The following is a 288,358-nucleotide window of genomic DNA, read 5'->3' as shown; positions in this document are numbered from 1 at the left end:
CAAAACAAAGAGAATGAAAGCACACAAACATAACCTCCCATCCAAAAATGAATATAAAGGGAAACAATAATCACTATTCCTTAATATCTCTCAATATCAATGGCCTCAACTCCCCAATAAAAAGACATAGATTAACAAACTGGATACGCAATGAGGACCCTGCATTCTGCTGCCTACAGGAAACACACCTCAGAGACAAAGACAGACACTACCTCAGAGTGAAAGGCTGGAAAACAACTTTCCAAGCAAATGGTCAGAAGAAGCAAGCTGGAGTAGCCATTCTAATATCAAATAAAATCAATTTCCTACTAAAAGTCATCAAAAAAAATAAGGAAGGACACTTCATATTCATCAAAGGAAAAATCCACCAAGATGAACTCTCAATCCTAAATATCTATGCCCCAAATACAAGGGCACCTACATATGTAAAAGAAACCTTACTAAAGCTCAAAACACACATTGCACCTCACACAATAATAGTGGGAGATTTCACCACCCCACTCTCATCAATGGACAGATCATGGAAACAGAAATTAAACAGTGATGTCGACAGACTAAGAGAAGTCATGAGCCAAATGGACTTAACGGATATTTATAGAACATTCTATCCTAAAGCAAAAGGATATACCTTCTTCTCAGCTCCTCATGGTACTTTCTCCAAAATTGGCCATATAATTGGTCAAAAAACGGGCCTCAACAGGTACAGAAAGATAGAAATAATCCCATGCGTGCTATCGGACCACCACGGCCTAAAACTGGTCTTCAATAACAATAAGGGAAGAATGCCCACATATACGTGGAAATTGAACAATGCTCTACTCAATGATAACCTGGTCAAGGAAGAAATAAAGAAAGAAATTAAACACTTTTTAGAATTTAATGAAAATGAAGGTACAACATACCCAAACTTATGGGACACAATGAAAGCTGTGCTAAGAGGAAAACTCATAGCGCTGAGTGCCTGCAGAAAGAAACAGGAAAGAGCATATGTCAGCAGCTTGACAGCACACCTAAAAGCTCTAGAACAAAAAGAAGCAAATACACCCAGGAGGAGTAGAAGGCAGGAAATAATCAAACTCAGAGCTGAAATCAACCAAGTAGAAACAAAAAGGACCATAGAAAGAATCAACAGAACCAAAAGTTGGTTCTTTGAGAAAATCAACAAGATAGATAAACCCTTAGCCAGACTAACGAGAGGACACAGAGAGTGCGTCCAAATTAACAAAATCAGAAATGAAAAGGGAGACATAATTACAGATTCAGAGGAAATTCAAAAAATCATCAGATCTTACTATAAAAACCTATATTCAACAAAATTTGAAAATCTTCAGGAAATGGACAATTTCCTAGACAGATACCAGGTATCGAAGTTAAATCAGGAACAGATAAACCAGTTAAACAACCCCATAACTCCTAAGGAAATAGAAGCAGTCATTAAAGGTCTCCCAACCAAAAAGAGTCCAGGTCCAGACGGGTTTAGTGCAGAATTCTATCAAACCTTCATAGAAGACCTCATACCAATATTATCCAAACTATTCCACAAAATTGAAACAGATGGAGCCCTACCGAATTCCTTCTACGAAGCCACAATTACTCTTATACCTAAACCACACAAAGACACAACAAAGAAAGAGAACTTCAGACCAATTTCCCTTATGAATATCGACGCAAAAATACTCAATAAAATTCTGGCAAACCGAATTCAAGAGCACATCAAAACAATCATCCACCATGATCAAGTAGGCTTCATCCCAGGCATGCAGGGATGGTTTAATATATGGAAAACCGTCAACGTGATCCATTATATAAACAAACTGAAAGAACAGAACCACATGATCATTTCATTAGATGCTGAGAAAGCATTTGACAAAATTCAACACCCCTTCATGATAAAAGACCTGGAAAGAATAGGAATTCAAGGCCCATACCTAAACATAGTAAAAGCCATATACAGCAAACCAGTTGCTAACATTAAACTAAATGGAGAGAAACTTGAAGCAATCCCACTAAAATCAGGGACTAGACAAGGCTGCCCACTCTCTCCCTACTTATTCAATATAGTTCTTGAAGTTCTAGCCAGAGCAATCAGACAACAAAAGGAGATCAAAGGGATACAGATCGGAAAAGAAGAGGTCAAAATATCACTATTTGCAGATGACATGATAGTATATTTAAGTGATCCCAAAAGTTCCACCAGAGAACTACTAAAGCTGATAAACAACTTCAGCAAAGTGGCTGGGTATAAAATTAACTCAAATAAATCAGTTGCCTTCCTCTATACAAAAGAGAAACAAGCCGAGAAAGAAATTAGGGAAACGACACCCTTCATAATAGACCCAAATAATATAAAGTACCTCGGTGTGACTTTAACCAAGCAAGTAAAAGATCTGTACAATAAGAACTTCAAGACTCTGAGGAAAGAAATTGAAGAAGACCTCAGAAGATGGAAAGATCTCCCATGCTCATGGATTGGCAGGATTAATATAGTAAAAATGGCCATTTTACCAAAAGCAATCTACAGATTCAATGCAATCCCCATCAAAATACCAATCCAATTCTTCAAAGAGTTAGACAGAACAATTTGCAAATTCATCTGGAATAACAAAAAACCCAGGATAGCTAAAGCTATCCTCAACAATAAAAGGACTTCAGGGGGAATCACTATCCCTGAACTCAAGCAGTATTACAGAGCAATAGTGATAAAAACTGCATGGTATTGGTACAGAGACAGACAGATAGACCAATGGAATAGAATTGAAGACCCAGAAATGAACCCACACACCTATGGTCACTTGATTTTTGACAAAGGAGCCAAAACCATCCAATGGAAAAATGATAGCATTTTCAGCAAATGGTGCTGGTTCAACTGGAGGGCAACATGTAGAAGAATGCAGATCGATCCATGCTTATCACCCTGTACAAAGCTTAAGTCCAAGTGGATCAAGGACCTCCACATCAAACCAGACACACTCAAACTAATAGAAGAAAAACTAGGGAAGCATCTGGAACACATGGGCACTGGAAAAAATTTCCTGAACAAAACACCAATGGCTTATGCTCTAAGATCAAGAATCGACAAATGGGATCTCATAAAACTGCAAAGCTTCTGTAAGTCAAAGGACATTGTGGTTAGGACAAAACGGCAACCAACAGATTGGGAAAAGATCTTTACCAATCCTACAACAGATAGAGGCCTTATATCCAAAATATACAAAGAACTCAAGAAGTTAGACCGCAGGGAAACAAATAACCCTATTAAAAAATGGGGTTCAGAGCTAAACAAAGAATTCACAGCTGAGGAATGCCGAATGGCTGAGAAACACCTAAAGAAATGTTCAACATCTTTAGTCATAAGGGAAATGCAAATCAAAACAACCCTGACATTTCACCTCACACCAGTGAGAATGGCTAAGATCAAAAACTCAGGTGACAGCAGATCCTCGCGAGGGTGTGGAGAAAGAGGAACACTCCTCCATTGTTGGTGGGATTGCAGACTGGTAAAACCATTCTGGAAATCAGTCTGGAGGTTCCTCAGAAAATTGGACATTGAACTGCCTGAGGATCCAGCTATACCTCTCTTGGGCATATACCCAAAAGATGCCTCAACATATAAAAGAGACACGTGCTCCACTATGTTCATCGCAGCCTTATTTATAATAGCCAGAAAATGGAAAGAACCCAGATGCCCTTCAACAGAGGAATGGATACAGAAAATGTGGTACATCTACACAATGGAATATTACTCAGCTATCAAAAACAACGAGTTTATGAAATTCGTAGGCAAATGGTTGGAACTGGAAAATATCATCCTGAGTGAGCTAACCCAATCACAGAAAGACATACATGGTATGCACTCATTGATAAGTGGCTATTAGCCCAAATGCTTGAATTACCCTAGATCCCTAGAACAAACGAAACTCAAGACGGATGATTAAAATGTGAATGCTTCACTCCTTCTTTAAATGAGGAAAAAGAATACCCTTGGCAGGGAAGGGAGAGGCAAAGATTAAAACAGAGACTGAAGGAACACCCATTCAGAGCCTGCCCCACATGTGGCCCATACATATACAGCCACCCAATTAGACAAGATGGATGAAGCAAAGAAGTGCAGACCGACAGGAGCCGGATGTAGATCGCTCCTGAGAGACACAGCCAGAATACAGCAAATACAGAGGCCAATGCCAGCAGCAAACCACTGAACTGAGAATAGGACCCCCGTTGAAGGAATCAGAGAAAGAACTGGAAGAGCTTGAAGGGGCTCGAGACCCCAAAAGTACAACAATGCCAAGCAACCAGAGCTTCCAGGGACTAAGCCACTACCTAAAGACTATACATGGACTGACCCTGGACTCTGACCCCATAGGTAGCAATGAATATCCTAGTAAGAGCACCAGTGGAAGGGGAAGCCCTGGGTCCTGCTAAGACTGAACCCCCAGTGAACTAGTCTATGGGGGGAGGGCGGCAATGGGGGGAGGGTTGGGAGGGGAACACCCATAAGGAAGGGGAGGGTGGAGGGGGATGTTTGCCCGGAAACCGGGAAAGGGAATAACACTCGAAATGTATATAAGAAATACTCAAGTTAATAAAATAAAAAAAAAAATAAAAAAAAAGAACAACCTTATAAAAAAAAAAAAAGAATGGGTCAATTTGCATTCTTCTACCTTCAGACCTTCAGTTGAACCAGCACCATTTATTGAAAATTCTGTCATTTTTCCATTGGATGGTTTTAGCTCCTTTGTCAAAGATCAAGTGACCATAGGTGTGTAGGTTCATTTCTGGGTCTTTAACTCTATTCCGTTGGTTTATCTGTCTGTCTCTGTACCAATACCATGCAGTTTTTATCACTATTGCTCTGTAATACTGCTTAAGGTCAGGAATGGTGATTCCCCCAGAAGTTCTTTTATTGTTGAGAATAGTTTTTGCTATCCTGGGTCTTTTGCTTTTCCAAATGAACTTGCAAATTGCTCTTTCTAACTCTGTTAAGAATTGAGCTGGAATTTTGATGGGGATTGCATTGAATATGTAGATTGCTTTTGGCAAAATGGCCATTTTTACTATATTAATCCTGCCAATCCATAAGCATGGGAGGTCTTTTCATCTTCTGAGATCTTCTTTGATTTCTTTCTTCAGAGATTTGAAGTTTTTGTCATACATATATTTCACTTGCTTGGTTAGAGAAACACTAAGGTATTTTATATTATTTGTGGCTATTATGAACGGTGTCTTTGCCCTAATTTCTTTTTTTTTAATTTCTTTTATTAACTTGAGTATTTCTTATTTACATTTCGAATGTTATTCCCTTTCCCGGTTTCAGGGCAAACATCCCCCTAATCCCTCCCCCTCCCCTTCTTTATCGGTGTTCCCCTCCCCACCCTCCCCCCATTGCTGCCCTCCCCCCAACAATCACGTTCACTGGGGGTACAGTCTTAGCAGGACAAAGGGCTTCCCCTTCCACTGGTGATCTTACTAGAATATTCATTGCTACCTATGAGGTCAGAGTCCAGGGTCAGTCCATGTATAGTCTTTAGGTAGTCTTGCCCTAATTTCTTTCTCAGCCTGTTTATCCTTTGAGTAGGAGAAAGCTACTAATTTGTTTAATTTTATTTCAATCACTTTGCTGACGTTGTTTATGAGCTACAGAAGTTCGCTGGTGAAGTTTTGCGGGTCACCTAAGTATGCAATCATATCATCTGCAAATAGTGATATTTTGACTTCTTCCTTTCCAATTTGTATCCCTTTGACCTCTTTCTGTTGTCTAATTCCTCTGGCTAGGACTTCATGCATTATTTTGAATATAAAGGGAGAGAGTGGGTAGCTTTGTCTAGTTCCTGATTTTAGTAGGATTGCTTCAAGTTTCTCTCCATTTAGTTTGATGTTGGCTACTGGTTTTCTGTATCTTACTTTTACTATGTTTAGATATGCTGCCTCACCTTTTTAAAAGAAGTGTTATGGAGATTTGTGAGTTTTCTCTTGTCTACATCCCTTAAACCATATCCATTGACCTTCCTACTTAATTTTAAAAAATATATCCCACAATAAGAAAAATATCTTACCCCAAAACACACATATACCACAAACTTTACAAATTTCCTATATTATGCATATATTACTTTTCATGCTATGTTGGGTCCATCATGGCCTTGGTTGGGACAGAATGACATCAAAGTGGGCCTACACAAATGTTGATTGCTGCTATAGGCATAAAGCTTATTGGATAATAATTACATATTTTCATGTTCATCTGAGGAATATCCTCCCTGTTAATATTAATGACTGCATGATAATCAGAGACAGCATGAGTCAGGGAGGCAAAGTGTGGCTAATGTTCCAGAAAAATGGTAAGCACTGGGACCTTTAGGACAGTCCTTAGGGTGGTGGAAAAGAACTCTAACAACATCAGTTTGAAATTATATAATTTCTCAGAAAGGTAAGAAAGCTCAATATGCAAAAATATAAGGATGCTATATGAACTGTATAAGAAGCTTCACAGATCTAATGGAACAGAGGCAGCTACACTATGCAGCAGTTTGTCAGAAAGATACAAAGACAGACAGATACAAACACAGGCAGAACTATGAGTCCAAGGTCATCTTGGCCAGAGGGAATCTCAGGACAAGTTTCCACCCAGCTAAATTTACAAAGGCAGGCAGAGCTCTGTATTCTTTCAAAATGTAAAAAAAAAAAAAAAAAAAAAAAAAAAAAAAAAAAAAGAGTTCTTGAGGTCTCCTAAGAATTAAGGACTTGGGGTCACAGGATACTGATTCATAGGATAATCGAAAGGGAACCTGAAATAACTGAATTGATGTGTAAATAAACACTGGGGTTTTGCTCTGCATGAGATAAGCTAGCAGAAAACTATACCAGTTCTTTAGAATTTTTTTCCCTAGCAAGAGCTGAGCTGCCTGGAGATTTCTGAAGAGCGAAAACAGTTCTTTAAGAATTTTTTCTGATAGGATTTCTTGGTCAGAAAGTTCAAGAATTACTTAGAGAGCTAACACAACTCTTTTAGAATGTTTTCCAGGAGCTATCCAGAGAAGGCTGTCTGAAGAACGAACACAGCTTTTTTAAAATTTTATTCTGGCTTTTTGATTTTGATGGGAATCCTAAGAATTACTTTTAGAATTTTTCTAACAGGATTTCTGTTCTAGAATTTGTATCTATTAATAAAATGTGGATTAAAACCTAAACAATGACAAAAGAAAAAAGAAAAATAAAAAATGAAAACAAACAAACATAAAAAGGTTTGACCTTGTACCCTTAGCTGGTTCACTATGCAGACCATACTGGCCTCTAATTATGGAGTTCCTGCTCCCTCTGCTTAGTAAATGCTGGGGTTGTGGGCATGTGCCACCTCATTCAGAACTTGATTCTTTAAGTCAAATGATCTCTAGGGAGTAGCCTACAGGAACTGAAAATTCTTGTCAGGTACTACACAAAAGAAAGAAATGAGAGAGAGAGAGGGAGAGAGAGAGAGAGAGAGAGAGAGAGAGTGTTTTGGCATATCATTCTAAAGTTTCCTGTTAACCACATCTACCACCAGTAGGCACATTCTCAGACAGAGGAAGAGATGTGATAAATCCGTGTGTGTGTGTGTGTCTGTGTGTGTGTGTGTGTGTGTGTGTGTGTGTGTGTGTGTGTGTGTTTTTCCTTCATTGACTGCTCCACTCAGTAAGTATTCATTGATCAAATGCCACCTCCTCAGAAAGCCCTGAGTATTGAGTGGTGAGCATGGATCCTAAATAATACCCAGAATTGTCACAGTCCCAGTGTTCCTGGAGCTTGTCGCCCAGTAGACCGCCATTAATCAGTGATGACTCAAGCACACTGAAAACAAGAGCTGCAGAGATGGTTTGGTGGGTAAAGTGCTTGCTGTGGAAACATCTTCTCTAGTTCCTCACAAAGCTGGTGGTGTAGCTTGTCTGCCATCCCAGCATGTAATTTCTGGAGGCAAGATTGCTAGAGCAAGCCGGCTGGCTGGACTGGTTGAATTGGTAGGTTCTAGGTTCCAATGAGCTGCCTTATCTCAGGTAGTTTGAAAGAGAAATTTATCCCAAGGCTCTGGCATCTAAACACTTGGTTCCCAGTTGGGGGTATTGTCTGGGGGGAAGCTTAGGACGTGTGGCCTTGCTGGAGGAGGCATGTCACTAGGAGGGAGCTTTGAGGTTCAAAGCCTTATGCCATTTCTACTTCTCCTTCTTTAGGTCTGAAGATCCAAGCTCTATTTTCCTGTTCCTCCATGGCAAGCAACATCATGGATTCTGGCCCCTTTAGACCTGTAAGTCTTCCAAATCTTTTTCTTGTCTAAGTTGCATAAGTCACATTGTTTATGATATTTCAGTACAGCAACAGAAAAGGAATGAACACGCTACCTCATCAAATATGATGGAGACTGATTGAGGCAGACACCTGCTGTCAACCTCTGGTTTCACATGAGCATGTCTGTGTACGCAAATACACCTCCCCACACATGAGAACACCAGACCTCACCATGTATGGAAAAAGAAAACCTGTATTTTATGAGGCTGAAGAGAGAAGTAGGCAGTTCTTTGAGGCTGTGATAGAAACACATGACCTAGTCTGGGGAGTTGGGTAAGGCTTCATTGGAGAATAGATGGAGCTGAAGCCCAGAAATGCAATATTTCAGTTGGCAAAGGGAGTGTAGCAGTGTTCATGGCAGAAAGGCTTATGTGTGCAATGGGCTGGACCTCATGGGGTTGTTGTGTCCTCAGGGCCTGAGTGAAGGACGGAAAGAAGGAGACCTGGAGTACAGAGTACAGTGCCGCCTCTCACAGAAGACAGAGGAGAAGCTTTCAGGAATCAGGGCAGGGCTATAATGAGAAGCATGTCTTCTCATACTCACTCCTATGCCCTGTTCTGGGTCCCAGATAGTATGCTACACCAAGAGAGAAATGGTAGATGCTGACAGCTCTCATCTGACAAATGCTCTAGGCCTCAACATGTAAGAACTGAATCAGAAATAGGTTGGTCCACACTTGGAGGCAGTCAGTCTGTGTAGGTTGCAGAGTGATGGACACACAAAAAGTTAATAAACCACAATTCACAGACATCAGGACAGCAGTGCAGGATGCTCTGTGATTATACATCAGTGTCTGTAATTTTGGGTGGGAGAGGCAGAGATCACTGGGACAATTTCTACTAAAGTTTTTTTTCCCCCTGTAAACATTTTATTAGCTGACCTCGCATTTCAAGCTTCCTCCCTCTGTGTGTAGATAACAGAGGGTAGTTGAACCTGAAGTTCTGGCAGGGAGGCCTAATCTAAGCTTACTTCTTCTTAAGTGTCATGTCCATGAGGCATTTGCTGTGTCAATGAAGCAATAAGGCTGTCAGGTCGTTGGGGCCCCCCTGTGTGTTCTTACTACTAATCCCCCAGGAAGGCAAAAGTATTGATATTTCTAAATTAACACCCCCTTTCTTACAAAACCAATTGCTTCCAATATGTTCAGTTCATCACCCCAACTAGTCTTTTTTCTAGTCAGTGGAAGACAGAAAATTCATGAGCAGTTTTTCAGTGTGAGGCTGTTTGTAGTCAGTGCTGCCGCAGGCTTAAGTTTTCATCATTCTTTGAATGCCTTAACCAATCAGTTTGCAAATTAATGTGCTTATGTCTGTAGTCTAGCAACCAGCTGAAATGGATGGCCCAGACGCTTAGGTATGGTTGGTTATTCCTAACGTCCAATGTCAGGAGTTGTTCTGAATTGGCCTAGCCCTTTCCTGACCACACACAAACACCATGCCTGTCAGCAACAAGTGGCAGACACAGCTTCACACTGTCACCCTCAGCAGCCTCAGGAAGTCTCTTGATCTTTCAGGGACACCGGGTTGAAGCCAAACCAGAGCTTGTGACTTCCATGCAGAAAAGAATTTCAGGACAGGGGGTGGGGGGAGAGAAAAAAAAAGAATTTGAGGATTATCTAGAATGAAGCAGTGTTAGACATTTTACTAGAGATAGTTTAATGTAGATATAGTTTAAGCATGAGGATTAAGCTAGATGAAGATGCTGGAGAAGGGATGTGAAACATGGACTAGTTTGGATATGGGCCCCTCAGGGGAAAGTTAGAACTAATTTTCTTAATATTAGACATAATGGCATTTTGGTAGCTATCAAATTAAATCTGTAAAGACAGTTAAGAAACCTTTCCTCTTTTCTCTCTTCTGATGAGTGAGAGCATAGGGAGGTTCTGGGGGTCCTTTATACAGAATTAAAATCTATAAAGTAAAACCAGGATCTGTGCCTTTTCTATAGAAATGGGGTTCCTGGTAAGATTTCTAGAAAACTGCAGCTGATTCTGGGAGGGAGGAAGGCCTTAGCCAACAGTTGCCATTTGGGTTGGAAATTCCACTTCTGGGGGCTCTTGTCTTCCTGGTTTCCCCTGCCTTTCTGCCCTGCTTCATACTTATAGTAGAGGCATCCATGATGAGCTGCTGTAGTACAGGCTTGACGCCAATACTCACCTCACAGTCTATGTTGTGGACAGGTTTCCTCAGTGCTCTCTCCCTTACACCCCAGCAACCCAGTAGAGTAGTCAAAATGTCATCCAGTCAATTCTGCTCATTTACTTCTGAAGATCAGATGAGAAAATGTGACTGTCAGCTCCAGCATCTGTGGCTTGGGAGGCCATTATTACCATAAATAATCACGTCACTCATTCTGACTCTTTACCCTTTCTTGTAACTGTGCCTTTCGCCTTCTAACTTTTTAGTACCTTCCTGAAGGGTGTTTATTAACATGCACTGGCATGCTTCACCCACCAGGAAGGACAAAAGTAGCAGAATGCAGCTCGGGCCTTAAGGAGCCTGGCATGTTTCTGCTTGCCTGTATACCCTGCCAATTTCTGTGAGGAGAGAAGAGCCTGTCCAGGCTGAGTCTGCTCCCAGGAAGAGATGGAGATGCTCATGAAGCAGAATAACTTTCATCTACTGCTCCAGTGAGCCCAGCCGAGCGCAGCTGGCTCCCGGCTGACTTGAATCTATGTGAACAGCCCCAGCAGAAATCAGCAGAGCACTCTGCCAGAGGGTGTGAGTCACACATAGGAGTTACTGAGTGGCACAGAGCTTTTGTTTTATGTTATGTAGTATTATTAAGCCAGTAGTTCACCAAGTTGCCCCTCCACCCCTCCACTCGTGCTGCCAATCAAATATCTATGGGTTCTAGGACAAAAGCAAGGGATTTCAGTTTGAGTTGACTTCTATTCCTGTATGCTCATCCCTGCTTGGTCCACTTTCCAAAAGTAGTTGCTTAAGGGTTGCAAATAGGAATTGCTATGAAGCACAGATTCACCAGGTCTAACAAACAAACTCTGTGTGTGTGTGTGTGTGAGTGTGCGTGTGCATGCATTCATGTGGGTGTGTGCATGTGTGCATCTGTGTTCATGCATTCACACTGAAGGGTATTCTTTTCAGTTGCTTTACACATTATTTTTTTTTTATTAACTTGAGTATTTCTTATATACATTTCGAGTGTTATTCCCTTTCCCGGTTTCCGGGCAAACATCCCCCTCCACCCTCCCCTTCCTTATGGGTGTTCCCCTCCCAACCCTCCCCCCATTGCCGCCCTCCCCCCATAGACTAGTTCACTGGGGGTTCAGTCTTAGCAGGACCCAGGGCTTCCCCTTCCACTGGTGCCCTTACTAGGATATTCATTGCTACCGATGAGGTCAGAGTCCAGGGTCAGTCCATGTATAGTCTTTAGGTAGTGGCTTAGTCCCTGGAAGCTCTGGTTGCTTGGCATTGTTGTACTTTTGGGGTCTCGAGCCCCTTCAAGCTCTTCCAGTTCTTTCTTTGATTCCTTCAATAGGGGACCTATTCTCAGTTCAGTGGTTTGCTGCTGGCATTCGCCTCTGTATTTGCTGTATTCTGGCTGTGTCTCTCAGGAGCGATCTACATCCGGCTCCTGTCGGTCTGCACTTCTTTGCTTCATCCATCTTGTCTAATTGGGTGGCTGTATATGTATGGGCCACATGTGGGGCAGGCTCTGAATGGGTGTTCCTTCAGTCTCTGTTTTAATCTTTGCCTCTCTCTTCCCTGCCAAGGGTATTCTTGTTCCCCTTTTAAAGAAGGAGTGAAGCATTCACGTTCTGATCATCCGTCTTGAGTTTCATTTGTTCTAGGCATCTAGGGTAATTCAAGCATTTGGGCTAATAGCCACTTATCAGTGAGTGCATACCATGTATGTCTTTCTGTGATTGGGTTAGCTCACTCAGAATGATATTTTCCGGTTCCAACCATTTGCCTACGAATTTCATAAAGCCGTTGTTTTTGATAGCTGAGTAATATTCCATTGTGTAGATGTACCACATTTTCTGTATCCATTCCTCTGTTGAAGGGCATCTGGGTTCTTTCCATTTTCTGGCTATTATAAATAAGGCTGCGATGAACATAGTGGAGCACGTGTCTCTTTTATATGTTGAGGTATCTTTTGGGTATATGCCCAAGAGAGGTATAGCTGGATCCTCAGGCAGTTCAATGTCCAATTTTCTGAGGAACCTCCAGACTGATTTCCAGAATGGTTTTACCAGTCTGCAATCCCACCAACAATGGAGGAGTGTTCCTCTTTCTCCACATCCTCGCCAGCATCTGCTGTCACCTGAGTTTTTGATCTTAGCCATTCTCACTGGTGTGAGGTGAAATGTCAGGGTTGTTTTGATTTGCATTTCCCTTATGACTAAAGATGTTGAACATTTCTTTAGGTGTTTCTCAGCCATTCGGCATTCCTCAGCTGTGAATTCTTTGTTTAGCTCTGAACCCCATTTTTTAATAGGGTTATTTGTTTCCCTGCGGTCTAACTTCTTGAGTTCTTTGTATATTTTGGATATAAGGCCTCTATCTGTTGTAGGATTGGTGAAGATCTTTTCCCAATCTGTTGGTTGCCGTTTTGTCCTAACCACAGTGTCCTTTGCCTTACAGAAGCTTTGCAGTTTTATGAGATCCCATTTGTCGATTCTTGATCTTAGAGCATAAGCCATTGGTGTTTTGTTCAGGAAATTTTTTCCAGTGCCTATGTGTTCCAGATGCTTCCCTAGTTTTTCTTCTATTAGTTTGAGTGTGTCTGGTTTGATGTGGAGGTCCTTGATCCACTTGGACTTAAGCTTTGTACAGGGTGATAAGCATGGATCGATCTGCATTCTTCTACATGTTGCCCTCCAGTTGAACCAGCACCATTTGCTGAAAATGCTATCTTTTTTCCATTGGATGGTTTTGGCTCCTTTGTCAAAAATCAAGTGCCCATAGGTGTGTGGGTTCATTTCTGGGTCTTCAATTCTATTCCATTGGTCTATCTGTCTGTCTCTGTACCAATACCATGCAGTTTTTATCACTATTGCTCTGTAATACTGCTTGAGATCAGGGATAGTGATTCCCCCTGAAGTCCTTTTATTGTTGAGGATAGCTTTAGCTATCCTGGGTTTTTTGTTATTCCAGATGAATTTGCAAATTGTTCTGTCTAACTCTTTGAAGAATTGGATTGGTATTTTGATGGGGATTGCATTGAATCTATAGATTGCTTTTGGTAAAATGGCCATTTTTACTATATTAATCCTGCCAATCCATGAGCATGGGAGATCTTTCCATCTTCTGAGGTCTTCTTCAATTTCTTTCCTCAGTGTCTTGAAGTTCTTATTGTACAGATCTTTTACTTGCTTGGTTAAAGTCACACCGAGGTACTTTATGTTATTTGGGTCTATTATGAAGGGTGTCGTTTCCCTAATTTCTTTCTCGGCTTGTTTCTCTTTTGTATAGAGGAAGGCAACTGATTTATTTGAGTTAATTTTATACCCAGCCACTTTGCTGAAGTTGTTTATCAGCTTTAGTAGTTCTCTGGTGGAACTTTTGGGATCACTTAAATATACTATCATGTCGTCTGCAAATAGTGATATTTTGACCTCTTCTTTTCCGATCTGTATCCCCTTGATCTCCTTTTGTTGTCTGATTGCTCTGGCTAGAACTTCAAGAACTATATTGAATAAGTAGGGAGAGAGTGGGCAGCCTTGTCTAGTCCCTGATTTTAGTGGGATTGCTTCAAGTTTCTCTCCATTTAGTTTAATGTTAGCAACTGCTTTGCTGTATATGGCTTTTACTATGTTTAGGTATGGGCCTTGAATTCCTATTCTTTCCAGGACTTTTATCATGAAGGGGTGTTGAACTTTGTCAAATGCTTTCTCAGCATCTAATGAAATGATCATGTGGTTCTGTTCTTTCAGTTTGTTTATATAATGGATCACATTGATGGTTTTCTGTATATTAAACCATCCCTGCATGCCTGGGATGAAGCCTACTTGATCATGGTGGATGATTGTTTTGATGTGCTCTTGAATTCGGTTTGCCAGAATTTTATTGAGTATTTTTGCGTCCATATTCATAAGGGAAATTGGTCTGAAGTTCTCTTTCTTTGTTGTGTCTTTGTGTGGTTTAGGTATAAGAGTAATTGTGGCTTCGTAGAAGGAATTCAGTAGGGCTCCATCTGTTTCAATTTTGTGGAATAGTTTGGATAATATTGGTATGAGTCTTCTATGAAGGTTTGATAGAATTCTGCACTAAACCCGTCTGGACCTGGGCTCTTTTTGGTTGGGAGACCTTTAATGACTGCTTCTATTTCCTTAGGAGTTATGGGGTTGTTTAACTGGTTTATCTGTTCCTGATTTAACTTCGATACCTGGTATCTGTCTAGGAAATTGTCCATTTCCTCAAGATTTTCAAATTTTGTTGAATATAGGTTTTTATAGTAAGATCTGATGATTTTTTGAATTTCCTCTGAATCTGTAGTTATGTCTCCCTTTTCATTTCTGATTTTGTTAATTTGGACGCACTCTCTGTGTCCTCTCGTTAGTCTGGCTAAGAGTTTATCTATCTTGTTGATTTTCTCAAAGAACCAACTTTTGGTTCTGTTGATTCTTTCTATGGTTCTTTTTGTTTCTACTTGGTTGATTTCAATTCTGAGTTTGATTATTTCCTGCCTTCTACTCCTCCTGGGTGTATTTGCTTCTTTTTCTTCTAGAGCTTTTAGGTGTGCTGTCAAGCTGCTGACATATGCTCTCTCCTGTTTCTTTCTGCAGGCACTCAGCGCTATGAGTTTTCCTCTTAGCACAGCTTTCATTGTGTCCCATAAGTTTGGGTATGTTGTACCTTCATTTTCATTAAATTCTAAAAAGTTTTTAATTTCTTTCTTTATTTCTTCCTTGACCAGGTTATCATTGAGTAGAGCATTGTTCAATTTCCACGTATATGTGGGCATTCTTCCCTTATTGTTATTGAAGACCAGTTTTAGGCCGTGGTGGTCCGATAGCACGCATGGGATTATTTCTATCTTTCTGTACCTGTTGAGGCCCGTTTTTTGACCAATTATATGGTCAATTTTGGAGAAAGTACCATGAGGAGCTGAGAAGAAGGTATATCCTTTTGCTTTAGGATAGAATGTTCTATAAATATCCGTTAAGTCCATTTGGCTCATGACTTCTCTTAGTCTGTCGACATCACTGTTTAATTTCTGTTTCCATGATCTGTCCATTGATGAGAGTGGGGTGTTGAAATCTCCCACTATTATTGTGTGAGGTGCAATGTGTGTTTTGAGCTTTAGTAAGGTTTCTTTTACATATGTAGGTGCCCTTGTATTTGGGGCATAGATATTTAGGATTGAGAGTTCATCTTGGTGGATTTTTCCTTTGATGAATATGAAGTATCCTTCCTTATCTTTTTTGATGACTTTTAGTTGGAAATTGATTTTATTTGATATTAGAATGGCTACTCCAGCTTGCTTCTTCTGACCATTTGCTTGGAACGTTGTTTTCTAGCCTTTCACTCTGAGGTAGTGTCTGTCTTTGTCTCTGAGGTGTGTTTCCTGTAGGCAGCAGAATGCAGGGTCCTCATTGCGTATCCAGTTTGTTAATCTATGTCTTTTTATTGGGGAGTTGAGGCCATTGATATTGAGAGATATTAAGGAATAGTGATTATTGTTTCCCTTTATATTCATATTTGGATGGGAGGTTATGTTTGTGTGCTTTCATTCTCTTTGTTTTGTTGCCAAGACGATTAGTTTCTTGCTTCTTCTAGGGTATAGCTTGCCTCCTTATGTTGGGCTTTACCATTTATTATCCTTTGTAGTGCTGGATTTGTAGAAAGATATTGTGTAAATTTGGTTTTGTCATGGAATATCTTGGTTTCTCCATCAATGTTAATTGAGAGTTTTGCTGGATACAGTAACCTGGGCTGGCATTTGTGTTCTCTTAGGGTCTGTATGACATCAGTCCAGGATCTTCTGGCCTTCATAGTTTCTGGCGAGAAGTCTGGTGTGATTCTGATAGGTCTGCCTTTATATGTTACTTGACCTTTTTCCCTTACTGCTTTTAATATTCTTTCTTTATTTTTTGCGTTTGGTGTTTTGTCTATTATGTGACGGGAGGTGTTTCTTTTCTGGTCCAATCTATTTGGAGTTCTGTAGGCTTCTTGTATGCCTATGGGTATCTCTTTTTTTAGGTTAGGGAAGTTTTCTTCTATGATTTTGTTGAAGATATTTACTGGTCCTTTGAGCTGGGAGTCTTCACTCTCTTCTATACCTATTATTCTTAGGTTTGATCTTCTCATTGAGTCCTGGATTTCCTGTATGTTTTGGACCAGTAGCTTTTTCCGCTTTACATTATCTTTGACAGTTGAGTCAATGATTTCTATGGAATCTTCTGCTCCTGAGATTCTCTCTTCCATCTCTTGTATTCTGTTGGTGAAGCTTGTATCTACAGCTCCTTGTCTCTTCTTTTGGTTTTCTATATCCAGGGTTGTTTCCATTTGTTCTTTCTTGATTGCTTCTATTTCCATTTTTAATTCCTTCAACTGTTTGATTGTGTTTTCCTGGAATTCTTTCAGGGATTTTTGTGTCTCCTCTCTATGGGCTTCTACTTGTTTATTTATGTTTTCCTGGAATTCTTTCGGGGATTTTTGCGATTCTTTCAGGCATTTTTGCGATTCCTCTCTGTAGGCTTCTACTTGTTCTCTAAGGGAGTTCTTCATGTCTTTCTTGAAGTCCTCCAGCATCATGATCAAAAATGATTTTGGAACTAGATCTTGCTTTTCTGGTGTGTTTGGATATTCCATGTTTGTTTTGATGGGAGAATTGGGCTCCGATGGTGCCATGTAGTCTTGGTTTCTGTTGCTTGGGTTCCTGCGCTTGCCTCTCGCCATCAGATTATCTCTAGTGTTACTTTGTTCTGCTATTTCTGACAGTGGCTAGACTGTCCTATAAGCCTGTGTGTCAGGAGTGCTGTAGACCTGTTTTCCTCTCTTTCAGTCAGTTATGGGGACAGAGTGTTCTGCTTTCCAGCGTGTAGTTTTTCCTCTCTACAGGTCTTCAGTTGTTCCTGTGGGCCTGTGTCTTGAGTTTTCTTGCAGCAGAAAATTTGGTCTTACCTGTGGTCCTGAGGCTCAAGTTCACTCGTGGGGTGCTGCCCACGGGCTCTCTGCAGCGGCAGCAACCAGGAAGACCTGTGCCGCCCCTTCCGGGAGCTTCAGTGCACCAGGGTTCCAGATGGTCTTTGGCTTTTTCCTCTGGCGTCCGAGATGTGTGTGCAGGGAGCAGTCTCTTCTGGTTTCCCAGGCTTGTCTTCCTCTCTGAAGGTTTAGCTCTCCCTCCCACGGGATTTGGGTGCAGAGAACTGTTTATCCGGTCTGTTTCTTTCTGGTTCCAGGGGTGTCTCAGGCAGGGGTCCTGCCGCTCCTGGGCCCTCCCCCACGGGAGCCCAGAGGCCTTATACAGTTTCCTCTTGGGCCAGGGATGTGGGCAGGGGTGAGCAGTGTTGGTGGTCTCTTCAGCTCTGCAGCCTCAGGAGTGCCCACCTGACCAGGCGGTTGGGTCTCTCTCTCACCGGGTCTGGGGGCAGAGAGCTGCTGCGGGCCGGGGTCCGCGGGTGTGGGACTTCTGGTAAACACAGAACGTGCCCGGTCCTAGAGAAATTCTGCTTCCGTGTGTCCCAAGCTCACCAGGCAGCTTTCTTGCAGCAGAAAATTTGGTCTTATCTGTGGTCCCGAGGCTCAGGTTCGCTCGTGGGGTGCTGCCCAGGGGCTCTCTGCAGCGGCAGCAACCAGGAAGTTTACACATTTTTTTTTTTTGGATTTTTTTTTATTTACATTTCAAATGTTATCCCCTTTCCCAATTTCCCGACATCCCCCCTTCTATACAGGTGTTCCCCTCCCCAACCACTCCCACTTCCACCCACCCCCCACCACATTCCCCTACACTGAGGGGTCCAGCCTTGGCAGAACCAAGGGCTTCTCCTTCCATTGGTGCCCAACAAGGCCATCCTTGGCTACATATGTTGCTGGAGCCATGGATCAATCCATGTAGTGGTTTATTCCCTAGGAATCTTGCTTGGTTGTCATTGCTGTTCTTATTGGGTTGCAAGCCCCTTCAGCTCTTTCAATCCTTTCTCTAATTCCTCCAACAGGGATCCTGTTATCAGTTCAGTGATTTGCTGCTAGCGTTCGCCTCTGTATTAGACATGTTCGGACTGTGTCTCTCAGAAGACAGCTATATCAGGCTCCTGACAGCATGCACTTCTTAGCTTCATCCATCTTATCTAGTTTTGGTGGCTGTATATATGGGCTGTGTACCCATGTGGGGCAGGCTCTGAATGGCTGTTCCTTCAGTCTCTGCTCCAAACTTTGTCTTTATATCCCCTCCTATGAATATTTTTGTTCCCCATTTTAAAAAGGACGGAAGCATCCTAACTTTGGTTCTCCTTCTTCTTGAGCTTCATGTGGTCTGTGGATTGTATATTGGATAGTTCAAGCTTTTGTGTTAATATCCACTTATCAGTAAGTGCATACCATGTGTGTTTTTCTGTGATTAGGTTACCTCACTCAGGATGATATTATCTAGTTCAATCCATTTGCATATGAATTTCATGAAATCATTGTTTTTGATAGCTGAGTAATATTCCATTGTGTAGATGTAACACATTTTCTGTATCCATTCCTCTGTTGAAGGGCATCTGGGTTCTTTCCAGCTTCTGGCTATTATAAATAAGGCTGCTATGAACATAGTGGAGCATGTGTCTTTGTTATATCTTGGAGCATCTTTTGGGTATATGCCCAGGAGAGGTATAGTTGGGTCCTCAGGTAGTTCAATGTCCAATTTTCTGAGGAACCTCCAGACTGATTTCCAGAGTGTTTGTACCAGTTTATAATCCCACCAACAATGGGGGAGTGTTCCCCTTTCTCCACATCCTCGCCAGCATCTGTTGTCACCTGAGTTTTTGATCTTAGTCATTCTGACTGGTTTGAGGGGGAATCTCAGTGTTGTTTTGATTTGCATTTCCCTGATGACTAAAGATATTGAACATTTCTTTAGGTGCTTCTCAGCCATTTGATATTCCTCATCTGAGAATTCTTTGTTTAGCTCTGTACCTCATTTTTTTAGATCCAATTAATAAGGTATAATTGCCCACTTAAACATACAAAGCCTGGTATCAACCATCCCTTAGGAACATGAATAACAACCTGTAAGTACACAGAGCAAGATCTTTACATCAGCCTCCACTGTCCTGCCATGGCTTCTCCCCTTCTCTCTCCCTCCTCTCTCTTCCTTTCTGTTCCAGTCTCCTCCTCTTCCTTCAAACTTCTCTCCCGCCCATCCTTCCTTCTCCTCCAATGACAGGCCTCCTTCTATCCTGTACCTGCCCCTCACCTGTACTTTACAAATTCAATGGGGAGAAGGTTCTGGTGAAGTCACTAGATTCCTGAGTAGTGACTAGGCAGCTGTCCTTGTGGCAGTGGAATTATCATCAAAATACAGATAACTTCAGGGCAAACCACACATTTCCCCCTTTTTGTCCAGTTAAAAAGCCTTTTCACTTATATATAAATTGAGTATAATTATTACCATTGTATAATTTATAAAGCATATGATATTATCAACACCCAGTCCATCACTATATCAGTTAAACAGAACATTTAGTTATCCATTCCAGCTTAAGAAAGGCTTAAAATCTGTATTATGTCTTGGCTAGCTTGTATACTATCTGATAACTATCTGATAAAATATGTATATTCAGAGTTATTCAGCCTGATAGACTATGAGACTATAATCAGTCTTCAACTCCGTCAGAAATCTGAGAATGACCAAATATCTATACACATAGGAAGCCTAGCACAGCTTCTAGAACTGTGAGGTTATAGAGACAAATCTCCACTAGCACAGTCCCCTGTTAGCAACATGTGAGCGCAAGTCTTCAGCCTTCTGGCGCAAAACTGACAGACTCTTGAAATGCATATTTTGAAGGACTGATCATCCTGTCTTGGCAGAGTTTATCAGTCAACTATTCTGCATAATTTGTCCTTTTCCTGACAGTATTAGTCTGCAGATGAAACAGGCAGTTTTGTCCAGTGGCTGCCCAGCCACAAAGTATTGCCTCAGCTGGAGGTAGAGATGTTCAAATTCTTCGTTAAGTCCACCAAAGGGTAACTGTTAGGAGTAGATACGTCTCAACAAAAGATAAATAACTTTAAATCTCAAATTTTGTGGATTTCTGAAGTTTTTGAAAACCATCTATCTATATAAGACAATCTGGACTGTTGTCTTTATATCTTAATAATATCTTGAAAGTTCTCTCACAAAGTCAGTAATATGTTTGCTATTTGGCCCTTAACTCACATGTGTAATCAACTCAGAAGTTTGTAATGACATCAATAGAAGGACTGGCTCTAAACCTTGTACTTTTAAACTTTTAACAAATAAATTCTATATTAAAGCAAAGATATGATTTTAGCTTAGTTAACAAATGAGATTACCACTGTATAACTCAATCTAGCTAATTCCTCCCTGTTAAATTAAAACCATTTCTAAATTCCTCATAAAAACAACTTTGGAATAACCACTTTCAGCCCCCCAAAGTCCAGGGAATTGGGGCGACGACTCCTCTATAACTTCTTCAAACTGTACATGGGCGTTGAGGTTTCCAGAGCCTAGTCACACTTTTAAAAACACAAAGACAAAATCTTTCTCCCAAAATACTGTGTTCCTTAGTCTGGAACCAGAAAAGCTTGTATCTTGCACTCTCTCCCAGAATAATAATATAACCATAAAACTCAAAGTCACACCCATCATGAAGACTAAACAATTTTTTAGAAAAGAAGTAAGCTAAACAATGAGCCTGATAGGCTTTTGTACTCTGTGATATCAGGAAATTAACCTAAAATTCCCATGGAGCCCACGTTAAGAGAATCCGAGCTTCCTATTGTGGTAAATATCAAAAGTAACCACAAACCCTCGCTAGCCAGCATCAACGAGCCATATGGCCTTTAGCAGGGTAATTCATCAAACAAACCAAGTACTTTCTATCAATTCCAATATCAATAAGCAACACATCAAACCAGGACTTTAGCCCAAAATATCTCAATCTGTCAAGCTCTCTACCTGAAGCCACAGATTTTTATTTAACCTTAATAACTTCTATAATATATGTCTGCATTCACTCTCCCTGGTGTTACAGACATTCATCACAACTCTCTACTTGGAGGTAGTGACTAATTTTTCCCTATCTAAGTTCTGAACCATGGATGAAAATCCCCACCTGATTCAGGTAATCTCTTTACTCTCTTCTTTCTACAAACAAACTTAATCACCTTTTAATAATACCCGTAATTAAGAAGTAGCTTGTCTAACTAGGATTTCAACCCAAAATTCCTGTGGAGTCCATGTTAAAAAGAATATGAGTATCCTGAAAGACTTTCTAAACAACTTTCTTTAAGAAGCAGCTTTTAATCTCTAACTCTCTGAGCTGCCATTACTTATCACACAGTAGGGAACCTACAGCCTGTCAGTCCAGGCTGCTTCCCCTTTTCTTTGTTTGAATTCCCACCCTAGAGATATCACATGATTTAACATGGCACCCGCCTCCTCTTAGAAAATAAAAACTTTCTCTTAACTCTTAGGATTACTAGTGGATTCTTGCCCATCACATTGGTTTGCCATCTGTTGTTGTAAAAATATAAAAATAAAAAAAGTATAGTTGTCTTTTACCTCACTAGGTCCAGCACCGCAGTGCCCCAAGATGTCTGCTAGGTATCTTGGCAGAAACACATCCCAATTCCTCGGCGGCCCAGTGTCTCCTGCCGCTGCACACTTTCCTCCACTCAAACTGTCACATAAAAGAACACACAACACAATAATCTTAGATCCAATTGATAAGCTATAAACATACAAAGCCCTGTACCAAACATCCCTTAGGAACATTGATTAACAACCTGTAAATACACAGAGCAAGATCTTTACGTCAGCCTCCATTGTCCTGCCCCAGCTTCTCCCCTTCTCTCTCCCTCCTGTCTTTGTACCCCATTTTTAATAGGGTTATTTGGCTCTCTGGAGTCTAATTTCTTGAGTTCTTTGTATATTTTGGATTAATCAGATGTAGAATTGGTAAAGGTCTTTTCCCAATCTGTTGGTTGCCGTTTTGTCCTAATGACAGTGTCCTTTGCCTTACAGAAGCTTTGCAGTTTTGCGAGGTCCCATTTGTCCATTTTTGATCTTAGAACATAAGCCATTAGTGTTTTGTTCAGGAAAATTTCCCCAGAGCCCATGTGTTCAAGACTCTTCTTCACTTTTTCTTCTATTAGTCATCCTTCTTCTTGAGCTTCATATAGTCTGTGGATTGTATCTTGGGTAGTTCGAGCTTTTGTGCTAATATCCACGTATCAGTGAGTGCATATTCTGTAAATTTAGTTTTGTCATGGAATATCTTGTTTTCTCCATCTATGTTAATTGAGAGTTTTGCTGGATATAGTAGCCTGGGCTGGCATTTGTGTTCCCTTAAGGTCTATATGACATCTGCCTAGGATCTTCTGGCTTTTGAAGTCTCTGGTGAAAAGTCTGGTATAATTCTGATAGGTTTGCCTTTCTATGTTACTCGACATTTTTCCATTACTACTTTTAATATTCTTTCTTTGTTTTGTGCATTTGCTGTTTTGACTATTATGTGATGGGAGGAATTTCTTTTCTGGTCCAATCTATTTGGATTACTGTAGGCTTCTTTTTATGTTTATGGGCATCTCTTTCTTTAGGTTAGAGAATTTTCTTCTATAATTTTATTGAAGATATTTACTGACCCTCTAAGTTGGCAGTTTTTGCTCTCTTCTACACCTATTATCCTTAGGTTTGATCTTCTCACTGTGTCCTGGATTTCATGGTTGTTTTTGACTAGGAACATTTTCTGTTTTACATTATCTTTGATGATTGTGCTGATGTTTTCTATGGTATCTTCTTCCCCTAAGATTCTCTTTTCTATCTCTTGTATTCTGTTAGTGATGCCTGCATCTATGACTCCTGATCTCTTTCCTAGGTTTTCTATCTCCAGGGTTGTCTCTCTCTGTGATTTCTTTATTGCTCTCAGGTGTGTAGCTGCTACTGGTAACTGGCTTTCAGCTCCTAGGTCCCTATGCCCAGATGCCACAGATGGCACGAGGTAGTTTCCTCTTGGGTCAGGAATGTGGGCAGAAACTAGTAGTCTCTTCTGAGTTCTCAGGATTGTCTGCACTTCTGAGGGTCCAGCTCTCTCCCCCTGGGGTTTGGGTGCAAAGAGCTGTGGTACTTGTTCAATTTGGTTCCAGGTACAGTCAGAAACCGGAAGTGTTCTGTCTTAGACAACTTCTGCCTGTGTGTGTGTCCTGAGGCCACCAGGTGTGTCGCTCCTATCACCAGAGGGCACAGATGGCACTAGGCGGTTTCCTCTTGGGTCAGGAATGTGGACAGAAGCAGTTGCCTCCTCTGAGTTCTCACAATTCTCTGTACTTCTGAGAGTCCAGCTCTCTCTCCCATGGGTGCAGGGAGCTCACACCTTATGTTTTTAAGACAATTTATCTCACTGTCTCAGAAGTTCATCAGTTCTGATGGGCAGTGAGCTCCAAGCATCTGCTTGTCCTTTTACTCCTTGCCATTGCTTGAGTTAAACACACAAACACACACACACACATACACACACACACACACACACACACACACACACACACACACACACACACACACACTAACTGGCTTTTACATGGTGTTTTGACTCCAAACTCAGATCCTTGTGCATATAGACCAGGTGCTCTATCAAATTACCCATATCCCAGTACCACAAATAATTTTTATACATTTACTTTTGTTTTAACTGGCGAGTCTGTTTGGATCATATTCTTTCATTTCACTTTTATTGAAAATTGTTTTCTCATACATTATACTATAATTATCATTTCTCTCCCCCTACTCCTCTCAGCTCTTTCCATGTCCTCTTCCAAATGAATCTACCTCCTTTTTGTCTATCATTAGAACACACATAGATTTCTATGAATAAGAATGTAATATAATGTGATAAAACAAAAGTTAACACATCTAAATTGGACAAAACAAACAGAAAAGAGCCCAAGAGAAGGCATGAGAAACACAAACCTGCTTATTTCCACACTCAGGAATCCCATAACAAAACTAAACTGGAAGCCATAATACATATGCAAAGAACCCGCAGGGTAAAAAGAAGATAGAAAAAAAACACATATAAATAAAAGCAGATAATAAAATAAAATAAAAATAAATATTACAATAAACATTTTAGAAAAGAAGAGCTCTGACATAAGATTAGGAGATAAAGAACCTCCGAAGACACTGTCGAGGTTGCTTCTGTTGGCTGCATTCTGGGCAGATAGCCTACCCTCAAAAGTAGTTTGTTTCCCTAGTGAGACGCCCTTGGAGGAAATAAACCACCATTTGCATGTGGTTATCCATTGTTGATTGCTTCTGGTTTGGAGACGTAGGCACGTGTCCCCACTTCTTTCAGCTTTAGGACTCTAACTGTTGCATGCTGCCTCTGTCTCTGTGAGTGCATATGAGCCTTGATCATATTGGTTTAGAGGGAGTCCTCCATCCCCTGTGGCTCTAACACTTTTTGCCTCCTCTTCTGCAGAGTTCCCTAGCTCCAAGGGAAGGGCCTTGGTGGAATTATCCCATTTAGGGATGTGTGTTCCATAGTCTCTCACTCTTTGCATATATCTGGCTGTAGGTCTCTGTATTCGTTCCCATCTGCTGAGGAGGAAGCCTCTGACAATGGCTGATCAAGGCATTGATCTGTGAGTGTAGCAGAATGTTATTAAGGGTAATATTATTGGTTTTCTCCTCTTCTTTCCTTCCTTCCTTCTTTTCTTCTTAAGAACATTAGCATTTGGTTTTACCCTAGGTTCCTGGGCTATCTAATCTCAGGTTCTTGGTCACCCAAGCAGTGTCCAGGTATGGGTTTCATCTTCTTCAGTCAAATCAGATATTGGTTGGTTACTTTCACAAACTTTGTGCTATCATTGCCCTAGTATATCTCACTGGCAAGACACCATTGTAGATCAAAGGCTTTGTGGCTGGTTGGTGTTTATACCTTTGGTAGTCTGAAGAGCAACTTTCTGTACTACTTATAACGGAGGTATGAAGGTTCTATGGAGGTACCAACGCAACTTCTCCATGGTCAATGAGTTGTGTATATGTTATTTTCAATAATAGGGCTTTGCCATCAGTTTGTGGATGTGGTAGTTCGAATATGCTTGGTCCAGGATGTGGCACTATTAGAGGTGTGGTCTTGTTGGAGTAAGTGAGGCCTTGTTGGAGAAAGTGTGCCACTGTGAGTGTGGGCTCTGAGACCCTCCTCCTAGTTGCTTGCAGGCAATCTTCTCCTGTCTGCCTTTAGCTGAAGATGTAGAACTCTTAGTTTCCCCCATGTCACGCCTGCACTAAAGCTGCATTGTTTCTGCCTTGATAATAATATACTGAACCTCTAAACCTGTAAGCCAGCCCCAAATTAAATGTTGTCCTTTATAAGAGTTGCCTTGGTCATGGTGTCTCTTCACAGAAGTAAAACCCAAACCAAGTCAGAAATTGGTACTAGGTACTGAGGTATTGCTGTGATAGGCCTGACCGTGTTTTTGGAGGAAAATGGATTTGAGAACTTCAGATTTGGAAAGAGATAGACTGCTTTAAGTAGGGGTTAACAGGCCATCCTAGTAGGAATATGGAAGATATTGGTGCTGAGGGTGATTTGAACTGAGGGGGGCATGACTCAAGAGGTTTCAGAGGGGAAGAATATTAGTATGTAAGAAGCATGTTTCAGAGAGAGCACAGGTTGTACCTTGTGGTGCAGCTGGACTTGGTAATGTGTAAGAATCATCCAGGTGGTATTGGTTTTGATGGCGTGAAGGGGTCATGCAGAGCAGCTGAGACTTGGTATTGTGAGAGGTGAGAGAAGGCCATTGGAAACTGTTGCAGTTGCAGTTGATGACCCAGAACTGAAGGGGTCATGCAAAAAATTTGAGGCCAGGCACCATGAAGGGAGCCCAGCAAATTGGAGATGCTAGTACCATGGAATGACTACCAAGAATAGTAGCAGTGGAGTGTAGTCAACCAGAGCCTAAAGTGGTACAAGGGCAGAGCTGAAGAATTGACCCAGGCCCTTTGGAGAAGCCCAGAAGATCTTGTGTGGATCCCAGATATTGGAATAGGAATCTGTGAAATTGATGTTGCCTTGGATACTCCATGAGATGGTTTGAGATGCCAGAACTAAGGAAAGCTGGTAACAGGGAGTGGAAACAACCAAAGAGAAAGAATTGTGTTGTAGTCAACAAAGATAAAGATAAGAAGAACACTTTGACATTGCAGACATGGAGATGCTGAGTTTGGAGTTTGACCAGCTGATTTTGGTCTTGCTTTGGTACAGTATTTGCTCACATAAAGTTTTAGAATGATAATATATATCCTATGATGTTGGAGGTATGAGATCTGATTTTTTTAAATAGGGGATTATAGTTAAGTGATAGATTAACCTCAAAAGAGACTTTGAACTTTGGACTTATAACACTGTTGAGACTGCTATAGACTGTGGGAACTTTTGAAGTTGCACTAAATGTTATTTTGTGTTATGCTATGGCTAGGTATGACCCCCATAGATTCATGTGTTTGAACAATCCTATGAGGCTAGGGAGTGTGATGTGGTAGTATGAATGTGCTCGTCCCAGGGAGTGGCATTATTAAGAGGTGTAGCCTTGTTGGAGTAGGTGTGCCCTTGTTGGTGGAAGTGTGTCACTGTGAGGATGGGCTTTGAGACTTTCCTCCAAGCTGCTTGCAAGACAGTCTCCTCCTGTCTGCCTTTAGATGAAGATGTAGAACTTTCACTCCTCTCATACCATGCCTGCCTGCATGCCTTTATGATAATGGATTGAACCACTGAATCTGTAAGCCAGCCCCAATTAAATGTTGCCCTTTATAAGAGTTGCCTTGGTCATGGAGTCTCTTCATAGCAATGGAAACCCAACTAAGACAGTAAAGAACAAATTTTAGTCTTGGGAGTGGTCTGGGGGATCCTATGGGACCCCTTTGGCCGACAATTCAATTAGATGTAACCCATTCCCAGTAGTGGACCTTCATTTGATGACAAGGGATGTCTAGTTGGGGCTCTGTCTCCCCCATTGTTTGGCAATTTCATTTAGATTGCCTTCATATATGGATTTTTTTATATATTCAATATCTACTATATTAGGTTTTTGTACATCCAAGGAATTCCCCTCACGTTGTTATTAGTGTTAGTTGTCTCTCCCCATATCCTCTCCCTTTCCCCTTCTTCCTTCCCTGTCTGAACCTTCCATCCTCCTCCAGTCTACCCATATCTATTCTATATCCAGTGTTTTTAGGGAAATCTGTCTGTATATCCTATCTCCTAGTCCCTTACTCTATATCTAACATCTGGGTGTCCTTAGATTATAGCTTATCATTGATTTAACAGATAATATCCATTTATTAGCAAAACCTTTTCATATTTGTCTTTCTGGGTCTGGGTTACCTCACCTAGGGTGATTATTTTTCATTCCATCTATTTATCTGTAAATTTTGTGATTTTTTAAATTTCCATGTAACACTCCATTTTGTAAATATACCACATTTTCTTTATTCGTCTGTTCAGGAATATCTAGGTTATTTCCAATCTGGCTATTTCAATCTGGCTAGAGCATCAATGAACATAGTTGAGTAAGTTTCTTTCTGGTAGGTTGAAGTGATCTTTGGGTATATGCCCAAGAGTGGTATATTGAGATAGATAAGTTCCTACTTTCCTGAGGAACCAATATAGTGATTTCCATGGTAGCTGTACAAGTTTGCACTCCCACCAGCAATAGATGAGTGTTCTATTGTTCCACATTTTTGCCAGCGTGAGCTGTCACTTGTTTTATTGATCTGAGCCATGTTGACAGGTGTAAGATGAGATTCCAAACAAAGTTTTGATTTGCATTTCCCTGATGACTCAGGATATTGAAAATATCTTAGTTTCTCAGCCATTTGAGTTTTCTCTTCTGAGAATTCTCTGTTTAGAACTATACCCCCTTTTAATTGGGTTATTTCTTTTCTTGATGTCTAGTTTGTTTGAGTTTTTTCTATATTTTGGATACTAGCCCTCTATCAGTTGTGTATGTGGTAAATTTTTTTCCATTCTGTAGGCTGCTGCTTTGTCCAAATGACAGTGTCCTTGGGATGACAGGGGTTGGCATGCTGACTGGGGTCACAGGAAGGAGAAATGTAGGGTATTCCTGGTATTCCACTAGGATCTGCTTAGCCCACTGGGAATGGGCATAGACTGAGGAAAGACCATCAGGTAGTCTGCTACAGATCTGGGGATGAGTCTTTGAGGACTGGATATAAAGGAGATGGGGGGAGAGTGATGATGGTCTGGAGCCTACCTACATGCTTTGCTATTGTAAAAAATACTTATAATTCCAGACATGGTGTTCTTTCCAACCTTTGACCATTTATGTTCCCAGATGAAGGACACACCCAGCCTTTATATTTTAATATGTCTTAATCAGCACAATAGCTGGGCAATTGTCTACCCTCCATGCTGTTAGAACCCACTTTCCCATCCATAACCCCAAATTGTCACTTATTTTTATCTATGTTCCAACTTGGCTGCTGTTAAACCAACTGTGCAGCCCTTTGGGCCATGTTCTTTGGTCCAGAGGCCATGTTCTTTGGTCCAGAGGCCATGCTGACTCTTCTTGTTTCTTTATCTCATGACCCCTCTTTCTCCTCTTCCTTCCTCTGGTCTCTAGTCTGGGGAAATGTAAACCCGGCCTATGTCTCTTCTTCCCAACTATTAGTTGTTGGTAGCTTTATTTGCCATTCAAAATTAACTGGAGGCAGGCTCCCTCAGGCTTCGTGCAGACTCCAAATCTTCTAGGCCAGCACTTAGCATTAGAATACAAACAGTATTAGGCCAACCTGCTACACTTTGCTGGCCTATTTCCCAGTCTGTCAGGCTTGGCTGGAAGTTCTCAGAAATACCTGCTGGTATTGGAAGCTGGAATAATGGGAATAGCGGAGGGAAGGCAGATTGGGGGAAAAGGCCTATGTGATCCATTGATGATGGGATTCAGAGAAGAAAGGAGACCTTAGTAGGTGTTCTTCTAGAGAACTGTACATAAGACAGAGTTACAATGCTCAGAGGAAACAGAAATAAACAAGGAAAATAGTTTAGTGGTTCCCACTTAAGCATGTATTAAGAGAAATGAAACTCAAACTACCAATGACACTATTTTCCACAAATTCTACAATACATGTTTTTGAAATCAAGATAGGAACTTGAGGTATAGGTAGAAAATATACTAGGAATAGGTGAAGCCCTATGTGTAACACACACACACACACACAACACACACACACACACACACACGCACGCATGCACGTGCACTCACACACACTTGCACATATAAGCCCAAGCACATACACACACAAGCACATACACATGCACACACACAAATGCATACAAACATACACAGAGACAGAGAGAAGTGGGGAAGGGGACAAAGGGAAGAAGAGAGGGAGAGGTTGAGAAACTTGCATAGTTTGGCCGATAGGTTTTTTCCTTTTCTTCCTTTGCTGTTTATAAAGCCAGATACAGGTCAGAACTGAGAGTGTCTTAGATCTGACAAATGAAGGAAGTGAATCTGTGAGACAGTATCTGCATTGCATCACAGACACATCTAAGAACACAAGGGGAATTTTTATGGGGGAGGAATTCATGTGAGATAAGAAACATGAAGAATATCATTCAGAAAGGCTAGCATGAAGACTAATTTAAGTGAACTGAGTCCTAAGGTTTCTGTCACAAAAGAGTGATTTCATGACTTGTACTTTAACCCATGGGCTGGAGACACAGTTTAGTGGCAGATTGCCGATCTAGAGCTGTCCCTAGTACAATGAAAAGGAAAACAAAACAAAAATAAACAAACAAACAAAAGAACTTTCACTGTAAATTTGCATTTGTTGGATGGTCTTTGAGTTCTTAATTTGATAGCAAAAGCCTTGCTATCAAATTATTTAATCAGATTTCCAATCAGATGAGGTAATCAGTATTCCATATCAAGTTGATAATTTTGTGTAAAAGCCAAGAAACTTCATACTGTAGATCACTTATGATGATATTCCCAGGAAATATTTAATTTTATAAAAATTTTAGTTTTATTTATGTGTATATATGCTGCATGTATATTACGTGTGTGTGTGTGTGTGTGTGTGTGTACATACACACACTTATAAAAAAAGAACAGACATGCTATAGCTTGTATGCTCATCTTTGGTGAAGCTGCTGCCAATAAACCCAGTCTGGGAGGAAGGTGTAAGCTTCCCATTCCACCCTATGAATTTAGCATGAGTTTCCAAGGACGTACTGCGAAGCAGCAAGAGCTTGAATTCTGGAGTCAGACACCCGGATTCACACTCTAGCTCCATTGCATTTAGTTCTGTGGCATTAGGTAAGTGAAAATAATCTCAGTGTTAGAGGCATTTGTAAGGATGACACAAAGCCATTTTTGAAATTGTTTTGTGCATGGTTATCAAATTTTAGTTTCTTTTACATTTGTTTGGAAATTCATATGCCAAAACACTTTAAGGAATGTAGAACAATAAATTCAGTCTTAATTTCCATTATATTCTAAGATGCCAAACTGGCCGCTAATCAAGACCTCAAGGAGAAAACATATGTTCTGGACACCAGCTTTGTCTTGGCAATGGTGTGAGTTTGATTTGACAGTAAGCATAGATGACAGATGCATCTGGTAGGTACTGTAGGAGGGCAGCTCTCCTGGAATGAAAGTTCTGCAATAGCCAACAATTAGCATTGCTAATACCCAAGTGGGAAGGCCAGGGCAGAGAGGGAAAGTCCTGAGATCCATGGGAGACACTCACAATGGAATCTAAATCTCCAGTTCATAAGCTCAGGGGTGCCTAACACCTTTTCAGGAGTCTCTAGGTTTTAGCCGGCCATATTTGAGATCAGCAACACAGGAAATATCTTTCCATTATGAATATAACGGGAAGCAATAATCACTATTCCTTAATATCTCTCAACATCAATGGCCTCAACTCCCCAATAAAAAGACATAGATTAACAAACTGGATACGCAACGAGGACCCTGCATTCTGCTGCCTACAGGAAACACACCTCAGAGACAAAGACAGACATTACCTCAGAGTGAAAGGCTGGAAAACAATTTTCCAAGCAAATGGTCAGAAGAAGCAAGCTGGAGTAGCCATTCTAATATCAAATAAAATCAATTTTCAACTAAAAGTCATCAAAAAAGATAAGGAAGGACACTTCATATTCATTAAAGGAAAAATCCACCAAGATGAACTCTCAATCCTAAATATCTATGCCCCAAATACAAGGGCACCTACATATGTAAAAGAAACCTTACTAAAGCTCAAAACAAACATTGCACCTCACACAATAATAGTGGGAGATTTCAACACCCCACTCTCATCAATGGACAGATCATGGAAACAGAAATTAAACAGAGATGTAGACAGACTAAGAGAAGTCATGACCCAAATGGACTTAACGGATATTTATAGAACATTCTATCCTAAAGCAAAAGGATATACCTTCTTCTCAGCTCCTCATGGTACTTTCTCCAAAATTGACCATATAATTGGTCAAAAAACGGGCCTCAACAGGTACAGAAAGATAGAAATAATCCCATGCGTGCTATCGAACCACCACGGCCTAAAACTGGTCTTCAATAACAATAAGGGAAGAATGCCCAAATATACGTGGAAATTGAACAATGCTCTACTCAATGATAACCTGGTCAAGGAAGAAATAAAGAAAGAAATTAAAAACTTTTTAGAATTTAATGAAAATGAAGGTACAACATACCCAAACTTATGGGACACAATGAAAGCTGTGCTAAGAGGAAAACTCATAGCGCTGAGTGCCTGCAGAAAGAAACAGGAGAGAGCATATGTCAGCAGCTTGACAGCACACCTAAAAGCTCTAGAACAAAAAGAAGCAAATACACCCACGAGGAGTAGAAGGTAGGAAATAATCAAACTCAGAGCTGAAATCAACCAAGTAGAAACAAAAAGGACCATAGAAAGAATCAACAGAACCAAGAGTTGGTTCTTTGAGAAAATCAACAAGATAGATAAACCCTTAGCCAGACTAACGAGAGGACACAGAGAGTGTGTCCAAATTAACAAAATCAGAAATGAAAAGGGAGACATAACTACAGATTCAGAGGAAATTCAAAAAATCATCAGATCTTAATATAAAAGCCTATATTCAACAAAATTTGAAAATCTTCAGGAAATGGACAATTTCCTAGACAGATACCAGGTATCGAAGTTAAATCAGGAACAGATAAACCAGTTAAACAACCCCATAACTCCTAAGGAAATAGAAGCAGTCATTAAAGGTCTCCCAACCAAAAAGAGCCCAGGTCCAGACGGGTTTAGTGCAGAATTCTATCAGACCTTCATAGAAGACCTCATACCAATATTATCCAAACTATTCCACAAAATTGAAACAGATGGATCACTACCGAATACCTTCTACGAAGCCACAATTACTCTTATACCTAAACCACACAAAGACACAACAAAGAAAGAGAACTTCAGACCAATTTCCCTTATGAATATCGACGCAAAAATACTCAACAAAATTCTGGCAAACCGAATCCAAGAGCACATCAAAACAATCATCCACCATGACCAAGTAGGCTCCATCCCAGGCATGCAGGGATGGTTTAATATACGGAAAACCATCAACGTGATCCATTATATAAACAAACTGAAAGAACAAAACCACATGATCATTTCATTAGACGCTGAGAAAGCATTTGACAAAATTCAACACCCCTTCATGATAAAAGTCCTGGAAAGAATAGGAATTTAAGGCCCATACCTGAACATAGTAAAAGCCATATACAGCAAACCAGTTGCTAACATTAAACTAAATGGAGAGAAACTTGAAGCATTCCCACTAAAATCAGGGACTAGACAAGGCTGCCCACTCTCTCCCTACTTATTCAATATAGTTCTTGAAGTTCTAGCCAGAGCAATCAGACAACAAAAGGAGGTCAAGGGGATACAGATCGGAAAAGAAGAAGTCAAAATATCACTATTTGCAGATGACATGATAGTATATTTAAGTGATCCCAAAAGTTCCACCAGAGAACTACTAAAGCTGATAAACAACTTCAGCAAAGTGGCTGGGTATAAAATTAACTCAAATAAATCAGTTGCCTTCCTCTATACAAAAGAGAAACAAGCCGAGAAAGAAATTAGGGAAACGACACCCTTCATAATAGACCCAAATAATATAAAGTACCTCTGTGTGACTTTAACAAAGCAAGTAAAAGATCTGTACAATAAGAACTTCAACAAGGAAGAAGCCCAGGTAGCCTTTCTGATCGGATCAGAAACAGTAGGATAAGCTTCTCTCCTATAGGTGTGGGTTTATTTAGCCTAAGTAAAGTGATTCTGGATCTTGAGGAAAACCAAGAGGCTGGGAAACAGGCACCTAGACATACATCACCTGATTCCATTCCATGAAGAACACGGGGTTGGGGGTGGGGTTCAGAATGGTTGGGCTCAACAGGGAACATCCTGCAAGCCCAGGGGCCCAAGTTCAACTCCCCGTATGAAGACGGAAAGAAGAGCAAACTGCACCACGTCCTCCCCTGACCCCATGTGTGTGCCACGGCACATCGGATCAATATGCTTATAGTGTACAAACATGCAATGATAATATTTTTATTTTCAAAAGATAAATACGTGAGATTCGAAAAACTCGCACGACACAGTGACAGTCTTTTTAAAGCGTTGAGGAGGGACCCCGGGACTTTTAATCAGTGAACCTTGGCAAAGACCAACGGGCTGAAAGAAAGGCATCATGTGAGTATCTAGTGAGCAGAGATTCGAGCCCCTCCTTTCCCTCTTGTAGACACACAGCTGTGCCATGCTCCTCTGCTCCTGCCTTGGGAAAGGGTGGTATCCCAGTCAGGACCCCATGAATTATCTAAAAACAACAGAGTCCAGCCTCACAATGGGAACAGTGGTTTGTGGGAAGGTCCCACTGTGTCTACACACTGTCTGTTGCCTGGCCAATTAGAAGCTTGGTGTTTTCTTCTCTGCAGCAGCCCTCACTCAATGTGTTCTGAAAGACTTAATGGAGATGGGGTTTCTTTTGAGAGCTAATAAAAATATTTTTAAAAAATGAAAAAAAAAAGAACTTCAAGACACTGAAGAAGGAAATTGAAGAAGACCTCAGAAGATGGAAAGATCTCCCATGCTCATGGATTGGCTGGATTAATATAGTAAAAATGGCCATTTTACCAAAAGCAATCTATAGATTCAATGCAATCCCCATCAAAATACCAATCCAATTCTTCAAAGAGTTAGACAGAACAATTTGCAAATTCATCTGGAATAACAAAAAACCCAGGATAGCTAAAGCTATCCTCAACAATAAAAGGACTTCAGGGGGAATCACTATCCCTGAACTCAAGCAGTTTTACAGAGCAATAGTGATAAAAACTGCATGGTATTGGTACAGAGACAGACAGATAGACCAATGGAATAGAATTGAAGACCCAGAAATGAACCCACACACCTATGGTCACTTGATTTTTGACAAAGGAGCCAAAACCATCCAATGGAAAAAAGATAGCATTTTCAGCAAATGGTGCTGGTTCAACTGGAGGGCAACATGTAGAAGAATGCAGATCGATCCATGCTTATCACCCTCTACAAAGCTTAAGTCCAAGTGGATCAAGGACCTCCACATCAAACCAGACACACTCAAACTAATAGAAGAAAAACTAGGGAAGCATCTGGAACACATGGGCACTGGAAAAAATTTCCTAAACAAAACACCAATGGCTTATGCTCTAAGATAAAGAATCGACAAATGGGATCTCATAAAACTGCAAAGCTTCTGTAAGGCAAAGGACATTGTGGTTAGGACAAATCGGCAACCGACTGATTGGGAAAATATCTTTACCAATCCTACAACAGATACCGGATACCGGGAAAGGGAATAACACTCGAAATGTATATAAGAAATACTCAAGTTAATAAAAAAAAATAAAATGTTAAAAAAAAAAAAAAGAAAATGCACGGTTACCGCTGAAGGGTAAGAACGTGTTTTCCTGCTCTTTTGATCTGCTCTAAGTGTGTCCGCACTACATTCATTTGCTTTACACAGTGACCATGGGAGAAAGGTCCTTTTCCAAAGGAGTAGGAAACTCCATGGGGCACAAAGAACGCACCTGCTGGATTCCTAATGCTGAAGAGGTCTATTAGCTTTTGACTTTAACTTGAGTCTTTATTCTACATGAAGCGTTGTGGTTATTTCTCCAGGAGTCTATGGCAATCACAGCCTATCTTTGTTTTTACTGTTGTTTTTCTACAGATGTGTTTTTTTTCCCTTGTGTTATGAGTTCTTATCCCACGGTTTTATAACAGGCCACACAGTTCCTACAAGTGATGCATGTTTACTCTTCCTCAGCCTGCACATTCTTTGGAGATTGTTGTGCCGTGCTATGTGACAAGCCAGTTTCTTCATCAGGTTTGATCCAGAAAATAGAGATTTGAATTCACTGTGTCCATAGGATGAACATGGGCCTGCTAGGTACCTTTCTAGACTAACATGTCAGGTGTAAGCTATACCCTTCTGCTTCTTTTTCCATAGGGTACAAACATAGCACATCTACTGTCCTTCACTGGAGACAGATTGTCCAGCAGTCTGATAGGAGTGTTTTAGTCCCTCCTCTGTGGCTCAGCCTTGTTTAGCCATTTTGAACACCTCCCATCTCTACTCAGCAAACCCTCTAATTCCCTTTCTCCTTTTAAACAGGAAACCACACCCAGAAATCCATGGACAAAGTACAGTAACTGAATGAAACACTATGCAAGAAAGCTGCACTAGCTTTGTGTGTAAAACCTGCAGAGTTCTCATGCTCCACTAGGGCTCCTGTCCATTTTTATTATTTACTGTACTTGTTTATATGTTTCTTCAAAGTAACAATGGGTCACTCACCTCTTAAGTTTCCAAGGGTGGTTTTGGTTGTCTGAGATGTGTAACAAATCTTCAACTAATCCTCCTGTGGCAAGTTTGAGTTATACAGCTAGTCACTCCCTTCTCGGCAGTTTGAATTGTTCTCCTACAGTCCCATTGTTGTCCCTCAAGCACTGCAGGCTGTGGGGCTTGGCCTGGAGTAAGATTGTCCAAGGTGGCTTCCATTTGAACAGTGATTCAAAGCAGTCACATTGACTCAGAACTTCAGAATGCAGCATAATGTGGGAAGGAACTCATTGCAAGTGTATATAGTTAAGACTAGGCCATGCTGGGTGAGCATAAACCCTAACTTGACCAGTGTGATAAGAAGTCAGTGAGATACGGGCCCTCACAGAAATGATACCACAACAAAGATGACATCTGTGGGGGAGTGGCCTCACGCTAAGGAATGCCAGTAAGTGCTGGTGACTACCAGAGCTAAGAGAAGCAGCAGAGCAGCAGGCAGATGCCCAACACCCTCCCACTCCCAGCCTGGGCACCAGAAGCCAAGAACCTTGTAAGTGCTCTTCATATTGGATTCGTTGCTTGAAACTGTTGCTATAAACTTCTGTGGCTTATAACACCCAGTCTGTGGAGTTTGCTATAATGGGTTTTGGAAATGAATCTAGATCTCCACATATCTAGGTTTCTAGCAGGATATCTGTAAGAGCTAAAGCCAAACCAGGCCACTTTCTCACCTCTCACCCTTCCTTCCTATCCCCATCTTCCCACCACAGTTCTTGAGTCTTTACGCAGATGCTTAAGGTTCCAAATGACTGAAGGTTTAAGATGCCGGGCTACTTATGGACTACATTAGAGTTCTTACTGGGTTATTTTCAGTGTATTCTGTTGATTCAGAGAGATTGGAGTTTGGCTTCAGGGAAGGAATGGATTCCACCTATTTTTGGTAAACCAGCCGTGAAAGAATAGATTCCTCCTGTTCACAGTGGATCAGCAGAAGTAATTGTGGTTTCCTATCTTTGAAATCAGATTACAAAATAAGTATAACTACTGAGTTTGAATGGATACACGCACACACATATTCACACACACTCATATTCACAGACACACACACATACACACACACACATACACACACACACACATACACACACACACATACACACACACACATCCATATATGTTAGATCACAGTTTAGAAATTTTACTCTGTGTATGTTTGCATGCACATGCCATGGCATGCATGTGGAGGTCAGAGAACACCATTCCTTTTCCCTTTCCACCATGTGGGCTCCCAGAGATTATTATACTTGAGCTTTTCAAGTAGGCATCCTTATCCACTAAGTAACTTCACTGGCTTTGGACAGAGGTTTCTTTGCATTATAGAACCCTGTGGTGCTAATTTGACAGGATGTAGAATCGCCAAAGATGAAAGCCTTTGGAGGTGCCTAGGAAGGACTGTTTTAATTTGGATGGCCCCTGAGTATGTCTGCAAGGGATTATCTTGATCTGGATAACTGAATTTGGGAGGTGGGCTGAGTGCAGCATCTCCCCTCCTTGCTTCTTGATTGCTGAGTCAGTGGGACCAGCTGTCTCAAGCTTCTGCCCTTGTGGTTTGAGCCGTCCAAGAGAGCCCAGAGAGATGCTCCCTCCCTTCAGTGCTTTCATCACAGCTTTCCATCACAGTAGCAGGAAAAGCTAGCGCAGACCTCAGTGTGACTTGTGATGCAAGCTTAATAAAACTGTTTCACTGGCCATCTTGCATTTAAAGGTATCTCTCTGAATGTCCGCTCCACAGCCTACCCTATAAGTCTCTGCCAGATGGGCCGTAGTCAAGTCTAGGATCCAGGATTCAGTGTCGGGCTAGGTGTAGTTGCCCAGAAGAAAGATTGTGACATCCCTCCAGGAAACAATTGCTTTTTGGTAAGGAGAAGTTCTGAATAGTTCCATACCGCTGTCCGGAATGGGGTTTCTGAGATATGGTAGGTGTCTATGAAAGGTAAGTGCTGCTGACTTGTCCAGTGGAACAGAAAAGAGAGAACGAAGACAACAAAAACTAACAGCTGAGACTTCTGAGGTCCCCCCTCTGTCTCTCAAGGGTGCTCTTGAATGTTCTATGTACCACTAGGCCTGGCCTATGCACTGCTGACAATGTAACTGAAGGTCTGGGGCATGCTAGGGAGGACTGTGTCAGCTGAGCTACATCCCCAGCCTTCCCGAGAGATTAGTTGCCATAGGTGTTGAACATGAATAGCTTTGATTAGAAACTTGTTCTCCTTATTGCAAACTGCATAGAAATAGTTGTAGCTTTGAAGTATTTGTAGAACTTGGGAGATGGGTTTAAAAAGAGAAACTGGAAAATAATACAATTATATCTTAATTTAAGAATAAAAGTAATAAAAAATGAAATGAAACTTAAGTTAAAAATAGCCTTCAGAATGAAAACTTGTTTTTACATTTTTAGATTTAAATTTTTTTATATTCTTCAAAAAGGACCTAGTTTTAATGGTAAATTATATTAAAGAGAACCAAAAGAGTTACATTTTAATTAGGGAAATAAAGTGATATGTCAGGTTAATAGAAATAATTTCTTCCAACAACTCGATATCTTTCCATAAATATTTATATTCTAACCTGTCTGATGACTACAAAAGATATAGCTAATAACTATATTGAGACTACAAGGCATGCTATGAACCCACATTCGTGCAAATACACTCCTGAGCTTGAGAACTAGGTAAGTACTAGCTGAAGTTAGGCCCATGCAACCCCAGTCAGTAATGCTTGGCCTACAGCAGTCTAGGAGATGCATAGTATGTGACAATCTGAGAGAGGAGGCTTATGTAGTATAGTCAGATGGGGAAGCAACCAAGCCTATCTCCAGGGTCACTAACTTGGGTTTCACATTTTGGTGTTATTTGGAGAGATTACTTAATTTCTTGGTTTCAGGGTTTTTTTTTTTTTTTTTTTTTGCTGTTTTATTGGGCTTTTGTTTGTTTTTTGAGTAAGGATTTAAAGTTGGTTGTTTAGGGAGGGAAAGAGGATCTGGAAAGACTTGGGGAGGGGAAGAATAGGATGAAAATGTATTTACATTTAAAAATAGTTTTAAATACTAAGAAAATATGAAAAATAAGAACTAAGCTAAACTAGAAACATCATCATCACCATCATCATCACCAGCACCACCACCATCATCATCATAATCACCATCATCATCATTATATGGACAAGGGGCAATTAGTTTAGCACTGAGCAGGTATGGTCCCACCTCTCCTCGTCTTATCATCAATGCTACATGGTAGCCCAAAGAAATACTTCTTGCTGGGGAGAGAGGATGTGGAGGGAGGATAACATTTGAAACATAAATATATAAAATATCCAATAAAACAAAATAAATATATATTAAAAAAAGAAATACTTCTTCCTTGAGGAGATGACTTGGTTCCTCAGGAGACAGTAACTTCTGCTCCAGGGTTCAGCCTTACCTTTGTGAGTAATTGCTTTCATCTTGGGGTAATATCTGGGGACTGTGGAAGAGTATGTCCTGTGAGATTTTGCTCTTTTTCCAATCTAGGATGACTGCACAATTTGCATCTTCAGCCTTGGGGTCCCAGGAAAGAGCCCACACTTTTATCACTAGCAGCTTCTAAATTCCTGCTTCCACTGACAACTTTATTTCATGTCCTTCCCTCCTGTCCCCCTCACACCACAAAGCTGTTTTATGTGTCTTATCTTGGGGCTTATTCAGCAACTAGGTCGTCAAATTTGTGTCAAAGGGGAAAGCTATTTTGGTTCCTGGTTAATCTAAAGGTTTTCTGGTTCAACTCACCTATCTGCTTTTTCTATATTCTGTGAAGGTTTGTGCCGTTTCTTTGCTGAGCAGCCTCTAGAGGTGAGACTGATTTCCCGAGTGGCGCAGGTTTGTGTGATGGTACCTCATAGTTAACCAAAGGTAGTGGTTTCTTTTTTTTTTTTTTTTTATTAACTTGAGTATTTCTTATATACATTTCGAATGTTATTCCCTTTCCCGGTTTCCGGGCAAACATCCCCCTCCCCACTCCCCTTCCTTATGGGTGTTCCCCTCCCAACCCTCCCCCCATTGCCGCCCTCCCCCCAACAGTCTAGTTCACTGGGGGTTCAGTCTTAGCAGGACCCAGGGCTTCCCCTTCCACTGGTGCTCTTACTAGGATATTCATTGCTACCTATGGGGTCAGAGTCCAGGGTCAGTCCATGTATAGTCTTTAGGTAGTGGCGTAGTCCCTGGAAGCTCTGGTTGCTTGGCATTGTTGTACTTTTGGGGTCTCGAGCCCCTTCAAGCTCTTCCAGTTCTTTCTCTGATTCCTTCAACAGGGGACCTATTCTCAGTTCAGTGGTTTGCTGCTGGCATTCGCCTCTGTATTTGCTGTATTCTGGCTGTGTCTCTCAGGAGCGATCTACATCCGGCTCCTGTCGGTCTGCACTTCTTTGCTTCATCCATCTTGTCTAATTGGGTGGCTGTATATGTATGGGCCACATGTGGGGCAGGCTCTGAATGGGTGTTCCTTCAGTCTCTGTTTTAATCTTTGACTCTCCCTTCCCTGCCAAGGGTATTCTTTTTCCTCATTTAAAGAAGGAGTGAAGCATTCACATTTTAATCATCCGTCTTGAGTTTCGTTTGTTCTAGGGATCTAGGGTAATTCAAGCATTTGGGCTAATAGCCACTTATCAATGAGTGCATACCATGTATGTCTTTCTGTGATTGGGTTAGCTCACTCAGGATGATATTTTCCAGTTCCAACCATTTGCCTACGAATTTCATAAACTCGTTGTTTTTGATAGCTGAGTAATATTCCATTGTGTAGATGTACCACATTTTCTGTATCCATTCCTCTGTTGAAGGGCATCTGGGTTCTTTCCAGTTTCTGGCTATTATAAATAAGGCTGCGATGAACATAGTGGAGCACGTGTCTCTTTTATATGTTGAGGCATCTTTTGGGTATATGCCCAAGAGAGGTATGGCTGGATCCTCAGGCAGTTCAATGTCCAATTTTCTGAGGAACCTCCAGACTGATTTCCAGAATGGTTTTACCAGTCTGCAACCCCACCAACAATGGAGGAGTGTTCCTCTTTCTCCACATCCTCGCCAGCATCTGTTGTCCCCTGAGTTTTTGATCTTAGCCATTCTCACTGGTGTGAGGTGAAATGTCAGGGTTGTTTTGATTTGCATTTCCCTTATGACTAAAGATGTTGAACATTTCTTTAGGTGTTTCTCAGCCATTTGGCATTCCTCAGCTGTGAATTCTTTGTTTAGCTCTGAACCCCATTTTTTAATAGGGTTATTTGTTTCCCTGCGGTCTAACTTCTTGAGTTCTTTGTACATTTTGGATATAAGGCCTCTATCTGTTGGAGGATTGGTAAAGATCTTTTCCCAATCTGTTGGTTGCCGTTTTGTCCTAACCACAGTGTCCTTTGCCTTACAGAAGCTTTGCAGTTTTATGAGATCCCATTTGTCGATTCTTGATCTTAGAGCATAAGCCATTGGTGTTTTGTTTAGGAAATTTTTTCCAGTGCCTATGTGTTCCAGATGCTTCCCTAGTTTTTCTTCTATTAGTTTGAGTGTGTCTGGTTTGATGTGGAGGTCCTTGATCCACTTGGACTTAAGCTTTGTACAGGGTGATAAGCATGGATCGATCTGCATTCTTCTACATGTTGACCTCCAGTTGAACCAGCACCATTTGCTGAAAATGCTATCTTTTTTCCATTGGATGGTTTTGGCTCCTTTGTCAAAAATCAAGTGACCATAGGTGTGTGGGTTCATTTCTGGGTCTTCAATTCTATTCCATTGGTCTATCTGTCTGTCTCTGTACCAATACCATGCAGTTTTTATCACTATTGCTCTGTAATACTGCTTGAGTTCAGGGATAGTGATTCCCCCTGAAGTCCTTTTATTGTTGAGGATAGCTTTAGCTATCCTGGGTTTTTTGTTATTCCAGATGAATTTGCAAATTGTTCTGTCTAACTCTTTGAAGAATTGGATTGGTATTTTGATGGGGATTGCATTGAATCTGTAGATTGCTTTTGGTAAAATGGCCATTTTTACCATATTAATCCTGCCAATCCATGAGCATGGGAGATCTTTCCATCTTCTGAGGTCTTCTTCAATTTCTTTCCTCAGTGTCTTGAAGTTCTTATTGTACAGATCTTTTACTTGCTTGGTTAAAGTCACACCGAGGTACTTTATATTATTTGGGTCTATTATGAAGGGTGTCGTTTCCCTAATTTCTTTCTCGGCTTGTTTCTCTTTTGTATAGAGGAAGGCAACTGATTTATTTGAGTTAATTTTATACCCAGCCACTTTGCTGAAGTTGTTTATCAGCTTTAGTAGTTCTCTGGTGGAACTTTTGGGATCACTTAAATATACTATCATGTCATCTGCAAATAGTGATATTTTGACCTCTTCTTTTCCGATCTGTATCCCCTCGATCTCCTTTTGTTGTCTGATTGCTCTGGCTAGAACTTCAAGAACTATATTGAATAAGTAGGGAGAGAGTGGGCAGCCTTGTCTAGTCCCTGATTTTAGTGGGATTGCTTCAAGTTTCTCTCCATTTAGTTTAATGTTAGCAACTGCTTTGCTGTATATGGCTTTTACTATGTTCAGGTATGGGCCTTGAATTCCTATTCTTTCCAGGACTTTTATCATGAAGGGGTGTTGAATTTTGTCAAATGCTTTCTCAGCATCTAATGAAATGATCATGTGGTTCTGTTCTTTCAGTTTGTTTATATAATGGATCACGTTGATGGTTTTCCGTATATTAAACCATCCCTGCATGCCTGGGATGAAGCCTACTTGATCTTGGTGGAGGATTGTTTTGATGTGCTCTTGAATTCGGTTTGCCAGAATTTTATTGAGTATTTTTGCATCGATATTCCTAAGGGAAATTGGTCTGAAGTTCTCTTTCTTTGTTGTGTCTTTGTGTGGTTTAGGTATAAGAGTAATTGTGGCTTCGTAGAAGGAATTTGGTAGTGCTCCATCTGTTTCAATTTTGTGGAATAGTTTGGATAATATTGGTATGAGGTCTTCTATGAAGGTTTGATAGAATTCTGCACTAAACCCGTCTGGACCTGGGCTCTTTTTGGTTGGGAGACCTTTAATGACTGCTTCTATTTCCTTAGGAGTTATGGGGTTGTTTAACTGGTTTATCTGTTCCTGATTTAACTTCGGTACCTGGTATCTGTCTAGGAAATTGTCCATTTCCTGAAGATTTTCAAGTTTTGTTGAATATAGGTTTTTATAGTAGGATCTGATGATTTTTTGAATTTCCTCTGAATCTGTTGTTATGTCTCCCTTTTCATTTCTGATTTTGTTAATTTGGATGCACCCTCTGTGTCCTCTCGTTAGTCTGGCTAAGGGTTAATCTATCTTGTTGATTTTCTCAAAGAACCAACTTTTGGTTCTGTTGATTCTTTCTATGGTCCTTTTTGTTTCTACTTGGTTGATTTCAGCTCTGAGTTTGATTATTTCCTGCCTTCTACTCCTCGTGGGTGTATTTGCTTCTTTTTGTTCTAGAGCTTTTAGGTGTGCTGTCAAGCTGCTGACATATGCTCTTTCCTGTTTCTGTCTGCAGGCACTCAGCGCTATGAGTTTTCCTCTTAGAACAGCTTTCATTGTGTCCCATAAGTTTGGGTATGTTGTATCTTCATTTTCATTAAATTCTAAAAAGTTTTTAATTTCTTTCTTTATTTCTTCCTTGACCAGGTTATCATTGAGTAGAGCATTGTTCAATTCCCACGTATATGTGGGCATTCTTCCCTTATTGTTATTGAAGACCAGTTTTAGGCCGTGGTGGTCCGATAGCACGCATGGGATTATTTCTATCTTTCTGTACCTGTTGAGGCCCGTTTTTTGACCAATTATATGGTCAATTTTGGAGAAAGTACCATGAGGAGCTGAGAAGAAGGTATATCCTTTTGCTTTAGGATAGAATGTTCTATAAATATCCGTTAAGTCCATTTGGCTCATGACTTCTCTTAGTCTGTCGACATCACTGTTTAATTTCTGTTTCCATGATCTGTCCATTGATGAGAGTGGTGTGTTGAAATCTCCCACTATTATTGTGTGAGGTGCAATGTGTGCTTTGAGCTTTAGTAAGGTTTCTTTTACGTATGTAGGTGCCCTTGTATTTGGGGCATAGATATTTAGGATTGAGAGTTCATCTTGGTGGATTTTTCCTTTGATGAATATGAAGTGTCCCTCCTTATATTTTTTGATGACTTTTAGTAGGAAATTGATTTTATTTGATATTAGAATGGCTACTCCAGCTTGCTTCTTCTGACCATTTGCTTGGAAAGTTGTTTTCCAGCCTTTCACTCTGAGGTAGTGTCTGTCTTTGTCTCTGAGGTGTGTTTCCTGTAGGCAGCAGAATGCAGGGTCCTCGTTGTATATCCAGTTTGTTAATCTATGTCTTTTTATTGGGGAGTTGAGGCCATTGATATTGAGAGATATTAAGGAATAGTGATTATTGTTTCCCTTAGATTCATATTTGGATGTGAGGTTATGTTTGTGTGCTTTCATTCTCTTTGTTTTGTTGCCAAGACGATTAATTTCTTGTTTCTTCTAGGGTATAGCTTGCCTCCTTATGTTGGGCTTTACCCTTTATTATCCTTTGTAGTGCTGGATTTGTAGAAACATATTGTGTAAATTTGGTTTTGTCATGGAATATCTTTGTTTCTCCATCAATGTTAATTGAGAGTTTTGCTGGATACAGTAACCTGGGCTGGCATTTGTGTTCTCTTAGGGTCTGTATGACATCAGTCCAGGATCTTCTGGCCTTCATAGTTTCTGGCGAGAAGTCTGGTGTGATTCTGATAGGTCTGCCTTTATATGTTACTTGACCTTTTTCCCTTACTGCTTTTAATATTCTTTCTTTATTTTGTGCGTTTGGTATTTTGACAATTATGTGACGGGAGGTGTTTCTTTTCTGGTCCAATCTATTTGGAGTTCTGTAGGCTTCTTGTATGTCTATGGGTATCTTTTTTTTTAGGTTAGGGAAGTTTTCTTCTATGATTTTGTTGAAGATATTTACTGGTCCTTTGAGCTGGGAGTCTTCGCTCTCTTCTATGCCTATTATCCTTAGGTTTGATCTTCTCATTGAGTCCTGGATTTCCTGTATGTTTTGGACCAGTAGCTTTTTCCGCTTTACATTATCTTTGACAGTTGAGTCAATGATTTCTATGGAATCTTCTGCTCCTGAGATTCTCTCTTCCATCTCTTGTATTCTGTTGGTGAAGCTTGTATCTACAGCTCCTTGTCTCTTCTTTTGGTTTTCTATATCCAGGGTTGTTTCCATGTGTTCTTTCTTGATTGCTTCTATTTCCATTTTTAATTCCTTCAACTGTTTGATTGTGTTTTCCTGGAATTCTTTCAGGGATTTTTGTGTCTCCTCTCTATGGGCTTCTACTTGTTTATTTATGTTTTCCTGGAATTCTTTCAGGCATTTTTGCGATTCTTTCAGGCATTTTTGCGATTCCTCTCTGTAGGCTTCTACTTGTTCTCTAAGGGAGTTCTTCATGTCTGTCTTGAAGTCCTCCAGCATCATGATCAAAAATGATTTTGGAACTAGATCTTGCTTTTCTGGTGTGTTTGGATATTCCATGTTTGTTTTGATGGGAGAATTGGGCTCCGATGGTGCCATGTAGTCTTGGTTTCTGTTGCTTGGGTTCCTGTGCTTGCCTCTCGCCATCAGATTATCTCTAGTGTTACTTTGTTCTGCTATTTCTGACAGTGGCTAGACTGTCCTATAAGCCTGTGTGTCAGGAGTGCTGTAGACCTGTTTTCCTCTCTTTCAGTTAGTTATGGGGACAGAGTGTTCTGCTTTCGGGTGTGTAGTTTTTCCTCTCTACAGGTCTTCAGATGTTCCTGTGGGCCTGTTTCTTGAGTTTTTTTGCAGCAGAAAATTTGGTCTTACCTGTGGTCCTGAGGCTCAAGTTCGCTCGTGGGGTGCTGCCCAGGGGCTCTCTGCAGCGGCAGCAACCAGGAAGACCTGTGCTGCCCCTTCCGGGAGCTTCAGTGCACCAGGGTTCCAGATGGTCTTTGGCTTTTTCCTCTGGCGTCCGAGATGTGTGTGCAGGGAGCAGTCTCTTCTGGTTTCCCAGGCTTGTCTGCCTCTCTGAAGGTTTAGCTCTCCCTCACACGGGATTTGGGTGCAGAGAACTGTTTATCCGGTCTGTTTCCTTCAGGTTCTGGTGGTGTCTCAGGCAGGGGTCCTGCCGCTCCTGGGCCCTCCCCCACGGGAGCCCAGAGGCCTTATACAGTTTCCTCTTGGGCCAGGGATGTGGGCAGGGGTGAGCAGTGTTGGTGGTCTCTTCCGCTCTGCAGCCTCAGGAGTGCCCACCTGACCAGGCGGTTGGGTCTCTCTCTCACCGGGTCTGGGGGCAGAGAGCTGCTGCGCGCCGGGATCCGAGGGTGTGGGACTTCCGGTAAACACAGATCGTGCCCGGTCCTAGAGAAATTCTGCTTCCGTGTGTCCCAAGCTCACCAGGCATCTTTCTTGCAGCAGAAAATTTGGTCTTACCTGTGGTCCCGAGGCTCAGGTTCGCTCGTGGGGTGCTGCCCAGGGGCTCTCTGCAGCGGCAGCAACCAGGAAGACCTGTGCCGCCCCTTCCGGGAGCTTCAGTGCACCAGGGTTCCAGATGGTCTTTGGCTTTTTCCTCTGTCGTCCGTGATGTGTGTGCAGGGAGCAGTCTCTTCTGGTTTCCCAGGCTTGTCTGCCTCTCTGAAGGTTTAGCTCTCCCTCCCACGGTATTTGGGTGCAGAGAACTGATTATCCGGTCTGTTTCTTTCAGGTTCCGGCGGTGTTTCAGGCAGGGGTCCTGCCGCTCCTGGGCCCTCCCCCACGGGAGCCCAGAGGCCTTATACAGTTTCCTCTTGGGCCAGGGATGTGGGCAGGGGTGAGCAGTGTTGGTGGTCTCTTCTGCTCTGCAGCCTCAGGAGTGCCCACCTGACCAGGCGGTTGGGTCTCTCTCTCACCGGGTCTGGGAGGTTTCTTTCTTATGAACCAGTGTGGACACTAGGAGCCCAGGAACATCTGAAAGCACTCTCTTCTCTTGTTCCTCATTGGCACTTCTTTGTCATTTTCTGCTTGAGTGTCTGAGTCAGATGCTATGAAACTAGAAGCCATTGTTTCCGAAGTATGCGCAGTCTAAGTTCCTTGGAGGCGGATTGTGACAACTATGGAGTGGTAGCTGCTGAAGTTATGATCAATTTTGGATAATCTGCCCTCTGTGGAGAAAGTCAAAGCATAGAAGCACTTCCTCAGGGCCTGCAAACCTCAGGGGTGAAGACTGGGGTGAGACACAGTTACTATTGAATTTTCTAGGGGCATATACATTATGCAAATTATTTCATGACCACTATCATTGCACAATATACATTTGTTATACCTGCAGAAATTTTAACTTCACTTTCCTTTGCCACAGAAAAAGTAAACACATGTTTGTTTGTTTGTTTGTTTGGTGCTGTTAGTATGTAGACATGTTTCCTCCTCCCAGCTCAACTTTCAGGAGTCCTCTGTCAGTTCTTATGTAAACCTGGTCAGCCTTACACAGTATCCGTGATATTTATTGACTCATTTTTTCTTTGATGGTCTCAGTGGATCTGCAGTTAATAATGTAAAGGCACAGAACAGATACATGTTTCATTGTGACCTCAGAGTCTACTCTTACACTGAAGGACAAGTCAATAGACTTAACCACATGGCTGACACCTGCCTCAGCACCTTGCACTTCCTGTTCCCAGCACCTGCAATGTATTTCTTCCCAACATGCACTCATCTTGATTCTTCCTGTTGTGAAGTTATCTTAGTGAGATACAGCTCAAGCAGAATTAGAGGGAAACATAGTAGACAAGAAAAGCGAAAGCAGGCTTCCCAACATCACTGCTTCTTGTTCCCTGAAGAGATTGTGAGGAGAAACAGCAGGAAGGCTAGGGGCAGGTAACTGAACAGAGCCAACAGGGGAAGGGGGAGGAACCACGACCCTCAGAAAACACTCAGATGAGTCTGTTTGGTAAATATCCAGGCTTACAGCTTGTTTTTCTGTCTTCCTCAGTTATTCAATTCTTTGTTTATGCCAAGGAACAAACATGGCAACCCCTAGACAAAGACCAGCAACCCTGTTACGGAGCTCAGATCATGCAGTCTCTTCTCCAAGCCCCTGGTATTAATCAATGTGCTACACAACCCGTACTCAAGTTGGTGACATTTTATCACATCATTACAGTGAGGTCTTTCACAAATGAATCTGTAAGGTGGGGATACCAATATTTGTTTTTAAATATATGTGAGGATCATCGTCTTTGATGCGCATTCAAAGTTGAGTGCTTGGGTTCCTCAGAGGAGACTGTTGCTAGCCAACTCCTCCTTCAGTGTGTTCTTTGTTAGTCTGCGACTCTTGCTTTTCTGATCCTGGAGCTCAGTGACACTGTGGTCATCAGAGCTGATTTTTCCCCCCTGTAGCATCCAGTGAGGTTCCTTCCTCCTTCTGGTTGTTACTGTCAATTTCTATTTGGTGCTGTTATAAATAGGGCAGCAATGAACATGGATGGGAATGTGTCTCAGTAGTAGAGTCCTTTGGGTCTATTTCCAAGGATGATAAAGCTAAATCTTGATTTAGAACTATTCCCAGCTTCCCAGGGATCTGCCACACCAAGTTCCATAATGGCTGTACAAGTTTGCAAGGGTTGTACCAATTACAATTCACACGTGTTCTCCTTACCCCTTACCAGCAGGAGCTGCCGTTCGTTCATTGATCTTGACAATTTTACAGATGTAAGATGAAATCTCAAAGCAGTTTTAGTTTGCATTCCATTGATGACTAAAAATGTTGAGCCATTCTTTAAGAGTTTCTCAGCCACTTGTGTTTCTTCTTTTGAGAATTCTTGCCAAGTCCTGCGTGACCATGCAAGGGACGGTGTAACACATTTCCTGCTCCTGGAGAAGAGTCAGTAGAGCGTGGGCCTCCACGATTGTTGATGGTTGCTAGTAGTGAAGCTTGTTGATATAATAATGCACATAATTTATTTTATGTTCCTCTTTCAGGAAATATTCTCCCTGCCAAGGTTATTGGCAACATCCTCTCTTCTAAGGTTAACGACTTTATGATAATTAGAAACAGCTAGAGTCCGGGAGTTGAAGGTGTGTCTAATGTCCTTAGCAAATGGTAAAAGCTATGACCTTCAGGACAGTCCCGTGGGAAAGATACTAAGGAAGGAGAGATCTGGGGAATGGTGATCTCAGAGTGAGATCACACCTACTAAGTTTGTTGTTCCTGCTTACAAATGTAGGCAGTTTTCTAAATTCATTTGCCACGTTAAAAAAAAAATTACTTGTTGTCTTCTAAGAATCAAGGGGCTAAGGTCATAAAATGCTGACTCATTAGATAATCAGAAGGGAACCTGGAGTAAATGACTGAATTGATAGGTAAATAAAAGACTGGGCCTTGGTCTGCAAGACACAGCTCTCCAGAGGGAACTGCTTGGAGAATGAACACAGCTCCTTTAGAAATTTTCTATCAGGTTGCTGACTTTGGTGGGAAAATCCAAGAATTTTTTTTTGAGTAGTTTTTCTGATTTTAGTGGGAAAACCCATGAGCTATCTATCCAGAGAGCTTTTAGAAAGTTTCTAGGGAGCTGTTTAGAGAGCCATCTCCAGCAGAAGGCAAGGCTGTCAGCTTGTACCCACAACTGACTTCCATTCCTTCTTTCCATGCTCTTAAACACTCCTTCCTTGGGACCCCCCTCTCCAAGACAAGGCTGATCCTTGGCAAATTCTGATAGAACTAATTTTTAAAGTGATGAAATGGTAGAAACCTATGTTTCTATGTTCTGTATGTACTATGTTTCTATAATAGAAATTTCCTAACCCCAATGTTTCTTGAGATAGCTGCACAAAATTATTAATGTAGGTCTCTAAAGAGGCCTCAGGTTGGCTCCTGGTACAATAATGGTTTAGAGTCCATTAGGTGAGACTTCAATTCAAACTATAATAAAAAAGAATTACAAAAGTTGGAAAAGAAAGCCACCTTCTGCTGTTCAACAAGATATTCTGGAAGTTTCTGAAGGCATCTGTGGAGAAACGCAGGTGCATGTGGGAAAGTCTCCCAGCTGATTGATACCTTCATGCCAATATGCCCACATGCGTTAGGAAAGATCTTGCCTACCTGCAGCTGGCGTTTTCAGGGTGAGGGCAAGTACATCTGAGAAAGTCCATCAGACCACTGCTGATTTATATCTTGTAGCAAACATATTCCAGTAGCTTCCAACCCATGAGTTATGGGGAAGGGAGTTACCTCAGGGTTATCTTCAGATGTTAAAAGAAAGCCTTTGTGCAAAGGGAAAGAAGCTGTACCACGTTAGGGATAACTGCTTCCCAGACAGTGCTATTCCCAGGCAGTCGCGTGTGGTGGAATGCTTTTATGGAGGCTAGCTCAGCTTTTCTGTTTTGGTGTCAATGAACTCCTAAGAGAAAAATGTTCCTGATTTAGAACAGGCCGGCTCCAGTTTACAGATGTATTGAGCTCTTCAAATTGGACTCTAATCCAGTTGTTTGAAATAGGAGTATATTTTCCCAAGGGAACAATGTTATAAATGATATTATTATCTTTACTTATGTAAGCCCAGAGTCATGGACCAGTCCACAATTCTTATTTTTTTCTTTTTAAAAATTAATTTATTTATTCATTTACATTCCAAATGTTGCCCCCTTCTGGTTCCCCACTCACAGAGTTCCTTCCCTCATTTCCCCCTACTCTTTTTTATTTTTTTCTGAATTACTTTTTTATTGGACATTTATTATTTACATTTCAAATGTTATTCCCTTTCCTGGTTTCCTGTCTATAAGCCCCCTATCCCATAGACCTCCCCTTCTTCGATAAGGGTGTTTCCCCACTCCTCCCCCGATATTACCCTGCACTGGGGAGTCCAGTCTTGTCAGGACCAAGGGCTTTTCATCCCATTGGTGCCCAACAAAGCCATCCTCTGCTACATATGCAGCTGGAACCATGGGTCTGTCCATGAGTATTCCTTGGGTAGTGGTTTAGATCTTGGGAGCTCTGTTTGGTTGGTATTGTTGTTCTTATGGGGTTGCAAGCCCCTTCAGCTCCTTTCTCTAACTCCTGCAGTGGGGACCCCGTTCTCAGTTTAATGGTTTGCTGCTAGCAATCGCTCTGTATTTGTCACTCTCTGGCTGAGCCTCTCAGGAGACAGCTATATTAGGCGTCTTCAGCATGCACTTCTTGACATCAGCAATATTGTCTAGGTTTGGTGACTGTATGTATATGGGCTGGTTCCTCAGGTGGGGCAGGCTCTGAATGGCCATTCCTTCAGGCTCTGCTCCACACTTTGTCTCCATATCTCCTCCTATGAATATTTTTGTTCCACATTTTAGGAAGGATTGAAGCATCTATACTTTGGCCACTCTTTCTCTTGAGTTTTATGTGGTCTGTAGATTGTATCTTGGGTAATTCCAGTTTTGGGGCTAATATCCACTTACGAGTGAGTGCATACCATGTGTGGGTTTGTTGTGCTTGGATTAACACACTTACAATCATATTTTCTAGTTCCATCCATTTGTCTATGAATTTCATGTTGTCATTTTTTTTTAATTAACTTGAGTATTTCTTTTTTTTTTTTATTAACTTGAGTATTTCTTATATACATTTCGAGTGTTATTCCCTTTCCCGGTTTCTGGGCAAACATCCCCCTCCCCCCTCCCCTTCCTTATGGGTGTTCCCCTCCCAAACCTCCCCCCATTGCTGCCCTCCCCCCATAGACTAGTTCACTGGGGATTCAGTCTTAGCAGGACCCAGGGCTTCCCCTTCCACTGGTGCTCTTACTAGGATATTCATTGCTACCTATGGGGTCAGAGTCCAGGGTCAGTCCATGTATAGTCTTTAGGTAGTGGCTTAGTCCCTGGAAGCTCTGGTTGCTTGGCATTGTTGTACTTTTGGGGTCTCGAGCCCCTTCAAGCTCTTCCAGTTCTTTCTCTGATTCCTTCAATAGGGGACCTATTCTCAGTTCAGTGGTTTGCTGCTGGCATTCACCTCTGTATTTGCTGTATTCTGGCTGTGTCTCTCAGGAGCGATCTACATCCGGCTCCTGTCGGTCTGCACTTCTTTGCTTCATCCATCTTGTCTAATTGGGTGGCTGTATATGTATGGGCCACATGTGGGGCAGGCTCTGAATGGGTGTTCCTTCAGTCTCTGTTTTAATCTTTGCCTCTCCCTTCCCTGCCAAGGGTATTCTTTTTCCTCATTCAAAGAAGGAGTGAAGCATTCACATTTTGATCATCCGTCTTGAGGTTCGTTTGTTCTAGGGATCTAGGGTAATTCAAGCATTTGGGCTAATAGCCACTTATCAATGAGTGCATACCATGTATGTCTTTCTGTGATTGGGTTAGCTCACTCAGGATGATATTTTCCAGTTCCAACCATTTGCCTACGAATTTCATAAACTCGTTGTTTTTGATAGCTGAGTAATATTCCATTGTGTAGATGTACCACATTTTCTGTATCCATTCCTCTGTTGAAGGGGATCTGGGTTCTTTCCATTTTCTGGCTATTATAAATAAGGCTGCGATGAACATAATGGAGCACGTGTCTCTTTTATATGTTGAGGCATCTTTTGGGTATATGCCCAAGAGAGGTATAGCTGGATCCTCAGGCAGTTCAATGTCCAATTTTCTGAGGAACCTCCAGACTGATTTCCAGAATGGTTTTACCAGTCTGCAATCCCACCAACAATGGAGGAGTGTTCCTCTTTCTCCACATCCTCGCCAGCATCTGCTGTCACCTGAGTTTTTGATCTTAGCCAATCGCACTGGTGTGAGGTGAAATCTCAGGGTTGTTTTGATTTGCATTTCCCTTATGACTAAAGATGTTGAACATTTCTTTAGGTGTTTCTCAGCCATTCGGCATTCCTCAGCTGTGAATTCTTTGTTTAGCTCTGAACCCCATTTTTTAATAGGGTTATTTGTTTCCCTGCGGTCTAACTTCTTGAGTTCTTTGTATATTTTGGATATAAGGCCTCTATCTGTTGTAGGATTGGTAAAGATCTTTTCCCAATCTGTTGGTTGCCGTTTTGTCCTAACCACAGTGTCCTTTGCCTTACAGAAGCTTTGCAGTTTTATGAGATCCCATTTGTCGATTCTTGATCTTAGAGCATAAGCCATTGGTGTTTTGTTCAGGAAATTTTTTCCAGTGCCCATGTGTTCCAGATGCTTCCCTAGTTTTTCTTCTATTAGTTTGAGTGTGTCTGGTTTGATGTGGAGGTCCTTGATCCACTTGGACTTAAGCTTTGTACAGGGTGATAAGGATGGATCGATCTGCATTCTTCTACATGTTGACCTCCAGTTGAACCAGCACCATTTGCTGAAAATGCTATCTTTTTTCCATTGGATGGTTTTGGCTCCTTTGTCAAAAATCAAGTGACCATAGGTGTGTGGGTTCATTTCTGGGTCTTCAATTCTATTCCATTGGTCTATCTGTCTGTCTCTGTACCAATACCATGCAGTTTTTATCACTATTGCTCTGTAATACTGCTTGAGTTCAGGGATAGTGATTCCCCCTGAAGTCCTTTTATTGTTGAGGATAGCTTTAGCTATCCTGGGTTTTTTGTTATTCCAGATGAATTTGCAAATTGTTCTGTCTAACTCTTTGAAGAATTGGATTGGTATTTTGATGGGGATTGCATTGAATCTGTAGATTGCTTTTGGTAAAATGGCCATTTTTACCATATTAATCCTGCCAATCCATGAGCATGGGAGATCTTTCCATCTTCTGAGGTCTTCTTCAATTTCTTTCCTCAGTGTCTTGAAGTTCTTATTGTACAGATCTTTTACTTGCTTGGTTAAAGTCACACCGAGGTACTTTATATTATTTGGGTCTATTATGAAGGGTGTCGTTTCCCTAATTTCTTTCTCGGCTTGTTTCTCTTTTGTATAGAGGAAGGCAACTGATTTATTTGAGTTAATTTTATACCCAGCCACTTTGCTGAAGTTGTTTATCAGCTTTAGTAGTTCTCTGGTGGAACTTTTGGGATCACTTAAATATACTATCATGTCATCTGCAAATAGTGATATTTTGACCTCTTCTTTTCTGATCTGTATCCCTTTGATCTCCTTTTGTTGTCTGATTGCTCTGGCTAGAACTTCAAGAACTATATTGAGTAAGTAGGGAGAGAGTGGGCAGCCTTGTCTAGTCCCTGATTTTAGTGGGATTGCTTCAAGTTTCTCTCCATTTAGTTTAATGTTAGCAACTGGTTTGCTGTATATGGCTTTTACTATGTTTAGGTATGGGCCTTGAATTCCTATTCTTTCCAGGACTTTTATCATGAAGGGGTGTTGAATTTTGTCAAATGCTTTCTCAGCATCTAATGAAATGATCATGTGGTTCTGTTCTTTCAGTTTGTTTATATAATGGATCACGTTGATGGTTTTCCGTATATTAAACCATCCCTGCATGCCTGGGATGAAGCCTACTTGATCATGGTGGATGATTGTTTTGATGTGCTCTTGAATTCGGTTTGCCAGAATTTTATTGAGTATTTTTGCGTCTATATTCATAAGGGAAATTGGTCTGAAGTTCTCTTTCTTTGTTGTGTCTTTGAGTGGTTTAGGTATAAGAGTAATTGTGGCTTCGTAGAAGGAATTCGGTAGGGCTCCATCTGTTTCAATTTTGTGGAATAGTTTGGATAATATTGGTATGAGGTCTTCTATGAAGGTTTGATAGAATTCTGCACTAAACCCATCTGGACCTGGGCTCTTTTTGGTTGGGAGACCTTTAATGACTGCTTCTATTTCCTTAGGAGTTATGGGGTTGTTTAACTGGTTTATCTGTTCCTGATTTAACTTCGATACCTGGTATCTGTCTAGGAAATTGTCCATTTCCTGAAGATTTTCAAATTTTGTTGAATATAGGTTTTTATAGTAAGATCTGATGATTTTTTGAATTTCCTCTGAATCTGTAGTTATGTCTCCCTTTTCATTTCTGATATTGTTAATTTGGACACACTCTCTGTGTCCTCTCGTTAGTCTGGCTAAGGGTTTATCTATCTTGTTGATTTTCTCAAAGAACCAACTTTTGGTTCTGTTGATTCTTTCTATGGTCCTTTTTGTTTCTACTTGGTTGATTTCAGCTCTGAGTTTGATTATTTCCTGCCTTCTACTCCTCCTGGGTGTATTTGCTTCTTTTTGTTCTAGAGCTTTTAGGTGTGCTGTCAAGCTGCTGACATATGCTCTTTCCTGTTTCTTTCTGCAGGCACTCAGCGCTATGAGTTTTCCTCTTAGCACAGCTTTCATTGTGTCCCATAAGTTTGAGTATGTTGTATCTTCATTTTCATTAAATTCTAAAAAGTTTTTAATTTCTTTCTTTATTTCTTCCTTGACCAGGTTATCATTGAGTAGAGCATTGTTCAATTTCCACGTATATGTGGGCATTCTTCCCTTATTGTTATTGAAGACCAGTTTTAGGCCGTGGTGGTCCGATAGCACGCATGGGATTATTTCTATCTTTCTGTACCTGTTGAGGCCCGTTTTTTGACCAATTATATGGTCAATTTTGGAGAAAGTACCATGAGGAGCTGAGAAGAAGGTATATCCTTTTGCTTTAGGATAGAATGTTCTATAAATATCCATTAAGTCCATTTGGCTCATGACTTCTCTTAGTCTGTCGACATCACTGTTTAATTTCTGTTTCCATGATCTGTCCATTGATGAGAGTGGGGTGTTGAAATCTCCCACTATTATTGTGTGAGGTGCAATGTGTGCTTTGAGCTTTAGTAAGGTTTCTTTTACCTATGTAGGTGCCCTTGTATTTGGGGCATAGATATTTAGGATTGAGAGTTCATCTTGGTGGATTTTTCCTTTGATGAATATGAAGTGTCCTTCCTTATCTTTTTTGATGACTTTTAGTTGGAAATTGATTTTATTTGATATTAGAATGGCTACTCCAGCTTGCTTCTTCTGACCATTTGCTTGGAAAGTTGTTTTCCAGCCTTTCACTCTGAGGTAGTGTCTGTCTTTGTCTCTGAGGTGTGTTTCCTGTAGGCAGCAGAATGCAGGGTTCTCATTGCCTATCCAGTTTGTTATTCTATGTCTTTTTATTGGGGAGTTGAGGCCATTGATATTGAGAGATATTAAGGAATTTGATTATTGTTTCCCTTTACATTCATATTTGGATGTGAGGTTATGTTTGTGTGCTTTCATTCTCTTTGTTTTGTTGCCAAGACGATTAGTTTCTTGCTTCTTCTAGGGTATAGCTTGCCTCCTTATGTTGGGCTTTACCATTTATTATCCTTTGTAGTGCTGGATTTGTAGAAAGATATTGTGTAAATTTGGTTTTGTCATGGAATATCTTGGTTTCTCCATCAATGTTAATTGAGAGTTTTGCTGGATACAGTAACCTGGGCTGGCATTTGTGTTCTCTTAGGGTCTGTATGACATCAGTCCAGGATCTTCTGGCCTTCATAGTTTCTGGCGAGAAGTCTGGTGTGATTCTGATAGGTCTCCCTTTATATGTTACTTGACCTTTTTCCCTTACTGCTTTTAATATTCTTTCTTTATTTTGTGCGTTTGGTGTTTTGACAATTATGTGACGGGAGGTGTTTCTTTTCTGGTCCAATCTATTTGGAGTTCTGTAGGCTTCTTGTATGTCTATGGGTATCTCTTTTTTTAGGTTAGGGAAGTTTTCTTCTATGATTTTGTTGAAGATATTTACTGGTCCTTTGAGCTGGGAGTCTTCACTCTCTTCTATACCTATTATCCTTAGGTTTGATCTTCTCATTGAGTCCTGGATTTCCTGTATGTTTTGGACCAGTAGCTTTTTCTGCTTTACATTATCTTTGACAGTTGAGTCAATGATTTCTATGGAATCTTCTGCTCCTGAGATTCTCTCTTCCATCTCTTGTATTCTGTTGGTGAAGCTTGTATCTACAGCTCCTTGTCTCTTCTTTTGGTTTTCTATATCCAGGGTTGTTTCCATGTGTTCTTTCTTGATTGCTTCTATTTCCATTTTTAATTCCTTCAACTGTTTGATTGTGTTTTTCCTGGAATTCTTTCAGGGATTTTTGTGTCTCCTCTCTATGGGCTTCTACTTGTTTATTTATGTTTTCCTGTGTTTCCCTAAGTGTGTTCATGTCTTTCTTGAAGTCCTCCAGCATCATGATCAAATATGATTTTGAAACTAGATCTTGCTTTTCTGGTGTGTTTGGATATTCCATGTTTGTTTTGGTGGGAGAATTGGGCTCCGATGATGGCATGTAGTCTTGGTTTCTGTTGCTTGGGTTCCTGCGCTTGCCTCTCGCCATCAGATTATCTCTAGTGTTACTTTGTTCTGCTATTTCTGACAGTGGCTAGACTGTCCTATAAGCCTGTGTGTCAGGAGTGCTGTAGACCTGTTTTCCTCTCTTTCAGTCAGTTATGGGGACAGTGTGTTCTGCTTTCGGGCGTGTAGTTTTTCCTCTCTACAAGTCTTCAGCTGTTCCTGTGGGCCTGTGTCTTGAGTTCACCAGGCAGCTTTCTTGCAGCAGAAAATTTGGTCTTACCTGTGGTCCCGAGGCTCAGGTTCGCTCGTGGGGTGCTGCCCAGGGGCTCTCTGCAGCGGCAGCAACCAGGAAGACCTGTGCCGCCCCTTCCGGGAGCTTCAGTGCACCAGGGTTCCAGGTGGTCTTTGGCTTTTTCCTCTGGCGTCCGAGATGTGTGTGCAGGGAGCAGTCTCTTCTGGTTTCCCAGGCTTGTCTGCCTCTCTGAAGGTTTAGCTCTCCCTCCCACGGGATTTGGGTGCAGAGAACTGTTTATCCGGTCTGTCGTCATTTTTTTTTGATAGCTGAGTAGTACTCCATTGTGTAGATGAACCACATTTTCTGTATCCATTCCTCTGTTGAAGGGCATCTGGGTTCTCTCCAGCTTCTGGCTATTATAAATAAGATTACTATGAACAGTGGAGCATGTCATTGTTATGTGTTGGAGCATCTTTTGGGTATATGCCCAGGAGTGGTATAGCTAGGTCCTTAGATAGTACAACGTCCAATTTTCTGAGGAACCATCAGACTGATTTCCAGAGTGTTTATACCAGCTTGCAAATCCACCAAAAATGGAGGAGTATTCCTCTTTCTTCACATTCACATCCTTACCAGCATCTGTTGTCACCTGAGTTTTGTTTTTTTTTTTTTTTTTTTTTTTTTTTTTTTTTTTTTTTTTTTTTTTTATATCAGCCTTTCTGACTGGTGTGAGGTGGAATCTCAGGTTGTTTTGATTTGCATTTCCCTGGTGACTAAGGATATTGAACATTTCTTTAGGTACTTCTCAGCCATTTGATATTCCTCAGATGAGAACTCTTTACCTCTGTACCCCATTTTTAATAGGGTTATTTGGCTCTCTGGAGTCTAACTTCTTGAGTTTTTTGTATATATTAGGATATTAGCCCTTTATCAGCTGTAGGATTAGTAAAGGTCTTTTCCCAATCTGTTGGTTGCTGTTTTGTCCTAATGACAGTGTCCTTTGCCTTACAGAAGTTTTGCAGTTTTATGAGGTCTTATTTGTTGATCATTGATCTTGGAGGATAAGCCATTGGTGTTCTGTTCAGGAAATTTTCCCCTGTACCCATGCGTTCAAGGCTCTTCCCCACTTTATATTCCATTAGAGTGAGTGTATCTGGCTTTATGTGGAGATTCTACATCCACTTGGACTTAAGCTTTTTACATGGTGATAAGCATGGATCGATCTGCATTCTTCTACATGCTGACCTCCAGTTGAACCAGCACCATTTGTTGAAAATGCTTTCCTTTTTCCATTGGATGGCTTTAGTTCCTTTGTCAAAGATCAAGTGACCATAGGTGTGTGGGCTCATTTCAGGGTCTTCAATTCTATTCCATTGATCTACCTGCCTGTCTCTGTACCAATACCATGCAGTTTTGTTTGTTTGTTTGTTTTTTCACTATTGCTCTGTAATATAGCTTGAGGTCAGGGATGTTGATTTCCCCTCGAAGTCCTTTTATTGTGTCAGGATAGTTTTTTGCTATCCTGTATTTTTTATTATTTCAAATGAATTTGCAAATTGCTTTTTCTAACTCTATGAATATTTGAGTTGGAATTTTGATGGGGATTGCATTGAATCTTGCTTTTTGCCATTTTTACAATATGAATCCTTCCAATCCACGAGCATGGGAGGTCTTTCCATCTTCTGAGATCTTCAATTTCTTTCTTCAGAGACTTGAACTTCTTGTCATACAGATCTTTCACTTGCTTGGTTAAAGTCACACCAAGGTATTTTATGTTATTTGGGACTATTATGAAGGGTGTCATTTCCCTAATTTTTTTTCTCAGCTTGTTTCACTTTTGTGTAGAGGAAGGCTACTGATTTATTTGAGTTAATTTTATACCCAGCCACTTTGCTGAAGTTGTTTATCAGGTTTAGGAGTTTTCTTGTGGAACTTTTGGGATCACTTTAGTATACTATCATATTATCTGCATCTGTTTGATTGTGTTTTCCTGTAATTCTTTAAGAGATTTTTGTGTTTCCTCTTTAAGGGCTTCTACTTGTTTACCTTTGTTGCCTTGTATTTCTTTAAGAGTGTTATTTATGTCCTTCTTAACATCCTCTATCATCATCATGAGATGTGCTTTTAAACCCAAATCTTGCTTTTCCGGTGTGTTTGGATATCTAGTATTTTCTTTGGTGTGGGAACTGGGCTCTGATGATGCCAAGTAATCTTGGTTTCTGTTGCTTAGGTTGCTGTGCTTTCCTCTCTCCATCTGTTTGTCTCTGGTGTTAGCTTGTCTTGCTGTCTCTGACAGTGGCCGTTCCCTGCTGTAAGCCTGTGTATCAGCAGTCCTGTAAACCTGTTTTCCTTCTAATGGATCTTGGTACCGAGTGCTTCGGGCCATTTGGAACAGGAGAGTTGGTCTTACCTCTGCCTTCAGGTGTGTCAGCGCTTCTAGCTCCTGGCACCTGGCTTTGAGCTCTGGGCGCAGGCAGAAACTGTAAGAGATCTGCCCGTGACTGCTCCTAGGTTCCTGTATCCAGAGGGCACTAGGCAGGTTCCTCTTGGGCCAGGAATGTGGGCAGAAGTGGAGGTCTCCCCTGAGCTCTCAGGATTGTTCGCACCTCTGAGAGTCAAGCTCTTTCCCGCACGGGATTTGGGTACTCACAAATTCTGTTCAATTCTTAGTGCCCTAAAATCTTGATCATATGTAGAACCGATCGATCATATGTAGAGGCAGATATTTGTGTGTGTGTGTGTGTGTGTGTGTGTGTGTTGTGCTTTCAGGTTGAAGATCATTTCCCACTAGTGGGTCATTACCATGGACTGAATATTTGTGTCCCCTAAATTCATGTTAACACATCGTCTCCAATGTGGTGGTGTTTAGGCATGAAGTCTTTGAAGAGGTCATTAGGTCATGAGTGGACTTAGTGTCTTTATAAAGCAGACCCCAGGGTGCTCCATCATCTTTCACCAGGCTATGTCATGGGATGGGAACCAGGAGTTGAGTTTCACCACACACTGACTACAAACACTATAATTGGTACTTCAGCCACATACAAAATAAAAGGGGATAAGGGCTGTGATTTAGAAGGTACCCAGGCTGAATTTTGTTTTATTTGCCTTAATGGATTAAGGTGGTCTAAAAGCAACTTAGTGAATGATGGCAGTATTTTTAAAAGTAATTAATGAATTAAAGCTGTATTTATTGTTTAAGAGTTTCATACATACATTAATGCCTTATGATCATATCCTTCTTTGCCCGCTAATTCCTTTTCTACCCCCCACACCTCCCTCTCATCCACAGGTCCAGTCCACACCCCATAGCATTCATAGAGCCTTCTAGCACTGTGAAAATTAGTCAATAGGGATGGAGCTTCCAAGTAGCTAGCAGCTTGCTTCCCACAGGTCACATTACTCAAGTATGAGGTGTCTTCAGAAATAGGCCAATTAAGGGGTAACAAACAATGGCCTGAGTCTAGGAGACAAGGTACTTGTGCTGTAGAGGGCAGAACCCTAACCCAGGCCCTTTGGAGCCCAGAGGTGCATGACTGAATCTCAGATGTCAAGCACTGTCCTGTTTAGTATGTTTGAATTTCGGTTTTGCTCTGGTTTGACTGTACCTTCGTACTTGTTCTTCAAGCAGTAGAATATATGTAATTTACTTTTCATTTATAGGAGCCTTCGCAGTAAGAGATTTTGAACTTTCAAAGAAACTTTGGTGTTCTAGATAGACTTCGGATATTTTCAAGAGATTTGAACTTTGAAAGGGATTTTTGATATTTTATTTATTTTTATTTTTATGGGTATTTTGACTAAATATAGAGGCCAGTAGAGGGTGCCAGATCCCATGAGCTGGATTTACAGATGGTTGTGAGTCACAGTGTGGGTGTGGGGTACTGAGCTCAGGGTGGAACTGTCTCTTTAGCCCCAACTTTGGATGCTTCAGAGAGACTGAAACTTTAAAGTATTTAAAACTTTAAAGACTGTTGAACCTTTAAAAGTTGCAATGTTTCATATTATGTTAATATTTTTTTTTTGGTTCTTTTTTTCGGAGCTGGGGACCGAACCCATATATTATGTTAATATTAACATGACATTTTTCTTCAACATGAAAAACAACAACAATAACAACAACAACAAAAACAGCCAGGATGGTGGTTGTCTTAGTTAGGGTTTTATTTCTGTGAACAGACACCATGATCAATACAAGTTTTATAAGGACAACATTTAATTGGGGCTGGCTTACAGGTTCAGAGGTTCAGTCCATTATCATCAGGGCAGGAACATGGCAGCATCCAGGCAGGCATGGTGCAGGAGGAGCTGAGAGTTCTACATCTTCACCCAAAGGAAGCCAGGAACAACCTGAGCATCCTAGGAGGAACTAGGAGGAGGGTCTCCAAGCCCACCCCACGGTGACACACTTCCTCCAACAAGGCAACACCTTCTAATAGTGCCACTCCCTGGGCCAAACATATGCAAACCATAACAGTGGTACCCCTTTCTTATTCTAGCATTGAGGGGTGAACAATGTGAATCTGGAATTCAAAGCCAGCCTGGATTACATCGAGAAATAGAGAGTAACCTGGGATACATGAAGCCTTAATGGGGGAAAGGGAAACAGAAACATTTCCAAGTTAATGGAGAAGGCTAACACCCCCCCCCCACACACACACAATATATTGTGATCAGGATTCCCCTCCCTCAACTTCTTCCAGATGCTCCTACCTCCATAACTACCCAAATCCATATATTTCTTTCATAGAAAATAATAAATAGGCATCTAAAAGAAAAGAAAGTAGCCAAAGAAAAAACAATACAAATCAGAAGATATATAAACAAAACACCTATAAAGTAAGACCAAATGAGCAAAAACAACAACAAAAATTCAAATGCCCAGACAAAGTATTATGAGACCTAAAACCCCTCCCAAAATACCATCATATTAGTTTTGTGCTGCCCATCTCCTGTCCATGTGCCTGCCCTTAAGTGAGGCTCCTTTGCATATGGCTATCAATTGGAGATACCTTCTGAGATAGGGATAGGGGTTTGTGTCCTCTTTCCTCTCAGCTCTGAGACCCCATTTGTTCCTGTGATTGAAAAAAAATACAGAATAACCTCTATACAATGTGCAGAGGATGTGAGGTCTTGAAGCAAGCAGGCTCTGTGTGTGCTGCCAGTCTCTTGGGGGTTCACATTGTGTCTGTTGTGTTGTGTCTTGAAGGCCTTTTCTCCTTTCTCTCTTCTGTCTCCACTGGCTCTTACAATCCTCTGACCCCTGTTCTACAGAGTGCCCTGAGCCCTGGTGGAAAGGATTTTGAGAGACATCCATTTAGGACTGAGTGTTTCAAGGCTCTGCACATTGTCCAGCTGTGTGTCTCTGTGCTTGTTCCCATGCACAGCAAGAAAAAGCTTCTCTGACGGTGGCCGAGAATAGCATAGTGCTGTCAGGAATCACTTCAGTGCTGTGTTCTTTTAGCAGAACAGTAGTTTTGGTTTTCTCCCAGATTCCTGAGCCATCTAGTTGCAAGGTCTTATAGGCTCAGAAATGGGCTCCATCTCAAGAGGTAGAAGCCTTAAATGGAATCCGATCTTGATTGGTAACTCCTACAAGTGTTGCCCGCTATTACGTTTGTGCATCTTGCAGGCAGGCCACAGGTGTAGACCGAAGCATTTGGAGCTGGATTGGTGCTCATTGTTCTTCTTTGGTAGCATGCAGAGTACCTTTCTGTACCATTAACACTCATCAGTACTGGGTGAAGTTTTAGGTAGGCACTAACTTGACTTCTCTGTGCTCAATGAGTTATTTAGGTGTTGTTTTCAACAGTGGGGTTTACAGTAAGTTTCTAGAAACCAAGCAATAAGAGCTTTGGCAATAATCTGGGTTGTTTGGGGATTTCCACTGGGGCCCCTTTGACTCAATTAGATGTAACCCAATACCAGCATTGGATGTTACATTTGGTGCTGAGAGATGTTTAGATGGGGCTTTCTCTCCCATTGTTGGGTGATTCTGTTTAGATTTCTTTCATATATGTAACTACTATACCCCTCAAATGGTCCTTAGTTTTAGCTGTCCCTTCTTGTATTCCTTCCTTCACCTGCCTCTTCCTTCCTCTCTCCTATTTGTTCCTCCCATTTCAACCCCTGTCCTCCACCAATCTATAGCTACCTATTCTATTTCTCCTTCCTGGGAAGATCCTCTCTCTGCTCTAGTCTCTTACTCTGTAAGCGACCTTGGTGGTGATATGGATTATAGCCTGTGTATCAAAGACTTAACGTTAACTTCCACATGTAAGTGAATACAGACCCTATTCGTCTTTTTGGATCTGGGTACAAGTTTGCATTCCACCAACAATAAATGAATGTTGTTCCTGTTTCCCACATTCTTGCCAGCATGACCTGTGATTTGTTTTATTGGTGTAAGATCAGAGTATTTTTAATTTGCATTTCTCCAATTACAGTTTACTTTCAAGGGACATAGGAGAATGCAAGTGTAAAACACACCATTCAGTGGCTAGCATGGGATGCCTGAGACCCTCACTCCTAGCTGAGAACTGTCAGTTATGGCTGTTGTGGGAGGAAGGATGAATCAGTTTTCTTTGGGAGTATTGCTTGTAGTTTGTCTATGCTTCAGTAGGTGACCCTACTGTGCACACGTATAGCAGTAATAGGACTCAGTGAATTATGAAAAAAGTTTTGAAAGAATGATGTGGGGGAAAGAGGTAAAGTTGAAGGTGGGCAGGGCAGAGGGTAAATGTCATCAAAATGCATTGTATACATGTATAAAATTCTCTAAGAACAACAAAATGTTAAAAAATACCATGGAAACACTAAACAAAAGTACCTGGGATCACTGTGAACATCACACAGAGTGAACCTTAGAGCAAAACTGTCATTAAAAAGGGAAAGAGACTTCACATGGGCAAGGACTGACTCACTTCCAACGAACCACAGAAACCAGGTGGAGGCACACATCTGTAATCCCAGAACTTGGGAGGTGGAGGCAGGGAACAGAAATTCAAGATCACCCTAGGCTACATAGTGAGTTGGAGGGCAGCCTCGGCTACATGAGACTGTCTCAAAAGCAAAATCAAAACAGAGCAAACAGTCAAATGACATAATTCGTCACAACAATCTATAAAGGTTTGTTGACTTTATACCCACAGGCCAGTGTAGTCTTCATCTCTGGTCAAGGGACCTATTCTTTGCAACAAAGGAACCAATACAGCAAACCACAACCAACCAAAATGCAGAGTTGCAGAGCCCAGTTCCAGTGAATACATCTACAAAACCCCCTCTCACAAAGCACCCAGGGAACGCTACAGAAGTAGGAGTGATGGGGATCATAGGAAGTAGCAGGTCAGAGACTTACTTACTCTCTTACTAACACCGGAGTACACCTATCACGTCTCACAAACATGACTGCCCAAATGTGAGCTGGGCAAGGAGGACACCAGCAAACATGCCACACTGCACAAGGAAAAGCCCTAGAGGGGACTGACGGAAGCTGGGTGAGGGAGAAGCAGGGACATTCTCACGGGAACCCTGAAAATATACATACAAGTAGCATTACATGGATTCAATAGGTTATGTTGGGGAGTTATATATGTACAAATACATATATGCATGCAATAACGATAAAAAGGTCATGGATTTGAAGGAGAGCGGGAAGGTCATACGGGAGGTATGGAGGAAGGAAAGGGAAGGGGAAATACAAATAAAATATAATCTCAAAACAAACAATAAATTAAAAAAAACAGAGAGAAAAACCCAAACAATAGGTTTTAAAGAAACCAAATCCCTGTAACTGCAGAAGCATATCAGCAATGCACTTAAAGTAGTTGCCCTTTGGAGAAGGCTGCTTCCAGCAACAGAGCGCAATTCTTCTACAGTGCTCATTGAGCTAACTCGAGGTTGGTTGTAAAGCAAGCTCTAGAACTACTAGAAGATAGAATCATTGGGAGTAGTCCTTTAAGTGGAATAAAGCTAGGAGCCAAAGGCTACTAGGAAGTCCTGATATGTTTAGCTTCAACAAACACTTATAAATAACTCATGAATGAGAGAAGCATTTTGATCCGGATGATAATTGTTTGTAGCTCTTCATCTAGGGTTGGGACCCCTAGAGAGTTCCATTATCCCATAGGCATATCAACTGATGTTGTCATTGCTCGAGGCTTGTTTAAACATTTAGTTTCCCTGTTATTTGTAGAAGACAACTTCACAGCAGATTTCGGAGTTCCTTGGCTCTTAAAATCTTTCTGCCCTCTCTTGATCTTGATCTCTTGATCACTGATCACTGAGTGTAAGGTTTGTTTTGGGAATGTATCAACAGGGGTTCGGCACCCTCCCCCCCACCATGGTCTGCCAACTGCATTTTGACCAGTTGCAGATTTCTGTATTGGTCTCTGCCCAGAAAGGAAACTTGCTTGAGGGGGAAAGATACATTAACTGTTAGTTTAAAAAGAAAAAAAAAAAGCATGCTCATTTACATAGAAACAAAAATAATACGACAAAATTTAAATTCACAATTTAAAAACTTCTTGTCTTTGTTGTTTGGAAAACACCACATCTCAACTATCCCTGTTGCGTTGTGCCTCAGTTTCCCTTTCTTCGCCTTGCATTGGCAAGGCTAACCGGAATCCTGTCTTTTCTTCCATCCTCCCTTCAGTAGAATGTCTCTCTCTCAGGATGAGCCCCAGGCTGTGCGACTGCTGCCCCAGGCTGTGCGACTGCCGCCCCAGGCTGTGCGACTGCCTTACAGAGTCAAGTTGTCCGAGAAGGGAGGTTGGACGTATTTGCAAATATGCCCACTGTCACATGCTCACTTTCTAGAACGTTTCTCACTTCCCTTCTTGCTTTCGTCCTTTGCTTTGTCTTGTGTTTAGAAGGGACTGTATCTTTGCTTCTGTTGCTGTAGGTGGAAATCAATGTCTCTACAGGCAAACTGCTTCCAAAGAAACCACCCCTGTTTTGGAACAACAGACCCCTTTCTTCAATATTGGATTTTTTTTTCCTGCAAACTTAAGTCTCCCACCAGTGCTGGATCAGGGACAAAATGGCAGTGTTAATATGCAGATGCTGCAGGTTACCCCTCTAATGGCAGCTGTCCCAATAGGAAAGCCCTTCTGAGCTCCATTAAATGATTTGGCTCAGCTCCCTCTCACTATGTGTGACTACTTTGGTACTTCCAAAGGGTCCTTAATGAAAACACTCACCCATGCTAACAAAGAGGCCAACATAGTTGATCGTTTTGGCAGGTGTCATGGGCCCACTTTTAAAGTTCAAATGCTCCTGGTGACAGAAGCATCCTCAGGTGAACAGACACACAAGTCTTGAAGAGTGCAGGGTTCTGAAAGAGCGAGCTCCTCATTCTCTGGTCACTGGTTCTCAAATGTGAGTGTTTACCAGAATTACCCACAGGACCTACTCAGGCTCAATTCAACCTGGGCCCCTCCTCAAGGCTTTGGATTTACTAGGCTGAATTATGGAAATTCCTACTGAAGCACTAACACCCAATATGTTGTGTTTTGGGGGCAGAGTTGGAGGGAGCTAGTTCAGATAAAATCAGGTGACGTGGATGGAACCCCCCCCCTGACCCCAGAAGTCACAGAGAACAGTTGTGTGGGATGAGAATATAGCCTGACTGTGGTCAGCCTTCTAAAAGTCAGGAGGCTAGGCCTCACCAGAAGGTATGACCACTAAAAGCACTGTAATCCTACACGTCATTATCCAGAATTTTGAGAAGCTACCTTTGTTTAAGTTCCCAGTGGGCCGTATTCTGATAGGATGAGCTGAATGCCCTCACAGTTGACTGGGGAGTGGCTGGCCACTTTTACCTTCAAGTGGAAAACCACTCCTATGGTTACAAATGTGGCCCAGAAGTGACATTTGGAGAACTTTCATTCCAAAGTTACTGTTCATAATGGCTTTTTAAAACTATCCCTTCGGAATTTAAAGGCTGGTCTTGAACTTAAGAACCAATAGTTTGACTGGGAGATAGCTCTGAGGGTAAAACAGTTGTTTTGCATGAGAGAGGACCTGAGTTCAGATCTCCAGAACACATGTGAAGCTAGGGTAGCACATGCATCTGTGATTACAGTAATCTTATGCCAAGATGAGAGAAGGAGAAGGAAATCCCTGGCCACTCCTGGGTTAGCTAGCTTGGCAAATACAGTGACAAAAATGGAGATCCTGACACAGGGAAGACAAGGACAAAAGCCAAGTTCGTCCTTTGAGCTCTGCATGTGCACAGTGGCATGTTTTTTTAATTTTTAAAAATTTCAAATTTTAAAAAAGAGAGCAGCTCTTGCCTCATGCTCGGTCACTAATCAATGTGGCCCCTGCTGGCTCTCTCATCTTCTTCCTGGACCTTACAAGCTGAATTCATAGAATGTTGGTATCATGCTGGGCAGATACAGTGCAAAGCAGCAACAACTAATAATGTCTCCTCTCTCTCTCTCTCTCTCTCTCTCTCTCTCTCTCTCTCTCTTGCTTTCTCTCTCTCCCTCTCTCTTTCCCTCTCTCTCTCTCTCTCCTTTCTTTTCTCTGATCATAGAAGAGAATTTGGGTTTCTTCTCTGGATGTGGGCCAGAGGTAATTTTTAAGCTGCATAAAATCGTATACCTACTTTGCACTCTGGCCATTAGAAGAGTGAAATATTACTTAAGGGCTGGATGAGGGCACTAGGTGATATTTCGTATCTGATTGTACGTCTGTTTTGATTATAATTTGTATCTTTCTGACATCCAATGGACATGTGTTTAGACTCACACCTGCAGATCGCCTTGCTCCCTGATCGCTCAGGAGCTGCAGGAGTTAAAGGTGTCAGCGTGGGAGTGGGCTGCACCTCTCCACTCTAGCCTTCTCTACTTTTCCCACATGTAATCGCTTAAGTGGGTGGGACCTCCTGATCCTTGTCACTAAAGCAGTATTTTGCTATTTGGAGACCAAGACTAGATTCAATAATACGTTAGTAGAAAGAGAAGCAGGCATTTACCCTTTTTGTGTGTTTTTTCTCATCTCTCAATACTAATTAACAGGAAAGCAGGTTACATTCACAGAAGTCACATACTTTTCATGAGCTGATTTAGAGGCTAGGTTTTATTTGTTTGTTTTGCTTTTGTTTTAAAAATAGTTTTATGTAGCCTAGGCTAGCCTTGAATTTGCTATATGGTCCAGGCTATCCTCAAAGTCCTAATTCTTCCCTCTTCCAAGTACTGAGGTTATAGGTGTGTGGCACCATACTTAGCTAGAGCTTAAGTTTAAAATCTTATTTTACATGAGTGGGCATGGTTACCTGTGCTAGAACAAACACCATGTGGTCAGAAGGCAACGTGTGGATGTCAGTTCTCTCCTTGTACTGTAACTAGTCAGCTGTTAAAAATCCCACCTAACAAGAGTAAAGACCATTACTCAGAGTCTTTGGTCAAATTAAGCTTTATTTTCTGTCAGACAGGGCTATCTCCCTAAAGAGGAATTTGACAAAATAGCATTGATATAGGAGAGGGAAGGTTTATATAGTTGAAAAAAACTGTAAGACCGGGGGTGGGGGGTGGATGGGGTTCAAAGGTTGGGGATTTTGAGAGGAATTTTGGTTGTGTACGAAGTTGGCTGAACATTACAGAATTATTTGGCAGAACATCTTATCAGGGAACATTCAAGGTGTGAGTCAAACTCCATAGGATGGGGTACATGACAAATATCACAAACAGGTTACAACATGGTCAGACAAATTTAGCAACAGAAGGAAATGAACTTGTTCTGTCCTCATAACAAAATGGCTTCCACCCTTAAGATGGAGTCAGGCTGGTCCATTAGCAAAAAGCACCTTTACCCCTCAGCAATCTCAGAGACTTCTGTTAGCTTTTCAAAATTCCTTTGCTGTTTTCTTTTTCTATAGCACCCTCCCTTCCAGACAGGGTCTCACTATGTAGCTCTGGCTGTTCTGGAACTCACTATGTAGACCAGGCTGACCTTGAACTCACAGAATTCCACCTGCCTCTGCCTTCCATATGCTGAGATTAAAACTATACACAACTACTTTTGGCTACCCCCTTTTTATTATTGGATATTTTTTATTTACATTTCAAACGTTAATCCTTTTCCCAGTATCCCAGCCATAAGCCCCCTATCCCATTGCCCTCCCCTTCTTCTATGAGGGTGTTTCCCCTCCCCAACTGCCCCCCATTCCTGCTTACTCCCATATTCCCCTGCATGGGGGGGGTGTCCAGCCTTGGCAGAAACAAGGACTTTTATCCCATCCTCTGCTACATATGTAGCTGGAGCCACGGGTCTGTACATGTGTAGTCTTTGGGTAGTGGTTAAGTTCCTGGGAGCTCTGGTTGGTTGGTATTATTGTTCTTATGGAGTTGCAAGCTCCTTCAGCTCTTTCAATCCTTTCTCTAATTCCTCCAACTGGGACCCCATTCTCAGTTCAACGGTCTGCTGCTAGCATTCACCTCTGTATTTGTCATGCACTAGCTAAGGCTCTCAGAAGACAGTTGTATCAGGCTCCTGTCATCATGTACTTTTTGGATTCATAGGTATTATATAGTTTTGGTGGCTTCGTCTCCATATCCCTTCCTATGAATATTTTTGTTCCCCCTTTTAAGAAGGAGTGAATCGCTATGAAGTGTTCCTTTTGTACCACAGTCCTTGGATTACGAGAGATGTGAATCTTGTAACATGAGAATGTGGTCTGTGACCATCCTGTGTTAAGATGGTGGGGAGGAGGGTATCCCAGCATGAAGCCTCATTGATAAGGAATTGTGGGCAATAGATTAATCACTGTATCTACAAATCCTCTAATTAAAACATTTCCACAAACTGCAAAAAAAAAAAAAGAAGGAGTGAATCATCTATACTTTGGTTGTCCTTCTTCTTCTTGAACTTCATGTGGTCTGTGGATTGTACCTTGGGTAATTTGAGCTTTTGGGCTAATATCCACTTATTAATGAGTGTATACCAAGTGTGTTTTTCTGTGATTGAGTTACCTCAGTCCAGATGATATTTTCTAGTTGAATCCATTTGCCTATGAATTTCATGAAATCATTATTTTTGATAGCTGACTAGTATTCCATTGTATAGATGTACCACATTTTCTGTATCCTTTCCTCTGTTGAAAGGCATCTTGGTTCTTTCCAGTTTCTGGCTATTATTAATAAGGCTGCTATGAACAGTGTGGAGCACGTGTCTTTGTTGTATGTTGGAGCATCACTTGGGTATATGCCAAAGAGAGGTATAGCTGGGTCCTCAGGTAGTACTGTTGTTGTTTAAATATCATCCCGTGCTCAGATAAAGAACACCAAGCCAACACAGTTCCATTTGGAGAGATTTAATGGGAGAATGAGACAGGGGGGATGGAAGAGAGAAAGAATAGAAAAGAGCGAGGGCAGAAGATGTCTGCTTTTTATTTGGAATATGATATAAGTGCTCCCAGGAGAAGTTGGGAATTAAGCTGAAGGTGTACTGGGAATGTATGGCAACAGTGACCAAATGGTGTTGCTGCTGGAGGAGAAAGCAATTCCTGATACCAACATAGCTCCCTATTTCTTATCATAAAAAAAGAAGGAAAAAAGGGAGGGGGAAGCTGATGGTGAAAGGGGGATCGGGGCACCATGTCACTGTATGGGCTACTATTGTTCTTGTTTACATATCACCCCATGCCCGGACAGAACACACCAGGCCAACACGGTGCCACATGGAAAGGTTTAATGAGAGAAGAAGAGTAGAAGAAGGGAGAACAAAGGAGGCTGAGCATGGGCACATGGAGGGAAGGGGGCTTTGGGGAAAGAAGGGACAGGGGAAGAGGGGAAGAGGGGAAGAGGGCAGAGAAGCAAGAATAAGAGGGAGAGGAGGGGGCAAGCATCTCCCTTTAGAGTCAGACACAGCTGGCTGTACCCAGGTAACTATGAAGGTGGAGCTTACACAGAATACCAATAAGAACAATGTCCAATTTTCTCTGGAACCTCCAGACTGATTTCCAGAATGGTTGTACCAGTTTGAAATCCCACCAACAATGGAGGAGTGTTCCTCTTTCTCCACATCCTTGCCAGCATCTGTTGTCACTGGAGGTTTTGCACTTAGCCATTCTGACTGGTGTGAGGTGGAATCTCAGGGTTGTTTTGATTTGTATTTCCCTGCTGACTAAGGATGTTGAACATTTCTTTAGGTGCTTCTCAGCCATTCAATATTCCTCAGCTGAGAATTCTTTGTTTAGCTCCATACCCCATTTTTAATAGGGTTATTTGGCTCTCTGGAGTCTAATTTCTAGAGTTCTTTGTATACTTTGGATATTAGCCCTCTATAAGATGTAGGATTGGTAAAGGTCTTATTCCAATCTGTTGGTTGCTGTTTGGTCCTAATAACACTGTCCTTTGACTTACAAAAACTTTACAGTTTTATGAGGTCCCATTTATCGATTCTTGATCTTAAACCATAAGCTGTTGGTGTTCTGTTCAGGAAATTTTCCCCACTGCCCATGTGGTTGAGATTCTTCCCCATATTTTCTTCTATTAGTTTTGAGTGTATCTGGTTTGATGTGGAGGTCTTTGATCCACTTGGACTTGAGCTTTGTACCGGGTGATAAGAATGGGTCAATTTGCATTATTCTACAAGCTGATCTCCAGTTGAACCAGCACCATTTGTTGAAGATGCTATCCTTTTTGCACTGGATGATTTTAGCTCCCTTGTCAAGATCAAGCAACCATAGGCGTGTGGGCTCATTTCTGGTCTTCAATTCTATTCCATTGATCTACCTGCCTGTCTCTGTATCAATACCAAACAGTTTTTATTACTATTGCTCTGTAAAACAGCTTGAGGTCAGGGATGGTGATTTCCCTAGAAGTTTTTATTGTTGAAAACAGTTTTTGTTATCCTGACTTTTTTCTTATTCCAAATGAATTTGCAAATTGCTCTTTCTAACTCTATGAAGTATTGAGTTGGAATTTTGATGGGGATTGCATTGAATCTGTAGATTGCTTTTGGCAAAATGGGTATTTTTATTATATTAATCCTGCCAATCCATGAGCATGGGAGTTCTTTCCATCTTCTGAGATCTTCAATTTCTTTCTTCAGAGACTTGAAATTCTTGTCACTTGCTTGGTTAGAGTCACACAAAGGTATTTTATATTATTTGGAACTATTGTGAAGGGTGTCATTTCCCCAATTTCTTTCTTTATCCTTTAAGTAGAGGAAGGCTACCTATTTGTTTGAGTTAATTTTATATCTAGCCACTTTGCTGAAGCTGTTTATCAAGTTTATTGGTTCTCTGGTGGAACTTTTGGGCCAGGGTCACTTAAGTATACTATCATATCATCTGCAAATAGTGATACTTTAACTTCTTCCTTTCCAATCTGTACCCCTTTGACTTCTTTTTGTTATCTGACTGCTGTGGCTAGGACTTCCAGTACTATATTGAATAAGTAGGGAGAGAGTGGGCAGCCTTGTCTAGTCTCTTATTTTAGTGGAATTGCTTCAAGTTTCTCTCCATCTAGTTTAATGCTGGCTACTGGTTTGCCATATATTGCTTTTACTATGCTTAGGCATGGGCCTTGAATTCCTGCTCTTTCCAAGACTTTTATCATGAAGAGGTGCTGAATTTAGTCAGATGCTTTCTTAGAATCTAATGAAATGATCATGTGCTGTTTTTTCTTTGAGTTTGTTTACATAGCGGTTTACATTGATGGATTTCCATATATTGAATCACTCCTGCATCCCTGGGATGATGCCTACGTGCTCATGATGGATGATTGTTTTGATGTGCTCTTGGATTCTGTTAGCAAAAATTTTATTGAGTATATTTTGGTCGATGTTCATAAGGGAAATTGGTCTGAAGTTCTCTTTCTTTGTTGGGTCTTTGTGTGGTTTACGTATAAGTGTAATTGTGGCTTCATAGAAGGAATTGGCTAGTGCTCCTTCTGTTTCAATTTTGTGGAATAGTTTGGACAGTATTGTATGAGGTCTTCTGTGAAGGTCTGATAGAATTCTGCACTAAACCTATCTTGGTCCTGGGCTTTTTTTTTTTTTTTTGGTTAGTAGAATTTTAATAACTGCTTCTACTTTTTTAGGAGTTATGTGACTGTTTAGATGGTTTATCTGATCCTGATTTAACTTTGGTACCTGGTATCTGTCTAGAAAATTGTCCATTTCATCCAGATTTTCCAGTTTTATAGTAGGATCTGATGATTTTTTGAATTTCCTCAGATTCTGTTGTTATGTCTCCCTTTTCATTTCTGATTTTGTTAATTTGAGTACCCTCTCTATGCCCTCTGGCTACTCTGGCTAAGGGTTTATCTATCTTGTTGACTTTCTCAAAGAACCAGCTCCTGGTTTTGCTGATTCTTTGTATAGTCCTTGTTGTTTCTACTTGGTTGATTTCAGCCCTGAGTTTGATTATTTCCTGATGTCTACTTCTCTTGGGTGTATTTGCTTCTTTTTGTTCTAGAGCTTTTAGGTGTGCTGTCAAGATGCTAATGTATGCTCTCTCCAGTTTCTTTTTGGAGGCACTCAGAGCTATGAGTTTTCCTCTTAGCACTGTTTTCATCGTGTCCCATAATTTTGGGTATGTTGTGCCTACATTTTCATTAAATTCTAAAAAGTCTTTAATTTCTCTCATTATTTCTTTTTGACCAAGTTATCATCGAGTAGAGCTTTGTTCAACTTCCACGTATATGTGGGGTTTCTGTCATTATTGTTGTTATTAAAGACCAGCCTTAGTCCCTGGTGACCTAATAGGATACGTGGGATTATTTCAATATTCTTGTATCTGTTGAGGCTTTGTGACTGATTATATGGTCAATTTTGGAGAAGGTACCATGCAGTGCTGAGAAGAAGGTATATTCTTTTGTTTTAGGATGAGCTATTCTATAAATATCTGTTAAATCCATTTGCTTCATCACTTCTGCTAGTTTCTCTATGTCTTTGTTTAGTTTCTGTTTGCATGACCCGTCCATTGATGAGAGTGGGGTGTTGAAATCTCTTACTAATGTTGTGTGAGGTGCAATGTGTGCTTTGAGGTTTAGTAAGGTTTCTTTTATGTATGTAGGTGCCCTTGTATTTGGAGCATAGATATTTAAGATTGAGAGTTCATCTTGTTGGATTTTTCCTTTGGTGAATATGCAGTGTCTTTATCTCTTTTATCTTCATTATCTTTTTTGATAACCTTTGGTTGAAAGTCGATTTTATTCAACTTAGAATGGCTACTTTTGCTTGTTTCTTTGGACCATTTGCTTGGAAAATTGTTTTCTAGCCTTTTACTCTGAGGTAGTGTCTTTGTTTGTCACTTAGGTGTGTTTCTTCTATGAGCAAAATGCTGGGTCCTCCTTATGTATCCAGTCTGTTAGTCTATGTCTTTTTTATTGGGGAATTGAGTCCACTGATGTGAAGAGATATTAAGGAATAGTGATTCCCATTTCCTGTTGTTTTTGTTGTTAGAGGTGGAATTATGCTTGTGTGTCTCTCTCCTTTTCATTTTGTTGCAAGGAGATTATTTTCTTGCTTTTTCTAGAGTGTAGTTTCCCTCCTTGTGTTGGAGTTTTCCATCTATTATCCTTTGTACAGCTGGGTTTGTAGAAAGATGTTGTCTAAATTTGGTTTTGTTGTGGGATACCTTGGTTTCTCCATTTATGTTAATTGAGAGTATTGCTGGATATAGTGGCCTGGGCTGGCATTTATGTTCCCTTAGTGTCCATATGACATCTGCCCAGGATAGGTCTGCCTTTATATGTTACTTGATCTTTTTCCTTTACTGCTTTTAATATTCTTTGTGTGTGTGTGTGTGTGTGTGTGTGTGTGTGTGTGTGTGTGTGTGTGTGTTTGGTGTTTTGACTGTTATGTGACAGGAGGAATTTCTTTTCTGGTCCAATCTATTTGGAGTTCTGTAGGCTTCTTGTATGTTTATGGGCATTTCTTTCTTTAGGTTAGGGACATTTTCTTCTATAATTTTGTTAAAGATATTTACTGACCCTTTAATTTTGGAGTCTTAGCTCTCTTCTATACTTATTATCCTTAGGTTTGATCTTCTCATTGTGTCCTGGATTTCCTGGATGTTTTGCCTTAGGAGCTTTTTGTGTTTTACGTTATCTTTGATGGTTTTGTCAATGTTTTCTATGGCATCTTCTGCCCTTGAGATTCTCTCTTCAATCTTTTGTATTCTGTTGGTGATGCTTGTGTCTATGACTCCTGATATCTTTTAGGTTTTATCTTTCCATGATTGTCTCCCTTTGTGATTTCTTTATTGTTTCTATTTATATTTTTACATCCTGGATGGTTTTGTTCAATTCCATCACCTGTTTGGTTGTGTTTTCCAGTAATTCTTTAAGGGATTTTTGTGTTTCTTCTTTAAGGGCTTCTACCTGTGTTGCCCTGTAGTTCTTTAAGGGAGTTACTTATGTCCTTCTTAAGTCCTCTATCATAGTCATGAGATGTGCTTTTAAATCCAAATCTTGCTTTTCTGGTTTTTTTGGATATCCAGTATTTGCTTTGGTGGGATAACTGGTCTCTGGTGGTGCCAAGTAGTTTTGGTTTCTGTTGCCTATTTTCCTGTGCTTGCCTCTTGCCATCTGATTGTCTCTGGTGTTAGTTTTTCTTGCTGTGTTTGACAGTGGCTTGACACTCTTGTAAGCATGTGTGTCAGCGCTCCTGTAGACCTGTTTCTTTCAGCCTGATCTGGGAACAGATAGCTGCTCCTGGGTTTGTGTGTCCTAAAGCCTCCAGGCAGGTCGCTTGGTGCAGAAGAGTTGGTCTTAACTCTGTTCTCAGATGTGTCAGCACTCCAGCCGAATGGCTTTAAACTCTGGGTTCAGGCAGAAACCAGAAGGTTTCTTCTGCTGACTCTTCTTATATTCCTGAATCCAGAGGGCACTTGGCAGGTTCCTCTTGGGCTAGGAAGGTTAGCAGAAATGGTCATCTCCCCTGAGCTCTCAGGCTTGTCTGTACTTTTTAGAGTCTAGCTCTCCACCTCACAGGATTTGGGTACAGAGAGCTGTGGGAGTGGTTCAGCAACAGGGGCAGCCATCAACCAGAAGTGTCCTGTCTCAGAGGACTTCTGTCTTTCTGTGTCCTGAGGCCTCCAGGCAAGTTGCTTGGAGGAGAAGAGTTGGTCTTACCTCTGCTCTCAGGTGTGTTGGCACTTCTGGTGACTGACTTTCGGCTCTTGGCCCAGGCAGAAACTGGAGGGGCCCTGCTTCTGAATGCTCCTAGGTTCCTGTGCCCAGAGGGCACAGAGAACACTAGGTGGGTTCCTCTTGTGTCAGGAATGTGGGTTGTCTCATCTGACCTCTGAGGATTGTCTGCAATTCTGAGAGATCAGCTCTCTCTCCCACAGGATTTGGGTCAGAGGGCTGTGGGACTGGTTCAGTTCAGTTCCTGGTGCAGGCAGAAACCAGCATGTTCCTGCTGCTGACTGCTCCTGTATTCCTGTATCCAGAGGGCACTAGGTAGGTTACTTTTGGGCCAGAAATGTGAGCAGAAGTGGAGGTCTCCCCTGAGCTGTCAGGATTGTCCACACTTCTGAGAGTGCAGCTCTCTCCCCTATGGGATTTGGGTACCCCCTTTTTTAAAGATGAATTTTAAGATTCTATGGTAACAGAGGTAGATGTTTTATATATATATATATATATATATATATATATATATATAATGTTCTCATCACAGAATGATAAATATCTTATAAGATAGGTGTTTTGAGTTTTCCAGTGTCAGAACATGTGTCAGAACAGCATACTATAAAAATAGATACATGTGATTATTGTATGCTACTTAAAATTGAAATAAATGTAAACAATTCTATAAAAGACTCTTAGGATTCAAAACAATCTTATTATAGTCTTTACTGAAATATCTGCACTGGAGAAACCCGGAGGGAGTTTGCCCCCAGTGTCCGTTAAAGCATCACAAGAAGGGATAGTAAGTGATCTTTCAACCAACGTCCTCAGTGTCTCTGTGAAACTTGTGCTGAGCTCTTTCCTCTTTGTGATGACCCTTTCCTCCTCATCTGCTCATTAGCCTGCCCCATGCTGTGCTTTTTGTTTCTCGCCAGTGTTGGCTGCTCATTTTTCTTGTGCCAGTCTTTGTTCTTGGCCCAACTCCCTTCTTAGTTTTTGTTTTTTAGCTCTCCTAGAAGCCCATTCAAATAAACTACCAATAATATCTTCCTTTCACTTTCAAAGGGAAAGGCATATGATTAAAAAATGGTAAGTTTGGAGTATGTTTGTGTGTTGGAGGAAAAGAATATAAAAGAAAAAGGTCTGAGCCAATGAGCCAAAGGTCTGGGCACAAATGTCTATCAGCAGAGGAATGAATAAAGAAATCCCAGAATACTCGCAATGGAATATTGCTCAGTTATAGAAAGGAGTGAAGAACTGATATGTTATACTGTAGATAACAAAAACAAAACAAAACAAAACAACAACAACAAAAGACCATTAGCTATGTCAGAGGAGCTAGGCTCAAAAGTTCATCCATATCCATTATCAGAATACCCTGGTACAGAATGAAGGGTGTGGTTGCCAAGGATAGGAGTTTGGGGAGGAAGAACAACTACATAACAGGTATGGGCTTTATTGCACAATCTTGGATATCTTCTGGAAATAGAAGAAATGGCTCTACAAAATAGCACTAGATTATTTATTCTAAGATGGTGGCTTTTATGGTTTATGAGTTTCACTCTAACATAAAGTTTCATTAAATGTATATTTAGTACATATAAACATATATAAATGTGAACATACACATGTGTGTGTGTGTGTGTGTGTGTGTGTACATATATGCACACATATATGTGTGGAGGCCAGAGACCAGTTTATGGGAGTCAGTTCTCTCCTCTTACCACGTAATCCTCAGGGACTGACAGCAAGTAGTCAGACTTGGTGACAAGTACTCCTGACTCTAAGCCATCTCACTGGCCCTAAAAAGTTTTTTAAAGGGGAGAATGAATCAGCAAAACTTTCCACTCTGCTCTCTTGCTCTTAAAACTTTGATATGTATTTTTCTCTTTAATCACATCTCAATGAATGTTTTCTTTTTATTTAGATACCGAGCTTGTGTGAGTGGTCCTGAGTGACCTCCAGATCTTGTTATATATTGTACTGGTCTTTAATAAAAGAGCCAAATAATTATGAGGATAATAAAATCATCTGATGAGGTAGAGTGGAACTGGGCTGGCATCCCAAGGACTGCAGCCTTTGAGTCGCTTTCTGAATCCTGCTGCTGTCTCTCCCTGTCCCTAAGCCTCCTGACATGATTAAAGATGACTTGTCAAATGATGTCATCCATTTAGCCAGGGGAAGGTGCCCAGGGGTCTTGGAAGGTGGCATACAGATCACCATGGGCCCCCAAGCTCCTGGATCTGACTCAGTGTTGCCCTTGGCAACATGAAAGGACATTATAGTCATCTCTGTTGGCCTTAACTCCCCTTTTTCTGTATCCTTTGGTCCTCCTAGGGACCCTCCTCTCCATCCCTGACACACCTAGAGTGACCTTCCCCTCCATGATACCTCCTGTTTTCTATCTCCACCATTTAAAAAGTTGACATCATCCCTCCATGATGGTGAATTATGCATAAGTATTTCCTAACTACATTTCTGAGCTCTCACTTTGCTATCAGCCCTCACATCTTCACTGGGGTTTGGAAACCAGTCTGGGCTAGAGACTCTGTCTCAAAAAAAACAAAAAAAAAAAAACAAAAAAAAAAAACAAAAAAAAAAAAAACGCAAACTAGAAAAATTGAGTCTAGATAAGTTTTCTCTAGCATCCCTTTTTAGGGGCCTGGCTGGGACCAGGTATATATGCAGTGCTCACTGTAAGCTAAAGTCTCTGACAGGCATTGCAGGCTATTTGTAGGACAGCAGCCGTGCATTTGGTTCTGTGTGTTGTATGTCGCGAGAAGAAACCCCTGGGTGAGTCACCGTTACTGCTCACTGTCAGATTTTAAATTTAAGTAGCATCAAGAAATATTTCAGTCGTGAATAAATCAAGTAAAAACTGAGCTGTAGGGAACAATTGTCAGTCTATAAATGTGATTAAAATTGTAGCTTTAAATTTGCCCACAGGTAAATTTCTGCATTTCTGTGCCTAGGAGGACTTTAGTTGAGTCCATGGCTCACTTGGTAATGCTTCCACCTGACTTCAAAGCCATCCACTCTTGGGAACCTGAGCTGTGTCCAGATCTTTCTTCCCATAGGTATGGGATTCTTCTATTATAGGTTCCTACCCTGTCCTGGCTTACTGAATTCACAAAGATGGGTTACCCAGTATCCGAGGGCTGAGCTTTAATCAGAAACCACACCTCTATTCTTCCACACAACATAGTGCAGACACCTCACTCTCCTGGCCCAACCTCTGCTTGCCACGGAAGAAGTGTTTGCTGACTGGATTCAAGGAAGCATGCCCTCAGTTTCACCAAGTTTGTTACTGCCCTGCACCTTTGAGCCTTGGGAGTACTCACTCTAAAAAACAAAAAACAAACAAACAAAAAAAAACCAACCAAACAAACAAAAAAAACGGTGTTATCAGGGTCAAACGATCCAATTAGCTTGCAGTTAACCAGCTGAAGATGACCCCCAGATGCCTGTCAGAGACTTTAGCTTACAGTGAGCACTGCATATATACCTGGTCCCAGCCAGGCCCCTAAAAAGGGATGCTAGAGAAAACTTATCTAGACTCAATTTTTCTAGTTTGCGTTTTTTTTTTTTTTTTTTTGTTTTTTTTTTGTTTTTTTTTTTTTGTTTTTTTTGAGACAGAGTCTCTAGCCCAGACTGGTTTCCAAACCCCAGTGAAGTTAAGGCTGACCTTCAATTTCTGATCTTCATGTGCTAGAATTACAGGTATGTAACATTACATTCATGTACTTGATCATGTACTCCATAATCCAGGCTACATCTTCAGCACCCCAATTTATTTATTTATTTATTTATTTATTTATTTATTTATTTATTTATTTATTTATTATTTATTTATTCATTCATTCATTCATTTATTTATTTCAAAAAATTCAAACTGCTATAATCTGGAGGAGATTTGGCAAGGTCACTGCAATCATACCTGGCAGGCTCCTCGAAGAGCACTGTCCCTCCAGGAGGCTTCAGCTTTCCTTTTTCTAGCACTGTGCCTCCCTGGTTTCTTGGTGAATACTTGTCACCGACTTGTGGGAATCTTTCGGGCTGAAGACTTTATTTTTTTCTGCTTGCAGTACAGTCTTTTGGGGAGAGCTCCTTGGTCTGTGTTCAGAAAAATTACTTTTGGGGCTGAAGCCAAAACTTAGGGTGACTTTGAAGTCCAGACAGCACCACAAAGAACATGGCTAGACCTCCACTGCTATCGTCTGTGCGGCTGCTGCACCAGTGCCTGCAAGCAGTCTGGTGACTCTTCGGAAATTAGACTGACTCCAGCGGGTTAATTAACTCAACAAACCTTCTTGGGTCACATCAACAGGCTCCTGAGAGCTGGGGCGAGCATCTGTAAATACGACTCCAGATCTCTAGAAGAGCACACTTGCAGGAGTTAGGTCGTTCTTCAATCTTTATCGCATCATTTCGGGAGACTGTGGGAGTTGCCCTGAATGCTTGATGGTTGACACTGATAGAATTTTTGGTAAGGTTAATCACCCTTGCTTACCAAAGGGTCTTATGTGGCTAAGCCCCAAGAATAGCTTAGCTTGCTCCAGGTTTCTGAGACATTATTTGGTCAACTGACTGAGGACATTTATCCTTAACATTTGTAATTAGAAGGAAGAATTAAACTGCCACCCTTTCCCCATGGTTCAGCCAGATTGCTTGCATTGGGTTTTTTCCTTGTAAGGACCTGTTTCAGCTCAGGATCCTCAAGTTCCCAGCATGGATGAAATATATTTCACCCAAAGGGACAGAGGGCTGAGAGTAAGAGCCAACCACAGGTGATAGAGGATGAGTGAGGAGGGGACAAGAGGGAATAGGGGAGAGGGGAAAGTAGCATTTGTCCCAGAAGACAAAGGACTGTCTCTGGATAGAGAGGAGACAGATGTGGCCCATAGGAAAATGGCAGTTTACAAAGGTAAAAGGGGGAGGCCCTGTGTTAGAATGAGTGTTTAATTTTAATTGTGCATGCTAATTAGGTGAACCAAAGGGGGCTTTTGATTTGCTGGGCATCAATACTTTGATGGCTGGACCTTGGTAGTCAGCGTAAGGAGGAGGAAGGGCCATATGAGAAAACAGACCTTGTTGGCTAGTTTAGGAATATAATCTAATGCCTTCTATCAAGGCGGAGGGAATTGGGAGAGGAGCAAGGCCCGACAAAGTCATGCTTGCCAAGCTGTAGCTAGCTAGTCCCTTCAGTCCTGACTCTCAGGCAGTCTGACATGTAGATCATCAGTGTTGCTGATGTCCCTTAAAGTGACAAATCTTTGGCTGCAAATCTCTCTGGAGGGCAATGGCTAGGCTACCTCCAAGTTTCCAGAGCAATTCAGCATGAATAAAGCTGTCTCTGTGTATTTAGTAATTTCCCCAATGGACTAATTATCTATTGCTGTAGAATAGATTGTTTCCAAACTTAGCAGCACAAGACAAAAGCCAGCATTTATTATACCACAGCTTTTGTGGTCAGGGGCCAGGTGGTTCTGGCTCTAGGCCTCCTCAGAGGCTGCAGCGAGGTGCTCAGCCTGTGTTCTGTCGCCTCTAGACTTGACTAGACTGAAGCGTCTACCTGCGAGAGATGCAGTCTCAGGGTGGCAGTTGATTTTAGTTACTGGCAAAAGTCTGGACTCCCCAGTTCATGGACTTGCCATGGGAGCTCTGGGCTCCTCAAGGGGCAGCTGGGCTATCCCTGAATTACTTACTTGTGTCATCACTGTGACCAAGTAGCTGAGAAGAAACACTTAGGGAAAGATAAATTTATTTTAGCTCACACTGTCGTTCCAGGAATACATGGTAGCATGGGCTCCTGCTGCCCTGTAGGATCTTGTGATTGGTCACATTGTGGTAGCAGGTGAGAAGCAGAGAGGAACTCCTAGAACCACAGCCAAGTCCAAAGTCTCTCAGCCTGACACAGCCGCCTGTTTCCACAGCCTCCTAAAAAAGTGCCACAGGCAGGGGACCAGGTGCTTAAACACAGGAACCTGTAAGAGATATTTACTTCACATTCTAGTGTACTGCTCAGAGCACTGAGGAGATGGCCTTACGAGTACTTGGACCTACGTTTGGATCCTTGACCAATGTGAGAAAAGCTGCATGTAGGGGTCTGCATTTGTAATTCCTCAGCTCGGGAGGCAGAGGCAGACCCTTTGGGGTTCCTCAGCCTCCTGGTCTAGTGTTCTTGGTGAGCTACCACAGCAGTCAGGAATTCTGTGTCAAAGGCATGGTAGATAACTTCTGAGAATAATTCCCAAGCCTCTGGCTTTCTACACACTGTACTCAGAACACATCCCAAATCGGTTCAAGAAACCGGAAATGCTGGTTATGACAGGATGGTTACCAATTATCAGCTGGGCATATCCTTTGGGTGATGAGGCCAGGCCTAGTCTATGCGTGGTTGGAGCATGCCCAGGATCAGAGCACACTGGGGCTGTATTGATTAGGGTTCCCACACCTAGGTCTTCTCTATCTGATTTCAGACAGTAAGTGAGGTCTTGGGAGGCAGGTAAGGCATCTGTTTCTGGGCTATAGACTTCCCTGACTCCTAGGGCCTCTCTACAGTGCTTCTCCCTGGCTGATTTCCTTGTTTCCAGGTCTTTGAACTCCAGCATTAACTCCTCAGAGTCATAACATGTTGAATTAGAAAGATGAACCACAGTCTGGTCTTTTCCCCTTGTTTTTTAAGAAGGACCTAATGCTATTCACAAGGCAGATCTAAGGTAACTCTAGGGCAGCTTCCTTAAAGTAACCTGCAAAGCAAGACCAGGACAGCATAGATGGTGAGGCTCTAATATTGGTTTATTCCATAAGATGGTGCCTTCTTTGCCCCTCCCACTTATTGACAATGGAGACAGTCATGCCTGCTGTTGAATAGGTAGGTCAATCAAATCTCTCATGCCTAAATCTACTGTTGTTGAATTTCTCCCTTTAACTTCTAGACCAGTTATCTTTCCACCAAGGGAGGGTGTTCATGAGGTTCCCTTTTCTTCATTTCCACGGCTGTCCATCGTATATGACTTCAAGTGAGGTCAAGTGAATAGAAGCAGAAATCACTTCATTAGACCTGAGCCAGAGGTGGCTTAGTCAGCAAAGTGCTTGCTTTGGAAGCATGAGGACAGCGGTTCACTCCCCAGCACCCACATATAAAGCCAGGCATGGTGGTGCATTCTTCTAACCTGAGTGTTGGGGAGGCAGAGAAAGAGAACTGCAGCTCACTGACCCGCCTGTGTTGAGTCCATCTCAAACAAAACAAAACTAGGTAGATAAAGATAGTGCCTAAAGAATGACATCTGAAGTTGACCTCTGATTTACACACACACGCACACACACACACACACACACACACACACACACACACACACACACACACCATTCACATACAAAATAAAAATCAGCAAGTAGAAACTGGAAAGGCTGGTAAGTAAATTTCTTAAAGAAGCGGGATAGTTAACAAAATGACGAAATGTCAGAATTAAGACAGAGGCCTCCCTTCCCTCCTCTTTCCTCCCCCACTCTCCTCTATTACTTTCTTCTTATATTTCTTCTTCTCCTTCCACTCCTTTCCCCCCCTTTTTAAAAAGATTTATTTATGTACATGAGTACACTGAAGCTGCCATCAGACACACCAGAAGAGGGCTCCAGATCCCATTACAGATGGTTGTGAGCCACCATGTGGTTGCTGGGTATTGAACTCGGGACCTCTGGAGGAGCAGTCAGTGCTCTAAACCACTGAGCCATCTCTCCATACCCCTATTCTTCCCTTCTTGATGCTAGTGATACAGTCAAGGCCTTGTGCATGCTAACCATGTACTGTACCAAGGTGCTGCACCCGTCTGATGCTCGATTTTACAGAGCAGTATCAGATCTTTGAGTCATTTCTCTCAGCCCGAGCTCCGTCATCCCAATGTTCATGTTGTAGTAAGTGCTGACACACTGGTGAGCTCAGGAAGGCTGCAGCTCTTCCTGATCACAAGCCCCCTGCTTCATAGTGAGGCCCCTGCACTTTCTTTGGGGCCAGTTCCTGAAAATATTCAGAAAGTGTTGTTGTAGGCTAGAGAGATAGTTGCTGGTGTGAATGCCTGGAATTCATTAAGGATGTGCTTCTTTCAGTATCTAAGCTATGTGATATACCTATAAGGATATTTTTACCACATTTGGGTGCCATTTCCTCACCTATTTGGGCTCGGGCCAGAGGTAACCCCTCTCATAAGGAACTGGGGGAACTAACTATCACTTGAAATAATGCAGAGCTTTTATCACTATTGCTCTGTAATACTGCTTGAGTTCAGGGATAGTGATTCCCCCTGAAGTCCTTTTATTGTTGAGGATAGCTTTAGCTATCCTGGGTTTTTTGTTATTCCAGATGAATTTGCAAATTGTTCTGTCTAACTCTTTGAAGAATTGGATTGGTATTTTGATGGGGATTGCATTGAATCTGTAGATTGCTTTTGGTAAAATGGCCATTTTTACTATATTAATCCTGCCAATCCATGAGCATGGGAGATCTTTCCATCTTCTGAGGTCTTCTTCAATTTCCTTCTTCAGTGTCTTGAAGTTCTTATTGTACAGCTCTTTTACTTGCTTTGTTAAAGTCACACCGAGGTACTTTATATTATTTGGGTCTATTATGAAGGGTGTCGTTTCCCTAATTTCTTTCTCGGCTTGTTTCTCTTTTGTATAGAGGAAGGCAACTGATTTATTTGAGTTAATTTTATACCCAGCCACTTTGCTGAAGTTGTTTATCAGCTTTAGTAGTTCTCTGGTGGAACTTTTGGGATCACTTAAATATACTATCATGTCATCTGCAAATAGTGATATTTTGACTTCTTCTTTTCCGATCTGTATCCCCTTGACCTCCTTTTGTTGTCTGATTGCTAGAACTTCAAGAACTATATTGAATAAGTAGGGAGAGAGTGGGCAGCCTTGTCTAGTCCCTGATTTTAGTGGGATTGCTTCAAGTTTCTCTCCATTTAGTTTAATGTTAGCAACTGGTTTGCTGTATATGGCTTTTACTATGTTCAGGTATGGGCCTTGAATTCCTATTCTTTCCAGGACTTTTATCATGAAGGGGTGTTGAATTTTGTCAAATGCTTTCTCAGCGTCTAATGAAATGATCATGTGGTTTTGTTCTTTCAGTTTGTTTATATAATGGATCACGTTGATGGTTTTCCGTATATTAAACCATCTCTGCATGCCTGGGATGAAGCCTACTTGGTCATGGTGGATGATTGTTTTGATGTGCTCTTGGATTCGGTTTGCCAGAATTTTGTTGAGTATTTTTGCGTCAATATTCATAAGGGAAATTGGTCTGAAGTTCTCTTTCTTTGTTGTGTCTTTGTGTGGTTTAGGTATAAGAGTAATTGTGGCTTCATAGAAGGTATTCGGTAGTGATCCATCTGTTTCAATTTTGTGGAATAGTTTGGATAATATTGGTATGAGGTCTTCTATGAAGGTTTGATAGAATTCTGCACTAAACCCGTCTGGACCTGGGCTCTTTTTGGTTGGGAGACCTTTAATGACTGCTTCTATTTCCTTAGGAGTTATGGGGTTGTTTAACTGGTTTATCTGTTCCTGATTTAACTTCGGTACCTGGTATCTGTCTAGGAAATTGTCCATTTCCTGAAGATTTTCAAGTTTTGTTGAATATAGCATGGTATTGGTACAGAGACAGACAGATAGACCAATGGAATAGAATTGAAGACCCAGAAATGAACCCACACACCTATGGTCACTTGATTTTTGACAAAGGAGCCAAAGCCATCCAATGGAAAAAAGATAGCATTTTCAGCAAATGGTGCTGGTTCAACTGGAGGGCAACATGTAGAAGAATGCAGATCGATCCATGCTTATCACCCTGTACAAAGCTTAAGTCCAAGTGGATCAAGGACCTCCACATCAAACCAGACACACTCAAACTAATAGAAGAAAAACTAGGGAAGCATCTGGAACACATGGGCACTGCAAAAAATTTCCTAAACAAAACACCAATGGCTTATGCTCTAAGATCAAGAATCGACAAATGGGATCTCATAAAACTGCAAAGCTTCTGTAAGGCAAAGGACACTGTGGTTAGGACAAAATGGCAACCAACAGATTGGGAAAAGATCTTTACCAATCCTACAACAGATAGAGGCCTTATATCCAAAATATACAAAGAACTCAAGAAGTTAGACCGCAGGGAAACAAATAACCCTATTAAAAAATGGGGTTCAGAGCTAAACAAAGAATTCACAGCTGAGGAATGCCGAATGGCTGAGAAACACCTAAAGAAATGTTCAACATCTTTAGTCATAAGAGAAATGCAAATCAAAACAATCCTGAGATTTCATCTCACACCAGTGAGAATGGCTAAGATCAAAAACTCAGGGGACAACAGATGCTGGCGAGGATGTGGAGAAAGAGGAACACTCCTCCATTGTTGGTGGGATTGCATACTGGTACAACCATTCTGGAAATCAGTCTGGAGGATCCTCAGAAAATTGGACATTGAACTGCCTGAGGATCCAGCTATACCTCTCTTGGGCATATACCCAAAAGATGCCCCAACATATAAAAAAGACACGTGCTCCACTATGTTCATTGCAGCCTTATTTATAATAGCCAGAAGCTGGAAATAACCCAGATGCCCTTCAACAGAGGAATGGATACAGAAAATATGGTACATCTACACAATGGAATATTACTCAGCTATCAAAAACAACGACTTTATGAAATTCGTAGGCAAATGGTTGGAACTGGAAAATATCATCCTGAGTGAGCTAACCCAATCACAGAAAGACATACATGGTATGCACTCATTGATAAGTGGCTATTAGCCCAAATGCTTGAATTACCCTAGATGCCTAGAACAAATGAAACTCAAGACGGATGATCAAAATGTGAATGCTTCACTCCTTCTTTAAAAGGGGAACAAGAATACCCTTGGCAGGGAAGAGAGAGGCAAAGATTAAAACAGAGACTGAAGGAACACCCATTCAGAGCCTGCCCCACATGTGGCCCATACATATACAGCCACCCAATTAGACAAGATGGATGAAGCAAAGAAGTGCAGACCGACAGGAGCCGGTTGTAGATCGCTCCTGAGAGACACAGCCAGAATACAGCAAATACAGAGGCGAATGCCAGCAGCAAACCACTGAACTGAGAATAGGACCCCTGTTGAAGGAATCAGAGAAAGAACTGGAAGAGCTTGAAGGGGCTCGAGACCCCATATGTACAACAATGCCAAGCAACCAGAGCTTCCAGGGACTAAGCCACTACCTAAAGACTATACATGGACTGACCCTGGACTCTGACCTCATAGGTAGCAATGAATATCCTAGTAAGAGCACCAGTGGAAGGGGAAGCCCTGGGTCCTGCTAAGACTGAACCCCCAGTGAACTAGACTGTTGGGGGGAGGGCGGCAATGGGGGGAGGGTTGGGAGGGGAACACCCATAAGGAAGGGGAGGGGGGAGGGGGATGTTTGCCCGGATACCGGGAAAGGGAATAACACTCGAAATGTATATAAGAAATACTCAAGTTAATAAAAAAAATGTAAAAAAAAAAAAAAAAGAAATAATGCAGAGCTGCACCAGTTTCAGGTTTTTGGCACAGAAGCTTGAAAAAAAAAGTGGTGGGTGTCTGCAAACTGCTGGTGGGCAGAGCTGCTGCTTCCTGGGGTACAGTCAGGCAATGTGACCTCTGTGTGTGTGTGTGTGTGTGTGTGTGTGTGTGTGTGTGTGTGCAGATAGAGAGAGACAGAGGCAGATATATAGAGACAGAGACAAAGAAAAAGACAGAGAAACAAAGAGGAAACTGAGAGGGGCGTGGATTGTGGCTTCTAATGGCTTTTTAGGAGCACTTGTCTCTATAGCCAGAGCATCAGGAGTGGAAGGCTTGGCTGCAGTAGATTGAAAAGGAGAAGCTAAGGAGATATTTTTACTAAACATTTGCAGATCATGGGTTCTGACATCATGGTCCATTGGTGAATGGACATTTTCTGGAGGAAAGGCCATTGGCCTAATTAAGAGGGCATAGCTGGTGCACCCAAAGGGCATGGCCCCGAGCCATGACACCCAACCCTGTTCTGCCAACTGAAGTGATGAGGGAGGGCCATATGCTCACACCGAGTACTTTATAGCTTCCCACTAAGCCAGATGCAACCAAAGGAAACTCTGAGAAATCTACATGAGGCAAGTGAGCCAGGCGGCATTTGTGACAGAACTGAGGAGTAAGAAATCAAAAGCTAAACACAGGAGAAAACACTGAAGAAGTATTGCAGAGGAGAGGGAATGAGTCAGTGACAGTGGATGGGTGTTGTCAAAATAGTCAAAGGTGAGGATGTCACGACACTTGCCCCATCCCAGAAAGGAAAGGCCTCAGAGAGGGAGCAGACTCTGGAACTGTTATATAATTAAGGCAACATGGATTTCATTTTAACTTTTCACAGGGTGCTAAAACCTTACAGAAGCGAATGCATCTGGAAAAGCCGAGAATTTTCAAATGTCTAGTTCAGGCTCTGTTTCCTGTTGTCTCCCTCATAGATGATGGGACTGAAGACCATGAGCAGTTTCCTCTCACCTGCCTGCACAATGGGTGTTCTTGGACTGGTAGGAGACGGAATGATGGGGAGGAAGCTTGAAGACTTCATGAAGCCTCTGGCTTTGGGATAGAGGAAGTGGAGCATTGGGAAGAGAGCAGATTATGTAGATGATGTCAGGGCAGAGTTCTATTATTGTCTTTACATGTTCTTTCCAGAGATCTCTTTCCCTCTTAGGTCTTAAAAAGACAACAACAACAACAACAACAACAACAACAACAACAACAACAACAACAACAACAGCACCACCCACCAAATGTAGAGGTTCACATCTAGGTTAAGATGTGTCTCGTAGGTGGTAGAAGTGGTCAGCTATCAATCATCATGTGTTTGTGAAGATACCTTTCTTCTACTGTAGTGTGCATTAGCGGGACCTAGGCAATGCACCTTTGTTCTGAAGGAACCAAAAGGCCACAGGGTTAGTAGGGTGATGTAGCTCCAGGGGACAGTCCTCAAGGAACTTGGAGTCTCATACTCCACCAGTCTGAAAAAATGACCCCAGGCTGTCATTCAATAGACTACAGCAACTATAGTCAAGACTGAGGTAGTGTCCCTTATTTGTGATCCTTGGGATGCAGAGGTGTGTGTGTGTGTGTGTGTGTGTGTGTGTGTGTGTGTGTGTGTGTAAAATCTAGCTTCTTACAAAAGGAAAGGAGGGACTGGTGAGGCAGTTCAGTTCAGTTGATCAACCCTGATCAAGCCTGGCTCTGATCCTGGATCCCTGGGACCCAATAGTGGAAAGAGAGAGCCAATTCCCACAATTTGTCTTCTAGCATGCATACATGCACTGAGGTACTCTCTGCAATAACTTCAACTTTAGAAATATTTATTATATATTATAAATATATAAACATCTAAATCACTATCCAGGAAGTTTACGTTTAACCAGATTTAAGAGTTTGGTTGGTGTAGAGCTTCTTTCAGCTTTTAATAGGTTAATGAGCACTGTAAATATCTAAAAGAGGACGGTTGTATGCAGCCTGCCACAAGTCTCTTCTACCAAGCATCTGAATGGTGTCACATAGGAATGGTGTTTACTGGGACACATTTTGGGGATATATGTTTCTCACTGTTTCAAAACAACTCAGACGTCTACCTCTGGTCCTCATCTGAAAATGGGAATTAGGCTTGCTTTCATTTGACTCTTAGACCCCACAGCTGGTGGGATAAGAGGGCATTTAGCATCTGAGTGCAAGAGACTAGCAGAGGATGCACGTAGATGGTAGCAAATGTGAAGTGCAGAGTCACTCTTGTTAGAGATCAGGAGAGGAACTCATTCCTTCTACAAGTTCCTTTGCCAAGCCATGCTCCTGGGATGCAAGGCCCAAACCGTCTCCAGAGCTCAGTCTGTCTTCAGCAGTCTCCAGCTTTTCTAGTCCACTGAGCATGCCTCAACCCAATCTCTCTCTCTCTCTCTCTCTCTCTCTCTCTCTCTCTCTCTCTCTCTCTCTCTCCCTCCCATCCCTCCCTCCTTCACTCTCTTACTCCCTTACTCCCCCCTCCCAACACCTTCCCCCCTCCTTTCCCTCCTGCAATAGGGTCTCATGTTGTCCATGATACTCTCAGATTTACTATGTATCTGGGATGACCTTGAACTTCCAATCCTTCTGCTTCTGTCTCCCAAGTTCTGGGATTATAGACATGTCTGGTTTTATGTTCTGTGAGGGAGGGACCTCAGGGGTTTGTGGTGCTTAGCAAGCACTCTGTCAACTGAGTCATATATCTAGCCCCAAGTCTGCATTTTTTCCTCCTATGGAGAGCTCATAGCTGTCCTCCACCTCCAAAACCTTCATGTGATCTTCACATGTAGTTGGAGGGATCTGTAGTGCACATGTGAAGACCACATGGGGGTCTTGTGCTTCAGCTATGCTGGTTTCCTTTCATTCCTGACTGTTGCCACCTGCTTGTCCCAGGACCTTGTAGCCTTTAGTCTTCAGTTCAATGGTTCTCTCCTCAAGGCATCCTTCTCTGCATGCCGTCAGGCTCAGATTTTCCTCTAAGAAGCCTTCATGGAAGCATGGAGCTCTTTAATTTATTGCAAACAGATGCATTGTTTGTCAATTTCTGTACTTGTATGATAAATAACTATCTTCTACATTAGACTGGCTCATTGTATGTTTCATGACGACATCTGAGTGTGATGTATTATGTCATCCCACTGCTTATCATGTACCTTCTTCAGCATGTGTCCCAAGCTGATCTTGAATTCACTGTGTAGCCAAAGATGACCTTGAACTCCTGGTCCTTGCCTCTGGTTCTTAATTCCAAAGATTACAATCATATATCTTCACCCCCTGCTTTTGTTAAGATATTTATAAATGGGTTTTTTTTCTTTGATATCAACTATCTGATTTTCATCCTTTCAAAGTATCTAAGAACTCAGACACTAATTCATCTGATTGACCCCATGAATGTTTGTAGGGTAACAACAGAGGGCCGGATCTATCTAGTTGTAAGAATAAACATTTTCTGGATCTGTAACTAGTACTGTTAGGATAGTGTTTGGCATGTGGAGAGTGTGGGGAGATAGGGAGATCCATTCTGCCCAACATTTGCTTTAAGTTAATCTTGTAAAACTAGAGAAGTGTCTGTATTTAGGAGGCAGCTTCAACTGGCAAAAGAAGCTACTGAGACTGTACTACACAGATGATTCATGCCTCTGCAGATGATGGTCCTGTCCGTTTGCTGTCTCTGGTGAGTTGTCTAGGGCAAGGCTTCTGGGAAGTAGTGAGGGCACAAGCCCTGGAAAGTTCTTGGTGACAGGAGACATGCAAATTACATTCTTTTACAGTGAATGTCCTATCTGCAGGTTGGAAGCAGCCCGCACTATGATTTTAATATTTTGGAGGTTGGGATGAGTAGGTGGGTGTTAATGTATACAAAAGCAGCTCGAAGTTTTAATTCTGTTTTATCTTAGAAAACTCATTGGTGATTAGAGTTGCTGGATAATGCCTCTGAAACAAATGACAAGAGGATTCAGAAGCCATTGTGCAGTTGATGTTTCCCCCATAGACTTTTGCTTTCTGTTCACACATCAGTGTACCAACCCTTTTCTAACTAACACAGAGGAGACTGGCTTCCCACGTCATCTCTACATCTGAGAACTGTTGAGTAATTGGTTCCTCTCTTGTCAGAGGGCTGTTTAATGTTTAAGGATGTAGATGATGCTATCGCTGACAAGACAAGAGATGTTCTTCCTAATAGAAGGCTCTGTGGGAACTCAACAGACACATCCAGTTGGAATGAATACTCATGTATCCAACAATGGAACTCATGTCCCAACACCCTCTCTCCCTTCAGATCTAACCACATACAGAGGAAGCCAGAAGTGCCACAAAGCTGCCCGTTTTCTTGGTTGATGGGTAAATGGCAAAGGGATAGTGTTGTGACCCTGAAGGAGAGCCTACTGCATGTATCTGTTCCATGCCAAATGCAGTAGCATCATCTGTCTGTGTTGGCCATGATCAAACAGTCCCACACCTAGCTGAACCACTACAGGCCTTCTCTTTAGGAACCTCAATGGCCACCCTTGTGATTTCTGGTGATTATTCTTATCAGTGCTCGCGGCAGGCTCAATGGTCCTGAAACACATGATTAGGTAAAACTTGGAAATGGTGGTGTGACTTGAGAGCTCAAGCCTTGGGGGCTTTTCAGGACAGAGTCGTGTGTTCCAGAATTCCTTGTGTAGCCAAGGATGAACTTGAGCTAATAATCTCCCTCTATCTCCTGAATTCTAGATCACATGCATGAAACACACATTGGCTATATGGTGCTGGGAATGTATCCAGCAAATACTACTAATATAGCTACATCCCTAGCCTTATAACAGGAGCTCTTCAATGCTTTCTCTGGCATGACCTTTTCATCTATGAAATGGGAATATAATTCTCCTCTGACATTCAAAATGTCATAAGAAATGGCAAGCTAAAATAACACAAACCATTTTTGTAGATAAAAAACTCTGATGTAAACAAAGAACATTGTGCATGGCCTTGCATATTCTGAATTAATGTGGGCACAGAAGGTATTACATTATGGTTTAAAATCAGTAGGCCTTTCTTTCTGTGTGAACTTTAAGTCTGAAGATTTATGGGAGGAAATGTCTGGTGGAGCATGGAGAGAGAGAATAATTTGAAAGGGCAAAAAATTATTTCAATTTTATTTTCAACAACTATCAAGCACCTATCCTCTGAATTCCCAGCTAGGTTTGAAGAACATCATCAGTTGCTCTCCTGGGAAGCAGATAGAGATTCCTTCCACTGAATCTACTGTGTGAGATAAAGATAAATCATGGTGACTGTGTCTCTCAGTTAACAGCAGCGTCATATGGAATTCTTGCCAACAAAAGGAAACATGGGAAAAAATCCCTCTGCACTTATTTTAAAATGCTACCCACTGAGCTTAGCAAGGATAGCTTTAAATTCTCATATTTTCTATTAAGCATTTTGATGCCAATGTCTAAGAATGTTATGTGTTTATTGATCCATACTGAATCACTGATCTTAAAGAGAAGGGAGGATGTCAATTATGAGGAGAGAGAGGCAAATTGATGAGTCCATAATCAAGGGGAACCCAAGACTCCAAGCTCACTGGGCCACCTTCTCCTCTGCCTCACCTGGTGTTGGTTTCTTTTGCTTAAGAGCTATGAATTTCTGTTCCAGCTCAATATCTATAACTGTGAACGAGAAAGGTAGTGAAGCGGACAGCAAGAGGAGTGGGCTGAAGAAGTTCCTGTGCACACAGTCAGTGCATAAGTCTGCAGGTGACAGGGCATGGGAGCCATAGTGCTTTGTGTCCCTAGACCTGGGGTGTGAAGGGCACAACAAGGAAATGCTAGCCCAGAGCTACAGTTACTACCTGGCAAAGTCAGCAGAGGTGTTGACACTCTCGACCCAATAAACAACCTTTCTAAAGATGTGCAGTGAAACTTCACTTTTTACATGTAGAGACTAAGCATGAAAACTATCACTTTTCTCACATTTATTGATTGATTATCTTGGTGTGTGTGTGTGTGGATGAGGGGAAGAGAGAGGGAGAGAGAGAGAGAGAGAGAGAGAGAGACAGAGAGAGAGACAGAGACAGAGACAGAGAGACAGAGACAGAGAAACAGAGACAGAGAGACAGAGACAGACAGACAGACAGACAGACAGACACAGAGAATCAGATGATAACTTTCACGAGCCTGTTGTCTCTTTCCAAAGCATAGAACTCAGGGATCAAATAGCTTTTGCCTCTGAGTCACTACACTGAAGAACATTAATTATTTGTCCCCATATCCCTGTTCCAGGTCCTCAGCAATACTCAGAGTCAACCTTTTCCTGAGGTCTGTCATCACAGGTTAATTTAACCTGGTCTTGTGCTTCAGATAAACTGAGCCTTAAGAGTAGATACTGCTCTGTCAGTCTTTCTCACTGGGCATTAGTTAGCTGAGATGCACAAGGAGGTAGCCGTTTGAAGAATACATTTGCTGTTATTGATGCTTACTTTCCTTTGACAGCCAAGTTAAGAGGATATGCATATTCTAGACTAAGGGAAACCATCTATGTAACAAGTATCAGGCAACAGCAGTTCCTAGGGAATTAGGGATCCCAGCCAGAGACTAAGCCAGCCTATTTTCATTGCTTAGATTTTACAGCATGAGCCTCTCAGGTCACCAATTGTGCTGTGCCTTTCCCCCAGCCTTGCAAAGGTGGCCTTTTGTTCCCAAAGAGTCACAGAACTGCTACTAACTACATCACAAAGTGTTTAAGGCTGTGATTGAAATTTAGAAGACAACATCCAATGTCACCTTTGATGATCTAAAATTACACACAAGGTAACCCCGGGGCTGCCTGTAATAGACAGCCCACAGAGGCATGCTTCTGGATTGCGCTCTCCCAGGGTCTTGCTGCAGTTGACTGATGTTATTAAACCCCCAGGACCCTTCTCACAGGATGTTAGGCTCCAAATAGCACTGTTCTCAGGGACATCGTGACCCGGTGCCCTCACACAATCGAATCTCTTTCATTTTATATAGAATCTGAGGCTCTCTATTATTAAGCTGACAAGAATAGCAGTGTGGATTTTTCCTTTCCTGCCTTTTGCATTCCAGGGGGCCGGGGCTGTGCTTCCCGAGTTTAACCAGGACATGAGCTTGTGGCCATATAATGAGGTAAAGGATGCACAGCCAAATTTACAGATGCTCTGGAGCAAAGGAGCACCAAGTCCCTGAGCACAGGGACCCAAGTCCCTCACCAAGTCCCTGAGCATGGGACCCCAGCCTCTCCCTTCATCTCTCCCTTCTTTCTGTCTCTCCCCTCCCTCATAATTCTTATGCATTATGTACATTGTGTGTGTATGTGTGTGTGTGTGTGTGTGTGTGTGTGTGCATGCATGTTTGTGTGTATGTGTGGTGTGTGGACCCTCCCTCCCTCCCTCCCTCCCTCCCTCCCTCCCTCCCTCCCTCTCTCCCTCCCTCATAATTCTTATGCATTATGTACATTGTGTGTGTGTGTGTGTGTGTGTGTGTGTGTGTGTGCATGTTTGTATGCATGTGTGGTGTGTGGACCCTCCCTCCCCCCTCCCTGTTCCCTCCCTCCCTTACTCATAATTTTTATGCATTATGTACATTTTGTGTGTGTGTGTGTGTGTGTGTGTGTGTCTGTGTGCGTGTGCATGCACATTTGTGTGTATGTGTGGTGTGTGGAGACCAGAGGTTTACTTTAACAGTCATCATTGAGCTGCTACCCACCTTGCATTTTGAGACAGGGTCTCTCTCTGACCTGTAACTCACTAGGCTGGCCAGCCAGAGAGGCCAGGCACCTGGCTGTGTCCATCCCCTCAGCACTGGGTTTGGAAGCATGCACCATCGTTTCGGTTTGGTGGTGGTGGTGGCTGTGACTGTTGTTTTGTCTTGTTTTTAAAGAAAACCTGGCTTCTAAGGATGGAACCGTAATAGTTCAGGTTCTCAGCTTACATGACAAGCACTTTACAGCCCCAGCCATCTCCCTAGCACCAAGTCACTCCTTCATGTTTGAAACCTTGAGGTAAACGCTGCTTTTGCATAGTCCAGCCCTGCAGAGGAGTGGCCCCCAGCAGCCTGCCACAAGTACTGACAGAAGTATGCACAAGTACTTGCCTGCCCCTTCACAACAAGCACTCACCTGAGCTGGGGCCCTGGGGAAAGAAATGTAGCTGTTCCTGAGATGCTGGGTGCGAGCTGCCTGCTTTTAGGGGCACAATACCTTGAAAGTGTACATGCCATTTTCTTCCAAGCCTGATGAGCTGACAGGTGCAAAGTGCCACGAGTCTGGATTCTGCAGGAATGGTCCTCTGCTGAGAATCTGTAATCAAGGGCAGAGAAGGCAGGATTAAGGTCTCCAGGAGTGTCATATTACAGCACTGTGTTCTGGTGGGGGCGGACCATCTTTTGTTCAGGGAGCCAGGAGGTAGGGGGTGGAGTCAGGAGAGGGGGTGGGGGGATGAGGGGGTTGGAGGAGATGGAGAATTGGGGGTTAAACGGATTATTTAAATTGTTATTATTTTAGGAACACAGAGATAGACAGTGATTTTATTATTCTTTATTAGCTCAGGGTGAGAACATAGTTTTTCTTTTTTTGGTTTATGTTGCATCCAGCCCTCGGTCCCAATGGGAGCTGATCAGTGTCTGCATTTTTAGGTTTTTAGGTTGGAATTCCTTTCGTTACCTGTCAGATTTTACCAAGTGGATGACTGGCGGTTCTTCCTTTCAGTACCATTAATTTTAAGTTTTATTTAATGAGTTTCATTTTTATATGAGTAACCATTGTACAAAGCACAAAGGTTCCCTTTCTGACTAGTCAAGAACCTAGAGCAACATAGCATTAAAGCTTAAGAGTCAGTCAGAGGCCAAGCCTTGCTCAGCCCTCAGGGAAAGAAGAGAACTAACTTTATGTCTCTAAGTGTTTCAGTTGGCCAGTTTCTTCCCTGAGAACAGGGCTAAGCACCATTCGATTTCTCTCTCCCTGACTTTGTCCAAAGTGCATCTAACTTTTAGATAGATGGGGATCTCATTTTTCTCTGATACCCACTGTGCTGCCCAGGCCTGGGACAGGCAGGAAGAGAGGGGAGTTAGGGGAGCAGTGCAGGACACTGGCCACTTTGCCAGGAATTCACTGCAGACCTCGTCTTTTCGTGTGTCAAGTGTGGACTTTGGGCTCCTCTCACCCACTCAGAGGAGGTTTCTGGTGTGATCTGCCTATGAATTTGACTTATTTAGTTCTAGACTTTGGAAAAAGAATGTATGCAAATGCTCTGGCTGTACAGGTGGTGGAGGGGCTGCTGACTGGAGTGATGGCTCAGCAGTGAGGAGCATTTGTTGTTCTGTCAGGGACCAGAGTTCGGTCCCCAGGACCGGCATCAGGCATCAGGACGCTCACAGTAGTCGTCTCTCTAGCTTCAGCGGTCCTGAAACCCTCTTCTGGCCTCTATGGGCACCTGCACACATGTGGCCTATACTTAGATATACCCAACATAAAAACAGATTTAATGACAACTATGTAACAGAATCGATGACAAAGGGTGAAAAAGACCCCAGGAATGTGTGTGGCAGAACACCCATCCACTGCTGCTAATGTCCTGTTGCTTTCGTGAATGAAATGATTTCTTAATGAGTTTATATAAAAACATCATTACATTTAAAGTAAAATATCCCTTATGATTTATGCATTATAATATAGATTAATATTTTTCATAAAAATTCCCCCTAAATTCTGAGGTTCAGTTAGAATAAAACGCCACTGAAAAGAGGTTTTAACCAGTTTGAGGGGTGCAGCCTGCAAAACTGAGGGTCAGTGCTTAGCTACAAAGAAAGAAAAGTTTCTTTCCTCCTATGTCCACTTAAATAGAACACTGAGCTCAACTGAGTGAGTTCCTGTTAGTCATGGTCCTCGGGAATTGATTCGTGCTTGGGTGATCTCAGACTAAACAGTCTGTCTCTACTAAGGCCTGGCTTTGTGAGGAGCTTCTGGGATCTACACGCAGCCATCTCACAGACTGGTGAAGGTATCCCTTACAATGGGGGCATGGGCCTGCCAACCTGTTCCTGCAGATCCAGTTTTCAACCGTCCCCTACTCAGTCCTCCACTGATATTCTCCTTATTTCTTTCACATTCATTTTTAATCCGTTCTCCACAGAAAGGGCCTTTAGGTGCATTCAAGGAAAATGCAGAAAATATTTATGGATAATGAAACTCTAGGGTCCGGCTATTTATGGTAAGAGCCACAAAATCAGGATGTGGAGACAGCAAAAAACATCCCCTAAGTGCAGTAAGCAATTAGCTTATTAGGGTCTAGCTAATTGCTCACCCCAGGGGCAGAAACTCATAAACAATGAGGCACTGTCCCACCCGCAGTATGTTTACTGTGCCCCTGTGTATTCTGATGGCCGTAAATTAACAGGCATTCATAGAGAAAATCAAAAGTCCTTACAAATTAAGTACTTGTAGGCAGCTGTGACGATCTTTGTACATACTTATGTTCAAATTAGGAAGATAAGTTATTGCTGACATGAAACTTCACAATCCCGAGGCCCTGACATTTGACCCGAGTGATTAACCAGAGGCCTAGTGTTTCCTCATCATCTTCAGTTTTTTTATGTGGATATAAGAATATCTATTCAAACTGGAAAATTTGAGGTTACTTCTGTGAAGCTTCTTTATTTTAATGAGAAGAGAGAGACACTAGAGATACTCAGTGACCATCTGGGGATAGCAATGGCCACCTAGGTTTAGATATCAGTACTGCTCTGGTCTTCTGAGTTTGAGGGCTGAACTTGGGGAAGATAATGACAGAGTAGTCAGAGGCTCTATGATATGGGCGTTTGTCACAGATGCCTCTGGATAAGAAATGGCTTCACGTGGTGATATTGAAGGGAAGTCCAGCAATGAGGCAGACTACTGTCCTAAACACTGAAACCTTTTCAGAGCCTAAGGCCTGTGCAGAAGATTTCAGAACTGTAACACACAGCGAGCTGCAGGATGTTTTGGTAAGAGAGGCCCAGTAACCACACACATTCGGTTCTGTGTTCCTTCTTTTTGTTAAGAGCATTGTATGTACTTAAGGATCCATTAGCCATCTTAACAGAAAGAGACTGAGATTCTTATTTATCTTTTTCAGTTACATCCCCTTTAGTAACTTGTGTTAAGCAAGTCATGAGACTTTCTCACTTTGTGACTCCCTGTCACCTATGCTAGTTAGAAAATTATCACCTCCACATCTGTCTCAGAACCCCTGCACGCAGGCATTCGGAGCTTGAGCTGTTCACGCCTCCTTCTCTCTGCACTTGCGTTGCACTCGCAGTTTCTTCCTCTAGGCTTTGTTATTATTTATGATCTGGAATGGTCAGGTGACTTGATGTAAAACCAACTAAAGTATACCTACCCTTGAAAAACTACCTGTCTCCCATATGTTTAATAGATCTTAGGGGACCATATGCATATGGTCATCTAATAAGTTGTTTATGTTACTCTTTTACTTGTGTGGCAGGAACACATTCAGAGGACAAGTTGTAGGAGGTGGGTTCTGCGGATGGCAGTGAGGTTGCCAGGATGGACCAGAAACACACTTCCCTACAGAACCTTATGTATCTATGTTTAAATTGATAAGTGATACCATACATGAATAGAGTCCCAGGCTTGCAAAATAGATACTGATAACTCAATTTCCTATTACGTCAAAGCCTTCAAGTTGACTAGTGATGCCGAAAGCACTATTGAGCTAACATGCCAAGGGCAAAGTCTGTCAGACCGCTACTTAATGAAGGCAATGATATGTTAAATAAGTGGAACTTGGGGTGAGGGGCCATGTGCAGTGCAGTTGCCTTATACTTTAGAACATATAAAAAATTAACTCCAAACAGAATGACCTAAATATAAGAGGATACTGTAGAAACTACTGGGGAAAACACAGGGGCAAAGCCTCCTGACCTTGCGCTTAGCAGTGATGCCTTACACGAAAGCAGACGCAACAGATAAACATTGGACATTATTAGAGTTAAAACCTCTTTTCATCAGTGTGAATTAAGTAGGAAATGAGAAAACAACCTATAGAATAAAAATACATATTTGTATCCAAATATCTGATAAGGTCGAGCTTTATAGAAATGTGACACCCTCTGAGAAGTCAGCAACAGAAAGCTATTTCAGTTTAAATGATGGCAAAAGACTTGTAGCAGACACTTCTCCAACAAAGAACTGCAGACAGCTGCAATGCACATGGGAAGGAGTTCGGCATTAGTAGCCAGACACCAGCTCACATCCTCTAAGAAAACTGAATAACAGTTACAAACAACAGACAAACAAACAAACAAACAAACATGGTGGATAGGATGTGCAGGAAAAATGGTTAGGGTGTATAGGAAGAGGAAACTGTATGTTGCTGGTGATGATGCAACAGGCATATTATTTTTATAAAGTTATCCATGGAGCTGTCATGTGACTGGGCAATTCTGTTTCTGGGTAGATCATCCACAGGATCGAAGTATTCAGCAAACATCAGTTCCCAAAGCTTGGTACCAAATCCTTGAGGCAGCTCACTAGTAGAGAGCATCCACTTGCTATCTGGAGGAGGAAGGGCGACGCAGTGTGTACCTGATTCTCTTTGGGGGTCACAGAAGTACCACCTGGCCTTGTGAGTGTACAACATCCCGACTGTAATACATGCCACTGAACTGTACACTTTTAAGCCATTAGCTTTTTGTTACGTGAATGGCACCTCAATAAAAACAGGGATTGCACAGATATTTCTTTCATATGTATGTGTCCACTTACATAAACTATGTAATCGTAAAACTTACAACAGCTAGACATTGTGTGGACCATGGACTGCAATCTGGGATTTCAGTCATGCTAGGCCATGAGCTATACTCCTAGCTTCTGATTTTGTGAGACAGGGTCTTACCGTGTAGTCAAAATTGACATGGCACTTGGGACCCTCTTGCTCCTGTCTCTTTGTGGGATTACAGGCATGGGCTATCATGGCCAGGACAAATATGTCTTTTAAATTAAAGAACATTAGTGATATGATTATTTAGTTAGACAAATCTTTTTATGTTTGTAGAATAATGATAGCTTTCTTGATTTATGAAACTGCTAAATACCAAGACTAATGAATTAGGCTTTCTTTGAGAAAACCCATCCAAGTTTTGAAGAAATTAGAATATTGTTCTTAGCTTGTAATATAATCAGAAACATGTTGTAAATTACTGTTTCTATTAGAGTAGAGCTTGAGCTTAAGGCTGTGCAGATCAGCCAGAGACCGCTTGGTTATCATGCAGGTGTTTTAAATCCCTTTACCTCCCTGTGTTTTGTTTTGTTACCTGTAAATAAGCACATTATTTTCATCTCTTTAACAGTCTCTGTTTGATCCACAGCACTGAAAAAGAAGTGAAAAAAAATCTATATCTTAAACTTTCAAAAAGATTTATACCTATAAATGTTTGTGTTTACAGACTAGATACAAACCAACATTCTTTGTGTTTTAAATTCCTTCACCTCCCTGTGTTTTGTTACCTGTAACAAGCACATTATCTTCATCTCTTTAATTCATAGATTCAGAAAACTTTGATGTTTTCTTTTTAAACAACCATCACATTCAAAGCATTAAATTAGATTTTCTACCTTCTGTAATTACTTTAAAATTTATTTTAAGCTTCTAAAGTTATTTTACATGTGTATGTTTGTGTGTGTCAGTGTGTAGAGCCCCTAGCTTCTGTTCGCTGATCAAGACAAGTGCTGTGCTAAATCAGACCGGGTCTGTGGTAGAGGTGATGAGATCTGCCTGACTGCTCATCTGGAAGGTACATGAAGAATGGGTTTCTTAACAGTCTCTGAGAATTTTTCAAGGCATTGAGAGGAATAGAAAAGAGAAGCAAAAACGTACTGGACAATGAAAAGAATGGTGAGTACTTTTGATTTTCAAGAAGAGAAACAGAGGACTCCTGTGGCTTAGACTCACACCTGTTGTTCTAGAATGTGGGAGGCTAAGGCAGAGAATTGTAGGTTTGAGGCTATATAGTAAGTTCTAGGTTGGGGCTAGAGAGTGAGACATTTTCAGTAACAGCAACAAGGAAGGAAGGAAGAGGGAAAAAGGAATAAGAAAAGAAAAAGCCCAAGGCTCAGGGACAATTATGTAAAAATGGGAGGCAGAACTGAGGAGTGTAGTCTGTTATGTAAAGACACAGCACAGCCATTTTCTTCATGAACCCACAGCAGGTGTGGTTACCTGCACAAGACTAAGCAAAAATGAATGAATGAATGAACAAATAAATAAATAAATATGCCAGCACTGCAAGGGAGGGCTCCTGGGTGGAAGGAGATTGGGTTTCTTTGGGATCACGACCATTGGTAGAGTTCTCATGCTCCAGCAGAGAGCTCTGGGTACATGCATATCTGGGCTACAGTTATTAGACGAGGTGCATTGGTCTTTAAAGAGGAGGACCTGAGGTTGGGAGCACGTGGAGTGAGGCACTGGTGGCAGGTGGAGGTGGATATGATTAAAATACATTGCATCTATATTTGAAATTCTCAAAGAGTTATGTATGTGTGTGGGCATGTGTGTGTGCACATAGCTGTATACGTGTACGTTGTAGTAAAAATTAATCTGGGATTTCTAAATCACCTCGGTTCATTCAGTTCCCAAATAAAAGACACAAAACCTTTCTATTTATAATAAGCTTTAACAGTATTAGAGCTGTGCAGGTACTAACCCTCTAAGCGATTTTGTTAATAACCCTATAATAGAACTTGTCGTGTTCTGCCTGGGCTACTCTTACTCCAAGTGGTCAGCACACATGGCATGTTTTTATGATCCACCAACCCCATGGTGTCTTCTACTCTCTCCTCTCCTCTTGTGGTCTCTGCCCTAGAGTTCAAGTCTGGGAACCAAAGCTTTGCTTTCCTCTCTCTTGCCCTGCTATAGGCTGCAGACATCTTTAGTTTAGTGTTAAATTAAGAAGCAAGGTTGCATAGGATCATTTGGTATATGGGGATTTCCTCATCCCTAGGGGCAAGCAGACTTTGGGGCCAGTATTTAGCATAACAATATTTAGCAATAGATCTCACCTAAATGTGTGTGTGTGTGTGTGTGTGTGTGTGTGTGTGTGTGTGTGTGTGTGTGTACTGAATGATTTGGCTTTACTGCACACAGACCAACAGTTTCGGTCTCCTAAGTGCAGTAAGAGCTCACAAACACCAAACATAAAGTTCACAATCACAGTCTTGGCAAACCTCAACTGGCTGACGGCCTTGGCTTAGGGAATGAGACTATTCCTGAGGGTCTTAAAGTCATAGAAGGGCTGTGTTCTGTATAATAGCCAACAGGACACACTCCAGGATGGGAGGGGGAGGCCAGGCACAGGGTTTGTCCCCAGTTAGTCTTTGACTGATGCTCAAGAAATAATTGCTCTTTTCAAAGAGCTACTTCCGGGTCTGTGGCTCCTTATAAATACGATCTTGTTGAAAGATTAGAATATTTGCAAAACACATCTGGAATGCTTATGCTAAGATTTTATAAATAAAGATTTCAGAATCCCCAAATCGTAGAAATAACAGGCAACCAGGACTCTTTGTGTTCTACCACCTAACAGAGACTAGAATTTCTGTTTCTGTCCACTCACCACTTAGTAGGGAGCCATTAGCACCTTTGTCAAACATCATCCTGGACCAGATTTGATCCAGAAACACAAATAGTAGCATAGCCAGAGAACTAGTTAGGAGCAAAGAGAAAGAACAAAGAAACACAACAGCTGTACTCCTGCATGAGATTCCCTCTGAAAACCCAAAGGCATCACGTTAACAGCATAGGCTTCAAGCAGTTCACGAGACTGCTGAAAACCTTAGGGAAGCAGTTTAGTTAGGTAAGGCAGGTAAGGGTGAGAGTAAAACCAAGTGTCCTTCACTTTCCTTTTTACTCCCTGAATATATACATGTGTGTGTGTGTGTGTGTGTGTGTGTGTGTGTGTGTGTGTGTGCATTTGCATGTATATGGGCATACATGTATGACACATATGTCTGGAGGCCAGAGGTTGACATTGGTTATCTTCCTGGATCACTGTCCACCTTGTATGTTGAGCAGAGTCTCTCATCTGAACCCAAAGCTTGTGATTAAACTGGTATAACTAGCCAGTTTGCTCCAGGAATCCCTGACTTACATCCCTTATACTGTGGTCATAGGTAGGCTGCTATACCAACCTGGCATTTGATGTTGGTGCTAGGGTGCCAAACTCTGCTGTTTATACTTCTTTGGCAAGTGCTTCTAAACCATCTCTCCAGGTCCTTCCTCTACTCTTCTTTTCTCCTTTCTCTCCTGTGTTCTCCCTTCTTCCCATGTCTCCCCTTCCTCCCCTTCCTCCCCTTCCTCCCTTCCTCCCTTCCTCCCTTCCTCCCTTCCTCCCTTCCTCCCTTCCTCCCTTCCTCCCTTCCTCCCTTCCTCCCTTCCTCCCTTCCTCCCTTCCTCCCTTCCTCCCTCCCTCCCTCCCTTCCTCCCTTCCTTCCTCCCTCCCTCCCTCCTTTCTTTCTTTCTTTCTTTCTTTCTTTCTTTCTTTCTTTCTTTCTTTCTTTCTTTCTTTCTTTCTTTCTATCTCTGTCTCTGTGGCTCTCTCTCTCTCTCTTTTTCATTCAGAACATAGGGTTATAAACTTGCTCAGATCTGTGTCCTTGGAGGTAATAACTAGATAGGGTAAAGTTACGTTTGGTCTGCGGATAGTGTAAGGGTTTCTGTCCTTCTTAGGAAGGCCAGTCCTATAGAGATGTCTGTGTGCATAAGCTACACATGACAAGCCTCCTGCTGAACCAGCAAGCCCTGGAGACAAGGTGGCCCTGCACCGGGTTGCTGAGACTCAGAATGAACTTTTAGGAGCTGTGTTTTCCACACAACCTGACTATACAATAGAAAGCCTAGGGAACTTAAAAAGCTGTAACTGTCAGCCTAGTCCTCAAGAGTTAGATTTCACTGTTTGGAGGTGAAGCCTGGTGATTTGTGGATGTAGTCATCTTGCAGCATGATCAGGACAGCATCTGTTAGCCTGAGCTTACAGAGGCCAGCCATCCAGCTAAAACCTGTTGCTGCAGTGGTTCTTGAAGCCACGTAAACTGTTCTAAAACCTGCAGGAGAAACAAGGAAGTTTGCTGAGAGCAGGAGACAGAGTCCAGTCCTGGAGGCTGGGGTGGGACTGGGGTGGGGTTGGGGCAGGGCTGGGGTGTGGCTTCAGGAAGGATTGCTACATGCTCAGTGATGCCTTGATATGTCTGTGTCCATTTCTATTGGACTGTGAGATGATAATGAATGAGTGACTAATTGGCTTATAGCAGCTGGTAGACCTACAGCGTGGGTTTGTTGAATGAATTAAAGAAATTACATAACTGCTAAGATGGGGCCTTTTATTTTTTTGCAATGCCATATCCTTCTCCACCATTCTAAATTTTGATTCTCTGGAATTGAGGTTCCAGTACTCTTTCTAATGGAATTATTACACAGGAAGAGGAGATATTCATTGCTGGTGAGTCGTGATAAAGTCAGTTGCCTCCAGAGAATCTGGAAGGGACATTTTGGTCAGGGATATATCTTTCCTTGTGTGAGCTGACTCTCAATGGGAATTTAAGAAAATCTGCTTATTCAAATTGTGTGTGTGTGTGTGTGTGTGTGTGTGTGTGTGTGTGTGTGTGCCCGTGCTTGTACAGGACCTGATGGTACTCTTTGTAGCATAAATGTTGTTGCAATCTGAGAATGTTTATGAGACACATTTCTCCCATCAGTGGGATGTTTAATGTTTGTTCTAGCATTCAGCACTGTGACGTTCTCAGGGTATGACTGAAACTGCTTTTACCCTCACAGTTTTTTGGGTGGCAACTCATTTGTGAGGTTGTGAATCCCGTGAAACAATGATGTCAGGACAGTAGTGTCTTGTGTGATGCTGTTAGCAGAGAACACTCACTGGCAGACACCAGGATTTAAGGGACTGCTGTTGTGTTTGCTTCATGTGGTTCTTAGGCATTGTCCTTTTGCTACTTCTGACACGCCCACATCCTTACTTACTAAATAATGAGTTGCTTTGTGTATGCTGGGGGCTGCCTGAGAGTCAAGCTCCGCACTAGAGGGTTAGCAGCAGTCAGAATGCATCCTGCCCTTGGAGAGCTTTTGATGGCATTAGCAGCCCAAAGAAGTCTGTGAGCAAGTGTGTTGTGATGGTCAACAGTCTCCATGTGAGAGGATCAACGTCTACTGTGAGCAGCATCGTGCTGAGAGGCAGCATTGAGCATTGATTGCTTGCTGCTTCCAGACTGTGGGATGTGACTCGCCCCTTCACACTTGTGACATCTGTAACTGCCCTGCCATGATGGATTGGACCTTAAACTGTGAGCAACGAGCAAGCCCTTCCTTCTTTAAGTTGCTTTCGTCAGGCACTTAGTTATACACTGAGATAAGTAATGAATTCGTACATCAGTCAGGGGAGATGGAAAGCTTTGAAGGATGAATTGTGCCATTTGCAGGTAAGCAAGGTGATCCCCTGAAGAAGAGGGAGTCAAGTGTTTGTGCATCTGAGGAAAAAAGTATTATTTTCTGAAGATTTGCTTGTCCCTGGGGTTTGAAATGGGACTGTGATTAGGGCCTCAGGGATGTGATAAGCTGTGCTCTCTCTCATTGCTGCTGTTTAGAAAGGAGTGGAAAATGCCTTTGGAAGGGTTGAAGTCACGGAAGATCACATCTTCTGTGAGGTTAGCTGCGAGGGATTAGCAGTCCACAGCCCCAGGCTACTGCGTCATGAGCTCATGGGAAGTAAACATTTTCCTCCAGGCTCAGGATTTAATGCGCTAGAACTAAGACGCAGTCTAGAGTCCAGTACAAGGAAATTGAATCTGAGCTCTCCACAACCCCATCACCTCTTTTATAACTTTCTAAATTTAGTCTGAAGGTGAGCGTCTTGAAGGTGAGCACAGGGCTCAGTTTGCCCTGTGGCTCCTGAGATGTTTGCTGTTGATTCATGTCTTAGGGTTTTACTGCTGTGAAGAGACACCATGAGCAAGGCAAGTCTTATAAAGACAACACTTAGTTGGGGCTGGCTTATAGGTTCAGCGGTTCAGTCCATCATTATCAAGGTGGGAGCATGGTAGCATCTAGGCAGCCATGATGTAGGCAGAGCTGAGAGTTCTACATCTTCATCCGAAGGCTGTATGTGGAAGACTGACTTCCAGGCAGCTAGGGCGAGTGTCCTAAAGCCCACACCCACAGTAACACACCTACTCTAACAAGGCCACACCTCCTAATAGTGCTACTCCCTGGGCCAAACATATTCAAACCATCACAATGCATGTGTTCAAGAAGTCTGACAAGAAACAGTGACATGACCACCAGCTTGACAAGGTGTGGGAAAAGAAAAGATTCATAGAAATGAAGAAAAATTCTACTAACCTTTAAATAAGGGGCGAGCCACTGTGAGCAATTATTAGCATGAGATTTGAACATTTGTTATACCTTTTAATTTTTGAGATTATAATATAGTTATTGCATTTCTCCCTTCCCTTTCCTCACTCCAAACCCTCTAATATGTCCTCCTGACTCCCCTTCAAATTCATGGCTTCTTCCTTTGTTGTTACTGCATGTATATATGTATACACATATATATTCCTAAACATGGCCGTTGTTACTGCATGTATATATGTATACACATATCTATTCCTAAACATGGCCGTTGTTACTGCATGTATATAGTATACACATATATATTCCTAAATATGGCCATTGTTACTGCATGTATATATGTATACACATATATATTCCTAAACATGGCCATTGTTACTGCATGTATATATGTATACACATATATATTCCTAAACATGGCTGTTGTTACTGCATGTATATATGTATACACATATATATTCCTAAACATGGCTGTTGTTATTGCATGTATATATGTATACACATATATATTCCTAAACATGGCCTGCTCGGTCTTCGGAAGATTACTTGTATGCATGATTTCAGGGCTAACCATTTACTTGGCACTGAACAAGGAGCTGCTGTGCTCTTTCCTGGGGAAGACGACCTCTCCGGCTCTCAGCTTTACTCTGCTGCCTATAGTTTTGTGTAGGGTTGAGTGGCAGGCTCTCCTACTCACTTTGTCATGTCCATTGGCACCAACTTTGTTCACCTCACATTTGGGCAGTCAAGTTGATGAGACAGACTGGGTGAAGCTTTGACTGGACTCTCACAGGTAGTAAAGTGACTCACAAGGGAACCTGAGGAATGAGAAAGCCCAGCCGAGACACCTTACTCTAGCCAGACCTGTCATTCAAGCCCAGACACGTCGGATCAACATGCAGCAAATGGTAAGATTATTCTGTGTGGGTCACAGGCTACAATGGTCCCTAGAAAAGAGAAAACTTTACAAGTGCCTTGAGAGGACATCTAAGAGTGCTTAAAGTGGCAGTCTTCACTGGGAGAATACATTCTGGAATAGTCTCTGAAGAACACTGGTAAGTGTTTAAATGGGAGCCAGCCTACTGCTGGGGCTCACTGGTAGAACTCTTGCCTAGGAATCAGGAAGCCCCAGTTTTGACACTTGGCACTGAAAAACACTTTTTTTTTCTTTTAAAATTAAAACTGGGAAACTCAGAAAAGTCTCTGTGCTGTGAAGAGTTGGGAGGGGTAAATGCTAAATACGGAGCAACCAGACAGACTTACAGGAGGAGTCTGGAGTCCAGACAGACAGACTTTCAGAAGGAGGCTGGAATCCTGACAGACAGAGCTGGCACCAAAGCTGTGACTGTGACAAGAGCAGGGAAAGATGGGGTCCTCTCTTGTGGGTGAGCCCTAAGGAACAATGTCCGCAAATAAACTTTGTCTTTGGGGAATAAGGGTTAGGTTCCCACTGCTCCCAGTCATGAATTGTGGCTACCTCCCACCTTAGCAGTTGGGGGAATTATTTAGTTGTTCTCCTTCAAGGGACTTTTGGTTATGTTTTTACTTTGTGTTTTTGTTTGTTTTGTTTTCAGCTTTAAACATATCTGTCTATTCACTCATTTATACATAAAGTCTTATGTAGCTCAGTTTGGTCTTGAACCCGACATGTGCCTGATTCTTCTGCCTCCACCATTTTATTGCTAGGATGACAGGTGCGTACCAGCACCTGGCTGTTTTCATTTTGTATCATTAGGTTTTAGACCTCTCAAGATGAAACAGAATGTTATCATTGTGTCATCACAGCCCTCCTTTAATGTCTACCGGCTCTCCTATACCTTGCCCATCACTCCCATTATATATTTTGTCAAGTAAATCGCAGGTATTGTGTCACTGAATCTCCAAGTCTTTCAGTCTGAATTCTGTAAGAGGCCACTTCTAAAGTCACTTTTAAAGCCATTGACAATCATTATAGTTCTACCATTGCACAAAAGTTTGCTCAGCTGTTCTGTGACATCAGTGACAGCTACCTAGTCAGTTCTTAGTTCCTCACATTTAAGGCCCACTTAAATGCCCAAGATTTCGCCAATTGGATTCCCATTGTGCACACTTATGTATCTGTTGTATGCCCTGTTCTTTGGCCATAATACATGACGTTCATCACAAGCATGATCTTCTCTTCTGCTCTGTGTTCAGCCTCAGGTGATTGACTGCTGCAGTCACGTGATTTAGGAACTGCCCAGGGGGGTGTGATAATTCAATCATTCCTTCTTTATTTACTACTTTAGTTACTACTTTCCCGTGACAATAAATGCTTCATTGTCTACTAGTGTGTGTGTGTGTGTGTGTGTGTGTGTGTGTGTGAGAGAGAGAGAGAGAGAGAGAGAGAGAGAGGGAGGGAGAGAGAGGGGGAGAGAGAGAGAGAGAGAGAGAGAGAGAGAGAGAGAGAGAGAGGGACAAAAACACAGATACAACAGAGAGAATAGAGACATGAGGGTAAATTCTTATTTGTTACTGTTTGCTTTCAAAAATAATGTGTTAGAGTCAGGAGTGGGGGTGGCACATATTCATGACTCCAAACTGTGGGGAGGAGTGTCAGGAAGATTGAAACCATCCTTGGCAACATGTTGAATTTGATGCCTGACCTTCCATGTAGGGTCCTTGCAAATGCCACAGCTGGCAGAGAAATGACCCACATTGACGCATGGAGGGAGTCTGGTTCAACACAACTCCGTAGTTCAGACTTCTAATGTTTGACTCAGGCAGTTCATTTTTGGTATATTTAAGCATAGAACAACTTTGGAGAAAGGTTTCCTTCTCAAGGGCATGTGACCTCTTCCACAAGAGGGGTTTCGATGACTGAGAAAAGGTGCTCAGGAGTCTGGGGGACTCCGGTGAAGCCTGGTTCTTCAGATTTCCAAAGATCACCAGGCTATTAGCTGCTTCCTGTCCCAACCTTCCAGGTGGACAAACAGGTGGAAATTCCCTCCGCTGAGAAGAAACACCTTTGAGTTTACCGCTCTGGTTTTTCTAGTGCTATTTTGTGCTCATACAAAAGGACCTGGACCCCTCTAGGCTCCCTGTTGTGTCTCTGGGGAGAAGCAAAAAACCCCACAAAACAGAGATTAGAAACAAAGTTTTTATTTACAGTGCGGATCCTCTGACAGTGCCCGGGAGGTTGGTTTCACAGGTTTAATCATGTTTAGGCAGTCTTCACCTAATGTGGCCACTTTCTTCTGACTGTTGATCAGAAATGGTGCCCCAGTTTGGATAACTGGGGGCCTCTTTGAGTTGGTGCATGAGGAATTTTGATGGAAAGTGCGGGATTTCATTCCGATCATGGTCTTGCTGCCTTCCAGCTAATTGCTTTGCACCTGCTCAGTGTCCAGTTCACCACGACTAAGCAAGGAAACACGTGTATCAATAACCGATGGGTACAGCTATCACGTCCCTCTCTGACATTATGTGTTTTGTGTGTGGTGTGGAGGGATAAGTGCCAGGGTGCCTGTGTGGATGTCAGAGGACAACCTGCATGTGTCAGTTCGCACCTCCACCATGCGAGTACCAGGGACTGAATCAGATTGGCTGGCTGGGTGGCTTTACACTTGGGCCACCTCACCTGCCTAGTAAGTGTCTTTGAAGTACAAATTTCTCCTCGCATTTTTATTTCTTTTACCCTCTGATGTACTCTGCTTTTCAGTCTGGTTGCTGGCTTCTTATCAACATCACAGCCCTAAGTGCCTCTCTTGCCTTTTCCCACAATGCCTCTGCATCACTTGTTCAGAAGCTACAAACCCCAGCTCTCAATACAACCAGTACACAGGCGCTATCTCCAAACACAGGGGCAGCATGGAGTAGTAATTGCGGAGCGACTGTCAACAAGGTGATAGCTACAAACGGCCTAATTTTTAATGGTGCTTTTGTCCTGAGGTGACATCTCCCTGGAGCCTCTCATCTGAATTCTCACAGAATAGTTCCTGTTTGCGCGGTCACTTTGCTGCCTCACTTCTCAGGTAAGCAGCTCATTAACTTGCCACACATTGCTTTAGGTATGCAAGGACTGCACACTTTTAAAATTTAGGTTTGGTATAGTCAAAGAATATTTAAAGAAGGTCAGCTTTTCTCCCAGTCCTCTTCATCCCGTGCGCCATACTCTGGTCAGCTCCCTCTCCCAACTAGCTTTCTTCCTATGCCTTTCTTCTTTTCTCTTTGTATGAACAAAGATTTTATGTGTGTGTTGTATACATACATGTGCACGTGTGTATCTGTGCACATATATGTGGAGGCAGAAGTTGATATGATGTGCCTTTATCACATTATTCTTGTTATTATTAATTATTTTGATGAGCACTCTTCTGGAGCTGTCTTAAGGAGCTCACTATTTTGGCTAAACTTGCTGTGTAGAAAGGCCCCAGGATCTGTCCGTGTCCACACGTGCTGGGGATGTAACCAGGTACTGCTATGCCTGGGTCTTACATGGGTGCTGCAGATTTAAAGCCAGCTCCTCACACGGGCATAGCAAACTCTTTACGCACTGAGCCATCTCCTCAGCCTTCTGCATAAGCTTATTTTATCTTTGGTTGTGAGCCTAGCCTTTAACGGCGGAGCCATCTCTACAGCTCCATAAGCTTATTTTAAAAATATAAGCTAATATTCATTTCCCTGCTTTCCGAGATAAAGGTTACATACTATTCCTGATTCTTTTTCTATCTTGTTACCTTAATATACGATGGAGACATCACAGGACTATTTAAAACATGAAATAAAACACAAACTCACAGTCTCTTACCCATATGTGCCAAATCCCATCTAGAGGTTTATTCTAAGCTCGTGGCAGAGTCATTTATAGAAGAACTCAAATCTTAATTTATAAAATCAATGCCTTTAATTGTAGCTTAGGAGCATATTGGTACGGTTATATTTGGTTAGAGGCATAGCCTTGTACCTCCATAGAAATGTTAGTAGCACATGACATGTGCGGTGTCTCAGCTCTCACAAGTGTGGAAATGATGAAGTCAGAGACGTCTCTGGCTCCAAGCATTTCCAAGAAGGGTTCTGAATCCATAGAAGATGAATCCTTTATCAGTAACTTTCAGTCAGTCTCTTCCCAACATTTGTGTTCAAAGGGTGTGTGTGTGTGTGTGTGTGTGTGTGTGTGTGTGTGTGTGCGCGCGCACATGTGTGTGTGTGTGCCTGTGTGTTCACGTGTGTTTCTTTGTTTTAAGATTGGAACTACAGGACCAACCAGATCTTTTATCGGTTAAAAATGCTTTCTACATAAACCTAACAATCTGAGTTTGATTCCCAGAACCCATGCAAAGGTTTAGAAGCCAATTCCACAAAGTTGTTATCTGTTCTATAAGAGACCTTGTCCTTCTATCTCCCCATAAATAAAAAAGAATATGAGAAAGAAGTGCAATTTGGATAAGAAGCACACAGACTTTTCTTTTTGGAGCAGTGTTGGGTAGCAGTAACTACCTGTTACACCAGCAGGAAAAGGGAGCCCTCTTTGTGTTACTAACTGTATTTAGTTCTAACACATGTTCTTTCCTTGTGAAAGGCAGACAAATCTACATCCTCTTGACAGAGGCACTGAACTTCTCTGTACAGCCAACCATGGTTGAGGATATCCTAGCACACTTGTATGGGAAGGCATCTGAGAAGCCAGCCTGGTCCCTCTTTTCTGCTGGAAGGTTGTTCAGAATGGATGGAGGGTTAAGGATGATTTTACTCTCAACAACTAAAGTCATCTGAGTAGGGACCTGAACCTGAAGTGTCCTGTTGCCTGAATTGATGTGGGGAAGAGTCGTCTGGATTGTAGACTCCATATGTATCTGCCCACATAAGGAGTACTTAGCAGGAGGAAGAGTATCAGCAGGCTTTACGCAGGCAGCTTCCTCTCCTGCTCCTGGGTTGATTCACCCTGTTGCTGCTGCTGATTCCTTTGGTGTTATTAGAACTTACACTGATGTTTCCTGCATCAAGTAAAGAGTAAAGGCCAGCAGCTCTCCAGGAACCTTGCATGTTGGAGACCCAGATTGGGACTGCTGAGGCTCCCAGCCTTGTGGGCAGAACACAACTGGGTTGTTATCATCATCCTTAGGGAGGGACAGCAACCATGGGACTGCTCTAGGTGCTTAGCACCCACGTAATGCCTGGGTCTCTGCTCTTAGGTGGGATTCAGTCAATGTTTCTGTTGTAATGTAAGCTGAACTTAACAAACCATTAATATGTGTGTATTCATCCCTATGGGTCTATTTCTCCAGAGAACTCTACTACAGGGGCGTAGTAGCCAAGATGGCAGAATGCTTGCCAAGCATGCAGGAATCCCTGAGTTCAACCTCTAGCATCACATAAAGCAGCCAATGGGGTTGTATATTGCTATTCCTAGCACTTAGAGATAGAAGCAGGAAGATCAGACATTCAAGGTCAACCTCAGCTACCTTGTGACTTGGATTCCACCCAGGGATGTATGAGACCCTGTCTAAAAAAAAGGTAAAAGAAATTTAAGGAAAGATTGGTTATGTCTAAGACAGGAACTTCTTTCTCAGCTTAGGTATGATATTGGAGATAATGGATTTCAAGGTTATGACTCCCCTGTAGTAGATGCACTCATGTGAGTGACAAACAAGTTTCTGTAGTTTGGGGCTGTTTGTTACCTTAGCATAACCCAATTTGCTGACTGATACATTGCCACGGTTATGCAGCCAATGATTCGACACCATGAGAAGTGCTGGTTTCCAGACTATCTCCAAGTTTTTACTAGAGTGCAATGGTTGATGTTTTGATTTCCTAGAGCTCTCTTGTCAATGACTCTGATTTTTGGTATAACTTAAGAATATAATTATGGCTGTCTTTGAGATTCTGTGTAAAGACTAAGTGTGGTGACATTGGTATCTTTAGATGTGAGCCACCGTGTGGGTGCTGGGAACAGAGCTTGAGTCCTCTGTGTTCTAAAGCCCTGAGTCACCTCTCTAGTCCAGAATGGAATTTGAGCAGCATCACATTTAAAAATGTTTATTAATTTTTATTTTATGTGTTGTGTATGAGTGTCTTGCCTGTGGATATGTGCTCCATGTGCACAGGGTGAAGGCCAGAACGTTAGACCCCAGAGAACTTGAGCAAGACACCGGTGGGAGCCACCGGTGGGTTCAGGGAGGAACAAAGGACAACTGCAGGGCAGCTGGAGCTCCTAGTCACTGAACCACTTCTAAAGACCCCAATTTGTTTTGTTACTTGAAACAGCGATGTAGCCCTGGCTGGCCTCCAACCCACTCAGGAGACCAGGCTGGATTTCAGAGCTATTCACCTGTCTCTGCTTCCCAATTGCTGAGATTGAAGTCATGTGAGTGACAAAGGCCTGACGAAGTTTTGGGGCCGTTTTAATATATGCTCATAAGAATATGTCAGTGTGAGGGTTGAAGAATCCCTTTGTCCCTTCTTTTACCCTCCTTCTCCCTCTTTTTACTTACTTTTCTTTAAAGAAAACTGTTAGGAACAAACTCCATGCCAATTATAAGTCCCTATAAGGGGATTTGTTATAAAGATTTTCATAGCTTAGAGAGAAACCCATTTGTTTTGTTGAGATCATGAAGCTTATTATGCTCAGCTCAACACTGGGTGTGCCCAGGGATGTCCTAGGCCTTCTGCTTCTCCTACATGCCTCTGCTAATGCTGGTGTTGCAGGTATGTGCCACCAAGCCACATTTGTGTGTTACTAAGGATCAAACGTAGGGCCTTGTAGAGCAAACCTTGTGTATACTGTATGTAAAGCACGCCTGTCAACTAGAGCTGAGTGACCTGGTTCTGAGGCAGGAAATGGAAGGTGGGACATCTGAGAAGAAAGGACTCTTGGATAGAGTCATGTGAAAGAGAGTGGGCCCTTGGGAGCAAGAAAGAAGACATGCGTGGAACCTGAACAGAGACTGCCTGCCACGTGGCAGGACTTCGATTGGAATAAATGGGATATTTAGGTATCATCGTATTAGAGAACAGCCGAAGCATAAGGCCTAGGTATTTGTAAATATAATTGAGTCTCAGAGGCATTATTCCGGGAGCTCGAGGCCCAGAGGAGAAACTCTATATTAACAGGACCTTCTACAATCCAGTCAAATATTCTACCAACTAAGGTATGGCCCTCATCACTGACACAGTTTTGGATAAACTATGGAATTTTATATCCCCAGGTACAAAAATCTGTTCAGAATGCTTCTATGGATACAGTAGAAATCATTTACTCATGGGAGATGTCAAGGTAGGGCTCTGTTTGGTGCCCTGGTGTTATTAAAGATCCTTTGTCATATTTCAAGAACATACTGCTTGAACTTTGTAAAGAAATATATATGTATAAGTATTTATTGAGTGCCTACTGTGTGACAGATATTCTAGTGGTTGCCAAAGTAAGCATTTTGGAATAACTTCAGGTTTGGCACAAGATTCAAGATCATCTTGGATCCAACTCATAATTCAAAACAATAATAAACTCTTGAAAAGCACCAACTTGGCTCATCTTTAAACAGTCTAAATTCAAAGTGTGAATTGGGCAGGCCAGACAATGGAAGAGGGCCAATGTCAGTACTTGAGTGGGGGATTCTGAACACGTGGAGGCCCTTGGATGGTTGAACAGCTTGAGTAGCAATGAGGCTGAGATCACAGGTACAAACCAACCAACTGGGCTCTCTGAACTCACCGATTCACCCTGGGAATTTTTATTACCAGATAAAGCATGCATTTCTTTTGCAGGATGATTATAGTGTAGGGGCCTATGGTGAGTCACACTCAAATTGATGTGGAGGCTGCAAATCATGTAGAAACTTTGTGTATTCATGTAAGGGTGTGTGTGTGTGTGTGTGTGTGTGTGTGTGTGTGTGTGTGTGTGTGTGTGTGTCCATCTGCATAGGGAGTCCATAGGACAACTTCAAGGGTCTCTCCACCTTGCCTTGTGAGACAAGGTCTCTCATTGGCCTGGAACTTGCCAAGTAGCTAGGCTGGCTGTCCAGATATTCTCTGGCCCCGGGATAACAAGTGTGTGCCAGCACACGTGGACTTTTCATATAGGTCTGGAAACTGAATTCTGCTTCTTATGCTTGGAAGGGGATAACTTTACTCACTGAGCTATCTCCTCAGCTTAAAAAAAGTGTCCTCTCAGAATACAGAGCATATGTCTTTATACTTGCCACCAGGGCTTCGCTTCATTCTCTAGTTCTGAGAAAACTGTAGGGAAAAACACGCTTGTTTCCTGCCTCATGTCAGTATAAATTCAGTTCCCCAGTTACCTATAATTTGAGGACAGCAGAATACTCTTTCCCTTCCATCAGCCTTTTCTCAGCTCGTAGATGTTTGAACAAGTATGAGAGAAATAAGTTCTGGCAAGCAATAACTTGCAAACACAGCTGTTTCCGTTGTTTGGGGCTAAAAGAGACCAGCGTATGTTCAGTCCACCACAAGGAAAAGCCTATTGGCTGTTGTCAGGAAGGCAGGATCAAGGAGCAAAGATTAGCTCTCCACCCAGCCTAATCTACTGTTTATCACTTCCCTGCAGTAGCACGGAGCTGTTTTAGACTGTTTTGCTCACAAGGCTCCAAAGACAGGAAGGCATTTTTATGGATTAGTGTCAAATCAGGTAGGTCACACACGTTGATTTTACCAGATCTTTCTGGAAGGGGATGGGTAAAGAAAGAGGAAAACAATCCTGCCTGGAAATGTGTTCTTAGAGTAAAGCCTCAGCCTGATGTCCATGGCCTGTACCTCCTATCTCAGAGAAGTAATTTATTCCGTGATGAGGGCACAGTTGCAGAGCCACCATTGCTGGGTCTGAGCCTTGGCTGCAGAGCCACCATTGCTGGGGTCAGAGGCATGGCTGCAGAACCACCATTGCTGGGGTCTGAGCCTTGGATGCAGAGCCACCATTGCTGGGGTCAGAGGCATGGCTGCAGAGCCACCATTGCTGGGGTCAGAGGCATGGCTGCAGAGCCACCATTGCTGGGGTCTGAGCCTTGGCTGCAGAGCCACCATTGCTGGGGTCAGAGGCATGGCTGCAGAGCCACCACTGCTGGGGTCTGAGCCTTGGCTGCAGAGCTACCGTTGCTGGAGTTCGGGTCTGGTACTGGAGGGCTAAGCAGAGTGAGCTGGCTTTTTTGCCTTATAGAGCTTTGGAATGAGGATCGTGAGGTGCCTGTAGCTCCAGATATGGTAATGGAAAGTTGCTGACAAATGATGCAGAATGTTCTTAAGAACTGGAGAACAACAGAGGTCCCAGAACGAAGAACCATAGGAAATAATAATTCTACCACTTTTGGATGAAAAGCTGTCAAATTTTGATGATCCCATGAGACTTATTGGCCACACATTCACTCTCAATTTGTTGGCTTTACATCACTCTGAGATGAATTACCACACAACACATCAGCTTTAACACAAAAAGCCAGGCATAGTAGTGTACAACTGTGATTCCAGGACTTGGGTAATGAAGGTACAAGGATCAGGAGTTCAAGTTCATTTTCAGCTATCTAATGAGCGAAGTCAGTGAAGACAGGTTCAGCCTGGGCTACATAACAGAAAATGTTAAACCCAGCCAAACCAAAACCAAAACCAAAACCCCACAATATTAGTGTGGTGGTTTGAATAGGTTTGGCCCCACAGACTCATGTTTGAATGCTTGATCCCCAGGGAGTGGCACTGTTAGGAGGTGTGGCCTTGTTAGAAGAAGTGTGTCACTGTGGGGGTGGGCTTTGAGTTCTCTTCCTGTGCTTAAGCTCTGTCTAGTATGGAAATAGTCTGTTCCTGACTGCCTGTAATGGATAGTCTACTTCTGGCTGCACACTGCCATGCTTCCTGCCATGATGATAATGTACTGAACTTCTGAAACTGTAAGCCAGCCCTAGTGAAAAGGCTTCCAAATGTTGCCTTGGTCATGGTGTTTCTTCACAGCAGTGGAAACCCTAAGACAATCACCAACAATCAAAGATCTGTTAGCTGACACAGATTTTGAGGGTTAAGACTCTAGATGTGGTAGATGGTGATTTCTTTTGTCCCCTAAAATGGTTTCTAATGAGGTTGCTATCAGGAGGCTGGCCACAGTCCCTGTCCTCTGGAGGCTTGCTTGGGTAGGAGGACCTACGTTTAATCTCACATCACTCTGGGATGCGGCCTCAGTTCTCCCCGTATGTCACTCTCCACAATGGCTGGTCTATGCCAACTCTCCTGAAAACACTACCTCTCCTGGGAATTATTAGTCACAGGCCTGTCAAGAATCATGCTTGGACGTTTCTCAGGTGCTTCCCTCAAAGCATAATCCACACTCAAGTGAAGAGCATGTCTTGTGAAACTAGGGAGATAGCAACAAATCTATGAGAATATTAAAAATGACTGTAATGCACCAGAGGGAAAGTGTTCTATCATGGCATGGCAGAAACCTTTCTGATCATAGTTTGTCTATGTATTGTCTGTAGCTCAACTTTATACCAATATTCTATTATCTTCCACCGATAACACTAACATACGGCCTCCTTTGAGGTATCAGATGACTAGTAAAGGATAAATGTTTATTTTCAGAGAAATTGGGATTTCCTGATAGACGTAGCTATGTGTGGTTCTAATAAATGCCACCAGGAACCCCACAAACTTGTCCTGTCTCAGCTATGTGCTTATATATTCACACTGCTTATATATTTCCCCTGCAATATTATCTCTACTTTCTTTCTTTCTCTTCTTATTTGGCTTTTTGAAACAGGACCTTTTATGTTTTCTTTCTTTCTGCTTTCTTCCTTCTTCCCTTCTTCCCTTCCTCCCTTCCTCCCTTCCTCCCTTTCTCCCTTCCTTCCTTCCTTTTTTTCTTTCTCCCCTCACTCCTTTTGTCCCCCTGTTACAACTAGTGTCCACTGGGAAGGGGGACTTTTAGTTGAGAAATTGCCTCTATCAGATTGCCTATTGGCAATTCTGGGGGGCATTTTTTTTTTGATTAATGACTAATGTCAGAGGGCCCTGAGCAGTGGGTAGTGCCACCTCTAGGCAGGTGGTTCTGAGCTGTACAAGAAAACAAGCTGAGGAATGTAGGGAGAGCAAGCCAGTGAACATTGTTTCTCTGTGGCGTCTGGTTTAATTCCTGCATCCATCTAGGCTCTGTCCTTCAATGAGGGGTGCAGATTATAACATGAATAAGTCCCTTTCTTCTTTTGGTCATCGTGTTTATCAGAGCAACAGAAAACAAACTGATCTTGTTGTATAGTGCAAGCTGGCTTCAGACACTTGGCAATCTCCTCCCTCTTTACCCTAAGTGCTGAGATTACATGGATGTGCCGTCATGGCCAGGTAGCCTTCATGAGGGATGATGGCTGATTTGTGTTGAGCCTGTCCTCTTCAGGACTGAATAGTTGGACAGAAGGCCTGGCTTACTTGGAGTGTTATACCTTTTGTTGTTATTATTGTCATTATGCCAGCATGTATTCAGACTCCTTCACCATTCCAACTGGTAAGTGGGGCTGGGGTGGTTCCCTTGGTAAGAAACACTTACTCTGAGTTCAAATCCCTAACACCCATATAAAAAGCCAGGCCCGGTTCTACATGGTGAGGAAGACCAGTAGATTCTGAGAGTTTGACAGCCAGCCTGCCCAGAGGAAGGCAAGCTTCCAGCTTAGTAAGAAAACCTGTTCTCATGAAGTCTTGCTCTGGCTTCCACCCCGTGTGTACAGAACACACGCACATGCGCACACCTGCACCCCAGCTCCCTCTTCCTTAGAGAGGGCAGCGTAGAGCTATGTACCCTGTATTGGCTCCTTAGTTTCACAGCGGATTTTGTTCTGGTTGCCATGGGAATAATCAAGCTGATAACAACCTCTTTATTGTTTTTCAATTTCATGTTTCCTACTTAGGTTTTTCTAGAACCATCTCTTAAACTTTTGCAATTGAAAAAAGTCCTTAATCCAAATTATCAACATGAGCAGCATACTGAGTGGGAAAAGAAAATTAAAATTGACCAATTACAAAGTAGATTGAACATTTTTCTCATTTCAAAAGTGCTGCATTTCACTAGAGGAGAGGCCAGCAAATATCGCCAATGTTCCAAATTGTATCAAATACAGTTTATTAAAACATAGCCAAGCTCATTTATTTACACGTGGTCTATGGCTGTTTTGTCTTACACTAGTAGGCACAACAGGAACAGTATGGGATACAAAACCTCAAATATTTTCTGTCTGGCCCTTTACAGAAAAAATGTCAGTAATGAGCTAGAGTTAATCTTTGTGTTGGAGATACCACTATAGAATTTTGTAACGAAGATAAAGAGAGGGAGAATATCCTTTTCCGATAGACGGGACCTCAATTCCATGTGGAACTCAACAAGATGCCAATTGTACCAGTTAAGAGAAATTTAAAGATATAAATAGAACTGCTGGCGGTGGAGGTTGGGCTCCTTCCCTGGGCTTGGGCTGGATATCCGTGATGACTGGCAGGAGAGGAATGAGCTGCAGTGTTCACTGAAGGCTTCTTTTAGTGCAATTAAAATAGATAAACAAAAAGCATTCTGTCATCATAGCTGGGGCTATTTAAATGCAGGCCTAGCAGAGGGCTTTCTCCTCGCTCATCCTATGGTGCTGCCTTTTCCAGGTCCACTTGCCTTTTGTATCCACCTAAGCTCAACTCATGCACATTCCCAGCATCTGTGCCCAATACTCCTAGTGTATGCACATTTGTTGCCACTTGAAACACCACAGACACATAGACACAGGCACATGCACACACACAAACACACACACACACACACACACACACACACACACACACACACACACATCCCACACAGACATACAAACCGCTTCACACAATAGACATAAATACACAATAGACATACACAGACAGATACATAGACATGTATCAATACAGACACCTACTCACACAACACAGTCATACACAGAGACAGAGACAGACACACACACTTGACACAAACACATACTAGACACAGACATATACACAGATATACATACATACCACAGATCCATGAACAGACATATACAATAGCCCCCAAAACATACTAGATACACACAGACATACACAAACAAACTCACACAAACACATAGACATACACAGATATAGACATCAATGCACACAACACAGACATACACACAGATACATACACACACGTGTTAGACACAAACATACTAGACACATACATACATGTACACAGACATACATACAATAGACACATGAATAGATACATTATATATAAACACGTACTAGACACACACAGATACATACGCTCAGACACAAGACACACACACAGACACACACAGACACACAGACACACACACACACACACACACACACACACACACACACACACACACGATACAAACACTAGACCCACACAGACATATCCTCCACCCTCAACACACACTGTGCTTTGGCTGCATTGACCTCAGCACTGCCTACTCCGTCTCCTTCCAGCTTTCCCATTGGCTAAGCGTTAGCTATGCCCATGTTCCTTATATAGCCTCTCAGAAACACCACTTATTTGCCCCCAAACTCTGGTTGTGCAGAACAGGAAATTAAGTTCTCTGTCTTTGTGGAGCATGCCGGAGAAACACATTGCTGCTTCAGGCCCTCTCCCCCTTTCTGAGTTCCTATTCCCTATATCTCTGAGTGAGTAAAAAGAAACCCTAAGCCTCCTGTTAGTAACCCACCAACACCCGGGTCTTCTGAACTGTACTTTTAGTGCTGTGAACAAAATCTTAAATTCACCCAAGACCTAGAATCTGAGGGAAAGGTTATGGCTTACATTTCAATGGGGGACTTATTTTACACCGCTTACCTCCTGACACAGTTTCACTCTGTGTGCTATGAACAAAGTTAATGTGTTATGCTTTCATTGGCCCACGGAAGCCCCGAGTGGCCAGCATGTGAAGATATGTGGTCTGTGCTCATTGTATAAGTGGAATGTGGCGGCATGAAGACAGAAGAGGGGGGTGACAGGGTATGGTTATTCTATCCGGATTGCTCCCTGACATTGCAGCACACAGGAAACTGCATGCATGGCTATTTCTCTTGGTTCCTCTGTGTGTGGTCATTTCATACCTGTAGTCCAGTCCAGGCTCTTCCAGGAGACAGGCAAGTTCATCATATGTAGTCAGTGGGAGTGAATGCTACAATATGACATGTGTGTGTGTGTGTGTGTGTGTGTGTGTGTGAGAGAGAGAGAGAGAGAGAGAGAGAGAGAGAGAGAGAGAGAGAGAGAGAGAGAGAGGTGGTGAGTTGAGGTTCTGAACCTAGATCCTTAGGCTTATATGCAGCACTTTTACTAGCTGAACTATCTTGCTGTCCCAGTGTAGGTTTTGAGGTATGTGTTCTCAGGTTTGATTCCAACTTTATTATTTGTTATTTTATTGTTTCTACCAGTTTTCCCGCACCTTCTCTTTTCCCTTTCCAATGGAGAGAATCACACATCATTGCATCATTGTGAAAATGTTCAACTTAAGAAACAACAGCATAAAATTGGTTCTTTTGTGGCATGTTTCTGTTCTTAGCTATGATTGCTGGGATGCTTGCCACTGTAACCTGTCTTAGGATGGAATGGCCTATAATGATATCAGACACGATTGCCACTGTGTGAGTTTTCTAGTGCTGCTTTGATAAATGGCCACAGGTTGGGTGGCTTAGGCAAAAGTGATCATTTGCTCTCAGTTGTGGAGGCTGAAAAGTCCAAGGTGTTGGCCTAACTATGCTCACTCTGAGGGCTTCAGGGAAGGGTCCTTCTTGGTTTTTTTTTTTTTTTTTTTTTTTTTTTTGGCTACTCACAATCTTTAGCTTGAAGCTCTTGACTCTAGTGTCTGCTTCTGCCATCTCTGGGTGTGTCTAGATGGGACTTTGGAACACATCTCTCAGGAGATGACACAATTCAACTTACGGAAGTGACCATAGCCTTACTTGGGGTGGTAGAAAGGAGACACTTTTGTTCAGGAGCTTGCTCTATGAATACAGCCATGTGGGGTCACATGAGACATGTCTGTCTCAGTTTCCCTATGTGTCTCATCTTAGAAATAAGGACACTGGGCAGCATGTTCACTCTGACTTCTCAGCCCTAACATTCGAGGACTTCATAGAGAAACTCAAATCCTGAGCCCATGATGCTGACTGAGCCTACCTGTGCTTCCCCCCAGGACAGCTCCTGGCAGCAGCCTTCAGATCCTGAAGTCCCTCTTCACAGTGATATTTGTTCTCTGTTTCTTTCTTTCATTCCTAAACTATGGGCATTAAAATATATTTATATCTTTGTAAAACCTATCTATCAACTCCACTTTATTGAGTAAACTGATTTGGAGTCCAGCTTCATTTCAGTCACGACTATTGACAACTTGTGTCTATTCACAGGTATGTAGAAGCCAGAGATCCAACTAGGACCTTTCTAAAAATATGTTTTTAATTGAAACAGAATTATATCGCTTTCTCTCCTCCCTTTCCTTTCTCCAGCCCTTCCCAGTTCTCTTCCCTTAAACTCCTCCCATGGACCCCTTTCAAATTGATAGCCTTTTTTCTTTATTTTTGTTACATAATATGAATGTTTCTGTTTGCACACATGTGTGTGCATGCACATACATACATACATGCATGCATACACACACACACACACACACACACACACACACACACACCCCTTGGTGAGTCTATGTTTTCAAGGCTGATCACTCTGTATCGGAAAGCCAATGAGGGACTCACGCATGAGAAAAGCTAATTCTCCTTCTCCCAGAAGTCATGAGCTGCCTGGAGTTCTTTGTCTGGGGGTGGGATCCCATGAAATTTCCCCCTTCCACATTAACATGTCAGTTGATACTGCTATTGTTCCCGTCTTGTTTACACTGACATTTCTGGAGTGACTTTTGTGGCAGCTTTACTAATATTCTGGCTCTTACAATCCTTTCATTCTTTCTTCTGAGATGTCCCTGAGCCATAGATGCTGGAGCTTTGATGTAGATGCATTCGTTGGGGTGGACTTCCCCAAATCTCTTGCTCTCTACATTGTGTCCAGCTATGGTTTTCTGTGATGGTCTCCATGTGCTGTAAAGATGACCTCAATGCTTATCTGTGGGTGTAAGGATGAGGTTTAGAATGTAGTAAGAAATTATGCTGGTCTAGTTCAGTGGCATTGATAGATTATTTTTCCCAAGGTTCATGACCTTACTTGCCTCGGGAAGCTAGCTAGGTTTATAGTACCAGGCATGATTTCCTCCTATTGAGTGAGCCCTGTATCCAATTAGACAGCCGTTGGTTGCTACTGACATGTGGGTGCCACTGATTGCACCTTTATGCATATATTGCCATGCTGGTAATCATCATGGTTCATAAGTGTTACAATTGAGTAGGACAGTTAAACAGTTTCCCTCCTTTGGTAGCTTGGATAGTATTTTCTGAAACGATGGAAGCTGTGTAGCAGGAAGGGGACATTGAAGTCAGATTCAGCTGAAATCATCTATGGGCAGTGTCTTGAGCAATAGGACTCATCTTCAACACTGGGGGCAGGCAAGGGATGCATCTACAATCTGTATGGCTTGGCGAGTCACTTGGACTGTCCTGAACAACCATTCAAAAGTTTTCTCATGCCTGGCACTGGGGGTTTTGTTCACCTGTGGTTCTTGTGGGGAGCACTGGTGGCCCAAGTCATCTGATATTTTGAGACAGAGTTTCTTATTTTCCTGGAGGTTTCTACTTAGAGTAGGATGGTAGGTTGCTAGCAAGCTTTAGGAATCATTGTGCCTTAAAAAAAATCTGTCTCTCCGGCTTCCTGTTGACAATTTTTAATGTTGAGATAAAAGCCAGTTTTATTTCTCTTTTGTCATTGTTTTAAGTGGGGAAGTGTGTCAGTGGGTAATGTCTCCTGTGGTATAAGCCTTGTGATCTGGGTTCCAACCCAAGAACCACATAAAGGTGGAAGGAGAGAACAGTCCCCACAGATTTGTCTTGACCTCCATGTATGTGCCATGGCACACATGTGTGGGCACTCACTAATTATTAAAAGATGTTTTAAAATAGTAAAGGCCCCACTATATCAATGAGACCCCAAGTATCTGCATGGTTTGTTGTTTAATACTGGACCTAGAGATTCATACCTCATGTGAACTTAAACCAAGGGAGGAAATCTGTTAGTCTAGCAAGTATTGTACAAATGAAGATATCTGCTTTCCACTTACAATGCAGTTGAGCATGTTTTATAGCCTGGCAGAGCCTTTAGGGCCTCCCAAGAGTTTTATTGTTAAAGAACTTTTAAATCTCAGTACATCTGCAGCCTTAGAAGATAACCACCAAGATCATATTCTCCATGAGGGCTACACTGAATGGAAGTGCACAATTTTTTCTTAAATATGTGGATAAAACAACCTAAACTTGCCAAATCGGTACATTTGGAAAAATAGCCAAATCAAAGGACGTTGCTGTAGAAATAGTTTCACATTTGTGCTCTGTATTACATAGTCTGCTGTTAAGTTTGCACGTGTGGCAAATCAGATCATCAGAATTTCAACTGGATTCAGTATAATGAAGGGTAAAGGGCTATACAATGCAACCAGGTATAAAGCTTATTATTGTCTAATTAATTTCTTGACTCATTAGGGAAGAATTGTCAAGGAAAAAAATCTTTGCACAGCTTCTATTAACACTAAATATGAATCAGTGGCGTCTGAATTGATGAGGTTTTATTTTTAATTATTCTTAAGTATATTAAAGTTTTCTGTCATTAAATCTACTATATCTGGGCAGCAGCTCTCTGCTCCCAGACCCCGTGAGAGAGAGAGACCCAACCGCCTGGTCAGGTGGGCACTCCTGAGGCTGCAGAGCGGAAGAGACCACCAACACTGCTCACCCCTGCCCTCATCCCTGGCCCAAGAGGAAACTGTATAAGGCCTCTGGGCTCCCGGGGGGGGGGGGAGGGCGCAGGAGCGGCAGGACCCCTGCCTGAGACACCGCCGGAACCTGAAGGAAACAGACCGGATAAACAGTTCTCTGCACCCAAATCCCATGGGGGGGGAGAGCTAAACCTTCCGAGAGGCAGACAAGCCTGGGAAACCAGAAGAGACTGCTCTCTGCACACACATCTCGGACGCCAGAGGAAAAAGCCAAAGACCATCTGGAACCCTGGTGCACTGGAGCTCCCGGAAGGGGCGGCACAGGTCTTCCTGGTTGCTGCCGCTGCAGAGAGCCCGTGGGCAGCACCCCACGAGCGAACTTGAGCCTTGGGACCACAGGTAAGACCAAATTTTCTGCTGCAAGAAAGCTGCCTGGTGAACTCAAGACACAGGCCCACAGGAACAGCTGAAGACCTGTAGAGAGGAAAAACTACACGCCCGAAAGCAGAACACTCTGTCCCCATAACTGACTGAAAGAGAGGAAAACAGGTCTACAGCACTCCTGACACACAGGCTTATAGGACAGTCTAGCCACTGTCAGAAATAGCAGAACAAAGTAACACTAGAGATAATCTGATGGCGAGAGGCAAGCGCAGGAACCCAAGCAACAGAAACCAAGACTACATGGCACCATCGGAGCCCAATTCTCCCACCAAAACAAACATGGAATATCCAAACACACCAGAAAAGCAAGATCTAGTTTCAAAATCATATTTGATCATGATGCTGGAGGACTTCAAGAAAGACGTGAAGAACTCCCTTAGGGAAACACAGGAAAACATTAATAAACAAGTAGAAGCCTACAGAGAGGAATCTCAAAAATGCCTGAAAGAATCGCAAAAATCCCTGAAAGAATTCCAGGAAAACACAATCAAACAGTTGAAGGAATTAAAAATGGAAATAGAAGCAATCAAGAAAGAACACATGGAAACAACCCTGGATATAGAAAACCAAAAGAAGAGACAAGGAGCTGTAGATACAAGCTTCACCAACAGAATACAAGAGATGGAAGAGAGAATCTCAGGAGCAGAAGATTCCATAGAAATCATTGACTCAACTGTCAAAGATAATATAAAGCGGAAAAAGCTACTGGTCCAAAACATACAGGAAATCCAGGACTCAATGAGAAGATCAAACCTAAGGATAATAGGTATAGAAGAGAGTGAAGACTCCCAGCTCAAAGGACCAGTAAATATCTTCAACAAAATCATAGAAGAAAACTTCCCTAACCTAAAAAAAGAGATACCCATAGACATACAAGAAGCCTACAGAACTCCAAATAGATTGGACCAGAAAAGAAACACCTCCCGTCACATAATTGTCAAAACACCAAATGCACAAAATAAAAAAAGAATATTAAAAGCAGTAAGGGAAAAAGGTCAAGTAACATATAAAGGCAGACCTATCAGAATCACACCAGACTTCTCGCCAGAAATTATGAAGGCCAGAAGATCCTGGACTGATGTCATACAGACCCTAAGAGAACACAAATGCCAGCCCAGGTTACTGTATCCAGCAAAACTCTCAATTAACATTGATGGAGAAACCAAGATATTCCATGACAAAACCAAATTTACACAATATCTTTCCACAAATCCAGCACTACAAAGGATAATAAAGGGTAAAGCCCAACATAAGGAGGCAAGCTATACCCTAGAAGAAGCAAGAAACTAATCGTCTTGGCAACAAAACAAAGAGAATGAAAGCACACAAACATAACCTCACTTCCAAATATGAATATAACGGGAAGCAATAATCACTATTCCTTAATATCTTTCAATATCAATGGCCTCAACTGCCCAATAAAAAGACATAGATTAACAAACTGGATACGCAACGAGGACCCTGCATTCTGCTGCCTACAGGAAACACACCTCAGAGACAAAGACAGACACTACCTCAGAGTGAAAGGCTGGAAAACAACTTTCCAAGCAAATGGTCAGAAGAAGCAAGCTGGAGTAGCCATTCTAATATCAAATAAAATCAATTTCCAACTAAAAGTCATCAAAAAAGATAAGGAAGGACACTTCATATTCATCAAAGGAAAAATCCACCAAGATGAACTCTCAATCCTAAATATCTATGCCCCAAATACAAGGGCACCTACATATGTAAAAGAAACCTTAGTAAAGCTCAAAACACACATTGCACCTCACACAATAATAGTGGGAGATTTCAACACCCCACTCTCATCAATGGACAGATCATGGAAACAGAAATTAAACAGAGATGTAGACAGACTAAGAGAAGTCATGAGCCAAATGGACTTAACGGATATTTATAGAACATTCTATCCTAAAGCAAAAGGATATACCTTCTTCTCAGCTCCTCATGGTACTTTCTCCAAAATTGACCATATAATTGGTCAAAAAACGGGCCTCAACAGGTACAGAAAGATAGAAATAATCCCATGCGTGCTATCGGACCACCACGGCCTAAAACTGGTCTTCAATAACAATAAGGGAAGAATGCCCACATATACGTGGAAATCGAACAATGCTCTACTCAATGATAACCTGGTCAAGGAAGAAATAAAGAAAGAAATTAAAAACTTTTTAGAATTTAATGAAAATGAAGGTACAACTTACCCAAACTTATGGGACACAATGAAAGCTGTGCTAAGAGGAAAACTCATAGCGCTGAGTGCCTGCAGAAAGAAACAGGAAAGAGCATATGTCAGCAGCTTGACAGCACACCTAAAAGCTCTAGAAGAAAAAGAAGCAAATACACCCAGGAGGAGTAGAAGGCAGGAAATAATCAAACTCAGAGCTGAAATCAACCAAGTAGAAACAAAAAGGACCATAGAAAGAATCAACAGAACCAAAAGTTGGTTCTTTGAGAAAATCAACAAGATAGATAAACCCTTAGCCAGACTAACGAGAGGACACAGAGAGTGCATCCAAATTAACAAAATCAGAAATGAAAAGGGAGACATAACTACAGATTCAGAGGAAATTCAAAAAATCATCAGATCTTACTATAAAAACCTATATTCAACAAAATTTGAAAATCTTCAGGAAATGGACAATTTCCTAGACAGATACCAGGTATCGAAGTTAAATCAGGAACAGATAAACCAGTTAAACAACCCCATAACTCCTAAGGAAATAGAAGCAGTCATTAAAGGTCTCCCAACCAAAAAGAGCCCAGGTCCAGACGGGTTTAGTGCAGAATTCTATCAAACCTTCATAGAAGACCTCATACCAATATTATACAAACTATTCCACAAAATTGAAACAGATGGAGCCCTACCGAATTCCTTCTACGAAGCCACAATTACTCTTATACCTAAACCACACAAAGACACAACAAAGAAAGAGAACTTCAGACCAATTTCCCTTATGAATATCGACGCAAAAATACTCAATAAAATTCTGGCAAACCGAATTCAAGAGTACATCAAAACAATCATCCACCATGATCAAGTAGGCTTCATCCCAGGCATGCAGGGATGGTTTAATATATGGAAAACCATCAACGTGATCCATTATATAAACAAACTGAAACAACAGAACCACATGATCATTTCATTAGATGCTGAGAAAGCATTTGACAAAATTCAACACCCCTTCATGATAAAAGTCCTGGAAAGAATAGGAATTCAAGGCCCATACCTAAACATAGTAAAAGCCATATACAGCAAACCAGTTGCTAACATTAAACTAAATGGAGAGAAACTTGAAGCAATCCCACTAAAATCAGGGACTAGACAAGGCTGCCCACTCTCTCCCTACTTATTCAATATAGTTCTTGAAGTTCTAGCCAGAGCAATCAGACAACAAAAGGAGATCAAGGGGATAAAGATCGGAAAAGAAGAGGTCAAAATATCACTATTTGCAGATGACATGATAGTATATTTAAGTGATCCCAAAAGTTCTACCAGAGAACTACTAAAGCTGATAAACAACTTCAGCAAAGTGGCTGGGTATAAAATTAACTCAAATAAATCAGTTGCCTTCCTCTATACAAAAGAGAAACAAGCCGAGAAAGAAATTAGGGAAACGACACCCTTCATAATAGACCCAAATAATATAAAGTACCTCGGTGTGACTTTAACCAAGCAAGTAAAAGATCTGTACAATAAGAACTTCAAGACATTGAGGAAAGAAATTGAAGAAGACCTCAGAAGATGGAAAGATCTCCCATGCTCATGGATTGGCAAAATTAATATAGTAAAAATGGCCATTTTACCAAAAGCAATCTACAGATTCAATGCAATCCCCATCAAAATACCAATCCAATTCTTCAAAGAGTTAGACAGAACAATTTGCAAATTCATCTGGAATAACAAAAAACCCAGGATAGCTAAAGCTATCCTCAACAATAAAAGGACTTTAGGGGGAATCACTATCCCTGAACTCAAGCAGTATTACAGAGCAATAGTGATAAAAACTGCATGGTAATGGTACAGAGACAGACAGATAGACCAATGGAATAGAATTGAAGACCCAGAAATGAACCCACACACCTATGGTCACTTGATTTTTGACAAAGGAGCCAAAACCATCCAATGGAAAAAAGATAGCATTTTCAGCAAATGGTGCTGGTTCAACTGGAGGGCAACATGTAGAAGAATGCAGATCGATCCATCCTTATCACCCTGTACAAAGCTTAAGTCCAAGTGGATCAAGGACCTCCACATCAAACCAGACACACTCAAACTAATAGAAGAAAAACTAGGGAAGCATCTGGAACACATGGGCACTGGAAAAAATTTCCTGAACAAAACACCAATGGCTTATGCTCTAAGATCAAGAATCGACAAATGGGATCTCATAAAACTGCAAAGCTTCTGTAAGGCAAAGGACACTGTGGTTACGACAAAACGGCAACCAACAGATTGGGAAAAGATCTTTACCAATCCTACAACAGATAGAGGCCTTATATCCAAAATATACAAAGAACTCAAGAAGTTAGACCGCAGGGAAACAAATAACCCTATTAAAAAATGGGGTTCAGAGCTAAACAAAGAATTCACAGCTGAGGAATGCCGAATGGCTGAGAAACACCTAAAGAAATGTTCAACATCTTTAGTCATAAGGGAAATGCAAATCAAAACAACCCTGAGATTTCACCTCACACCAGTGAGAATGGCTAAGATCAAAAACTCAGGTGACAGCAGATGCTGGCGAGGATGTGGAGAAAGAGGAACACTCCTCCATTGTTGGTGGGATTGCAGACTGGTAAAACCATTCTGGAAATCAGTCTGGAGGTTCCTCAGAAAATTGGACATTGAACTGCCTGAGGATCCAGCTATACCTCTCTTGGGCATATACCCAAAAGATGCCTCAACATATAAAAGAGACACGTGCTCCACTATGTTCATCGCAGCCTTATTTATTATAGCCAGAAACTGGAAAGAACCCAGATCCCCTTCAACAGAGGAATGGATACAGAAAATGTGGTACATCTACACAATGGAATATTACTCAGCTATCAAAAGCAATGACTTTATGAAATTCGTAGGCAAATGGTTGGAACTGGAAAAATCATCCTGAGTGAGCTAACCGAATCACAGAAAGACATACATGGTATGCACTCATTGATAAGTAGCTATTAGCCCAAATGCTTGAATTACCCTAGATGCCTAGAACAAATGAAACTCAAGACGGATGATCAAAATGTGAATGCTTCACTCCTTCTTTAAATGAGGAAAAAGAATACCCTTGGCAGGGAAGGGAGAGGCAAAGATTAAAACAGAGACTGAAGGAACACCCATTCAGGGCCTGCCCCACATGTGGCCCATACATATACAGCCACCCAATTAGACAAGATGGATGAAGCAAAGAAGTGCAGACCGACAGGAGCCGGATGTAGATCGCTCCTGAGAGACACAGCCAGAATACAGCAAATATAGAGGTGAATGCCAGCAGCAAACCACTGAACTGAGAATAGGTCCCCCGTTGAAGGAATCAGAGAAAGAACTGGAAGAGCTTGAAGGGGCTCGAGACCCCATATGTACAACAATGCCAAGCAACCAGAGCTTCCAAGGACTAAGCCACTACCTAAAGACTATACATGGACTGACCCTGGACTCTGACCCCATAGGTAGCAATGAATATCCTAGTAAGAGCACCAGTGGAAGGGGAAGCCCTGGGTCCTGCTAAGACTGAACCCACAGTGAACTAGACTATGGGGGGAGGGCGGCAATGGGGGGAGGTTTGGGAGGGGAACACCCATAAGGAAGGGGAGGGGGGAGGGGGATGTTTGTCCGGAAACGGGAAAGGGAATAACACTTGAAATGTATATAAGAAATACTCAAGTTAATAAAAAAAAGAAAGAAAGAAAGAAAGAAAAAGATAAAAGCCACGAGGTAAAAAAAAAAATCTACTATATCTGTTCTAGTTTCATTTTATTGCTGTATTATAAAAATAATCTGACCAAATGCAACTTAGGGTATGAAAAAGTTAATTTTATCTTAGGCTTCAAGATCACATTCCATCGTTGAGGGAAGTCAGGGCAAGAACTCAAGGTAGGAACCAAAAATAGGCCAGGTTGACACCCATTCAGCATCACCTTCAACCCAGGAGCTCACTCACAGCCTCAGAAGTCTAGCAGGAACCATGGAAGAAGGCTCCTTCACAGGTTCATTTTTAGGTAGCTTCTTCATCTAGTTTTGGACAGCCTGCTTAGGGAATGATGCCACCCACAGTGGCCTGGACCCTCTTACAGCAGCTACCTCCAAGACAATCCCCAGTACACATGTCCACAAGCCAGTCTGGTCTGGAAAATCCTTAATCGAAACTTTTTCTCAGGTGAATCAAGGCTGACAATTAAAGTTACGTATGACAATTGTCTCCAATAAACTAAAACACTTACTGGGTAGCCAAAGATAACATGAGTATATCCTTTGCAGTGTCTCTTACTTATAGGACAAAGTTGAAATCATATCTGTGTGTGGGAGTTCATGGAGGGGAACAGGGAATGGCTCGGATAATTTGATCTTGGAGGGTGTTTTTTTTTTGGGGGGGGTTGTGCTAAAAGTCTCTATGTATCTGGTCTTTGCACCCAGTTCCTAGAACAAAGATCCTAAAATATCCAGGCCTTCCACAGGGCAGTAGGGATGTCTTTTGCTGATTGTCAGAAATGTCTTTCCACTGTGCCTGAGCACTTTGCTGATGGAGTCATTCCAGACTAGAAACTAGTAAGCTACAGGGTGGTCACAGGTAGCCAGGAATACCAAGCCAGTGAGAGGACTGGAGACTGAGTTCAATCACCATGGCCGATGATTTAACAATAGGCCTGCATAGTTAAACCTCTTTTATAATCTCTGAGCTTCTGAGCAGATAGACCACCATATTCAGAGGAGCTTGTCCATCCCAGTGCCCCAGGAACAGAGGCTTCTGTCCTGCAACATTTTCATTCTTTATTGTGTGCACTGCTTCTCTGGCATTTGAATGAGTGAAATCTTTTGGGACTGACCTTTTCAACCTATGGAATTTCATGATCACTTTGGGCCATCAACGAGAGAATAAATGGAATTGTTGAACACACAGTTTAGGAAGATCAGAGAAGGGGTGAGCCTGCTTTCTTCCTTTCTTATGAGTCTTGTGATCCATCTTGTCTAGGCTGTGGGTGGGAAGTTTCTCTACAGTGTGTGCCGTGACACTGAGGGCAGTAGTCTTGTCTGATGTGCTGTTATCAGGTGGTCATCGCAGGGTGAAAAGCTAGTTGCCTATAGGAGTAACTATACATCCAGGAGTCAAGAAAGTAAGGAGGTTGGTAAACATGGCAAAGGGACTCGTGTACTGTAAAAGAGAAGCAAATGCCCAGAGGTTCCCAGAGTCTCACGTGCTTTTGGAACATTGCCTAATTTAGACTGAAATGGTCTCCTACCTCAGGGTTTTTGTTTTCATTCACCAAGAGACCTTTATGATATAGGTTAACACCACAAATTAATTTATCCCATCTCTCTTGTTTTGTAGCCCCTCCTGTGATGGATCCCCTTCTATGGTGCTTCTATGCCCTTAAGCAGTGTTGTCATCCCTGAAGTTCATTCTCCTACATACCATTCTCCTCCAGGTTCTGGGTTATGAAGTGAAGTTAATTTACTTGCCTCCCTTGGTGTTGTCCTCTTAGCCCTGTTAAGTTGGATGCTGGAGGACACATGTTAGAGCACTCCATGAGAACCAAAGTGTGTTCCAGCCTGTAGATTGCTTTTTGTTTATTTAATTGTGTCTTTCACAGACGATATATTCAGCAATTTCCTCTGGGATGTTTCATACATTAATAATTCAAAAACCACTGACCTATAATCATATTAAAATCCCTATTTCATCTCCAGTTTACTCATAATAGAGTTCATTCATATGGGCAGAAGCCTCATGAATAGATAGATAATCTTGCTTCTACAAAACCAGTTGCTGCCATTGCATTCTGGAGTGAGTAGGGACTGCAAAATCAAATAATGAATATTGGACTATTGTAAACACTGTCATTACCATCTAATTGCAAAACATTCCAAGTTGCATGGGAGAATTCATTTAGCATTCTCCTGTCTCATTGATTTTTCTAAATTTGGTCAGGCTTACTGGTCCTTCCCACAAAATAAAAGCAGCTTATGGTGACAGAAAGTACTTCTGTGGGCTGGGAAGATGCTTCCGTGGGTCATGCATGAGGCTGCACTTCAGACTCTAGCTCTACAGAAAGCAGAGATGGCAAGGCCAACAGCAGACTGTCTGGTGCAGAACTAATCCAGCTTCTGAACCAGCAAGCTTCAGAAGAGAGAGAGAGAGAGAGAGAGAGAGAGAGAGCACCTTATTTCAATATGTAATCTGGAGAGTGATCAAGGAAGGCACCTGATGTCAGTCTCAGGCCTCGACACACATGGGTGCAGGTATGCACATAGACATACATGTAATGACACATGGGAACATACAGAGGTACGTGTTCAAACCACATATAGAGATATGCAAATAAATCTATAAATTCTTTCAAAGAGGGGTTGGAGTTTGGGACCTCTGAAGGGTTGACTGGCTGAAAGTTATTTCTGCAGCTAAACTTTGTCCTTAATAATCTTTGGGGTTAGTCACTTGGCCTGTGTCCCAGTGGAAAACTGGAAGTGTTTGTTTAAAACGACAGCAACTCATGGACTGTCTGTCAGGTTTTCATTATCCAAACACGTTGTAATGTCATGTTAATGACAGCATGGTCGCCATTTCATCCTTTAGTTTTACTGAGAGTTACTACGTGAGAAAATAGGGAGATAAGTTTCATGCTGTAGCCATACAGGGCCATTTGGTCAATGTCCGTGTGGTTATTTAGAGTTTGCAGGAACAATTACAGTTGATTTTTCCATGGTATTTGGATTAGCATGCTGTTAAGTCAATTTAATCATTACAGCCCATAACAGAATAGACTTATGTAGTAGTCTATTTACTTTGGCCATGTAAGGACAAACAAGCCTGGACTTTAAGGATCCATTGCTATTTATTACGTAGAATGATCTCACTGGTACAAACAACACATGGGGTCATTTACTTTTTCCTTCGTGGCCTTGTTGGAGCTCTGTCTCTTGACCCAGTAGAGTGCCCTGCACAGACTCTGCTCCCTTCTAAGGGCTGTGTGTTTTAAAGGCAGTCTTACTTAGGAAGGAAGCTTCAAGCACTTTCAGGAGCTATAATGTTTTCTCTCGTTCAGATCAGAACTGTCTTCCATTTGAGGCAGTGCTGCTTCCTCTCTGTCCCTGGTCTCAGCTGCAGCTTTAAAGATACGGTGGGAAGGGTCAGGGCTTCCTTCTTTCTTTTTTGACTTCTGGAAACTCCTTTCATCCTCCAGTCTCTGGGAGTGGATCATACAGTGGTCTCTCACTTCTGAGAATGAGAGGAAACCATTGTATTGCCCATCTGTAACACACACACACACACACACACACACACACACACACACACACACACACCTCTCCCTCTCCCTCTCTTTCTCTCTCTTTCTCTCTCTCTCCTTCCCTCCCTCCTTCAATCTCTCACACACAACTTATTCTTTCCAATGTGTAGTCCTTCTTGAAGAAGCTAGAGATGAACTTCAGAGAGTTTTATCAGAGGGCTCTTGACACAGGGGGCTGTGCTCAAATCCTTTGTTGGCAGTGTCTGATTACACATGCCTTTCAGAGACAGAAACTATTCCCTGAAGTTCTTTAGTTTACCAATTAATAATACCATAAACAGTTATGAAGGTTAGTGCTAATTGTCTTCTAGGTATGACCTAGAATCACCCAGGCATGGATCTAGGAGGTTATCTTGATTTCATTAATTGATGTTGGAAAACATGACCACTGTGGGTGGCACCATTCCCTGGCCAGGTTATGGGATCCTTAAGGTAGAGGTAGAAGTAGAGAACTCAAAGCAGCAAGTATTCATTGCTCCTTGTTCATGATTGTGAATGCAATGTAACCAGCTACTTCAAGATCCTGCTGCCTTAACTTTTCTGTCATGATGGACTGTATCCTTGAGCTGTGAACCAGAATAAACTCTTTCTCACTTAAACTGATTTCAGGGTACTTTATCAAAGCCACAATGATGGTCACTGAGAGTTCGGTAAGTAGGACAGAATGGCCAATTGAGCTTTATAAGGTTTTTGTCATTGTCCTCCGCCCCCCACCCCTCCTCCTCCTCCTCATCATCATCAGTGGTGGTGGTGCTGATGGAGATTGAACCTGGACTTGTCATGGAGCCTTGCAAGTGCCTCGGTAGGTAAGCCTTCTACTATTGAGCTTTATCTCCAAACCTTTTATATTTTTAATTTTGAGACAGGGTCTCATAAATTACACAGATAGGCTTTATGTTCTATAGTTCAGGCAGGCCTTCAATTCAAGATTCTCCTTTCTTTAGCCACTGAAGTAGCTGTGAATACAGGCTTGTCCCACCCTGCCTGTGTCTCAAGCTTCAAAATGATTTTTCATGCCGAAGATGAGAGAGTGGAGTGTTCTCTGCCTTGGATACCTGGCGAGACTATGTTAATGTCTACACTGACACAGTGGGTTTTCTTTTACCAGAGACAGAAGCAACACTATCTGACCCTCCCTGTACTCATCTTAAAGGACATATCATCTGAGCAATACGGCAGCAGTTCTGAGCTTCCTGCTTCCTGTTTTGTTGATATTTTCATTTAACTACTCTGATGGGAACATTAAATCAATGTGGTTGATTTTTGAAGAATACAATCTAGAAAATTCAATTATTTAGTGCCTGGAAGGCTTCAAAGATTAAAAAGCTGCATTAAAAAAAGTAAGGATTATTAAAATTAAGTGCATGTTTTTTCCCATGCAATTAAATTGAATTTTTAAGAGGGTTTGCATAACTACTCAGAACACACTCAGTGTTGTTTTTGTTTTGTCTTTTCCTAATTTTCCCAGGCAGAATTAGAAACGTTTTTCCTCTGTTGTTTCTTGTCTTTTTATTTTAGCTAGATGAAATTTGATTCTATTTAGTTTGAAACAACATTTATATAGTGTTACTAGTTGTGTAGCTCAGTTGAGGTGCTGGGCTCAGAGGAACACAGACCTAACTATACTTTCTGTCAAACAGCATCCTGAGTATACACATGAACATGTATGTGTACATATGAGTGAATACAACTGGAGGCCAGAGGTCAACCTCAGGAGTCATTACCTTTTAAAAACTACATGGTTTACCTTTAATATATTATAGTATATTATAATTATATATAGTATATACCAGTAGAGGATGGGATATCGTCATGTTCCCAGGCATTGAGGGGTTAAAACAAGAAAGACTTCACCATGAGTTTACTGTGGCAACCCTGCAGAACTATGACCTTCGCTTGTGGTAAGGATTCAAAGGTTTGAGGTACTCAAGTAAGAGACACAGTTGATAGGCATGAGGACAGGATTTTCCTTCCCTAGCTCTGCCTTTGAACTACTGAGGCACCACTCTGCAACGTCTTGGATTTCTAGGCCGTCCACATTTCCACTGAATGTGCCGAGTGTACGCAGTTCTCCCCCTGCTCTGAGCTCTGACTGCCTTCCCGGGAATTCATCTTCATGTTCGGAAGAGCAGTAAGGACCAGCAGTTCATGAAGGCAACGGGAAGAGTCAGAGCCAAGATGCTGGTTGGCACTGCTAGGGAAGTTAGAGAGACAATGAATGACTAGGCTTTGAAACAAACTAAGGAAATGTGTTAAAATTAAAGCACATACTCAAAGGCAAGATGGTCAGCTTGTCTTTGTTAAGTTAAGGGTACGGGCCACCCACCTAAGACATATTTAGTACTGAAGCCAGATTCAGAAGAGAGAAAACTTATTCCTGTTTGGTCCTCTATAAGCGCAGAGCAGGAACTCTTTCTCAGTGGGTTTGGCGAAGCAGCAAGTTGGAGAGATGGTGGGATGGCCAATGAACGATGAAAGGGCCAACAGAAAGTGAGAGGAAGGTGTGCGAGCTACCAGAGTGCGTCTGCCTCTCGTATCCCTGAGCAGCTTATAGGGAAGGCACACTTCACTCCTGGAGAAATTGATTAAACACACCTCTCAGGAAAAGACACATTCTGGAGACTTTTAAGGAAATAGTTCTTTCATATTTTTTCAATATATTATTTTTTGTTATTGCTCTGTTAGAGTTTATGATTCTCAGTTTCAATGAAAAAAATTACAACTCAAGAAAATTGTCAGGCTCTGAGACTTATTATCAAGGTGTCAAGCGTTGTGCAGTGTAGACAAATCTATGCTGCAAACTTGTAAGAAGATTTCATTTCACTTTTATGTATTCGTTGTGTGAAGGTGTGGATATTCTATTTCCACATGTGTGTGGAGGTGAAGATGCAGTTGTAAGAGTCTCTCTCTCCCACCATGTCGGTCTATGGATCAAACTCAGGTCATCAAGCTTGCTGGCAAGTGTCCTTACCCACGGAGCCATCTTGCCAGCCATATGCTGACCTATGTTACGTCTTTCTGTAAGAGCAGTTGCGTGCTTTTCCATTTCTCTGCATTTGTATTATATCCATTGTTTTTCTTCATTTAAAACTTGAGGCATAGAACCAGAGAAATAACTCAGCAGCTAAGAGCCCTAGCTGCTCTCCCAAGGACAGGGCTTGATTTCTAGCACCCGATGGCTCACAATCATCTGTAACTCCAGTTTCGGAGTATCCAATGCTCTCTTCTGGCCTCCCTGGGCACCAGAAATACACATGGTACAGAGATATGAATGCAGGTAAAACATATGTGCTCATAAAATAAATTAACACTGAAGGCACGATCTATTTTGAATACTTTTCTTCTAACGTAGTTTCTCTATTCAATTAGAAATCCATAATTTTATTATTTGGAGGATCTTCTTTATAAAAATATATTTCTATTAATTCTTTGAGGATTTTATACAATATCTTTTGATTATATTCATCCTGCTTTCTCCTAACTCCTCCCAAATCCATGTTTTATCTTCCCATTTTCTCCCAGTTTGGAGTCCTTTTTCTTTTTCTAAAATCTATGGAGCCTAATTTGTGCTGATTGCACTCCTGAGTATGGGCCTGCGCAGGGACCTGCTTGACCTACCAGAGGTTATCCCTTAAGGAAAACAGTCTTTCCTTTTCCCTGAACCATCAACTACTAATAACTCTGGAGGCATGGGGGCTCTGGAGCACCTCACTGCACTGTGCTGGAATGTTGACTGACTTGCCTTGTGTAACCACAGCTCCTGTGAGTTTATGAAAGCGATGGCCCTGTTATGTCCAGAAGACGCTGTTTTGCTCAGGTCTTCCCAAACCTCTGCCTCTCACGACTCTTCCACCCTTCTTCCATGGTGAGCCATTGAGGAGGTGTTGTACTTGTCTGGGCACTCTGTTGGTGCTCATTCTCTGCACTGGGTTCCATTGTGCGCCTGCTTCTATGTTAACCCTATCCACCACACACAAAACTTCTCCAATGAGACCCGTGAGCTGCACCCATCTATGGCTATAGAGGACTTGCAGGGAAGTTTGTAAATTTAGCAGAACAGCAGTAATAAGTTTATACTGTGACCTATATGGCCCTACATGAGTTCTTGACAGTACTTAAAGCACAAGGAATGAGTTTCTTCCTGTGGAGCAGGGCTTGTATCCAATCAGAAAGTTTTTGGTTACCCCCAATAACACTTGTGCCACTATTGCACCATGGGCATGCCACTCTGGTCATTATTGCAGTTCATAGAGTTCATAACTGGGTAAGATCATTGTTGGCATTTTTATTTTCTCCAGCAGCCAGCCTATTTAGCACACTCCATTGATATGAAAGTTAGCTATAAGAGGGGAAGATTCCTGGTCAATACCAACTTGACGTCTCTATGACCTGTGATCAAAATGTGTAGTGTCTTCAGTAATAGGATTTTACCAAAAGCAGTGGCAGTAGCCTGTATTTTAAAAGTCTCTAGAAAATCTATGACTAAGAACTTAAAGTAGGGCATCCCACATTTGGCACTGGGCTTTTTATTTGATAATTTATAGCTTCTGGGAGGGGTATTACCTGCTGTGAAGGGTAACTCCAATTAAATTGCATATGTATGTATGTATATGGTTGTATACATACATATTTCTTTCCCTTCATATATGTACATACATGAATATAAAATAATAATACAATATAATAAAATAAATATAATATGTATGTATATACGTATTGGAGAGATGAGTATCCATTGGACAGATGTGTATGTATCTCCATATATGCCATTTATTTATATAAATATTTTTACAAATATTCACTAGACTCAACTAGTCAACTATGCCTAGACTCCATAGTGTCTCTTTCCTCATACACGTACCTCACAGGTGTTCGCCAGCCTCAGAAGCTCTTTATTGTTCTCTCACTGCTGGAACACTTGGGAGGTAGTCCTATCTCTTACCTTACTACATTGTTTTCTGTTTGTTCTTGTTTTTGTTCTTGCTCTTCCTCTTCCTCCCCCTCCTCTTCCTCTTCCTCTTCCTCTTCTTCCTCTTCCCCCCTCCTTTTCCTCCCCCCTCTTCCTCCTCCTTCCCTTCCTCTTCCTCCTCTTCCTCTTCCTCCTCTTCCTCCCCCTCCTCTTCCTCCTCCTCCTCCTCCTCTTCCTCCTCCTCCTCCTCTTCTTCCTCCTCCTCCTCCTCTTCTTCCTCCTCCTCTTCCTCTTCCTCCTCCTCCTCCTTCTTCTTCTTGTGTGTGTTATACATGTTTGTTCATATTGGTGGCATGTGTGGGTGTGATTTGGAGACCCATCTTGATTTTGAGACTCTTCATCACTCCATTGTCTTGTTTTACCTTGGGGTAATAGTCTCTCAATTAAACTCATATCCTCTTATATAGCCCATCTGACTAGCTAGCTTCTGAGGCTTTTCCTTCCAAAAATGGCATTACAGATGGCTGTCCTATCTGGCATATATGTGGAGTCTGGGGATATGGATTTCTACAAAGAAAGAGCAGCAGTTCAAGTTTCACATGAGGTAAAGGCATCTTCCAGGGTTTGCATTTGAAGCAGGAAGGACTCCGTGTGTTCTAATACTGCAAGCCACTCATGTTTCCTGTCCCAATCCCCACTGAAGTATCTTACTGCAGTTTAGCTATGGGGTATGGATGTCCCTAGTGCTAGTGTGACCTTCATTCTTCCATCTCTGTGTTCTCTCCTCTGAAAGGTCCCTCCTTTTCTGCAGATACTTGTGTTTTTTTTTTTTTTTCATTTTTCTAAAACTCCAATGCCACCATCTCCTATTGGAAACATTCCTACTGTCTGTCCCCCTGCCTGTCTGTCATCTCTCTTTTTAAACCCTCATCACACTTCTTTGTACAACTTTGACTCACAGCAGAAGTTCTCCATTGCTGTGTCTGAGTCTATCTTCACTCTGGTCCTCTTGCTTGTAGAAACATCTCTGCCCCAGCCCTGGCCCTTACTTTAACATGCATTTTTATTAAATTTGGTATTTCTTATTTACATTTCAAATGTTATTCCCTCTCCCGGTTTCCTGCCATCAGTCCCCTCCCCTCCCCCCTTCCCTTCTAGATGGGTGCTCCCCTCCCCATCCACCCCCCTATTATTGCCCCTCCCAACAATTCCCTACACTGGGGGTCCAGCCTTGGCAGGACCAAGGGCTTCCCTTCCACTGGTGTCCCAACAAGGCTATTCATTGCTACCTATGCAGTTGGAGCTCAGGGTCAGTCCATGTATAGTCTTTGGGTAGTGGCTTAGTCCCTGGAAGCTCTGGTTGGTTGGCATTGTTGTTCTTATGGGATCGAAAGCCCCTTCAGCTCTTTCAGTCCTTTCTCTGATTCCTCCAATGGGGGGTCCCATTTTCAGTTCAGTGGTTTGCTGCCGGCAATCGCCTCTGTATTTGGCGTGTTAAGATGCAATCATTAAACATTCTGAGTTTCCACTTTGAGGAGGGTACCAGAGGCATAAAACCAGGAATCAGGTAAGCCCCAGGGTTAGTTCCAAGGCACACATTGGCTTTTCTGGATCTGTTTGGAACAGACAGTTTTACCCAAGGACACAGAGAGACTGAAGGACAGAGGCAGAATCTGATAACACTCAGCAGATACCCCATTGTGCCACTCTCTTCTGCTGATCTCAGTTGACCAAGAAGATGAGGGCAGGGAGGAGAAAGGCTATACAACAGTGAAGAAAGCAGAACAGAAAGCAAGACCAGTCCTTAGGAAGCTTGGGAGCACATGCCCTCCATAATGCTTTGAAAATCCCTTGTTGCTTTTTTTTTAAAAAAATTTTTTTATTAGATATATTTCTTTACTTACATTTTAAACGTTATTTCCCTTCCCGGTTTCCTGTCCATAAGCCCCCATTCCCTCCCCTCCCCCATACGAGTATTCCCCCTATACATCCCCCTAATTGCCCCCCTCATATTCCCCTGCATTGGGGCGGGGTCCAACCTTGGCAGGACCAAGGGCTTCCCCTTCCCCTGGTGCCCCAACAAGGCTGTTCTCTGCTACACATGCAGTTGGAGCCCTGGGCAGAACCCACTGAGGACAGGTTGCAGTTTGCAGCTTGCAGCTGTCAGGTCATCCCCTCTCTCTTGGGTGGGGGATCCTAGTTTCTTGCCATGAACATCATGGGTTTTCATGTATTCTGGGGGTGGGGGTGGGGTCCACCTTAAAGACAGCTCTTAGCCAGAGTCACACAGACTGATTCCTCTGTGCTGTTTGCCCTTACATGACTCCAAATGTTTAACGGTATTAAATGCAATTCAAAGGACTAATTTATGATTAATAAGTATGACGTATATGTTCAACATTTATTTGCCCTGCCTTTCCAAAGCAGATGTGGGTTGCTCCATAATAGTACAGGTAGAAACAACAGTGTGTCCCCTGTCTTTGAAGTTAGGGTTTCCTGTGCCGGTTCTCACAGTCCTTTCTCACCTGCCTACCCCAGGCATGCCCACCTTCCGTGTTCGCTCTACTTCTCCAGACTCTCAGGCTAACTGCTCAAGCTTTGGCCATTCACCACCCCTGTTAGCTTCATCAGCTTTTTCCTGTCCCCCAGGCATAGAAATCTTGTTGTACAAATCAAATATTTACTGATAATAAATCACAAAGGAATTTATTTTAAAATGATTCTTTGCTATACATGTGATCTTACCATTTATTAAGTACGAAAGCAAATTTGCATACTAATGAGACATGCTTATTTATGTTTTACATAATTCCTCTTGGCTTTGGGCCATAGAATCTCTTCATGTTTTCCCGAGTCAATCGATATTTTGATTTTATAATTGTCAGTGCTAAGTACACTACATCACATAAACGTGTAGGGCAGAATGGCAGAAACATATTTGGGGCCAGCTCAGAAATTGTTGGAAATTCTAAACTAATTCCAAGTAAAAATTCATTGATAGATGTTTTATGAAACTTAAGTCCACAACTTAATTATCACTTTTAAATCAAATATTCTAACACATATAATGCAGAGGTTATTGGTGGATGTCAAGGGATGATGTTAAATAACTATCAAAATTCTTTGTTTTCCATAATTAAACCTTTATGTTTCTATAGGAGAAGAAATGGTTAATAACAACCTACATGAGCACAGCATTCCTAGCATAATCATCTCAAAATCAGAGTCCAGGTGTTTCAGGCGGACTTCCTGGGTGGTCTGTGAGGTTACACATGTGGAGTGTGGATTGCACAGCTAATGTGTTCGGAACACATTACAAGTCCAGGGTGCGCCCCAGCAGTCCAAACAGCTATACAAAACCGGCCGTGCCACAGAAGCAAGGCTAACACAAGACCTGGAGAAACAATGTGGAGACATTCCCAAGATGACCTTCCTGCCTCCGGGCTGAGCGGCTTCTGTCTCTCTTCTCTTTTGTTACTTGCTGCATTGTGCAACGGTGACATCTGTTTACTTGCCTTTCTTCAGTCCTTGAGGAATTAACGGCAGGTTGGCACAGTGGCAAGAAGTGTGTTCTGTAAATGCTTACTAAGTCAGGCGGCTTTAAACATACCACAGAACTCTTCAGTGCTATTCTCCTCAGAAAGGCAGGACCTACTCCTCCCCACCTTTTAGTAGGTCTCCATTCAGTGACACACTACTAGTAAATAAATAAGGAAGATGGCATGTGGTTTCCTGCACTTGAGCTCACTTGATTTGCTATTCCTTGGGTACTGCTCACTTTATCTTTGAGCAGGGTTTCTCATTGGCCTGGAACTTGTCATATAAGTTAAGTTGGCTGGCCAGTTAGCTCCAGGGATCCATCCACCTCTCTTCACCTCCTTCCCACCCCCCACCCCAGTGCTGGAGATCACAAACGTGGCGCACTACATGTGGCTATTTTAAAACAACAACAAAACAACAGCTACCACCACCTGCTTGGATGCTGGAAGTCGGAATCAGGTTCTTAGCCTTGCAAGGCAAGCACTTGACTGACTGAGCCATCTCTCCAGCCGAGATTTTGTCAATTCTGCCTGTGTATTATCTCTGGTCTCCAGACCCTGGCCTTCTTTCTCATCAAGCCAAGCTGCAGCCTAGAAGCACATATCCTAGGTGTAAACTAAAATTCTCTAGTTAGCTTTGCAATCGTCCTTGCTGGGCATCACTGAGGCTAACTTTCTGAGACTATTTGGGATGGATCCTAGGCACCTCCTGGTTTGGAAGTTCGCCAACAGCTCTGAAGGAGGTCAGATGGTAGAGAAGCAGCCACCTTGCTCAGCAGTGACCAGGCTGCCCTCACCAATTTTTCATCCACGCTTTGTGAGAATCAGTTTGTAAGTCTGCAGTGTGGTGCTTCCCAAAGAGGATTATTGGGGGAGCAAATGGGACAGTGTTGTGAAAAGCAAGGCAAATGGAGAGAATGTACTGTTACTGTCGCAATCGCGCCATCACTACCTGGCCAATTCCAGCCCTAATTACCTCTGTGTGGACTGTCTACTCTACTCTGCAGTTCATCTTTATGGATGCTGGCCTAGTTAGGCTTCCTATTGCTGTGAACAGACACCATGACCAAGGCAATTCTTTTAAGGACAGCATTTAATTGGGGCTGGCTTACGGGTTCAGAGGTTCAGTCCATTATCATCAAGGCAGGAACATGGCAGTATCCAGACAGTCATGGAGCTAGAGGAGCTGAGAATTCTATTTCTTCATCTGAAATCAAACAGGAGAAAAGTGGCTCTCACATGGCTAGGGGGAGTGTCTCAAAGCCCACCCCCACAGTGACACACTTCCTCCAACCAGGCCACAGCTTCTAGTAGTGCCACTCCCTGGGCCAAGCATATTCAAACCACTGCATATCCCAGATCAGATTTTCTGAGTCACCTTTTTACTGGGAAAACTGTCTGTCTTTTGATTCCTTCTAAGTTAAGGCCATATATTCTCAAGTCAAAACCCAAACAAGGGAGATGTCGTGAAGAGGTGACACCTTGAAACCAGAAGGAAAAGAAAGAACAAATCGCCATCAGACTTCTAGTGGCTGCCATCTCTCTGCATCCTTTGGTGATACCTCTACCCATGCTGTGGATTTTTCTAGCATGAAAATTAGTGGAATGAAGATGAATGCCAGCCTGAGGCATCCTCCTCATGGGAGGCCATCTTGTCCACTCAGGATGTGACTCAGTGGTGTGAGGGGTATCATCGCCCTGCGTGTCAAACTATAGGATATAATCTGACACAGGTCTAAGACCCCCCAACCTGGCACTCAATAATTCCTCAGAGCTTGACTCTCTGAGGATGAAGACCAGGCAGAGTGGGACTCTAACCTCAACCCCCTAAAACAGCACCTGCAAAAAGAGGGGTCACAGTGTCTGCCGGCTGTGAACAGGGGTTCTCAGATTAAGTTCTGCTGGTAAGCTGCCTTCACATAAATTAAACAATAGCAGCGACAAACTCCAAACTACTTTTAGTACTTTATTTTTCTCTTTATAAAGCTGGTCCATATAGCTTAGCCCGATACTATAGTAGAATACTCGCAAGTTAGCAAAAAAAAAAAAAAAAAAAAAGTGGTTTATTCTGGCTGGAGAGTACCAGATCGGCAATTGCAATGAGATAAAGGTTTAATGTCAGCTCATGACAGCTAGTGCTCACCCAGTTTAGAAAGATAGCCACAGCCCTGTAAGAGTGACAGGAATCCACAGAACGATCTACAAAGCTCTCTGCTTCACGACACTACACTGACTACACATGACACTACACTTCATGACTCCTGCACTGGAGACCAGATTCCAGCATGGGTTTTAGAGGGGACAGTCCACATTCAGCCATAGCTTCCTGTGTGTATCCACTTATCACCCCACTGGTAAGTAAGAATCTTCAGTGCCTGTCACGTAAGAGCATCATGTAAAACTCTGGGGAAAAGAGTAGCAGTGTAAAGGCTGCTAAGACATGGAGGATAGGTCTTCTCCAGGTACAGGCTCTGAGACTCTGATACATTACCCGATCCCAAGTAGTCAGTTCTAAATATGTATGAATATAAGCAACACTAAAGTAATGCGTGCACGTGTGTGTGTGTGTGTGTGTGTGTGTGTGTGTGTGTGTGTGTGTGTGGTGTGTAAAAATAATAAAAAGGTTGTACATTTGAGAAGGGATGGAGATATGGGAGGAGTTAGAGAGGAAGAGGGTTGGCAGAAATGTTGCAAATATAATATATACTTATATGAAGTTCTCAAAAAAAAGTTAAGATAACCAGAAGATAAACCAAGAAAATGATTGTCTAGACAGTAAAAACAAACAAAACACCCTATTTAGACAGAAGCAATTCCCTAAGTCAGGTGTAATTGTCCTATCCCTCTGCCTCTGTTCTAATATAAGCATCTACAGCACTTAAAGAGTTTCTTTCATTCTTGATGGTCCTTCAGAGACGAAAAGACACACTTCTACTTTCCCAACTTCTTTGAGGACTAGAGTTGGCAAGATGTTTCCCGGCTGTGAGATCAGCCTCAAGTCAGAAAGGCCCAATGTTGCTGTAATATATAGTCATTGCCATCCTGAAATTTTTAACAGCTTTTGGGCAAGAAACCACATTTCATTTTGCATTGGGTACTCCAAAAGGATAATATAAAGTGGTATTTTGTTATTCCTATATTTTGTTTCACTGCTTCGTAAAAGGCTTTAAGGCAGAGCAAAGCAGTATATATAACAAAGCCAAGAAGTAACTTGTTTATTTCTTCAGGTTTATTTCTTTCTTTATTTAAGAAAGGACTTTCCTCCCTATCCCAGGCTGGCCTTAGACTCTTGACTCCTTTACCTCAGCCTCCTGAGTGGATGAGACCTCAGGTTTGTTCTACCAGATCGGTGCAAATTGATTTTCATTGAGGCAAAGGAAATAGGAGATAGGAAAATTACGATGGTTTGGAACTGAGCCTGCAAGATTAGAAGTACGTCAGAATGCCCAGTCTGCCTTCCTGAAATTGCCCACAAGTGTGTGCCGAGGCTTTCTAGCAGCTCTGGTGAGAAGCCATGGTGCACAGGTAAATGGTGTACACTACCCCACGATCGGCAGGTAAAGGAGAACCACATGTCCATGATGAGACGTTCATATATGCTAGCACACTAAACTGTTTTTAGTGACATTGTGAGCAGCACACATAGTCTGAACCCAGGAACTAGTGCCACAAGGTTGTTCTTATTGCTGTAGAATTCATGCATGCATGTTTCTTAAGTCCACCCTGTCCTCTCCCTTTCAGTTCCTCCCCTAGTTCTACTTTTCTCTCCCAGCTTCCTTTGGGGTATATATGTGTGTTTTGGGAGGTGTGTGTGTGTGTGTGTGTGTGTGTGTGTGTGTGTGTGTGGCTTTAAATGTTGAGGCCAACAACCAAACATGGGTTTTAGGTGCCATTCATTTTGTTTTTATACTGAGGGTCTTTAATAGGCCTAGAACTTTCAGATCAAGTTTTCCTGGGTCACTAGAGAGTCACACAGATCTGTCACTCTTCCTCATCAGCACTGGGAATATGAACATGTAGTGCTAGCCTCATTTTTTTCTTTTCTTTTCTTTTTTCTTAGCAGAGGTTTCTTGGGATCCAACTCAACTCAGGGTCCCATGCTTCTGCAGCAAGCCCTTTCTTAACTAAACTGTCTTGTAGACCTTATACACACTTCCATTTAAATCTAGAGTCTCCATATGAGAGAAAATGTGACATTTGTCTTTCTGAGTCTGGCTTAACTTGTTTCACATAATGATCCCTCGTTCCACTCATTTTCCTGCAAATGACACCATTATGCCTGTACAGATGAGTGAAAACTTCCTTCACAGACACATACCACATCATCTTAACTGTCATGTGTTGCAGGACATCTAGCCTGGCTGCATTCCTTTTCTTTGAGAGCTGCCAGCCAGTAATAAACATGGATGTGAGGTCTCTCCGCGGTCACGTGACTTACATTCCTTCAGATATATTCCCAGGAGTCAAATAACTACCTCATATGGCACTTCTGCTGACATTTCGAGGAGTCTTCATATTGTGGCCCCCTAATGTACACTCCTCCTCAGAGCTTCGGAACTTACCTGAAGGGTTCTTGATCTGTTTTAAATGGACTTTTCTGCAGTGTGAGAGCTTGGGACCCAACTTCCTCCATTTACATATGGATATCCAGGTTCCCAGCCCTGTTTATGGAAGAGGTTTTCTTTTTTCCAACGTATGATTTTGATACTTCGTTGACAATTAGGTGGCCGTGGCTATGCATGTTTATTTCTGAGACCTCGGTTCTGTTTCGCTGATTTACCTGCCTGTTTTTGTTGGGTCGGTTTTTATTTTCTATGTTCCTTAAATCAGTGGCAACACACACTTTGGAAAAATCGCCCAGGGGAGCCTTGCAGAGCCATGAGAGGAGTTCTTCACCTATGTGCTGAACCCATGCACGGTGAGTGGTTCAGTGAGCCAGCACGTATGGGATGCGCACAGGCTGGACTTGCTGGCTCAGAGGTAGACTTCGGAGCATTTGGAAGAGCTGATGGCTTACTTACTTTTGAAAACCCTTCTTTAAAAAGCTGTTGTTGCTGAGGCTGGAAAGATGATTCAGAGGTAAAGAATGCAGACTGGAGTTCAGTTCCCAGCACTCACACCAGCCATGTCTCAATCGTTAGTGACTCCAGCTCTAGGGAGTCCTGCAGCTATTTCTGACCTTCACAGGCATCCACATACATGTGCTGCACACACACGTGCAGACATACGAACATACACAGAAATTAAAAAAATTAATAGAGAAAGTAATGCCAGTGCCAAAGAACACTATCGACAGAGTAAAAAGACATCATAGGATGGGGGAAAACCTGTAGAAATTATTATCTGCTAAGAGATGAAACACAGGAATGTAGGACAAGGAACTAAACCTCAGCGGAAGCAAAAGCCAGCGAACAACACACCAGGAAATGGTTCCGAACAGCCAGTTTCTCAGAGCGCAGACACAAATGGACAAAGAGCATACGAGAAGCTCAACACTGCCGGACTTCATGAAAAAGACAGACCAAGGCAACTTACAGAAGGAAGCATTTGCTTGGGGTTTACATTTTAGCAAGCGATTCCATGACCATCATGGTGAGGAGGGTGACAGCAGACAGGCATTGCACTGGAGTAATAGCCAAGAGCTTACATCTTTTTCTATAAACACAAAGCAGGGGGTGGGGAAGGGAGGGAGAGGGAGAGAGGGGGGAGGGAGGGAGAGGGAGAGAGAGACCAAGAGAGAGAGAGAGAGAGAGAGAGAGAGAGAGAGAGGCAGAAGAGAGAGACAGAGACACACAAATATATATATATATACATATATATATGTATATATATATATACATATACATACATACATGAATGCCAGTGGAACCACACCCCCTGATCTTCCCTAAAGAGTCCCATTAACTGAGGAATATGTCTTCAGACATATGAGCCTATGGGAGCCATTCTCGTTCAAACTACCACAGGTGGGAAATACCCAAATGTCCCTCAGTGACAAGAGGACAGTAAAGTGTGGTCTGTTAATGTCATACTACTTGGCCTTAAAGTGGAAGGAAATTCTGACACATGTTCCAAGGTAGATGACTCTGGATATTGGTAGACTCAATGAAATGAGCCAGATACAAAACAATAAGAATACATGTTCTGCTTGCATGATATTCTTAGCAGAAATGAAATCCTCAGAGTCAGACGGTAGAGTGAGGGTCACAAAAGTCTATGGAGACAGATTAGGGACTTACAGTTTAACAGGCCCAGAATTACAGTACAGACAGACAAATACTTCTGAAGTTTGGTAGTATTAATAGACACACAACTTTGCAGATGTAATTAATACAGCTTCAATGTACGTTTTACTCCACTTCAAAGGAAACAAAAGTTGTATCTGTTGCACATTGAAATTCTGCAGGTCAGTACATTTGAAGCTACTGGCTTTTCATAATCTATCTAAAAATACCTCTTATGGAAGAGAAATCAAAGTGTACTCGTAGAATTAGCATCCGGAGATAACATCACCTATAAGGAGATAAAGCAACACAGAAGTACTTCAACCGTAAGGGGATGATTTTCTTAGTGAGAAACGGGAGCGAGGGCACTGTTGGGGCTGGTCGGCATGGCAAAGCAATGCGATCAGTTCTGGTCCCCCCACCCCACCCCCACACACCTGTCACAAAGTGGTGGCTATCATTGTGATGTCACGAGGGGGTTGTGTAACATATAACAACAGGAGAGGAGTTGCTGTTTTGTAGATGTCCTTTTTAATGGTGAAGAGCCCTTCCATCTGACCTCTCTGTTCCCTCTGCACACACCGGATTACATTTTCATTCTCGTACTGACCAGTGACAAGAGAAATGTTTCCGTACACCACTGCTAGATTGGTTAGGATGCTCCACAGTGCACACTGAGTGTAAGAACAAAACTGATGGCCAGTGGGCTCCTGATTAGTAGTATGTCCTTGGAAATTCCCATATATACTTCTGTGCCTCAATTTCTACCTCTGCAAACTGAGGGTAACAGTGCCTCTCAGCTCGGTGCCTGGGCGGATTGAGCAATGTCTACAAAACAGCCAGTACAGCAATCTATTTATCTCATTGCTTTGAGCATTATCTCATTGCTGACACAGTGAATGTCTCACCAGTAAGAATCTTGCCCCTGAATGGGTAAATGCATCATTTCTTCATCGCCTCCATTCATCTGCCCATGTAGGTAAATGCAGGAAACAAACAGCCCAGACATAATCAATCGATGTGAGCTATGGGATCCAATTTTCTTCTTGTACAAGAGTTCTGGGTAGATGAGTCTGCCAGAGGTGCCTTAATCAGCACTACAGACTGGGTGGCTTGCATGACAAACGTATTGCCTCATATTGTGGAGATAGGAGCCTGAGATCAAGGGTTCTGCAGTGTTGAGTCCTTCTGGGGCTGTGAAAGGAGGTTGTGTTTCAGTCCCTCTCGGCTTGCAGAGGTCTGTCCACTCCCTATGTCTCCACATTACCTTTTTTCCTTTCCTTAATTATTTGTGTCCAGTGTTCCTCGTCTCGTGTGTATATTATTCAGTCTGATTTAGGACTCACCTCATGACTTCATTTGATTCAGCCTCTGCCTCCAAATAGACCCACTTTCTAGAGTCTTCAACATTTGAGTTTTTAGAGCCACCAACCAACCCAATAGAAAGAGTTAAGGACTCCTTGGCGAGAATTAAATACTGGTGGCAGGCAAGATGGCTCAGTGGTAAAAGTACCCATACTAAGCCCAATGATCAGAGTTCAATCCTGAGTCCCACATGTCAGGAGAGAACCAACTGCTGTAAGTTGTCCTTTGGTTTGCACACATATGTTGTCTCATACACATGATCCATGCTTCAGTAAATAAATGTAATAAAAAAGAGGTAGGAGAAGAATTGATACTGGGACCCCTGCATATTCCTATGAAACCTAGAGTGAGATTTCTCATGCCTGTCACAATTCTGACCCACTCTTTCCCTTCTCCAGCCTTTTCACAGTAAACGGTTCTGGAGGCAACTCTAAATCATACTCTGACTGACCTGCTGCAACTGGGTTGTAACAGGTTTGTGAAGAAGCATTTCAGAAATAGTTTTCTAAGGAGGGCTGTAGGCAATGTGACCCAGGAAGGGTAAATAGAAATCTTTCATGGGGCATTTTCTGTACACATGTGTTAAGTGTAGTCTGCATGCCAAACAGTGGCACTGTGTTATGCAGGAAGCCATGCAGAGTGTGTAGGTGGATGGGATGAACAATGCAGTTCCAGTCATCAGAGGTCTTCCCAAGCCGCAGAGGCCGACAAAATTAATCTGGTTAGAAAAACTCAAGATAGGCAGACATGAAAATGTTCTTGGAAATCTTGCCGGGATCTTATCTTTGTTGGGTCTTGCCCAGCTTTAAATGCAAGTTAGGAAGCTGCATAATGACAGGGACAAAGGAACACTGGGAGGCCAGGTGGTGGTGGTGGTGTTTGCTTGCTTTTAATCCTAGCACTCAGGAGGCAGAAGCAAGCAGACCCAGCCTGCAGTACAAAGTGAGTTCCAGGATAGCCAGGGCTGCATGGAGAAACCCTGTCTAAATAAAACCATGAAACACTGAGAGCATGGAAAAGGGACAGTCAACTCATGTGAAATCTTGGAGCCCTTTGGTAGAAGGAGCCACAGTGTCTGTCACCCTTCATCTAAAATAGGGATGGCTTCTAGAAGACTGAGACACACATCCAAACAGCACTGCCTGCACTCAGTGTGATTGCTAAGGGACCTGTTCCATGTTTGACTGAGCTGGGGCAGCTGCATGCTCACTGTGTACTATCACAGTGCATTAATGAGGTTGCTCTGGGCAGCAGACGCCTCATCTGTAAAGCAGGGCTGCTCATTTACCTCTCGGGTTCTGGCAAGGGCAGAGCAGGTGATGGTGAGCAACCCCTTCTGCTTCCACAGCAGTAAATGTTCACCAGAAGAAGAGGACTCCCTGGGGTCACTGAGATGGGGTGCCTCACTGGGATTGCTATCTTGTCTCCTTGTCCTGGTCACAAACTAGTCGTGTTCTTAAAAACAATAAATTAAAGGCAGACATGGTAGTACACACCTTTGATGCCAGCACTTGGGAGATTCCTCTTTGATTTTGAAGCTAGCCTGGGTGTTGGTGGTTTAAATGAGAATGGCTCCCATAGGTTCATAAATTTGAATGTCTGGTTCCCCGTTGGTGGATTATTTAGGGTGGATTAGGGGGTGTGGCCTTGTTGCAGGAACTGTGACACAGAGGGTGGGCTTAAAGCTCATGACAGGCCCAGTCATTTCCTCTCTGCTTCTTGCTTGTAGACAAACTGTAAGCTCTTTGCTGCTGCTCCAGCACTATGCCTGCCTGTTGCCTCGCTCTCTACCGTGATAGTCATGGACTCAGTCTCTGAAACTGTAAGCAAGCCTCCATTTAAATGCTTTTTGTGGTAAAATGCTTGGGTCATGATGTCTTTTCACAATAGAACAGGACCGAAGACACTGGGCTACCTGAGACCCTGTCTCAGAAAACCAAAGCAAACAAAGCTGATGAGCAAAATCTAATGTGAGCACTCCAGACTCAACAGTGTTGAAGATTTCTAGAGACAAAAGGGAAAGGGTGGAGGACCCAGTGTTTTTTAACTAATATTAGTTATTCACTAATTATATAACATGTAGTTAAAACCAAGTATTTGTCTTAACTCTGTCTCCTCTCTCAACACACCCCACCTGCTGAGAAGGGAAGACATTCATAGCAGAGGAAAGCTATTAAGTGAGAAAGCCTGAGAGGAGTTCTGTAGGCATCACCTTGAGGTGACTTGCCTGACCTCGGGGCCTCGATCAGAGGGCACCACTTTTCCTCCTCACCACTAGAGGGCTCTCTGACAAGCTCAGCTAGACCGGGTGCAACAGAAGCAGACATTTTGATTTCCTTAGGTTTGAATGATGTTGGAGGTAGAGCTAGGGACAGAGAAGGTAGTGAGAAGGAGGTGGCAGAAACTGTCTCTGGACCTGTAGCAGGCGCAGGGTGCCAGGCTTACTTAGGCAAGGCGCAGGCTATAGATGACGGGGGCTTCAGAGAGTTTAGTTGGCTTTTGGGACCAACCAAGTTACTAGTTTGAAATTGGGGTTTTGAAAAATGGAGTGGAATTGTAACCAGCTTCACAGATGAAGACATTCCAAAGGGGCACTACATATCTCAATCTGACTATCAGACTACAGAAACAGTTGGCACCGAAGAAATGAAAACGTCCCTAAGAATCTCATGCTGGGAGAAGAAAAAGGTGCCAGTCAGAGGTAGGGCTTCAGTCCCGGAAAGAGATTTCACACAATTGTAACAACTCATCTGACTGCATTAGGGGATGAGATGGAAACCCAGACAAAGATGGGTCGGTGGTGGATGACACCATGTTTTGATTAGGACTGCTTAGGTGCACAAGTCCTTGGTCTTCTATTTAAGTTTTGCTCTCACTGAGGACCAGGAAGCTGTGTCTGGTATACATGAAGATATTTCTGGATCTCCTTGTCTTCCTTCCCAATGGAGCCACATTGAATAAAGCTCCTTTTTCTGCTCTCCTCTTTTAATTGGCTTACTGAGGACAGGTGGCAGCACAGGTTATGATCTCCAAGTCCAATAACAGACCCTCTTGGCTCTTTCATAGGTAGGATTCGTGGACAAATGAAGGTGAGAGACTGTGGACACCGGCAACCTGGCTGATGAGCAGAAGGAAAGATCAGGGAAACAGTGGCCGCCTTGTGGGTGAGCAGAAGTGGGTACATCTGCAGAAAAGGATGTTTCGACAATAGGGGTGGGAGACAATGGGGTGAGAGAGACAATGAGGATGGGAGACAATAGAATGAGAGAGAATCTACACATTCCAGTCACACATGGACATATCACCTCCGTCAGCAGTGAGAATGCGAGGAATTCGATTTATAATGCCATCCTACTACCAATCTAGCAGAGATGTAAGCACTGTATTGATGGACACCAGGATCTCATTCAACTCCATTCCATATGAACATAGTGTGAAAACAGCTGATGCCTGCTACTGTAGTGTCTACCCAGAGCACTCAGACATTCAGACAGGAAGCCATAATGACCATTCGGATGGTTTATAGTCAGAACTCAAACTAAGAGTTCCCCCCCTTGGAATATGTTTTGTGCAAATCAAAGACAACATGTAAAAGTCAATTTTTAATTTAGCCCAAAACTGCCTCTAGAAAGCAATCCTGGATGTAATTTCCATGAAAATGTTTCAAAAATACCTTGCTATCTTTTTTTTTTTTTGAGATGAGATAACACTAGGTCTACACAGGTAAGAAAATATGTCAAATGTAGAATCTCTTTCATTCAGAACTCCTTGTCAGAATAATAGGTCTGTTGGAACTGGCTTTTAATAGAGGCCCAAACAATCAGTTTTGAAATGAACATCCCACTTAACATTCATTAACAATACATAATCTTAGATATTTTTTAGAGTACATCTATTCTGTGGTAAACAGTGATACATTAGAGATGTATATGGTAGACTGATGATGGGGAAGGAGCCTAATGTGCTTGCTGAGGACGCCTCTCTGCCTTTGCACTGACAGCCTGTGCGAGCTGTCTACACGTAGCTTTTCACTTTGATGTCTCTAAACAATGTGGTTGTACTATAACTGACAGGTTCTAAAACACGTGTGTTTAACATGTAGAATGCTTTCCTGTTTGTTAAATTGATTGGGCCAGCTGATGCGATGGCTCAGTGGGTAAAGGTACTTGTCTGCAAGATGGATAATCAGAGTTTGACCCCAGGGCCTGTGTGGTGGAAGAAGGAATTGACTTTTTTTTTTCAAGTATAGAATAGAGTTTATTCAGGGCATGTGGAGGAGAGTTGAGAGGGTAGTAGAGGCAGGGAGAGAGAGAGGGAGGGAGAGAGAGAGAGAGAGAGAGAGAGAGGGAGGAAGAAGAAGAGGAGGAGGAGGGGGAAGAGGAGGAGGAGGGGGAGGAGAGGCCGGCCATGAGCACATGGAGGGGCAGGGGTGGGAATGAGGAGAGAGTGGGAGCAGAAAGGCAAGAGCAAGAGTGAAAATTAACTTTTACTTGTCCTTTGACTTTCACACACACACTGTGGCACATACCCCACAATAATAAATATGACTTTAAAACTATTGGGTTGTACAAATATTGTGATTCAGATCATCCAGTATGGAGATCCACTTTTTAACAAATAAATCCAAACGAGTCTGATCATGTTCCCATGCCGGATGCTCACCACCTAAATGCCATTACTCAAGCGACAATATTAGCAGGAAGGAAACCAATATTCTTCAAGGGCTGACATCTGAGAAGATGGGACTATACTACCTCAGAGTTTCACCTTGGACACTCAGGGGGGACAAATGACTTTTATAGAAGGAAAGGATGAGCATAGGACCAAGATCAGGAAGACAGCATGCTACACAGTCTTGTCATACAGGGCAGACCGACCCTGTCATCCAGGAGCTGCGGCTTCCTTTCTCTCTTTTCTCTCAAGCTTGAGCTTGACCTCCTGGGGGTAGTTACAAGTGTCTTATTTCTCTCTAAGTTAAAGAGTGGAGTAGGTTTGGGGTGTACCTTAGCTGCAGACTGCCTGCACAGCATGCATGAAGCTCTGGGTATAAGCCCCGATGCTGATAAAAAAGCAGAAGAAACAAAACATCAGAGCAACGTTCACATCAGCTACAGCACAGAATTAAAGGACAAGGAGGGATGTCACACATCCCAATGTTTTTTAAAGCTCATAATTGCTCTGCATTCTATAGATATGAAGAAAGATGATTTGGCAGTTGACATATTAGTCTCCTTTTTGGATTGAGGATACCAGGCCAAGGCAGAGGAAGAAAGACCTTACTTTGCAAAGGGCAGCTTGCAAAGCCCCAACCAGCTACATGTTGACCCAGAAGCTCCCCCTCAGCATCAGGCTGCATTTGGGCGTGCAGGCATGAGAGCATAGGACAAGGCTGGCACAATCCCTCATCCTACTTCCTCTTTCTTCTTGCTTGACTCCTCCTGTCCCTGTTCCTCCTTGTTGGATTAGGTGCTGATGGTACAAGTTGAAAGATGGTCCTTGCTCTCAAAGAGGAGGATCACAAAGTGATCTACGTTCTACATCTGCACCACACTCTTCTATGTAAGTGTCATACCTAGGCATCTAATTGATCTTAGCTCCACCCTTGGCCCCCAGCCATGCAGTGCTCTGCTCAATCAACACTTGTAGAGCATCTCTGTTCCACAGTACAGGTGCAAAGACCTTAGTCCTGCCCTTCACCAACCTTCAGTGCTGTGGGGCTGACTGACCTTCTGATCCATTGCCAAGTGCACACCGTCTCTCTACACTGCTCATACTCAGAATGCTTTTTCCTCTTTTGCTTGGTTAGCGTTGTGTGCTCTGTCATGGTCTTCAAATCTCAGTTCCAAAAGCTCTTTGTGAGTGAGACTTCTCTGGGCTAAGGTTTCCCCTAACACACGCAAATACACACACACATACACACACACACACACACACACACTGCATGTATAGGACACACAGATAGCACACAGACAACACACACACACACACCACTCACATACACACACACACTCACACACATACGCACACAGCCCACAGCACACACACTCACACACATACACACACAGCACACACTCACACTCACATGCACAGTCACCACTACCACCACACACAGAGCACAAGCATGCACACAACATATACATAGAGCACTCACACATACTCAGACACACACAGCAATACACATAGCAAACACACAGCACACACTCTCATACTCACACATACACGGCACACATACAGCATACTCACTCTCACACACAGCACACAAACAACACACACAGTCCACACATATAAGACACATATACCATACACACACACAGCAAAGCACATACTGTGCAAGCACAGCACACACATACAGCACAACACACACATAGAATACACACTCACACACAGCACATACACAGTGCACACACACACACACATAGCACACACACAGTGCACATACTCACTCTCTCTCTCTCTCTCTCTCTCTCTCTCTCTCTCTTCATCACCCCCCCAATTCCTCACTCTTTTCATTGTCTCACATGCGATTCATTTTATTGTGAAAAAAATTATGCTAATTGGAAAGTGAGTTCTGTAATTGCAGGAACTTGGATGAGCACCCCCCACTCCGCCATGCATCCTTTTTTTTTTCTTTTTTTTTTTTTCTTTTTTCGGAGCTGGGGACCGAACCCAGGGCCTTGTGCGTGCTAGGCAAGCGCTCTACCACTGAGCTAAATCCCCAACCCTCCGCCATGCATCCTAACCCTCCTGGAACATAGTCCATATTTAATGACTACTGGCTGTTTGAACTCATAATATTTGGATCATGTGCACATATATGTGCCAAGGCTGAAGGTTAACCTCACATGTTATTCCTCGGGTGCCATCCGCCCTGGTCTATAAAACAGTGTCTCTTCATTGGCTGACTGAAGGAGCTCACTGATTCAGATATCCTGGCTCCCCAGCTGGCCCCAAGTTCTGCCTGTCTCCACCTCCCTAGTGCTAGGATTCCACAGGATCAAAAGAGCACAGCACCACACTGACCTTTTCATGTAGGTTTTGGGAGATGACTGCAGTCCCTATGTTTGTGCAGTGAACACTTTACCAACCAACTCTTCACCCTGGCTCTCCAAGACCTCAGGTGCTCACTTGCTTCTCTCTCACACACATGCACAGTGGGTTGTGCCAGCAGCAGCGGCTTCTCTAGAAGGGTTTTGCCAGCTCGTGCTTCAAAACTCAGGCTGGTCCTAGCTGCCTTGCTCCTGGCTGTCTCACAGATGAATTTGTTACAACATGTTCTGCCGGTTCTTGCCCTGACTTAGACCATAGCTACCTGTCCAGATTCTGACCTCCACTGTGTCTTAGGAACTGCCCCACTGCAGCCTGCCCCAGTTAATTAACCTTCTCTGTGTGACAGCTTTACAAGACTGGACAGAAGGCAGAACACCCATGATGCTCTGTGAATTAAAATCCCAGCCAGTGGAAATGAATAAAGTTGGAGATGTTAACCTTCCACATGCTGAATCCTTGCATTTCTCACTCCAAAGAATTGTCTAGAAAGCAACTGGGGGGAGTTTGAAACATTTTAGAATAATTACTGAATCCCGAAATTACTTTCCTAAAAGCAATCTTGAGAAGCACTCATGCATAATAATATTTCTGGGCTAAGCTCTACTGGTAAAATGTTGGGGTGTTATGAATCATCTTCTTTATTTCAAGTCCCTGACCAACATCTGAGTTGTTAAACTCCCTGCCTCGATTCTCATTATTGTTGTTTTTCAGAGTCCACAACATGGCTCATTGAATACGATGCCCGTCCCAGATTGCCTGGTCCTAGACTGATGACCTGAGTTCCAGCTTCTGGGGAAGGAGAGAACTGACTCCTGAAAGTGTAAATTGTCCTCCATATCTGTCCTGTGACAGGTGTGCAGCCTTCTCCCTAGATAAAATATAACTAAAAGCTAGCAATTCCAGCACTTGGCAAAGTGAGGCAGGATGAGTCCCAAAAAGGCTTGTCTGTGTGCCTGATAAACTCCAGTTTAGCCTAGGCTACATGTGTAAGACACTGTCTCCAAAGGGCCTTTTTATTTTTTTTAATTTTTAAAACTTTTGTTGTTGTTGTTTTGTTTTTTGTTTTTTTTTTTGTTTTGTTTTGTTTTTTTTTTTTTTTTTTTTTTTGAGACAGGGTTTTTCTTTGTAGCCATGACTGTCCTAGAACTTGTTCTGTAGATCAGGCTGGCCTCAAACTTCCAGAGATCCACCTGCCTCTGAAGGCTCAGGGAAAGGCCTGCACCGTCACCACTGGGCTAAATTTGTTTTCCTTTACATTGAAGTGAAGATATTCCTGCAAAGTAACCTTAGGTTCCTAAGACATGCGTGCAGGGCCTCTGTGGGGTGCTGGAGAGGTTATAAGGGAACAGTGGAGCAAGAGTCTGCCTGGTGACTAGAGAAAGCAGGGATCCTACTGGGATCCCAGAGACCACAGGTGCTCTTCCAGCTTTGTGAGTCTCCTGGATGACAGTTTTCCCCAGTGTGTTAATAGCCTGCTTGGAACACCATTCACAAGTTGTACATGTGAGACAAAGCAAGTAGGACCAGCTGCCAACATGGCTTCATTAGGTCATACGGAGCCAACATGGCTCTCAGGACTTCTTGATCAGAAGTTCTCAACTTGTGGCTCGAGACCCTTTCATGGTTCACAAAAGACAATGGGAAAACACAGATGTTTGCATTCTGGTTTGTAACAGTAGCAATATGTCAGTTAGGAAGTAGCAACAAAAATAATTTTACGATTGGGGGTCAGCACAATGTGAGAAACTGTGTTAAAGGGCCACAACATTAGGAAGGTAGAGAAGCACTACTGTAATAGGAAGGAGCACGGGACCCATGAAGACAGCTCAGCACCTAGGTGTAGGTGCACGGACAGAGGGATCCTTTGGCTGAACCGTGGAGATGAGAAGACACATAACTCTAGTGAGTTTTCCGTTTCTCAGTGGAATAGATCCCCAAAGGTCCCAGAACTCAGACATGGAGCCCGAGACCAGCAGGGGACACATTTCTCCCCATTTCCCCACTAATTGTTAAGCAAAGAAATAGGAGACCCTATCTTTAGATTTTCCTGGGGTTACAGGGCATTAAAAGCTTATCCTACTAAGGGGAGAGGCTTTGGTTTTGTTTAGGAGTACTGGGGGTAAGTCCAGACTCACGCATCTAGGCAAGCAAGCACTTTACCACTGAGCCTGAAGTTGGGTTTTAAGTTGGGCGATAGGGTAGTAGACCGTCTAGGCTTCTTTATAGACCCAGCACCTGCTCCTTCCTGTTGACCTTTTTTGTGAGCTTCGTTTACACTTGAGGTCGAGTCGCGAGGTGTCCCCGTGGACCTTTTTGGGAGCATATCCCATTCCATGCTGACAGATTCCTGCCCTGGTTGGGTTAGTGAACTTTCAGGGGCAGCCAAAAGGAACCCGCGGGAAAGGCAACAGTCTAGACTCCTCCCTCCTCCCCATAGCCTTGAGTCCGGAGCCGCAGCTGGGTCGCCACCGCGGCCAGCCGATCTAGCCTGCAGTGCTCGGGCCTCTAGGTCACACCTGACCCCGTTCAGGTCCTGCTTCCGCGCTCGGTCAAGGTGCTCGCCGGTATACGGTAGGTGGAGGGTGCGTCCCTGCTTCCCCACCCACACCAAGACTGGGCCACTGGGGACCGACAGACAGACAGGACGTGCCGGCCAAGCAGCCGGGTGGAGTGCGGGAGGAGGTGGAGCCGCCGGGGAGGGGCGGTCCGCGGAGCGGAGCTCAGCCTCCCGCTCCCTTCAGTGCTTGGGTCTCTGGGGGTGGCACCAAAAGCTCCCGCTCAGTGTCCGGCGCCTGGCGGCGGGTGTCCGAGCGTGGACTCGGAGGGCAGCCAGGCAGGTGGAGGGCGCCGCCTGAAGCAGAAGGAGGGACGAGCTGGGAGCTGGGCTGCGGGAGGCGCTGCCGCCACTCTGCCCGCGCTGCCCCGCAACCCGCGGCGGGAGGAGCAGGCAGCAGCCGGCCCTGGGCGCTCGTCTAGCAGAGCGCGGTGGGCAGCGTGGACCCTCGGGATGCTGCCCACGTTCCTGCAGCCGCCCGCGGCGTAGCAGAGCCGGGGCCACTGCTGAGAGGTCAGTGAGTTTCGGTTTGTTTTTCCGTTCTGTATGCTCCCAGGTCCCGGGTGCACAGGGGACTCGCGGGGAAGCCTGTGCCTAGGGAAAAGCGGGAAAGGGCAACGGTAGTCTGGGATAGATATATCTGGGAGTGCCTCTTGGGCTATGGTTGGGGTGGTCTGTTTGGTTAAAGGAGTGCAGAGCTGGAGTGGCGTCCCCGGAGGAGGTGGTCCGGGGAGTTGGGTTTTTTTTTCTCCGGCATTGCTTTGAGTTGGGAGCGCGATGGGGTCAAGGCAGTTGCCTCTGGTGAGTCCTGGGATGCCCCCTGGAGCTCTGGTCCCGGGAGCTCGCCTCCTGCACGCGCTGCACGCGCCCTTGAGGTGCGCGCATATCCCCGCTGTGCACCCCCCACCAAGCATTTTCAAGCCCTGAGTGGTCCCCCTCCAGTACTGTCCTGCCTTCCTACTCCCGGATTCCCTGTTAGAAGTTGCCTTCAAGCCATTATTAGAAAAAGGGGGCCGAGTGGAGGGCCAGATTCTGGGGGTCTTTTGTGCGGACCTGGGGCCTGGGGCGCTTGTTCCTGGAAGAACAGCAGCAGGACAAAGACGGCTAGACTTGTGGGGAGCTTCTCCGATAGTGTTGGTTCGGGATCCCGCCTACCGTGGGGGTGTGGTGGTGGGGGGAGCGCTGCACAGATTTGGAAACAGTAGGGTAATTGACAAAACAGTGACAGTGACTTGATGAGGTGGTGGCCGGGGCAACGAAAAGATGCTCTCAGATGCATCCCTGTTGTGTGTCTGGGCGGGTGACTACACGCCCCGCATTGGCGGCTGTGTGGGTTTAAGATGTTGCGAGCACATCTTTGCCCTAAAATGAGGGTATTCTCCATCCTGACTCCTATCTCTCTGAGGCATTACTGTTGATGGTAGCCGCTTTACCGCGGGAGAACTTGGGGGCGCGGCAGGGGGTGGGGTGTAGACTGCAGAGGAGCCTGGAGGTGGTTATTTATCTGGGAGAGCCTAATGACCCCTCCCTGTCCTACCAGCCTTCTCCTCCCCATTCTCTTCCTCTCCTGACACCCACTCCTGTTCCAGGGGACTCGGAGGGTGCTTAGATTCCTTTCCGTGCTGGGAGTATCTAACCCTTACTGCACGTATTTCACTGCAGGCTGAACAAAGCTGGTCTCAATCGCGCTTCCTGCTTGTCAGCCTCTTGCCTCCCAAATGCTTACTGTTTCCACTTGATGTCATCACATAGAAGGGGGTAAAAGGGACGCGTGACAGATTCAGGTAACCCCAGTGATCTGGGAAACTGCCTGGGAGTCTCTGGGTCATTTGGGCCCACAGTACTGACACAGGGCTGCCCGGGTGTTTCTGCCTTTCACAGCATTCCCATTTGTGAGGGAGTGGTGGTGGTGGGGGGAGCAAGCCAAGTCTGCTCTACCTTCGGGACTTCACTCGAATGTCTTGTTCCACCAACACTGGGAATGACTTCATCCTTTCCTTTCAGAGAGGTCACTGGGAGTCATTTACATTGGGGCTGTATTAGTTCCACTGGACAGTGTGAATTTTGATGCTGTCAGTACAGAGGCAGTTGTTCCTGAGTATAGTACCTTGGATATGTGACGTTGTTTTGTGGAAGTAGAGATGTCAGCTAATGAAGGATACTGTGGGGGAGCTGATAAGATAGTTGAAGAGGCTCAGCTAGGGCACTGGCCAAGTGTAGTGGCCTTCTGTGGAGGAAGAACCATTTCTCTCCCATCTTTTTATTGTCAAAGTATCCATCACATCACGGGCAGGGTAGGCTGATGCTAAATTACTGGCAGGTGCCAGAGAGGGCTGCTGGGAAGAGCAGAAAGAACACAGAGAAGACACAGCTTCAGTCACCTTTCCTGTTACGTAGACATGAACCATTAACCTCTCCTCCACTTTATCTTTAGATTTTGGTTCTTTCCCCAAAACTCTAGCCTGATCATGATAGAGTTCATGGTAACCTCACCTTCACATGTACCACGACCCACATTTCAGCACTGGCATGCATGTCCTCATAAAATCTAGAGCTTTTAGTGTCCCATGGCCTGGACCCAGGTGTTCCTTATACAGAGGTCAGAATGGTGAGGGCCATTGGCTCCTGGGACCTCTTTTGCAGCACAACAGCATCAAGGACCAGAGTGGGTGCTCTTTACAGCTCTTCTCCAAAATTTCTTTAAAAATAAAATTAAAAAGCTTGAGATGTTTGTCATTCTTTTCTAGGATAGTTTCCCCTTGAAAGGTGACTTTAAAACCAGGAGCGACATCAACGTTGATCCTTCTACTGAAAGCTTGGAAAACCATTAGAAGTGGGGAGGTCATTTTGTTCTAGCTAAAACAAAGGCTATTGCTTTGGCCAGACAAGATTACTAACATGGTGTTAGGATGAAGGTATTTTGACAAGTGATTTTTCTGTCAGCAGTAATTCAGGGTGTGTCCTGGATTACAGCAAGAAGAAAAACCACGTGACGGAATAACAGGGAAGGTAATAATGCAATAGAATCAAGGGTGTGGCTTTTTAATAGGAAAAAAACCTCATACACAATTTTCCACGTAGGAAAACAGCTGCCTGCACATGTATTTGCACGTCCAAGAACAAAGATAGCCACAGAAAAGTATTAGGTTTTATTGTGATTTTTCATCATGTGCTGTGATAACTCATCATGAAATGTTGTATTACACTGATTGGCTCCCCCAACTTGCAGGAAGAATCTATTCTTCCTGGCGTTATACAGAGGTGGGCTTAGCTCTAGGTTGGCACAGCTGACCTTGGATTCCAGGGCCTCCTTGTTCAGCCGGAGATGCTTCTGGGCACTCAATAGATATTGGTTCTGAGAGAGGTGCCAAGCAAGGGGTGAATGATGGGTAGAGACACAGTCATGAATCACCCTCAAAGAGCTTATAGAGAGACAAAGAAATGCAGGCCTCACTTGGAAGTGCCTGAGAAGGCCTGAATGTCTGAGGAGGCTCACACAACCTTGACTGTCTATTTCTTTAGGATGTTCTGAATTCCCAAAATGGCTGGGCTGGGTCAGAAGTAGCCTTTTCTTTACAGACATTGAACTCTCATGGAGAGTTGGAGTCTCCATGGCTGCTGAGCCCCCCCCACCCCCAATGTAGGGAGGCCATTCTCTTTTCCTTTCTTCTTGACTATTCTACCTGGACCTTCTTCTCAGCAGTTAGCTGTGTATCAAGCTTGAAATAACATCTACATTTCTGTGTTACCTGATTTAGAAAGCAGGTAGGGGCAGGTAGACCTTTGTGGGTTCCTTCTCACTCATTTTTAGGTACTGAGATGTTACAGATTTTGCTGTAGTAAAGAGTATTCCACATATCAGTGCCTGACAATTTCTTTCCTGGGCTGGCTGATTAGAAAGGCCAGGCTCGCTGTAGTCACCCAGGCTCTAAACTTTATAGACTCTTGCTCAAGTTTGGCCCTATAGGATCACTGTTCTCAAGAAAGTGGCTCCTGTATCACTCAATCTATCCTATAATCCTGCCCAGAAGCATGATACATTGTTCTGGTCCCAAACAAGCGCTATGACGTTTAAGCCACAATTCAGTATTCCTTGCATGGAAATGGGAAGAGCTGGGGACAGCTGAAGTATACTGGTGACACTTGTCCCATGGGGCCTGGCTCAAGGTGTAGAAGGGATTTGCTGTTCCACGAGCAATTATTGAGTAAATCAAGGGTAAATATCTTAATGAATCTGCTTAGTGGACGGGGCAGATGACTCAGTGGGTTAAGTGCTTGCTGTGCAAGCGTGCGGACCTGACATTAATTCCCAGGGCCCAAGTAAGGCTGGATGTGGGAGTCCACATCTGTGATCCTGGTGTTCTAACAACAAACATGAGGAGAGACAAGAATCTCTGGAGGCTTGTGTGCCAGCTAGCTTGGTGACTGCAGCAGAGAATGACACAGATATACTCTCTCAAACAAATAACTCACACCTAGGTCCTCTGATCTCCACGTGTGTATTATGACATTCGCATACATGCACATGTGTGCACACAGAAAGGTGAATTCATATCATGCACACTATGCACACACATGCTGCATTCACACAGTGCATGAACTACTGTTCTCCAATCAGTCATTTACTAAAATGGTAGTATATTTACTCATAAGATGATATGCTCATTGTCAAAGAAAAATTGAAGAAATGTTTTTATGGCTGTTTGGGGGTGGGGGTGGTGCTGGTTTACTCTGCAGGGATAGGCCAGCAGTTACCTCCAAGGCTGAGGCTAGCAGGTCGCATGCCCAGCGTTATGTAACACAGAAGTGTCCTTTGCAGACTCTTTCTCCCTTACCATCTGTTTCTTGTCTAAGACTTCCTGGTTTTGTTTGGAACAGCCCAGGGTGGGAAGGAATGGCAGGTGGGCCTGAAGTCACCTAGAAGGTGACCTGCTATAGCAAGGACCTCAGGAAAGCAGAACAGAGAAGAACAGCATGGGTAGACAGCATCCTCCTGCTATTTTGATGCTTAGAAAAAAATAATTTGACCAAGGGACTTTTTCAGGTCAGTGGATTCACAGGACACAGAGCATTCCAGGACAGTCATGTTTCCACTAGCTATCATGTTGGCTATGACAGTGCTAGGTTTTAAATCCGGCCTTGTCATGCTTTCCGTACAAAGAGCTGGGTGCTATGGACCGAACCTCACAAAGGCCTGGCTACTTGCAAAGAGACAGTTGCTTTGGGTCAAGCTGGCCACTTGAGTATCATTGCCCACTTCAAGATAACTGTGTGGATAGACCAGAATCTTTAAGATTTGATATGTACTTTAAGGATAAGCATCGAATGCAGTGAAATAGCATCACTTTTGTCAAAGGTAGCTCTTGTACGTGGAAGTGACACAGTCAACGGAGTTAGCTTCTGAAGTCACAGTGACTTAGCCTAATGATGTGGAGGCCACCCTTCCTGTCCAGCTTCACTTGAGCGAACAGCTTGGGAGGTCTGTCTGAGGCTAGGAGATGTGGAGTGAGCTGCTGAAGAGGCAGCTCCAGGGTTGGGCCAAGGGCAAACACAGTCTGTGTGAGAAAGAAAAAAAGCCCAATGCGACTCATCTTGAAGGACATTTGGGTTTTAAAATATATTAATCCTATGTGATCTCTCAGTGCCCTTCTGAAGTCAGTTATTCAGGTGAAGGGCACTTGTGGCAGAATTGAGTGCTCCCTGGCAACCCCTGTCACAAAGGCACAGTAGTGAGAAGGGAAAGCCTAAGAGTCGGTTCCTACACTTTCCATACATTGTAGGATTTTCCTCTCTCTGATCATAGGCATCATTTCAGATTTGAAGAAAGGCTTCGAGCAGCATACAGATGACCTGCATCTTGCGGCTTTTGAGAACCCTGATTTCATGGTAGTTACTTACAGCCACTGAGGCACGAGCAACGATTCTTTCTGAGTTAGGATGGAGTGCTGCTGGGAGCTACTGAGAGTGGAGGGGCTGAGTCTGAAAAGACACCTTTTTTACTGCTCGCATCTTGATCCTGGCATAAATAAAACCCAGCGCAGGCACTGGGCATGATGTGATCTGGACTAACCTCACACAGGTTTCCAGAGCTCATGCAGGAAGCAGTATGTCGCAGGAGGTCTTGCTGGGGGAAGCAGCAAGACGTGGAGTCTACAGGCACCAGTCCTGGATGGGGTCCTTCCTTGCTATCTCACACTCATCTATAAGGAAATGCCCCTGGCTGGCTTAGCACATGCCCAAGTATGGGTAATCACGCTGACTGTGGGGCTGCAGGACTGGTGAGATTTGCTAACAGCTTTGCTAGGCTCTGCTGACACGAAGAAGCACTTCTGTTGTGGTCCTGGCCATTCTTGGTAAAAACCCCAATATTTCCCAGCAGGGTACACTTAGCCTCGTCTTGGCCTCCTGACTTTCCTGTCCCTACTCTCCTGTAGAAAAAGAGGCCATTTTTAATGACTACTCAGTCCCTTGATACTTTTGGGTGACTCTAGTTTTCTTGTAAGGGGGGAACTTGTATTCCTGTCTCTCCTTTAGTTTTCCCTGGTTTGACCCCCAAATTCCTATCCAACCTTCATTTTGTTTTGCTCATGTGTGTGTTCATGTGTGTGCATATTGTGTGTGCACATTTATTGGATGTCAGAGGAGAGCATGTGTGTTGTTCTAAGTCTATATGGGCACCATCCACTTCATTTTTCTCAGATGAGGTCTCTCACTGGCCTAGGGTTTTCTGAGTAGGCTGGGATAGATGTCCAGCAAGTCCCTGGTCGGTATCTGCCTCTCTCTGCCTCCCTAATCTTGGGATTATAGGCACATACCACTATGCCTGATGTCTGACCTTTCTGCATGCATTTAGGAACTCAAACTCAGGTTGTCATTGCTTATGGGGCAAACATTTTACCCAATGTGCTACCTTCCAACCCCTCTAATCTTGATTTCTTTTGCTTGATTTTAAAACTCTACAGTAGCTGGGGTGGCTACTCTATAGTTTTTCCAAGGGCTTTTTGCTGCCGATATCTTGGTTCTTATACATGGCGTGGCCTCAGGTCCTTCCTTTCCTTTCTTTCCATCCCATTGCTAAAGGCTCCCTTCAGCTTTCGACTCACCACTTAACTGGGTCACTTTATCCCTTGCGATCCTTCATTGTCCCAGAGTTCTCTGCAAAACTTGCCTCTGCTCTTTCACTTCTTTCAGTCTCTTCATTCAGTCCCATTCATTTGTTCATTCAACCCTCCATTCATTCATTTTCCAAAGAGTACTTACTTCATTACTTAGGATGTGCATTTCTGTTTAATTGTTATGTCATAAAACCTTATCAAAGCTAATAAACATGAAGGGAGGTGCTTTGAAGAGATCTCCTAGGATGTCTTTTGCCAATTAGCCTCATCTGTCCAAAACCCCAGTGCATGAGATGCTTCAGCCATTGGCCTTCTGGGAGCTGCCCAACAGTAAGATAGGGTCACCCAGGTGTACTTCTCTCCAAAGGGCCACAGCAACTTAGATGTGCAGGATATCTTTCTTCAAAAACATCTACAATGTGTGGACTGGATGTGTCTGACTCCACTTGGTGTTTGCCACTGTGTCTATACACAGGGAGTAATCGATAAGTACTTTATTGTTGGTCAATCTTTGACAACATAGGAACTGATTTTGACCTACCATGATGAATGGATTACAGACACTTTGTCCTGCGTTCCTAAAGGAGGTTAGAGAGAGGTTCATTTCTGAAGGCGTGCTCTCACTGTACTAATAATGATTAAATATTGAGTTAAATTTGATTAGCAGGCTATCCCGAGTATACTAATATGTTTGAAAGGTGAAAATTCTCATTGTGAGACATCTTAGAAAATTGTGGTTTTTTTCAACCTTTGTGTTACTGTTAGCTACAAAATCAACCAGTCAACTAACCAATCAGTCACTCTCCTCCTTGGTCACATTACAAGCCACACCAGGACTTCTCATCTCACAGACTACCAGGCATACAAACGGTGATGGTTTTTGATGGACTGAGTACCACAGCTAAGCACCTCATCCCCTCTCAGAATTAACCTTTGTGTCACCTGACTTCTCTGGATTCTAGGATACTCATTCACATGGCTTATTGTTGTGGAGAATGGTATTAACATGGAGGGCAATGTGTTCAACTGCTGGGCAAAGCTGGGCAGGAATACATTCATACAAACTCACTCTCAGTTTGAAGGGTAGAGAATGGTGCTGAGATAAATGTCTCAAAGCCAGTTTGTGATGTGATGGTCTTTGGCAGTTGTGGCAGTTGCAAATTGGTTTCTTTTCAGGATAGTGTGAGATTAAAAATGGTTACTAGACAATGGGAGCTAGACAATGTGGTGCTTGCCTTTAGTCTCAGTACTTGTTTTTTTTCCCCTCTCTCTTCTCCCTTCCTCCCTCTTCTCTTCCCTCCCTCCCCTTCCCTTCCTTCCTCCCTTCTTCCTTTCCTCCTCCTCTCTTCTCTTTCTTCTCTTTTTCTCTCACCTTCTTTCCTTCTTTTCTTTTTTCATGAAATAAGGTCCTCAAGAGTCCACACTGGCCCTAAACTTGATATATAGCTAAAGATGACCTTGGACTCCTGTTCTTTTCTACCTTCCAACCGCTGGCGTTATAGGTGTATACTACCTTGCCAAATTTATTTAAATGTTTTATGATTTGGCCACTGAACCAAGGGAGGTAGAGGCAACAGGATCAGGAGTTCAAGATCAGCCCCAGTTACTTAGTGAGTAGCCTGCATTACAAGAAACTATCAAAGTAATAATTACCATCACAACAAACTATAACAGAACAACACAGTCAAACCAACCAGACAAACACTAGGTAGGAGCATATAGGGAAATTTGTGTGCTTTGGAGGGTTTGACCTTTGTTGCATGAAGTTTGCTGCCTGCTTAGTTGAGTGGCAGATGGCTTACTTTTCTAGGGAGGGCCAGCCTTACCTGGATTGAATGCCCTCTATCAACTCCTGCCCCATGATCTAGCACTTCAGAAACCCCGAGGTAGGATCCCTCTAGTGAAATATAACTAGTATTTGAAACATTGAACTCCAGTGGATCAGCCACGTTTTGCATAAATAATTACATTTATTTAAATATTGGATGTCTGTTAGTTACCGGATACTATTCCAACACAGCTCTTTATGTTGTTCCAGTTTTATGTGTATACTTAGTGCAAAGTATTTTTGTAAAGACAAAGGTGAAGAGGAAGAGAATAGAAGAAACGTGTCTAACACTATTCTCCCAATTCTTGATTTCTTCCCATGGTCCTATTCTATGAAGTAGTTTGAAACATGGAATTTTAAAGTATGGTGACATTGAGCTTGACCTTGAGAGACTAAGATCTGATTGAGAACGGTTTCTCCATCTTCCCCTTCTTGAGTTGCTGTGAAATCAGACACAGAGAGAGAATATTGAGAGATTGTGTAACACTCCATGCATGCAGTAAGACTGAATAAATGGTGGCTATTATTCTCCGATTTTATTCTGCATCTGCCACCTGCCAGTGGACGAGTCTGGTCTAACCAGTAGGTGAGCTAGCCTGGTTGATGACCGCCCCCAGTAATGATAGTTGCCGTGTTTACAAAAGGATTCCCTTTGTCCTTCATTGTCCATGAGACCTTGGGATTGAAATATCAGAGCGTGTTCATGACGTCTTTCTTAAGTGGTTTGTAGTTTCAAAAGAACTGCTTCTCAGGCGGAAGCTGGAGCCAGCCAGAAGCAGCTGGAAATAACAAGTCCACAAAGAGGTTGAGGAAACTAGGAGCTGCCCAAGCTCACTTAGGACACTGGCTCCGTTCTCCTGCAGGACCACGTGCCAATTGAAGTGAAGGACAGCCCAGAATGATCTTGTACGAGTTGTTAGAGGTGGGGCTTGGGCTTGCAGCCTTAGCCAGGCTCTTATCATCCTTGGTCAGTTAAACAGCTAAGCAACCAGGGATAGAGAGATGGCTCAGCCATTAGGAGCACTTGCTGCTCTTACAGAGGACCCAGTTTTAGTTCCCAGCACCCACATGGCAGCTCACAACCATTGGTTACTGCTCCAGGGGATTCAATGCTTCTGATCGCCATGAACACCAGCCACATTGGCATACATACATACATGCAGGCAACCACTAATACACATGTAAAGTAAATAAGCCTTTTTTTTTTTTTTTTTTTTTTAGAGACAAGCAACAGTGAAAAGCAGAGGAAAAGGATTTTATTCACTGTGGGGTCAGACATCGAGGCCCAGTGACTCCAAAGTCTATCCTTAGGGTGCTGACATGAGATTGAGGTTCAGAGAGAGGACAGAGGTGTGGACAATCAGGCAGTCCCAGTCAGGGTGTGGTCCCCCCTGTCACTGACCCATCACATGCCTCTCCTGCAATGTGCTCTGACAGGTTGTCAGCACTGTGTGAAATCTTTTCCTGGGAGACAAGTGCTGAACCCAGATGTCAGCGTTTTCCTTACCAAGGTGGTGTGATAATCTTAGGGACATGGCAATGCCTTGGGACTACTGTTTCAGTGCTCGGATAGCCAAAGGCAGGGCCCGAGTCATTTTGTACAATATCTTCACTCTTGTCATAACTTCATCAATCTGCCCCTCTCCTGGGGTAAGGTTTCCTGTACAGAGAGTTTGTCCCAAGTTTGTCCAGTACAGAGGAACACCTAGGTGCTGAAACTCCATTTTAAGCTAAACAGTAACAAGAAAACTGAGAGAAATCGCCTGTCTATGTAGAAGTCTTGCTTTGTCTTATGACTCTTGTTTGCCATCCGGTAGCAGACATGGTGAGCATTCAGATGCTCAGGCATGAGAAAGGAGAAGGAGAAGGAGGAAGGGGTTAGGCTAAGAGGCAGAAAAGGTAGTCTGACTGTGTTAGCTCCCTTGCTTAGGAGTCTACACTGTAGAATGGATTTTTTTCTCTTGCCATTGCTGTTTTAAAGAAAACACTCTTTAATGAAGACAAAGAAAGCAGGCAATATAATAAATATATAAATATACACTAGACATATAAATCCAATGAGCTGTTTCAGAAATAGCCCTTAACAGTGGCTGCTGCTGAGTCTGTCCAGGCTGTTGTCCAAGGCTAGGAACACAGGAGGCACTTGGTGAAGACTTGTTGGATTCAATCCATTCTTTAGAAAACACTTAGAGGGCCATGCAGGGAAGGGTAGATTGTCTTAAACCTGAGGTCCAGGTCAGGCTGCATTGCTAAGCATTGTCAGTGTTGATCCAGGCCATGCTGAGTTTCTGGTAATTCGAGGGTTTGTATCTGGGGGGACTCTGCTGTCTTGCCGCAGTGGCATCTGGGGTACGTTTATATAGGAGCCTCTGTTCTTGCTTTTTTTTCTTAGGGAAATCATACAACCCCATCAGACAATCGAATTGCCTTGTCTTTTGTTTGATGCTTAGATGTTTCTGGAACATGCCCAATGTTATAAACATGACAGAAGCGTGGGCTGGTCTGGGGATGCTGTGTACACCAGACTTAGTGCTTTCTTCTCAAGGATTCCAGACAGATCTCGTGATTCATCTAGTATGGCACCTGGGGGGAGGGAAGGGAATCAGGCCTGGCTCCACACTCTAGTGTCTCTTGGAAGGAAACTGCTAAGACCTTTAGTCCCACAGATTTTCCTGGTATATACCCAATGCCTCGGATGATAACCTCCACATTCACTTTCTTCTTGGGAAGAGCAGTTGTTCATCCAAGTCTACTGTGTTGTTGCAAGCAGAGTGTGCGGCAGATTGCCAGTCACTGTAGTTTGTTGGTTGTCTCTTCTGTAACCTTCATGCATGCACCATGGGAGGTACTTGTAAGGCCTGGGTGCCATTTTCCCCCATGGAATCATCATTCCCACTCAAACCCCATGTTGACTGTGTGTTGAGGAAGTGGTTTTTTTTTTTTTTTTTCATTTTCTGTTGGCAAAGAACTTGCCAGGGTAAGGGGAGTCTGGGGTGAACAGAGTGTGTTCAGTAAATAGCCTTTCTAATGTAAAAATGCTCAATGCTCGTTTGCTTGCTAGTTTACTTTTCTTTCCAACAGTAGAGCCACATCTATTAAGATTAACTGCTCATCTACCCCTAGGTTTTATAACAAAGTAGTAACTAAGGTATTTGGGAATTATGTCCTAAGGCAGTCACACTGCCCTACAAGGTGTTTGTTAATTTGGCACAGAAAATGTCTTCACTAAAAAGAAAAAAAAAACTATGTTGGTTTTAGATTCTGTTTCACCCGATTGTAGAGCCTGCCCTTGGAGAGGTCCAAAGTTTCTTTATTGAATCCTATAGAATGACATTCCTTCATGGCCATATTCCCTCATGGTCACATCTAGTCTGAGTTAGCCAGTGGTGCTTGATTTGGTTTTTCTTTGATTCCATATGGAGTGGCACCCCAAGGTTCTGTTACCCACTTTCCTGAAGGCCAGTGTGGCTTTATCTAGACCTTTAGTTGACTACTTGTCATCTAGAATCCTTCCTGCTCGCGCGTGCTCTCTCTCTCTCCTGTCCTGTGGCCTCTCAAGGCCTCTTCTTTTATTTTCCCCTTGAGATTCTGACTTGCAAAGAAACAAATTCCTTCCTTTTATGCTGGGTAACTGATGGTAGTCAATATAATCTATAGTGCTTAGACGTTAAATAGACTTTTTCCACCCTACTTATCATAGACAGGTAGAAAGACAATGATTGGAAGAGGAAGAGTGACAAAAGTCAAGATGGGGGTGAGGATATTCCTAGAAATAATGTTTTTTAAAAGTTCGATTTTAATTGTCAAGTCAGAAAAACCTGCTGTGTTTGTGGTGATTTCAACTTTATATTACAAGTATCTTGCTCAAAGCACATTGAAATTATCCACTGATAATGTCCACCAACTGGCATTGTAGGCTATCATATTTTTTTCCTAAACATGTAGAGTTATAAAATGTATTTCATAAAGACCAAGAGATGATGAAGGCGGTCACCTACAGCACAAGTGTGACAGTTTGTGTCTATTCTACACTCCAGGCACGTTGGGTTTTAAGTACCTGAAGTTTGTCTGGGAGGCTAGAACTTGGAAAAGTCAAGTGACTTGGCCCATGATACATGGCAGATTTATACCAGAGCAGGTTATGACCATGAGTGATGTGTTATATCTGTCCCCCTTTGTGTGTGTGTGTGTGTGTGTGTGTGTGTGTGTGTGTGTGTATGTGTGTGTGCAGGTATATGTGTGTATACGTGGGTATGTGTGGACATCAGAGGATAATCTCAAGTGTTGCTTTTCAGATGGTATCCATCTTTGTTTTCTGTTTGTTTTGTTTTGAGATAGTGGGCTGGCCAGTTAGCAAGCCTCAGGGACTCACCTTATCACTAGGCCCCAAGCTCTGGGATTTCCAGTGTACACCATACCTGGCTTCTTATTGCCCATTCTGGAGATTTGACTCTAGTTCTTGTTGCCTGTGAGGACAACTCTCACACTATCACCTGGGCTATCTCCACAGCTCTCACCTATCCAAACCAGTGTGTACCATACTCAAAACTGGGATGACAGATTAGAAAGGGAAATTCCTTAAACGATGCCACACAGTTTGGTAAGGGTCAGAGCTCCATGTGAGCCTGTCTTTGGGAACAAATGTATATGGTTTGGGTTTTCTGTTTGCTTGAATCTCTCTGCTGTCGATTCGAGGGTCATCTTTGAAACACTTGGTGATAATTCTTTCCGGAGATTAACAGTAGCTTTCACTATTAGTTGAACGTTGACTGTGCTGGGCAGTTTTTGTGACGTCTGGTGGTTTGAGCTGTTTCTACAAGGCCCATTTTCTGAAGTCAATGTTTAACGTTGTGTCAAATATTCACTCAGATGCTGGGGCCTTTCTTGAATGCTGCACCCTCACTTGTGAGCAGAAAAGCATTTTTTACAACCCTCTTCTCTTCCTGCTGCTCCCATAGCAGGAAGAAGAGTGTCTTATCCTTTGACATCTGAGTTCCTTGATTCATGGAGCTTTCTTGTGTGCTGAGGAAGAGCTGTTGGGTGTACCTCCTAGAAGCTTAGTCCCAATGTCACCCATCTACAGTTGTTCTCCCAACTCCACCTGCAGAGTCACCTTCTTTCCTCTTGGACCTCTGCATAAGGTTGTCATTCCTGCTCCTGTGTGACTTCTGTGACTGGAGGGACCTTGGCGTGTTAAGGAGTTCAGCCGCCAGAGCACACAGGTTAATGAACAGCTAGGATGTGGGTTTGCTGCGATTGATAAGTGGGAAGTGGTGATGTACTTGGGTATGGGCTTGTGTGCGACTGCAACAGACACTGCTGAGATGCCCGCTGAACTCCCAACATTTCAACAGTGGAATTGGATACTTCTTTGTTGTGAGGACACGCAACAGCTGTGGGATGCTTAGTAACGCCCCTCATTCTACCCACTACGTGCTGTTGTGTCATCTCTAGACATTAGGAGATAAAATTACCTCCAGTTGACAAGCTCTGTAATGGACCCCCTTTCGAATCTACATAGAATATAGCAATTGTTTGCCATCGTGGGATAAATCCAGACATGAGACAAAGCTCAGAGGGGGACCGCTCTCACAATTCTCTCCCTCTGACTTACTGATGAGTTGTTAAGGGTCTAAGGAGTTTTTTGAGTCCCTAGTATCTGGTAGATGTTGGATGGAAGTAGCTTGAGTCCCCAAGTGACCACGTGGAGCAGAACCCTAATACTCAGCTGCTTAGAATGCAGTGTTGAGCAGGGATAAGCCAAGCTTGCTTGAGGCTCCCGAGATGGGGCACTTGCATTGATGGTCCTCACACCCCATGACTAACCTTCCCTGGCACTTTGGATGAAGGGACCTAGCTGAAGCGTCTGGATCAGCAGTTCAGGTATGAGGGAAGTAGGGATTCCAGCCATCATAGGACAAAGGTCAGAGTTTTCTGTTTGTTTTAGCCTATCAGTCTTCTTGCTGTAATTTTTATAATTTCCATGTTCTGTCTAAAGTTAAGACGTAAAATGAGTTTGTTATTTCCACCACTGTAATCATTTGAATCGGAGACTAGCCAGTACTGAAGTATATGGACTGAGTAAAAAGGTAATAAAGTACTGTTTACTGGCTGTTTTGATCTTGCCCTGTGTGTATAAGTCTGTAGCTTGCGATGGAGTTGAGACAGTTGTGGCGGTGTGCGTTTAATGTATTTTAACATTTTGGGGGAAGGGGAATAACAGATGTTGATGCCCTGCAGTTATGGCTGTTAACCACACCATTAATAAATGAATCCCTATCATATGAGCATCTTTGAAGCAGACTCTTCTGTACTAAGTCAAGCTAAATGATATGGATTAAAAATCCGGACCCAGAAGCTCGATTATCAGACTGAATTCATTGTACAGTTCCTAGATTCTTTTATAGCAATTATTTGTGTTTGTCTTTATATAGAATTACTGGCCAAAATATGTAAGTCAAATGGTTTCCTTGGGTGCCCATTGGATGACAACAATGGCCTGTTCATAGGAGACAATGGTTATTTGTGTCCCAGCCTTTTGGTTGCTGAAAGCTTTCTTGTCGCGCGCCCAATGTCCCGCCAGCAAGAACGACGCGCGGCAACAGGATTCTTCTGCGAGCAAGCCTTTACTGTGTTACAGCTCTTCTTAGTGTTACAGCTCTCTTAGTGTTACAGCTCTCTTGAACAGGGACCCCGAGCAGCAAAATCGCTCGGCTTATATAGACAACAGTATGCTAATTATCTCTCAGGGATTGGTGGGGCTTGGATCACCCCACTACTTGTCCTCCAGGGATTGGCGGAGAATGAATCACCTCATTAGCATATTAACGGTCAACTAACACCTGGTGCATAAACCGCACATGTGCAGTACCGCTGTTCACCACTAGGGGGAGCCCTAGCAAGGGGACAAGCCTGCACATGCGCAGTAAGTCGTTTATATCCAGACAAGGCTGGATGTCGGCGCCATCTTTGTTTCGCCGCGCCGCTCTCTACATCTCCCCCTTTTTTGTTTAATAAAATGACTGGTCTAGATCTGGGTGTCACGTCAATCTTGTCATTGCTCCTGTCTTAGGTCGTTCTCATCCAAACTCGGCCTTACCCGTCATAGAGTTACCCTATCGCCACCGGGCCCCGTGTCTTAGGCTGGTCTGAGTTCGAGGAAAGTTGCCCATCCCTGGATACAATGACTCCACATGACTGTGACAAAAATGATCTAGGGCGAACTCTTGATCTTTCAAAGAGGCCAGCCATATGTTGGGAGAAGTACCCTTTTTAATGGTGGTCATAGCCTGGTAAACAACCATTTTGTGTCTGGCATGTTCTCTTTTTAAACAGCCAATAAGCCAGAGACCTACTCCGCATCCCAGGAGGACAATAGCTCCCCGGGACAAACATGCTTGCCCACTCCTTGAAAAGGGAGAAAGCATTGGTAATCCATGAGGTAAAGTCTTCAACTGTGATGGGGTCCAGCCTAGTGCTGTTGAGGACAGCAATCTGCATCAGCAATTGTCTTGATAGTTGCTCTGCTTTCATGGACCAGTTTCCTTTCAGATAATTTGAGATTTCTTTGCTCTGTTGAGAATGCTGAGAAAAGTTATTTCGCAAAGGAGTAATGCATAAACCTCTAAGGGAGGAAACGCAAGACAGCTGTGTCATATGATACAGTGCTTCAATTTGTTCTTGAACTAAATCTATCCTTTGATTGGCTAATAGAAGGCCAGATGCCAAATGGGTATTAAATTCTTTTTGTATCTCTAGCGCCACTGCAGTTCTGATTGACAGTCTCAGCTGTCTGTATTTGATTGGTCATAGCGATTGCAGCTATGGTAGCTGCGGCAGCAGACAGCACAATGGCTGAAATTATGGCTGCCATAATTCCAAAATCCCTTTTGGCTTTCAGCAAATTAAGAATAGGAAAGCTATCTGGGTTTGCCTCCACTGGGATTGGCACAAAGGAGGGAATCTTAACCATCACTGCGGTGTCATTAGTGCCATCCCAGCATTCAGCTAAATAGCAGACTACATCAGAGCTATTACAATTTAAAGCACCACTGCTTACATTAGTGCTTATCAGAAAAAAGGTGATATAGCACATACTGAAGTACTAGTGGCAGTATTATTTACCAAGAGGTTATTATATTGAATATCGATCAACTTGGTATCACCTTTTTCTGGTAGCTGAAACATTATACAGCACGAAGTTCTCTCCCATCAACCTAGCAAAGGGGGTCAGGGATGTATATGCCCCTTGCTCATTGGACAGCACCCATTGAAACCAAGACCAGAGATTATGCTTGCCAGTCTTATTCTCAAAACAGAATTGCTATGAACTGGCATGGGTACTGGCCAGGATCTGGCAATAGCCCACAGGGTGAGCGAATTAACCTGTATTACCATTCCCAGTAATAATAGTAGGGTTCATAGTCTCATCTTCAGGAAGAGCAGAAGGCAATTTTCATGTCAAACGCTCAGGTACCCAAATTGGATTTTCTTGATTCTGCGGAAAAACACAAATCGCTCCCCTAGATCTCGAAATCACAGGATCTGGGCCATGTCATTCATCAGTTAAGACATCCTTCCACTTTACTTCTGCATTAGTTATAGGTGTAGTAGCAGCATGGCGATCCGCAGCAGAGTGGCCATGCGCATCCAAAATTAAGAAATTTAGAGTAAATAGAGCTAAAGAAAGTTGTTCTTTTGGTGTTCGGCTGTTGGCAATCCCCTCTTTTTGTTTTTGTATAAGCTCTTTTAAGGTACGATGTACTCTTTCCACAATTCCTTGACCCTGGGGATTGTATGGTAAGCCTGTAGTATGACCGACCTGCATTGTCTGGCAAAATGCCTGAAAGAACTTTGCAGTGTAGGCAGGCCCATTGTCTGTCTTGAGACTATCAGGCTTTCCCCAGGCTGCCCATGCCTCTAAGCAATGGCTAATGGCATTACGAGCCTTTTCACCAGTCATCAGAGTAGCGTGTATAATACCGGAACAGGTATCAACAGAAACATGAGCATATTTTAAATTTTACCAGTTTTATGTCAACTTTCTGTTATCAATGTTACATTTTTTTAAACCATATCCAATAACTTAAAAGCCAATAGTCCATAACTAAGGCATGTAGAGAATATTTATACATTTAAAACCAGTCAGAAAACAAAATTGAAGTGGCTACACATATCTTAGCTACAGGTGCAAGGCTCCAAGGGCTGATTGAAACTGCTTTTTTAAGAGAAGCACCTTGTCACTTGCTAAATCTCCTTGAGACCAGGAATCCAAGTAGGCACACTCAAATTTATCTTTTTGTTTGATTCTCCTGAATAAATTTTCAGGCGGTCTACCTCTATCAAATCTGATCAGTATGACTCTGTGAGGTTTCCAGAGCCTAATCACATACCTAGCAATAGCCTCAACTTGAGCCACAACAAAAGCTGCACTGACCCCATTTTTTATCTTTGCCTTCTCTCTGTTCCTTTTATCTCCTTTTCTTTTCTTTTTTTCTTTCGAGACCTTTTCTCCCTCTGACATACTTTCTTGTTGCTCTGCAAGGACCCTCTGACCTGTCCTAACAGCTTCCTCACATCGTTTATCCTCTAAGCAGGCAGGGACCATTCGCCAAAGAGGTTTTGGTCCGGGCTTAAGCTTGCTGTCTGTGGCTTCTCTATCCCACACAAAGAAAAAAAGAAACAAAATTACAAGCCTTGCCCACAAAGGATCCATAACTTTAGGTTTCTTCACAGTGGCTCTCCACCTAGGCCCATATCTTTCTTCCTCATATATGGCTGCCTCTTCCTCTAATTCCTCCTCCTCCGACTCTGATAACTCTTGCTCAGAGTCACTGCCAGCCAGTTCTAAGGCTTCTAATTCTTTTAATGGATACAAAGTATCCTCTCCGGATGACTTGTACTTGGACCTCCTGGGTACGCCTATTTTTTCCTCCAGCGGCATTTCTTCCGCCTTTTGTATCTCTTTCACTTTTGTTTTAGTAACCTTTTTCTTTTTGCATGCTCCTAATTTCTCACTCTGCTCCGTTTCTGACATGCTCTCTTGAATGTTCTGTCCTGCCTTGACTATGTCCTCACATTTTAACACAACTAGTAAGAAGACAACAGTCACTATAAAAACGAGCAACAATCCCTCCATGGCAAGACTAAATCCAAAAAGGGGCATGCCTCTCGGAGCTTGCCTTTTAATTTACCTTCTCGCAGTTCTGAATCCTCTTCAGCACACTGAAGGGTCCCCTAGGCACCGGCGATGTTGGTTCCTGGGTTTCGGCACCACTTGTCGCGCGCCCAATGTCCCGCCAGCAAGAACGACGCGCGGCAACAGGATTCTTCTGCGAGCAAGCCTTTACTGTGTTACAGCTCTTCTTAGTGTTACAGCTCTCTTAGTGTTACAGCTCTCTTGAACAGGGACCCCGAGCAGCAAAATCGCTCGGCTTATATAGACAACAGTATGCTAATTATCTCTCAGGGATTGGTGGGGCTTGGATCACCCCACTACTTGTCCTCCAGGGATTGGCGGAGAATGAATCACCTCATTAGCATATTAACGGTCAACTAACACCTGGTGTATAAACCGCACATGTGCAGTACCGCTGTTGACCACTAGAGGGAGCCCTAGCAAGGGGACAAGCCTGCACATGCGCAGTAAGTCGTTTATATCCAGACAAGGCTGGATGTCGGCGCCATCTTTGTTTCGCCGCGCCGCTCTCTACACTTTCTGTTTGCTTGACTCATGTGACTGCTCTGTGGCACAGGAGTCAGTCCATTCTACAGAGGCCACTCCAGTGCATTTTACCTTCCCCATCCGTCACGTCTTTGCCCGGCTACAGAGTCTTGACAAGACAGTGAAGTCTCTTTCTAGCAACAATTCTGCTAGAATTCAACCTACCCAATGCCTGTGTTTATCCATGGGAAACATTTCCACCACAGTGGAGTAAAAATAGCTAACAGCAGTGGTACCAGTTACATGTGAAGCTCTGTGTCTAAACGTCACAACAGTCCTACAGGGAAAGGTCGAAGGCTGTGCTAGGAGCACTGATGGACAAATGAGCGAAGTCAGGTGTAGAGGTTAAATAGGTCTCCTGTGGTCACAGAGTTGGTCTTAGACCCCGAAGGCATTAGCTGTGGAGTTGGTGCTGCTGTTGGAGAATGCTGTCCAGCCTCTTCGCTCTGTCCAGAGATCTGGAACTTCCTCTCTTTAACCGATACCTGTGTGTGGTGATTGAGGCATTCTTACTATTGCTGCTTCATTTACATGTGGGCGTGAGTTTCCTAACATGGCTGGTGCTTCTTGTGTTTATTTATTCATTCCATAACGTTTCTCGTCCGGAGGTCCAAAGTTAGCAGGGTGGTTTGGTTGTTTCATTGCAAATGCCAGGTGGAACTGGATGAAACGATGCCTGAGTTTGGGATGGTGCTGGGGGATGACTTCCTGCCAGAGGATCTGGGGAAGGCTTTGAGAAAAGGATGTATCAATATCCTTCTAAGACCCAGTTGTTGGGAGGTGGAGAAGGTGTTTCTGGGGCAGTGAGAAAATCAACAGCAGCAGGGAGACCGGAGAGGGTATGTCTTATCCACTGGAAGGCAAATGGTCCGAATGGCTGGAGCAGGGAGGATGCCGTAGAGATGTCTGAGAACTGAGGGGGATGGCTGGGGACAGGGCCTCCATACTTACTTGGCAAGAAGACATGTTTCGCATCAGGAGGAGGAAGTAAGCATGAAGTGGTTTACAGATGACAAATCCAACAGTGTTCCTCAAGAACTGAAGCACAGGTATGGAGATGAGGATAGTTGAGGCTCACAGAAAATACAGCGCTGGCCTGAGCTCAGGAGAGAGCAGCAAGTGCTGGTCAGGTGCATGAATGCCCCAGGTTTCAGGTGAAATTCATAGGGTTTTGGAGTATGGCCCAATGGTACGAAGCAGTTGAATAGATTTTTTTTTTCAGTCAGAGTTCCTGAATGAATGTTGCTGACAAATTCCAGTTAAGGACCAGATTTAGAGAAATCAACGTTGACCTTGGAAACACATTGGATAAAGAGGTCAGCTGGACTTGTGGGAATCCCATCTCTCAATGGCCACATGACTGGAGCTGAACCACATTGCCCACAGTGAAAAGGTATCCCCGGAAAGTTGTTCTTAGAAGGACACCGGTCAAAGGTCAGAACACTGACAGGAACAAAGGAGAAAATGTTTGTTGTTTCGTAGTTTTTTTAAGAGCATATTTACATGTACTGAAATGAATGATGCATGTTAAAGTTATAGATAGCTTAGTTTATATTTATTGCTTCCAAATTGATTATGATTTCTTCTGGAGCTAAACTACTTAAGATATTTTCTGCACTATGCATAAGATTAGTTCTTGTGGAAGCCTGCTTGGACCATAGGGGATTTGTTAACAGGTCGTCTTTCCACACAAACTGGTTAAGTCCCCAGACGACGCCTGAGGGTGCCTTCGGAGCCCTTTGCTCCTTATTCTCTATCTTATTCACATCTCTCTCCTCCCCCAGTTCTCTCTTTAGAGGCTCCTTCTGAATCCCTCTTGAGGTTCAGCTGCCTCCGCCACACTGCAGACTTTAGCATTGCCCTTCACACCCCAGCTGTTGACCAGGCAGTGACAGATGTGGGTTCTTTGAAGGTTGGGCCTGGCTGATACATTTGCACATCCCTAGCCATAACAGGTGCTTTACTGTTAAAAAGCATGAGGTACTGTATTTCTACCTAGTTTTAAATCTCCTTAAGGACTATAGTAATACCATGCTTTTTATTTTATTGTTTGTAATATTCCTTCACATTTCTTTAGATATTGTGTCTGCTGTGGTGCTGGTTGATTGACGGTTATATCACCAAGAAAATCCTTTTTTTTTATATGCACTAATTATAGCATTCTAGCTGGATATGTAGTTAGAGGTATAATGTGTTGATTATTACCACTAGCTTAGTTAATGTGTTTACTACTTAAATGACATTGGTATGTGGACTTGCCTTCCTCTCCTGTGTGTGTGTGTGTGTGTGTGTGTGTGTGTGTGTGTGTGTGCGCGCGTGCGCATGATAGCAACTGAACCCAGGGCTTTAAGCTTGCTAAGTTGGCCCTCTATCAGTGAGTTGCTCCTTAAAACTAGCTTTTGCATAATCAAAGATTATTGTTAGGACTGTAAGAGCAGCAAATGTTGGTCTGGGAAGACAGGTCAGTCAGTAAAGTGTACTATGTGAGCATGAACCCCTGAGTCCCATCCCCAACATCCATGCAAAAAAATAGGTGATGTGACACTTGCTTTGAACTCCAGCATGGGGAGGTAGAGATGAGTAGCTGGGGTCCAAGGGTCAGCTAGTCTAGCTGAATCTGTAAGTTTCCAGCCAAGAGACACCCTGTCTCAAAAACATGGTGGATAGAGTCCTGAGAGCTGACACCTCAGGTTGACCTGTAGCCTTCCCAAACATGCACATGTCCATTCATGCAGACCCACAGCATATGTCCAACACACACACACACACACACACACACACACACACACACACACGCACGCACGCACGCACGCACGCACGCACACACACAGTTCAAATGGCAGTGGTAGTCCCAACCAGGTTTTAAATGCAGAGATTGAAAGTTTTGAATAAAAATTTAAGCAGTAAATGACTTTGATATTTGTACCTTTAGAAGTTAAAAAATAACTAACAGGCACCAAATCCCAAGCATTTGATGAAGCCCTCTAAGTATTTTCCACTTGGTTTATCTTAGTTATTTATAAGTAGTTTATCTATTTTTAAGTATTCTCATTAATTGAGAATTTCACACAATGTACTTTGGTCAGTTAACCCCCTATCCCACCTCCTTCCTGTGCACTATCCACTTCCCATACCAAACCAACTTTGAATTTTCTTCTTGATTTTGCCCCTATCATGTTCAGTTTATGTGGCCCAACTATTCTTGAGAGTGGGGCTTGCCCTGGAACATGGTCGGCCTAACAGACAACTAAAGGAAGCTGAGTTTCATGATATGAGGGAATGTAACTTCCTATGCCTTGTTTGGTTAATATCTCTGGGAAGTCTGTTCTTTTCTGCCAGGAAACAAGAGGAGAGTAGATATGGTGGAGAGGGTAGCTAGGAGAGGAACTAGGAGAGGGTGGGGGAACTGCAGTCAGAATTTATGAGAGAATAAATAAAAAAGAAATAATTAAACACTAAATAAAACTTCTACATATAAAAGGGGAGAAAAAGGAAAGGAAAGCAAACTGACTTTGCCCATTCCAGAAGTTACCAGATGCTAATAGCTCCCCAGCCAGTAATGGGATTTCGTGCCCACCTCTGCGTCAGCACACACTGGGAGTTTGTCTGGCTTGAGCTTGCACCGATCTTGTGCAACTGATCTGTTGTGTGCATTTCCTTGGTGTTATCCACCACCTCTGGCTCCTGAAATTTTTCTGTCCTCTCCTCTGTGAAGATCCCTGAGCCTCATGAGGTGGAGTGTGTGCAGACCGTTTAGGGCAAAGCACTCCACGCTCATTTATTCTCTGGACTTCGATCAGTCAAAGGTCTGTGGTAACTGCTGTGTACTGAGAGGAGCAGGTAGAAGGCACAGCAATTGCTCTGATTGTTCTAGAAAGTGGGAAAACCAAGTCTGGAAGCCCCGAATCACACCTGGAGCAGCACCAATGTGTTATCTGTTATTACGATAGCTCAGTGTTTGTAGTAGTGGGGTTAGGGAACTTGCCGTGCAAACATGAGAATTTGAGTGTGGAACCCAGCATCCACCTAAAATGTTGGGTGTGGTGGCACAGACTTGTAATCCTAGCACTGGGATGGAAAAGACCAGTGGGTCCTGGGGACTTCTTGGGCAAGCAGCCAATCGTCAGTGAACTCCATGTTCAGTGAGAAACTCCATCTCAAAAATGAGTAAAGTATAGAGGAAGATATGCATGCCGATCTCTGGCCTCTCTATGTGTGCATGTGTGTGCACATGCACGCACACACACACACACACACACACACACACACACACACACACACACACATTCATATGAAGTTTAGAGCAATTGTTGAAAAGAGCCCATGAAATGGAATGCTCTGCGAAACAAAAAAAGCTAGCCATAATCTTTACAAATTGTTTATCCATTACGGAGATGAGTTAAAAATGGGATCCTCAGAAATCTGAGGATTTTTTTTTAACCAGCCAGTCTTTGATCTAGTAATAATAGAGTTGTAATTAATTATCTTGCTGTGGCTCTTTGGTTTCTACACCAGAAATTCATCTGGAAATTATAGTGCAAAAAATAGCTGCTGGAGACATGATGGCAGTAATTACATCAACGACGTGATTGTGGAAGAACGATGAGGAGGTTATTTAGAGGGAAGTCCGCTTCAGTGCAGTAGCGAAAACCTGAATGCTGGGAGAGCTGGAGAGGGAATACGCTCAATTCTGCACTTCTGAGACATGAAGGGGCGGGGTTTCATGAATGTCTGAGAGACTGAAATTTGGATTGGCCAGGCTTAACTCAGCGTTCTCTTTTTATCTTTTTATTGACATCACTGGGTTCCTTAGCTCTGATATTGAGTTTTGATCAAATATTGTTAGTCTCTGGAGCGTCTGCACTGACCAAGGTATGACTTCGGCCTTCGGCTTTCCTGCTCTTCTGTACACTGTGATCTCCCTTACCAAAAGGCTAACGTGCTGAGAACGTTAAGAAGGCAGGCTGTCTATAATTCCTAGGCACATTGTTGCTCTTTACAACAGTTGAGAAAGCCTGAGACAGGAAGGGCTAACTTGGTAGATCAAGGACGCGGCGGGCCTCAGGTGAACTTTGAATTGTTTCTCGGAGAACAAGACATTCTATTACTGGTTCAGGAGTCCAGCCTGACCATCTGGTGGTTCAGCTTCGCAGGTCACTAGCCAGATCGCTACCTTGCAGGCTGGTGGCTGGCACCATGAGGTTTTATCCTGACTTCAGTTCGGTCCCCAGAATCCATGAGTCTATGGTGGCATGCTCCTGTAATCTCAGCATCGGGAAGGTAGAGGCAGGTGGACCAAGGAACCTCATTAGTCTCCAAGACTGAATAAATACTCAAGCTCCAGATCCCAATGAGAGACCCTGTCTCAAAAAACTAGACAGAGAGGACCTGAAGCTGACCTCTGACCTCGACATCCATGCACACTTTGGGACACACAGATACACACAATTCTTATTCATGTATTGTAGACAAGATAACATGGTTTATGATCCTGATGGGTTGAGTGCCTTCTCTGCCTCTTATCAACCCTGTGGGCCTGGCAAGCTACTCAGCCTTGATTAGGCTGGCAGAGCCTACCTGGGAGCCCAAGGCATGGCTATCACAAAGATTGGAGGTGTGGAGCTTCTCAAGATGCCTCGGCTGTGTGACTTAGTTCTCAGACTGATAGTCCAAGGTAGGAGGCGGGACAGGTCTGGGAAAAATGTAATGATGATCATGGTAGATGGAAAAATGGCAAACACTGATTCCCAGCTCAGTTTCTTTGTAGTTTTCTGTCCATGATCCCCATGCTGGAATAATAGTGGCCCATGTGAAGTGTAATCCTCACTTCTGTGAAGCCGCCATATTTCTACAGGTAAGATAAACTATGTACAAATTCTGACTTGGTTAAGGGTAAGGGCGTGGCAAGGCAGAGGAGCCTCAAAAGGAAACAGGAACACCCAAAAAGGTCAAAGATCAGCCATCGGGTGTCCCCATCCTGTCCCCATGGGCAGTTTTGCCTGGGCCACAGTCAGCTCCTTTTCATTGAGCTTGAGGTGAGGTATACAGGGTGTGGTAGGAAAATGAGGCCTGGACTCCATCTCTTTCTTGGTTAACTTTAAAAGAGACCCTCATCTTCATTCCTCATACTAAGAGAGAAAAAGTGTGGCTTGCAGCAAAACCTAAAGAGGGCAGAGTGTGGCCCGGGATGGGTTTCATGGAATTAAAGAGATCTGAAGGTTTTTCATAAGGTAAAGACATTTGGGGAGTGAGAAGACAGGTTTGGTTTCCCACCCCCTATTTTTTTCTGGGTTGAAAGAAAACTTGAGCAAGCCTGAGCTTAGAGTTTAATGAATAAATGAATAAATAAGGAACTAAAGAAGAAAATGTGGGAGATAAGACATGGAATGTCTCATGCTGCGCCTGTGTATATTGACAATGCAAAAGCTCTATCTTGGAATGCCATGGGCAATAAACCTGCTCCCCTTTCAAATGAGGGCCACGCCACAGCCATAGCAGAATCTGTTCACTGAAGTTTCTGTGCCACACACTTCAGTACCTTTGTCACCACAAGCAGAATATTGATGACAAAGGATGCATCAAATAACATTTCCATTCTTTCAAAGATTTCTTTCCAAGACAGTGATGTTTGGAAGACAAGGAATACCTTCCTAGGCATCATAAGGTCCATGGTGGTGATTCGGTGGACTTGCTCAACTCTTCTCCATGTACTGAGCTCAGTGAATGAACCTAAGTGGGCCTGAGAGACAGCTCAGTGCTCAGAGCACTGGCTGCCCTCACAGATGGTGGAGTTTGGCTCCCAGAATCTGGATAGTGACTCACACATGCTTGTAACCGGGAGATCCAATGCCCTCCTCTGGTCTCTGCAGATACTGTGTACACGTGATAAGCATGCAGGTAAACAGGCCTGCACGCGTGTGCGTGCGCGGGCATGCACACGCACACACACACACACACACCCATGAATAGAAATAACATTAAAACAGAAAGGAAAATAAAGCACTTTTATTCAGTTCTAAATGTCCTGGCTCTTGTGGTATCCTGTCCAAAACCTTCTCACCTGTGAACCTTTTGTCTTCAGGCCCTTAGGCTGAGCCAATGGATACGTGCACGCAGAGGTATTTGGCGCTTTAGTGGCTTGTTTGAGCTCCTGAGGATGGTGCTTTTCTATGTGGAGGGGAACGTGTGCGTGTATGGGCATGAGCGTGAACGAATGCATGCACCTGAGAGTTCTTGATGCTAAGCTTCCACACCTTCCATTGAAGGTGTGAGCAGGAAGTAGAACAATGCAAATTAGTTTCTACCTTACTGGAAAGTGGGACTCTTGAGTCCTAGGGATTCTACATTTAGTTGCTCCCAGTGACAGGGTCTGGTCAAGTGAAGACATGGTGTCTCTGGGTCACGTTTGTTCAGAATAGGAGTCATTTTTTCAACACCTCCCCCAAAGAGATCTTTACTGGAGACCAGTAGCACTCAGGTTCTTTCCGAGTATGGCTAGAAGGTGGATGCTGACACCTTTGGGCTCTACCTAGCTGCTATTAGGGAGAGCTTGTGTCTAAAAAAGAAAAAGTGGTAAGCAGGGAGGATGCTGAATATCAACTCAAAGCCTCACATGCAACTGCATTCCTCTACACATGCAGCAGAACTACCACATAGCACATACACACATGCATATACCTGTATACATACACATACCATCTATATGCACAGGAGATGGCGAAGATTGGGTTGGACTTTAGCTCATCCTACTGAAAAGGAAAGCTAGAAAATTTGTAGAATGCCCAAGATTACCTGTAACATGCCAGCGTGCTGCAACTTTTCCTAAACCTCAACTATCTATGAAAATACCTGTGTTTCTACAAGGCGCCCTCAGTTTGAGACCCCACTGGAGAGGGGCTCCTGAGAGCTCACTGCTGTGAAGCATGTGGCTACTGTGGGCCTCGTCATGAAGTTGCCTTTGCCACCCTGTTGCTGTTGTGTTGATAGCTTCCCTGTGTACTGGACTCTGCAGCATGTCTGCTGTGCTTTTAGAATTTTTCCTTCACTTAGGACTTCGTAGTTCCTTCTTGAGCCTGTGCCTGCTGGACCTAGTAGCCCCGGTGGCTGCCTAGAGGCTCTGTAGGGTCAACTGAGAAGCAACTGGGCCAGACCTAACTAATGTGTCTTGTTCTCTGAGCTAGTTCTGGACAAAGGAAATTGTTCTTGAAACTTTGACTAAACCAGGAGGAAAGAAGTATTCAAGGCTGAAAAAGTGGTTTCTCCTGGAAGAAATGCCCTTGCATGCCAGCCTTGCAGTCAGCAGCTTGTCCTGTCACCTTGGAATGTGTTGTGTCCACCATGTTAGGTCTTAAAAGGGTGAACAAAATTGGTCCTTTAGCTAGCATATTAGTGTAGGGTTAAATTGGCACCATAGTGGAGTTGACTTACAATGTGATATGTGTGTATTTATACCACAGTGGAGTTTCTCAGAAATCTCATGCACAGGATAGATGTGGTCAGTTGTCGGGGATCTCAGAGCCACATTTTACACTTTTAATGATGACTCTGAGCTTCAGTTCCATCTTGCCTCGCCTACTGCATTGCCAAATCTATCTGGACTTGTTTGGTGCCAAGTTCAGTTCAGGATCATGTCTGCAATTGACAGTCTGAGCCCCATGAAATCTAGTCTGCTTTACACACAGCTCACCCCTTGACTGACAGTTGCATGGGGGTGAACATACACCAGTCTTAAAGGGTGAAGCATTCCCTTAAGTGAAAAATGTCTTGGTTTACTTCAATTTTTTTTGGTTTATTTTATTTTTATCTGTATTTGTACACATCTGTGTGAGTGTAGGTATATGTGTATGTGAGCACATGTGTGTGAGTGCCCACAGAGGCTAGAGGACAGGGCCAGATCCTCTGGATTTGGAGTTCCATTTCTTGTGAGCTGTCACATGTGGGCCCTGTGCAGGAGCAGCAGGTGGTAATGACTAAGCCCCATCTCCAGGCTGCTGAATTCCTTTCCATTCTCTTTGCTCCCTCCTCCCTTCTCATCCCAGGGAGCAGCAAGAAAACCAAGTTGAAGATGTGTTTGTGTTGGAATTCCTAATCTCCACATGGAAAACTGTCCATTTTAAGTGCCACACAGGGCAAGATGGCTCAGAGCTTGCCGTGAAGCAGCTTGGGTTCAGTCTTGGGTTCTCATGTTGATCTGGCCTTCACACATCTGCATTGTACACGATGTTGATGACGATGATGATTAATGTACTAAATAAATAAATCATCCTGGAGAGACTTGCTTGCCCAACCCAGCATTCCTTGAGGTCTAGACAATGCTCAAATGGCTGTCATATTTGATGCTTTGACAGAGTCCTTTGAAAGTCTTCATGTCTTCATAAGCTCCTTCCCACCTCCCACAGCTACTCACAGGGGCTTGTCATTTTAGGACATGCTGCTAAATGTACATTGTGGTTTTGCTCTTGTTTCAAGCGTCCCTGATTTGTCATTGTGCATTCTTAGTGGCAAGGGATGGACCATCTCAGTCTGGCACTGCAAAGCAGCAGGTGGGACAGAGGACAGATGGTAGGAAAAGTCAAGAGCTACTGCTTTGGGGAAGGTCGTACTCAGGGTCACTTATGACAGCAGGAAATGGTGAACGGTGAATAGGGGATGGATTGAGCACTGTAGGAGCATAGTAGGAGAGGGGCTATCTGAGGGGTCCTTGTGGGCCTGTAAATGGGGTCCAAGAGCCAGCATGGGCAAGCATGTTGTGAAAGCTGCAGTGGGGTGAGGCCAGTGGAGGGCCATAGGTTGGAGGTGGGAGCCAGTTAAAGAGCATGACAAGGCATCAGAGGGTTCGAGCACAGGGAGTCTTGGCTTTGTACTTGCTTGCTCTGTGCAGGCATTTTGTTTTTAAAGAAGCCTGGCATGAAAAGCCTGGGGGACAAAGCCACGCCCCCTGAGGGCTGCCTGGCTCTGCCTGCAGCAGTAGACAGGGTGGCTGGAGTTGGGAAGAGCTTGCAGCCAGGAACCTGGTGTGTATAGCTTTCGTGGGGATGGACAGAGTTTTCTGGGTGATGGGTCCCTGCTCTCTGGGGAGGAGGGTCACTCTCACTACTGTTCTTCTGCCCCTGCCTAGGCTGTGAAACCCCTAATGGCATAAAAACAGAACTGGGTAGTGTTAGGAGGCTTGGTGACATTTCGGAAGCATCACACAGGGTTTTGGAAACATGACTCTAGTAGTGCCCATTGATCAAATAGAGGGATATGTCATTGAACCCCAGTTGGCCCGCCTTCCCTGCCAATTAAGAGGAAATTGCCATATTCTTAGTTTTAGGAAGGCTTTATATAGGTTTTTTTTCTGAGATTGGGACAGATAACATGGCAATTTTGCCTTGGTCTTAAAACTCCATTAGGTGTTATGTCTAAACTATATTTAGAAAAACTCTTTTTTGAAGGACAAGTGAGTTAACCCATAGTGAATGTCTTTCTGGCAATAGAGGCTAAGCACTAAATTCCATAAGGGAATGGGAACTGCTGGCAGGGGATTATGGAGAACTTAGGCTGTTTGCAAAGCAATTGAACAAAGTATATAAAAGCGATGGAGTGGGGGGTGAGTAACTTTCTTTTCCTGCCGACCAGGTTTGTCACATGGATTAGTAATTTAGATAGAACAGCCATGAATCACTGCTTAGAATTTCAGATTTAATTTTGTCCTTGAAGCCATTTTCTTCCAATTCTTGAGGTGGAGTTATCGTTAATGAATTAAACATTATAAAGCCCAGAGCAGGACTAATTCATTTTGAAATAAGTAGACATTTAAATCTGAAAAAGAAAACTTAACGTTTTTATTCCAGTGGTGTTTAATATTTGCAAGCTGACACAGTGTGGAGAATGGTTGTAGTTTCCCATTGTGGTTCAGGGTCACCATGGCGTGTGTGCTGGAAACTTAGCCATGGGGCTGAGGGAATGCTATCATAAGACATGTATATGTGGTCTTAGCCTTCCAATTCCTGTCATAGGATTCCTAAATCTCTGTGATTTTCTGATCAATTTGTGGGAGAAGGAAAGGAGGGAGTGAGGGAGAGAGGGAGAGAATGCATATGTGTGTGCATGGGTAAGCATGCATGTGAATGCATGTAGAGCCCAGGAGTCAACCTCAGGTGTCACTCCTCATGTACCACCAATCTTGTTTTTTGAGACAGTGCTTCTTACTAGCCTGAGACTCAACAAGTAGGTTAAGGCAGCTGGCCTTGAGCCCCAGAAGTCTGGCTGTTATATAGCTCTCCGTAGTGCTGGGGTCATATAACAATTGATTGAGAAAGATATCTCCACAATCTCCAAGAGGATGTTGCTGAGAAGCCTGGCCTTTGTCTTATGATATAGGGTGAGAGAAGAGCCTTTTATCACTCCTCCCTATTCACCTGAACTTTTGGCCAGTAAGGTTGCCTTTGGTGGACTCTCAAGTGGCCTGAGGATAGAGTGGATCTTCAGAGGAACTACCATGCTGTCTAAACTTAGGAAGTCTCAGCTTCATTCTGGATTTGCTGGGAAAAAGAGAAGGTCTGAAAACTGGGTCAATTTCCCAATGCATATTCATTTGGCCATATAAAGGAATTTCCCTGAATGTCACAGTTGTTCTCATTAAAGAGCTTTCAGTTGGTGAATGTGTCACAGTTGTCGAGGGTAATGCTTAGGGTGGATAAGGTCCTAGGTGTCCCTCACCTGCATACCCTGTCTTGTGTGTTTCCTCCATTTGATTAATCTGTATTAATCCTTTATAATAATACAGTAGCAATAGCCCTTCCTTGAGCTCTGTGAGCCACTGTCAAGAAAATTACTGAAATAGCAAAGAGAGTTCTAGGAACCTTGAGTCAGAGGTAGGTGTGCACAGAAACCTTTAATCAGCATCTATAGTGGAGACAGCTTTGTGGGTCTTAACTTCCACAGTTGAATTGAACTACCAGATACCCTATCAGTGTCCAAAGGCTGAAGAATTGGCATGTTGATGGTGTGACGTGGGTTTGGAACTATCCACTAGCGCTGATGAGTTCCTCAGTAGGTAGACAGCTAAAGACAATGACTGCTCCTCCCTCACCATCCATCAGTACCCAGCTCTTCAATGAGAACAACTGTGACGTTCAGAGTAGTTCCCTTATATGGGCTCTTCCTTGATCCATGGTTGACTATTGACAGGTCCAACTTGTTGTAGGCTTGTTGCAGGCAGCCCCAGTTCTGTGAGGCCATGACATTGCCTTTCTCTTTCTCTTCTGGCTTTTACATCCTTTCTGTCCCCTCTTTCACTGTGATTCCTGAGTCTTGGGGGGCCCCGGGGGCGTGTATAAATGTCCTGATCAGGGTGGAATCCTCAAACCTCTCTTATTCTTAGCACCTGAGTAGGCATGCATCGACATTCATCTGGGAGAGAAGTCTTTCTCATTGAGCCCTTTATTATTTCCAGCCGTTTCAGCCCTGCCAGTCCTACTCTGCCCAGGGCTGCCAGTGGCCCCAAAATCTTTATAATCATTGCTTTAGGAAGGAGTCATCTGATCCCCAGATGGCCTTGGCTATCAAAGGTCCATTCTCAGCACTCACAAATAATTAACATAAAATGTCTGTAGAAGCATCCGTGCATGGTATCTACAGCAAGGGACCCAGACAATTGAAAAAGCCAACTAACTCATGGTTTGATCTCAAGAGAGCACGTGGCACCTGGGATGGCATACACACCCAACTCTTCCCAAAACTTTGAGCTGAGCAGGTAGTTGTTTTAATAACTATGTCATGGCACCCCTGGAATGTGGTATATGAAAATCCTGAAGCATTTTGAGGCAACTTGGAGTTTGCATTTGTTCAACACTCCCCTTGTACTCCATTGCTGATTTCACAGAAACCAGCTAAGCTTGCAACCAAGAAGCTCAGATGGGACCAGTGGGGAGTACTGAAGCCCTTTCTGTTTTGTTGGAAGCAATTGGTTTTATCAAAAGCACTGAGGTGGGAATTTGAACAGATCCCTTCTCTGTCCCATTCTGTGAGGTAGAGCGAGCACATGTCTGCTACTGAACGGTAACCGTGACTGGTAGGTACCTGAGGGAGCTGCCCACACTTGTCTGTAATATGGGATTGTGCTCTGAGACTCTCCAGGGGGTCCCCTGTGTGTTAGAAAATGCCTCTTCTGCTCTCTTCTAGTCAGCAGTTGACTTCACTCAGTGCACAAGAAAGTGGAGTTTCTCCAGGTGTGATTCTCACAGCAGAGACAACGCAGGAGACCCCCAGCTTCATCCTGGCTTTGTTCTCATCTTGCCAAATAAACTTAACATATATTTCTTATTAAAATGGGTCCCAGTTCTGTCATCTCTGTGGAAAAAAAAATTGAGGAATTTTGCTGAGTCATGAGGTCTGTGAGGCAATATGTGCCTATGCAAGCCTCTGGCAGGTCTCATGGAAACAGCCGAGGTGATCATGAGGGCAGCCACTCTAACTTCATCTAGGCTGGCACTGAGGGACTAATTAAGAACAAGTCTCCAGTGTAGAGGTCCCATTGCTGTCTTGACTCAGGGAGCATCCAGACCTTGGAAGTCCTGAAGGCTTGCCCAACACAAGCTTCATAGAAGAACATTTCCTAAGGAAGCTAGATCTCAGGACAGAGTCCACATCTTAGAGTTCATGGATGCAAAGGAGACAGGTCTGGGTGGCTTGGGGCTGAGGGGCTGACACAGACCCCACATCAACGTGAACTTGACCCACTCCTCCAACATGGGGCTTTCTGCCACTCTTGCCTTAATGTCTGCTGATTCACCAACACAGCATAAATGTGTGTCTTGGGAAACACTTTTTAGGTCAATATTTAGACGTTTCCATGACAACCACTTTAAATGACTATTGATCAGGAAGGTCCTTCATCAGGCTGTCACCTGAAAACAGAGTGAACAGGGCAACAGCCATGCTTAGAATGACTGGCCAAACCATGGAGGACATGGAGTTGCAGTACGAGATTCTTTGCTATTTCTATGCCTCTAATGATCCCAAGAGGGCCATGAAGTCGAAGGGTTGGCCATTTCAAAGTTCTTTCAGAGGAAGCATTGCAGCAACACTGGGCTGTGGTGAGTGTTTTCTATCCTGCTACCATTACTGCTGATAGCTTATAGCTAAAATGCCTGTGTGTGTGTGTGTGTGTGTGGGGGGGTGTCTATTGGAAATTTGCTTTGTTTTCCAGGATTCAAGCCAGGGTTTTCAGAGGCCCTAAGGGCTCAGAGAAAATTGACAGCTTTTAATATAAAAGTTGTTTTAGTATCACCATGAAAATAAAGTCATGTGGCTCCAGGGAGTCAAACTTTTGAGCACAGAGAAATATAATGCTCACTTACTTGCTTGTGCTCAGCTTGAGCACGTCACTTTTATACAGTTCAGGGATTCCCCCAACCCTGTTCCTAAGCCTTTGCAATAATCACCACAGTTGGCTGGGCTTCCCCACAAGAGTTAACCTTGGGCATTTCCTCACAGTAAGGTCTGCAGCCGATCTGAAATAGACAATACCTCACTAATGGAAGAATCTTCCCAAGATTCTAGTTTGTGTCAAGTCAACAATGAAAGCTTATAAATCCATTATAAGCTTAGTTTTAGTTTGTTGTTTGTTTGTTTACTTTTAGACTCCAGATTTTATTCCCCTCTCAGACCACTCTCCAACTGTTCCACATTCCATACCTCCTCCACCCCTCACCCTTCCCCCGTCCCTACCCCACTCACCCCACCAGGCCTCTAAACTTCTTGGGGCCTCCAGTCTTTTGGGGGTTAGGTGCATCTTCTTTGACTGAACCCAGACCGGGGAGTCCTCTGCTGTATATGTGTTGGAGGCCTCATCTCAGCTAGTGGATGCTGCCTGGTTGGTGATCCAGTGTCTGAGAGATCTTGGGGGTCCAGGTTAATTGAGACTGCTGGTCCTCCTACAGGGTTGCCCTCCTCCTCAGCTTCCTCCAGCTTTTCCCTAATTCAACCAGAGGGTTCTGTTCATTGGTAGTTTATTTTCTGAAACAAAGTCTCCCGTGCCCCAGACTGCCCTTGAATTTGCTCTGTAGCCAAGGCTGACCACCAGTGGTGATATTAAAGGTGAATGCCACGACACCTGACTTGAGGTGAAAAATCAAACAGTCTCTATGCATTCTTCCTCTTTGAGTGTTGGGAGTAATCATGGCTGGGTATGAAAGCTGGGGCATGATAGTTATGCACACATGTGGATAGCGGGGAAGGTATTCTCTCTTTCTTGCCTGTATCTGTTTCAACCCAGGGCTCTGAAAAATGTCCATTTCCCCTTGTTTTACTACTTAATTAATTGAAAACATTGTCCAGAGCAACTGCTGTGCTTCTAAAAGAAGACGATTAGGAGAGGGAGGACCATGCATGAAGTTGTTTGTAAATAATGCTTAGGTGATGCTATTGTGATAATTATGGCTATCTGAAGATGGCTTTTATGGCAAGTCCTCAATTTTCCTGTCATTTTACCCTGGGTTTTTCCACTTAAACAGGCACATTTGTTACAGGAGCTAGCCAGTTGGGGCTCCAAATCCCTGGAGGATTTGGCAGCTCTCCAAATTTACCTTGCGTGTGCGTGGCTAACTCTCCAGGTCCTCATGGGTACCTGAAGTCTGCAAGGCTGTGAAACCAGGAAGGATAACAGAGAGAAGACCCAGTAATGTTAAGCATTCCTCTTTCCAAGTGTAAGAAGTAGCCATCTGTGGTAGCACTTTTTGTCCCCATAACCAGATACTTGTTGGAAAGAGCTTAGAGGGGGGAAGATTGTTTAGCTCATAGTTTCAGAGGGTTCAGCCCATGACTGCCTGTCTTGTGTGGTTGGGCAGGACTTCATGTTGGTAGGACCCTGTAATGAAGAACAATTTTGCCTCTGGAGAGCAGTGAGCAGAGAGAACTGGAAGGGGCCAGGGCAAGATGTGGGCCTTATGAACTGGCTTTGTGCCAAGGACAAGCCTTGACTTGGAGAGGGCTTCTGGGGAAGGCGTGTTTGGGATCTTCATTGCACCTTCAGGCTGTAATCCTAGGGGGTGGTGGGAGGCTCAGGTTCAGGGGCTAGCCTGTTACCGGCCCACAAATTAGGCAGTTCTTTTTAATAGTGCCCGGCTTTTCCTACCACCATTAGCTCACTTAACTTACCTGCTCACTGGAGTTCTTCCACGTGACCTTCCCAAGCCCTTTTTGATTGTGATTTCCAGTTTCCCAGTTTCTGCAGTCTTTCGGTCTAGGGAGGTTATGTAGCTTGCTGCTCTGATGCCAGTTGCATTCCAATGCAGCATTGATCCCCGACTACTTCCCATCAGATTGCACACAAAGGCTTGGCAGTGACATTTGCTTGGCTTTGCTTACTTGCTCCCATTGTTAAAGTGTGTCCAATTCAGCACTGGATCCTGATGCCGGAGTAAAGGAAGGGGCAGAGTTGAGAATCGTACTGTCAGGTGCTACCCCAGCCCTCTGTAATATCCTTAGTTGTAAAGAAGGGAGAAACAAACCATGGGAAGTCACTAACAGCATGGTTTTCCATGATTCTGAAGTGACTGTGTTCAACACAGAGGAAGTAGATGTGGCCCATCTGAATCTTTTCCTTGAGCCTTTTGCTGTGAATGCACTTGTCTCTCTTAAGTCAGAGAGCTTCTCACTTTCCACAGGGACTTTCTTCAGATGACCAAGTTCAAATGGTTTTGATGTAGTGTGTATAATAGTGTGCTGACCCAATGGGGCTTGTTGGGTCTGTTGGACCAAAAGGTCTGGCTGAGGAGGGAAGTGCACAGAACCTAGTTTACCTTGAGTTTGCAATGGCAAAGATGATAATTGAATCAGAGTGAAAACGCTTCTTGTTAACAGGATGGTAAAAGCCTGGAAAAAATACCTCAAGCATCACTGTACCATAGGACAACCATTTGACTGGCAATGTTATCTGTCTTGCAGTTATGAGATTAGGTTCAGGTTTGTCATTGCTTTGGCTACAGGGCCTGGCTATATGCCATGTGGCTTTGAGCTTGACTGTTCTCAGGTGAGAGCCATGATTTTAACTTCCTGTCCTGTTGCTGGGATAAATTAGTTGGATAAAAAGCAACTTTCCAGGAAGAAGAGTTTACTTGGCTTTCTGCTCTAGGTTTCAGTCCATCACTTTGGGAAAGGCCAAGGCAGGAACTTGCAGCAGCTAGCCACGCCCACAGTCGAGATCGGAGACAAGTGAATGCATGTGTGCCTTCTGGCTTATTTTCTGCAGTCTTACACATTTCAGCACCCAATAAATCCCAGTCAGTGGTGCCACTCGGTTTAGGGTGGGTCTTCCTGCCACAATTAATATAAGAAAAATCTCTCACTGGCAATACCTGCAGGCCAACCTGATCTGCCTTTGAGACTCTCTTCCCACATGAGTCTGTAATGTGTCAGAATGACCAGCACAGGGTCTTTGAGGAAGATAGGATGATACAGTGTGAGCAGAGTCAAGACCCGACTTTAGCAGACTGCACAGCAGCCCCAAAGACGCCCTTGCCTTCATCCAGAAGATTACATGGCACATAGACTTCACAAAGGTGGGTAAGCTTACTAGAGATGATGAGTTGGTCCTGGGTACTGGGTAGGCCCAGTGCAGTTGCAAGAATCTTCCTACTTAAGAGAGTCAGAGCTGATGGTGGGAGAGTCTAGATAGAGGACTAGGGGCAAGAGAAGAGAGCCATGGGGAAGGGCCTTTGAGTCTATTAGAGGCTAAACAAAAGGAACAATGGCCAAATCCTCCTGAGTCTTAAGGGGACCATCTCTGCCTGTGCCTTGACCTTGGCTTGTGAGGCAAATTGCACATAGCTGTCCTCCTGATCTGTAGGGTAATTAGTGTTGTTTTAAGCTTTGAAGTTTATTGAAATGTGTCACAGCAACAACAGGAATGAATATGTCCTCCAGTTCTCATCAGGGTTAAGTGGGACATGGTATCTCGTAAGTTTCTAGGCTACAGAACACTGTCTGGATATCACTACTGCAATGAGTGGCACACGTATTCACCTGGAGCTGCAGGTTGGGTGTGAGGTCAGGAAGAACCAGGGGACCTGAGTTAGGGGCTTTTCAATTATGCGGTGAGCAGTGTGTGAATATAAACCCACGCTATTTAATAAAGTTGTAGCTGTGAAGTGATTCACGGTCCTTAGCCCCTGCGAAGGGAGCGGCAGTTCTGCATCTTACTGTAGCTGTGGGGTAGTCTGGGGCAATATCTCAGTCTAGAAAGTACCTATTTTGCAAGGATGAGGACATGAGTTCCATCCCAGCACCTAAGCTAAAGAAAAAGAATGAAAGAGGAGCCATGGTTGACCACACTTATAATCGCTTGCTCTGGGTGTAGCTCACTGGCCAGCCAGCCTCGTCTAATTAGTTAAGTCTTACGAAAGACTCAAAAAACGTGGTAGATGACACCTGAGGAACGACTGCCCATGTTGTCTTCTGGACTATATGTATATGTACAGCCCAGCTTGCACACGCACGCACACACACACACACACACACACACACACACACGTGTCCTAACATCCAACCTGCAACCCACGTCGTTCTATCAGAGCTACTCAAGGGAAGCAGAAGCAGGTACCAGAGATCCGGCTTGAGATGGCTCTAATAAGTCTGGCCCACTGCAGAGGATCTGCTGAGGAGGTTAGAGCAGTTCTCTTGGAGGCTGACCTTTAGAATGGTCTTCTGAGTTTAGGGGGAAAGACCCTTGGAGCACTTTGACTCATCTCTTGGAGATCAGTTTAGAAGCTATGGTGAATTCTAGCCAGGAATACAGAGCACTGGTCACCCAGCTCCTGAGCATGGGAGCAGGCACACCAGTGAACAGAGCACTAGTCACCCAGCTCCTGAGCATGGGAGCAGTCACACCAGTGTACAGAGCACTAGTCACCCAGCTCCTGAGCATGGGAGCAGTCAAACCAGTGTACAGAGCACTAGTCACCCAGCTCCTGAGCATGGGAGCAGGCACACCAGTGAACAGAGCACTAGTCACCCAGCTCCTGAGCATGGGAGCAGTCACACCAGTGTACAGAGCACTAGTCACCCAGCTCCTGAGCATGGGAGCAGTCACACCAGTGAACAGAGCACTAGTCACCCAGCTCCTGAGCATGGGAGCAGTCACACCAGTGTACAGAGCCCTAGTCACCCAGCTCCTGAGCATGGGAGCAGTCACACCAGTGAACAGAGCACTAGTCACCCAGCTCCTGAGCATGAGAGCAGTCACACCAGTGAACAGAACACTAGTCACCCAGCTCCTGAGCATGGGAGCAGTCACACCAGTGTACAGAACTCTAGTCACCTAGTATACAGACTGCTAGTCACCCAGCTCCCGAGCACGGGAGCAGTCACACCCATGTTTAGAGTGCTAGACACTCAGTGCCTTTGACAATTAGGTAACAATCTGATTTTCTCATGTCACAGGGAAGATATTATAGATTAAAAAAAAAACCTGTTTACACATTATAGGATATCGGGCAGATGCTGCTGTGAGAATTTCAGTGGGAGTTCTGGGCCCTGGCTGGAAAGATGATGTCCTATAGAAGGAGCTCATATCTTCATGCAGAAGAACAGATGGGAATACTGGTTGTGTAGGATTCTGAGGTAGGGAACAAACTGGGACACCGCTCTGGTGTTATGTGACTTCTTAATGGTTGTTTAACTATTTGTGTTTAGATGGAAACTTCCAGGCTTGATTTTATGAAGGTCACACTAAGTGGGTCTAGGAGTTGGTTTATGTTGTCTCTGTTTAAAGCGTGACTCTGAACCTTAGTGTCTGAGGGACTCTGGTGGTTTATTTATCTGTAATAGGCAGATAAGATGGCCCTCCCACAGCTGTTGTAAGGATTGTGCGAGGCGCTGTGGGCTGTCCCCGTTCCTCTCTGTCCCCCTACTTTGGACTGAGCAGCTCAGGAGTTTGGCTAAGACACTTGCAGATGAGTGCTGGCGGCCTTCTGGAATCTTTTCAGCATGAGCTTGGGCCAGCTGTAAGGTTGCATGCTATGCTTTTAGCATCTCTGTTTCCAGATAGTACTTGCCAGTCCTGGTGTGAATATGACTGTTTCTCATAGAAAATAGTACAAAGTAGGACCTTCTTTTCCCAAGATTCTCTCATAACAGTTTCCTTATGTTTCAATCTATTGTTGGTAGCTTGGTTCTGCCTTTTAGTAGCTTGAGTTTTATTGATGCTTAGAGCTGGCCACCAAATTTGGTGAAATTATGACAGCCATTTGAATTATTTGTAACTTAAGACCTGCAGGAGAAATATTTTAAGGATGTGGAGTAATTGTTGAAGGTGCTCAGAGAACTTTTGTTCCTTTGCTAATTTCCCTTGAAACCACTAAAAGAAAAATGATGGGGGTGGAAATAATGATAGCACCAATCACAGAGCTGTTGTGTGTCTGGCGGTGACTGTGGTATAAGTGGGTATAGCTGTTGTATGCCTGGTGGTGACTGCAGTATTAGTGAGCATAGCTGTTGTGTGCCTGGTGGTGACGTGGTATAAGTGGGCATAGCTGTTATGTGCTTGGCAATGACTGTGGTATAAGTGGGCATAGCTGTTATGTGCCTGGTGGTGACGTGGTATAAGTGGGCATAGCTGTTATGTGCTTGGCAATGACTATGGTATAAGTGGGCATAGCTGTTATGTGCCTGGTGGTGACGTGGTATAAGTGGGCATAGCTGTTGTGTGCCTGGCAATGACTGTGGTATAAATGGGCATAGCTGTTGTGTGCCTGGTGATGATTGTGTGGTGTAAGTGGGCATAGCTGTTGTGTGCCTGGCAATGACTGTGGTGTAAGTGGGCATAGCTGTTGTGTGCCTGGTGATGATTGTGTGGTGTAAGAGGGCTTTGCCGGCTTTTCTTACCTGATCACTGAGGAACAGTGTAAGGTGGTGTTTTGTCTGTTTCTGCAATTTTCAGGAAGGAGGCCTGAAGGCACAGGGAGGCAGACACTTGGCCAATTCAAATGTCTTTTCAGAGGAAGGCTTGCCACTTGACTCCAGGTGGCTTTGACTTGTAGGTTCCCTCACTAAGGTATTACTGATGGGTAAAACCCACAGCTGGGCAGGAGAGAGGAACACACCTCTGTAGAGACCGGGAGCAGAATAGCTGATGTTCCTCCATGACTCCCTGACCGTTTGGATAGAGAGGCATATGATTGTATATCTAACAGAAGGGATGCTGAGCTCTGAGAAATGTTGAGAATGGTCCCGTCTCCTATAGAACCTAGCAAGGCTTCACCAAGAAGCAAGATGTCCCCAAACTCAGTTGACGATGGAGATCCAGCTGCCAGAGGGACAGAAGTGAAAACCTGCAGGCACAACAATGTTCAGTTGGATCTAAAAGGTCTTTCTACACATTTTAAAACCTGCACAGGCTTTGGTGTCCTTCTGAGAGTCGTGTTGGGCTGCTTCAACTCAGTGACTCAGCTGTTTACATGTCTGCAGCAAGGAAAGGGGTCCATTGTCTCATAACATTTACTTCTTATGAAGTATAGTAATGGGCCCCAAGGAATCCTTAAGGAAACAAAAAGGGAGATTTCCTATAAAGGAAACAGGCTGTGTAGTATAGAACTCAATCTTGGTTTTAGTAGAGACCCAGAAAGCATCCAACTTCCAAAAGCGTTTCAAAAGTCGGTGCATCTGCAGGTTCCTCATCTACAAATCCAGCCATCTTCCTACAACTGGTTTACCCAGCATTTGCATAGTATTAGCATGCTTGAAGCAATCTAGAAACAATTTGAAATAGCAATAATAATGTGTGGAACAATTATTAATGGTTAGAAACTTGTAGAAGCATGGCTGCTTCCTGCCTGTTTCAGACCAGAGGTTGTGACATCACAGGAAGACACATCATCCTTCCATGGGTGCTACTGGCATGTGCTCTGCCCCTCTTCACCCCCCAACCTCCATGTATGCTGTAGAGGTTGAAGCCAGCTCTCAGCCTGCACCGAGTGCTGCCGCTGTGGTCTGCCCATCTCTGCTCCGTGAAGTGAGTTCAGGTTGCTTTTGGTCTCTTGTAGGAGTGTGAAGGCTGAGAATTGAGAAACTGGATGAAACTTGCTGCCCCTACTTCTTATGTTTTCTCTGCTACATCCCACTACCAATCTAGTTTTTGAGAAGAAATGTCTTCTCCTACACTTACTACCTGTGATTTGGTTCAGTAAGTGGCACTATTAGGAGGTGTGGCCTTGTTCAAATAGGTGTGGTCTTGTTGGAGTAGCTGTGTCGCTGTGGGTGTGGGCTTTAATACCCTTGTCCTAGCTACCTAGAAGTCAGTATTCTGCTAGCAGCCTTCAGATGAGGATGTAGAACTCTCAGCTCCTCCTGTACCATGCCTGTCTGGACTGAACCACCTTATCATAATGGACTCATCCTCTGATCCTGTAAGCCAGCCCCAGTTAAATGTTGTCCTTATAAGAGCTGCCTTGGTCATGGTGTCTGTTCACAGCAGTAAACCTAAAACTCTACCTTCCACTAGATCTGCTGGCAGTGCTTGTCTTGTTCCTTCAACTCTGATGTTGGAAGGGGCTTCCACTGTGGCTAATCTGGATCTGGTTAACTATACCTGGTTCAGGTCATCTCCAGCCAAAGTCTGTGTGCATGTAATCCATGGAATTTGCTTCTCTCTTTCAATTGACTTCTAAGGTTGTTGAAGAGGGTGATGGGTAGTCCAGGAATGCTGACTGACTTTCCCCGGAGCCATAGGTAATTGACCTCATACAAACTAAGCATGTGGTTTGACACCAAGCTACAGGCCACACTCAGTTTCTTCTCTTTCATTGTGCTTGATAGATAAGCCAAGAGCTCTTCTCTTAGGATATGGAGTCATTCAGATATGTGGGGTAAGTATTAGTCATTTGAAATTGTGGACAAACAGAGCTGGTGAAAGCCAGTTCTTTCTGCCCCTCACAAGACTCACTAATACTTCCTAAATGGGAGAGGAGCCCAGAGGCAACTTTTAGCACAGCTCCAGATGGGGTCACAGCAGGAGCAAAGCACACATGGAGCTGGTCCTGAATAGAGGTGGGATGATGCCAGGCAGCCTGGAATAGAGAGGGGCATAGGTCTTAGCAGATGTGTGTCTAATTACTTTCTTAAATAGCAAGCAAAGAAAATGGACAAGGGATGCTAGGCAATGTTGCTGTCAACTAGAAAGGCCTTGTATTGGTTATTGTTTTACTGCATATGAAGGCAACATGTAGAAAAAGCATTCAACTGGGTGGGTTAGTTCATCATCATAGAAATTGTGGCAGTGGTCAGGCATTGTGCTAGAGACATAGGTCACATCTGATCCACAAGTCTTAGGCAGAGATAAACTAGGTCTGGTCTGGGCCTTAGAAAATGAAAAGCCCACCTCTAGTGACACACCTCCTCCAACAAGGCCACGCCTCCTAATTTTTCCCTACAGTTCCACTAACTGGGGACAAAGCATTCAAGTATATGAGCTGATGGGGGCCGTCCTTATTAAAACCACTACAGGCTCAAAGGAATCCTTGATAAGATTGCCTTTGGCATATAGAACTAAAGGAAATGATGAGGGAAGATGTGTTGGCTTGGACCAGGGGCCTGCCAGGAATGGAGGCTGCTCTGAAGCTGGCAGGCCAGCTAGCAGTGCTGGAGCAAGGGGAGCTGTGGGAGGTGTGGGGATGTTGATGTGTGTCACAGGAACAGCAGTGTGTCTTTCTTAGGAAAGGAGTGTGCACTGAAGCGTTGTGGGAGGGCAGAGAGCCCTGACATGGGTTATGACACCAGTACTGTGGTAACTGATACATGAAGGTGAGCAGAGATGCATGCTGGGAGATTGTCAAACTTCCCAGCTAGCGTAGTAACTCACAAGAGAGCCCGAGTCAACGGCGTGGAGAGAAGGAGGATGGTGAGTGAACTTAAGGTCAAGCCTGTGGGTGAGCAGATGAGAGGGAAACTTCTTTGATAAGAATGAAGGTTGTTGGGTCTCAGGGGCAGAGTACCTTCTTAGCATGGAGGAAGCCCTAGGACTTGATTCTCAGTACTACAACAATTAAGGAAGAAAAGACAAGTGATACTGTCAGCTTGAGCCACTGGAGGAACAGGACTGCCATTAGCTAAACATGGAGTCTATGACAGAAGCAGGTTTGGGGAAGACAGAGAATCAAGAGTTCTGCTTCAGATATGTCAACTTTGACACATCCTTGAAAGACCCTGGTGGCAATCCCAAATGTGTGACCATCCCAAATGTGTGCTGTTTGAAGAGCAACTACAAGTTAAAAATTCTGTTACTCTTGGTGGCATGCTCTCTCTGAAAGATGTGTTAAGAAACATGAATGTTTATATTACAGCTATGGTGATGATTTTGAGAATTCACCTCAGGACTAAATAAGCATTTGTACTTTGCATTGATTCAAACGCATTGCTGTAGATCTAACAGATTCCAGGATTATCACTGGGCCAATAGGGGCAATTTCTACCACTTCTTCCAGCTCTGGGTGTAACTTTACTGCCCAGCATCACACACCACACACACACACACACACACACACACACACACACACACACACACACACAGCCCAGTGTTCCAAGTATTCTGGTATAATGCAACAAAGACAAAATCAGCACAAGAGCAAATCCTGGCAAGTGGAAATGGTTTATTTAGCAATTTGCCTGGTTGTCTATATGTTGAGTCTACTGCCTTTTTATAAGTCAAGTCTTGCTCTTATGCATGCATACATGTATGCATTTTTATTGTTGTGCTAGAGTCTCCTGCCATAGCTAGACCACTGGGCTTTGTCCCTGATTCTATTATTTGCTTTTAATGTTATTCAAATTCTTTTTAATTATGTATATATATGTATGTAGAGAGAGACAGAGACAGAGAGAGATAGGGACAGAGAGAGACAGAGAGACAGAAACAGAGACAGAGATAGAGACAGAGACAGAGAGAGACAGAGAGAGCTAGAGAGAACTTTTATACCGGTCAGAGAACAATTTGAGATGTCTATTCTCATCTTCCACCATGAGTACCAGGAACTGTGACTAGGTAGGTGGTCAGGTAGGCGCATCCAAACCCTTGCTGGCCCTTCTTTGTTTCTTTCTGTTTTATTTGACTTATTACCTAGCTGTTTGTTGTTTTTTTTCTTTCCCCCTTTTAAAAAGACAGTGTCTTACATAGTCCAGGCTAGCCTCTAACTGCATGTAGCTGAGGATGATCTTGGACTTCTTTTTTTTTTTTTTTTTTTTTCAGGGCTGGGGACCGAATCCAGGGCCTTGCGCTTGCTAGGCAAGCGCTCTACCACTGAGCTAAATCCCCAACCCCCCACTCCTCAGTATCTTTTTCATGCTGTATGATTGAGTATTTTGCTTATTTTTTGCCTCAATCTCGCTTGTCCTTATGGGAATGATGCAAAAATTAAGGCATCGTTATCGCTGCACCTGGAGCTGCTTTCATGAAGGCACCGAGTGCGCATGCCCAGTATTGAGGGCGATGTCAACAGCCTCAATGGGGCCAACGTTGTGTAAAGAACTACCTGGGAGAAGGAAGTAAGGGCAGTCTGACGTCATGAGACTGCCTCAGGACATCTGGTGGCTTTCTTCCTCTGCCAAAGAGGAGGAGAATCAGGGTCCTCACTAGGAGCAGAGGTCCAAAGTATGAGAAGTGAACAGAGGCTCAAGGCAGCAGGGATCTGAATTAGAGGCCACATAAGTGGCAGTGAGGAAGTGTCCCACTATTTGGTAATAAATCGCTTCTATACCTTTGATATTCTTTATGAGATACCATAGCAGATAGTCTTTCTGTATGATAAGGGGTAACTTTCAAAACTTAGAAAAGAGACAAGGACCAGAGAGAACTTTGTAGAGTTGAGAAGTATATTTCTTACTCTAATTATCTACTGTACCAGTGTACCACAAGTTGGCTTAGAAACAATTCAGATGTATTCCTCACAGTTTTGGAAGGTAAAAGTTTGTGATCAAGATTTATGTCTGCTGAGAGCCCCCAGCCTGCTTCACAGAGGTGACTTCTAGATGTGTCCTTGCACGGTGAGCAAGGATGAAAGGCAGGCTCCCTTGGGTTATCATAACCACCCTCTTGACCTCATCCCTTCCTTCATATTAGGGATCAGATCACAACATGGGCTTTTTAGGGCGCACATTGAGATTGTGGCAATGTGAATTAACTAATCTCTGAAGTGGACTCGTGTTCAGATTATTCAAGTGTTAGTGCCTGCCATTCTGGAAGTCCCCAGAAGAATGGGTGTGCTAGTGTGGTAGAGCATAGAAACCTATAGTCTTATTTTGACAGCAGATTGCTTTATTGTAAACCGAGCTGTGTCTTAAGACACTTGCAACGCACGAGTAGAGAGGAACCTTCAGAACCTGCCCGGGAGTGAACGATCATTTTGAGCATAAGCTAAAAACTTCAGCATCTTATTGGAAAACGGATTGAGGGGTTTTATGGTTGGTTCAATTTTTCGTGGCTGAATCAGTGTGAATGGCAGGCATGAGTCCTGGCTGAGCGAGAGCTCTACAGTTTTGAGAGATGATTTCAAGTGAGATCGGTAGTGTTTCCTTGTTCATCCCTTCTTACAACACTATCTAGACTGTCACTTCTACAAATGACCACGGAAATCACTCTAGCCTAGCCTCCCTGCTGCTGTAAAGGCCTCACAGTGTCTGGACCTTGTGTCGCATGCTCTATATAAATTGTTGATCAGCAGGATGAGTAGATACAGAGACACTTTGTTTTTTGTAAGGTTGTATGAATATCTGAAGGTAATCAGGGCCTTTCAAAACCAGGTTAAATGCACTTTACAAACTCCCTTGAGAAATAAAGTTTTATTGCCCTCACTGGAGACAGACGACTTGAACCACATGACCTGGGTGTCCATGCTGCTGTTGTTGCCTGGGTGACATAAAATGAATGACCCCCTGACCTGTCTGGAATCCTCCCCCTTGGATGGAAAATGCTCCTGTGAGTATCCTATAAGCGCAGCATCACACTGACAATACAGCAGCAGGGTTAGTGTGGATTCCCTCCCTAGCCGGGAGTAATGAAGGACCCTGTGTTGTGGTGGAGTGTGGCTGTAGGGTGTCCTCGTGCCTTGCAGTGTCTTGAGCTTTGTGCTTTAAACGTGTCTTCCCTTTTCTTGCAGCGGAATACATTGAACCCTTTCGTTTCAGTCTTTCTGTTTTACATTCATGTAGTTTTTGCATGTGTGGCATGTGCCTGGGTGAACGTTGCCATGTGCATGTGTGCCAACAAGGGTTTAAGTTTGCGTGTACAGAGGCCGGAAGTCAAGATTGAGTGTGTCTTTCTATCACTCTTTACCTAATGGTTGTTGAGATGTTCTGTCACTGAGTCTGAAGTCCACCAACTAGGAAAACCAGCTAGAGCGTGTCCCAGGGTCTGCCTGTGCCTGCCTACCCAGGGCTATGCTCATACATGTATTGCAGCACCTAGATTTTTCCATAAGTTCTGGACTCACGTCCTCATGTTCATGCAACAGATATTTTACCAGTAAGCTACTGCCCCAGCCCCAGCTTTTAATCATTTCCATTGATGTTAAAATATCACTGCCGCAATTTTTAGAACTTTTGATTCTCATTTTGTAGAATTTAAACTCTGTACCTCTTAAATACTAACAGCCCTCCTCCCTGAGCCACCTTTCAGTTCTTGACACTAGCAGGAGGGCATCATGCCACTAAGCCGTACCCCTTTGAGTCTACGGATTACTTTCCTTCAGATCAAACACACGTGGTTCTTGTGCTTTTGTGATTGGCTTACTCAGGGTACTGACTTCCAGATACATCTCTTTTGTGGTAGGTGTCAGAATTTTCTTGCTTTTTAAGGCTGAGTAGTACTCCTATGAATATTCCCATATTTTACTTATTTGTTCATCTGTCTGTGATGCTCTGATTTTTCTTATTTTTATCTGTTAGAAATATTGTGCCATGATATGTATTTGTGTCTTCAAGGTCTTGCTTGTGGCTTTCCTTGCTATGGGTCCACAGTGGAAGGACTAAATGGTATGGTAATTCTATATTAAATTTGTTGAATAAACTGTGGCATGATTTTCCAAACCAGCTAGTCGTGTGGTAACAGGCCTAAGTTGTCTTTTTATTTTATGTTCATTGTATGGTTTGCATGTGTGGCGTATGCCTGTGTGCATGTTGGCTTGTCGTGCATGTGTGTGTGTGCATGCATGCTTGCTAATGTGAACACACACATATGCATTTGTTCCAGCATATCTTTATGCTTGTGTGTAAGAACTGACTTTGATTCAGGGCACATGTTAATTGAAAACATTTTTCTTTCCTGGATGTCTCAGCAGCCCTGCTTTCTGCAATTCTTTTAGAGCAGATTGGCTAGTACTTGACTAGGCCTGTGCTCCAGATATGGGTCTCTGGAAGGAAACCTGTTTAACCCACTCCTGTTATGCAGAGTCCAGGCTGTGGTATAAGTAGAAAGAGACAGGTGAGGGGCACGTCACAGTTAAACATCTGGCCTTTTGCCATAAAGGAAGGGAAAAGCCAGATAGCACCTCCTATGGGTTCTTGACTCCAGGGAAACACAACCCTGTACCAATGGGCTCCTGTGACAGCTGCCAGGCTTGTTCAAACAATGACAGCAGCCTCTGCCAGAGAGAAGGGCCCCTGGGAGCATAAAGAATGTGCTTCACTTTGTCATCTGGGTTGTGGTCGACTGTCAATTAATAGAACAGCACCTTGAGTTAGAAAAGGAGGTACAAATGGTCTTTCAGGAAATGTTGATAAGTGGAATTATTCTTCCCTCATTGTGTTGGCTCAAAAAGGGAACAATGGGTTGTTCACAGCAAATTGTTTAGGAGGAAAATGTGTTGTAAGTGTTATTGCTGGTTAAGAGAATAGCAAATGCACGCGATACACTTTTGGCAAAACTAAACACAGACTGAACCGAGGTGGGGTTCGTCTGAGGGTTTTCTACTGTGTTCTTTGTACTAGGTTTCTTTTATTTTCCAGTGCTAAGAATTAAATTAAAACCTCACACAGGCTGGGCAAGAAAGAACCCAAGCCTTAGTTTTATTCCCCCTGTGCTGGCTTGGGAGGGATCTGTCTCTCTGTCTCTGTCTCTCTGTCTCTGTTTCTCTATTTCTCTCTGTCTTTGTCTCTCTATCTGTCTCGGTTTCTCTCTGTCTCTCTGTCTCTCTGTCTCTCTGTCTCTCTGTCTCTCTCTCTCTCTCTTTCTCTCTCTCTCTCTCTCTCTCTCTCTCTCTCTCTCTCTGTGTGTGTGTGTGTGTGTGTGTGTGCGCGCGTTGGCCAGGAGACCTTGACTGTCATACTCCAGGTATCATCTGTCTTGTTTATGAGACAGGATGTCTCTCACTAGGGCTTATAGATTGAGCTTAGTCAGCTGGCCAGATGGTGTCGGGAATCCACATGTGTCTGCCGCTTCAGTGGTTTACAGATACATACCAGGTTCTCTTTCACCTATGTTCTGAGCACGGGATCAGGTCTTGATGCTTGCATGGCAGGTATGTTACTCACTGAATCATCTTCCAGCCTCTACTTTTGTTTTTGTAAATAAAGCTTTATAGGAACACAGTTGTGTCCATTTGCTTACATATTGTCTATGACTACTTTCCACTACAATGGCAGAGTTGAGTAATTGTTACAGAGACAGACCCACAAAGCTTAAAGCATTCACATCTGTCGTCGTATGAGAAATTAGTTGCTGTGTTCCTGCCATTGCTGTTCACAGAGCAGCACAGAGCAGTCATTGGCCCCTGAAAGCAGAGGAAACACTGTTGGAGGCCATTTTTCCTAATGGCTCAGTGAGCAGCCTCTAGGAGATGGATGCCTAGCTCTGTGCACAGATGTGTGGTTTGTTCTCACTTGGAAGAAGAGGAGCCTGTCACCCCTATCAGTTTCTCAGCATACTTATGACCCCCAAACTTGAGAATCACTATAGAGGGAGTCTTGACTTACCCAAAAGCTCTCTCCTTAGGACCTCACTCCTCCTCAGAGGCAGTCAGACTTGGTATGGATGTTTACTTATCTTTAAATGCAGCGTAGATTTGTGGATGGTGTCATTTTGTAAGGCTTCTTCATGGACAAGAGACTGCTCCTTGAGCCCAGCTAGTGTCATATCACATAGCATGCTAAGAATGTTTATTACATGCCTTTCTCTCCTCTGAGAAATGAAAGCTGTAATGTCCCAAATGTTAGGTCTTTGTGGGATCTGATGCGCAGTCAATAGGAATCATAGACAGTATTAAACATCCATCATACCAGGAACCCAGAAAGACAGAAGACCTGACTGTTCACAACCTGACTTCCGACTGCCCTTTCTATACACTGTCCTGCTTATCCAGTGGGCCTTTACCTCCCCACACCAGCCAGTGCCGTAGCTATGTGTTTCTATGGTACCCAGGCTAACAGATGCTTCTGGAGATGAAAGCCGGGCAACAGCATAAAGGAAGGAAGCCCAGGGTGTTGTTAGCAAAGGGTGTTTTGGATGTAAAGGGAGGAGAGAAACACGGCATGAGGATAGAGCTTTGGATGGAAGGTTCTGGAGACTCCCAGACACACTTATTCCCTTGTTGCATTCACAACTCCCTGACAGTCAGATAAGGACCACCACTGTTATCAGTGGAAACTTTTTTGGGTGCTACTATTCAATGGGAGGATTCTCCTGTGGACCAAGTTGGCTCCTGCTGGGTCCTGACTTCTGGGGACTGAGTTAGAATGCTTTGAGGAGTGTGATATACCCTTGGGAACCCAGACATTCCTGAAGGCCTCCTGTGAAATCTCTAATCAGAATTAAGCACGCTCCGATAAAATGGTTGGAGAAGGTCAGACGTGTTCAGGGTAGTATGGTTTTGGACAAGATGGTGCAATCAGATAGAAGTAGGAGCTTGCAGACCAGGACATGATCATGTGCAAGAGGATGAGGGTCTCTGAGGACATGACACTATCTTCCTATCCCTGCTTGGTAGCTACAGCTACTTGGGGTTGTGAAGAAAGGTAGCACGATTGTAGCCTCTACTGTCGATGAGGCTTGCTTCAGGGAAACTAGGTCTTTAGACAGTGTCTTGGGGTTGTCATAACAAAATACCATACACTGGGTGATTTATAAACAAAAATGTGTGTGTGTGTGCATGTGTGTATGTGTGTGTGTGTATGTGTAGATGCATATATTTGTGCATGTGGGGGCCAGAAGTTAAGCTCAGCTGTTGGTCCTCAGGAGTTATCCATCTTGTATTTTGAGGCAGCGTCTTCTCTTGGCTGGGAAATCTCCCCTCCCTCTGCTAACTCAGAGCTAGTGTTACGAATGCACATGGTCACACCCTGCCTTAAAATATTTTGTCAATTATTTGACAATTTCATACAACGCATTTTGATCATAGGAGGATAAGCGTATTCCTCTGCTGGTCCTCTTAATGGCTCTCAGATTCCTCTGTCTGTCTTCCCTGCCCCCAGCTTCATGTCCTTTCTCAAGAAAGAAAGAAGCTGGAAAACACCAAATCCAGTTTGTGCCACTACTTCTGGTGTGAGGTATACCCTGCTTTTTATGGGGGTGCTAAGGATAGAACTTGGGTCTTTATGTCCTCATGGCTCACCAACTGAACTGCCTCCCTAATCCCCCCTTCTTTAAGATAATGACACCAGCCCCATTCATGAGGGCTCAGCCCCATGTCCCATCTCCTAAGGCCATCACTGTCTGGAATGAGGCCCATGCTCACACGTTTGGGAGGACAATCGGCATCCAGAACTGAGTACCTACCTGATCATTTACAGGGCTTGTGGGTTCACGCATTTCCTGGCTGTGTCTACTAACAGACCCGGAAGCAGTATACCCAACTGTGGGAACCTATTATTCAAGTCTTGGTTTCTAAATTACATTTGCCATCCTAGAGAAATGGCTGGATCTGAGCCAGGGCCAGAGGAAGTACAAGATAAGCCTGAAATATCTTTTGGTATCACCAAGTCAGGAAATACTCAAAGGATGGCCATGATGGCATAGGAGCCAGCGGTGCCGTGTTTGCACCAGTCAATCTTGCCACTGTTGCAGAATCAAAACACCCAACAGGTAGAGATTAGAACTCTAATCTCTGAATATTGTTCAGACCTTTGATCTGTGACTAGAAAGACAGAGTGAAGGCGAATGCCAGTGGTCAGTGTAAAACAGACAATGGGATTTTAAAATGTCATCCATTTTAACCCCCTTTATCATCATTCATTTAGTCGAGCCGCTGTAGGGAGTGTGAAGCCACAGAACCAGTGTGCCGAGTATGAAGAAGTTTACATAGCCCAGGGCATTGCACCAAAGTATACTGAGGCAATGCAAAGTGATGAGGGGAAGATCAGAGGGACATGGGTGACCAGAGTTAATAGAACGCAGTTACCCACTATGGTCTGATGGGAACATGAAGATACTTCTGTAATATCTACAGCATAACAACAGAATCAGAGTCTTCTGAGCATCACCAAATGGAGCAATATTCAGTGAGATAGCATATGCTAGGTTTCCATGTCAAGAGTATAAAAGACAAGGGAAGACCAAGAGACTGTTCCAGGCTGAGGACCAGAGAAATACTATAGGTGACCTTAGACTGTCATCACCCCATCTTATAAGGTCAGAATGTAGATGGTAATATATCAAGGTCAGTTCTTGATTATAACAGTTGCACTGTAGTTTTGTCGAAGTACTTGGCATATATGTGCGAGCTGTTTGGACCTCATTTTTTTTTTTAGTGTACTACTAAACTAATGGTCCCAGAGAGGGGGAAGGGGAGCATTTATTTTTTGCAACAAAGTGGGGGCCAGTGAGAAACTGTTTATGGAAGGGGGAGATGATGTCAGAGTTCAGCTGGGATTGCAGAAGTGGGAGGAGTGTGAGAGAGAACTGGTGTTTCTAATGTCTTCAGCTGAGACAGTGGATTCCAGTAGAGAAGAGGGAACAGATGGCAGAGCAATCAGCTTTGGATGAAATGTCAGTCTGCAGGACAAGGCAGCAAACAGAAGTCAGAGAACTGAGGCCTAAGAGGAAGCTGTGTAAGGCCTTGGCAGGTCTGGTGGAGAGGCCCCGGCAGTGGACATTTAATCAATGAGGCTTTCTTTGCCATGTCGCAGCACTATCTCTGGAAATTAAACTCCCGTCTAGTCCTACCCATAAGTGTAAGTGCTATCCGGGGACAGTCTGGGGCTATCCAGAGGTACTCTGGGGTATCAGGGCCATCAGAGGTATCTTTTTTTTTTTTTTTGGTTCTTTTTTTCGGAGCTGGGGACCGAACCCAGGGCCTTGCGCTTCCTAGGCAAGCGCTCTACCACTGAGCTAAATCCCCAACCCTCAACAGAGGTATCTTGAAGTGCACTGTAGAAATGTGGTTTAAACCACACCGGGGTCTATTTCATTTCCTGTTGGGGTTTTGAGGTTGGTTTGTCAATGCTTCGAGAGCTGGACTGATTGAGTCTAAGGCAAGAAGGTAGATTCAAGTGCAACTGCTCTGTGGTTTTGCAACTGATCTTTAGAGTCATTTGTGGTTGCTGCTGTGGTCCTAAAAAACCATGAGATGAGCCTGAGGTTGAATTACACATTCACTTGTATTTCCTGTGAATTTGGTTCATCCAAGATCTGAATGGCCACTAAGCACTTATACGCTACAGTTAACAGAAATAGCGACCATGTGTTCCCTGTTCTGGAGGAATCAGTGTGGGAATGGAGATATGTGAATGGCTAACTCGTAACGAGGCATGTGAACATTTTAGTGGGGGCAGATGAAGGGCTAAGGAAGGTGGGAAAAAGTCTCCCCAGCTGTGTAGAATGGGAGGTAGCCTTTAAGTGAAGAACTATGTGTTTCTTCTAAGAATGGCACAGAGGTGATCAGACAGGGTTTGAGGAGGCACAGGAGCCTCGGACAGACATAGTAGTGGGATTTGTGTGCCTCCCTGCCAGGCATGCTGGACTCTGAAAAATGTAAAATGAATCAGGGGCCTTTGTGTCTGTAGGTCTTCACAAACCTATGTAAAGGGCCACTAGAGTTTTCTAGAAGTAGAGAGACTTTCTAACCCCATATTGAGGCTTCCTGCCTCCTAGACTTTTGGAACTAGGGGATAGCTGCACAGGCGATACAGAGATCTCATGAAGAATTTTGATATGTAGGAATGTGGGCAAGTATATAGTAAAAACTTTTTATTTTGAAAAAATCCATATCTGAAGAAAAGTAGCAAGTGTGGTACAAAATCACCAGTACTAACTTCTGCCACACTCGTGGATGTCAGGATGCTCCAACCACCGTTTGCTTCCAGCCTGCATTCTGTGAGGACATTCTCCTACATCTAGACAGAGCACCACCACATCTAAAAGAGTCACCACTAACTCAGCAAGAGCCTGCTACCCACAGATCTTATTCAGAAATGTCTGCTTGGGCTGAGAGATAATTTAACCCACAAAACATTTTGTGGATAGATAGCTATCCACAAACACACAAAGACCTGATTTAGATCCTCAAAACCCAAAACAAGAAGCCAGGCGTGCGTGCTTTTAATCCCAGTGCTGGAGAGACAGAGATTGGCAGGTCACTGCAGTTCACTGGCCGGCTAGTCTAGCTCATTTAGTGAGCCTCAGGTACTACCAACAGACCCTATCTCGAAACATAAGGTGGGGGCTGGGGAGACAGCTCACTGGTTCAGGTGCTTGCAGCACAGCTCTGGGGGGCTAGATTGGAAGTGCCAGAAGCCAGCTGACTGCTGATGGTACATGAGCCCCGTGTAATTCCAGCCTTGGGAGGTACAGACGCAGGATTCCAAGCAAGCTGGTTGTTAAGACCAACCACAATCGGGAGCTCCGGGTTTGTTTACGAAAGCCCGCATCCTTAAATGCGGTGGAAAAACAACTGAGGATGATTCTTATTATCAATCTCAGGCATGTGTATGTGCACATACCCATGTGTGCATGCACCCACACACATGTATGACACCTCCAATGAGATGGAAACAACTGGGTGGGCAGCTCCTGAGAAGCAACATCTGGCATTTACAGCTGGCTTTCCAGTGTACCAGAACAAAAGTGTACCCCTGCACAAACATCCACACCCACACAAAGTGACTGTCTAGGAAGGACTTTCTACACTGAGTTGATTGAGGTGGGAAGACCCCTCCTGAATATGAGTGGTAACAATCTAAGGGCTGAGGTTCTGGCTTAATGAAGAGGAAACTGCTAACTTGGTACAAGATTTCTCCACTGTAACAGACCACGAGACAAAATAAACCCTTTCTTCCTTAGGTTCCAGCAACCTGAAGATAGTTAACATGGAGTTTGATTCAGTGAGTGACGGTGTGCTGGCCTGTGCAGTCTGCTGACCACACTCAGAATGAGGGAGCTGGCATTCCCAGCGTGCTTGATATCGCATTCTCGGACTGTTCTCATGTAGATGGCCTGCAGACTTTGAGAGCAGCCACAATTTAGAGAGGTTACTTGGATTCATTCCAGCTCTCTAGAGAGAAAAACTCTGCCTCAAGTTGTTTCATGTGCTTGTTACATTTTAGGTTCAGGTGTAGAGGGTGTTTTAGAAACGTGAACCTGTGTTCTCGGCAGCTGAAGAAGACCGTGCTCACAGTCCACAGCCCAGCTGGGCTGTGCGAGCTACACAGTCAGCTGCAGACGGAATGAGGCCCTTTGTTCTCACCAATGGTCCTCTGGGTGGAGAAGCGAAGCACAGGTCCTTTCAAGGGTAGGAACTCCTGGAGGAAGTGGGAACTAACTGCCCTTGGACCCTGGCGTTGGGGCTGTGTGACCACATCCCACTCCCATGGCTCTCACGCTTTTTCCCTCTCCCCTCCTTCATATGTAGGTTGAGTTTGACCTTGTTTTATTTTAAGTTACTCAATAACTTGAGAGCATTAGGGAATTATTTTCTGAAATACACTAGCATTCTCAATAAAGCAATTTAATCTGATTCTTGTGACCTACATCAGCTAATGGTTTATGAGAAATCCGTTTTCATTTAAATCTGCATTTGTTGTTTAACTCCTATTATGGCTACATATCTGGGAAGCTGTCAGAGCACGCATTACTGTAAGGAGAGCATTTGTGCTGGCAAAAGCTGATGGATTTTCATAGGAGCCTTTGAGTCAAAAGCAAAGGGAAGTGCGTTCTCATCGCCTCTGACAAAATACCCAACACAGCCCACGTAAGGAGGGAGTTGTCTTGGCTCAACGCGAGCGTATGAAGTGACTGGGCGGGCGTCTTTGACCCAAACTCAAGAAGCAGAGACGAATGACATAGGTCCTGCTTAGCAGAGTACCCTCATGTTTCTACTATAAAGACTCGGGTGGTGCATACAGATGTGCTATGATGTTCTAGGTGTCCATGAAACAGCAGCTAACTGACACAGCTACCTTGGGATTCCTGTGGATAGGAATGTCACATTGTAGTATACTGAGAAACCAGATACACTGTCACCAAATTGCTAATGGTGACTGAAAACATTCTTGTATCTGGTCAGGCATACAACACACAGAGGAGCTCCTAAAATCCAACCAATGCTATGAATTAACCTAAAAGACTCTCCTGCCTCTCTGGTCTACCTACCCCCTTTCGATGGTGTGGTGTACTCATGCGGGATGGCAGGAGTTGGGGTGGGGTTAGGGTGGCACTGTACAGAGACCAGAGGTCTTCAGTTCTTCTCAACCGTATGTCAATGCGTTGAGAACAAGTCTCTACTGAACTTGGAGCCTGCCATTCCCAGAGTGGCTGCGCAGTAAGCTCCCGGTATCCTCTTGTGTCTACCTTGCAGTGCTGGGGTGACAAGCGCGAGTCTCTGCACCTGGGTTTGTGCGAGGGCACTATGGCTCTTAACACAGATCTTCCTGCTTGCCAGCGAGCACTTTACCCACTGAGCCACCTCCAAACTCTCTTTGAATTATTTTTCATTTATAAAACATCTATCTGCTACGTGCAGCCTTTCATATAATCCTAAGTAGATTGTGACTAATTAGCAGAGATAAATGTACTGCTGGGTCTTTTGTTTTCCATTCTGTTTTGGCAAGGGAAACCAACTCTGGAATGAAGCCCACTATAAATTATTGGTAAGGCATATAGAACTAGTCAACTAGAATATGTACACTATTGGGGAAATGATTTTGCCTGGCTGGACTGGGATGTCAAACGAGGTCTGTCTGTCATTTAAAACCTCCCAACTCAGCACAAATAAATGTTCTATAGTATATAAAGTGAATCTGCAGCTCTTTATAGTAAAGCTTGTTTTTTAACTCTACATTTTGTTGTTTAAATGCTTTGAGATAAGTGCATAGATGTACCAGGATTTTTAAAAGAAAATCAGAAATATCCACATGCTGTGAATCGCAGTTCAAACCTTCTGCTTGTACAAATGCAAAATACAAACACAACTGGCCCTGACTGAAATGTATTGCTGGGTGGGTAGAAATGGGTAAACTCTTGCCTGTGCTTCAGATGCTTGATTCACAGCGAGTCTGTAACAAAACCAGCTCAAGGCTTAGGGTTGTGTCTTAATTTCCATAAAATGAATTGGATTTGATGTGGACTTTCTATACAATGACGATAGCTGTAGACCGTGAGACCCATATATCCCCCACAAAGACTCAATTTAAAATATTTAGGCAATGAGTAAGATGACTTAGTGAGCAACAGTGCTTGTCACCAAGCCTGATGACCAGAGTTTGATTCCTGGTACCCATATGGTGAAAGGAATAATACACACACACACACACACACACACACACACACACACACACGCACACACAAACACACACAGAGTGATTGTAGGCTCACATTTATTTTCTGCTTCCCAGAATGCTGAGTGGTATTACTGCTAAGATCTGAGAATGAGGGACCATCAGGCATGCTTCTTTACACTGGTGTTATCTGACAAACAAATGCTACCTCTGCATCATCTTCCAGATGGGCAAGCTTCATTCATGTATAAAGATGAGTCCACTTAAAGGGCTCAAATTAAACACAGAGCCAAGGGAAGACAGTGGATTTTAGTGCTTCTCTTTGGTCCTGCTGTAATCACAGCCGGAGCAGAGACAATGGAGTTTTCCAGATCACTGCTGGCTTTGGTTGGAGACAGTTGTCTTTGGAAACCTGAGAATGATCCCCAGGAGTGCCTTGCAGGCACTTCCCTTCAGCTCCTGAGAGATGGGCGGAAGCATCATGCTCAAGACTTAATCTCTAAAGACTCAAAATATTCATGACTCGGTCTCTTCCGTTATTGTTGTTTATATTCTCTAAAAAGGCTTATTATGAAAGTATCTGTTTATTGACTGTCTAATAATCCCCTTGATGGACTCTTAGTCCCACATACAGAGAGCAATACCGCAGGGACCATTCCCTGATAGACGCCTAATTATCACACAGAAGTCGAGATAGGTTATAGACAGCTTGAAGACCCAGGGTACAATGTCTGTCTTTGCACTGGCAGCGCTCTTACCTTCCCCTGAAAGTCTCTCGTTAACTGCCTCGCTATGGGCACTGTGCACACACTGACTCCTTATTCTTGAGGAAACATGAAGTGGTTCCGTTACTTAAAAGTCTTTGTTTCCCCCAGATAGACTCAAATCACCCTTCTTCCAAATCTACACACTACTTCCCCAGGAAACCCAGGTTACTCTGCACGGCAGCATCCCTGCCTGACATCACTGCTCAATAGCCCTCACTGCCTGAGCAGGAAAGACTCCATCTTCTTCTCTTTAGAGTCCTAAGCTTGAGAATAGTGTCTTACACTTAAGAGTGTTTGAATGAATCTACTGTATGGTTTTCTATATGAACTATGAATATGAAGTCGAACAAACACTTTATAGCCAAAAGCATCATGCTAGGCTCCATGCAAATACACACAGGCCCTGTGGAGTGCCTCCCATGGGTACAGGTACCTGCTGCCCAACGTAATGGCCTGAGTTTGATTTTTGGGACCCACATGGTTGAAGACAAAAACTAACTTCTAAAAATTATTTTCTGACCTACATAAACATGCTGGGGCACATATGTACCTATATACAGAAACACATTCACACAAAATAAACAAATAATGTAGTTCTAAAGATAAAATAAATGTATACTTGGAGTGGAGATACTGGCTGAATATTTAGCCAGTTTGGGCTACATAGAGGGGTATGTCATAAACAAGCAAATAAATACACCCAGAATATTGGCAAACTAATTTCCTAAGGGGAACTTCAGATGAGTTTCCAACCCCCGCCTGCAAATATAGAAGACAGGGCAGAAGCTGCAAGAGGTGGGGGTGAGGGCAGGCAGATGGTGGACCTGATGAGGCACAGGGAAGTTTGTAGGGTGGTGGGAATATCTCAGGGGGCATAGTCGTTACAGGGGTGAGGCATTCGTCCGAACTACCAACTACACACTTTACATGTATGTGTCTTATTGTTAATTAACGTCATTTCAAGTTTGGATTTCTAAAGTACATTTAAGAAAATGGAAGAAGTCTTTGGAGTTTATTGTTAGCGTGAGAGACAGGTAGTGATGGATAGCATTGCTTTGCACCACTGTTTAATATCTACTCTTGGGGCTTGCACTTTTTTTTCTCCCCTTCTTACTTTGCCTAAACGGGAAATCAGCCTTCATTGAGTTACCGCAGCTGGAAGTAAGAGAGCCGAAGTAATGAGCAAACTGACAGCTGACTCCTGGAGGTGCTTAATTTTAGTGCCAATGCCTTCGGGGATTCTTTGTAACTCCTGCTTGAGTCTTAACTCAAGCTATGAATCATGAGTACTGAGGGTGGGGAGGGAGACTGCAGCAACACTGCTCAAAGCGAAGAACATTCTGAATGGCTTCAAGTCCGTTTATTTAAAAGGGGTCTGAACCCCACTAGGCTTTATAACATTCTCTTCTTTCCAGCTTTGCCATTGAATCTTACTTGAGTTAGTTTAAAGGAGTTTAAAAGTGTGTGTGTGTTCACACATGTGCGTGCATGCACGTGTGTATTTATGTACATGAATGTGAATGTGTGTAAATGTGTATAAGTAAAAGTGTCTTCACAAACAAGTGGGGCTTGTTTGTTTTGTAACTCAGAGCTTTCTTTCCCTCCATGTTTCTCCTACTAGCCTTAGGATACCTGACTCCAGTGAGCCTCTGTTTGCCATGAATTATGCATCCAGAATGTTTGATGTGTTTGAGCATTTGTACAATATCTTCCTGTGTTAGTGAGGGTTTTCAAGAAAGATGAGACCAATAGGAGATGGATACAGAGAGGTGAGAGCTTTCAGCATGGTGGTGGCTGGGATGGTGTGTTATTTCTCCATAACACAGTGCTGTGTAGAGTGGAGACTAAGGAGGCTGCATCTGTATCCACTCAGCTGCTTACGGGTGCTACAACTGTGCAAACGAATACAGAATTTCTGTCCATTTCAAGAGCAATTTATCATTGTGTCTTTGTGACGTTCCACTAAATGAAGAACTTCCTTTCAAGCGCAGTTATCGTGAGTCCCATATTCCTGCCCACATGGTTTAATAGTCTAGACCTATTTTCACTAAAGTATTTCTTAGTATTGGGATGTTGGGTATGATGTATAACTGTAGGTGTGAACTTGTTTGGATCAAGAGGCATGCAGACATTTGGTAAAGCAGCATGCTGCTAACATGAAAGCTCCTAGTTTATACCTGATATACCAGCCATCAGGAGGCTGAGGCAGGCTAATGATTGTAAGTTCAAGTCCAGCTGAGGCTGCATAGTCTTGTCTCCTTACCACCACTCCCCAAAGATAGCATGTTGGATATCAGAGTATGGGAGGAGGCTATGGAATGGATTAGATAGGCAAGCCTATGCCCTAGTGCACCCAGAAGTCATCTAGTAAGCCAGCAGCCCAGAAAGAACAGGTATGTGGTTTAGTCCTGTTCACTTTCCCACTCCCTTAGAACCAAAGCACACTTGGTTCCCCTGCCCTGACATTGAAAGCACATGTGTGCTCTCTGGCCTTTAGACTCTGGGACTCACATGAGTAGTCCTCGTTCCTCAGGCTTAGACTAGAATAAGAATTTCCATGAGTTTCCTCATGGTCCTTCTACCTTAGGACTTAGACTGAGAGGCAACCTGGCATTGCACGGTGGATTCTCAGCCAGACCAGTGGTCTGCCATCAGATTTGTCAGGTCCTTCCTCATCTCCCTCTTCTCTAACTATCAGTGTTCATCCCTAAGGATCCAGTGGGTCAGCCATTGTGAATGTTCTGGATTTCCTGCACCATCAAATCACTTTACTGGTTGCACCTTGCTGCAGGGACATTAATTATGTCTCTGAGCTTTCTTATTATGACAATATTTTGCATTCTGTAACTTGCAGCACAGGTTACTTGGTAAGCTGGCTGGGGATAGTTGTCTCCAGTTACAGGCTCAATGTAGAGAACTGGGGGCTAGACTCCTAGGGACCACTGACACTCAGAGCTCAGTGCTACAGCGCTAAGTGCACTTTAATTGGAACTGTTGGTGAGGTGAACAGTTTTCCTACCCTGTCTTAGGAGCAGTGTCTGGGGCCTGTGAATTAAATTGATGGAAAACAGATTACAAGAGACCAATAGTTGTTTAGACATGCGATTTGTGAATGAGTAACTGAAAGAGGTGGCCGGGATGAGCGATCTTATGCCAAGCTGAATAGGGGAAAGGACAATGGGGAACAGTGGGAAAGACAACTGAGGAACCTTAGTCAGGAAAGACAACTGGGTCTCTAGGAGCATGAATGGGAGGTGAGAGTGTGACAGTGGTGGTCGGGGTCCTGGGACTCAATGGAAGGGATCGACAGTTATTTACTCTTCTCCTCTGTCCTGGGATGGACCTGCCCTAGAGTGGGAATTCATGGAAGGATTTCTCAGAGGTTTTAACTGTGAGCCAGATGAGGGATGCTCTGAGAAGGCTTGGTTTTCACTGTTGACCCCCAGACACAGTCAAGTAGAAGGATCATTGTTCTCAACTTGAGGGTGTAGGCAGTCACTGCAGAACATAGCTCTCTACTCCTTACCCCTGACTGCCTTTGCTGAATTCATCCTGCCAAACTGACAATAGATTCCAGGCACCTAGAACCTACCAAGACTCAGCACTTAATATCAAGGATGCCACAGCTGTCATTACTCTCTGATGTGATGAGACAGCACTAAAAACCATAGTTATGCTTTCAAGTCTCCCTCCCTCCCTCTCTCTCTCTCTCTCTCTCTCTCCCCCCCCCTCCCCTTCGGAACTGGAGGTTGGATAAAAACAATAAGGAATGGCAGGGCCTCATGGTGCACTTCCTATAATCCCAGAATTTAAGAGACAGAGATAGGATGACAGAGAACTCAAGGCCATTTTGGACTACAGAGTGAGACCCCATCTCAAAGTCAATACAGCAAGCATCAGGACTGTGGGGGCAGTGTTCACTTTGTGAAAGTATGGCTGAATATACACAATAGTAGTCTAGGGGCCTGGATTTCTGTCCCAGTGCCACAGAAAGGTTATATCTGCATAGGTATTTGGGAGTCTTCAAAGGTTCTGTACACATGAAAAGTAGGGGCTATTGAGGTCCCTAACTAATTTGGTTTCTAGAAGTTTGAATTTGTCTTTGGAGCTGAGCCCCATCAACTCTTCCATAGTTAGTGTCTGTCACATCATCACAGCCTTGGCCCAGCAATGAGTAAGGCTTGGCTTTGGTCATCTTCACTATCTGCCTTGATACATCCTTAAATTCTTAAGGATGATACTTAGAAAAGTAGAAGGGACCCTAGTGTCTTCCCTTGTGACCTTCTCTTCACAGTAGAGCTTTAAGGCTCAGTCTTCTCTCTGTTTCCAGTGGGCAGCAAGAGTTCATGAGTAGGGCTGGCTCCCTTTATGCTCAGTTCCATGTACATGGATGGCAGTGGAGAAAAAGCTCCTTTCCTGCTCCTCCTCTGTCCTGTGTTTCCTTTGACACAGCTCTTCCCTTCAGAATGTACATCCAGGCTCCAAAAGGGCAGGGACACTTGTTTGCCATGTGCGATGGTGTCCCTGATGCACTGAAAGATGCTTGGCCCATGGTTCTCAGTAAACTTTGGTGTACCTGTGTGAACTGGCTTGCCTAGTGGGTGTGCAAACCCTTGTTAAGACTTAGCTTCTTTCTTTACCATCTTGTTGACTTTATCGATTTGCCAGACTCCTCACTTACTACCATTTGCTCACATTCTGGCAGCCAGGCAAGTTGATCAAGCCAATTGTTTTCCACTCATTCTGGAGCTGGCATCTTTTATCATTTCTGCCCTCTGGGGAACCTGGGCTCCCCTGACAGTCTTTTATAGCTTTTCTCTACTTTATTACCATCAGCAACTTTTCTTGGCTGTTCCTGGGGTATAGAGCAAATAAAGACAGTGGGGAGTGATGGCTGAATAAGGACCATACAGACTGATGGGGGGGATGGCACATGTAACCTTGGCCTCTTGCAGGAGCCCTGTGGTCATGTTGCTTCTTCTTTTTGAGGTAGATTTGGGTTGCCTGGACTAGTCAGGATGACAGGGATGTCTTACTTGATCCAGGAAGGACATTGATGAAAGATTAAAAGGTTATCGTTGTTTCTGGGAAGAGTGCTGTTGTTTCTGCAAGAGTGTTAGCTCTAGCTAGATGCATTCTTTGGATGGGCACAAAGGGAATAATTAATGTCTGCATCAGTTACCCTGCTGTGGCTGTGACCACAGTACCAGACACAAACAACTTAAGGGAAGAAAGGTTTGTTTGGGCTCCAGTTTCATGAGATCTCAACTCACACCTACAAGGAAAGCCAGGGTGGAGTTCATAGTGTTGTGCATTCTGCATAGGTTCCTCATAGCAGACCAGAAAACAGATAGAAGCCTGCCCCATGACCTCTGAGAGCCAAGCCCCACCTCCTAAAGTCTCCACAGTCCAGCACACTGGTAGCACCAGTGGGAAAGAACACTGTAAAGGTGAGCTACTGGGGCATCCCAGATGGAAAGTGTAGTGACTTCTAGGCTACCACAAATAGCTTAGATGCTACTCTTCATCTCTTATAAATATACATATGTTACAAGGTCACCGATACAATCTTCTTGACTTATTGTTAAGTATACAAGGCATCAACTGAACCAGCATTTTGGCAGCATGCCATGCTGTTGGAAACCTAGCAGCATACCATTTGGTGCTTTTACTAAAAGGTCCTTTAAGGCATCATCTAGTCAGATGCAATTTGCATAAGGTAACTTGTCTATTTAAGAGTTGAATTATATCTAAAATCCTTATCTCCTATTGCAAATGGTATTGATTGTAGGTTAGATATTCAAACAAAATCAGTGATCATCATGACTTGTATAATATTGAATGTGGCTTTAGTGGGTAAGTGTCTTGGTTATAGTACACTTTGTTAGCATGTAGTAACAGCTGTGGCTAGGTCTGGTGCATTTTTCTTTTGCTAATTTGACTAATTATACCAAGTATATCACGCTTTGAATCAACACCATCTCTGGCAGCCGTGACTGCTTGGTAGGTTAGGTTTCTCAGTGAGAGGATTGTCATGTACCACTACAGGGCTCCCGGCCATAACATGCCCTTGGATCCATGGCATATACAGGCATGTAAGGCAACTAGGCTGTGGCTGGGACAGTGACTGTGAGGTGAGTAAGCTTCAGGAGGTGGGGCTCACCTTGTGGAAGGTCACTGGAGACAGTGAACGTCATAGGTATTCTGTTATTTTTCTTCCTGTTCAATTACTGAAACTCTACCCCACCCTCCCTACTTCTGCCATCCTGTCAACCACCAGCACTGTCATCATCTCCTTCTCCATTTTTCGTCATCATCTAAGACTTTTAAAGGATGGCTTTACTCTAGACTCTGGTTTCTTCAAGTACAGAAACTCAGAATACTCTAGAGAGAAATTGCACAAACTTTGGAACTTATGCAGTGGATCCTCAATCGAACTTTGTCAAGATGCAGTTCCTGCTGTCTCACTGCATCAAAGTGGTGGCCGTTGTTCCCCCAAGTAGACTGTTGATGCATGAATGTCCTGGAAGGATTGTCCCCTGCTGCAGGAAAAGTAGAAGCCAAAGACTTGCCTGTTACCAGGCCCTTTCCTTTCTGGCCACTAATTGGATACATTTTCTATGGCACACTACAACAAGTAAGTAGTCTGGCCTGAGTTGAAGTACCAGATAAAATAGAATGGTATTTTTTTTTCCCAATCTCATTTCAAATATCTCACTCAAGCATCGGATAGATGGCCTACTACAGAGAGATATGCCATTTCAGTAGGGAAAAAGAGAAGCAATATAAGTGTAAAGTCCAATCTTTGAGACTTCTTTTAGTGCAACCATTAAATTTAGGTTTCTCTATAGAATATCAAATGTGGCCAGTATAGATCAGTTGGATGTAACCACTTCATGCTATGGTTCCCCAGAGGCTTTCTGGTTAACCCAAAAGCTGGGGACGCCTAGCTGTGAATGGAGTGAACCATCCTGTGTTGTCCAGTTCATTACCATCTACTTATGTTCCTGTACAGGTTCATGTGCCTGGACTTGTACAACGCTATTAGAACTGTGAAGGTCAAAGTCATGAACCTTCACTACTTTACCTCCCACCAAATTTATGCAAGTATATCACCACACCTGTGTTTTTATAAAGACGTACAAATCATAAAGTAGTATGAAATAATTCCTGATCCCTGATACGAAAGTTCCCTAAAGCTATAGTAATAGCCAGCACAAGCCTTGGTTAATCTGCATAGTGTACAAAAGATACCACACACATAACCAGGCACCGTGTTTTATGAAAACTTGCTGGAAAATAAGTTTTTTCTTGAAAGCTGTAATTTTCTGGCAAAATCTTCCCTTGGCCACTGCTCCTTATTGTGTAGTCTGTTTTTCTCTTTGATCTTTACTTTACGTTCTTTGAAAAAATAAATTGCAGTGACACTTAACAAATTGGCCCAATATATTGCAGCCTATACTTGTTCTTGTGCATTCTACTAAAGTTCTCACTCCCTTTAAAATTTCATGAGTATTTTATTTCAGTATCCCATCTTGCTCTCAAGGAAGGCAATGCCAGACACAAATTCCCAAGGCAAATTGATGGTGTGCACGTTGTTATAATGTACTTGACAAGAGCTTTGAACTTCTTCTCCAGCTTTAGTGGACAGAGCTCCTGTTCCCTCTCCTGTATCAGTGACTTGCTTCTCTTAACTTCCTGATGAAAGAGAACAGAAGAGTGATTCATCATTAGCTTCAGGCCATAGCCTCAGACGTTTTTCTTCTTTCTGCCTAACTAATCACCATCATTACTAATCATGAAAACAAACTGTAATACCATATGGCCAGGCTGAGTGTAGGACAAAACTGTGTGTAAATTAGACCTGCCACTGTCCAATGACTTTAAGAGGTGGACTATCAAAACTAAGAACATGTTTCCCAATCTGCCTTGGTGGAACTTAGTTGGGTGGAGTTGAAAATTGAGGAGCAGAATCTAATTTTAAGGAAACAACATTAAAATTAAGTGAACATTTCTCTGAGCATGAATTCAACAATCAGGTTGCATGTTGGCTTTATTGAAAAGTGATGGTGCTGCAGGCTTTGGAGCAGATCCAGGGAGAATATTTGCATTTGCTCTGGCATGCGGTTCAGAATGGTATCTCTCTGAAAATCAGGAAGTGCCTGTAGGCAAATCCCTACTGCAGTGCTCTGAGCAGAGAGGTAAACTCACTTGACCTTCATCCAGGCTCCACCATCTCCACTGGCTTACTGAGGTCACATGGGCTCAGAGAGGTTAAGTGACTTGCCCTCCCGCCATAGTCAGAGGTGACAAAAAACAGAGATAAGAAAACCAGACTGATTCCACCTTGCTTTGCACTCATTACTGAGTTCCCTGAGCCATTACTTAGAAGATGAGGTAAATTATATGGAGGGAAGATTACCAGTACATTGGCATATTTGTCTCCAGCTGTGTTTACAGTGACAGTGTTTGGTTGGGTATAGTTGTTAAGAAATGGTCTCTCATAAAATTTCCACAATCTGTCATTTTAATAGTTTCCTGTAATTTTTTTTCCTGCTACCATAGCTCAAAGTAGTCTCTCCTTCTCTGTATATACATTCACATCCATGGGTCATGCTATGGCTTGATCTGTGAGTTAGATGCTAAGAATGGCTGAAAGCGTGAGTCATCAATACAGCTTGGGGGGCTTTGTTTGTTTGTTTGTTTTTTAAGAAAAATAATTATCCCGGGTACACAATTAGAAGGAACGTTACTGGATTCACGTCTAGCTGTTCACCAGACAAAAGCCAGTGCTCAGCAGACAAAACTTAGGGAAGGAAGGTCTCGAGTTTTACTTGGTGGCAGGTATTCTGAGAAAATAGCAAGGCTGTTGTCTTCAAAGCTTCATGGGAAACCCAGGCACTGAAAAGGCTTTTTACAGAGAGGGAAAAAAGAAGGAGACAAGAGGCAAGAAGAAGGGGCTAAGGGCATGTGTATCCCTTTTCTGTTTGTTTGTTTGTTTGTACTTCTGAAAACCTGACCTCTTGAAACTTGTTCCTGCAGTTCCTTGAACAAACTTCACTTCTCTGCAAATTCAACCTCACAACAATTGACACACTTTGTATCAGTCGATAAGTAGGTAGAGAAAAAGGACAGTGACCTGCTCTGATGTAATTTGAAGCTCACTGTGTTATGAGTTTTATAAATTTACAGAAAGAGTCTTCAGCAGTTAGCTTCATAATAATTTAGGTGTGGCTTCTCTTAGAAGGTGAGGCATAGGGAGGGCAGGTGACCATTCATAGTGCAGAGGGAAGACCACCCACAAAGGACTGGCCACCTCTCCAGGACTTTGTCTCTAATCTGGATTGTCTACTGGAGCAATACATCCACTTTCCTCTTTATTGAGCCCGTGACTCACATTCCTGTGACTATGTCCATTCTCTTGTGTTCTGCATTGACTTTTCCACTGTGGTTTACCTTCCTGGCACTTGCTATGGAATATGTCCTAAACAAATTCATTGCATGTCATCTCTGTTTCTCTCAGTGACACGATGGTGTCCCTTTCAAGGCTTTGTTTTGTCTTCTTCATGCTTGTGAGCTCTTCGTTGCCATTCGTTGCCTGACCCTACTCTATGTGAGTAAGAACTCAGTTCTTTAAGGGAATGGTGGCCACTGGGACTTTGACTAGGCTTCAATGAGTATATAGCAAGCACAAATTAGATTTGGGTTTTCTCTGGGGGAGAGGGGTCACAAGGATAAGGGGAGGACCTGGGAAGAATGGAAACAAGTACTATAAAGTCTAATTAACAGATTAGGACTATAGTATTGTGCAGAGTTTGAATGTTACAGGTCAACCAGAGGCCAATACCCTTACCTTAGGTTAGCTGTATCCTGGAAACAACCATTCCTTTCCCACCTCTGTGTCAGAACGAACATCCTGTGGCTACCTAATGATAGAGAAGCAGCAAGATAGGGGAGACTTTTCTATAGGTCTAAGATGTCATTCGATGACATTTTAAGCTTTCGGGTTAGAGCAAACTAGTGGCCTGCTGTACCCGCCTCTCTGACGTGGCCCCCATTGTAGTTTAAGCTTGCCTCCATTATAATTTCTCTCTTCCGTAAAACTGTAAAACTCTCTCCACATTGAAATATGGAATTTGGGGTAGCCTAAATCTGTGTTCCCAGGCCATGGTCACTCAAACCATGAGTTAGCTTCATAATGGCTGCAGGACAAACGACCTCTTACTCCTTTTCAAACGAGGGCTGTGTCAATCCATAAAACCTCTTAGCATACTGTACCGACATTTTGTTGACTCGAGCCATGGCCCCTCACTACAGATCTCCCAACCTGACCCAGACGGATCAGTCTTACTCTTCAACCTTTTGGTGTTTTTCCATTGCCTGCTATAAAGTCCTATGACTGGCACTTGCTGCTGGCCAGAGTCGTCAGTCTACAGCCTGTGCTGTCTCCCTGCCCTGTGGGGTCTGCTGTCCTGGCCTATGGAAGAGACCTGAGAGTGTAGGCATCACGAGAAGTAACATTTATCTTATCTTTGCCACACTGACGATACCTGGGACTTCACTCTCTCACTGTGCTATTTCCCCAGCCCTTAATTTATCTGCTGATGACCCTAGGCATTGAATCCAGGACTCACTCACTGCATGCTAGGCAAACATTCTAGTGCTGAGCTGGAGTTTCTCTCCTTCAAAGGTGACTATGGCAAAGATCAAACATACGAGAAGGATAAAGCTGTAAAATTCTTTGGGAATACACGTGTAAGTCACCAGCACTAGATCAAGCTCTCTAATGTGGGAGGTGGCGGAGTCACTAGGTCATGAATCATGTGATTTGCCTCGCTCACAGTCTTCTTAATCTGATAACAGTCTGCCTGGCCTCTTAATCTGCATGCATCTGAACTCTCTAGAGTTCAGACTCTTTCCTAGACATCCTTGACTCCTCTACCCTTTCTGACATGGTGTAACAAAGCATAGTTATACCTCCCAGCTCCAACTTGGCACTATCTGTAGGCAGATACTAAGACTTAGCTACAAAGACAGATTTAAAACCCAGGCAGAGTGGAATGCACTTGTAATTCCAGGGATGGCAAAAGGAGGTGAAGGCGGGAGGGCCCCTGGCAGCGTGCTGGCGGGAGGGCTCACTAGCCAGCTATGTCTAGACTGTTGGTGAATCCCAGGCTGATAAGAGATGGTGTCTCAAAGCAAAAAGTGGAAGGTGACTGAAGAATGACCCTGGAGGTTTCCTGTGCCTCTCACATGTGTGTGAATACACATAAAGGGACGTGCTGACACATAAATGTATGTCCTTAGAGTGCTGAACACAGATCCATGATAAACCCCCCAGATCAGTGATTGAAGATGCAGTTGGTTCTGCTATGGACTTTTAGAATGTTGTGTTGTTAATTTTAGTTTTAGTAACATCAAAATAGGTGCTTTTAACACACAAGTATGTTTCTCTTTTAATTGTTTAATTTTACCCATGATTAATTCTTGTGCTGTATGTCTATTGTGCATGTATATCGTTCTTGAGGCTCCTCCTGCCTTGTTTGAGGCAAGGTCTCTTTGTTTCCACTGCTGTACTGTGTGCTAGCTGGCCTCATGTTTCTGGCCAGTTCTGTCCCTGCTTCCAATCTCACTATCCTTTAGAATGCTGGCATTACAGATGTGGGCTGCCAGCTCCAGCTTTGGGGACTTCTCCTGGGTTCTGCACTCTGACCTGAGGTTGCCAGGCCTCCATAGCAGGCACGTTTATACTATGAGCCACCTCTTTCTTCAAAGTGGTTTGCTTTTCATGCATTCTAATATGTTTTTAGCAATGTGTATATCTAAGAGGGTGATTGTTTTTGATTTTATAAAGGAAATTAAATTAGAAACATAAAAGATTCCGGCAAATGGTTCTTTCCAGAATCATGACTCCATGCAAAGAAGCAGACTATGGATGCTTTCTGACAGGAAGCAGACATGGGCAGAGGGGGCAACCCCCAAACTTCATTTCAATTTCAATAAGAACCTCCCCCTAATACTAGGGGGGAGGGCCTAGGGGCCTATAAACTTTTACTATATGTAATGTACTTAGAATCTTCCTTAGTTCTTCACAGTGATCAGTGAGGTTTTTGCTTTTAGGAGCTAGCGGCTGGGACTCACTGTAGAGGACCTTTCTAGCATGTATGTAGCTCTGGGTTCACTGTTGAAAAATCTCACCAAGTTTAACCTTTAGGTAGGCAAGTACCTAAGTAATCAGGAAATGAGAGAACGGGTTGAGTTTTCTCTGTGGAGTTGACCTCCAGTGCTTCCAGACCCACTGCTGCCCTGCTTTTGTGTGTGTGGGCTTCTCCTTTTGTTCTTTCTGTCAATTTTACGATGATTTGATAAGAATTGTCTCACTAAAGGTATTTGGAGGAAGAGGTTAAAGGATGGGCTTTGTGAGCTTCTGCCTGTGGGGTTCTTTCAGTTACGTCTGAGAAAGGAGCGTCCCTTCCTTAGTGTAATCCATATATATATAGCAAAGAAAAAGAAAGAAAGAGAGGAAGGAGAAAGGGGGGGGGGGAGGCTGACATAAATTTCCCACCATGAGGAGCAGAGTTTGCATCTCGAGCACCCAGTGTGGTGACTTCCTTTAAACCCACTACTCAGAGAGCAGAGACTGGCAACAGGTAAGCAAGCTGGTTAGGCTAGCTGAGGAGCAAGCTGTGTTTTCTACAGAGTCCCTGCCTCAAAGAATAGTTTGGAGAGAAGCTGAGGAAAACTCCTGATAGTAGCCTTGGACCTGTATGTACGTGTGCATGTGCATATACATCATACATATACACATGCACATGCATATACATACACCAACAATGGGAATAAAAGAAAAGAAACAGTAAATGTTGATGGGATGGGATGTGTTAATTATCGGGATTTGCTCATTACACAGTGTGAACTTGTATGGAAACATCACATTGTGCCCCACAGATTCACGGTAGTATCATCTGACATTGCAAAATAGCAAGCTTAAAGACACAGAAAGAAAGGCGTGGCCATAATTCAAGTAAGCTGTCCTTACACAATCGCCTGCTCTATAAAGTTCCCTGTATCCCAATTGTGATTTCTTACAGGGAGGTAAGTAAAGGCAAGAAATTGTATTTGATTTCCTACTGGGCATTCCAGGAAACCTACAGCCTCACCAATAGGATGTTTTTTCTTATGTTTGACCCAGGAACAAGACTTTTGAGCTATGTTATGTTTTTAACTAATCCACATTGCAACTTTTAAAAAATGGATTAATTAGTTTCATTTGCATTATTTTTCTCCCCCAGAAATTAGCACGTGTGCGAATGCCAGATGCCCTGTGAGCTTGCCATTCCCTGTTGACCTTGAGAAGACGAATCCAGAGCGGTGACCTTTGAGAACCAGCTTTCCACCTTCCTGTTGGCCCCGCCATTTGGCTCTTGGTCCAAGATGGAGACGCTCTCCCAGGATTCCCTGCTGGAATGTCAGATATGTTTTAATTATTACAGCCCCCGACGAAGGCCCAAGTTGCTGGATTGCAAGCACACCTGCTGCTCAGTGTGCCTCCAGCAGATGAGGACCAGCCAGAAGGACGTAAGGTGTCCCTGGTGCCGTGGCATCACCAAGTTGCCCCCGGGCTTCTCTGTATCACAGCTGCCCGATGATCCTGAGGTCTTGGCGGTCATCGCCATACCACACACTTCCGAGCACACCCCAGTCTTCATCAAACTTCCAAGCAATGGGTGCTACATGCTGCCCCTGCCCATCTCTAAAGAGCGTACACTCCTGCCGGGAGACATGGGCTGCCGCCTGCTGCCAGGGAGCCAGCAGAAGTCTCTCACTGTGGTGACCATCCCTGCAGAGCAGCAGCCCCTGCAGGGTGGAGCTCCCCAGGAGGCCGTGGAGGAGGAGCCTGACAGACGGGGCGTGGCGAAGAGTTCCACGTGGTCTGGCGTGTGCACTGTCATCCTGGTGGCCTGTGTGTTGGTCTTCCTTCTGGGCATTGTGCTACACAACATGTCCTGCATCTCTAAGCGTTTCACTGTTATATCCTGTGGTTGAAGCCTTTCCCAGGGAAGGCCTCTTGCGGGTGCCAACTTAGGGGGTGAGCAAGTGTTGATGATGGGATCCCTGTGATAAGATGGGGATGATATTGAGCATTTGGTGCAAGCGCTGGCCTGCGTTGATTCGCCTAAAGACAAGGGCGGAGGGTGAGGTCTCAGCAAGATCCCAGGCGAAGAGTTTAGAGATGGTGACAGCTGTGAAGATGTTTGCATGCTTGTGAATCCAATGGGCTGTAATTTACGATTTTCCAAAATCCTGGTCCCAAGTTAGACTTTTCTACTTAGACATGAAACTGTACATGTGGGTGCAATAGCTCTCTAAATACGGTAGATGGTAGGTTAAAACAGATGCTGTGTACACAAGTAGAATTAAACCTCAAATCCGTGTTTAAAAAACAAAAACAAAAACAGTGAAGACCCAGAGCTGGCTCCCGTGTGTGCATGTTTGTGAGTGTGCTCACACGTGTTCATGCGTGGGCTGTGTGTGTGTGTGTGTGTGTGTGTGTGTGTGTGTGTGTGTGATTGAACTCTGGTCTTCATAAACTTTTTATATATTTTGAATGGCACCCAAATCAAAATAATCAAAACAGACTTTTTGACTGTTTGAAGAAAATGTTTGCACACATGTCTCCAGTGTGTTGTGCTTTGTCAAGTTCCTTCATTTTTCTTCATCTGTGATTTAAGCTTGCTATGTGCTTGTTAAGCTGGAAGCCCAACAGGCGAGTGATGGACAGGGAAATATGGCAATGCCGAATTCCCCAGGAAACCTATATGCCAATCTTTCTCAAGCCATCTCACAAGACAAGAATTTAAAATGTAAATATTGTGAACCTCTGTGTGTGTTTTGTGTGTGTAATTCGATTTATCTCAGGTTTTTGATTTTTTTTTCCTGAAGAATCCTGGGAGTAAGACTTTGTGGACATGTATAAGCCAAGTGTCTAAAATACCAGCCTCCTGGCCGGAGCCTGGGTCTTTCTGGATTCCCTATACAATCACCTCCAGCATCCACTTGCCGCTTTGTTGTGTGTAGTGATCCCATGCCAGTAAAGGCTCGGACAGAGAGCCTCAGAAGAACGTGTCATTTTTCCCTCAGTTTGGAGGGCTTTGTGTGAAAGTCACAAGTGTTGTTCATCAATGGCACACCTAGATGGGCATTGTAATAGACAGTCCTTGATAATCTTTTCTTTGAAAGATTTCCCTGTAAGAGTTAATCTGCTTAGAATTCAATTTCATCTTGTTGGAACCAGCAAGAAAATGTTTTGTATTTCAAATGTTTCTACTGCCAACAGTAGTATGGCGAACAAAAATGTATGTTCTCTATGTAAGTGAACCAGTTTTTCCTGAGTGCTCAACTATTTTTAAATGTGAATTCATGAAGAGAGTTCTGTTAGCATGACAGGAGCAGTCTCTGTCCCTGGCTGTGTGTGCACTGGGAAAGAGCTGTGAGTGCTATCGTCCTCTTTGAACTCTGTGGAATGAGTGAGGTTTGTCAAGGACTCCACTCAGCTGTGTTCCTCTCTGCTGTTCTGTTGAATCCCTGAAATGGTGGGAAGGACGGGAAAGGCAAAGGAAAGGAAACAGTGGCACTGGCTGGACAAAGCCAGGTCAGAAACAGTCCTGGAACATGGAGGCAATGCTAGCCTTCATCTTCAAGCTGCGCAACAGACAAAGTGATGGCTTTGCAGTGAAATAAAACAAAGGAATAACATCTAGAGCACAAAGCTAACAATTGGCATGAAAATTCAACATCGAATTATGAGCTCTGGTTTTTAAAAATCTTTCAAATTTGTAAGGCCTTTAGAAAAAAAATGTATCTGAGGGCTCAAACTAGAAATTAGGTTAAAATACCGTTTTATTGTGTAAGCTATTGGGCATTATACAACAAATAATCTAGGATTTATTTGGTATTAATAATTTAGGTATCATTAGCTGAATACTATCCTCTATTATGTAACGTAATATATTGTTGGGTTAGTGTCAATTTCTCAAACTCTCAGGCTGCTCTAATGCATGTCTGACCCACTTTGTGTGTCTCTCAGAGTCAAAAACACACATAGACAGAAATGTCGCATAAAGGATGTTATGTTTCCAATGGATGCTACTCTTGCAAATTTAAGCCAGGCCATATTTAAATTCATCTGGGAGGGATATCAGCATACCTTTCTGTACAGTAGAAAACGACTGATCCCATAGTGCAGTGTGTAAACGCGTTCTAGTTATCTAGGAGGCAATTTATAGATACTAACGTGTGTTGATATGGTGTCCTGTGGTTTTTATTGCAAAGCTGTATAGTAAAATTGTCCACAGAACTCTTACTTAAAAAGTCCATGTTAGAGCTGTAATTAAGCAAACTCAGTCTGCTCCCTGGTAGACTCTCAACCTCACAACCTGACAGTAACAACCCAAGTCAAAGCTTTTATATGTGTGCTTGATCTAAGAAACATTATTTAACTGTTGAAATGGATTCTGCCTAGGGTTTGCATATGTGCTTATTGGGGTGTGTGTGTGTGTGTGTGTGTGTGTGTGTGTGTGTGTGTGTGTGCTCGCACGCAAGGAGGACTGCCAATTTCTATATACTTGATGTTTTAGTTTCTTCTGGAATTTACCCAAAACACTAAAAATTTATCTACCCCATGTGGCACAAGCAGCAGGTCTTAGAGTCACATGCCAGTGGCAGGTCCAGCAGTTATCTCTGAAAGGAGCCTTTACTGGCTTCATCTTGAGATGAGCTCATGGGCGTGTGTAGAGAGCAGTAGTGTGCAGGTTGTAATGCTATAGCTAGAAGACAAGACCTGTGTCCTGCTGTGCCCTATTAGTCCTCCCTAGGCTTGCCACCTTCCCTGTCAGGCTATGACCCAGTACAGGCTCTGGAGATGCCCTTTGCTGTGTCAGCTATTGCTTTAAGGGTTGTTTCAGAGATTAATTTCTTTCTAGATAGCTTCCTTTTGGGGAAGAAAAGGGGGGTTGGTTTAGGGATGAATATAGATATTAAAAGAAAACTTTCAAACCATTGTGATCCGAATATTTAGAAGTGCAAAACATCAGCCAGGATGCTGTCCCCCATATGTCAAGGATGATAAGTGTTGTGTAAATAGTGACCTATAAGAAGCATGACGTTCTTCTTTATTAATGATCTTGACATAGCAAGGGAATGCTTACTGTGTTAAGTAGAGCCAAGTATGGCACTTCATGTGTTGTCTTTAGAAAATTTTTGTACAATGACCTGGTATATAAATTGTAATGACAAAGGCAAATTACTTCTGAATTTCAGTCACACCTTATTATCAGGAAGATCTAAGGCTTTAAAAAAATAGAATTAAATTTCATGCTCTGCATGACTCACAGAGTGGGTCTGTTGGAGTGTCAGCTTTGTGTTAGTTAGTTCAGCTCTTGGAATTCTCTAGGTCAGTCCTGCTTGATAGAACTTTTTTGAGTTGACGGAAACCGTTCTGTAATTGTTCCGTGTTGTTTAGTAGAGTGGCCACTAAGCCACGTGGCTGTTAAGCAATTAATTGGGGATGACTGAAGAAGTGACTTTTAAATGGTATTTAATTTTAAGTAATTTAAAGTTAAATATTCCTCTGTGGCTTGTGACCACACTGGCCATAATGACATTAGGAAGTTAACAAAGTGACAGGAAGGCCAAGAGAGTTTGTTGACTAGTATCAGTTGGCCAAAAGAAATTCCTTTCTAGCTTAAAGAAGTTTATGAGCTCCAATGGGGAGGGTGGCAGTAAAATCTCATCCGTTGCCCTTTGGGGTTATTGCTTAGATACTTTGGATCAAGCAATGAGCAGTTAAGCTTAAAGAGAACTTTATTAAGCAAGCCCCTTTTCTGGGACCATTAGCTGCATGAAGCTCATAGCTAGACAGTAGCTGTAAAATTTTTGACTTGCAAGCTATGCATGACCTGTGCTGTGAAACTGTATGTAGGGTCCTGTGGCCAAAAAATGAGTCAATGTTACAGAAAATCAAATAAATAAGAGTCTGATGAAATCCCCGTTCACTTTTGATCTCTTTCCCGACTGCATCACTGCATCAGTGAGGTGGGAAATCCAAGATCAAGCATGCTTTGCAGTGTTTACAGTGTTTCTATTTGCCCTTGAAGTCAGCCTGTTTGTGTGTGTATTTGGTGTGGGCATATATGGATGGCAGGCTAGAACAGAGGCACTACTTTTAGAGTGAGATGTGACATTGTTAAGTGTCTCTCTTTTTAAATTTAGTTATCATTAAAAGGTTTGAAACTTTGCACAAAGGCACTTTTTACATTTTCATAGTTTAAAAAAAAAAAGCAAACCATGGCGTAGTGGACTTTAGAACCTGAAAGGCTATTGCGGCTGTTCTGTAATGTTACTCTTAATTGAATAAAGTGGAAAAGAGTCCGGCTCAAGATGCATTCCTTAGAACATTTACACTGTAGTCAATAGTCTGCCACCCATCCCTTCTTAGATTTTGATTTAAAGTTCTCCCTGTCCCTTTCTTGGAAAACCTGTACTGTGTCAGAATTCCATAGCTTTCCTTTTCATCGCCCCCTGCCCCAATGTGTTTGCTTTGATAGAACTTAATTGGGCTGAGTTTCCAATTCTGCAGCGTTCAATAGAGAGCATTGCTCCTTGGGGCTGGTCTTGTTGGCCAAATGGTGTTTTCTTAAGAATTTTGTAAGTAAGGAGGCCAAACAGTGATTCATATGCTATGAGTGATATACCCAGACAATGACTCAGCTCCTCTCTCCTTAGAAGAATGATGCTATGGACCAGGCAACATTCTGGAACCAAACCAGTAGTTGTCCAACTCTTACCCTGGACCTAGATGGAGAAATTGTTTCTTGACATTTTCACCATAATCAGTAAAACATCAGCAAAGTGATCCTCATCCACATAGAAATTCTAGGCAAGAGTGAGATTTCCCAAGAGAATTTCCACACAGTGTCTAATTGAAAGAGATAGTTGCTGGATCTTTCTTGGCTTGAAACTCTTGAAAAATACGTGGAAATTCAAGCCATTTTTTTTCTGATACAATACTACAACACACACACACACACACACACACACACACACACACACACACACACACTTTAGCTGTTATTGTGGAACTACTTTGGGGAATGTCTTAAACTCTTAAGACTTCTCCATGTATAAAGAGGTAGGTACTCCTTTACAATGTCATTGGAAAACCAATGATCACTGACACACTGAGTACACAGGGCATTTGATTTCTGTATTCTAAATAGCTTCTCTCTCTCTCTCTCTCTCTCTCTCTCTCTCTCTCTCTCTCTCTCTTTCTCCCTCGTTTGGTCCCGGTTATATTTCAAGATTGTAAACTACTATCTCTGAGATCTTCCATTCTGAATCAATTTCTCTGAGCACTTCCCTTGTCTTGCTTGCTCTGTCCAATAGTCTTTTGATTTTCCCCTATTCACTGCCTGGGGTATCCCCGTGTGTGCATCTCACACTTTAGCGGTGCTTGAAAATGCTTATCTCAATTATCTGGAGTTTAATCTAGGAAAGTTTTTTAAAAATATACTATTTGTATTGTGTTATTAGGGACAATCAGTTATTAGAGCAAAGTACTGAGCTCCAACAGAGGGCCTTTCTCTTTGTTCCTTACAGAGTTGCATCCTGAATCTTTGTTTTCCCAGATCACTGTTCTGAATGCCTCACTAGATGGAGAACTGTGGCCCACAAGAGAGTCCCCTGTAATCTCCCTGCCCAGTGAGTTACTGGGTTATTCTAAAGCAGCTTTTTAAAGGGACTGGTCACTCTTTAACTCAGCATTTGCTTTTTGAGAATACAATAGAAAGTGGTTGAATATATTGGTGGCAAGGAAATGTGAAGTAGAAAGAAAAGAGATGTGACAGATGTCCTTCAGGGGGCAAGTTGATACCCTATGTTATCTCCATTTAAACAGCAAGAAAAGGCAGTGGCTGTTGTCTTATGCTGTATTGGCTTGGTGGACTTAGACAAACCACTGCCAAGTAGCCTCACCTGAGGGAATGGTAGAGACAAAGCCCTGGGCTCTAAATATATCTTTTATATGCCCAGAAAGGAAAATGTAATGAGATTATGGTTTCAAAAAAAAAAACAAAAACAAAAACAAAAAACACTTGACACTATACATCAGCCATGGTAGAAGCAGATTGAAGATCGTGGTATGTGACCTGGGATGACTTTACCAAGGCCAACCATTCCATCAAGGCCTCCCTGATTCACAAAACTGCTTAACCGAAGACACAAACAGAAGGTGCCTGGCTGAGGAGGAAGTTCTCAAGGAGTTCTCATTTTTTTCTCTCATCCTCTCAGATGCTCTTGAGTTATTGGGGCTGTAGAAAATTCCAGAGTCTGCTATGGAGTTCGCCATGGAGTGAACTCTGGGACCCTCTTTGCTGTGGAAAACCCCTAGTTCAATTTTTGTGTTGTGACTTGAGTCCCTGGAAAAACTTAGTTCAATACTGTTATGGTTATGTCCTTGCTGCTACCATTATCATATTTATGTGTCTCACCACTTGTATGTGTGGCCTCACTTGATGGTTAGAGGTATGAAAATTGCCATCAGCCTGGGGAAGTTGGCTACAAACTCCCAACAGAAGACGTATGTAACCACTGCCATGTTCCCGATTCCATTCGTAACCCCCATTCTTGGGCTTTCTGGCCTTGTATAACATACTGCAATCAAATGGTGAGATTAGTGCTGTTCTGAGGCTGTTGATTCTAGTTCCTGACATGTTTCATTTGTAATAATGGAGACTATTTATTTGGGGGAGCTTTTCTTTGAAAGGGCCAAATTGCCTACAGATAAATGAGCTGCCAGGCTGTGGAGAAATTCTTGTCCAAATGTTGCCAAATGCTGACTTCATAGGGGATATCAAGCTGCTGTTTATTAATCTGAATGTCTTAAAAGCCTTCCTGCTTGCTCTCTCTGTTATAGACGGTGTCTTAGCCAGTCCTGAGTTTTTCCAATGAATCCAATTTTAATACATGGTATTTTTGTATGCCAAACTGGTGTCTTGTCCTTTGTATATGTGGTAATGTTCATTTTACGACTACTGTTTAAACACATTTGCTATGATTAAAATTCAAAATGATTTCAAGTAGACTCATGCCTTGCATTTTTTTTCTCATGACTTCACAAAAGAAAAACTTGACTGGGACTTTTATCATCTTGGAAAATTTTAGTAGACAAGTATGGAAGCAATAAAGTGCTCCTAAGTCGCAGGTTTTAAGTAGAGGTGACTTTCAAATGACTTGAGATCCCCAAGAACCAGTTTGTAATGAGGAAGCTCTAGACTGCTTCTGCAGCTTGCATTTCTCACAGTTTGTGGTGACTTTAGTCCTTACAGCTTAGAAATGACAATATGCTGGGTCTCTGATAGGAGAGCCACATTGGACTGTATACGGGGTGCCATCCTGGGGACCCTGACTTTGCCTCTTGGCTCTGCTTTTGGAAATCTATCTGCAGATGAAAGCTTTTGTTGACACAAGCCATGCTTCCCATCTCTGAGCACATGAAGGAAAATCAGCTCTTTAGCTCAGCCTCCCCCTAATTAGGGTGTACTCAGTGACCTGATCCTCGTGGATGCCAGTATGAGCACGTTTTGTGTGTGGCAGCTTTAAAATCCATCCTCATAGTTTAGTAAGAAGTGACAATGACCCGATGCTGCATTTTGTTTCCAACATTAAGCTCTGCATTAGGAAATCTAGATTTTTGAAAGTGTGAAACTCATTTTGCTTCCTTTACAAACCCTGACATGACTTTTCGAGGGTCAATGTGGGAGTTGGGCAGCCATCTTCTTGCCAGGATTACCTGTTAAGACTTGACTTTGCCATCAGCCAGAGAACTCAACCTCAAGAGGGCAGAAGGTTGTGTAAATGAATTCCTTGGCTCTCTCTGGGCCTGGCTCCCCATCACGTCTTTTCCGATGACACAGTCAGCTGGTTTGTATTCTCTGTGTTGTGTGTCAGGGAATCTTTTTCTATTAATTCCAGACAGAGAGGGCAACAAGAGACCAAAGAAACAATTCCACACTTGCCTGGTTCGGTGGGTTTGTGGTTTAATTGGCATTACCTAGGGAAGCTCCATCAAAAAATAGAGACTACCTCCAATGTTTTATCCCTGGGAAGGGGAGAAGTCTCATGAGCCTTCTCCATAGTGTTAATATGCCCAACCTTGTGAGAGCTTCATGCCAGTAATCACAACCACTGTGGCTTCAAAACTGCAAGTGACACATGGCTGGAAAGAGAAGGAGGTTGTCAATTCCAGGGTCCTTGCCATTCTAGGATGTCTTACAAAGGAGGAAGTGTGAAATTCAAGGTCTAGAGAAGTGAATATCACATTCTGCCCCCCCCATCCCAAACACACACAGAGAGAGAGAGAGAGACAGAGGAAGGGAGGGAGGGAAAGGGAGAGAGAGAAAGAAGAGAGAGCATATACACAGCACACACAGGACACACATCACAAATACATAGCACACACAGCACAAACACTGCATCCAGACAGCATGCACATATCACACTCAGTGAACACACACAGCACACAGAGCATAACCATAACACACACAATATATATGTATGTATGTATCACAGCACATATACACAATACACACACATAGCTTACATGCATGACACACACAACATGCAGCACACACACAACACACACAGCATACACACAGCATATATACAACACACACGGCATACACACAGAACATATACACAACACACACACAGCACACACATGGCACAAACAGAGCAGAGACTGAACACACAGCACACACACATATACAACAGCACACACACACAGCACACATACACACAGCAGACACACACACACACACACACACACACACACACACACACACACACACACTGAATCCTTGGGAAACAGTTTCCAAAAGTGAAAGCAAGCTGAGCTGCAGGGCATCAGTTTTTCATGTTTCTTTGTGTTCAGTGTTGGTCTCTGGAGGAGAAGTCCATTTTTGGTGCACATTGTACAACGCAATGCTGTGCATGATTAGATGAGGGGAAGACTCCTGTTTGGAGCACAATAATTCAGTGCTAGGCTACATAGGGTCAGGTGAGGGGAAGCCCCTCTTTGGTGCATGCAGAGCAGTGCTAAGCTGTGCATGTTCTGGTGAGGGAAGCAGTCAGCTCCAGGATTAAGGCTGAGCCTCTGCTTTTCTTTTTATAGGTTTGAAAACTTTTGTGCAATTCTTCTTGACCCAGAAAACAGGCCAGCTATAATTGGATTCAGCTTCTCTCCCCAAATTGACTGGTTCCCCCCTCCACTCTCTCCACACTATTGTGTTTCATACTTGTTTCTATCATTTGTAATTGAAAAAGTGACTGTCTAAATGTGTGACTTGTGCATGTCTGTGGTATGTGCACCGTGTTGTGTGCATGTATGTGTATGTGTGTGTGGTGGTGGTAATGGGTATGTATGTGCTGTGTGCTTGTTTGTGCATGTGTATGGGTATGTATGTGGTATATGGCTGTGTATACATTTATGGTATGCATATGCTGTGTATGTGAGCATATTAGTGCCACGTGTGTACCCATATGTTTGTGCATATATCAGTATATACATACTCATGAACATTTCAGAGGCTCTTAGCACTAACTTTTTAAGGTTAATGGGGTAAAGCTCTTTAATGATACCAAAGTAAAGGAAGACACTTTTATTTGTCTAAGAAGAGTATTTATCTAAATCATGAGCACAGTTTGAATAATCCTTTTTGTTTAAAGTTCCCACTGATCATCAGGGTAAGGGGTTTGTGGTTCTGTTTTATTCAGGATAGAAATGATTCCTCTATATTGAGAGAGAGAAATTGTTAACTTCTTTATCCAGAGCAAGGGTCAAGGCTGCAGCTCCTATAACAAGAGAGAAACTGATGTGGAAAGTGTAGCAGATGTGTTTGAACACTTCTGTTACCTGGCACAGGAAGCTTCATAAAGGAGCACTATGGACTGAGCCTGGAGCCCAGTGGTAAACACACACACACACACACACACACACACACACACACACACACACAGAGAGAGAGAGAGAGAGAGAGAGAGAGACAGAGAGAGACAGAGAGAGACAGAGAGAGACAGAGACAGAGACAGAGAGAAAGTCTCACACACATTTGCATACACATTCATACATAAACACACTACACACTTACACACACACAATACACATCACATTTGCACTCACACACACTCAAGGGAAACTGTTACATAAAAGTCTTGTAAAAGGGGGCAATAAACTGGAGGGACTCAGCAATTTCTGTTTATCCAAAATGCTCTTGGAGTCCCCCCTACATGGACATTTTTTCCCCATCAGGCACAGGTAGGACATCTGTCACGTGACAGTCTTCCGGGCAGAATGAAGAGAGTCAAGCTTATCTCCTCAGAGTTCACTGCCTACTTTAGGTATGGAAAGGTAATCAGAAAACCCGCATGTCTTTGTCTCCTCAGTTTTCTTGGCCTTCTTTACCTTGGCACACACACTAAAGCAGGGCTATATTCTGAAACATTGTATCCTAAACCTGGGTATACACAAAGAACTTAGTATTGTAGTAAATGCAAGCATAGATTCTAATAAATGATATCATAGCCCAGGCATATAGTTGCGTTATTTTTTCAAGAATGATAGATAGTAGCCTCACCTGTTTTGGTAGAAGATGTGGTCACAAATGGATTTCTAGAGTCATGGCTTCTGGAAAAAGACAATGCAAGAGAAAGGAGACATAGATGCCCCTTGATAGGCTCCTGCTTCTTGTGCATTGTCTTGTGCTCATTATACTATGAGAGGTGACATTCCACACACCTACTCTATTCCTTAATATCTATGACCATGGTCTCAACATCATGGCTGCCCAAAATCCATTTATTCAAATCTTTTGGGAGAGGTGATTCATTCGTAAGAGCAGACCCAGTGCATAAGATTAATTCCCTTATGAAAGAGACTCACTTTGTCTCCCAGCAAGGATTATCCAAAGGTGAAGATGTCCCCTGAACAAGGGCAGCAGCAGACCCTGGTGTGAGCCACGATGGGATAAAAGGGGAAGGAGAAGAGAGACAGATGTTCAGCTGTTTTCATCGCTTCCTCCACACTGACAGGGGCTTTTCTGTCTAACCACATCCTCCTGCCATGAGGGACTGGATCTTTGAAACCAAGAGCCAAGGGAGGGGGAAGGAGAGGGAAGGAGAGGGAAGGAGAGGGAAGGAGAGGGAAGGAGGGAGAAGGAGAGGGAAGGAGAGGGAAGGAGAGGGAAGGAGAGGGAAGGAGGGAGAAGGAGAGGGAAGGAGGGAGAAGGAGAGGGAAGGAGAGGGAAGGAGAGGGAAGGAGAGGGAAGGAGGGAGAAGGAGAGGGAAGGAGAGGGAAGGAGGGAGAAGGAGAGGGAAGGAGGGAGAAGGAGAGGGAAGGAGAGGGAAGGAGAGGGAAGGAGGGAGAAGGAGAGGGAAGGAGAGGGAAGGAGGGAGAAGGAGAGGGAAGGAGAGGGAAGGAGAGGGAAGGAGAGAGAGGGAAGGAGAGAGAAGGAGAGGGAAGGGGAGGGAAGGAGAGGGAAGGAGAGGGAAGGAGAGGGAAGGTGAGGGAAGGTGAGGGAAGGAGAGGGAAGGAGAGGGAAGGTGAGGGAAGGTGAGGGAAGGAGAGGGAAGGAGAGGGAAGGAGAGGGAAGGAGAGGGAAGGAGGGGGAAGGAGAGGGAAGGAGGGGGAAGGAGAGGGAAGGAGGGGGAAGGAGAGGGAAGGAGGGGGAAGGAGAGGGAAGGAGAGGGAAGGAGAGGGAAGGAGAGAGAGGGAAGGAGAGAGAAGGGGATAGAAGGAGAGGGAAGGTGAGGGAAGGAGAGGGAAGGAGGGGGAAGGTGAGGGAAGGTGAGGGAAGGAGAGGGAAGAGAGCTACCTTGCATTATTCTGTGTGGAAGAAGCTAGAAGGTACTATCAATGAACCCAGAAGTGCATCCTTACACAGCAGATGTGCCCGGGACCTTGATCTTGGAATTTTCAACTTCCAGAGCTGAGAGGAATAAATTCTGTTTATATAAGCCACCAAGTGTATAGTAGTTTATTATAGAAACACAGACCAAATGTCCATAAAGGACATTTTACCGAAGAAAGCCATGCGTCTGTTTCACAGGTGGGTGCTGTTTTCTCCTAAGTGGTAACCATGTATACAACGGCTCACAGTGGACATTTCACCTCACTGTGCTCAGACAAGCAGTTGTTTTCTTGCATGTCTGTGCAAAAGAAAATAATATGTGCAATCCTTTATTCCAACACTTGTGCAATTGTTTTTGAAATAGAGCCGAGTTCAATACTGCTGATGCAAGCTACAGAGGACCACCGAAGGTCCGGTCAGAGGCATGTACATCCTAAGCTATGTGCCAGGGTGATATATGCACTGTGGGAAAAAAGGTTTGTAGTTGAACAAACTGGGAAACCTCTGGCTTAAACAGGTTTTTAAATTTTTAATTCTAGACCCTTTCTGAACCTTTGGTTTGTGTATTGGTCAAGTTTTTTTCAAGGAACAATAGGATGCCAGTGTGTAGAACAAGAGACAATGAGGAAACAGCAAGTGATAGACAGAGCTAGAAAGAGATTTTAAAGATGTGCAGCTTGAAAAGTGGAGACTGGCAAGTTCAAAATCTCTAGGGCCATGAACAGGCTAGAGCCCAGAGACAGACATGGTGTTGCAGCTTAACTAAAAGGCAGTCTGTTGGCAGAATGGCCTTCCCCTCTAGGGAGGTCAGCTGTTTATTATTATTATTACTATATTATTATTATTATTATTATTATTATTACTATTATAGTGGATTAAGTTACTTCCATCCACAAAACAATGTATATCTCTTTCACTCAGCCACCTAGTATAAATGTGAACCACATCAAATAACCTTCAGGATAACATTCCACACCAATATTTGACCAAGCACTTGGCTATCATTTTCTAGACAAGTTGACATAAAAAAGGACTCATCCTAAGATGCTAAGGATACAGTTCAGTGATAGCAAATTAACCCTGGACTTGATTTCCAGCATCATAAATTGATTACTAATCATTATACCTATCATGACAACCACAGCAGTATGCCAAAGCCCCAGTGAATCTCTCAAAGCAGGATGCAGTCAGTGTTCTACCTCCTCCCAGTTACTTATGCAAAGAATCTATCATCGCAGATGTGCTAATGGTAAGAAGGCCATAGCCAGAGGATATGGAATGTGTTTATTTTTATGTATCAGTGTATGTTTGTGTGTGGGGTGGATGCATAGTTGGGTCCAGGAGCACATATGTATGGCACGTGTGTGGAGGTCAGAGGGCACCCTTGGGTGCCTGTTGTTAGGTGTCATCTATTCTACATCACTGACCTGGAATGCCGTCACGTAGGCCAGAATTCTTGCCCTGCTGGCCTCTGGGGATCTTCCATCTCTGATGACAGTCTTGTGCCACCAAGCTTTTCAAGTGGGTTTTGGGAAATCCAAGTTCAGGTCCTCAGACTTGATAGGCAAACATTTAATCTAACCCTCTCCTGAGTCTTATGTTGACATATATGAGAGCTTTGTCTGAATGTATGTGTAACACATGTTTGCCTGCTGCCCTTGGAGGTCAGAGGGCAGCATTGGATCCCCTGGAACTGGGGATGGCAGTAAAACACCACACGGTTGTTCGGAAGCAAACTGAGTCCTCTGGTGGAACAGCCAATGCTCTTAACTAATGTCTTAGTTAGGGTTTTACTGCTGTGAACAGACACCATGACCAAGGCTACTCTTATAAAGACAACATTTAATTGGGGCTGGCTTACATGTTCATAGGTTCAGTCCATTATCATCAAAAGCAGGAACATGGCAGCATCCAGGCAGACATGGTGCAGGAAGAGCTGAGAGTTCTACATCTTCACCTGAAGGCTGAGAGCAGAATACTGACTTCCAGACAGTTAGGATGAGGGTCTTATAGCCCACATCCACAGTGACACACCTACACCAACAGGGCTATACTTACTCCAACAAGGCCACACCTTCTAATTGTGCCACAACATGGACCAAGCATATACAAACCATCACTACTGAGCCATCTTTCTGGCCTTTAAAAAATTGTTAAGACTAGGATATCATGTAGACATGGAATAATCTAATAATTGCATTAGATTTGCCTTGATATTTAAGTAACTTACCCATTAAAACCATGCACTGCTCACACTGCCAGTGGAATGCTCTCCCAGGAGAAAATTATGGAGGAAGTAGGTACACATCTGCTTCAGCAACAGGGATGTGAGGACCCAGCCGAGTGTACCACTGCATGCATACCAGAGTCCAGTTTTGAAAAAAATTATAGCCTAAAACATAGTCATTAGTGCACCTTGTGGGGTTAAAAACATAACACACCAAGTTGTTAATGATGAGCAAAATCAATAATCTCATCCTACGAAGCAAGAAGAGCAGCTATTAAGTAACAGGATCAAACCAAGGAGCACCGATAATGAGTATCTTTGTCTCAAATTGTAGGAATTTTAGCTACTGGCACACAGGATTGTGCATTAGAGACATTTTAGTGTTAATAAGATTCAAATCGGTGAGGGGTTGGGGATTTAGCTCAGTGGTAGAGCGCTTGCCTAGGAAGCGCAAGGCCCTGGGTTCGGTCCCCAGCTCCGGAAAAAAAGAACCAAAAAAAAAAAAAAAAAAAAAAAAAAAAAAAAAAAAAAAGATTCAAATCGGTAAAATCCTGAATTGCCACACTCTCTCATTTCTGTAAACTATAAGACTCAATGGTTTCAGCTTAAAAATCCCTGGGTTGGCAAAGCATGGAGGCAGGTACTGATACGTTGAACTCTTCCAGGCATTGAAGGAGTTTTGGGTTTGATAGGCAACCCTTAGGACACTTTCAGTAGAGGGCCAGACCTGAAGAACCACTGCTCAGAGGATAGGCAAATATATGAAGACACTTATAAACATGGTCAAAACACACAAGCAGTTTTACATTTTTCTCTTTTAATAAAAACAGATCATTTTAACAGAAATGTAAATGTCACAGGATAAAGCCGATAGTTTTAATATTTACTTTCAAATATTCTTTTTTTTTTTCGGAGCTGGGGACCGAACCCAGGGCCTTGTGCTTGCTAGGCAAGCGCTCTACCACTGAGCTAAATCCCCAACCCCACTTTCAAATATTCTTTAGAAGGTAAGGATCATGCCTGTAATCCCAGCACTTTGGAGGCAGGGTAGAAGGATCAAGAGTTTAAGTCCAGCTTAAGTATCAAAATAAAGAAGCAACTAGTCATGGTGGTGCACACCTATGGTCCTAGCATTCTGCAAAGCAAGACAGGGAAATTATTCAAAGTGCAAGGAAAACCTGGCCTACAAACAAGTTTCTAGACAGCAAGGGTTACACAGGGAAGCCCTGTCTAACAACCAACAAACCAACTAAAATATGCTCACTATATGTTCTATGTGGGACATTTGTGCTTCTATAAGCTTCCATTGACTTTTTATATAGACAGTAAGTACACAATCCCCTTGACCTGTACTGTTTAAGATCGTTCTTATATATGTCCCATGCCATTTAGAACTGTCCACAACTCCCTCTTAGATTCATGTCAAACAACAATAAGTGGCCTTCATTGAATTCCATATAATTCTGCCTTGTCCTTTATCATTGGGCAACTAAAACTCATCCCCTGCTTACTAAGGATCCCCCCAATTTCTGTGACTCTTTTGAGAAGATATTTGGTTGTTTTGATTTGAATAGAAATGATTATTGCATTATGTACTTTTCTTGTAATCATGAGAACATACCTGACTTATTTTTGCCTCACAGATTTTTAATTCATAGTCCCCAGCTCTGTTGACTCTGGACCCATGCTGAGATAGGATGTGCAGGGGAAATGGCCCAAGGAAAGAACACCCTAACTTGAGCAGGAAGGAGCTCCTGTGACTTGGAAACCCTCGCCTCCTTGACTCAGCATAGCACCCAAATGATATCCGTCAGCACTGAACTTTTTCTACTGGCTTACTGTGCATGCTCCAAAACAAGTACAAAACCTCTCCTAGACCTTCTGCAGTCTCTGTTCCCGTCCACCATTCTGTATCTCTCACTAGTTAATGACTCGTGTGAGGTTTGCTGTGTGCTGTGACTTTGTGGTATTCCTTGACTCTCACCTGTCGAGATGCCCTTGTATAGGAAAAGCCTCTACCTTGGTACCATGACTCAGATGGGCTCCCTTGGTGCCTGTGTTCCCTATTGGGGCCTGAGCTGCAGTGGGACCCTGTCTCTCAGCTCCAGTTCACCTGCAACACATTCACCTTCTAACTCATGTATGGACTGGCAACCTATTCACCAGGAGTAATTCAGTAAGGTTCCCCTTCGGGCAGTGTAAATTCTTTCCTGAGTCTAAGGAGGTGACTGCTGAGTGTCAGGCTCTCCTCTGGTACTCTCAGAGGCAGAGGTATTCCAAGCCATGCATGGTCTTTATGGTTACAGCTGTGCCCGTTCACTGACCTCATCCCCCACCTCAGCCACAATCCCGCAGCTTCCTGAATCTATTGTGACCCTTTCCTCCTGCCTACCTTTCCTCTCTCCCCCAGGACCTGCCTGTGATACCATAGCTTTTCTATGCCATTGTGGCTTTTATGATACTATATAGCTCCATTTTCCCACCCCTTTCCAGAGGATGAGACTTTGTTCCTGAACTTGGTCTTTGCTGTGTTGGAAGTTCTGCTGCCTGGCTGAGTCTCCCTGGGTGCTTAGTTCTGACCCCTGTTGAGTGCAATGGTGATCCACTAAACAAACAGCTTGGTCCTTGTTCAGTACTCCCTGAGTCCTGGAGATACCCTTGATTACAGGTTTCGGAGACACACCCCCAACTCCCACTCCATGGAAACAGTGACATCCAAATCCTCTCATTTCCCTTCCAGTTACCTCTTAGAAAATCTCTAGCCTCCCCACAGGCATTCAACCTGAAGGGCCCCAAACTTACTTTTTTTTTGCAATCAAATTTGGCCACAATATCCCTTAGAGAACCAATATAAATGACCACCCAATGGTACTCTAGCTCCTAATTTTATTGGAGACCTTCGTAACTGCTATGAGATATTGGGAAATGAAATGAGACTCCCTATGTCCAAACTTTCTCTTCTGTCTACTCCAAGCCCTCTTTCTGTTCTTCCTGTTCTCCCAACCCAGCGTCTCCTTCTCATGAAGCCTGAACCAGATGGTTCCTTCCCTATCTTCAATCCAACCAACTATCTGCCTCAACACCTAGCCCTCTTTCCTCCTCCAGCCCCTCTGGTTTTCCTTTCTCTCTCCAGGGACAGGCCACCGAAATCAAAATTCCCTGGCACCTACTTTCAGCCCACCAGCAGCTCTCAGTCCTCCTGCTACTCATTCCTGTCCCACCATGGGACCCTTCCCTATCTCCCCATAGTCAGCCTAATCCAGCCACTGCTCTCCCTTTGCAGGAAATCATCAGGGTGGATGGCCTGGTCAGGGTACATGTCTCCTTCTCATTAAGTAAACTCTTTCAAACAGAAAAAAGACTGGGCTCTTACATTGCTAATTCCTCCACCTTTATTAAAGAATTTCATTATATCACCCAATCTCACAACATCTCCTTCCATGATCATTGTACGATTCTCACCAACAACCTTCTCCCCAAAGGGTGCTTTGGTACATGGCTAGGAACCAGGCTAGGGTACATGCAGATGAAATCCACCAGGCTGTAATGCTGCTACCTGATCAGGGATCCCAAATGGAACTACAATATCCTAGGGAGAGATGTTAGCTAGAGATCAATTTATAACTTGAGTTCTCGGCTTTCCTAAAAGCAGGAAATTATGAAATAAATCCAAGAGGTCATCCAGGACAAACACAAAAACTCGTCCTAGTTCTGGGTCACCTTATAAATGTCCTTCTACAATACACCAGTCTGGAGCCCGAGACCTCGGATGAGAAACAACTCCTTATGACCTACTTCTCTCTTCTTCCTGAGTTTTCCTAATATTAGGGTTAAACTTAAATGCCTGAATCCGCAAACAGAAGTCTTAGCTGTGGCCCTCGAGGAGTACAATGGGAATATGAAAGAGCTTGAAAACAAAAATGCCTAATGTTGGCTAAGGACTTTCATCTGGTCAGAGTAACTGTGCAGGCTTCCTCATCTCTCAAAGCCCAGGAAACTTTGGATTGCTGCTTCAAAAGTGGTCAGGATGGTCACTAGGCTTGGGCCTGCCCAGGAGCTTGTAAATCATCTTGGGTCATGTCCCATGTGTCATCAAAAGGGACATTGGACTGTAGACTGCATTCATGTTCCTTGCAGCCTGGATACATAAGTCTCATAACATTCTCTAGTTGACTTCTTAGGTCTGGTCATCGGTGACTAAGGGGGCCTGTGCTCTCTTGACCTGACCACTGCCATCTTTTACAGGGAACCCCAGTTACTCATCATGATATCAGCACAACACATCTCCTTCCCTATAGACATTGGAGTCACCTACTTGATGGAGTCTTGGGGACCCACCTCCCCTTCTCATTTCTCTATTGTTAGTGTAGGGTAATGTAGCCTACCAATCTCACCAAACTCACCATTTAGCTGTATCTTTAGGAATATCCTCTTACCTACTTGTAGTGGTTTAAATATGCTTGGCACATAGGGAATGGAACTGTTGGGAGGTGTGGCCTTATTGGAGGAGGTGTGTCACTGTGGGGATGGGCTTTGAGACCTTCCTCCTAGCTGCTTGCAAGACAGTCTTCTCCTGGTTACCTTTAGAACTAGATGTAGCGCTCTCAGGTCCATCTCCAGCACCATGCCATCCTGGACACTGCCATGCTTCCTGCCATGTTGATAATGAACTGAACTTTAGAACCTGTAAGCCAGCCCCAATTAAATGTTATCCTTTACAAGAGTTACCTTGGTCATGGTGTCTGTTCACAGCAGTGGAAACCCTAATTAAGACACCACTCTTCCCCAACCTGTTCCATCTCCTTGTTAGGGAGAGACCTTCTAGTCAAAGTAGGAGCAAATATTTGTTTTACTTTCCCCATCCACTGGACCTCAGACTTGCTGGCCGTTCTCTTCCTCTTCCTCTTCCAAATCACAGCATCTGACATAGCTTACCCTTGCTGACTTCCCAGATTTATCCATGAATATGGGCTACACAGATCCTTCTGCAGTCAGACATCACTCCCTTCTCATCATTCAGCTACAGAACCCTTTCACTCCTGTCTTGGGGAAAAAGCAAGATGTCACTCACCTGCATAGTTCTGGTTGTTTAGAAAGCTTATCTGTCTGTTAAATGTATGCAGATGGGTCCATGTTTTCTGGTGCGTCTAAGCCTAGTGGCAAACATGGGAACTGAACCAGAAATGGGTCAGGCTCAGTTGAATAAATGAATGATGGTGGTCACCATGCTTTGTTTCTGAATGGTTTCCCTTGAGCATGTGCACTTTCTGTGCTCTGTGATTTTCAGTTTTGTTTTTGCTTTCTCAGCTGCTGCCAGCTGCTAATGCTTCTTGCCGTTGCTGCTTTGATGGCCAGGGCTTAGAATTTGCATCTAAGCTTTCTGGTCACTAGATTCAGTTTATTAGGGATTCAAGTATCATTTGAGTGTAGGTAGTATTAAAGCTGTTTTATGCTGCTCCACTTTATTGGAGAACCCGCTGTGGAATTGGGTTATGGCTTCCCCCTCCTCTGGATCCAATCGTTTTTGTTTAAAGGTTTCCTCCAAAATCTTCATCCTGAATCAGGCCACCTGAATGTGACAGAGAAAGGAGAGTAAAATAAGACAAAAGGACTTAAAGAACATGTTTGGCAATAGCTGCTCTCAATAACAGCCATTCATGTCTCTGGTCAATGGTTAGATGGAAAACGTGAAAGCTATATAAATTTTGAGGGTCTAAGGATGGTTATGAAGGTCTGAGGATGTGAAAACTTAAGTTCTGAGGGTCTAAGGAAGTGTCTGAGGATGGGAAAGTTGGTGTTTTAAGATATGTAAATGCACATTGTAAACGTGTAGCAGACTAATCTAAGATAATGAAAAATGTTTTAGACTTCTTTATCCATCGACTTTGAAGACTCAGATTTTTAACATTGGAGTTCTGATACTACACTAACTACTTTTATCAGTCAGAAGCTCAAGACTTTAATTTCCTTTGGTTGTCATTTAAATATGTATGTAATGGTACTTCTCATCATGATATAAAAATCCTCTATCCAATCTATATGTCCAGCTATCTGGACAGAGAAAAAAATCTTCATGCTTTTTAACCCAAAGCTTTTGCTATGACTTGAAGATGTCACACCTGTTAGCTGCTTTTTCTACAATGTGGGTAAAACTTTTATCTCTTCTTGTAAACAAAATCTCATGCAAGCTTCAAGGGAGTCAAGGGAGTCGTAATACTTGGATCTGCCTCTCACAGGTCAAATGGACTCCGGATAAGTACAGCCTCAGTTTCCTCAGCTATGTATTCCTGAGGGTATGATATCTCTTCCGTTGCCCTGGGTCTTGGAACCTCTCTCTTTCTCCAACTACCAGGACTATGGGCCTGAAAGCTTCAAATGTATGATTTTTTTTTTAAAGTCCCTATACCTCACCTCTCTCCCTAGTCTGTATCTGTTCCAGCAGATTTCCATGTGAGTGACAGACACCATCCAACTATCAGCTGTGGACTACAAACTGCTTGAAATGGCTGAAAGCCCTGGTCTTGCTGAAAACTGATGTGAACCAGTCCAACTGATGTGACTGCTGCCTGTCTCTGCAGGTGGATCATCGAACTAGAAGCTTCTGATCAATGCTCCATTGCTTGAATTGTCTCCTAGCCTTTCTGGGCCCTGATGATGATATCCTAATTTCATCATGAAGTAGTTACAGAAAAGAGACTATTACCCTTTATCATCAACAAAAGGCTGGAGTATTAGGTCAAAAGGAAATTTCCTGACATAGGGGACAAATGGCTACCTATACTGCCTGCTGACATACCAGGAAAGGTACCTGTCAAAACCAAATAGACCCAAATCTATCAACAGAGTCATTAGTTGAAATAGTTCTATAGTAAGATGGGTACTCATCCTCCTTTTCAGGAGAAGGCTGTTATTGTGTAACTTTAAGAAACTTCTTGTTTCTATATAAACCACTTGAAAACCACTAGAGAAAACTGGTGAGAGTTAGATCTATTAAGAGCTAACATCAAAGAAGAACAGTGTAGCCTGTTCCTCAGGGAGGAATGCTGCTACTATATCAAGTATTGAGTACAGTAAAAGACTAGATCCAACAATTCCAGACACATCTCTAAAGTCCCTGACCAGGGGAGTTGGATATTGCCTTTCTTAACCCTCTTTCTCCTAATTCTACTAATTGTAACCTGTTTTATAAATTTCTTATCTAGATTTCTTCAACAATGAATTTAAAAGATTTCTAACCAGACCTTTAATCAGTTCTTATTACAGGATTATCAGTTTCTTGCCACAGAACCAGAGGCCTAGACTCTTAAGTATACCCAGATGTTGACAATCAAGCTTGCCCATAGACTTCAATGCCCTCATACAGCAGGAATTGGTTTAATAATAATGCTGTCCTCTTTCCAACCCCCTGATTAGTTATCAATAGTGAACAAAAAGGGGTAGGAGGAGAAGCTTGTAGAAAGGTCTGAGGGGAGAGCACCCTGCTGCTGTCATCCCACCTTTCTCCCCCCCCCCCCCCCAGCTGGGGACTGAACCCAGGGCCTTGCGCTTCCCAGGCAAGCACTCTACCACTGAGCTAAATCCCCAACCATCCCACCTTTCTTGACTCAGCATTAGCATCTAAACAATATAGGGCAGCACTGTACTTTTCTACTAGTTCTCTGTTTATGCTCCAGAAAATCCTATAAAAGCCCTCCCCTCCACCCAACCCTCTGCTGTCTCTTCCTGGTCAGAGGCAGCCACCATTCTGTGTTTCTCCCCAGTAAAACTTTTGTTTGTGTGAGATTTATTTGGTGGTGTGACTTGGTGGTATTCCTTGGCGCTCCCACCTGCCAAGATGTCCTTGTGTTGGTAAAACCCAATAGGATACAATGGCAATAGAGGTGTGTGGAGAAGACTGAATACATCATGAAAGACAGAAAGTGAGATGGAGACTGAGAACTAGTACAACCTTCAAAGGCACAGCCCCATGGACCTCCTTCCTCCAGCAGGACCAACCTCTTAAAGCACTGTTTAAAACAATGCTACTAGCTGGGCCCAAGCTTTCAACACACGAGCCTATGGTAAACATTTCATAATTGAATTATAGCAGTTACTACTTTAAGACTGATTTGTGATTAAATTTATGATTAAAGTGGTGACCCGGTGAGATGACTCAGCAGATAAGGAAGACATTTCTACCAAGACTGTTGACCAAAGTTCATGACCTGGGATCCACATGTTAGAAAGACAGAACGGATACCCACATTTCTCCAGTCCTTCACATGTGCATCATGGCACACATATAAAATAAATAAATGCAGTACAATTTTAATTAAATAAATGAAAGATGTTTTGTGTAAAATAAAAGGATAGACTGGATTTATAAATTTTGAGAAGCAGTAGAGTAAATGAACCCTGGTCAGATGGGAAACATTTCCTACAGGAGCACGAGTCAGGGCTAGTATCGGGGAGAGGTGAGGGTGGTATTTTTCCTGCCTGGGCTCTGTTTCTGATGCACCATTCCCACTATGTGCTTGTACTGAACCCCCAGAGTGCACATCTGTGAATGCTTCCTGAATGAATGAGTCTGGGAGCTGTCTTGTCACTAAGATCACTCAGGCTCCTTGAGCTTTGGGTTAGCTGACAGTTCTGGAGTACATAGGTGGTCGGGATCCTGAGCTTTGCAGATCTCATCATTTTCTGCACTTAGATTCTTGCTTTGCTGTGGGAAATAGCTCACTTTCTCCTTCCTGCCCATCAAACTCATTTTAATGAGCTGTTCCTGTACAGCTGTCTTCCTGCAATAAAGTCATATCCTCTTGCTCAAAATATTCATGTTCAAGGCTGACGGGCTCGGCAGCTCTACTTGTTAGAAAGAATTAATGAATACCAGGATCCACAGCCCCCATGGGCCCCCTGGTTTTGACCACCTACAGATGTTAAGTATTTCCCCATAGTCCACTAATTTGAATACATTATCAGTCTGCTCTGTTATACTCAGTTTCAGGATGGGCTTAGAAGGATGAGGGAAGGATCTGGACGAGGGTAACCAGGTGCCTGGGATGGAAACTATAGGGGTGCTCAAGGAGTGAGTGAGACTGAGTTGTATAACTTTATCAAAACTCAGATTAACACCAGCAGTCTTCCACACAGCGTTGATGCTCAGAAAGTGCCTTATATGCTAAACTGTACAACAAAATTTACACAAATTACAGTGGGGTACTTAAATTCTTCAGACACCTAAAAAGAAAAAAAAAACATGATTTAGATGAACTCAGATGTATAAACTTTTATAGTTACAAAGTGAAAGGAAAAGTATCAACTCAACAGTCCAAGACCAAGTTCTGAGCACAAAGGACATACATTTGTCCCAGAGAGACAGAGGACAGGGAACATAGACAAGAGCCAGCACAAGGGGATGAAGGAAATGGGAACAAGAGAGGGGAGGGAAATGACAGTCAGATGGTCATCCACAGACAAATAGCAGCTTATACAAGCAGAACCCTAAGCTAGGATGAGGTGTTGAATTTTAATTGGACGTGTTAATGAGGTGGGTCAAAGGAAGCTTTGGATTGCTGGATTTTGGTTGTCAGTCTTAGGAAGAAGTGGCCAAATAAGGGAATAGACCTTGGCTAGCTTTTGAAATGCAATCTAATGTTTTTTAGCAAGGCAGAGGGAATGTGGGAGAAGGGGAAGGCCTGTCAGAGCCGTCCTAGGCACACCTGAGCTGGCTAGAGTACCATTACATAGGTACTTTAAATACAGTTCACAGTAACTATGTAGCCCATTTTGAAGTTTGGCCTACTTTTTCTTATTTACTTTTAAAAATACACACTTCTATCAGATGATGTCCTCATTCTGTTACTGTGAAACAGCACTGACCAAACCAACTAAGTGAAGAAAGGGTTTGACTTACAAGTACCCATCGTAGTCCACCATTATGGAAGTCATGTGGGGAACCACAGAGAAGCACTGCTTATAGGTTTGCTTTCCACAGCTTCCTCAGCCTGCCCTTCTATACAGCTCAGGACCACTTACCAGGGTTGGCACCACCCACAGTAGGCTTGGCTTCCACTTCAGTCACTAATCAAGAAAATAAGTACCACATCAACTTGCCTGCAGACCAAATCTAACAGGGCATTCTACAGTCGAGGTTCTCTTTGTGTCCAGATGTCCAAATTGTGTATTAAGTTGACCAAAAACTAATCAGCATAGATGACCTGTATAGAATTTACAACTTCTGCACACCATAATGTCACCCGATGTATAGCATTATGGGCATTGGTGTGAGGACTTGTGTAATGTAATATTAATGTAAATAAAGTAGGTGAGATTCAATGGAGATTTTAGCACAAATGAGGGCCTGGGTTCAAACCCTCACACCAAAATGAATAGATAAGGATTTATGAGAAAGTAGCTTGGTGGGTAACACGATTTCCTAGCTTGCATGGCACTCTGGATTTGGTTCAACAAAGCATAAATGAATAGATGAATGTGTGGATAAATAAACAAATGAATTTCTGCTGTGCCTGGAATGGGTTGAGATTCAAGAAAGGATTTTTACATTTACTTGGTGTGTAAGTGCATGCTGTGTGTGTGTGTGTGTGTGTGTGTGTATTCGTAGCCATTGTGCCTATAACTCAAGTAGAACTTTGTGTGCAGTATGTAGATCTTGGGCTGAAGATGGAGCTCAGTTGGTAGCATGCATGTAGCCCTGAACCTCAGCACTCCATAAACCTGGTAAGTGTCGCAGGCCTTGTAACACCAGCACTCACCAGGTGAAGGCAAGAGCATTAGAAGTACAGAGAACTATGCAGATAGTTTAAAGTCAAGCTGATATAGAGAATGTTGGCATTTAGCTGGGCTCTGCCCAACAGCTACCTGGCAACAGCCAGCTGTGCCTGACTCTCTACAAAGGAGCTACTTGCCCCCTCCCCTTTCTCTTGCTCTCTCCTCTTGCTCCTGCTTCCTTACCCTCTTCCACTCCTCCCCCTCATCTCTCTCCACATGCTCATGGCCAGCCTCTACACCTCTTCTGTGTGTGTGTGTGTGTGTCGGTGTGTCTCTGTGACTGTCTGTGTCTCTGTGTCTCTGTCTCTGTCTCTCTGTGTCTGTCTCTGTCTCTCTGTGTCTGTCTCTGTCTCTCTGTCTCTGTCTCTCTCTCTCTCTCTCTGTCTCTCTCTTTCTTCCTTTCTCTGTCTCTACTACCCTCTCAACTCCTCTCCCCATGCCATAAAAACATCTATTCTATACTATACCATCATGTGGCTGGTACCTTAGAAGGGGAAGGCATGTCTCAGTGAGCCTGCAGAAGCACCCCGTTTTCCCACATCTTACTGCACACATCTCTGGTTTCTCTGTTTATCTTTTTATAAAACACAACATTGGTGTCATGACTCAGATTTAGAAAGTAAAAGGTACACATCCCCCACTGCCACATGGAGTGCCATCGCTTGCTAGACCTATCCACCTAAACTTTGGAGAACTGGTAAAGTCCTCCTCTCTGGTCAGCATAAATGTTCCCCGGTCCCAAGGGAGGGCTGTTGAGCTCACAGCCACCCTGTGTGTCCTTCTGGATGAAGACAGTGAACCTTGAAGACTGGTCTTCTCACTGACCCTTCATTCTAGGACATTTTCCCTTGGGTGAGATTTTCCTCTCTCCTCTGAGGCAGTTCCTTTCTCACTGCTGTGAAATCCTGTGCCTAGGTGAACCATTCTCCCGCTGTCCCTCAGGGCACTGGTCCAGAGCTCAGCTGCCAAGTTCCCTGTGTGACAACTTGGTGATCTGGCCTGGATGACATCCTCTAGTTCTCAATTTTATCCTCAGGAGGCTGGTAGGGGTAATTAATAACTCTACTCTCACCCAAAGGGTTGGTCTTTGCCATCTTGTCCCTACCTACTGGAACATTCCTAGGTCTAATTCACAGCACCCAGTAAGCAATCTCTACATGGTCACTTAACTGGCACTTTAAAAACAACTGTTTCACTAGTGATCCATAGGCTTTCCTTCTCCCTCCTCATTCTCTCGCTGCTTGCTCTGCTCTTGCTTGCTCCTGGTTCACTGCCCCTGATTCTGCCGAGGTCAAGAAAAGCAACCATAACCCCGCGCCACCTGTCCCACACCACCACGCTCTCGCACTCTGCCCATTTTCCTGCTGCCCCTGCCACTTCCAGCTCAATGCAAGCTCACTCCTTCGCCTGAACTGAGTTGCCAGGAGACTGACCACTACTTCACCCCACCAACCACCACACATTCTGATGAGCCAGGCTGGGGCTTCCAGCTATGAGAAGGGAGTGAGCTGGGCCTAGTGTTGGGTGCCGCCCCACCACCTTTATTCTGCTGCCATCTGCAGCATTTACGTTATTTCCAGCAATGCTAATCCCTAGAGCCTTGGCCCTGGCCGAATTCTCCCCAGCTCCTCTGTCTGACATTCTCTCTTTCTTTCCTGGGGGATCAGCACTGCTTGCCCATAGTCTGCAGCACAGACCCGGGGCTGCTTGGGACTCTATCCCTGGGGCTGGAAACGGGACAGGACGTGGAAGCCGCTCACAGCTGCCTCTCAGCGCAGCCACTAAACCAAGTGTACACTAGACAAAGCTAAGTCACTTATCCCTTTCCGTGTGTCTCTTCATGTGTTTTTCACTGCTGATACATACCTGAAAGACTGAGACTAAACAGTATAAGGTTAAAGATCACTGATGTGTGTGTGTGTGCATGTGTGTGTGTGTATACACACAAATATATGTTATGTATATATGTGTATATTTATAAGCTTTGTTTTTGCTACTGCATTAAGTTATAGTGTACTCTATTTGCAAGATACATTCTCAAACAAGTAATTAAACAAACAAACAAACACAGGTTGTCTAACTCAGATTATGCTTAATACAACTGCTCTCAATCTTGTCAGAAATTTGCTAAATATAATAATGCTTAAGCTTACGACAGACTCCCAAAGCCTGACAGTTATCACCCCCCACCCAAGGTCTCTGAGAAGATAATGGGCACAACGACAAGAGCGTACCTCGATTGTGGTATGATAACCACCAAGAAATACTGCCATTGCCTTGCTCACTGCTAGGGCTTTGGTCTACACTGTGGACAGACAAGATATCCTGAGAGTCAAATGTCTCATATTGCCTAAGTCAAGGTGGGTAATTTCTCATTTCACATGTATCTACTCCACAGGGGGAAAAAAAAAGCTTTTCATCTTCTGGGCTTGAAAGTCAGACTGACTCCACCCAAGTTGCCATGGAGACCACAGGGGCACGGGAACTATTTAGGTAATAGACAGTAGACCGACCTCTGTCGTTTTAATTAATACATCACTCCTTGATTATAATTCCAATCAGATTCCCGACTACATTGACAGTTAACTATAGCTTGACAGCTAGAAAGCAGACCTAGCTCCTTATCCCAAGGCAAGCCACCATGATATTAGCCCAATAGTCAATTTGTTAACTAGCTAAGACTACCAGATCTCTTTTCAAAGACAGACAGGTTTGCCTTGCTCACGAGCTTCCCAATGAACGATACACAAGTTCAGATTTGATTTCACAGATGTAAAAGATGAGCTTTCACTGGTGCTTCCTTACCTACACTCAGTTTCCAGTGACTAAATGCTTCATATTTCCTCTTTTTGCTATGCCACTGTCTTAATGTTACTAGGTATAGTTCTTATAATAAATCGTTCCACTTTACGATCCAACTATATAATCACAAATTCATATTTTAAGTTTTTTTGATTGTCTTAAAGTGTTTCTTGTGCTGAATCTACACTCTAAGATATCATGCTTAAATATAAGTTTCCATGGTTGTCTTTTAAGTATAGACTTAAGATGTTTCTCTTCCTAAACTATATGATCAACTATAGCATTCACAAAGTCAAAGTTTTACATTTCTTTTGTCTTTCAAATGTAAACTTAAAATTGTTTCTTATTATGCTATATTTATATATACTCAGTCCCTGTGTGTGTGTGTATGTGTGTGTGTGTGTGTGTGTGTGTGTGTGTGTGTGTATGTGTGTGTGTGTGTGAATATCTTGTCAAGTCTAGGCATCTACTACATCCAGAGAAGCAACCCACTGATGCTCCAATCTTCTCTCACAGACACAGATGCTTCTACTAGACCTGTTTCTTCCTATTTATCCACCGATGGTTCCATAGACCCTGGACAGTAAGGAAACAGCCTACTCTCCTAAGACTGGACCAATATCCCCATACCCATTTTCCTAGATTTCCTAGAGACACGTTGCCCTGAAGACAGCAGGAAGTAGCTAAAGATCACGATGACGTATTCCTGATCCACCATCACCTCTTTCTAATTTTTCCCTTTTTAATTAAACCAAAATGAAGGAACGTTGGCATTACATGTAGGCTCTGCCCCAGTTACCTGGTAACAGCCAGGTGTGCCTGATGCACTGTAAAAAGGGGCTGCTTGTCCCCTCCTCACTCTCTTGCTATTTGTTTTTACTCTCTCCTCGTGCTCCTGCTCCCTTATCGTCTTCCTATTCCCCTCCTCCATCTCCCTCTCCATGTGCTCATGGCTGGCCTCAATCCTCTACTCCTTTATTCATTCTCTCTCTCTCTCTCTCTCTCTCTCTCTCTCTCTCTTTCTCTCTCCCTCCCTCCCTCCCTCTCTCTCCCTCTCTCTTTCTCTCTCTGCCTTTCTCTGTCTCTATTACCCTCTCAACTCCCTACTCCATGCCCTGAATAAACTCTATTTGTGGCTGGTACGTCAGAGGGGGAAGGGATGTGCTTCCTCCACACCTTACCATACCTCCACCAAACATTTCTCTGGTTTCTATATCTTTTAATAAAACATAACAGGCAAAACTCTCCCTCTCCATCAAAAAATGTGTATGAGCTGGAAAAATAGCATTGCTGTGAATTAAGGCTATCCCTTAAGGCCATCTATCTTTGTGATGCAAAACAATAGTGCCCCACATACTCTGGTTGGGTTTATACTGCTTATAAAGTACTAATTTGTTGTTGGCTCCAGTTGATAAGGCCCACACTCACATCTTAACAGAGGGTCCAGAGACGTAGGCTGAATGAAGGTTATAGAAAATTGCAGGAAGGAGATAACACCTCAGAAATAACAAAGCCTATTGGTTCTTCATGCAGACAGGACTCTCTTGAAGAGCATCTGCTTTTGCGCGATGTTTGCCCTGCCCACTCGGTTCATTTTCATCTTCATTCCCCCCTTCAAGATCAAGGGACTTTAGAAATGTCTATTTCCATTGGATTTATTTGTGATACGCAGGAACTAACTTATTTATTCCATTTATTTTTACAGCATAGCCATTATCCAGGGATGCTGGACATATATAAAGGATATGTTTGGGATTGGCAAAAAGGAGGTAGTTATGGATAGGGAATAAGCAAGGTCTAAGAACATTAGTCAAACAGACTTTCTCCTTCTAGAAAAGTCTGGCAAAGTAGATTGCTAGTGCCATTTTGTGCATTTTAGGTTCAATTTGCTCATTTTTTATTGATAGGCTCAACAATGGAAGCAGTGTGAATCAATGTTTCAGGGATTCCTGAAGGGCGGGCCAAAGGGAGCTGAAGGCAGTTGGCTCCATACTTGGCAAAGGCCTTTAGTTTTCCACAATTTTATTTCCCTAGTTTAACCACCATCATGGGTGGTTATGGTAACACATCCTTGTATTTCCAGCATATGGGAGGTAGAGGAGGAAGATTAAAACTTCAAGGGCATCCTTGGCTACATAGTGAGTTCTAACCAAGCCTGGGCTGCTTGAGACTCACTTACCTATAAGCCTTGACTCAAACTGGGGCTGTCTGAAAAGAGGAAACCTCAGCTGAGGAACTAACTGTCTCTGTCAGATTAGCCTATGGAAATGTCTGTGGGGAATTTTCTTGGTTAATGATGATGTGAGAGAGCCCAGTCTACCACAGATGGTGCCACTCCTAACTGGTGGCTTCATGTGTGTAAGTGTGATGAGCACTTGGACAGCTCTGGGGGATGATGGGGTCTCCTTGAAAGGTCTCTAGGAGTTTCACAGTGACTCTCTACCTGGAAATGAGAAGCTGCTGAGTTTTCAATAGAGGGGAGCTTTGGGAAGGAGTTAAGCAGAGGAGTTAGAGCTGAAGGTCTTTCAAGGATTCTTACTCAGGATAAAAGCACAGACACTTGCAGAAATCAAACAAATCTGAATGTTCCCTCTTTTAAGTCCTGCTGCTAATAGAATTATTAGTCAGAGTGTGCACCCTTGCAGCCCTAACAAGCTAGGTGCAACCACCGACCCTCATTAGCTAATTCCTAAAGAGATATGTAGTAATAAACAGCAGAGAAAGGAGGTGACTGATGGTAGGAAGAGGGACAAAAAGACTCACTGAGCTCCCAAGTTCATCTTTGGAGTCCAGATATGAGGTTTAGATTTAAATAAAGGGAAAGAAGCATGTGTACATAGCAGCCCGGCTAGGGCTTGTTTTGATAGTCAGGTAGCCAAAGGTGGGGACACGGTTTTTCTTTAGAAGAGGTTTGATCCCAGCAGGGGAGTTACACTTGAGCTGTGTGGTTGCTTTAGTCAGTCTCTACAAATAGTTCACAAGAATTTGCCAGCCCACCTTCTCTGTGGTGATTTCCTCTACTGTGCAGAACCAGAAGCTGTGCTTTGTCCTTACAGAGTTCAATGAGATAAAGTGGCCAAAAAACCTGCATCAAAACAATATAGCTTTATAGCCCTAAGTGCTTTGTAAATGGAAGGTATTGTTAGAGCAGGACTAATCTCTTTACTGTGATAAGGCACAGCCTGTCATGCACGTACATTGGTAGCATCAACCGGTTTGAACTTTGAATGGAAAATGGATTTGGGGACAAGACAAGTAGTTCTGGGGCAACAAATAAATGATGTATTAGTATTAGGTGGAAGAGCTAGCCTTGGCAATTTAGAATGTCCTCATGCTTGGTGTGCAGGACATCCAAGGTACCAAACAATGTCAGTGCACATCAGATGGCAGAAGGGCAGTTCAGTTCTTGGCTCCCACAGCCAGTAGAGAGCCCTAAAGCAATTTAGGCTGAACTAGGTCATCCAGTGGTTTTTTATTTCATTTTTAAGTGATGTAGATGATCATTATGGTGTGATCAGCCTTTTCTTCTGATACAGAGATTTTTATCCAGGCAGCCAAGAGAGGATTAAAAGCATCCTGTCAGGCACTACGTAATTCTGTTTATCCCATGTGCCATTTTGTGTGTATGCACAAGCGGGTACACTGTATTTCACAATTGACTGGACACAGTCCTGTTCGTTCTACCAGCCTAACCATTGTATCCCAATCAACTTGGAGACTGCAAGTCTGCTGAAAAACCTTCTTAGACAAAAAATGGCTTCTGTTGTTTTTGACACAAAGTCTCATATAGCCCAGGCTAGCCATAAGACATCTGCTTCTTCTGCCTCTACCTCCTGGATTCTGGGTTCAGTGGGTTTTGAACCCAGTGCTTTATACATACTGAGTTCTGCCACCTGAGCCACAGCAGCCGTTCCCTGGAGGTGCAGCATTAGAGAGACGATTTTGAGTTCCTGATGTTGTGACAAAGGGGTGGGAGGGACAGCTAGATTGAGTAATAAGATTGGGGTCTATCTTAGTTAATTCTTGCAGTGGTTTGAATAGTAATGGCCCCCACAGACTCATGTGTTTGAATGCCTGGCTTATAGAGAGTGGCACAATGAGGAGGTGCGGCCATGTTGGAGTAGGTTTGGCTTTATTGGACGAAGTGTGTCACTGTTGAGGGAGGCTTTGAGGTCTAAGACACAATACTATGATGAAACACCATGACCAAGGCAAATTATAGGAAAGCATTTACTATGGAGCCAATGGTTCCAGAGGGCTAGAGTCCATGACCATCATGGTAGCAAGCATGGCACAGGCAAATAGGCTTGGCACAGGAGCAATAGCCGGAAGTTCATATCTTCATCCACAAGCATGAAGCTAACTGGGAATAGTAAGGAGTTTTGAAATCTCAAAGCCTGGCTCTATTGACATACCTTTTCCAACACGGCCACACCTCCTAATCCTTCCCAGAAAATTCCTCCTCCTGGGGATCAAGTAGTTAGCATAAGCCTATGAGGCTACTCTCATTCAAACCACCCCAGGGTTTAAGGCAGGCCTCTGTATAGCCTTGGAGACAGTGAGTTTCCTTCTCTTTCACTCTCTTCACAGGAATGAGAAAAACCTACCCTTGTCATATAGCTACTCTCAGGAGCAGACAAAACAATGAGGCTGGTGAAATGCTCCTCATGAAACTCCATATCAATTTCTCCGGTCTTCCTCCCAGTCCTAAGGGATAGGACCCAGGCCCTATTACATGATATGGAAATGATTCACCATGCTTCCAGGCTACTTCTTTTTTTATTAGTGAGATCAGGCCTCATATAGTCCAGGCTGGCCTTGAACTCACAATGTAGCTGTGGTGAGCTTAAACTTTGGACCCTCCTGCTTTCAGCTCCAAGTGCTGAGATTATAGGCATGTAGCACTAAGTCTGGTTTCTGGAGTGCTGAAGGTCAAACTCAGGGCTTTGGCGCATGCTAAGCAAGTACTCCAGCCACTGAGCTATTTGTAAGCTTAAGTGATGTCAGAAGATTTGAACTGGGCTTGAACACATTTGTCCAACTACTACGGTCTGTCCTGCTTGTCTAGTCCAACTGCAAAGCTTCTACTTAATTTTCAACAGCCAAGGAAGCTATCACATTCACCACAAAGCTTCCCTGGCTCTAAGACAGTGTTCACTGTCTCTCCTTCTTCTGTGGGACCTTGGTATTTTAAGGACACCTGTCCTTTTGTTTATCACCTATCCTGTCTCTGTCCCCCAATAGTCTCTGATCTACCTGAAGAAAGGGGAAGGCTTTTATTTACATGCCTTTCCATGTACAATGTTCAGTTACAACAAAAGTATGTGCTTCCAGGGCCACCAAGAGATAGGTTGGGGCATCTGTGCTTGCATTAAATGATGCCCCAGTATTCTCTCTGGGATGTTCCTTTGTCCCTCTCTCCTTTAATCTTTTTTTTTTCCGGAGCTGGGGACCGAACCCAGGGCCTTGCTAGGCAAGCGCTCTACCACTGAGCTAAATCCCCAACCCCTTCTCTCCTTTAATCTTTACTTCTTCCTTCCAACATTTCCGTGAGTTTCCCCACTGAGAGAGGTGCTGTCTAGGTGAGTCTTCAACTAGAAGATGCCGCAGCTGTAGACCATACAGAGAAATGCCCCTGGGCATGGCGGCTCATCTCTTACCTTTTTTCACCTGTCAGTTCCTGGAGAGTAAATAGTACACATTTCTCAACAAGGACTTAAATCATTTAGATCATTTAACTGTACTTAAATCTAACTGGGCAGTCTTTCATCACATAAATGGTCCCTGAAGTGAAATAAAATGACTTCAAACTTCCCGAATAAATGGATATGACTGGGACATCTATTCGTGTCATTTAAAACACTGGATATCAGGACTCCTAAGAATTGCTATTATCTTAGCCAAGAAAGAGGAAATCACTTTCTTACAACCAGGCAGATTGTTTATGCTGATGCTAGTTTCAAGCGCAAACTGTCTGAAAATCACATGTTTAGATAAATCAAGGCCCCTTTAAAGAGAATTGAAGCTTTGAATGATGTATAATTAGGCAGTTTTTGTGCTAAAAATATTACTACCTTCTATATATATTCAGTCACAATAGAGAAAGTTCAAACAGCACACAAGTAAGAGAGCAATAACACGGTACGATGATTCCATATTATAATATGGATGACCTTGAAGACATCATGTGAGTGAAAGAGGCTAGACATGAAAGGACAAATATTACTGTAATTTGCTCACATGAGATATCTGCAAGTAGCAAATTCATAAAAACTAAAAAGCTGGGACTCAAAACCAGGCCTTTGTTCATACTAGACAGCGTAGTGCTTTACTAACTGAGCTACATCCCTAATCCATTCTCGCTCTAAATTCAGCTCCGTCAGATAGATTTTGAACTGTTCCTTAGTGTCACTATGGATAGGATAGCATAGCATAGCATAGCATAGCATAGCATAGCATAGGATAGGATAGGATAGGATAGGATAGGATAGGATAGGATAGGATAGGATAGGATAGGATAGGATCACCCCTCATCTGCCTCACTAATCAGACTGTGAAAATTACCATTCAATTTTATATGCTGGCATTGTGACACATGACTGACTGAAATCCCAGAGCTGTGAAGCTGAGGCAAGATGATATCTCACTGTGTCACTAATCTTTGCTACATAATGAGACCTATCTCAAAACAAACAAACGAACAAACAAAAGAGGCAAAAAAAAAAAAAAATCCCACTGTCCAGGAGCTAGAACAAAGGAAGCCAGGAAACAGGGAATTATTGTGCAATGGTTTCTGTGTCTAGAATAAGGAGACGTTCTGGAAATAAATAAGCAGTGTGGTTACACTGTACAATGATTGCATTTAATATCAGTGAATTGTAGACCCAGAGCAGTTCAAATGGAAAATATGGACACGTTTCTACAATAAACCATGCGATAAAATAAAATGTTACCAGGGAGGAATGGTTTTCCAGAGTTTTGCAAACTCAGACCAGAGATTCCCCTAGAGGTGGCTGAAAAGGCACAGATTGTGATTGAGGACTCTGCCATTTGCTCTCAGCAAACTGTTTAATTAATCAAGGCCAATGTCTTCAAGCAATTCTTTCCAGCCTGCCAGAGGCTGGGGCCAATTACTGTTGACAGAGTGAAATCATGAGGGGTCAGAGAGGGAAATAAATATGTTAAACTTCCTCTTCAAAATTAAGGAATTATGCAAAGTAAATGCACTGTATCTAATATCAATTTTACTAGGGGTAAAGATATTCTGTAAGCAGAAAAACAGGAGTCATTTGCAATGCAAAGGGTTGGGTGAGAAAGGAAAGAAAGAATTCTGTTCACAATGATTCACAATGACTATTTTGAAGCCCTGGGTCCGAACTGCAAAGCTACAAAGGTTGTTTAACTTAGCCAGCTACTACTGTCCCTTGACCTTCAGTTGTCTAACTGCAGCACAGAAAGCTGGTTGTTTCACATGATTATCTGTATTGCCAGCTCAAAACCAAATCAAACCAAACCAAATCGGAAAATCAATATAACAGTAACTAACACAGGACTTCTACTGCTATGCCACAGATAGGTCAAGGCTACCAATTCTATGCTGGGCATGTACAGTAAAATAATGTGTGTTGGCTAGTTTGTCACAGAATCTAGAGTCATCTTGGCAGATAGGACCTCACTTGTGGAATTGCTTGTACTGGATTAGCCTCTGGGCATATCTTGATTAATGCTTGATGTGGAAGGAGCCATCCTGCTGTGTGCCGTGCTGCCCCTGGGCATGTGCTACTAGGTGCAAATAGAAGGCAGGCTGAGCAGGCTAGTAAGCCTCACTCTCCCATGGTCTTCATTTCAGTTCCTGACTTGAGTTCCCACCTTGGTGTCCCTCAGTGATGGACTGTCATCTGGAAGCTCAGCAAGCATTTACTTTTCCAAGTTGGTTTTGCTTAGTGTTTTGTAATGGTAACAGAAAAGAGGATGAGGACAGAATTAGTACCAGGAATATGATGAACCTGACTGTGTGCTTTTGGGAGAGAACTGTGCAATGATTTCGGAGCTTTAGGCTGGAAAAAGTTGTTGAGTACTCTGAACTTAATGAGCTTTTATAGAAATTTGGAACATAGCAACGTGGAGAAGAAATACAGATGACAGAGGCCTGGTTTGTGACACTTCTGAGCAAAGGCCCTGTCAGGGCTCTTCATGATATTTTGCATTTAAAAAAAGCCTGTATGGTATTTTGCCTTATTGGAACAATGGATACTGGTTAGCTGGAACTGGAAAATCAGCTCTGATTAATAAGAGACCAACGTCAGGTTGAGCTAACAACCTGCTAAAGTGTTTTTCATCAGAGTCAGCACTCACAAGCTGTGGTCCAAGCAGGAGCCAAGGCTACACATCATGCTGGCAGCCATGCTTGGCAATGTGTAAGAGTATCCCACAAGGCATTGATTTTGGAAGCATGACAGGGTCATAGAGAGCAGATGAGACTTAACACTGTTTGGTAGAATTGAGGAGGTTAGGAGAGGTCTCTGGTGACAGTGCAGTGTCAGTTGCAGTAGAGTCCCCAGCATATTGGAGATGCCAGGACTGTGGGATTAATAAGGGCAGAGTGGAGCTGACTTGAACCTACAAGATAAGCTGAATGTGCTGTATATTGTAAATCTGGGAAAGTGAAGTTGCTCAAGTCTTTTGGATCTCAGAAGATTGTCTGTGTCCAGGATGCCAGACAATGAGCTACAGGATATAATTTCCATCGGAATGTACAAGTTTTCCTTTGATTTGATTTTTTGTGCCCTGGTTCTTCCCTCATAGAGGATGAAGGTATTTAAGTTACTTTTTAGTTCACAGGAGCATAAAGTTGATGGACTTTGGACTTTCAAGGAGATGTTGAATATTTTAAAGAGACTTGAATTTTAAAGACTGAGAAATTTTAAATTTCTAGTATGTTTTATATTGTGTTCTTAATGTAAAATCCTGAGGAGACTCAGTGAAGGAACCACTATAGTTTAGTATATAAGTATTTGTATGTCACATTGAGAAAAAGGTCAAATATGTTGGTTAGTATTTCTCAACTTGACATAAACTAGAGTTTCCTAGAAAGAAGAAATTTCAAATAAGGAATATTTGTTAGGCATTGTTTTGATTAATCACTGGTGTTGGAGGACTCAAGCTATTTTGCCAACTATGAACAGCTAGCCAGTTAGCAAGCAGTGTTACCCATGGTCTCTGCTTCAGTTCTTGCCTTGAGCTCCTGTCCTTATTCGTCTCAGTGAGCACAGTTACCTGAAAGTATAAGTTAAAATAAACCCCTTTCTCCTTGAGTTGCCTTGTTCATTGGAAAGTTGGCAGGAAGCTGTCCTACGCCAAGAACTGGCCTCAGCTTAGAGAGGAGTTCTTAGACAGGGTTGTCTAGGAACAATGAAACAAACAACTCCAAGTTAAATCGTGGGTTCAAGCTGAGGGCCTATGTTCTGTTCAAGACAGCTTTTCAGATTGCTCTTTCTCTGTGTTTTGCTGTGTTTTGTGACAGCTCTTTCTTGCTATTCTAAAAATTCTCGGAATGCCTCTTATCTTGCAGACCAAAAGCCCAGTCTTTTATTTATATATCAATTCAGTCGTTACCCCAGATTCCCTTTTGACCATCCCATGGATCAGCATGCTGTGACCTTAGCCCCTTGACTCTTAGGAAAGAGACAGCAAGCATGTTTTTTGCTTGTTTGTTTGTTTGTTTTTAACATTGTTAAAAGAATTCAGAGATCTGCTCACCTTTGTTTAGCACAGATAATAAGATAGCTAGGTGGGATCCAATACTGAAATTACCATTCCTACTATACCTGGTCCTGGACCTAAACTCCATCTGTCCCAGATTGACCCTAAGCTCAGGAATCTGAGTGCCTTTTGTAAGTATAAGCAAAAAAGGTAGCTGGGTGGGATTTTCCCTGTGATCATTACTCCCTAAATCTCTTATCTTATTCCTTAGTATCTTTTTGAGAAGCTGGTTTATAGGACAGTTGCCTATGTTTTTCTAGGTCTGAGAAGCCCCTCATATAATTTATATTCATCCTCATATTTTCCATAGTTGAAAAATTATATATTTTTGAGCTCTCATTTTCAGAGTTCTTTCTGACAGCCTTAAGTGCTGTCCTGAAGGTCACAGCATTTACCACTATGCTGAATATTAATCACACCCTCACCTCCTGGCCTTGTGCTGTTTATGATTATCATGGAGTATTAACCTCGGCAGAGAGGACATTCCTCAAAGGAAGAACATAAAAATATGTACATTATTATACAAATAAGCCTTATGCCCACAGCAATTATCAACACTCATGGAGGTCCATGCCCTACTGTCTCTGTTTCAGGGGCAGGAGCCATGTCATTTTGTCCCTTAAACGTGGCTAAGCAGGTCTTGGAAGTCCTGTATTTAGACATACTCATGCTTTTCTGTGATTGGATATTTGGATTCCCTAGGTTACATGTAAGTCTTATTTTTCCTTCTCTTCTACCTACCTCTACTTCATGTAGCCAGTAATGGTCTCCTTCTTCATCTGCCTCCCAAGTGCTAGGACAATAAGCATGTACTGCTGTGCCTCATTTTCCCACCCAGAAAGACCACCCAGGAACGGACTCCAATGCAAACTCATTAGGGTCTCTTTATTTCCAGCTCAGACTCGGGCTTACTTATTGCCAATCCTGGCACAACAGCACAGGATGGTAGAGTAACCTTGAGTCTTCAGCAAAACAAGTTTTAATAGGAAATGGAGAGCAAATGAAGGGGGTCCAGCCGGCAAATATCTAACTATTGTAAGCTCAGGTGGGCTCTGAGACAAAACCATGAACATCTGAAACAATCAGACTTACCTTAATTGGCTGTTGCTAGGAAGTAGCTAGGGAGTGATTCTGGTGTAGGGGCCAAGGACAAGCCATGGAATCCTTCCTGGTACTTGGGTGCAGCTTGGGTTCAGCTGCAGGTCAAGTTCTCACACTCTTTTTCTTTTTAAGATGGTTGCTTCTTAGCACCACCATTCTCAGGTTTAGAATGCTAGGCAGGAACTCCAGTGTTCTGTGTATGCTAGGCAAATACTTGAACAAGTGAACTATATCTCCAGCCTCAGTGTTACTTTTTTCCACCCTCCCCAAGGTAACTTTCTCAAGAGTCTTCCCCTCACTTGGCAGAGCTCTTCATTTTCTATGGTATTTATTGTATCTACACTGTTGTTGGTCCTTATTTCACATTAAATTTTAGGAAATAATATACCCATGGTGGAAAGTTCTATATATTATTAAAACAGAAAATTTAATTACTTTCTGCATTCCCTTTGTTTCAGGCCCAACTACTATCTGGGGTTATCTGTTTTATACCCCCAAATAGTATATAAGAACCATAGCTACACAGACTGCCTTTTAAAACATTTGGTGCTCTTATATCAAGCATGAGTTGAATTGGCGCCAGTAATGAATTTGGAAAGGTTTTATGAACAGGGCAAGTCATGGGTTCAGATGGGTAGAACATGATGTTAATGAAACCAGGAAATGAGCCTCCCTATTGGCAGACATGGTCAATATCTCCTGGACAACATATTTCTTTGTTTAGAGGACAGAATGTTGTGGACTTGTAGAAACCAAACCCATTCTTTTGCTTTAGGGAGGCATTCATGGCTTCTGGATTGACCCCTGTCACTGTCCCTGAGGTGGTAAAGATATTTTTTCTACTTCTAAGTCTGAGTCCATTCAAAAATACCTCCTTAAATGTAACAAATAAATCATCAGGACGAATCACACACAAACAAATGCTGCCACTACTACTACTACTACTACTACTACTACTACTACTACTACTACTATTACTCCTCCTCCTCCTCCTCCATAATACTTTCTAGAAGAAAACCTCAAACAACGAAACAAAAACTGTCATACTCTCTGGAATGGTCAAATGATAGGCTATCTGTTGGGGATAGGTTCTAATGCTTTGATTTAATCAGGAATCTACACATCCAAATACTGAAGGTCCTTGTCCCCTGATTGGTTTTTAATCATTCAATGAAGATACCGGCATCCAATGACTGAGTAAAGGGAGATAGGGCAGGACCTTTATATTTGTGTGGGTGAGGATGCAGGGGAGAGGAGGAGAGACAGAGAATCTCCATGACTCGGAGTTGAAGGATGGGACATAAGAGCTGCAGGAGATAAAGCCAACCAGGTAAGTGGCCTGAGTTAGCAGGGGAAGGTTTAGGAGTGCCCAGCTTTGAGCTAGTCATCCTTATCATAAATAAACTGACGTGTGTGTGTGTGTGTGTGTGTGTGTGTGTGTGTGTGTGTGCCTTTCATCCTAAGATCCAAAGAGTTCCTGGGTGGGTGGGTGGCTGGAAGCGTGTGACCTGCTGGGACACAAAATGGTATAGCTAAACTCACAGCCACAGCTCTCCTGGGTTTACATAGTTCTGAGTTTATGGGAAAGCATAGGGATTGGACTCACTATTTAACTTTGCATTGTTGTCACTTGCGTAGATTTTATAAACAGAACCACACAAAGTAGCACAGCTTGTCAATTTCAGTAAAGCATGGGAGATTCCCTCATGGTGAAAGAAGTCAATGAGATCAGAGGTCATGTGGTGATCATTGCAAATAAACTAATGAGTCCTCACCATGACTGACTTGTCATTTCAGGTAAGCAGGCTGTTTTGCATTGATAAGATTTGGTTGGATATGTCAAACTCTCCTATCTTCCTTCTGCTTTTCATACTGCCCACCAAAATGCTATCTGCGCTCCTCAGGATAACTAGCCTGTTTTGTAGTGTATATACCCAACCCCTAAATCTCATGGCCGACTCTCATGTTTGTTTGTCACTCCTTCAAAACTGTTTGCACGTCTAGTTGACTGAGTCTCAGTCAATTAGTCTGTGAAGCATTCCATGATCCAGGTCAGTCACATGCATGAACCTCTTAATACATAGGCCAGGGCAAGCTGTGGCCCAGACTGACCATTGATAGTTTTGATCAGGAAGGGACGTGAGCTTCCACTATATGGCTCCTGACTGGCTAACGTTGAGGAAGTTCAGAGCTGTTATCTTCTTACAGACTGTTAAGGCAAGGCTGACAAAACCAACCAACCAACCAACCAACCAACCAACTAACTAACCAAACAACCAACCAACTAACCAAACAACCAACCAACCAACCAACCAACCAACCAACCAACTAACCAACCAAGCACAATAACAACAACAGAAAGAAGGAAAGAAAGAAAGAAAGAAAAAAAGAATAAAAAGAAGAAAGGATCGGGAGAAAAAGAAAAGAAACTTGGTTAAGCAGTACACACAGCTACCTCACATTCAGATCATATTCTGTTCTTTAATCAATAATTACCCACACCATTTTTTGGTTTTTCACTTGTCTTCTGTAAACCTCACCTTGAAAAGCTGTCAGCAATGCTATTTTCTCGAGCGATTACAATGGTCTGAATGCAGCCTCCAAGTTCCTGTACTGAAATGGAACTGCCAGTGTGATAGGACTAAAATGTAGAGCCTTTAAGATGTGATTGGGAGGGATTAATACCATTAGGGAGCCTCATAGAACACTAGTCCCTGTGGCTCCTTGGCCTTTTGCCATATGAGGTTGCAACAATAAAGTGTCATTCTGAAAGCATAGAGTTGCCCTCAACAGACACCCATAATGCCTATGTCTTCATCTCGGTCTTCACAGTTTTCAGAACCTTCACACATTATTTTTATTATTTATAAGTTACCTAGTCTTTGTTATTTTATTATTGTAGCCTCAATGGACTAAAACAGAGATACAATTCCAAAAAAAGAGATGCCTCTATCCATCTATTTCTGCATCTGTCCATCTTCCATCCATTCATCCATTCATCTATTTGTCCATCCACCCAGGAGTATTCCACTATCCAATATGTATAAAGCATAGGTCTAACTATGACGGAAGTCAGCAGTAACTGAAATGTACAGAGGGACCCTATCTTCTTGAATGTGTGTTTTAGTGTGAAAAAGACTTGAGGGCCATTTTAGATAGATTGCTCAGGGTAAGCTGAAAGGAGTTTGATTTTTAATAAAAGCTTGTTTTTGTTTTACATGCAGTATCTTTTCAAAAGCTGGGAAAGCACTGGCAGCTTTCCCAGAAGACCTGGGTTTGGTTCCTAGTACCCCATGATAGCTCACTGCTGTCTGCAACTCCTCTGTTTATAAAGGATCCAGTGCCCTTTTCTGACGGTGAGTAGCAGCCCTCTCACACACACAGTTCATGTAGATACATGCAGGTAAAACATACATATGCAGAGAATAAAAATAAATAAAACCTTAACAACTGTTCATTGTTTTTGCATATGAATGGTTGGAACATGCTGTGGGGAGCATTAGAAATTTTGCTCCCCAAAAGATTTTTACAACAGATCAAGTGCTTAGAAATATACAAAATAAATATAGGGTAAATATGATTTGTAAAAAATAAGTTAACTCCAACTATTAACTATGTAGCAGGCTTATAATATGCCACAATTTAACTTCCACAAACCAATTGGCATCTTATATTTTCTGAGTGGACATAGCTTTGAGTCAGAAAGAGTTACATAGTTGCTTGTTCTAGGTAACATAACCAGGAAGCAGCTGACCTGGGTCTCACTTCAACTCTCTGCCTCCAAACCGTGTTCTGTTAACACATCTCTGCATTTATGTTTGTAATTTATTTATCACTTGTATCTATTCTATCACTACTGTGTTAGCATTGAAAACTAGTCTGTTTTTACCAAGAAAAGAAACAAAGCAAGTCTTATTAGAGGACGCGGCATTTAAAGGTAGATAAATTGATAGTGTTCAAGATGGGGCATTTGAAAAGCTTCAAATCAACCAAGTTTACAATGTGTTTGACAAAGCTAAGAAATTCAAGCTTGGCTAGAATTGGTAACTCGTGAAACAAAGCAAAGCTAAGCAAAACAAAACAAAACAATACACCCCCCCTCCCCCAAACTGAGGTCAGATCCTAAGACAGTCTCAGGTGCTAGACTGAAATGTCACTGTGGTTTCTGAGCAAAACAGGCAAGGACCTGTCGCCACACAAAGAAATTGCCAGCTGTGTGAAGGGCAGACTGGGTAGGCACAGTCTGCTTATAAAGAATAATTAGGAGCCCTGGTCCGGGCAGAGGCAGTGAGCCAAGCCCACACTGTCGAGGGGCCGTTTCCAAAGCCGAATGGACAGCATTGGTGAAAGACTGCATCAGAAGGATGCAGAAAGAGCGATAAAAGAGGAATAAAAATTAAGTCACCCTGGTGAAACTAGAGACAATTCTTTATTTGCTTGGAATTTCCACCTCGTTTTTGCTCTAACGTTTATCTTTGATGCCCAGACAGGAGTCAAATGGGAGTTTTACTGCAGGCTCTTTGTGAGATCCTGTGAACGCCAGCGGAACAAAGCTCTTTAAATTATGAGCTGAAAGGCTCTGAATCTCTTCTCCAATGAAAATCTCATTAGTGTACCATTTGAAAAGCAGCGCATTTAAATCTGACTTTCTTTGGCTTGTATGGTTTGATCCCTTTAAAGTGATAGTTTTTCAGAAGAATGACTGGATGCCTGAAATTTCAATTAGACAAGCAAGAAAGAGGTTTACCTGTTAGAAAGGAGACGGTATTATCTTCCTGTTGCTAGGAGATGGGTCTCCAAAGCAATAGTTCACTCTTAAAGGATCAGAACACGGTCTAAATTCCTTTTTCTTTTGAAAACAAACATGGGTTTAAGACTGCCCCCAAATTTCCTGCTCTGTGCCCTAGCAAAAAGGCCCTGGGGTAGGTGGCTTGCTCAGGCAGCCACAACAATAGTCCCTCCCCGTACAGGCTTTGGGGTGCAATGTGGTGGTCGAGTGACTGCCTTGCATGTATGAGTCCCCAGGTTCAGTCCCCAGTACCACCACAGCAAGCAAACACACAGTGGGACAGTGGCAAGTGAAACTGAAACTGAGACTTGGGATAGTTGATATTGGGACTCAGATTTTCTTTCTGCTTTCTGATACCCCAAACTACAGCTGAGGTTGGCCTTTGAAACACTGAAGGTAAACCACCACCAATAGACAGGCTCCGTCTTAGTAGATGACACTGGCCAATTCATGTGCCAAGAATTTATGATGGGAAAAAGGCCATCTAGGGATTGACTAAATATTCCTGAAGGAAATCTCATAGATGGAAAGAAGTGTGAGGTAAACTGAATGGTGATTGTTTGAAGCTATTTAATTTAAGGGAGGCTTGTTATTCAGCAAACGCTAATGGGGTTATCCCATGCCCTCCAGTAAATAAAGATCCCATTTCTGCCTAACAACTTTTTAAAATAAGTGGGTTGTCTTTCAACTTAATTAGACCAAAGGCACCTACCTGTAAGCTGTAAACTTCTGAAAGGAATTCCATTTCATTCTAATGACTTATGTGATCGATAATATACACTTTAATATTATATCTCTTGTAGCTCAAAAATTTTCTAAAGTCAAAGTTTCACAATTAAGTGATCAATGTTTAATTAATCTATAATTAATTACCATGAGTAGCATAAGGATTTTTGAAAATATTTATTTTTAATTTAAAAAGATTGATTTGCTTTTATTTCTTGTGCATGATTGTGTGTCTACTACATGTGTAACTGTGTACCATCTTGTGCATAGAAGAAGATATTAGGTCCCTTGGAACTGAAGTTGCAGACAGTTGTGAGCTGACACATGGGTGCTGGAAACTGGACCTAAGTCCTCTGTGAGAACAGCAGGTGCTTGAAACCACTGAGTCCCTCAGTACTTCAACTTTTTTTGTGTCTAATTCTTCAGGCCTTTTTTAAATTAATTTTTTCTATTAAACAGCCCAGAAATTGCTAAATTTATTCAAAATGAAACAGAACTCTCCTTAGGTACATTTTGATAGACTTCATAAGTTTTCTTTAGGGTAGCTCAGTCAGTAAAGTGCTTGCCACACAAGGGCCTGAGTTCAACTACTGGCACTCATGTAAAAGGCTGGCCGTGGTACCACATGCTTGGCATCCCAGTTCTAGGAAGGCTTTCTGGGGATTACTGGCCATTACAAGCCAATCTGTGTGTGCCAAGAGTAGTGAGAGACTCTTTCCAAAAACAAGATAAACAGCTCCTGAGAGCTGACACCCAAAGTTCCTAGCAGGAAGTACACTCTACATGTAATAAAGGACCTCAGGGATCATAAATGAAGATGGCTTAGGCCAGGAGAAACCCCAGCCTTCCTCCCTACATGACCTTAGCTCCTCAAACTCTCTGGTGGTCCAGTGTCTCTCCTTGAAAAAATTGGTACTGTTTCTTTTGTTTAAAAAAAAAAGTCCCAGTTCTTCTGAGCATTTTTTCCCCAGTTTTTTGTTTTGTTTTGTTTTTTTTTTTTGTTTTTGTTTTTTGCTGTTTAAAAGCAGACACCAAAGCTTCTTCACCGCTAAGAATCCTTGCTTGCAGTCTTTTCCTTTGGAAAGAGGCCTTGCAGTTGCTGATAACACATTCAGTGTTGCTAAAGGCCCCTTGTTCTTTAACCATCTGAGCGATCAGTACTGGTGCTGCAGACGCCAGGGTTTCTCTGGTGCATTTCCCCAGGTGACTTTCCAGCTTCAACAGGATACACGACCATGCTGTCAGTCAAGCCCGGCTTTAGGGGTGGACCCTTCTAGCTGATGTGGAGCTGTGGGTCGCAGTTGTTCTGGGGAATTCTCTCTCTATGGCACTGCTGGATCTTTTAATTTTAATCTTAATATTTATATGATGAGGGTTCTTAATAGCATAATATTTTGGTATTATAATATTTCACATTTCCAAAGATAGCGAACTGTTCCTAAGCCTTGTTAGTGGTGATAACCAATGGAAGGCTCTCTATGGAATGCTGTCAGAATGTCTGCTCTCCACTGCTCCTGTGCTTGTTTGGTTCCCAGCACCTAGAATGCATGTGTTAAGTGCTTTAACATATTTGCTTAAAAGTGAGCAAATAATTAAGAACTGCAAAGACTCCATTAAATTATAGCCCCCTTTAAGATATGAAAAATGCTTTTTTCAGTTTTCTATCCTCTGTCAAAGGGATTGTTGCCTTCATTCTTACTTAATTATTCTTCCCGCTTGATTGGCAGTGCTAGAAAATGTTCAAATAGCTTCCTTTTCAGAAGTAATGTGGTCATTTTTCTTAAGTTCAGAAAATCAGCAAGTGTTCCAAAAGGGCTCTAGATGGACACTGCCCGAATTATCTCTATTTATATTCCCTTTAATCTAACAAGGAAGCGAGCCCGCCAAGACCTGTAATAACTGATAAGACCATTCATTATGCGTCTCGAGGTACAGGTCTGTGGCAGGGGTGAGCGCAGACATCTGCCAGGGACTTAATGCCAATCTCATGCTCGCATGGGCTGCTATATTAAGAAAAGGTATTGAGGAAAGCGTAAATGTTGAGCTGTGATTTAATCAGAAATTATTTTTACAAAGGGCGATTGGATTCCAGCTATATGACAGTTGTCAAATGCTTGCATTAACACTGAGTTTTTAGTACTACCTGAACATTTATATCCCTCGGGTTATCTATAAAAATGCTTCTTTATGGTATTTTGGTGTGGTAAGAAGGTAAAGATCTCCTGCTTAATTCTATAAAAAAATCAGTGTCTACTTGTTCTATAAAAGAAAGAATAGTAAAGGTGTGTGTGTGTGTGTGTGTGTGTAGGGGGAGACACAGAGATATGTGGGGAGAGACAGAAACAAAGAGAGACACAGAGACTGGTGATGTCTGGTACCCATCTCAAACTAAATGGATGAGGATTTCTGATGCCAGTCCTGGGCATCAGAATTCCGAATTTATTGATTTTCCTTTCATATGACTTGAGAATTTCCTTGAAGGCAATACTGTATCTTATGGTAGGTTCTCTGCAGGAGAACTTGTAGCAGGAAGAATACTGCAGGAGCTTCTTGTAGCAAGTAGGTAAAAGAGCTTGAGTTTGGTTTTTAGGGGTGGTGGTGGTATTCTATTGGCAGTAGACTGATAGATCTTGCCAATGTCTGGAAATAAGAAGCCCTGTGAAGCAATGCATTGGTCACTATTGTGGTTCCATCAGTCTTATCAATGGATCTCGTCATCTGATTTGCAACTTGGCTGCCTGTCTATGTATGATAATGGCCTTGAACTTAGCATCTATGAGCACAGTGGCATCAAAGAGATAAGCCCCTTCTCCTGTATGTTGTAGTGAGACAGTCTAAGTTGGTTCAAGTCCTAATTGCAGCAATAATGAGGCATCTTTCACAATAAACTGTTGATAGGAGCCTAATCAATGAGTTCAAGTCATCTGAAGTAAAGAGTCCACCTACCATGCAAGAGAGATGCGTATCTATCATGCCTGACTAAGACCTGGGGCCTGCAGAATGTGCTCTATTCACTCCAATTTAACATCTTTACCAGTGTTTCTTGGAGCATTTTGTAAACATTAACTCTCATGCACTCTTGGGAAAGTTTATAATAAGCATACTGCCTGGCAGGCAAATAAACCATAGCCTTGGATCATAACAATAGCACTGCTCTCCAGTGGCTGAGGGCTCAGGAGCCTTGGCTGGGGGAGGTCAAGGGAAGATTAAGCAGTGTTGTCTTGGGCAAAAGAAAGTGTGGCAAGCGGCAAGCAGTGTTTCAGATCCACGGCTTCATTCTCATCAGGACAAGAGGTTCAGTGTTTCTGTTGAGGAATGAGGATAGGGGCTGGCACAGTGGCTGCAGGGCTTGCCCAGTATGCACAAAGTCTAAGGTTTAATCCCCAGGGCCACACAATCAGGTGTGGTGGCAAACACCTGGAATCTCGGCACTTTCGAACCAAGGTAAGAGGATGAGAAATACAAGGCAATCTTTAGCTACATAGCAAGTTAGAGGCCTGCACAGGATATGTGAGACCTTGTCCCCAGAGGGGGTGGGGAATGTCTCCTACATGCTTTGTCTGAAGGGTTCCATTTGGCTCTTTAAGCCTTGAACTGTGGCTCTTCCAGAGAACATCATAGGACATTAGTAACTTTACTGTCACTGTGACAGAGTACCAGAACATCTGCCTTATTTTGACTCACAGTTTGAGAGTTCTGCCCTTCATGGCAGGAGAGACATAGCAGCAGGGATATGACATAGCTGCTCACATTGCATCTGTAGTTGAGAAGAGGAATGAAATGAATGCTGGCACTGAACTTTCTTTCTCCTTTTTACTGAGTCTGGGACCCGGCCCTGTGATGGTACCACTCACAATTAGAGTTGGTTCTCACTCCTTAATTACCCCAGTCTATAAACTCCCTCACAGAAGGTTGTCTCCTAGATGGTTCTAGATCTTGCTAAATTGGAAATTGATGTTAACCATCACATACAGCAAACACAGGGTTAGTCAGAATGGGCTTGAAGCCTATCTGTGTAGCCTTGTTCTCAGGACCTAGTACTGATCTGACTTCTCCAGTCTGTCGTATCTTTATGCACCTTGATGGAATGCATTGTGCTACTGGTTACAAGGGGCTGCTGTGACAAAGAAGGCAAAAGATAGTGACTCCCTAGGAAGTCACTGTAATGATCGATACTTAAGACAACCCCACCAAGTAACTCTAAATAAACAGGATTCCAGTGAGATTAAGCTTTTTTCTTTCCCTTGGTATGTGACTAAAGCAGAAAGGTCATCCCAGTGCCCACATACAATTCAGGCAAGATGACATGAAGGTCCAGACAAACAGGTCTATAAGTTATCTGAGATGCCCAAGATTAGTTAGGTGGTTACTCGGTCTATGAGGAGTTTTGACAGCCTGTCTTTTGGCTACTACTTCTGCTCCATCTAAGGATGAGCCACTTTATTTCTGGGAGTTTCTGTAAGAAAGTACACACAGAGAGTGGCTTAAAACAACAAAAACTTATTTAGTTTTAGAACGTCAAAGGTCTAAAAACAAAGCTTCGTTTGAGCTTTGTTTGAAGAGTTTCTTTCTCTCTAAGCTCGTGGTAACCATTGGTGTTTCCTGGCTTGTGGACAGATGTATCAGATCCCATTATCCATGTTCTTCTCTGTCTGGCTTTTTTCTCTGTGTGTTGTAACTCCCACATTTGATCTGATACGGTCACTAGATTCAGACCTCTACAGCAGTGTGACCTCAATTTGTCTGCAAAAACTTTCTTTCTGCAGCCATATTCACACCACACAGATATGAGGACTTGGTCATGTTTTGCTGTTGTTGTTGTTTTTGGGTGTGGGAGTATATTTACACCGATAACACCCTTGCAGAGGTATCAGAGTCAACCTAACAACATCATCCTAAACAGGGCGTAGAAAAGGGCTCTGGCAGATGGGATGCTGGAATCCCCTTGGCAGCCTCTGAGGCAAGTGTTTGATCATCAAAGGGCTCATAACATTTGTGTCTGCCTGTAGCTGGCACCTTACCAACCCTCCCCCAAAACAATCTCAGAGGCAAACTCCAGCCAATTGTATCCTGGCTTCAGGACTTTGAGGCATTAAAACTGTGTACCTTATCACCCAATAACAGATGTTGCTCCTGAGGGTTCTGGAAGTAACATCACATTTACCATATTAAATGTTTACAATAGGTACAATTCAATTGCTTCAAAAACAGATTTCCAAGAACATATTTAATATTAGGGTTTCTACATCACCCCAAAACATTTCTTTATTGCATGGATTTCTTCAGTGAATATCAAGACAGTTGAATAAGAAATTTCTTTTTCCTAGTACATAAGCCATATCACCACTTAAACATTTCTTCTTCACATGCTACTGAATTTATCAGTTGTTTCCCAGAGGGGGAAAAAAGCATTATAAACTTTCCTTTTAGAAACACTGGCTCCCCTGGAATTCTAATGCACCAGAAAAGGTGCAACGAACAAGGCTGTAGCTGATGGGAAGTGAACAGGGGCAAGAGAAAGAAGTGAAAGTTGCTGTGTGCTACCAGGTGTGGACATTTATAGAGGTTCTGGCCATCTTAATAAATGGCAGAGTAGATGAGGAGTTTGAACATTTAGTGGAGATAAACCAAAATAAATTAAAGGTTGAACAAGTTCCATTGGAGATGAGTATGGTCATAGGAGTGGAGATGGGGAGTCCACCAGAGAAGACCACTTAGACACAGTCTAGCCAATTGAGTCTTTGCTCCAGCTGTCTGGGACTACACTCAGTTGTTTAGGGCCCAAATGTAGCACTAAGTGTTTAGGGTGAGAGATTCTTAAAAGCAAAGACAGCATTCTGGTATCTTGATTGGCAGCTGCAAGAGGAGGGTTTTTGCAAGCAAAGTAGTTTAACAGAAGCTAAGGGAAGGGTCATCTTGACTTCAGGTTCCTAGAATAGAGATGGTAATCAAAGAGATTCTCCATCAAAGAGAACATTAAACTTAAAAGGACCTCAGCAAGAATACAAGTTGGAGAAATCCTTGCCCTGTCCTTCCCTGTCACACAATGACTTTGTTCTGGAATGAAACTGACCTAAGCTAAAGAGTAAAGTGTACAGAGCAAGAAAAAACTTGTGCCCGGGATTGAATTGGGGTCCTTTATGCATAGACAGTGAGAAGCCCACAAGAGAACTGAGAGCATCGAGCAGGGAAGAGACAGTGGCACCAAGGAGGAGACAGACCTGATATTGATCTTACAGGGACACAAACAATTAACTACTTAAGGAAGAGAGGATCAGGCTTGCAGCCAGGCAAGGAGCAAAAGGCTTTCAATGACTTTCAGGAGCAATGCATGTTTAGTAGAGCAGAGAAGAATCAAGCTAAGTATAATTGAACACAATAGGTTCTCCTCTTTGTAATTGCAAAGCCAATAAGCACAACCAGAAGATGAAAAACTGGAGAAGTATTTATTAACTGAATCAGGTAAGAGGAACACTGAAGCTATTCTAAATGCTCAACAAATGCGACTTAGGCTTTTTATTTAGGAAACCTATGCATACTCTTATAAGGGAGCACTTTGCAGATGGGTGACATTACTGAACAGTTAAGATGTCCCTTATGGATCATGTTCAGTTTATCCTAACTCAAGAAATAAGATGGACATATTCCTGAGCATGCGCAGCTCAAGGTTATGGAGCAAGTTTGAAAGCTTAAAATGGCGGAGGGGAATTCTAGGAATGTGGAGCGTCCATCCTGGCGGTAGTGGATGGAACAGTTTGGGATGGGCGGGGCCTAGGCATTTCCATATGCAGATGGAGACGAGCAGTTGGACAGAAAGGTTGGAAGGTCCTGTGGGGGGGGAGGGATGGTGCAGGTTCCAGATGAGCCTGTGGAACACAGATCCAGAGCCGTGGCCTGAGGCGGGTCTCCTTTTCTTTTCATAGAGAGCTGTTTCCACAGCTGGGGCTTTAGAATATCTCTCCGTGCTTGGTTTCCCAGCTAGCTCTTTTCTTTTCCTCTGCCCTCTCCTCCTCTTCTCTCCACTGTCCTGCTTTCTTTAAAACATTTTTCATATTTATTTATTTTATGCGTATAAGTGTTTTGCTTAGATGTATGTGTGTTCACCGCATGCGTGCCTGATCAGGAGTTATAGATGACTGTGTTCTGCCCTGTAGTCACTAGAAACTGAACTGGTGTCTTCCACAAGAGCAGTAAGTGCTCTTAACCACCGAGTCAGCTCTCCAGCCCTCACATTCCCCTTTTACCTCATTTCCCACCATACATCAAGACAAACCACCTTCTTTTTTTTTTTTTTTTTTCTTTTCCTTTTTTCGGAGCTGGGGACCGAACCCAGGGCCTTGCGATTGCTAGGCAAGCGCTCTACCACTGAGCTAAATCCCCAACCCCTCAAACCACCTTCTAAATATGTACTTTTCTACCTATAGATGCGTGCAGCTCTCAATCCTCATTAGAGAAACTTCTTTGTGCACTGGATGGTGGCTAATACAGAGGCTGGTCAAAGTGTGGGTATCCATAAATGGGACACTAATTTCATACCCCCTTCTGTCAAAGATGAGGAAACAATTCGGAAAGATTATAAGAGCCAGAAAACAGGTAAAATGCAGAAGTATTTTCTTCTCATAATAGGCTATGGCAGTTATGAACTCATAGCAGCTCTGGTTGCTTATATAAGACCTGTGCAAAATCAAGGTGATCCACATTCTAGCACGAGTGGGGAGGCTCCTGTGGCCCCACCCTTAGCTGAGGAACTATTGACAGTTGACAGCTCTGGTGCAAGAAGAGTTAGTTTTCTACAAAGACATGGCTCCTACTAGACTGTCATGCTCCAGTAGATAGACCTATGCCCATGTGAATAATGGTGACATTAAGTGGCCTCAGTTATATATAAAAAGACAAAGAAGTCATAAGGTTGGGAGGAGATGTGGTGGTAGGGTCAGCAGGAGTCGGAGGGGTAAATAAAACATTATGCTAAAAATAATTTGTTAAACAATTTCCCTCTTGGCCTTCTATCTGCATCAAGTCTAACTGTCTGAGGTCTTTTTCAGTGTCTTGGATGTGACTCACGATCACCTTTTAAGTCAGCCTTATACCCAAGGACTCACCAGTTTTATTTCATGCATGTAAGTTATTGTTCCCTTCCAAAAAAAAAAAGTTGGTTTTCCCGAGTCCATTCATGTCGCTCTAGGTATTTGAATACCCTTGCTGTGCCCCTCCCCTAACAAATCTGACTAACTTCGATGGCCCAGCTCAAGTATCATCTGAGTTCTCTTTTGTTGGTTTTCTTCATATACTTTCTTCTCTCTCTGGTCAGTCGTTAGGTCATGGCATAGGGCAGTTCCTGCTTTATTTTTATAAAACAACAACAAGCAAAACAAATAAAAAATCCTTTAAAATAATTCCTTCGTATTTTTTACATGCATTGCCGTTTGCCTACACAGATGTCTATGTAAGTCCCCTGAACCTGAGTTACAGACAGTTGTGAGTTCCAGGGTCCTCTGGAAGAACAGAGAGAACTCTTAACTTCCAAGCCATCTCTCTGCCCCAGTTCCTGCTTTCTTATGGCAAAAACTTTTGATTTGTAGGTTAGATTACAAAATCCTCAGGTAAGGTTCTATGTATTGTCCCCTTCCTGTCACTCTGTGTCTCATGTAGACAACTGAGCGACATAATGAGTCTCAATATGGATGTTTCTTTGGAAATGGGAAATAGGTTAGTTTGATGCAATGGGCAACAGACAGAGGGTGAAAAGTGAAAAGTCTGTGTCAGCCGAAGGAATGAAGACTCGTGTATAAGATCCTACAGTTCTTTAGTGGAAAATCTAAGGTGTGAACTCAGAACTCCAGGCTGTCCTTAAAGCTCCCAGGCAAATGATTGACTGGTGACATGACAGGCTGGGTTTGCTTCCACCTGACAAGTCACAACTGGTTGCTTTCATGGCGCCTGTTCTTCACCCATGTGCACCCCATGTCTCATTTATTATCATGTATGTAGAGCATGGGGAGCATGGTTAAACATTCCTCTACATATCGTTAGCTTATCGTTCAATACTTCTGTCACCGAGCAGCTAGGGCTCCCAAGAGGACGTCATGTTAATTACACTGACTTGGCTGTCTTATTAAAAACAGAACAAAAGCTATCAACTAGGGTTCGTTTAGAAAATAACCTGGGATTTGTCTGAGGATTAGTGAGCAGCAGCAGTCTGTTATGTACATGACCACTAGGCAATCCAGAGTGAGTCTTGTTGATGTCAAGTTTGTGAAGTTAGCAGATGAGGTTGATCACTGTTGGAAGTGAGGCCATATCTTGTGGAACTTAGTTCATCCATAACTACCTCCTCAGCAGAAACTGAATGTTAAGCACTTTCCTGCTAATTCAGCCAACCTGGGCTACCATTATAGGTCCCAAAGATTGTCCAATGAGTTAGTCATGTTAGAAGTGACAGAAAGTTGGGCATGGTAATACATGCTTCTAATCTCAGCACTCAGATGGCTGAGGTCAAAGCAGGGCCTTGAGTTCCAGGTCAGACTTAGACGTTTGTCCCTCAAAAATAAAATAGAGATGTCACCATTGAGGGTGTAACAAAAATATAAAGTCTGACTTAAATCTCTCTTAGCATTTAATGTCAAATCAATACTTGACTCCAGCGAGTGGCAACTTCCTGTTTTTGCATGTTGTTTTACATGAGAGTACTCTTGTTTTCTGCTCTCCAGCAGTATAAATCCTCAAAGCACCTGCTCTACTTTAAAAGAAATCCTCATCCAAAAG

General features: G+C 43.1%; 1 protein-coding gene and 1 long non-coding RNA gene across 6 annotated transcripts; one reads left to right on the top strand and one right to left on the bottom strand.

Annotated features, from left to right (window-relative positions):
• Positions 1–146,239: 146,239 nt before the first annotated feature.
• Positions 146,240–151,754, bottom strand: LOC134481471 (uncharacterized). The gene is made up of 2 exons (XR_010056960.1): positions 151,616–151,754; positions 146,240–146,368 (listed from the first exon to the last, which is right to left on the bottom strand). It is a non-coding gene; the product is annotated as an uncharacterized LOC134481471 (long non-coding RNA).
• A 10,473-nt stretch (positions 151,755–162,227) lies between these two features.
• Positions 162,228–241,594, top strand: Rnf152 (ring finger protein 152). Of its 5 annotated transcripts, none has more exons than XM_017598768.3 (3): positions 162,468–162,864; positions 183,240–183,410; positions 233,748–241,594. In XM_017598768.3, the coding sequence occupies exon 3, from the start codon at positions 233,890–233,892 to the stop codon at positions 234,499–234,501; it is 612 nt and encodes a 203-aa protein (XP_017454257.1). In that variant the 5' UTR covers positions 162,468–162,864; positions 183,240–183,410; positions 233,748–233,889; the 3' UTR covers positions 234,502–241,594.
• Positions 241,595–288,358: the final 46,764 nt, after the last annotated feature.

Source organism: Rattus norvegicus, chromosome 13, assembly GCF_036323735.1.
Source record: "Rattus norvegicus strain BN/NHsdMcwi chromosome 13, GRCr8, whole genome shotgun sequence".
NCBI classification, from domain to species: Eukaryota; Metazoa; Chordata; class Mammalia; order Rodentia; family Muridae; genus Rattus; species Rattus norvegicus.
This window is presented reverse-complemented; position numbering and strand designations above follow the sequence as displayed.

Bases quoted from the DNA above. Each gene is read 5' to 3' on its own strand.
- Rnf152 (XM_017598769.3), top strand. From the start codon at position 233,890: ATGGAGACGCTCTCCCAGGATTCCCTGCTGGAATGTCAGATATGTTTT.